This window comes from Sorex fumeus, unplaced genomic scaffold, assembly GCF_029834395.1.
Source record: "Sorex fumeus unplaced genomic scaffold, SorFum_2.1 ptg000265l, whole genome shotgun sequence".
Lineage (NCBI taxonomy): Eukaryota > Metazoa > Chordata > Mammalia > Eulipotyphla > Soricidae > Sorex > Sorex fumeus.
Window position 1 is genome coordinate 11,863,299 of NW_026606322.1, and position 281,293 is coordinate 12,144,591.

The 281,293-nt window shown below is 40.4% G+C and overlaps 4 protein-coding genes and 1 pseudogene across 4 annotated transcripts; 2 read left to right on the plus strand and 3 right to left on the minus strand.

Annotated features, from left to right (window-relative positions):
- The first annotated feature begins 9,172 nt into the window (after nucleotides 1–9,172).
- Nucleotides 9,173–130,452, plus strand: SLC9C1 (solute carrier family 9 member C1). The gene is made up of 26 exons (XM_056109139.1): nucleotides 9,173–9,302; nucleotides 12,080–12,180; nucleotides 14,134–14,262; nucleotides 21,659–21,824; nucleotides 36,253–36,381; nucleotides 45,273–45,434; nucleotides 46,948–47,047; nucleotides 47,618–47,761; nucleotides 49,954–50,128; nucleotides 52,077–52,158; nucleotides 58,168–58,334; nucleotides 60,223–60,348; nucleotides 73,432–73,529; nucleotides 76,468–76,587; nucleotides 77,938–78,133; nucleotides 80,556–80,735; nucleotides 85,744–85,893; nucleotides 88,292–88,343; nucleotides 97,168–97,316; nucleotides 103,439–103,564; nucleotides 106,100–106,198; nucleotides 106,655–106,828; nucleotides 112,087–112,218; nucleotides 112,533–112,718; nucleotides 114,240–114,357; nucleotides 130,442–130,452. The coding sequence occupies exons 1-26, from the start codon at nucleotides 9,173–9,175 to the stop codon at nucleotides 130,450–130,452; spliced, it is 3,402 nt and encodes a 1,133-aa protein (XP_055965114.1).
- LOC130018698 (uncharacterized) lies at nucleotides 114,399–114,512 on the minus strand (annotated as a pseudogene).
- A 2,178-nt stretch (nucleotides 130,453–132,630) lies between the features above and the next one.
- GCSAM (germinal center associated signaling and motility) lies at nucleotides 132,631–148,496 on the plus strand. The gene is made up of 8 exons (XM_056109141.1): nucleotides 132,631–132,677; nucleotides 133,585–133,679; nucleotides 136,121–136,229; nucleotides 140,012–140,086; nucleotides 143,002–143,046; nucleotides 145,237–145,283; nucleotides 147,260–147,288; nucleotides 148,227–148,496. Exons 1-8 carry the CDS (start codon nucleotides 132,631–132,633, stop codon nucleotides 148,494–148,496), a joined length of 717 nt encoding a protein of 238 aa, XP_055965116.1.
- Nucleotides 148,497–154,804: 6,308 nt separating this feature from the next.
- Nucleotides 154,805–201,187, minus strand: CUNH3orf52 (chromosome unknown C3orf52 homolog). Its single transcript, XM_056109410.1, has 6 exons — nucleotides 201,030–201,187; nucleotides 191,979–192,108; nucleotides 179,035–179,162; nucleotides 167,440–167,513; nucleotides 164,472–164,653; nucleotides 154,805–156,559 (listed from the first exon to the last, which is right to left on the minus strand). Coding segments are annotated over exons 1-6 (657 nt in total). The 5' UTR covers nucleotides 201,171–201,187; the 3' UTR covers nucleotides 154,805–156,557.
- Nucleotides 201,188–210,838: 9,651 nt separating this feature from the next.
- TMPRSS7 (transmembrane serine protease 7) lies at nucleotides 210,839–258,586 on the minus strand. The gene is made up of 18 exons (XM_056109419.1): nucleotides 258,536–258,586; nucleotides 256,536–256,743; nucleotides 249,045–249,175; nucleotides 246,567–246,634; nucleotides 244,604–244,797; nucleotides 243,199–243,237; nucleotides 242,333–242,561; nucleotides 240,211–240,341; nucleotides 236,685–236,797; nucleotides 234,394–234,500; nucleotides 226,301–226,437; nucleotides 224,208–224,315; nucleotides 220,617–220,727; nucleotides 219,597–219,713; nucleotides 218,334–218,505; nucleotides 215,248–215,516; nucleotides 213,181–213,317; nucleotides 210,839–211,009 (listed from the first exon to the last, which is right to left on the minus strand). The coding sequence occupies exons 1-18, from the start codon at nucleotides 258,581–258,583 to the stop codon at nucleotides 210,839–210,841; spliced, it is 2,490 nt and encodes an 829-aa protein (XP_055965394.1). The 5' UTR covers nucleotides 258,584–258,586.
- Between the last annotated feature and the right edge of the window lie 22,707 nt (nucleotides 258,587–281,293).

A 281,293-nucleotide genomic window follows, 5' to 3' on the forward strand; every position in this document is an offset into this window, starting at 1 on the left:
TTCTTCCAATTTCTCTTTGGACTCATGTTTCCCTTTTGATATTCTTTGTGGTTGACCCATCCAGTGACTAGAGTGGAACATAACAATCTATTGTATGCTATTGTGTTAACCTCAGTGACTCTCATAAGTTCTACTAGAAGTTGCTTTATCAATTGCTGCAGCTTTGCTAGGTGCATATGTTAATAAGAGTTAACTGATATTCACGGTCACGGTCCTCCCGTTGTTCATCGATTTGCTCGAGCGGGCCCAGTAACGTCTCCATCATGAGACTTGTTGGGCTGGAGCAATAGCCTTACAAGCGGCCAACATGGCCGACCCGAGTTTGATTCCTCCACCCCTCTTGGAGAGCCCGGAAAGCTACCGAGAGTATCTCACCCTCACGACAGAGCCTGGCAAGCTTCCCATGACGTATTTCGGTATGCCAAACACAGTAAACACAGTAAACTGATATTAATCTATTGAAAATTAAGTAATTTTTAATATCCATCCCTATCCCTAATTATCCATTTAGGTGGAAGTCTGGACAACCACATGCAAAAAAAAAAGGGCTTAGACCTCGACATACACCATGCACCAAAGTCAGATCAAAATGGATTAAAGATCTCAACATCAGGCCAAAATCCATAAGGTCAATTGAAGACAAGATTGGCAAAACCCTCCACAATATTGAGGCTAACAGTATCTTCAAAGACAACACTCCACTGACCAACCAAGTGGAAACAGAAATAAACAAATGGGACTATCTTAAATTAAGAAGCTTCTGCTTCTTAAATTTGAACATAAATTTGAAGGCATCTATAAGAAATTTGGAACATAAATTTGAAGGCATCTATAAGAAAAAATAAAACCTTATATTTTGCTGCAACATATTGTTAAGTGATACTAATATGACTATGTATAATCCCACCAATAAAACATAAATATTACCTTTAGACATTATTTATTTTTTCAAAATTTAATTAATGGCTACCACTGTTAGGGTGTTTGCCTTGCATGTGGCTGGCCCGGCCGACCCAGGTTTGATTTCTCTGACCCTTCCGGAGAGCCTGGCAAGCTACCAAGAGTATCTCACCCGCACGGCAAAGCCTGGCAAGCTCCTCGTGGCATATCCAATATGCCAAAAACAGTAACAACAAGTATCACAATGGAGACATTACTGATGCCCACTCAAGCAAATCGATGAACAACAGGAGGACAGTGCCACAGTGCTACAAGATTGCAGCTGTCAATAAATGGCTATTATTTTATTTTTAATTAATTTATAATTTGGGCCATGTTAATAGGTCCTGAGTAAGCAGGGAGTCTGTTTATCTTTGATACCCTCACTTTTATTAGCACTGATGATCAGATCCTTTATGGCTCTCCACCATAAGAACCCAGAGAATGAAAGAAGGGGTCATGAAGTGTGAAGGAGAGAGGGGATGCTCCCATGGACGGGGAGCTTTGAGTTCTGCATGTGTAACCCAGCTTTTGGAGGTGTCACAGAGCACACGCAGCACCCCAGTGAGAGTGCATGCATTCCTTCCTAGTTCTTTTCCACCAGAAAAATAGTGACCTCCTGAAAGTAGTCTCCAAGGTCTCACCTGGCTGTTCTCTAGGACTTTTGGACAAAGATCAGAATGACTGAAAGACCATTTAATAGCCATCTCTTGGAAGGCAAAATGACTTTTCTCAGCAAGAGCTGAGCAACAAGAAGAAAATACTGCAAAGACCCTGAGGACCAGACTTCTGACCAGACCCACGATACATTCAGATGCACAGGGTCTCTCTCTACTTAAGAGTTCACCAGCACGTGGGTCCTCCAGTATGTCATCACCCACCTTATGTCCTCCTCCTCTTGCAGCAATGCTCACCAGTTTCTCCATCCTGCTGCCATTCGGACTTCAGCTGAAAATCAGGGGTCTCCTGATGCTAGGTGAAGCCAACAGTAGCACTCTAGCAGGGAAACTGCAGAACTTCCCATGACCAGCCTCAGTGTACTTTTTGTTGTTGTTGTTGTTTTGCTTTTTGGGTCACACCCGGAGCAGCACAGGGAATATTCCTGGCTCTGCACTCAGGAATTACTCCTGATGGTCCTCGGGGGACCATATGGGATGCTGAGAATCAAACCCAGTCAGCCGTATGCAAGGAAAACACCCTACCCACTGTGCTATCATTCCAGTCCCCTCAGTGTACTTTGATCAACAAGAAATAACAGTGCCTCTTTACTGTCTCCTCCAGCTTTATGTCCTACCAATTATTAAGAGCATGTGGCTTTTCATTTCCCTAACAAATGATAAGAGCATTTTCACCCCCATATACCTGTTGCCTCTCTGTATATCTTCTTTTTTTTGGGGGGGGGGTCACACTGGTGATGCTCAGGGGTTACTCCTGCACTCAGGAATTACTCCTGGCAGTGCTCAGGGGACCATATGGGATGCTGTGATTCGAACCCTGGTCAGCCACATGCAAGGCAAACACCCTACCCACTGTGCTATGGCTCCAGCCCCTGTATATCTTCTTTAAGAAAGTATTTGCTCATTTCTTCTCCTTCCTTCCCCACTTTTTGATAAAGCTTATTTTTACTGTTGTGGTTAAGTTGTGCAAGTATTTTATTCTCTTGGGTATTCATCCTTTGTCAAATAGTGATAAGCAAATATTTCCTCCTATTATGTAGGGTGTCTTTTTTATTTCTAAGTAGATTTTCTTTTACAATGCAAAAGTCTCTTAACTTGATGCAGTCCCATTTATTTAATTTTGCCTCTGACATTAGGTCATAGAAAACAAAAAATCTTTTCATCCTCAGCAGTGTATTCCCCACCTCAACACCAACAGGCATAGTCTGTGTATTCTCTGTGCATTGTCAGCTCAAAATAGCATAAGGTAAAAGGTAAAGGTAAAGGCCCTCCCGTTGATCGTAGATTTGCTTGAGTGGGCCCAGTAACGTCTCCATTGGAGACTTTGTTACCCAAACACTGACCCATCAGGCCACAACCTCAAGTCAAATATCACCAGGAGACAAATTCAGGCTCCCAAGCATCTCTAGAAGTGGACCTATGTGTGTTTATATGTGTGTGTGTGTGTGTGTGTGTGTGTGTGTGTGTGTGTGTAATATCCAACAATTCCACTCATGTATTTGAAGAACACACATACACACAAACCAAACAAAAAATACATTAGTACCTTCTTATACTACAACACTATTTATACTAGTCAATAGCACCGTAGCACTGTCTTCCTGTTGTTCATCGATTTGCTCAAGCGGGCCCAGTAACATCTCCATTGTGAAACTTGTTGCTACCGTGTTTGGCATATCGAACACGCCACAGATAGCTTGCCAGGCTTTGCTGTGAGGGCGAGATAGTCTCGGTAGCTTGTCGAGCTCTCCAAGAGGGGCGGAGGAATCGAACCCGGCTCAGCCGAGCCGGCCACATGTGAGACAAACGCCCTACCGCTGTGCTATCGCTCCAGCCCACACTAGTCAATATATAGAAATAATCCAAGTGCCCATTGATATATAAGAGAATAAAAGTGAGGCATATATTCATAATAGGATACTATTTAGTTACAAATAAAGTTAATAGAATACTATTCCGTTATAATAAAAAGCATTAAATTGCCTTTTGCTACAGTATGAATGAAGTTGGAGGTGTGTGGGGGGCGAAGGTGAAGGAGCTCTCAGGGTCATGAAAAGCTAAATAAATCAAAGAATAAAGATGAATAATGATGATCTTTCTCATTAGGGAGGGGGAGAGAGAAATGAAGCAAAGGAACAAAGTCAAATTAAAACAAACAGTTGGACAAGGTGACCAAAGGGGGTGATATGAAATGATCTGTAATGTGAAGGGTCTCCAATAGACGGTGGTGAAGGAATATTGGTAAGTGTGATGTGTAACATGCTTTTGAAGAGGAATAAAATTGTAGCCCTAAAGCTTTCAGTCTTATAGACTTACCTCAAATTTAAAAATAAATTAGAAGTAAATATGTCTTCAATATTTACTCTAAATCACAAAATAGTGACTTCTTAAAAAAAGAAAAAATTCCAAACCGCATCTGTAGTTTAGATATAAAATTTTTATCTTAATAACTGAAAAACATAAAACTACGATTTAAATTTCAAAAGCAAATAATAGGCTAATGAAAATTTCTCATATATTTTATTCTGGAGTCCTCAGATCTAGTAATTCTTTTTTCTTTATGTTCTTTCTTTCATATTCCCTAAAGAACTATTTGCACTAATAAAATATTAATCATTAAAATAAAATTTCTCAGAATAGATATTATATAACTAATTATGATTGCCTTCTTAATAACCCATCCAAATAAAAGGAAAAAGTACAACTATTCCCCATTACTTATAGCCACTGTTGGAGTATTAAATGGAAACAGAGAAAGAAATGAGAGAACAAAATAAATTTTAAAGGTAACGTTAAAATAGAAGTCAACGTTTTTCTCAACAGCCTATAGCTACAGGAACTGGTGAAATAGGACAGAGGTTAAGATACATATCTTGTGTGTGCTTGTCAGTGGTTTGTCCCCACAAGCATCACTGGGAATAGCCCTGGAGTCCCCCGACAAGGGTGGCCCAGCTGTCCCAGGCACCACAAGGTCCAAATGCATCACTTTCCCATCACTCTAGCATTGAGTGCTTTTGCTCCATTGGCTGTGTACTCACAGGATTGGCACCCAGATCCTTGGAAGAACTCCCACCACTTGGAAGAACTCCCCTCTCCCCACATAACACTCAAAGAAAAAGTCAATCTTGCCTCTCTGTCAATTTTATTCCCCTTACGCCCCAGAATAGATATTTGACACAATAAATACTTTTTTAATAAATAAATATTTGACACAAAAATAAATTATTTGACAGGCCACTCCTGTTTTCAAATTTCAAAGATCCTGCTATCCTATTTTATATATTACATATTATATATGTATTACTTTTTATATGAATTCTTACATATTATATGAATTCTTGGAAAGCAATGGCCATGTATATATTTTACTATAAATCCACTTTTTAATGAGTGCCTTAACGGAGCAGAAACAACATTACTATAAGCAACACTACTATAAGCATCCTCTAGTACTGTATAACACTGGCCAATCAAGACAGAGGGAATCTATCTGGACCAATGGATGCAGAGACGGGGCGGGGCTCAGAGAAATAACTGTCAGCTAGGTTGCAGTTGGCTTTGGCGGTCCAGGGTAAAAAGAATAGTGAGGCTTCTCTTTTTATTTGCATACCACAGATGCTTCTCCAGAGGTGCTAATGGTGAGCCTTCCCCTATTTTCCCTTCAGATTGTCCAACCCCTGCAGGTACTTTTGATCCTCTCCTGAACAGGAACAAATGCTCACTCAGTATTTCAGTGATAGTGTGTCAGATAATCATTCCTCGTTGGCTTTTTCTTGTGGGTTTCCAGTGTCACCCTTACGGACTTGCCCAAAGATTAATCGGCCTCTGAATTTCTGCCCCTCCTCCAATTACTCTCCCTAACTCAAATTTACAGAAATATCCACTGGATTATAATTTTCCCCCTTTTACCTAAGTGAGAATGAGAAAGGAAAGCACAATGATATCTTGAGTCACTTCTTCAAGTACATGGAGCTCCTTAGAGAAGGAGGAGGTGCTAATTCTGCCGTGAAGTATTAGGAGAACAGCCACTTCAAAGTCCGATTTAAAAAAAAAATAATCACAGTTTTGTGTGGTTAAGAAAGTTTATGAACTAGACAACCCAACCTCCATTGTTTATCTCTCATAAACCCCTTAGCCAGAGAGATTTGCAGTTAAGGTCTCTGGGACATCACAGTGCTCTCTTCAGGATACTTTTGTCATTCAATCCCTACAGAATACAGTGAATTCAGAGATAAAGATTTTCCGGTGGAGTAAATTAAGTAGAACTTTTCAAGGATCATTAAGAATTGGGTAATTTCAATTTTTTTCTGAATATACATTACAATTTAAAGCATAAAGTTAGAATTTAACATCTCAGCACATTAAAGTTTTCAAACAAATAATTTTAGAAATGAGGAAAATACTATGGCAACATGTACCCAAACTTTCCATTTGAAAAACAATAGACCATCAATAAAATTTTAAAAAAAGATCAACAACATTGAATTCTGAGCTTCTAGGGGCTGGAGCGATAGCACAGCGGTAGGGCGTTTGCCTTGCACGCAGCCAACATGGCCGACCCGAGTTCGATTCCTCCGCCCCTCTCGGAGAGCCCGGCAAGCTACCGAGAGTATCTCGCCTGCACGGCAGAGCCTGGCAAGCCCCCCGTGATGTATTCGATATGCCAAACACAGTAACAACAAAATCTCCTATGGAGACGTTACTGGGCCCGCTCGAGCAAATCGATGATCAACGGGAGGGCCTTTACTTCACTTTACTTAGCATTGTACAACTATAGAGTCATAAAATTAATTTTATTTTGAGTCAATCCTATTTGCCCCAGAAATTTTAGTCTTTGAGGAACAGTGGACAACTTAGTAGGTAATATGTCAATATTTTCCTAAAATTTTGGTGTTAACTAGGAGGAGTAAATATCAACAATCTTCCAACTCGTCTTTCCTAATGACATGGCTCTTTTGAGAATGCTTCTAAATAGCACCTGCCTTGGAAAATCATTGGAAGCTTTTGAAGGTTCTAACACCCAGACTGCAATTCAGATCAATTCATTTAACCTCAGTGAGTGCTTCCCAAACAACTGCAGTCCAATGTATAAGTGAACTTGATAATTTGTCTTAGGGAATGATGCAGAACTTTCTCTGCTCCAATCCACCTCTACAGGTTAGAGTGATAGTACAGTGGGTAGGGCATTCGTCTTGTAACAGCCTGACCTAGTTCTATCCCTGGCATGCCATCTGGTCCCCTGAGCATCACAAGGAGTAATTCCTGAGTGCAGAGTCAGGAGTAACCCCTATGGCCCAAAATACAAAACAAAACAGATCTGCCTCTAGCCCTTGCAATAGGAAAATGAGGTTTAGGAATTTGAAATTCTTTGTGGAAAAAAAATTAAGAAAATAGAAGAAGCAGTTCCTATCAAAAATAAGAACTATACAAAAACCAGTTCTATTTCCAAATGTAATTGATAAATTAGCACTCTACCACTGCATTGTCCTTCCATTGTTCATCAATTTGCTTGAGCAGGCCCAGTAACGTCTGCATTGTGAGACTTGTTACTGTGTTTGGCATATCTGAATACATCATGGGTAGCTTGCCAGGCTTTGCCGTGTGGGCAGGATACTCTCAGTAGCTTGCCAGGATCTCCAAGAGGGGCGGAAGAATCGAACCCAGGTCAGTCTGGTCAGCTGCTTGCAAGGCAAATGCCCTACCCGCTGTGCTAATAAAATGAGAAGAAAACTCCATTTAAAATAGTGTCCATACATATCAGATACATAGGAATCCAGGTAAAAAAGGTTGTAATATTAACTAAAAACGATGTCATGATAAAGAACAGAAACTTGTTTGAGATTAAAAAGTAAGCAATTTTGCCTTAAATTATGTAAATAGAGCCATTACTAACCTTAGTTTTACACTGAAATAGGCAGGTGACCCCAGGCAGCAAAGCAGATTTCTGTGAATTGGAAACTACCAGAAAAAACACTCAATGGGCAGGAGTGATAGTACAGTGGCTAAGGCATTTGCCTTGCAGACCGTTAACTCGGTTTCATCTCCAGCACCCCATATGGTTCCCTGAGCACCACCAGGAGTGATTCCTGAATGGAGAGTCAGCAGCAAGCTCTGAACACTGCTGGTTTTGCCCTCCCCAAAATAAAACAAACCAGAAAAACACTCAAGCTCCCATTGCCATTATAGTACCCTAGTAATTCCTAGCAGATACATAGAGAAATTATAATCTAGAAAACGTATGCAACTGTACACATGATACAAGCTTTGCAAATGTTGTTTATGAGGATTTCTGGTACTGGTGACACAACAAAGGTAGAAACAACGTAAGATTTAATTACATAATGATGTGTGCAAACTGGAAATAAACATCTAAGAAGCATTTCATGACTGTATTATGTACAATTTATCTTTGATGGGGCTGGAGCGATAGCACAGCGGTAGTGCGTTTGCCTTACAAGTGGCCGACCCGAGTTTGATTCCTCCGCCCCTCTCAGAGAGCCCGGCAAGCTACCGAGAGTATTCGATATGCCAGACACAGTAACAACAAAGTCTCCAATGGAGACGTTACTGGGCCCGCTCGAGCAAATCGACGATCAACGGGAGGGCCTTTACCTTTACCTTTACCTTATCTTTGATGAGTTTTTAACTTCACAGTGAGTATTTATCAGTGTAATGTCTTCATATTCTTATAATCATAAAAGAGGCATGTATGATTTATGTATATGCTAACAATAATATACATGGTGAGTATGGAAGGCAGAACTGGAAAAATTCATTACACCAAATCAAAAACCCCTGATTTAAAAACCTACGGAAGAAAACTGGTGGGATTGGCGGACTGAAGCTATTGACCATCTTTTGGAAGAAAAAAATGGCAATATCTTCATTGTTTCTCTTTCAGGATTTAACAGGGATAGAACAGGCAATAACAATCCTGTTTTAAATCCTTAAGGTTTTAAGAGTTTCCTGATATTTGAGGATACTATGTAACTAATCAAGAAAATAGAATTCATTAGCAACTCAAAATATAACTCATATGAAAGTATATAATTGAATATAAGCATAGTACATTAATTTCTGTTTATACAGAAAAACAATAAAAGATCAAAGTATTTTCACCCAATTTGAACCATCGGGTCAAAACATGCTCTGGAAGCTTATATAAGCAAATCACTTAGTTGTGCATCCCTAATGCTAACTAATCTGTACCACATTGTAGTGCTGAGGACTAATTAAAGGAAAAACTCTTCTTTCACATAGTTTTATAGATACAGAGTGAATAAACAGTGGTTGGCATTGTAAGAGAACATAGGGTAATATTGGCTACTATTGCTCACTTTGTGTTGGTGCTTCTTCTATCTTATTTCAATTTAAAACATTAAAAAACTTAACTTAAACTTTTACACATCCTCTGACAACATTAGAAATAATTATAGGCTTTTCTTTCCAGAAATGCGTAGAAAAGGAAAATCTTAATTGTCTTTCATCCTGCTTGTGTGAGTGTCCCTAGGAAAAAAAAAAGAGTTTAATTCACTTGAACTGTGTGGAACAACAGGATGAATTCCAATACCACCCCTTTTCATGGGTTTCCTGTGTTAGATACAAGCATATGGAGTTCTCTTTTTAATCCTTCACCAGACCTTCCTGATATAATTTTTACGTTGTCTTTTATCTGTACAATTGGAGGTAAGTATTACTTTCTTGAGTTTATTCTATTGACATATATTGTTAATATCACCATTTAGAATCAAGAATAGAAGCAGTGATAAGGCATTAAATTTTGTTCCTAAATTTTTATCTTCATTCCACTATTTTAAAATTAAGCAAATCAAACAATAGCTTGCCATGGAAAAAGACATACTGAGTCTAATCTATGTTCTTCAGTTCTTGTGGATTCATACCTTCTTTCTTGCCAGGTCATAGCTGTATTCAGTAACAGATAAGCACATCATTACTGTATGCTTTATCAATAGTAAGTTTAAAAGTGATTTGTCCCAGTTCTTCACAGGAACAAAATATTTTCAGAGCAATAGAGTTCTGAATGATCATTACTTCATAACCACTTGTTAGGCACCCCGTGGGTTTTGTACAAATGATAACTTATACCAACCTGATAGGAAAAGAAAATGAGTGATTTGTTTGGGTTTTAGTGAAGCAAGTGACATTTTTTGTTGTTTGTTTGGGGGTCACATCCAGCTATGCCCAAAGTTTACCTCTGGCTCTGTTCTCAGGGATTACTCCTGGTGGACTTGGGGTACAATGTGGGGTACTGAGGATCAAACGCAAGTCAGCCGTAAAACAAGAACCCTTGAACTGTGTGAAACAACACACAGAACCCTACTGGCTATACTATCTGTCTGGGCCTTAACAAAGCAGTTTTTACTTAATGAAATTTACTTAAAGAAGTATAGGAGGAAATAAAGAGAAAAAAATATGTTCAAGAGAGACTATAGGCTTCTCCATTGTGGGAAAAGTGGAGAGTGGCTGTTGGGAGAAGGTTGTAAACAGTATCTCCAAACAGTCTTGGCCTGGAGTTCTCTGCATTCAGATAAATTGATCTGGTTATTGCCATAGGACTTGATGGTGCTTGCATATTCTTATCAAGCCCTTTAGATTCTCCTGCAACTGCTCCTTTTCAGAGAGGTTCACACTTCATTGCTTGGTGCCTCAGTTTGCCATCCCCAAGGACCTCTCGATTTGCATCTCAACGGGATGTGTTTTTCATTTGTCATTTTCTTTTTTTACTATTTACCCCACTCTCATTACCTATCCTCCTGCAACATTCCCTGCTCTAAATTCTACCTGCTTAAATCTTTAAGAGGTACATGAGTAAAGAAAAACTTTAGAAATCAAAATAAAGTATTTTTGGTAATATTCCTTGGCTTTCTTGTATTACAATGAAGTAGAAAATTCAAGGAAGCATTTTTATATTCCCTTTTAATTATACCTTGACAAAAATGGTAAATGAAATTAAATATTAATTATAGATCTCCTAATAATTTAAATAACTTAAATAATTTAAAATTTACATTTGCAAATTTAGTTGGGTGAACTATTTGAATAAGTGACCCATATAAATCTTCCTTATTGGCATCTGACTGTGCTGCATGTGTTGTTCTTGTGTGTAACAAAAACGTCACTAAGGCCTTTACCTTGCCAGAAACTTCTTGCTAAATCAGTTTTATCCTTTTTTCAACTCAGTGATGCTACACTTTAATTTTTATTATCTGTTTCTTTCTTCTGACTTTTAGATTAATTCATTTTTGTCTAGTTCATTGACGTATGAAGTTAAATTTTTATTTGAATTTTTTTTATTTATTGATATAGGTCTGTGTTGCCACATACTTCCCTCACAATTCTTTTTTCTGGTTCATTTAGTACAAAATTGACATTTTATTTGAAATTTTTTTTAAGCTCATATTGCTACAAACTTCTCTAGTAAGACTGGTTTTACTGAACCCAGTAAGTTCTCCAAACTCTTGGGCTCATTTTTCAGTGTCTCAAGACATTTTTTAAATTTTACCTCAGATTTTCTTAAGGAATGATTAATGGGCTGGAGGGATAGCACAGCAGGTAGGGCGTTTGCCTTGCATGTGGCCGACATTACTGACCCAGGTTCGATTCCTCCATCCCTCTCAGAGAGCCCAGCCAGCTACCGACAGTATCTTACCTGCACTGCAAAGCCTGGCAAGCTCCCCGTGACGTATTCGATATGCCAAAAACAGTAACAACAAGTCTCACAATTTGTTGTGAGACGTTACTGGTGCCCGCTCGAGCAAATCGATGAACAATGGGAGGACAGTGCTCCAGTGCTCCAGTGCAGTGCTCCTAATGTATAATACCTGGTTAATTTTTCTTATTGATAAAATTATCATACTGGTTCTTATTATTTTCTTGAGAACTGTTAGAATATTTTACTAAAGCTCAGTTATTTTAAAACCTCTATTTTTGTTTTGGGTGCCACCTCCAGCCCTGCTTAGGAGTCATTTTCAGTTCTTTTTTCAGTAATGACCCCTGTGGTATATAGGAAACCATATATCCATATATGGTGTGGAGTGTGGGACAATCAAGGCAAGTGCCTTAAACCTGCACTATCCCACTGTCCATTTTTAATCTATTACTGAAAAACTGCTAAAATACATTGATGCATTGCATAAGCAAAAGTTGCTAAAAATTAGCAGCGATCTAAAAATCAATGGTGGTGACAGTATGTGCCAAAAATTCTAAGGAAATGAGAAATATCATAGAAAAAATAAAACAGGAATCTAGTGGAATTGTTTTGGTTGATTCTGTATTGATTCTCTGAGCTTAAGAGTAAGAAGTAGGATTTTAATTGCATTAATATAAGAAGTGGGTAGAATGGAACATTGTTTTATTGTCATCAATATTATATAAATACTACCATATTTAAAATTCTACGTCTGCTATTTTACTGCCTTTCAGTAAAAACATATTTTTTACAGGATTTTTGAACCTTTACTTGAAAGACTTTCCAATTCCTATCCCAATAATATTGTTTTTAATTGGATGCAGTTTTGAAATATTAACTTTTACGTCTATCAAGGTGTGTATTGTAAATATTATTATTTGCATCTAAGGCTCATAAAATTTATATGTAACTTAAGAAAATTTATTTTAAATTTATAAAATTTAGATGTCAGTGACGTATTCGATATGCCAAACACAGTAACAAGTATGACAATGGAGACATTACTGGGCCCGCTCGAGCAAATCGATGAACAACGGGAGGACAGTGACAATGACAGTGATTTGCACATAAGGTTTATAAAACTTATAACTTAAGAAAACTTATAATGATTTCTCACTGCTCTGTCAGTTGATAGATGCTTGTAACTTTTATATCGGATGTATAGAAAAAGAAACCAGGCATGAAAGAGTTGAGATCCTTTTATCTAAACAGTCAAATCGGAGTCAAGGTCTAAAATTAGAACTAAAATTTAGAGGCAGCCTCCCCACTGTACTACCCCTCTGGCCTTCGTATAGATTCTTGTGATGATTGAAATGTTTTATATTTGCAGCTTGCTCTTCAAGCTCGTGCTCTCCCTACCTCGCTTGCTTGTCTTAAGTTTCTTTACTTGCTTATCTCCACTTTGGAGAAGCCTGTGTTTACTCTTGAAAACATATTTCCCCTCTTTCTCTCCTCTCTTTCTAAGTAAGTTTCATTCAATAAAAAGTTTTATATTTGCCCAACAGGGTAACCACTTGCAGTGAGCACTTGAAATGTATGAGTACGGGACCTGAGTTTTTTAAAGTTTTAAATAAATGCGGGTAGGGCATCTGCCTTGCACGCAGCTGACCCTGGTTCGATTCCTCCGCTCCTTTCAGAGAGCCGGGCAAACTACTGCGAGTATCTCGCCCGCACAACAAAGCCTGGCAAGCTATCCCTGACTTATTAGATATGCCAGACACAGTAATAACAGGTCTCACAATTTGTTGTGAGATGTTACTGGTGCCCGCTCGAGCAAATCAATGAACAGGAGGACAGTGACAGTGACTTGAGCGGGTGCCAGTAAGATCTCCATTTGTCCCAGCTCTGAGATTTTAACAGTCTTTCCTTACTCATCTTTCCCAATACTGTCATATTGGGAAATTCCCTGGCTTTTTCGGGGTCGGGGAATGAGACCCGTTATTGTTACTGTTTTTGGTATATTGAATACTTTAGAATATAGAGCAAAATTAAAGGTTTGCCATGTTAGAAAAGAGTCTGGAAGAAAAACCATCAATGCTTCTACTCATAACATCAAGAAACACAACTATCCAGGACTGAGTATCTCTAACATGCAGAGTTGCCACTAGGAACTCAATTTCCTTAAAGAATACAAAAAGGATGTCCATGATTGGATTAGCAAATATCATCTAAATATTTTATGATAAATACGATTGTTTTAAAAACTGCAGTTATTTTCCTGCCTTCATCTCTTTTATGCTAAAACATTTAGATTTCCCGGGACTGGAGCAATAGCACAGCAGGTAGGGCGTTTGCCTTCCACGCGGCCGACCCGGGTTCGATTCCCAGCATCCCATATGGTCCCCTGAGCACCGCCAGGGGTAATTCCTGAGTGAAGAGCCAGGAGTAACCCCTGTGCGTCGCCAGGGGTGACCCAAAAAGCCAAAAAGGAAAATTAAAAAAATAAAACATTTAGATTTCCTATACGGCATGACTAATACTTATAGTTTCTGTATTTTCATGTTATTGTTTTTTACTTTTTGTGCTTAATAGTTCCTCTACCTAGATTCTTTTTGTCTTGTATTTCTGAATATCTATGTAATCGTCAGTACCTATTCCTATATACTTCAAGTATATATTCTTTAAAAAAGTTATAAAAATTTATATTGGCATTAAATCTTATAAAAATTATAAAAATTCAACAGTTATGTTATAATGTATTAAATTGTATTACATTTTTCTATTTTGCTAAAAGTTGACATGACTAGCACGTATTCAATGTAATTGGGTGATGGATAAATGAAAAATTACTTATTTTCATATTATTAGGTACAAGAATATGCAAACGTCATACAATGGATAGATCCAAAATTATTTTTCAGTCTATTTACTCCAATAATTATCTTCAATGTTGCATTTCACATGGATGTTTACATCCTTCAAAGAATATTTTGGCAGGTAAGAAGTGTTATTTTTCAATATTATTCACTTGTGAGCTACGTGTTATCAAATTAAATTCAGTTTTAGACTTTAATGAGTAAATCATACCCTGATATTTGTCTACTATATTGAAGTCTGAAGAAATATAATGGAGGGAAAAAGTAATTCAGTTGACTGAGCATAGGAAATAGCTCAAAGGAATAGAGTGAATACTTTGCATATAGGAATCCTGGGTCTGATCCCTGCATATATATACAAAAATATACATAAATATCCCTGCATTTATAACATACATATGTAGATAAGTATATACATAAATGTACTTATATATACTTGCCTACATAAATACAGTTCATTTACAAATGGTTGGTGGTGAATAAATTTAAATTAAGAGAAAGTGAGAAACTATTTTTTCATTAGGAAAATATCTGACTTGATTGAGTAATAACAGAGCGATGAATCTGGAGGTTTCTTTTACTTCTTTAGAAAATTGTTTTATTCACCCAAGAATAGCTGAGATAAGTACCAGGAGGTTTACTCCATGGTTTGGAGGCCAGTCACACATGCTAGGGGAAAAGGCAGCTCAGATAGAGAAGGGAGCACCAAATAAAGGGTATTGGGAGGGTTTTCCCAGGATGGGAGAAGCATGCTGAAAGTAGACTATAGACCGAACATGATTGCCACTCAATGCCTCTTTTGCAAACCACAGCACCCAAAAGGAGAGAGAGAACAAAAGGGAATGCCCTGCCACAAAGACAGGGTGGGATAGGGGGTGGGAGGTGGGAGGGATACTGGGATTCATGGTGGTGGAAAATGGGCACTGGTGGAGGGATGGGTATTTGATCATTGTATAATCAAAACCTAAGCACAAAAATTTGTAAGTCTACAACTGTACCTCTTGGTCTGTCACTAATGAAAATTTTTTAAAAATTGTTTTATTTATATATAAAGAAAATAGCTTATATTGAAAGAATATAGAGAATGTGAGGTGAGAGAAAGATTTTTTAAAAGGGGGAAAGAGGTAGTAATTGGTATACTATTTAGTAGTTGCATTGGTTGGTAAGACATTAGGAAATCAGTGTATGATTAATTAAATCACTTAATCACTTAATCACTTAACTTCCCGTTAGTCGTTGATTTGCTCGAGCAGGCGCCAGTAACGTCCCCATTTGTCCCTGTCGCGTGCTAGTGTTGCCCAATGGCATCTGTTCGCTCCGGGAACATGAAGGGCCTCAAACCGATCGTTCATGATCTTGATGAAGAAGTCTGACCATCTGGAAGGTGGGCGGCCACGCGGTCTTTTGACATACCGTGGAATCCAGTCGGTAACAGCTCTAGTCCAGCGGTCGTCTTTAAATCTCATTACGTGACCAGCCCATCTGATTTTCGACACCTTGGCAAATGAGACAGTGTCCCTGATTCTTGATCGTCGACGGATGTCAGAACTCCGGGTTCTTTCTCTCATTTGAGTGAAACGTGATATTCCAAGCATAGCTCTTTCTATTCTTTGGGAGACCTGAATAGCGTTCTCATCTTGTTTGTGTAGGGCCCAGGTCTCTGAGGCATATGTTAATGCAGGATCGACACTACTTCCACTACCCAGCCTTCGCCACACTTCAGGATGCTTTCCGGACCCGCGCGGCCGCAAAGCGGCTGCGCGACACATCATAAGACACTAAATACCCATCTTCCAGAATTGTCGTACCGTATTTGATAGGGCTCAAATATGGTAACACCTACAAGGGTGATTAGAGGTCACCCCAAAAGCCTCTATCCCTCTCGGAAAGACTGGCAAGCTACCGAGAGTATTCCGCCCGCATGGAAGAGCCTGGCAAGCTCTCTGCTGTGTATTCGATATGCCAAAACCAGTAACTTCAACTGGTCTCATTCACCTGACCCTGAAGGCTTCACCGACATGGCAGCACTGAGAAAGATGAGAAAGGAGAGGCCGACAAAATCTCAAGGCCGACCTAGGCTGCCACAACGAAGGAAGACAAAAATGATCATCTGTACTTTCAATGCATGTACGCTAGCATCAGATGCATCCATCGAGGACCTGAAGGTACAAGCGCGAATGATCAAGTACGACATCATTGGTCTGACTGAGACAAGAAGGCACGAATCTCACCATGCCGTTTTCGACACTGGAGAAGAATTGTTCCTCGGAACATGCGATAAAAGAGGTGTTGGAGGCGTTGGTGTCCTTGTCAACACAAACTTGGCCAAGAGCATTGATTCATTTGAATGCCTAACCACCCGAATCGGACGTTTACATTTGAATAGATGTGGCTCACTGCCTGCAGTTTCTATCTTCATTGTCTACGCACCAACATCTCATTATGATGAAAGAGAAATCAAGAAGTTCTACATGGAGCTAGAGAAGTTCAATAAAGAAGACCACACCTTCTACAAGATCATTGTGGGTGATTTTAATGCCAAGATAGGACCGAGAAGATTAGCTGAAGAACTTCACATCGGGACCCATGGCCTAGAAAACGAACAGGGTGAGAGACTGTCTGAGTTCATCATGTCAACCAAGACCATTCATGGTAACTCACAGTTCCAGAAGGCAGAATCTAAACGATGGACATGGGAGTCTCCCGGTGGACGATTCCACAACGAAATAGACCACATCATATTCAATCGACGGTTTTGCGTGACCGATGTCGCTGTTGTCCCAAAATTTCGAACGGGATCAGACCACCGTCTCCTTCATGCAAAATTCTACTTCACAGAGCGGGGAGAAAGGGCTGCAAAGTTCAAAAAGAGAACTCCCAGAACGACCACCAACTGGGAACTCTTTGGTACTATTGCGTCAGCATGGGAAGATGCCATTGTTGACAACATTGACGAGGAATACGATCGACTGGTTCAGCACCTCCATGAATGTGCGAGGAACGCCAAGAGAGAGATAGCCACAAAAAAACGCCAGTCTTCGAAAACTCTTGAGCTAATTCACCAGCGTGGTTTGGCGCATGCCTCAGGCAACCGCAAGCTAACGTCCGAGCTCGCAAAGCACTGCAGAGATGCGATCAAGGAAGACCTCAAAGAGAGAAGAGCAGAAGTACTGGTAGATGCGGCAGAAGCCGGGAAAAGTATTTGTAACGCCCGCCTGTCCTTCCCCAAGTACAAGACCAAGATGACTGCCCTCCGACGTCCTGATGGATCCATCACATCCTCCAGAACGGCAATGGAGAAGATTATCCATGACTTCTACTCAAATCTCTTCGATAGCCAGGTCCACTTGCCGACATACCAAATTCCACAGGATGGATATGTCGTTCCCAACGTTCTCCCTTCCGAAATCCGACACGCCATTTCGTCAGTAAAGAAACAAACAGCACCCGGCCCAGACAAGGTCAGACCTGAACACCGGAAGAACCTGCCGTCAGTACTCATCAATACACTGGCTCGGCTCTTAACTTGCTACCTGTCTGAATGCAAGGTTCCGTCCCAATGGAAAACCAGCAGGACCGTACTACTGTTCAAGAAGGGAGACATCCATGACATCCCTGACAATGATTAATTAAGAAAAACTTTAAAATAATACATTCCTTAATTTTACCAACTGCAGTTCAAATAAAATGATTTACAACATATGACAAGGTTTAGTCACAGATTTTTTATGTATTTTGTTTTTCTTTGCTAAGCACTGTACCACTGTCCTCCCGTTGTTCATCGATTTGCTCGAGCGGGCACCTGTAATGTCTCTGGTGTGAGACTTGTTGTTACTGTTTTTGGCATATCGAATATGCCACGGGGAGCTTGCCAGGCTCTGTCATGCAGGCAGGATATTCTTGGTAGCTTGCCGGGCTTTCGGATAGAGGCAGAGGAATTGAACTCCAGTCGGCCATGTGCAAGGCAAACTCCCTACCCACTGTGCTATCGCTCCAGCAATATTTTTAACACCTTTGTGAAGTCCTTAGAGTTATTCCCTTTATTTTTAAAACTTGAGACATAATTAATATAGCATTAGATTAAGGTGGCAATATAATACTGGTATACATATATTTATTTCCAGTTGATCACTAAAATATGATTAATATAACATCCATAACCACACAAGTTTACAAGCTTATCTTGTCATACGATAACTTTTCTCTCAACATCTTTAAAATATGTTATACATATAAAAATGTTAAATATTTAAAAAATAAATAAAATAAAATATATAATACAATATTATTAACTATAGTTATATCTGTACATTACAGTTCCATTATATGACTTATTTGTTTTGTAACTAATTGCTACAATCTTCTGTTTTTTAACCGAGAGTATCTCGCCTGCACGGCAAAAGCCTGGCAAGCTATCCATGATGTATTCGATATGCCAAACACAGTAACAACAAAGGTTACGGGGCCCGCTTGAGAAAAATTGATGAACAATGCGAGGACAGTGACAGTGACCTTTGTTTTCTGGGGGGACTTAGGAAGTTATACCTGATTATGCTTGAAGAACACTCCCAGCTCTGAGCTCGCGACACCTGCAGTGCTAGGGAAATTCGTGCCTACTCCCACCTCCTATCTCAGGCAACTGCCAATCTGGCCTTCTGATTTCTAGACATGTTTGGTTTTGTTTTTATGTTTTTATGATTGTACATATAAGACTATAGTGCCTTATTATTTGAAATTTTATCTTAGTGCTATCAAGCCCCATTCTGTGTTGCTTTAAGTTCCTTTTTTTTACATAGCTGAGCAATATTCCATTCCATATTAAATAAATGTATATTTACATATATAACATTCTATCTTTCCTTTTCATTTTGGGGACATGCCTAGTGGTCCTCTGCCCCTCTTGGAGAGCCCGGCAAGCTACCCAGAGTATCCTGCCCGCACGACAAAGCCTGGCAAGCTACCCGTGACATATTTGATATGCCAAAAACAGTAAAAACAAATCTCACAATGGAGACGTTACTGGTGCCCGCTCAAGCAAATCGATGAACAATGGGAGGACAGTGCAGTGCTACCTAGTGGTGCTCAGGGTGGTTTATTCCTGACTCTTCTCAGGATCACTTCTGGCAGGATTCAGGGAACCATGTGGAGAGCCAGAGATGAATCTGAGGTCGGTAGCATGCAATGCAAGCACTCTACCCACCGTGCTTTCTCCCCAGACCCTATAATACACTTTCTTTACCCATTCATTCATCATAGACATTTAGATTGCGTATATGTCTTAGCTCTTGTTTAACATACTTCAGTGAGCATGGAGGAAAAGTTTAACATTTTTATTGGTGCCTTCAGACAAAGTTACACTTTTACAATTATAGTCAGCAAAGAAGTATTGCTAAATGGGTCCCTTAGGTAGAATAATAGAAGTCAATGGTGTTAGAGGCATAAAAATAGTTTCAAATCCCAGAATAACAATATTGCTTTTTTCATATTTTCCATAATATTCTGTCATTTTCTCTGCATTGTTTATATGATCAGTTTTCTTCTTTTGTAACAATTTTCCTAAAACCTTCTTTTTTATACATTAACGGAACTTCTAGGTTTTATGGAGAGTAATAGCATACCTCTATATGCTACAGATTCAAATATAAAGTTCTATGTATAGAGATGGAGATCACAATTATAGAGATATAGATGTGTGTACAGTATGCATATGTATCTCCACACAAACTTATTCAATGACATCATCAAAAATATTCCATTTTAAGATTCTTCACAGTGAAAGAAATTATCATTATGGTTAAAAAACATTTTACCAAGTAGGAGAATATATTTCCACACTATCTGATGAAAGGTAAAATCCAAGATATATACAAAAATCACTATGTAAATTAATTCATGGAAAAATAATACGAAAATTTCTCAAAATAATTAATATAGGCTTATCAAAGAATCTAGCAAATGATATATTTCTAGACATCTTTCAAAAGAAGGCAAACACTACTTGGAAAAGGCAAATACACACCCATGCACACTGCTGCACCAATTTTAATAGCTAATACATGGAAGTGACACAAGTGCCCAATGGCAGATGAGTCGATAAGGAAGATGTGCTATGTGTACATAATGTGATGCCACTCACTTAATCACTTAATCACTTAACTTCCCGTTAGTCGTCGATTTGCTCGAGCGGGCGCCAGTAACGTCTCCATTTGTCCCTGTCGCGTGCTAGTGTAGCCCAATGGCATCTCTTTGCTCCGGGAACATGGAGGGCCTCAAACCGATCGTTCATGACCTTGACAAAGAAGTCTGACCATCTGGTAGGTGGGCGGCCACGCGGTCTCTTGACATCCCGTGGAATCCAATCAGTAACAGCTCTAGTCCAACGGTCGTCTTTAAATCTCATTACGTGACCAGCCCATCTGATTTTCGACACCTTGGCAAATGAGACAGCGTCCCTGATCCTTGATCGTCGACGGATGTCAGAACTCCGGATTCGTTCTCTCATTTGAGTGAAACGTGATATTCCAAGCATAGCTCTTTCTGATGCCACTCAGTTATACAAAGAAAGATAAAACTTAGTTTTTGCTGGAATACAACTGGAGCTTGAAAAGGGTAATGAATGCTAAGTAAAAGAAGAAAAAGAAAGACAAAAACCAGATGATCTCACTTCTGGTAAAAAAAAAAAAACAGCAAAGCAAAGTAATAAACACCAGTGTAAACAAACCCTTAGACTAATCACAAAACTGAGACTATCAAAGGGTGGAGTAATGAGCCGAAAGGATATATGGGGTTCACTGTATTGCGGTGCAGGGATACCATGTAGTACCCCTAAATATTTAATACTTCGCATACCAATCTTAACACATTTTTTTTAAAAAATCAATAAAATTTTCTTTTAAATAACAATAATTTTCTACAACTTCTACCCTAGGTTCAAGATTCTCATTTCAATATTTGTCCTTTATTGCAGAGTTGGGAATCACTAGTCATATAAAATCTTATTTCCTTTTCATGGACATGGTCACGGTCCTCCTGTTGTTCATCAATTTGCTCGAGCGGGCCCAGTAACGTCTCCATTGGAGACTTTGTTGTTACTGTCGTTACTCTCGGAGAGCCTGGCAAGTTACCGAGAATATCTGGCCCGCACGGCAGAGCCTGGGAAGCTACCTGGGATGTATTCGATATGCCAAACACAGTAACATATTTCCTTTTAATGGTGATTTTTTTTCTTTGTTTTGTTTTGGGTTTTTCATGGTGGTGTTCAGAGTTTATTTCTCTCTCTATCGTCGGACACCACTCTAGAGGAGCTCTGTTGACTTTATTTGGTGCCAGTGATCAAACGCAGGGTCAGCTGAATGCAAGACAAGTTCCCTCCCCCCACACACACACACCCACTGTCCTATTTCTCTGGCCCCATGGACTGAATGTGATTCTACGTCTCCAATAGTCCTAATTATCTGCTTTAAAAAAAATGGAATACTGTGGCAATTTAATTTTCTATTTGTTGTATTTCTTTGCAGATATTTTTAATTACTGTTCCTGGCTTCATTGTAAATTATGTCTTAGTCCTTTGGTATCTGTCATCGGTGGATAAATTACTTTTGCGTACACCCTCATGGGTATTATTTACAACTATTCTTATAAGTTCAGATCCCATGCTGACTGCAGCTTCTATAAGAGAACTTGGTAGGTTTATATTTATTTTTTTAATAATTGCTAAAATATCATAAGCCATACATATTCGACTTCTCTAATTTTAAGGTTTTTGTTTTTGGGGGGGGGGAGTCACACCTATGGTGTTCGGGGCCTATCCTGGCTCTGTTTCAAGTATCACTCCTGGCAATACTCATGGACCTATGTGGTGCCAGGAATTGAACCAGAGTCAATCACTGCAAGGCAGGTGTCTAACCTACTGTCCTCTCTCTCCAGACCCAATTGTTTTTCTTAAATCACAGGGAAATTATAAAGCTATTCATGATTTGGTTTCAGGCAGACAATGTTTCAACATCCATCCCTTCAACAGTGTCCACTTTCCTCCACCAATGCTCTACCCCCACCCCCATTTACTTCCCACCAGTCTACTTCCAGAAGAAGTGCTTTTACATATAAAAGCACTCTGGTTTGCAGTACTTTGCTGATAGGGTTTCATCCATAGCACTTGAGCACTTATCAACACCACCACCTCCTCTGGTTGAATGTTTTCCTCCATCATAATTGTTTCCCCCTCCCTGTCCTTTCTCCCAGGCCCCTCAAGTGACATGTTTTCTACTAAATGTTAGTTCTCGTATTTTTTGTTTCCATTGTTTTTGGATATTTGTTATTGCACCATTTTGTTTCTTATGTCCTGCATGTGAAAGAGATAATTCTGTGACCGAATTCACTGAGCATAATATATTCCAGGTCCTTCCATGTAGCAGCGAATTGGATGATTTAATCTTCTTTTTCTTTTTTTTTTTTAAACTTATCCATTTATTTATTGAATCACCATGGGAAAGGTTACAAAGCTTTCAGGTTTAGGTCTCAGTCATGCAAATATCAAGCACATTTCCCTTTACCAAAACTTATTTTTTACCATGAAGAACCCCAATAAAACCCCACCCCCCACCCCTCCCAGTCCCTGTGGGGCAGATGAATTCTAGTTAACACTCTATCTGCTTTGATTAGATTCATTGTTTCAATAAAAGATTCACCACTATTATTTAGAGTTTACCCCCCCACCCCCAAATCAGACATGCTGACAAAGCATTGTGAAGTGATTTGCTTTCTACAGCTGGGTTCAAGAATTAAATGTTGGTTTTGGATTTCTGCTATTTTACTTATTGACCCTGGAAGTATTTCTACTGAAAGTCAGATAGTTAAGAAATTGGTTTCTGTGCTCTGGAGCCGTGGCCGTGCTGGAGAGCCACTAGTGGGGGGCAACTGGTGGCCTCGGTAGGGCGTGAAGGGCGGACCTAAACGCCCCCCTTCCCATGAGGCTTTAGTCGCCCCCAGTTCCCTGGCTCATACCTGCTGTCCACAAGGCTCCCATGCAGCCGCCATCTTTCTTTCCAGAGAGGAGAAGGCGACTGGGGCAACACCCTTTCCCCTCCGGACAGACCTGATGGCCTGGATTAACGCATAGTCCGTTCACTTTTCTGCTCCAAGCTGCCGGGTTCTGCATTAAGTCCTTGTGCTTCTGGGGCCGTGGCTGTGCTGGAGAGCCGCTCACAGGGGGCAACTGGTGGCCTCGGTAGGGCGTGAAGGACGGACTGGAACGCCCCCTTTCCCATGAGGTTTTAGTCGCCCCCACACCCCCGGCCCATACCTGCTGTCCACAAGGCTCCCATGTGGCCGCCATCTTTCTTTCCAGAGGGAGGAGGGCAGAAGGGACCAACACCCTTTCCCCTCCGGGCAGACATGATGGCCTGGATTAACGCATAGTCCTTTCACTTTTCTGCTCCAAGCTGCTGGGTTCTGCATTAAGTCCTTGTGCTTCTGGGGCTGTGGCCGTGCTGGAGAGCCGCTCATGGGGGGCAACTGGTGACCACGGTAGGGTGTGAAGGGCGGACCGAAACGCCCCCCTTCCCATGAGGTTTTAGTCGCCCCCCACTCCCCCGGCTCATACCTGCTGTCCACAAGGCTCCCATGTGGCCGCCATCTTTCTTTCCAGAAGGAGGAGGGTGGAAGGGACCAACACTCTTTCCCCTCCGGGCAGACATGATGGCCTGGATTAACGCATAGTCCTTTCACTTTTCTGCTCCAAGCTGCTGGGTTCTGCATTAAGTCCTTGTGCTTCTGGGGCCGTGGCCGTGCTGGAGAGCCGCTCGCAGGGGGCAACTGGTGACCTTGTTAGGGCGTGAAGGACGGACCGGAAACGCCCCCTTTCCCATGAGGTTTTAGTCGCCCCCACACCCCCGGCTCACACCTGCTGTCCACAAGGCTCCCATGTGGCCGCCATCTTTCTTTCCAGTGAGGAGAGGGCGAATGGGGCAACACCCTTTCCCCTCCGGACAGTCATGATGGCCTGGATTAACACATAGCCCATTCACTTTTCTGCTCCAAGCTGCTGGGTTATGCATTAAGTCCTTGTGTTTCTGGGGCTGTGGCCGTGCTCCAAACTTAACTATGATTTTCAGAGAGAAACGTTGGGTGGTTTACTTCCCATGGATCACTTTGTATATAGAGAGATGTCGCGCGGCCGCCTGAGCGGCCGCGCAGTTTTAAGGAAAAGTCCTAGTTCCCGCATACTCAAGCTGTGGTTGTATGTGGTTGTAGAGGCTTCTGGTCACCGGGGTTCCATCTGGGGGAGGCGGGATGCGGTACCTACCCCATCTGGGGCTTCCCGATGATCTCGGCTCTTTTTGGAACCTGTTTTTTTTTCCCCCCTTCGGGATCTGTGGATCCCGCCCTCCATGTTGTCCTTCTCTTCGGCTGAATGCTCGGATGATTTAATCTTCTTAATGGATAAATAGTATTCCATTGTGTATGTGTACCATAGTTTCTTTATCCAGTCATCTCTTCTTGAGACACTCAGGCTGTTTCCAGATTTTGTTAATTGTGGAAGGTGCTGCAGGGTCCCAACGAGGGACTGGATGGAACCAGGGCAAGCAATAAGCTATGTGCTATCCTGGCATCGAGATGGGTCTGGCCAAAGTGCCATAATGCTTAACTCTAAGTTAAGAGCTTGGTCATGGACAAATGCTGTCATGATCCAAAAAGTAATAACTAGATTTGGACCCTGCTAGGGTTAGGAATGATTAATCTGGCCTGAGCACTGTAGTCTGAGTCTGTGGCAAGAGGTTCCCAGGAGAACTGCCCTACAAGCCTCAATGTTATTTATTGCTGTGTCCATACAAAATAACTAGTATTGAGATGTTGATAGACTTATTGGACTGAGGAAAGGAGGAAAACACCTTAGGAGGTATTTTGCCTGGGGCAGTCAGGATGGGCTTTGGAATATCTTTTTTGGTGGTGTTCCCTTTGAATTTGGTGGGCCTAAGGAAGGGCTTTCTTATGTTGATTTTGCTACCTGACTGGGTACAGTGTCAGCCCAGAGTGCTGGGGAGTTGGAGAGACAAGAGAGCAGGGAGAGTTGGGGAGAGAGTAGTGAGTTCAGGAAGGCAAGGTGGACCACGGAGAGACTAGCAAGGGGGACAGAGAGAGAAGAATGTAGAAGAAGAATACAGGAGCAAGCACGTGGAGAGAGAGAGCCCAAGCTGCGAGATGGAGTGCAGAGAAAAACTGTAGAGACAAAGGGAGATGGGAATGAGGAGCAGTGTGAGACTAGAATGGGAGGCTCAGAGAGACAGGGGCAGGCGCGTGGGGAGAATGGAATAAAGGACATCTGATCAATCGAAAAAATTGTGGAAGGTGCTGCAAAGAATATAAGGGTGCAAATGTCTTTTCTGAATTGTTTTAAGGTCCATGGGGTATATTCCAAGAAATAGAGTTGTATGATCAAACGGAAGCTCAATCCCTAGATTTTTGGGGGTACTTCCCAAAATATAAAATTTATATTTTATAGTTTTCCAGAAAGACTGGACCAGTTAACATTCTCATCAGCAGCCAATGAGAGTCCCTTTCTCTACACATTTTCTTTAAAGTGCACAAGTTTCTTTATTTAATGTAGTCTCGTTTGTTTATCTTTGCTTCCACTTTCTTGGACAGTGGTGTTTCATCCTTGAAAATTCCTTTATCTTCAATGTCATGAAGAATTTTACTTATGTTTTCCACTATGTACCGTATGAGTTCAGGCCTGCTATAATGATATTTAATTCATTTCTATTTAAATCTTGTACATGGCGTTAGAAGAGGTCTGAGTTTAAATTTTTTATTTTTTTGCGTGTAGCTGACCAATTTTCCCAACACGAATTACTGAAGACATTTTCTTTTTCTCTACTTCATATTTTTGCTCCTTTATTGAAGAAAAATGGATCATACACCTATCTCAGGATATTCAACTCTATTCCATTGATCTGAGTGTCTGTCTTTATTCCAGTACCACACCGTTTTTATTATTACTGTGTTATAGTACAGTTTGAAGTTGGGGAAAGTGACGTTCCATTTTTTTCCAAGAATTTATTTACCTAGGGACTAGAGCTATAGTACAGCAGGTAGGGCATTTGCCTTGTACACGGCTGACCAGGGTTTGATTCCCAGCATCCCATATGGTCCCCTGAGCAACGCCAGGAGTAATTCCTGAGTGCAAAGCCAGGAGTAAGCCCTGTGCATCATCGTGTGTGACCCCCCAAAAAAAAAAGAATTTATTTACCTATTTGGGGATGTCTTATTGTTCCATATGAATTTCAGGAATTTTTTATCTATTTCTCTGAAAAATGACATGGGTGTTCTTATAAAGACCTTAGTGAAACTGTACCATGCTTTGTGGAACATTGCTATTTTAATGATACTAATCCTCCAATCTATGAGTTTGGGAAGTGTCCCCATTTTTTATTTCTTGAAGTAGTGTTTTGTACTTTTCTTTTAATAGGTCTTTCATGTTTTTAGTTAAGTTGATTCTGAGGTACTTTTTTTTTCTGAGGCACAATTCTGAACAGGAATGTTTTAAAATATATTCTGTTCTCTTTCACTTTTTGCATGTAAGAAAGCCATGAACTTTTACATATTAATTTGTAAATTTCTAGGAGCCTTTAGGTAGAGTCTTTGGGATTTTCTAAATATAGTATTATGCTGTGTGTAAATAGTGAAAGCTTGACTTCTTCCTTTCCTATCTGGATGCTCTTAACATCTTTTCCTTGTCTAATTGCTCTTTCAAGTACTTTCAGTACTATATTGAATAGAAGTGATGAGAGTGGACAACCTTGTCTTATGATGATGTTAGAGAGATTTTTAGTTTCCCGTCTTTGAGTATTTGCGGCGGCGTGACATCCTATTATCTCATTCCTACTTTGGACAAACTAGCAGGCTACCGAATGTAACCTGCCCACACGGCAGAGTCTGGCCAACTCCCCCTGGCGTACTGAATATGCCAAATACCAGTAACAATGATGGATCTCATTCTCCTAACTCTGAAAGAGCCTTGAATATGGCACTTTTAAAAAATCTCAGGGCTAGGACGAAGGAGATGTTACTGGGGCCTGCTCGAGGAAATCAACGAATAACAGGATGGTCATTATCGTGATCATGATCTTTGAGTATAATGCTTGCTGTTGGCTTGTAGTAAATCATTTTGACTGTATTAAGAAAGGTTTCTTCAATTTCCGTTTTGTTGAGAATTCTTTATTGTAATAGGTGCTGATTCTTGTCAAATGCATTCTCTGCGTCTGTTGATAAAATCATATGTTTTATATTTTTTCTTTTATTGCACTCGTGCATTACATCAATTGACTTTTATGTTTTTAGTCATTCTTGCATTCCTGGAATGAATCCTGCTTCATCATGGTATGTGATCTTTTTGATGAGTTGTTGGAATATGATTGCCAACATTTTATTAAGGATATTTTCACCTGTGTTCTTCAGGAATATCTGCCTATAATTCTCTTTTTTAGTGGTGTCCCAGTCTGCGTTTGGAATCAGGGTGACGTTTGCTTCATAGAAACTGTTTGAGAATGTTCCTGTTTTTTCAGTTTCTTGGAAGACCCTGAAAAGGATTGACAGTAGAACTTCTGTAAAAGTTTGAAATAATTCAGCAGTGAATCCATTTGGGCCTGTGCTTTTGTTTGGGGAGTGACTATTGATTACTATTTCAATATCTTCGAAATGTCTGTTCAGGTGTTTAATATCTTCTTAGTACAACCTTGGGAGGTTATGGGAGTCCAAGGATTCAAGAAAACAAATAGTTTGTTGGCATAAATATTCTGGAAGTACTTGTTGATCATTTGAATTTCCATGATATCTTTTGTGATGTCCTCCCTTTAATTTCTGATTCAGTTTATCAGGGTTCTCTCTCTTTCTTTGTGAGTCTTGCCAGTGTTTTATCCATCTTGCTTATTTTTTCGAAGGAGTATCTCTTGGTTTTATTGATCTTGCAGATTGTATGGGGGGGGGGGGGGGCGGGCAGTCCATTTTATTGGTTTTAAGTCCATTTTATTATTTCTTTCTCCTGCCTGCTTTAGGCTTCTTATGCTAGTCATTTTCCAAGTTAAACTTTTCAGTCAAATTTTTTATGTGGGTCCTTTCTTCCTTCCTGATGAATGCTTGCATAACAATGAACTTCCCTCATAATATGGCTTTTTCTGTATCCTACAAGTTCTGTAGGTTAGTGTCCTCATTCTTGTTTCTTTTCATGAATCTCTCAATTTCTTCTTGACTTCCTCTCTGAACAACTAGTTGATGAATAAAGAGCTATTTAATTTCCAGGTATTTGATTATTTATCTGTTTCTGTTTGTGATAACTTCTATTTTCAGTGAAGCATAGTCTGAAAAGATAGTTTTGACTATGTGAAAGTATATTTTGTGACACAGCATGTGGTCTATCAAGGAGAATGTCATGGGAGCATTTGAAGAAATTGTGTATTTGACTTGCAGGTGAAGAAAAGCCACATATATTAAACTCCAATCTTCCACTTCTTCCTTCAAAGCAAGTATTTCCTTACTAAAAATATTTCCTTTCTTTACTGTCCAGTTAGTCTTTTGAGAGATGAAAGAGAAGTTTTGAAGTCTCCAACTACTATTGTATCCAACTGCTATTAATGTCTTCAAATCTACTAGCAATTGTTTTATGTATTTTGCTGGTCTCTCATTAATTAAGTGCATATATGTTTAGGAGTGTGAGTTCTTCCTAACGTACATGTCCTCTGATCATTTGGGGGCATGAGGGAGTAGAACTACGCCCAGAAATGCTCAGGGTTTACTCTTGACTCTGCAGTCAGAAATTACCATATTGGATAACAGGAATTGAAACCACACCAACTGCATGCAATGCAAGGGTTATACCCACTGTACTATCACTCTGTACCACCCGACCCCCCATATCTCTTGATTGTGAAGAAATGACCCTCCTCTCTCATAACCTTTTTGAGCCTGGAGTCTATGTCATCTGATACTAGTATGGCCACCCTGTGTTTTTTTGAGTTTGTTGTTGTTTGCTTGAAAAATTATCTTTCAACCTTTGACTTTGAATCTGTATTTGCTCCTTTCATTCAAATGTATTTCTTGTAGGCAGCAGAACTTTGGGCTTAATTTTCTAACTCATCCTACCATACTGTCCTTAATTGGTGCAATTAGCACATTGACATTGAGAAAGATTGGCATGGAGTTTTGTACTGTCTTTCTGTAGGAGATTGGCATGTATGTGGGAATCACTTTAAAGTATTCCTTTTAGTTCTTGTGTAGATAGTTTTGAGTCTATGAAATTTCTGAGCTATTGTTTTATTTCTGAAATCATGCATGGTTTCTTCAAAAATGAGTGCAAATTATTCTCGATGAAACATTAATTTTTTTATATTTAACATATTTTATTTTTGAAGATTGCATATCATATGTCCAGTTTTCCATCACATACTTAAAAATGCATATGAAATTTAAACTTTTCCAACATTCTTAGTCTCTCAGATACCATTTAACAATTTTTGTACTTACATAGTTCCCTGGTTTATTTCTAATCTCAGAAGATACCACACAGATATCTATCTTCCCAGTATAACTGCATATAGCCTTTGACTGGTACCTGTCAAGTCTTGCTTCCTGCCTTTCTAATAGAATGCTATGAAACATTAATTTTTAAAACTGTATCCCATCATTATCTTTGAGCCCATATGGTTTTATTTGGTAAATCTGTAAATCTGAATTATGTTCCCTCTGAATAATTTGATCCGCTCTGAATAATTTTTTTGATCTTGCTGCTTTCAGGATTCTTTCTCTATTTGTCATTTTCATCATAATGGATAGGATGTTTCTTGGAGTATTTTTATTTGGATTTCTTTTAGTTGATACCCTTTGGGCCTCCTAGATATGGGTATGCACTCTTCTGCTCTGGTAACCTTTCAGCAACGATGGCTTTGACTGTTGCTTCTTTATCAGGGTTGCTTTCCTGGCTCTCTGGGACCACAGTGATTTTTATGCTGTTCCTTTCTAATTCATCCCTAAGTTTTCTTATCAGTTGTTCATCTGAGACATTTTTCATCTTCCTTTGTTGTCTGGAGGTTTTCTGTACATCATCTTAGAGCTCACTGATTCTGTCCTCAGCAGCTATTACTCTGCTGATGAGGTTCCCAGTGAGTTTTTCATTTTGCTTACCAAGTTTTTCAGTTCTCTCATTTCTGTTTCTAGACTCTTTTTTTTTTTGCACTCAGGTTCCTTTGCATTTTTTTAGCTGTCTGTTCCATTGTTTCTTTGAAATCATTAGACATCCTAAATATTTCCGCTCTGAATTCCTTTACAGGAAGATTATTTATACAAGTGGCTGTTACTGATTGCATTCTCAGCATTACAGTCTTCACCCACTGCCTGTGGTGGAGCTCTGTGCTGCTTTAATATGGTTCTTTTTGTAGTCTGGAGGTGAGTCTTTTTCACTTCACTCTCAGTGCCCCACCCCTCCTCTCACTCAGTGAGATCTCTGAGAAAGGAGCTCTGTTGAGAAAGGGAGATTATCTTGCACTTACTTAAAGCAATTGCGCTGCCTTTCTGACCTTTAGGCAGAGCAGTATGCCTGGTCTGTATTTAGCAACAGTCCCTAAATTTAAGAACTTTCATCCACTGTAATTTTATTTTACTAAGTGGAGAACATTACTCATTGGGGCATCAAACATAGACATAGGAGAGCCAATTCTCATAACAGAAAGAAATGCCAAAGATAGGTTTCCTTAGTATATATATATTTGGTGCTGCTGGGTCTTCCAAGCAGTGCTTAGGGATCTCTGGGATCACTGGGGCAGTATTAAGCCAGTGAAGCAGCTAAATGTTAGAGTTTGAGCATCCAGTGCTGTTTGGTGTATGTGGTGTATGAGCCTATACACATATGCAGCTATGGAGTTGTATTCCTTAAACTATCACTGTATCACTATCATCCCATTGTTCATCAATTTGTTCTAACAGGCACCAGTAACATCTCCATTCGTCCTAACCCTGAGACTTTAGCAGCCTCTCCTTACTCATCTTTCTCAAGGCTGCCATATTGGAAGCTCTTTCAGGGCCAGGAGAATGAGACCCGTTATTGTTACTGTTTTTGGCATATCGGATACACCACGGGTAGCTTGCCAGGCTCTGCCTTTTGGATGGGATACTCTCAGTAGCTTGCCAACCTCTCTGATATATAGATATAGATATAGAAATAGATATATAGATATTACTGTAGCACTGTCCTCCTGCTGTTCATCAATTTGTTCGAGTGGGCCCAGTAACGTCTCCATTGTGAGACTTGTTTTTACTGTGTTTGGCATATTGAATACATCACGGGTAGCTTGCAGGCTTTGTCATGCGAGCAAGATATTCTTGGTAGCTTCCCGGGCTCTCCAAGAGGGGCAGAGGAATCGAACCTGGGTCGGCTGCACCAGCCGTATGCAAGGCAAAAACCCTACCACTGTGCTATTGCTCCAACCAGAGAGTAATCACGATCGTGATCATCCTGTTGTTTGTCGATTGCCTCGAGCAGGCCCCAGTAACGTCTCCTTCCTCCTAGCCCTGAGATTTTAAAAAGTGCCATATTTAAGGCTCTTTCAGGGTTAGGAGAATGAGACCCATCATTGTTACTGGTATTTGGCATATTGGGTCCCAGAGGGTAATATATATACATATATACTTGGTGGTGTCGGTGTCCTTGTCAACACAAACTTGGCCATAAACATTGATTCATTCAAATGCCTAACAACCTGAATTGGATGATTACACTCGAATAGATGTGGCTCACTGCCGGGAGTTTCTATCTTTGTTGTCTACGAAACAAAATCAAATTATGATGAAGGAGAAATTTAGAAGTTCTACATGGAATTGGAAAAATTCTATAAAGAAGACCACACCTTCTACAAGATCATTGTCGGTGATTTTAATGCCAAGATAGGACCGAGAATATCAGCCAAAGAACTCCAAATCAGGACCCATGGCCTAGAATGAAATGAATAGAGTGAGAAACTGTCCGAGTGCATCGTGTCAACCAAGAGCATCCATGGTAACTAAAAATTCCAGAAGACCAAATCTAAATGTTGGACATGGGAGTCTTCTGATGGATGGCTCCACAACGAAATTGACCAAATCATGTTCCATAGACGGTCTTGCCTGACCCATGTCACTGTTGTCCCAAAATTCCAAACGGGATCAGACCACTGTCTTCTTCATGCAAAATTCTATTTCACAGAGTGGGGAGAAAGGGCTGAAAAGTTTAAGAGAACTCCCAAAACGACCACCAACTGGGAGCTATTTGGCACTATTGCTGCAATATGGGAAGATGCCGCCATTGACAACATTGACGAGGAATACGATGGACTGGTTCAGCACCTCCATGATTGTGCAAAGAACGCCGAGAGAGAGAGAGAGCTACAAAAAAATGCCTGTCTTCGAAAACTCTTGAGCTTATTTGCCAACGTGGTTTGGCACATGCCTCAGGCAACCGCGAGCAAATGTCCCAGCTTGCAAAGCAGTGCAGAGAAGTGATCAAGGAAGACCTCAAAGAGAGAAGAGCAGCAGTGCTGGCAGATGTGGCAGAATCTGTGAAAAACTTTCACAACGCCCGCCTGTCCTTCACCAACTACAAGACCAAGATGACTGCCCTCCAACGTCCTGATGGATCTATCACATCTTCCAGAAGGGCAATGAAGAAAATTATCCATGACTTCTACTCAGATCTCTTTGATAGTCACGTCCACGTGCCCACATACCAAATTCAGCAGGATGGATATGTTGTTTCCAAAGTTCTCCCTTCAGAAATCCGACACGCCATTTCATCGGTAAAGAAGCTAACAGCACCCAACCCAGACAAGGTCAGACCTGAACACCTGAAGAACCTGCCATCAATACTCATCGATATACTGGCTCAGGTCTTTACACGCTACCTGTCTGAATGCAAGATCCCGTCCCACTGGAAAACCAGCAGGACTGTACTACTGTGCAAGAAGAGAGACATCCACGACACTGGCAACTATCGTCTGATTTGCCTGTTGTCTGTCGTCTACAACTGTCTATTGTCTGTTCACTCAAGTCATCCTGAATAGGATTGACAGAACACTATATCAAGGACAACCATGTGAGCAAGCTGGTTTCTGAAAAGGATTTAGCACCATCGACCATATCCACATGATAACCAAGCTCATTGAGGTTTCTCGGAAGTTTAAGATGCTGCTTTGTCTAACGTTCATTGATTTAAAGAAGGCCTTTGATTCTGTTGAGACTGAGGCGGTCACTAAGGCCCTAGTGAAACAGGGCGTTCAATGTCAATACATCAGGATTCTCCAGGAGCTGTGTTGCGGATTCACTACCAGGATCTCACCATTCTACAGGGAGGTGGTCATTGATGTCAAGAGAGGGGGTTTGGCAGAATGATACCATTTCACCAAAACTCTTCAGTGCCACTCTCGAGAACGTCAAGCGATGACTGGAATGGGAAGGAATGGGAGTGAAGATAGATGGTCAGTCAGCAACTACACCACCTCCACTTCGCTGATGACATTGTTCTTATAACACCAAACATCAGCCAAGTGGCACAAATGCTGGCCAACTTTGACTGTGAGTGTGGAAAGGTCAGACTCCAGCTGAATCTCACAAAGACTATGTTTATGAGAAACGGAATGTTTCTGACGTTCCATTCACTCTCAAAGGACGAACATCTCCAAATGCAACAGTTATGTGTACCTGGGTCGAGAAGTCAACATGACGAATGACCAGGCAACTGAGCGGCTTGGAACTCCTTCAAGAGCATCAAAGAAATCGATAAGAGGAGGAAGAAACTCCGGCTCTGGGCACATCTCTTCCACTGTTCTTCCTGCATTAGCATATGCCTCAGAGACCTGGGCCCTACGAAAACAGGATGAGAATGCTATTCGGGTCTTCCAAAGAGGAATCAAAAGAGCTATGTTTGGACTATTTCGCTTCACTCAAGTGAAAGAATAAATCCAGAGTTCTGACCTCTGTTGACAATCAAGAATCAGGACACTGTCTCGTTTGCCAAGGTGTCAAAATTCAAAATTGGGCTGGATACATAATGAGATTTGGAGACGACCACTGGACTAGAGCCATTACCATCTGGTTTCCATGGGATGTCAAAAGATTGTGTGGCCGCCCACCTATGAGATAGTCAGACTTCTTTGTTAAGACCCTGACAGATCGATCAGTTTGATGCTCTTTGTGTTCCTAGAATGAGCAAATGCCATTGGGCTACACTAGCATGTGACAGGGACAAATGGAGATGTTACTGGTGCCCGCTCGAGCAAATCGATGAGTAACGGGATGTCAAGTGATCAAGTGATCAAGTGATATTTTTCTCTATGAGTTGTTGCCTACTGTCTGAACCCCATCAAATATGGTGTGGTAATGATGGAAAATGGGTACGGAGGGTCTTATGATGTGTCGCATTATAATCGAGGAGCAAATCCTTTTTTAAAATATGCCCAGACCCATGAGTGGAGAGCATTTCCATATATCTTGAGCTTCCTATGGTCTGTTGACAACTCTTAAGCCCCTTTCTTATTTACTTCTGAAGATTCATATAATTGTACATAGTATCTGCAAAGGTTTTCTGAACAATAATACATTCAAAACACAGTGGCTTAGAGCAACTATTATTTTTAAGGATTCTAGTCATTCTAATGATATGGATTGGACTGTATTAATCTTGATTTAACTTAGTAAGCAACCAAATACCTAGAGGATCTTCTGGAGAGCTAGTGATCTAGTATGTTCTGAACTTGGATGATCAATCTTTCTTTGATATGATTTTCATCACTTTCCATTAGGGTAGATAGTGAATACTACCATTATGCTGACAAAAGCCATAGGGAGAGGAGGCAGAAATCTTTCTGAAATGTCTGCTTATACCAGATTTCAAAAAATTTTTGTTAGTTATATTTTAAGTAAATATTTTTGCAAAGAAATAACCAAATCCTATAAGAAAAGGGAACAGATGCAGGGAGAGTTTAGGAACTGGCCAACAATGCAATTAAGTTTTCATAGAAATAGATTGCCTTAGCTTTCTTCTTTCATTGGCATTCTTACTGTACTTTGCAATAAAAGCTATAGAGTCCTTGGTTGACATCTTAGATGAGTTTTGTAATGATCATGGTCACGGTCACGGTCCTCCCGTTGTTCATCTATTTGCTAGAGGGACCCAGTAACGTCTCAATCATGAGACTTGTTGTTACTGTGTTTGGCTTATTGAATACATCATGGGTAGCTTACCAGGCTTTGCCGTGCGGGCGAGATACTCTCGGTAGTTTGCCGGGCTCTCTGAGAGGGGTGGAGGAATCAGGCCAGCCAAGCCAAGGCAAATGCCCTACTGCTATGATATCGCTCTAGCCCTTTGTAATGATATTTTGAAATAAAATTTTATTCGTGTGTATATTTATAAAATCATTAATTATGCTCAGTTATGTTTTGCTACTACAGAGGCATAAAAAAACTAGAAATAAATGGCAATTAATGGATATCTACACTTAAAATATCATCATAAAAAGATAATCAGGATAGATATACAACATAATATCAAGGTGTGCTTTTCACTCAGAGAAATTATTTCTAAAACCACAGAAATAAATAATGTTTGAAAAATCTGATAGCTTAGTTATAGTGACACTCTCCAGGAAAATTCCGTTAGTACTATGATTATGTATCATGGTTTATAAAACATTAGTTTATGAGTTTGCTTTATTCCTCCACTATTTTGTCTTAAGCACATCTAGCAATGGTATATATATAATTTTATAGGCAAAATGACTGAATTGAATAAATAATGAATTTCCTATTTTAATCTGCACTTTGAAACAAGGAATTGGAGTTCTCAGAAATAATCTTACTTCCATAAATCATAATAATCCACAATTAAATTTTGCCTAATAATGATTTTCTACACATAACTTAAGGCTCACAAATAACTAAATTTTCTTAAGGGGCGTTTTTAAACACTACTAACGTTTACTTAAGTAGAGGAAGGTAATTCTAATTAAAAGTAATCATATTTTGCTTGCTAATAAAATACTCTTATTCAAACTGATGTTTTTTCTAACAAGGTAAATCTTTTTTTCCCCTTCTACAGGTCTTTCTAAAGGCCTCATCAATTTAATTAATGGAGAAAGTCTGATTACCACTATATTATCTTTTTCTATGTTCTTTAGTATTATTGATATTATCACCAGACTACAAACAATGGATCAGTATTCAGTCAGTGAGTTTTTGCTAGTTTTTATTTAACTTCTTAAAATCAGAATTCTATTTTTTCTGAAAATTTATATAGATTTTGTGGTGTTTTACCATAATGAAGCTGTAATTTACAGGTTAGTGATGTAACTATTGTGATTTACCCTCTAAAATGTATTACTACCCTTATTTAATAATAGTTATGATTTTGCAATGAGGATGGGTAGAGTTTTTCACAAAGTTGCAGAAACAATATTTCACACACCAGGACATGTAGTTTAACATTGGTTTGTCCTTTCTGCCTTGCCACAGGGAGCTTAGGTTTATTGGGTTACATCCATCAAATGCTCCTGAGGCACTCCATTCCTCTGTGTTTATCTGTAACCTCTTTCTTTATGCTCTGCTTCCCCAACTGGTCAATTACCTGTATCCCCTAATCCAGACGCTGTTAACTTGTAAATATTGGTTTTCTCTTCTCCTTATGTCCTTTGCATAGTTAATTCAGAGCATTGTCCTTTTTGTGTAGATACAGGAAGACAGTTAATGCTTTTGTAACTTAGGAAGTTAATTGACTCCAAGTAATATTCACTCCTGGACAACTGCTCTCTCGTCTTAAACCTCAGTTTACCTTAGTTCCTAGCACCCCGAAAGCAGGGTCCTGACAAAGGACTGGATTGACCCAGGGCAAGCTGTGAGCTACCTGGCATCAAAATGGGTGAGACCATAGCACCATAATACATAACTATTTAAGTTAAGGGCATGGTCATGAACAAATTCTGTCATGATCCCAAAAGTAATTACTGGATTAGGACCCTGCTAGGGTTAGGAAAGACTGATCTGGCCTGAGCACTGTAGTCTGAGATCTATAGCGAGATGCCCCCAGGAGAGCAATCCCAATAAGCCCAATGTATCTCTTACTGTGTCCATACAAAAGGTAAAGGCCCTCCTGTTGATCGTCGATTTGCTCGAGCGGGCCCAGTAACGTCTCCATTGGAGACTTTGTTGTTACTGTGTTTGGCATATCGAATACTCTCGGTAGCTTGCCAGGCTCTCCGAGAGGGGCGGAGGAATTGAACTCGGGTTGGCCATGTTGGCCGCTTGTAAGGTGAATGCCCTACCGCTGTGCTATCACTCCAGCCCGTCCATACAAAATAACTAATATTATTAAGGAGAATTAATATGAAGGTTTAAATGGCTATTGGACTAAGGAAAAGAGAAACACACCCCTAGGTGGTATTTCACCCTTGAGCAGATCTCTGGGCTGCAGGAGATCAGGCTGGGCTTTCATATGTTGATTGTGCTACTAGGGTGTGGCTGGTGTGGTTTGGAGGGATGAGAGACTAGAGAAACCAGGACTGTGAGTCTAGTCAAGTCGGGGCATACAGAGACTAGCAAGAAAGAGAGAAAGAGAAGAATGTGAGTCGGGGCATAGATAGACTAGCAAGGAAGAGAGAAGGAAAAGAATGTAGAGGAGAAAAAAGGTAGAAGCAGGATCCGGGGGAAAGGAATCAGAAGAATGTCGGAGCAGGGTCCAGGGGAGAGGAATCAAGGAGAATTGGGGGATCAGGGAGGATCAGGAGGAATCCAGGAGAAGAAAAAGAGATTCGGGGAAGGAGATTCAGAGGGAATAAACTGCAACTGATACCAACCAACCTGACTTCGTCCGTCCATGGCATTGGCGTCCCAGGAGGGGGAAAGGCCTAGGGTCACCGAACACATGTGGCAAGAGAGAGCCTATTTGTTATATGAATACACTGTCATCCTGTTGTTCATTGATTGCCTCGAGCAGACCCCAGTAATGTCTCCTTCGTCCTAGCCCTGAGATTTTAAAAAGTGCCACATTCGAGGCTCCTTCAGGACCAGAAGAATGAGACCCATCATTATTACTGGTTTTTGGCATATTGAATACGCCAAGGGGAGTTTGCCAGACTCTGCCATGAGGGCAGGATACTTTTGGTAGTCTGCCAGAGTGAAAACTAGATGATAAGATGCTTCCGGGAGCAGGGTTTTATAGTCTCTTGGTCTTGGCTGTTGATGGGATTACACAGCGCAGGGGGAAATTGGTGGGTGTAATGCCTACATACTGGAAGATGGGGGATCTGGGTGGAGGAGGCTTGGAGATCTAAGGCCCGGGTCCTGCACACCTGGGTTCCTCAGCCGGTTCTTTCATGCGTAAGGCTCTTCGGAACGTGTGGAAATTGGTCTTAAGTATGGCTGTGGCTGGAACCAGAGGTCTTCAGCTGCCAGGGCTCTGCTCATTGTGGGGAGGGAAACTCAATCCACCTTCCTCCAAGGGGCCCTGGTGAGGACAGCCAGGCACGGAGGCAGGAGACTCTGCGCTGTTCTATGAATACACAAAGACGGAAATTGATTTTTTTTTTACAATTTTATTAAGTCACCATGAAATTACAGTTATTCATGATTGGATTTCAGGCATACAATGTTTCAACACCAATCCCTTCATCAGTGTCCGCTTATCTCCACATATGTCTGTTAGGACCGAAGACCACCCCTCAATATTCAGAGAGACAAAAAGTTCAGCAGGAATGCAAATCACACAACAAGATTTTATTTTACTAGCTAGCTGGGGCCGAGACATCCTGACTCAGGTCGGAGCTCAACGAAAAACAGCTCCAAAGGCAAAAGTAATTTACAAAGAGTACAAAGAGAACAAAGGCATACAAAAGCAAATTATCAAGAAAACAAACATTCCCAATTAAGAAGACATTCCCAGTTCCCATACATCAAGAAAGCATCTTATCAGCTAGACACGAAAGCATGAAAGTACACATCTCAAGAGGGGAGATGCGGGCAACATATGTGCTCGGGCACATGTGCTCAGCCACGTGGGCACAAGCAGCACATGGGCTCAGGCAGCATATGCACGCCCTTCCTTTATTCAAAGTGGCCTTTATAGGGTTCCTCCAACCTGCCCCCATGTGGGCTTCTACCTAGATAAAAGTTCGTTGCTAAGGTTGGGAATGGTGATGGTCTTATTTGAAATTCCTTTCCTGGCCTTATGTTCCTGCAGGAGCTTCTCTGGGTCTGTTGTTGTAAACTAGTTAACTCAGTTAAATCATTTATTCCTCTTGGCCAGAACTGCTCCCTACAACTTTTACGACAAGGGTGAGAAGAGGTGAGCCAACTGCTTCTCATATTTCCCTTATCCTAGCATCTCACTGAGGAATCTTCTGCTTCTCACAGTGCCCTCCCAACCCCTGTTTGCTTCCCATTACCAGTTGGATTGGAGGTTACATATGTTTATATCTAAACTGAATTTATGAATTATGAATTTATTAATTTCATGATATATAAAATCACATCATATATAAATGCATATATGTCTTATTCATAATGTGCATAAATAATTTATATATAATGTAGTGCAGTCACCAGTGATGGAAGGAGACAGTTTCACTCTTCCTTATCTTGAACTTAGTTTCCTGCATGCAACAAACAACCCTGTCAGCTCAAGGAAAAAATATGAGTTGCATGCCCATCTCCAGACACGAGAGCAGGTCTTTCTTTTCATAAGCTGAATGTAGACATGGAGAACCTTGTCACAAGTACCTCCTTCCATGTTCACCCTAGCTCCACCTAGTTATGAAATCTTTCCAGGGCTTTCTTCAAATTGAGAGAATCGGATGTGTGAAGAACTCTAAAATCTACATTTCTCCCACACTTTTAGTTTTCTACTTTCCAGGAGACATATCTGCGTGAGGATTCACAAAGAAATTCTTTTTTTTGGTTCAGACCGGCAGTGCTCAGGGGTTACTCCTGGCTCTGCACTCAGGAATTACTCCTGGCAGTGCTCAGGGACCATATGGGATGCTGGGGATCAAACCCAGGTCAGCCACATGCAAGGCAAATGCGCTACCTACTGTACTATTGCTCCAGCCCCACAAAGGAATTCTTTGATTTTCATTTTACCACTTCAGAGCACAGGTCTAGGTAGAATATACTTCTTCTTTTGTTGAGATTGCTGTTACTGTTTTTCTGTTGATCATTGTAGGCTTTGTTTCAATTCTAGCTCTATTCTGTTGAACTTGGACCTTCAGGCTTTCCTAACCCCAGGACTCCTCTGGGATTCAAATTTCATGCCTCTCTTCCTCAGTCTTGAAAGGTTGGAAAGGCATAATCTCCTACTTTCGTGCTAGATTCCAGCAACTGGCTTCTAAGATTTTAGGTCTCCTTATATCCTTACATCCTTGTAGCTGTGGGAAGCAATTAGCAAAATATCAGTATCAAAAAGGGCAATTCCACTTACTGGGCCTACAAAAGTAATGAAAGATGTTAACATACCCTACAGTTTTGTTTATCTTAGAAATATGAAATGTCCAACAATAAATAACCAGTAAATTTTGCAGGCTAAATAAAATCAAGACATTTACTCAACTAGGAGCCAGAAGCTATCCTTTTCTTGATCACTTAACTTCCTGATACTCATTGATTTACTCGAGCGGGCACCAGAAATGTCTCCATTTGTCCCTGTCGCATACTAGTGTAGCCCAATGGCAATGGCATCTGTTCGTTCTAGGAACACAAAGAGCCTCAAACTGATCATTCAGGGTCTTGGCAAAGAAGTCTGACCATTTTGTAGGTGGGCGGCCACCTGGTCTTTTGACTTCCAGTGGAATCCAGTCAGTAAAGGCTCTAGTCCAGCGTCATCTCCAAATCTCATTATGTGTCCAGCCCATCTGATTTTTGATGCCTTGGCAAACGAGACAGCATCCCTGATTCTTGACCATTGATGGAGGTAGGAGCTCCGAATTCTTTCTCTCATTTGAGTGAAATGTGATACTCTAAGCATAGCTCTTTCAATTCCTCTTTGGGAGACCTAAATAGTGTTCTCATCCTGTTTTCATAGAGCCCAGGTCTCTGAGGCGTATGTTAATGCAAAGAAGAACAGTAGAATCGAAGAGATGTGCCCAGAGCCAGAGGTTCTTCATCCTCTTAGCTATTTCTTTGATGCACTTGAAGGTGTTCCAAGCCACTCAGTTGCCTGGTCATTCGTCACGTTGACTTCTCGACCTAGGTACACATAACTCTTGCATTCGGATATGTTCGTCCATTGAGAGTGAATGGAACATTCCATTTCTCATAAACATTGTCTTTGTGAGATTCAGCTGAAGTCTGACCTTTCCACACTCACGGTCGAAGTCGGCCAGCATTTGTGCAGCTTGGCTGATGTTTGGTGTTATAAGAACAATGTCATCAGCAAAGTGGAGGTGGTGTAGTTGCCGACTGTCTATCTTCACCCCCATTCCTTCCCATTTCAGTCATCGCATGACATTCCCAAGGGTGGCACTGAAGAGTTTCAGTGAAATGGTATCACCCTGCCGAAACCCTCTCTTGACATGGATGATCACTTCTTTGTAGAATGGTGAGATCCTGGTAGAGAATTCGTAATACAACTCACAGAGGATCCTGATGTATTGAGTTTGAAAGCCCTGAATGGCTAGGGCCTCAATGACCACCTCAGTCTCAACAGAATCAAAGGCCTTCTTTAAATCAATGAATGTTAGACAGAGTGGCATCTTGAACTCCCAAGAAACCTCAATGAGCTTGGATATCATATGGATATTGTTGATCGTGCTGAATCCTTTGAGGAGCCCAGCTTGCTCGCATAGTTGTTCTTCATCTAGTGTTCTGCCAATCCTATTCAGAATTACTCGAGTGAACAGCTTTTAGATGACAGACAATTGGCAGTTGCCAATGTTATAAATGTCTCCCTTCTTGTACAGTAGTACAGTCCTGCTGGTTTTCCCTTGGGGCGGGACCTTGCATGAAGACAGGTAGAGTGTGAAGAGCCGAGCCAGTGTATTGATGAGTACTGATGACAAGTTCTTTAGGTGTTCAGGTCTGACCTTGTCTGGGCCAGGTGATGTACGTTTTTTTACCGATGAAATGGCATGTTGGATTTCGGAAGGGAGAACGTTGGGAATGACAAATCCATCCTGCAGAATTTGGTACATGGACAGGTGGATGTGGCTATCAAAGAGATCTGAGTAGAAGTCATAAATAATCTTCTTCATTTCCCTTCTGGAAGATGTGATAGATCCATTAGGACGTCAGAGGGCAGTCATCTTGGTCTTGTAGCTGGAAAAGGACAGGCGGGCATTATGAATGCTTTTTCCAGCTTCTGCCACATCTGCCAGCACTGCTGCTCTTCTCTCTTTGAGGTCTTCCTTGATCACTTCTCTGCACTGCTTTGTGAGCTGGGACGTTCACTTGCGGTTGCCTGAGGCATGCGCCAAACCACGTTGGCAAATAAGCTCAAGAGTTTTCGAAAACAATCATTTTTTTGTAGCTATCTCTCTCTCTCGGAGTTCTTCGCACAATCATGGAGGTGCTGAACCAGTCAATCGTATTCCTCGCCAATGTTGTCAATGACAGCATCTTCCCATATTGCAGCAATAGTGCCAAAGAGCTCCCAGTTGGTGGTCGTTTTGGGAGTTCTCTTCTTAAACTTTGCAGCCCTTTATCCCTGCTCTGTGTTGTAAAATTTTGCACAAAGGCGACGGTGGTCACATCCTGCTTGGAATTTTGGGACAACAACGACATGGGTCAGGCAAAACCGTCGATGGAATATGATGTGGTCAATTTTGTTGTGGAACCATCCACTGGGAGACTTCCATGGCCAATGTTTAGATTTGGCCTTCTGCAATTGAGTTACCATGGATGGTCTTGGTCGACATGACAAACCCAAATAGTCTCTTACCCTGTTCGTTCCATTCTAGGCCATGGGTCCCGATGTGGAGTTCTTCGGCTGATCTTCTCCGTCCTATCTTGGTATTAAAATCACCGACAATGATCTTGTAGAAGGTGTTATCTTCTTTGTAGAACTTCTCCCACTCCATGTAGAACTTATCAATTTCTTCATTATCATAATTGGATGTTGGTGCGTAGACAATGAAGATAGAAACTGCCAGCAGTGAGCCACATATTTTCAAGTGTAATCATCCAATTCGACTTGTTAGGCATTCAAATGAATCATTGCTCTTGGCGAAGTTCGTGTTGACAAGGACACCGACTCCTACCATGCCTCTTTTGTCACGTGTTCCAAGGAACAGTTCTTCTCCAATGTCGAAAACATCGTGATGTGATTGATGTCTTCTCCTTTCGGTCAGACCTATGATGTCGTACTTGATCTTTCACGCTTGTACCTTCAGGTCCTCGATGGATGCATCTGATGCCAGAGTATGTGCATTGAAAGTACAGACAATCATTTTTGTCTTTCTTCATTTTGGCAGCCTATTTCTGCCTTGGCATTTTATCAGCCTCTCCTTCCACATCCTTCTCAACGCTGCCGTATTGGTGACTCCTTTAGGGTCAGGGGAATGAGACCCATTGTATTTACATGAATACACCATGGCATATCCTTTTCTTATGCTGCATACGTACTACCACTAGCACTGTCCTCCCATTGATGATCTATTTGCTTGAGCAGGCCCAGTAACATCGGCATCGTGGGACTTTTTGTTACTGGTTTGGCTTATCAAATACAACACGGGTAGCTTGACAGGCTTTGCCGTGTGGGCGAGATACTCTCGATAGCTTGCCGGGCTCTCGGTGAGGGGCTGAGGAATCAAACTCAGATACATTATTGCTAAATCTTGAATATAATTTTCACCAGTTTAGGAATTTTCTACTTCTTGTTCAAAACTACAATCTCAAAACATATCCCATTGTTTGATCCTGAATAAATATGCTTTCTATATATTGTCTGGAAAAGTTCCTAGAAAAAATAGGGTTCCTTGGGCTGCTTTTTTTGAGGTGGGAGAGTGGTTGCAACCTCCAGAAGGGAGTTTATTTCTTCCTCCACTACCAAACTTCTTGGTGGTGGTGAGACAGGGTAGTGGGCAAGGCTAGTAGGAGAGGGTTGGGGGGAGGAGTGCCTGGGTAAATCTAGGACAGTTGGGAGACCGCTAACGAGCACTTGCATGGCACAAACTTTACATTTCACAGACCCGGGAGGCAGTCCTCAAACTAGACCTGGGTTCCATTTGTTCAGTGCCACATGGGAAATCCTCTCTGCCACCTGGTTTCTCCAAGAACCACGGAATCCAGACTGGAGTGAGGCATTGCTCTTTGAAGGAATGGAGTCAGTTCTAAATCTTTCCAGGGGCAGGGTCTTCCTTCACAGAAAAGAATTTCAGGAGAAGAAGAATAAAGTAAAACAAGCTTTTTAGGTGAATAAAGGGAGGGAAGAAGAGAGGCAGATACATACATGTTCAGGAGAGAACACGGGCTCCTCCATCGTGGAGTAAAGGTACAAGTACAGATTCCAAACAGGACAGTGCAGATTGGGGGCATGTGCCCGAAAGCAAGAAAACACACATCTCTGGCAGATGTGGACCAAAGAAGTACCATTTCCTCTGCCACGTTAGCTTTTATGTAGTTTTTCTAAACTGCCCTCCCCACCTCCCACTCTGTTGCTAGGTTGGTTGCCAAGGGTAGTGGGGAGGGGGGAGGAGTTTAGAGCTATGATGGGCCTTTAATATTCTTTGTTTATCTTTGTTTCTGCAATGGAACCTCTCCTCCCAGGTGGCCAGCTAAGGCCCTCTAGGGAAACTATTCTGCATCTGAATGTTTGTCAGGCTCCTGAGATGGACCTTTTGTATCAAAGGCCTTTGCCTTTGAGCTGGTTTAGCTTCCAGATAACGTTCTTCCTAAGACACCCCTACCTACCAGCTTGCAACAAAACTCAATTTTTTGCACTTGAAAACAAATTCTTTTAACTTAAGAATAAAAAAATATGATGAAACTACCTCAAGGCAATGAACATTGTTAAAGATAACCAAAAATGAAAAAAAATGGCCCCAAAATTAAGAGTAGGTTCTACTAACACTTTTATATTTATTATTTTTAATAACAATATTAAATATATTAAATATTTTATTATTATTATCATTACAGGCTATGAAATCTTGAAGCACATTTTCTCACATTTTATAGCAAGTTCTTTGTTTGGATATCTATGCTCAAAATTGATTTATCTATGGATAACTAATGTTTTTGCTGATGATATCAATCATATAAGTTTCTGCTTTTCTGTACTGTACCTTGTCTTTTTTACTGGTAAGTGGGGAGATTGTGCAAAAGTTAAATGATATAGGAAACATTCCCCCAAAATGTATAGAATCATATTACCAGCACAGGTTAGTTAAAAAATAACCACTTAAACCATTGTTAAAATTATCAGAGTAAGCTCTGAGCATTGCTGGGTGTGGCCAAAAAAACAAAAATAAATAAAATTATCAAACAATTTTCAAAATATCAATATCTGTACAACAGAAAATCATGTAACAAAATATATATCATAAATATTATAATTTACAGAATTTAACAGAATCACCATTATATTGATATAATTTAGCATGCATTGCCAGGATAATTTTATATTCATTTGGGCAAAAAATGTGTCTAATTATAAAAGTTCTTGGTAGGGAGAAGTTTTGGGCTACATTCCATAGTGCTCAGGGAGGTTCTCGTGGGATCATAAACAGTGCCACGTGTTGCAGGCAGAAAAGTGGGGGGCATGGTAAAGTATGTTAGGAAAACTGAAACCTGAACCAGTTCTAGAGCATGAAGGTCTTAGACACAAAGGATCCATCTCAGGAGTGCATAGAACCATTGAGATACAGAGAAGTGACTGAAATCCCTGGGAGGGGAGCGTCTGCAGGAGCAAAAGGGTGGAGCACCAGGTAAATTTAGTTGGTTACTTTAAATCTCGCCCATGGAAAAAGCAACCAATCAGAATTGATAATGGGATGGCTGGTGATAGGATAAGGAAGCCCCCAACCCCTCTATCTCTCCCTCTTTCTCTCTCTCTCTCTCTCTCTCTCTCTCTCTCTCTCTCTCTCTCTCTCTCTCTCTCTCTCTTTCCCTGCCCTGAAGAAAAAGAGCACAACATAGAATCTTGAGATTCCTATATAATCAGTGGATTAAAGTCAATTATTATTTAGTCAGGTTATATATCCAAGTCGATAAATTAATAGATCAGAAAAGAAAAGAGTTATAAAGCATATAACTCATATACTGAGTCATATATTTATATGTAAATTTCTACAAAAATATAACTAGAAAACAGAACTTCTAACCTTCTTGAGAAAGTTAGCATAGACTCTTGAAACACTGGTAGCAAAATTTGTGTTGTAGCTCTGCAAATATAAAATAACTTTAAAAGTATTGTAAACTATGGTTTACAATAAAATTAATATTGAAAAGAAGAAAGTATCTATAGTGAATTAGTCCATAGAAAATATTTTCCATTTAATTCTCTCAGAGCCCTTCTGAAATAAAAATGAGACTTGTAGAATACTTTCAAAGGGTATGTGAAGAGCTTTGTCAGTTCCATATGTGACCAAATAGCTTATGCCAACATAGTGCCAGGATGTTAAATAGAGACTCTAAACAGTTGGGTGTGAATTTGAGGCAGAAAATAGATGATAATAATTTGTAATATTACTGTTCTGCTCAAAACAAGATGGGGAAAAGCCTGTTTATAATTTCACTATATCCAAAATATCTCTGCTAATATTTATGTCACTATTGATGTTCAATTAACACTTTATATATATTTTTTAATTAGGTGAGCTACTTGGAATGTCTGGAATATTTGCTGTTGCCATTATGGGACTTTTTTTAAATTCTACAACCTTCAAACCAGAAATAGAATCACTTCTTCTTGAGTGAGTGATTCACTTCTTGAATGAGTTCATACATTAGAAACTATAATTTAAAGTCGTATCCATAGCTATATGGTAAAAGATAATAAATAGGCAACTAGTGAACAAAAAAAATCCTATTGTCTATTATTTATAAGGCTCTGATTCTAGGCAAAATTTGAATTCATATTAGCTTTCTACACTGATTCCTTGAACTACATACGGTCCCTCAAGCACCACCAGGAATGATATCTGAATGCAGAGCCAAGAGTAAGCCCTAAACATCACTGTGTGTGGCCTCAAAACAGAAGGAAACAAACAAAAAATACCAAATAATATTATTGTATCCTGAACATTTTTTTCAATCAATCCTAAAAAAGTAAAACAGTGATTTATTTGCTATAAACTTTAAAATAGTTTGCTAATCCTTATGCTACTTTCTCCCCAATTAAATTATACACCACTTAAGTATTAGTAAATGGTGAATTCATTTTTGTTATTTTACTAATGCCTACCACCACACCTCACAGAAATAAGCATTGCAATACAAAGATTAACTATAATTAACTATTCTTTTTTTTTCTAAAAATTTAGGTTCTGGAATTGTCTGTCATTTGTTGCTTTTCTTTTGGTGTTTATTCTAACTGGACTTCTAATTCCTGCACACACATATTTATACATAGCATTTTCTGATATATACTATTCATTAAATATCTGCTTCACACTTACTGTTTTAAGGTAAGAATGATTTTATATTTTTATATAAAAATTGATAGTACTTAATACATTTTAATAATAAAAATGTTTCATATCTTAGAATAAAAAATTGATTCAAAATATTCAAGAAATTATCAGCAACAGTTCTTAGTAATTTTAACTACTGTTTAAAGTTAAACAGCACAAGCACTTTGTAAAACTTTTTAATTAAAAAAATGTTCTCCTTATCTTACTTATAAGAGGCAAATATTAGGTTTTGTAAAATCAAGCACTTTAGATAATATATATGTACATATACAGTCTTATAATGTTTATTTAACATTATGTAACAAATAATTTTGTCCTACTTAAATTATAGTTAGGAACTATCTTTTGCATTTTGTTATTGTTGTCTTCATGCCTCTGTATGATTATAACTGTCCCCATTCAAAGATTTATAGTATCCCACCCACTTCTTCTGCTCATTCCTCCCCTCCTCCCCATCACCTCTGGTAACTGCCATAAGTTCACTGAATCTAAGAGTTACTTTATTGTTTCTTGCCAGTTTATTTGCCCTGGTAATTTGTATTCTAAATATGAGCAAAGCTATCTAATAATTTCCCTTCCTTCCTTATTTCTTTAGTACAGACACCTCACATTCCATTGATTTTGCCCCTCAAGACATCATATTGTCATTTACAATCCCTTCCTTTATTCCTTTCCTTCTTACTTCCTTCATTTTTTTCCATTCTTTTCTCTTCTCTCCCATCTCTCACCTCCACACAGAGTGTTGGATATAGAACTCAGACCTCGTATTAACATTTAAATATTTTAAGTATGAATTTTTAATCTTCAGTATTAAAATTGGTAATACTCTATTTCCTGGGCTGGAGATATAGCACAGTAGGTAGGACCCCAGATGGAGCAGGTGCAATCTCCCTGCCTACTCCAGATGGAATCCCGGTGACCAAGAGCTTCCACAAGCAAGGCCTAGGTATGCGGGTTCCGGGACTGAATCTCCAGGCTGCATGGTGGCAGAGGGCCCTAACTGTCCTTCCCCAGGTCCCAACCTGCCCAGCAGACTGGCTGTCATGCCCCAATTTGCCTCCGGGCACCATCTTAACGCACCAACAACCCAGGCCCAGAGACACATCAGCAAGTCCCATAGGACACCACAGCGCTGGAGATCTCTCTGGGCTCCATACTGGTCCAGTTTCACTGGGGCACCCCAGATGAAGTAGATGCAGTCTCCCCACCTACTCCAGATGGAATCCTGGTGACCAAGAGCTTTCACAAGCAAGACCCAGATATGCGGGTTCCAGGACTGAATCTCCAGCCTGCATGGAATCAGAAGACCCACGATGTCTCTACCCGGGTCCACGCCCACCCATCAGACTGGCTGTTACACCCACAATTTGCCTCCAGGTGCCATCTTAGCACACCAACAACCCTGGTCCGGAGACTCCCAATTGAAACCCAAAATGAATTAATGCCATTCAGAAATGTCTCTAGAACCCAACCATTTACAATCTAGAAATTTACATTTATAATTGCAGCCGTATGAACTCTCATGATATTCAAAATGAGCAATGGGAAATAAATTATCTAGTGTCTGTCCCTGGCAGGTAGGCTTGAACCATGGTGGGAAATTTCGAGCAAAACATAATGCCCAAAATTAGAGAGAAAGTATTGGGGAAATTGTCTGCCATAGTGGCAGGGTGAAAATTGGAATGTAGGTGGTGGAGAATGTGCACTGGTGGAGGGATGGGTGTTTCATCATTTATGGCTGAATCTAAAACATGAAAGCTTTGTAACTCTATCTCGAGGTGATACAATTAAAAAAAAAAAGTAATGTGGAGTTCATGCCCAATTCAATCAGCTTAATCAATGACTGAAAAAATAGCAGTATTCCTACATTATTAAAAAAAAAGAAAGGAAGGAAGGAAGGAAGGAAGGAAGGAAGGAAGGAAGGAAGGAAGAAAGAAAAGAAAAAGTATCATTCAAGCATAATACTGATTTGTACTAATCATCTAGCAGAAGAAATAGAGAATAACATCATTCTTTTGGCAAATCACTATATGGAATAAATGTTCATCTACCTATCTCTAATTCTATGCAAGCGTGATGACTCATTTACCTAAAAATTAGCAGTTCCACAGGGAATAGGCTGAACGAGTTAAAGAGAAGTAATTTCTACAATAAAGAATAACTTTCAGGGTTTTTTTGTCTTTCAGACTTCTGGTCTTTCTATCTATGAGCCCTCTTTTGTCTCGACTTGGCAATGGCTACAGCTGGCGCTGGGCATTCATAATGGTCTGGAGCAAAATGAATGGGATACCTAATATAAGCATGGCTCTTATATTTGCCTACTCTGAGCTTTCCCTTGGAACTGAAGAGAAAAAATCTCAAGTAAAAAAAGCTGTATCTTGGGAAGGATCTTTTATTAAGATTGTTAATGTGACTTTGTACACAGATAGTTCAAATGATAGTGATTTCACTATGATGGCAAGCTTGGGGAGATGATATCAACTAGCAAATCTTCTTTTTCAAGTCAAGTTTAGCAATCTCCAAAGCTCTTCAATAGTAGTCCTACAATAGAAATTATGTAAATATAAATAATGCAATGTAAAGCATTTAAACTAACAATATAGAACATGCATTCAATAAATATTTTTATTTACCCCTACCATCTATTGAAGTGAAACAGAAATCTAATTTTTTTAAATGTAGGAGCACTGCTATTTATTCAGCCATTGATTAAGCTGGAAATCTAATTGTTATTGTCTTTCTTCTTTTGTAATATTAAAAATAACTACTGAGTACTATTAGTTTCCTAATTAACATTATAAGTAAAGTTACCTCTAAGTAATATCCATAACTCTGCCATGACTCATACCTAAATAAAGCATGATAGCATAAAGCACCTTGTTCCTCATTTCAAAGTTAGATAATTATAAGGAGGTTTTTAAGAAACACTCTATGCAAGCACTCTATGCAAGATGCAAAAACTCTATGCATCAATACTTTCATTATTTTTAACACAAATTGAAGTGTAAAGGGAAGGATAGTGAATTAGTACATGTCTAATTAAATAATAACCTTAAAATCTAAACATTAAATCTTTAAACACTATTTTAATTGCCTTCTTTTTGACCTATTTATTCATACTGGGAAATTTAATGATCAGCTCTCAGAAACTGGTAAAAGCCAGTTCTGACACAGCACTGTTTCAAAGGGTTATTAATAGAACTAGAAACTACACTTAAATCATGTATTATATTGTGTGTTTATATTAAATATGCAGTACATACAAACTGTTTTGATGATTATTCAGGTGATAGCCTATATGAATGCTTTGAAATGGAATTTTCATAATTAAAATAATTTAGTCAAATGGTTGCATAAGCAGTAACTACTTGAGAAGAGAGGTAGAGAACATCTAACCAGAGGTCTTGCAGTTAAAAGCAAGTGGTCTTACTCTGGTACTTGATAGAATAGAAATCCTATCAGTTTCATCCCATCAACTGTCTGTGGTCCATTAGTTTGTATTATATAAAGACAAATAGCATTACAAATATCCGAATGTTCCTAAATAGGATAAAGATTCTCCACCCCTATTCCCATGCAACAGTTAGGAACTTATATGCTTTAGTGATCCATGACTAATTTCCAATTGCAGTTATAGGTTAAAGAACTAGCTAGGAGTCTAATCTAAGGTTTGAACGTTTGGACCCCATGAATGAGCAAACACGAATAGTCTGAGTTGGAAAACTAGTTATCTACTCATCTTTGTTTATCAACTTGGGACAGGAGTAGAAAATAATATAAAGTGGCATAAGAAACATTTATTAGCCCTCCTCTGAGATAATGAAGGAATGTCAGAGAGGCAAAGTAAACATTGAGGTCTCAGAGTTGTTCCCTTTTCCTAGATGAGGAAACCTGCTTTAATATTGATGTTTTAATACTAGTAATCTTGGGCACCAAATTGTGTAACTATGCACTTGTACATATGCAGTGGTTAAGAATTGAGGAAGAAATTACAGGAACATTTCCAAAGTTCTGAAATTTAAAGAATTTAACATAATTTAAAACATTTGTTTGTTGTTTTTTTAAATAATATCTCTATGCTTACTTGTCAAATCATGAATCCTAGCTTTATGATTTGGCCCCAAAAGCTTGAGTCAAGTACATGAAAGAAGATCATAGAGTCCCAAGGTATTTTTATATTCTCAAAAATTCCTACCTTGTCATCAATATTTATTAACATAATACAATTTAGCTGAATGGTCATTAGTAGATACAGAATGCTTTATATAATATTGTCATGAAAACTTACTTTATATTTTCTTTATTCTAGGTATTATTTCATGGAGTCACAATATGCCTTATTAATCTGCTTATTAGTAGATTTATTTTGCCAGTGGCAGTTAACAGACTAGGTAATCCAAGTAATTGTTATTCTGAGTGAAGATAAAAAAAAATCTGAATGAACTTAAGCATTCAATTATGAAGAAATTACATAATGACAAATCAGTGATACCTAACTGTATGTCTTTGTGAAAGCATATAATAGCTTAGGCCAATACGTCTATTTAATTTAATTATTTGGGTTGGGAGATAGATCAAATGGCAGAGCAGATGCTCAGTATGTTAAAAGCTTATGAATTTCAGGCACACTGCTGGTTTTGGGTTCTGTAGCCCCCTGCCCTCGAACTCCCAAATCTGGGCAGGCAGAACACAGCACAAAGTCAAACATGGTAAGATAAGAGAGCCATGTGTACATAAAAGTAAACAAAACACTTTTAAAAAAATTATAAACTTAACTACATTACTGAGGAAGATAGAAATGGAGTATATTCAGGAAAGAGTATTTTAAGGTTTTGGAAACTTCAAGAATAATGCAGATAGTAGAGGAAAACCAGATGGGAATGGTAAGGAGGATTTAGAAATGGAAACCAATATGAATTAAGTAAGAAATAGCACCTTGGTGGAAACGTTCTGCCCTTACTGTGCAGCAATAGCCTCCACATTGCTGTGGCAACCTTCTGGAAACCCACCTGCTCTCTCATAACCTTCATTAGGTGAGCTCTGAGTCTTCTTCAGCCTCCTGGTGGAAATCCCAAGCCCTAATCATGCAGCTCATCATAAGTGACAAGAAGACTGCCACTTCACAACGTTGTTCATCTACCCACTCCCATCCTCTTCAGTGACCTCACAGTACTCTCCATGGACCCCCACAAAGTCCTCAGGCATTAGAGCTTCAAATTTGATTCTGCCCTATTCGTTCTGAGGAGAAAGTATCTGAGGAGCAGTATCATACAGATTAGCATTACAAACATGAGCCCAGCATCACCAATGGAAAATCTGATTACTTTCCAGATCCTCTAGGATTCAATTCCCCACCCTTAAGACTCAGAAAGCACAAAGAATAATGAAAAAGGGCCAGAGAGATAGTAGAGAGGGTGTGGAGCTTGCCTTGCATGTGGCTGGTCAGGATTCAATCCCTGTCACTCCATATGGCGTCCTGAGTCTAGTGATTTCTGAGTGTAGAGCCAGTAGCAAACCCTGAGTGCCCCCAAGTAAGGTCTCATACAGAAGATAAGTAAATGAATAAAATTTTAAAATAATTCAGTTGCCTAGCCAGCAGGGAGCAGAAGTCCAGATAAGTCATCAAGCTTATCAGAATGCTCATCATTGCCTGAGGATGAGGTATATGATAAGTGATATGAAAAAAAAAAAGGGTGAACAAGAGATCTACGCAGCTTCAAAAAATGATACTGGAAAAAAATTAATTGATCAAAATAGACATGAAGGAGTTGAAGACCAAACTACAGCAGCTTCATAAAATAATCCCAAAGATGACCTTAAAGACAGTGATCAGTTACCTTGGAGACAAAGCAGGAAATAATAAGAAAAAAGAAGAAATAGGAAAACAAATTATTTTGAAAGCATGATGAAAAGTTACAGCATTTAATGGCAATAGCAAGTGGGACAACCTCAGAATAGTGAAGATAGGGAAAGAGAAGAAAGAGAGAAAAAGAAAGAAAAACTGGTTAAGGAGATAATAAGTATGGACTTCCACAGCTCGGAGTGGGAGATCTATGAGCAGACTCAGGAAGTCCAGAGAATCCTAAACTAAATAAACCCAAATAGAATAGCCCCAAGACACATTGTAGCCAAAATGGCAAGAACCGAAGAGAGACAGACCACTTAAGGCAGCAAATAGAGGAAATATAAAGTTCACTGCAGATTTCTCGTATGAAAGCAAAAAGGGAATGAAATCACATATTAAAGTACTTACTGAAAGGAAATTCTAACCAAATCTCTTCCATGCGTGTCTATCTTTAAGATTTGAAAAAGAAATAGTATTTCCAAGAGCTGCTAGAGGAATTGATTAGATACAAATCATTCCTGACCAGATGGTCTCCTACTCTATCTAAAGAAAAAATCTTCATGTAAGGCATACAATAGAAAGGACATAAACCCTCATAGAAATATGGTTTCAAACTCATTCACATCAATAATCTTGCTCAAAAATATTCAACTGAACTATTCTATTGAAAGAGAGTGGCTGGATGGATCAAAACACAGTTTCCTACTCCCATAAGAAACCCACTTACAGTGGTCTGCAACTATTTAACTCTTTTAACTCAAGGATAAACACATTTTCAGAGTAAAAGGATGGGAAACAGTCATGTGATATAGCATTCAACCAAAAAAAAGCAGGTATAGCAGTACTTGTATCAAATCAAATAGCATTCAAACTAAATAAGGTACTAATAGAAAGGAACAGTTACTACAAGTTGGTCCAAGTTTCAATAAGCCAAGACGACAGAATACAAACTTGAGAGTTTGGAGGTAGAGGTCTGGGAAACAAATAGATTGACTGCAAGTAGCACAGGAACATAGGTGGAGGGTCTCAAGCACAAGGATGGTGCTAAAGTGGTAACTGTCATTTAATAAATAATGGGGGAGTGGTGGAAGGAAAGAAATATTAGACTGGAGGTGACAGTAGAGGTGGAGAGGATCATGGACACTTTGGTAACTGCATCAATACCAGAAACTTGAACACTAAATCCATTGTAATCTTATAACCAAAACTATAGTTAAAAATCTTTAAAACAATAATAATGATTATGACAATGATAAGCAAGAAACATCTTTGGTTTATTTCTTCAAAGTAGATTTGTTGGTCTTCATGTTAAGCATAAATGCTATGGACATGAATTCACAATTTTAAAGTGTAACTGACATATATAGGTAATTCCTTATAAATAACTGACATATAAATAACTGACATATATAGGTAACTCCTTATAAATAACTCCTCATAAATAAGTAGTGAGAGGATCTTAGAGAATTTTGTGATTACTATGGGACAGAGTCGAAATGATCATTCATAACAGAGGTTTCTCAACTCATGTGGCTGGCTGCTCCTTTTTCAGAAAAAATGTAAACACTCAGTGCCACTTAGAAACCAACCTTTAAGAAAACAAACAGACTGGGATTAGTAGTGGTGGAGAATGGGCACTGGTGGAGGGATGGGTACTCGATCATTGTGTAGCTGAAACCCAAGCACAAAAATTTGTAAGTCTACAACTGTACCTCATGGTGTTTCACTAATACAAATTTAAAAAAAAAAAAAACCAGAAAGGAGCCCCCAGTTCACCTGAGACAATTCCTTCTCTCCCTGGATTGGCTCAGGCACTGCCCTATGTAATATGCCTATTAACCAACTTTTTAATAATTCAGAAATAGATTAAGAGAATTCAGGCTTCTGGCCTACCACTAGTAAATAACAATGGAAGAACTAAATAAAAAATTATCCGGATGCTTTAAATCCACTATATTCTTTTTTATCTTTAGTTTTGGAGTCACACCCAGCAATGTGTGGACTTGTCCTGGCTCTCTGCTCAGGGATCACTCCTGATGGTACTCAGAGGATCATATGTGGTGCTGGGTATTAAATCCAGGTCAGCTTCAGATGAATCTAACCCAATGTACTATTTCTCCAGCCCAAACCACTGTATCCTTAATTGACCATCTTCCTGTTATAGGCAGATATTTTTTCCCAAATGGCAGTTTTAAGATAAATCGAAAATATTGTCTTTATGAATAACATAAAAATTAACAATATTCCTTCCTTTTTCATGTTTTTTATATTTTTAAAATTCTGAATTTTTATTTTTAAAATTCTCATAGTAAAAAGAGAGAAGTTAGAACAGTTTTGCATAATGTCATACGTTCTACTAATTAATAGATAAACTTAGTATTCATAATGTCATATGTTCTACTAGTTAATAAATAAACTTAGTATTCATATTGTGGAGTTTTTGTTTACTTGCACTGAAAGCAGTGAACATTCACTCACAGAATATTATACCTTTCCAAAGATGCTATGACTCAAGGACACAGGACGGGAGAGGTAATTGTGTCTGAGAGTAAAAGTTCTGCAAACCTTCAAGAAAAGACAGGAGAGGACCAATGTCCCAGCTAGAGGACTATCAGATAGAGAAAGTGGACTTCTGTTATGTTAAGACCTCTATTGAATTGAATGAATACTGCCCACTTGAGGAGAAAAATTTGTTTATTATATTTGCCGATTTCAATGCCATTATATTGGAGCTGGAGCAATAGCACAGCGGGTAGGGCATTTGCCTTGCACACGGCCAACCCGGGTTCAATTCCCAGCATCCCATATGATCCCCTGAGCACCGCCAGGGGTAATTTCTGAGGGTAGAGCCAGGAGTAACCCCTGTGCATTGCCAGGTGTGACCCCGCCAAAAAATTTTAAAAAATAAATGTCATATTATTTTTTAATTTTAGGCACTGTGTTATGCAATATTGCAAATATTAAGATTTGATGCATACAACCTTCCAACGCCACTGCCTCAACCAGAGTATTTGCCTCTCTCCACTACTGTCTAAGGGTCCCCCTGCCATAACATCCCTACAGTTTCCCTGACATAGCAAGCTCAGTGCTGTAGATCAGTTCACAGCTTTTGTTACTTTAGGCCATTATTTTTTAAATTTTTTATTAGTGAATCACCATGAGGTACAGTTACAAACTTACAAACTTCTGTATTTCAGTCATAAAATAAGCATTTACCCATCCCTCCACCAGTGCCCATTCTCCTCCACCAATGTTCACAATATCCTTCCCACCACCCCAACCCCACCTCACCCCCACCCCCACCCCACTCTGTCTCTGTGGCAGGACATTCCCTTTTGCTTTTTCTATCCTTTTGGGTGTTGTGGTTTGCAATAGAGGTATTGAGTGGTCATTGTGTTCCGTCTATTGTCTACTTTTGGCACTCATCTTTCAACCTAAATGGTTCCTCCCAACATCCTTTACTTGATGTTCCCTTCTCTATCTGAGCTGCCTTTTCCCCTAGCATGTGAGGCCGGTTTCCAAGCCGTGGATCAGACCTCCTGGTCCTTATCTCTACTACTCCTGGGAGTTAATCTCTCATTCTGTTACTTTATATTCCACAGATGAGTGCAAGCTTTCTATGCCTGTCCCTCTCTTTCTGACTCATTTCACTTGACATGATACTTTCCATGTTGATCCACTTATATGCAAATTTCATGACTTCATTTTTTCTAACACCTGCATAGTATTCCACTTTGTAGATGTAGTTTCTTTAACCAGTCATCTGTTTTCAGTCACTCAGGATTTTTCCAGATTTTGGCTACTGTAAGCAGTGCAGCAATGAACATACAAGTGCAGATGTCATTTCTACTATACTTTTTCGTACTTTGGGCCATTTGCTGGTCCCTTCCTGTGCTTTTTTTTATATCCCACATAAGAGAGAGGTTATTCCATAAATGCTATTCTCATGCATAAACACTTTTGCAAATATACCCAGAATAATAACCAAGTATCTGGAAATCTCTGTGACTCAGTCAAGTTGACACACAAAATGAATATTCTCAGCTCAATTCCTCATGCTTTGAACTGAGAGAAGGAATTCACTAATGTTGAAAGATGGTAAAGATGATTGAAAGACTTCACTATTGCTAGGTGTTGAGAGACCCAACAGATAGCAAACATGTAAGAAACAATTGCTTTCATTCTTATTACTATGCTAATATGCCTCAGCTTTTGTGAGGAGTACAGAATTGTTACTGCTTCCATTATAAATTTATGCTGTTAGTTGGAATCTTCTTGTATTTTTGGAAAACTGGTGAGAAGGGATGGAGATGTACTAGTGAGGTATAAGCACTTGCCTTGCATACGAGCAACCCCAGCTCAATACCTGACACCACATATGGTCCACTGAACACCACCAGGAGTGATCACATGAGCCCAGAGATAAGAGTAATATCCTTACACCCCACCCTACCCACCAAAAATATCTAGTGAAAATAAGAACAAGACAAATTTTTATCATCTGTTAAAATGGTATTGCTCTTACTATTTATAATATACGCTCTTTTTATCAAAGGTCTTCGAAATATCACATCAACAAAGTATAAATCACTTCATCACATATTCCAACACTTTCAAGAACTTACAAAATCTGCAGTTTCTGCACTCAAATTTCACAAAGATCTTGCTAATGCAGATTGGAATATTGTTGAGAGTGCAATTAAACTGCCAAATCCATACATGGTAAGCAAGTAGTATCTTTTGCTTAGTGCTTTAAAGTAAATTTGATTGCCCTTAAATAAGTATAAATGTTATAAAGGTGAATTCACAATCCTATTACATGCAATTAAGAGGTTATATTGGTAACTATTTAAACTATTTACTGTGACAGGAAAAGACCTTAAGAAATTTTGTGAACACTGTGAGCAAAATAAATAACTCTTTTGTGTATAGAGAAAGTATATTTGGGGCCCTGAGAGATAGTTCAAAAGGATGTGCATGTGTTTTGCATGCAGGGAGGCCTGGACTGAATCCTTGCAATGCATGATTTCTTGTTGCAAGGTACCAAGGTTTTCAACTAGTTCCCAGCAACTCTCAAACACTGTGGTCTTTTGCCTAACTGCTGCATTAGTATCGTCTGGAAAAATGGGTTTAAAATACGGATTGATTCCCAGTCACTTCCCAGGAGATTTTGATGCAGGTGGACTGAGGGTGACATGAATACATTTTTTTTAAAATCCATTACCCCGGCTAGTTCCAGTGCAAAATCAAGGTTGAGGCCACAACCCTAACTTGATCTTTTTTATAAGGCACGTGATCAAGTACTACCTTCTCTTCTTTATGACAGAAACAGGAACGTACTATATTGTTACACATAGAGCGGTGGCCTTGTATTTAAAAACATTCCGGATCATGGGCCAGGAGCTAATATAGCACCTAGTATGTGTCCAACCAGTTGATTCCCAGTCCTCCCCTGGTCCCCTGAGCAGAATGAGGCACAGCCCTGTAGGTGGAGGTCCACAGCACCGTTGTGCCAAGCACCAGTTCAATATCATACCTTTGCATTGAACTATGAGCCATCTTGGCTGGGAATCAGCAGTGGGCCCCCCTGAAACCTTCTTATCACTGCTTACAAGGCCCCTTCCCTACAAAATTAATCTGAGATTAGAACCAAGGGTATATAGCACAGGGATCAAAGGATTAGATTAGATTAGATTAGATTAGATTAGGGGCTTAGATTCCAAACTTGAAAACTTACATATAAAATGAAAATGTGCATTTTATTATGTTGTATTAAATGGATTTAGTTTTCTTATTTACAGATCAAAATCATATAGTAATTGCAAATTGTTTCTTGATTTATTTTCTAATCATTGTATTAGCCATTTCTAAAATTTTGTTGGCATAAGCAATATAAAGTAAATTTATTATTATCTAAGGGGGCAGGTTGGGATTGGGAGGGTAACTGATATATTAGTGGAAGGAAGGTCACACCTGTGGCATTGGAACACTAAATGTTTGAAATGACTGTATAATGAACGACTTCGTAAATTACGGTGTGTTTAATTTAAATGAATTTTTTAAAAAAATTTAAAGAAAAATCTATTTTCTTTAAACCAGCTTTCCTTATCTATAAAATTAGGTTGCCTATATTAAAAAATCTAACACCATATTTACCTTACTACAGTTTATCCGAAAATGGTTAAGACTAGACAACAAGCTTTAACTGCAGCAGAATCATGATATGGCTAGTAAAAATACAGATTGATCATACAAACAACAGAATTTTTAATCCATATAATTTGGGGTGGGGGGGATACTGTGCATTGTTAGAAATTCTGGGTCCTGCTGCTGCTGCTGCTACTGCTAGCATCCCAGACTTTCAGAGTCATGTAAAGCAAAATCATAGTATAACCCCTTTCCACTTAAACTGGCAATTATTTTAGCTTTCACCTATATAGCTGAACAAATTATGAGAAAATTCATTGAATATTTTGATATATTGTATATTTTCTATAGTTTTTGAATCAAAATAGTATATAAATGACTTAAAGTTTCTCCTGGGCAATATTTTATTTTTCATGTACCTTCTGTGTTTTTGCTTTGTTGTTGTTGTTTTTGTGTTACTTAGCTTAACCAAGAAGAATCAGGAGAAAGTCAAAAGATTAGATGTTCAAAATGTAATAAGGAAATAGATCAAAATTTGGACATTGAAGAAATGAAACTGGCCAACAAGCGTCTACTGTCAACACAAATAGTACCATTTTATACCTTTTCATTTTGTAAAGTTGAAATAGCGTTGGTTTACAACATTTAACAATTTGGATGTTTGGGAAGGGTTGTTTGTTTTTGTTTTGAGGGTCACACATGGCAATGTTCAAGGAAACTTGTGATTCCAGAAATCAAACCAAGATCAGCCGCAAATATCAGGGGCTTTAATCCCTGTAGTATCTCTCTGACCCTGTAATACTAAGCTTTATGGTACCATTTCACCCTCTTTCTAGTGTATTCTTGCATAATACCCTTACCAAAAGACCAAAATCACCCATCACCAACCCTGCAATACCCTTGATACCTTTCCCTCTATCCCTCGGATCATCTCTTCTCAGGTCAGAATGCAAGGGTTTTGTGTGATTTGGTTTGTTCCCTTATTTTATTTCATTTCCCACATGTGAGTGAGATCATCCAGTATTTGTCTTCCTTCTGACTTATTTTGCATGGCATAATCCTTTTCAATTCTATCTATGTTGATGCAAATGGCAAGATTTCATTTTTTCCTATAGCTGAGCAGTATTCCACTGTGAGATAACACATCCAGTCATCCATCATTAGATACTTATGTTCTTTTCATTTCTTGGTTATTTTATTTTTTTAATTAAGATTTGATTAGAAGCACCATGTTTTACAACATTGTCCATTATACGGCTGTTTCAAGCAGTTAGTGTTCCAGCACTATTGTGCTTCCCCTCCTCCAATATCCCCAGTTTCTCTCCAATCCCAACCTAACAAATTTAATTTATATTACTTAGTCCCAGAAACTTTAAGAAATGGCATACAGAAAATAAATCAGTAAGAGCCAATTTGTGGTTACTGTATGATTTTGACACCTATGTCAAGAAAGAAAAGTAAAACCATTTAATGCAATGTAATAAAATGCATTAAATGCTCATTCTCATTCACATATATAAGTATTCAACTTGAATCTAAAGTATAGCACTGCAGCACTGTTGTCTCGTTGTTCATCGATTTGCTCGAGCAGGCACCAGTAACGTCTCCATTGTGAAACTTGTTGTTACTGTTTTTGGCATATAGAATATGCCACGGGTAGCTTACCAGGCTCTGCTGTGCAGGCGGGATACTCTTGGTAGCTTGCCAGGCTCTCGGAGAGGGGCGGAGGAATCAAACCCAGGCCGGCCGCATGCAAGGCAAATGCCCTACCTGCTGTGCTATGGCTCCAGTCTGTGAATCTAAAGTATATTACATTAAATTTTATTTTATACTTGGATCTCATCATAGTGATAACCATGTCTCACCTGTCATCAATAAAACTTTTAAAGAATGTTAATATATTGTGGAGTTTACATGAAACAGGTAAAGCCTACATATGTAAATTTCTCCTCTACACTTTATATGAACATTGTGGTTTTCAAAGTTCATGATAATTCGTTACAGGCAATCAATATTCCAACACTGATCCTACTACCATTATACCTTCCCTCTACCTTTGTCTCCAATTTTCCCAACCACCCCTTAAGTCTGTCCACATAGTAGGCCCTAAATAATTTATTTTATATTGCTTATTATCAATAATTTGCTAACAGAATAATTAAAATATGTTTTTAGAAGAAAATTAGCGAAAATTGTTATCTCACCATGGAGATATTAAGTCCTTGTATGACATATTACTAAGATGTTACAGGTTACACTTTCTTTGTTTATGTTTTGTTAATCAAGATTGGCTGCCTTCTACCTTACATCCCCTTCAATCTGGTGTGCTATTACTGGTTTATCAGTGTTGTAGAGTTTGAGATGTTGTGTGGCCATGAATGAGGCTGCACACTCCAGGAGCTATGTAACTTTTAACAGGGTGGCACAGCTGGAGTTAATTTTTTTTATCAAATCATTGTGAGATACAGTTACAAGTTTTCATGTTTGAATTACAATCATACAATGTTCAAACACCCATCCCTCTACCAGTGCACATTCCCCACCACCAATCTCCCCAGTGTACCCCTCCTTTCTCACCCTCCCCCTGCCTCCCTGGCACACAATTTCCCCCATGCTCTCTCTCTCTACTTTGGGGCATTATGGTTTGCAATACAGATACTGAGAGGTTATCACTTTTGGTCCTTTATCTACATTCAGCACACATCTCCCATTCCGACTGATCCCTCCAACTATTATTTTCTTAGTGATCCCTTCTCTATTCCAGCTGCCTTCTTCCCACTCTCCTGAGGCAGCCTTCCAACCATGGAGCAATCTTCCTGGTCCTTGTGTCTACTGTCCTTGGGTGTCAGTCTCATGTTACGTTATTTTATATGGAGTTAAATTTTTAACTGGGTGGGAGCTTTGGGGTGTAGATGTGACTGTCAGAACTTCTAGAAGTACACGGAGTGGTAGAAGGTAATTCATTCTGACTCCAAGAAAACCTGGAGATTTCAGTAACAAAACCAATGTACCTGAATTTTCAGCAGGTTAATTTCTCAGTCATTCCTAAAACAATGGAATCTGACCATGGTCACTGTGGCAATTTTGGAGTGTGATAGTAAGCCACTGCTGGAGCTCTGTTTGGGTAGGCACTGAGTGACATGCCACCTCCTGGGTGTTCTGAATGTCTCAGTCATGCACAGTCCAAAAAAAATTTCTCTCTTGGTTATTTTAAATAGTCGCACTGTAGCACTGTCTTCTCGTTGTTCATCGATTTGCTCGAACAGGCCCAGTAGCGTCTCCATTATGAGATTTATTGTTACTGTGTTTGGCATATTGAATATGTCACAGGTAGCTTGCCAGACTTTTCCATGTGGGCAAGATACTTTCGGTAGCTTGCCAGGCTCTTCGAGAGGGGTGAAGGAATCAAACTCGGGTCGGCCGCATGTAAGACAAATGCCCTACCTGCTGTGTTATCACTCCAGACCATTTAAAATAGTACTAACTGAATATAAAAGTGTGTGTGTAGGGGATGGAGCAATAGCAAAGCAGATAGGGTGTTTGCCTTGCATGTGGCCGACCAGGGTTCGATTCCCAGCATCCCATATGGTCCCCTGAGCACTGCCAGGAGTAGCTCCTGAGCGCAAAGCTAGGAGTAACCCCTGAGCATCACGAGGTGAGACCCAAAAAAAAAAAAGGTGTGCATATACATATACACACATAGATATACATATATATAATATATATATATATTACTGTCACTGTCACTGTCCTCCTGTTGTTCATCAATTTGCTCGAGCAGGCCCAGTAACGTCTCCACTGTGACACTTGTTACTGTGTTTGGCATATCGAATACATCACTGGTAACTTGCCAGACTTTTGCCATGTAGACGAGATACTCTTGGTAGCTTGCCGGGCTCTCCAAGAGGGGCAGAAGAATTGAACTCGGGTCGGCCATGTTGGCTGCTTGCAAGGAAAACACCCTACCCGCTGTGCTATCGCTCCAGCCCATATATATATATATATATAGTGCCACCCACAAGACAGAGCCTGGTAAGCTATCCGTGGCATATTCAATATGCCAAAACCAGTAAATACAATGGGTCTCATTCCCCTGACCTTTAAATAGCCATCAATACGGCAGCATTAAGACAGATGAGGAAGGAGAGGCTGATAAAATCTCAAGGCCGAACTAAGCTGCCAAAACAAAGAAGGACAAAAATCAAAAATGACGGTCTGTACTTTCAATGCACGCTGGCATCAGATGCATCCATCAAAGACCTAATGTTAAAAGCACGAAAAATCAAGTATGACATCATTGGTCTGACTGAGACAAGAAGGCATCAATCAAATCATGCCATTTTCAACACTAGAGAAGAACTGTTCCTCAGAACATGCAAGAAAAGAGTCGTCGGTGGTGTCTGTGTCCCTGTCAACACGAACTTGGCCATGAGCATTGATTCATTCGAATGCCTAACAACCCAAATCTGACAGTTACACTTGAATAGATGTGGCTCGTTGCTGGCAGTTTCTATCTTCATTGTCTTCATTGTCTTCAACATTCAATTATGATGATGAAGAAATTGAGGAGTTCTACATGGAGCTGGAGAAGTTCTACAAAGTAGATAACACCTACTACAAGATCATTGTCAGTGATTTTAATACCAAGATAGGACTGAGAAGATCAGCCAAGGAACTCCACATAAGGACCCATGGCCTAGAATGGAACGAACAGGGTGAGAGACTATCTGAGTTCATCATGTCGACCAAGACCATCCATGATAACTCACAGTTCTAGAAGGCCGAATCTAAACATTGGCCATGGGAGTTTCCCAGTGGATGGTTCCACAATGAAATTGACCACATCATATTCAATCGAAGGTTTTGCCTGACCGATGTTGCTTTTTTCCCCAAAATTCCAGGCGAGATAGGACCACCGTCTCCTTCATGCAAAATTCTACTTCACGGAGTGGGGAGAAAGGGCTGCAAAGTTTAAGAAGAGAACTCCTAGAAAGACCACCAACTGGGAGCTCTTTGACACTATTATGGCAACATGGGAAGATGCTGTCCTTGACAAGAATATAGTTGAAGTGATTTCTGCACTTCTTTGTTCACTGCAGCACTCTTTACAAATAGCCAGAATCTGGAAAAAACCTGAGTGCCCGAGGACAGATGACTGGTTAAAGAAACTTTGATACATTTACACAATGGAGTACTATGTAGCTGTTAGAAAAGATGAAGTCATGAAATTTACATACAAGTGGTACTACATGGAAAGTATCATTTTAAACAAAATGACTCAGAAAGAGTGGGATAGACACAGAAAGATTGCATTCATCTGGGGAACATAAAGTAACAAAATAGGAGACTAACACGCAGGAGTGGCCCAGATTAGTACCAGGAATTTTTCTCCATGATTTGGAGGCCAGCCACACGTGCTGGGGGAAAGGGAAGCTCAGATAGAGAAAGGAGCACCAAATAAAGGGTGTTGGGAGGATCCTCCCAGGATGAGAGTAGCATGCTGAAAGTAGACTATATACCAAACATGATTGCCACTCAATGCCTTTCTTGCAGACCACAGAACCCAAAAGGAGAGAGAGAGAACAAAAGGGAATACCCTGCCACAGAGGCAGGGTGGAATGAGGGGGATGGGGAGGAGAGGGATACTGGGAGCACTGGAGGTGGAGAATGGGTACTGGTGGAGGGATGGGTAGTCAGTCATTGTATAACTGAAACCCAAGCACAAAAATTTGTAAGTCTACAACTGTACCTCATGATGTTTCACTAATAAAAAATTAAAATTAAAAAAATAAAATTATGGAATTAAAATTTAAAAAAAGAATATGATTAACTGGTTCAGCACCTCCATGATTGTGCAAGGAATGCTGAGAAAGGGATAGTCACAAAAAAATGCCTGTCTTCAAAAACTCTTGAGCTCATTTGTGGCTTGGCGCAAGCCTCAGGCAACTGCAAGTGAATGTCCGAGCTCACAAAGCAGTGCAGAGAAGCGATAAAGGAAGACCTCAAAGAGAGAAGAGCAGCAGTGCTGGTAGATGCAGCAGAAGCTGGGAAAAGCATTCACAACTTCCTTATGGGTCTCTCCCATCTTCCAGAAGGGCAATGGAGAATATTATTCATGACTTTTACTCAGATCTCTACTATAGCCATGTCCAACTGCGCACATACCAAATTCCGCAGGATGGATATGTCATTCCTAATGTTCTCTCTTACGAAATCTAACACGCCGTTTCATTGGTAAAGAAGTTAACAGTACCCAGCCCAGACAAGATCAGACCCGGACATCTGAAGAACCTGCCATCAGTACTCATCAATACACTGGTTCAGCTCTTCACGCGCTACCTGTCTGAATGCAAGGTTCCATCCCAATGGAAAACCAGCAGGACTGTACTACTGTACAAGAAGGGAGACATCCACGAAATTGGCAACTATACCCCGATCTGCCTGCTGTCTGTTGTCTACAAGCTGTTCACTCGAGTCATCCTGAATAGGATTGGCAGAACACTAGATGAAGGACAACCATGCGAGCAAGCTGGGTTCCGAAAAGGATTCAGCACGATTGGCCATATCCACACAATAACCAAGCTCATTGAGGTTTCTTGGGAGTTCAAGATGCCGCTCTGTCTAGCGTTCACTGATTTAAAGAAGGCCTTTGATTCTGTTAAGACTGAAGTGGTCATTGAAGCCCTAGCCCTAACTAAACGGGGCGTTCAAACTCAATACATCAGGGTCCTCCATGAGCTGTATTATGGATTCACTACCAGGATCTCACCCTTCTATAAAGAAGTGATCATTCATGTCAAGAGAGGGGTTCGGCAGGGTGATACCATTTCACCAAAACTCTTCCATTCCACCCTTGAGAGCTAGAATGGGAAGGAATGGGAGTGAAGATAGACAGTCGGCAACTACACCACCTCCGCTTTGCTGATGACATAGTTCTAATAACACCAAACATTAGCCAAGTGGCACAAATGCTGGCCGACTTTGACCGTGAGTGTGGAAAGGTCAGACTACAGCTGAATCTCATGAAGACAATGTTTATGAGAAACGGTCTCTTTCCTGACGTTCCATTCACTCTCAATGGAATGAACATCTCTGAATGCAACGGTTATGTGTACCTAGGTAGAGAACTCAACATGACAAATGACCTGGTACCTGAGTTGCACAGGAGGAAGAGAGCAGCTTGGAAGAGCATTGAAGAAACAGCTAAGAGGAAGAAGAACCTTTGGCTCTGGGCACATCTCTTCGATTCCACTTTCTTCCTGCATTAACATATGCCTCAGAGACCTGGGCCCTGAAAAAACAGGATGAGAAGGCTATTCGTGTCTCCCAAAGAGGAATCAAAAGAGCTATGCTTGGAGTATCACTTCATTCTAGTGAGAGAAGGAATCCGACGTTCTGACCTCCCTCGATGGTCAAGAATCAAGGACGCTTTCTCATTTGCCAAGGCATCGAAAATCAGATGGGCTGGTCACGTAATGTGATTTGGAGATGACCGCTGGACTAGAGCCATTACCGACTATATTCCATGGGACGTCAAAAGATCATGTGGCTTTCAATGTTTCTTTTGCAAACCACAACACCCAAAAGGAGAGAGAGAACAAAAGGGAATGCCCTGCCACAGAGGCAGGGTGGGACAGGGGGGATGGGGGGTGGGAGGGATACTGTGATCCGTAGTGGAGGGAAATGGGCACCTGTGGAGGGATGGGTATTTGATCATTGTATAATTGAAACCCAAGCACAAAAATTTGTAAGTCTGCAACTGTATCTCATGATGTCTCACTATTAAAAAAATTTTTTAATAAAAAAATTTAAAAAATAAAAATACATCATGAAGGTGTGACACAGTAAAAAAAAAAAGATCGTGTGACTACCCACCTACAAGATCATTCGACTTCTTCATCAATACCCTGAATGATTGATTTGAGGCTCTTCGTGTTCCTAGAATGAGCAGATGCCATTGGGTTACACTAGCACACGACAGGGACGAATGGAGACATTACTGCTGCCCACTTGAGCAAATCGATGAGTAACGGGATGTCAAGTGATCAAGTTATCAAGTGTTATATATGCTTAAGAGTTTTCACTTTTTTTTTTTGCACTTTTTGGGTCACACCTGGCGATGCACAGAAGTTACTCCTGGCTCATGCACACAGGAATTACTTCTGGTGGTACAAGGAGGACCTTATCGGATGCTGGTAATCAAACCTGGGTTTTCCATGTGCAAGGCAAATTCCCTACCCGCTGTGGTGTCACTCCAGTTTCTTAGTTTCTACTTCATGTTTTTTGAAAACTGTCTGAGAGTGTAGTTGCTGGATTATATGGTAAATCTTTTTATATTATTTTCCCTACTTAATTTGAACACCCTCGTTTACAAAATTGTTCATCATGAATTGTTTTGGGTATTCACTATTCCACAACCCTCACACCACCACTGTCATCTTTCTTCAATCATTGTCTCCATGTTCCCAACCACTCATCAAACCTGCCCCCATAGCAGACCCACAATAATTTATTGTATATTGCTTGTTACCCCTCAATGGGCAAAGGAATGATCAAAAAATACTTCAGTAAAAGAAAATCTGTGCAAATTGTTGTATCTCACCATGGGTACATGCAGTCCTTGTCTAAGTTAGTTAAGTTAGATAAGTGGTCTAGGTTAGTTAAGTCTTATGTGTTAATGTTTTTGTTAGTTAAACTTAGTTCACTTTTATGTTGCATTCCCAATTGATCTGGTGTGCTATTAGTATTGTAGAGTTTGGAGATGCAGCTGCACACTCTATAAAAGCCAGGATATTGAATTGGATGGTACGCTTACTTTGCAGCAGCAGAGGGATGTGGGTGTGGCTGCTAGGTCTTCCGAAGTATAGGGATGTGTGGGAAGGTCGCCTACCCTAACTCCATCAAGGTCCAGAGTTTTCAGCCAGAAAACCCTGTGTACCTGAAAGTTTTGGCAGGTTAGAATCTCTTTGGAGTTGTGTCATGGGACAGTGGAATATGGCCAGAGGCTCTGCAGTGACTGTTCGGGTGTAAGTGTGGCAGCTGGGGCTTCAGTAGGGCAGAAACTTGGTCCACTCTGATCCTGAGATCACCCCAGAGGGCCCAGCAGGGCTGGTAAATTGAGAAAATTTGAAGTTACTTGATCTCTTTTGAGATTTAATTAACTATTTTTATTATTTTGAGAAATCTCTCTGCTATCTCTCATTGAGTCTGTGGCAGTTTACATTTCCACTAACAGTGTAAGAGGTTCATTGTTCTACTCTATATTTTTGCCAGTACTCTTTTTAATCTATGTTAACCTCATAAATGGTGGTTAACATCTGATTGTAGTTTTGTTTTGCATTTCCTTGATAAAAGGTGTAGTTTCACTTGTGTATCTTGGCTATTTGCATGTCTTTGAAGAAGTGACTATTCAGCTCAGTTCTTCAAAGCATTTTTTAAAGAACTATTTGGTATTTTTCATTTTTTTATATTCTTGGCTATGTTGTATGTATGTTACGTTATTTTTTTCTCCTGTTCATTAAAAAATCCTCTATTTAACAGTATCTTATGGGTTTGTTTGGTTGAGGTTGGTTTGGAGGTTGCTTATCTGTGGCTATGCTTTCAGAGTTCTTCAGGGTATATGCCAGCCCCAGCTGGGTCCTCTGGGGTGATCTCAGGATCAGGGTGGACCAAGTTTCTGCCTGGGGCTTTCCAGGGGTTGGGTTCTTGCTAACAGTCATGCAGAGGTTAGTAGGTGCCAGGTATATGTCTGTCAAGGAAGAACACCTTTGATAGCTCTCTCTCTCTCTCTGTCTTAGGCTACTTAGATTACTTCTTAGGGATGGGTAGTGATTACATCAGGAATTTGTCTACAAGGCCTACTTGATAGACTTCAATGTGTTGCTGTCATCAATGTGGTAAGAGGTTCTGGCAGCAGACCTCAGCGTACTCCCTAAAGTTTCCTGCTTCATAAGCCAGTACTACGTGCATAATGTCTGGAATTTCTTCACACATGGTTTAATTATTATTCAAATTGGTGTTATTACTTTGCGTCCAAAACAAGTAAATCAATCTGCTCATGAATGTATTTAGCAAGGACTGTTTCTTAGTTTCTACTTATTCTTCAGTGTGTCCTCCATCCTTGCCCTAAATCTAGTAATTCCAGAATTTTAAATTTCTTTGCATTTCTGGATTCAGATTAGGGGCTAGATGTTTGTTCCAACCCCAAAACCCCAGGGAAACGTTCTGCACCTTAGCAATCTCTTCTCAACTGCTTCTTATCGCCCCTGCAGTGCATTTTTGCCTTGACAATACTGTTTCCTTGTTTCTTCTTTAGACCTCATTTCTAATAAGCTCCCAGGTCAAGATCTTGACTATAGCGACAGTTCATCCTCTCAAAACTCAAATGTTGGGAACATTCATGCATTTTTCATATAATATTGAGAGCTGTTTACTTGCTCAGTCCAACTCGAGAAAGGGATAAGTAAAGTAAAGTAAAGTAAAGGCCCTCCCGTTGATCATCGATTTGCTCGAGCGGGCCCAGTAACGTCTCCATTGGAGACTTTGTTGTTACTGTGTCTGGCATATCGAATACTCTCGGTAGCTTGCTGGGCTCTCCGAGAGGGGCGGAGGAATCGAACTCGGGTCGGCCATGTTGGCTGCGTGCAAGGCAAACGTCCTACCCGCTGTGCTATCGCTCCAGCCCCTGAGAAAGGGATGGTCTGAAGAAAATTATTATTTCTTTGGCATTATTGTGGCAGACACATTGAGTTTTCAAAGTTCAGCATTTCTAAGAACTCAAATAATTTACTTTTATTTTGAGCAATATTGTTTTGTGCTTTGCTGCACCAGAAATGTGATGTCTTTGAGTCACTTATAGATTTTTTTCACTTATTTCAGGAGAATAGGATAATGAAGATCTAATTCTCGAAGCTAACCCCTGAGTTTCCATTTAAGGTCTTGCTTTCATTACAAACATGATAAAACTCAACAAGTACTATTTTAAAATCTTTAGGAACTTGTGCTAACAGAAGGACTGTTTGGGACTGGAGAGAGATGAGAATGAGCAGGTCTTGCCTTGCACACGGTGGACCTGAGTTTCATCCCTGCCACTCCAAATATTCCTCAGAGCCTGTCAAGACTGATCCCTAAGTGCAGAGCCAGACGTAAACCCTGAACACGACTGGGTGTGACCTAAAAACCAAGAGAGAGAAAAAGAGTAATTTTTGAAATATATACTCCAAATGGACTGGAGCGATAGTACAGCGGGTGGGGCATTTGCCTTGCACAAGGCCAACCCAGGTTCGATTCCTCCGTTCCTCTTGGAGAGTCCAGCAATCTACCGAGAGTATCCCGCCCACACAGCAGAGCCTAGCAAGCTCCCCGTGGCGTATTAATGTGCCAAAAATAGTAACAAGTCTCACAATGGACACATTACTGATGCCTGCTCCAGCAAATTGATGAACAATGGGAGGACGGTGCTATACTCCAAATATTTTCCCCCACATTTATTTTATACTATTAAGTGGAAGTAAATTGTATCATTGCTCCATTTTCTAGGTCTTTGTCTCAACTCCTATCTTTTCAGTCTTTTTTCCTTCTAGACATATGTTTGTGTTAAACTAGACATATGTTTGTGTTTGTTCATTGGGTTTATATAATTACTATTCTCTCAACAGTAATATTAATTGATATATTAGAATTTCAGGACTTTTATTTAAGTCTCAACAAATTATAATTAATTGCCATAAAATCTTCTCCACTGTTATATATCAAAAGAACAACAACATGGCGATATAATCTCCTACGAGAAGTAGTATACCATAACGGAGTTATGAGAGTACAGAGTTTAAATTTAGAAAGAAGTGATCTTCAGAGAACTGCCTTATTCTCTGAGTTTCAGTTTTCCCATATATAAGACACACATTAGAATACCTTCCTTATAACCTTATCATAGAAATTAAACTTAAATCAGTTAAAACTATAGCAGAGAACTCAATAATTGGCAGTTATCTTGGAAAATAATTGTTCTCTCTATTTTCTATTTTGATTATTTAAGAATTAACTTTCATTTCTAGTGTCTAATTGCTTTGGCATTTCTATTACAAAGATTCCAGGAATAACCTTATCTTCAACTTATTTTCCACATACTCTGTCATTCAATTTTTTGATATTTAACATCCAGTGCTATGTGGGGACTATTCTAGGCACAGAATTCTCATAGATCATACCCAGAGGTGCTCTGGAAACCATTTGGTGTGATGATCAAACTCTGGATTCCCACAAAGTATGAATTCAACCCTCTGTCATATCTCTCTGATCCATGTAATTTTGATGATTAATTCTGAGGATACTAAAGGTACTTTATATCATTTTATCTTAATTCTGAGAATACTAAAGTTACTTTATGTCATTTTATCTTGTAAATATTCTAATGAAATTTAAGGGAAAGAATGTTTTTCTATTTAATTCCTGTCATTATGAACCAGTCATCTTTTGATCTTCAGACATCTTTCTATTTCTTCTTTTTGAATTTCCCTCAAAACAAGCCTGTTTTAATATCTATAAATGATGTGCAGACAGAATGTCTTCTATAAAACAGAGGACCCTGTTATATTATACATTTCCAATTTAGGGAGTTGGTCTATGCAGTGATTCTCAGCAATATTTCATACAAGGGCAGAAGCCATATCAGATATGGCTTCTCCAGAATCAAACATGGTGCCTGAAGCAGACTGTGTTATTAATATATGGGCTGAATAGATAAGGAACTCTACATTCTTCAAAAGATCCCAGGTAGCATTTTATTTTTGCGTATTATAAATTAAAGATGAGAGTTATTTTGACAAGCTGTTTGGGAAAGTGTAACATAGGGTCATGGTACAGTAAGCTCTTTAATATTCTAATAATATTATAAAATTTATTTTTGTTTAGGGCCACACCCAACAATGCTCAGGGCTTACTCATGGCACTGTGCTCAAGAACCACTCATAGTGAGGTTTGGGAACCATATGTGGTGCCAGGTCTTGAAGCTGAGTCATCTGATTACAAGACAAATGCCCTATCACTACTGTGCTATCTCTGTAGCAAGCACTGTAAACTTACAAGAAGGGGATAATTCAATTATTTTATCTTAAAATTTTTATTTAAAATACAACTCACGATAGCACAGCAGTAGGGTGTTTGCCTTACAAGCGGCCAATATGGCCGACCCAAGTTCGATTCCTCCGCCCCTCTCGGAGAGTCCGGCAAGCTACCGAGAGTATCTCACCCATGCGGCAGAGCCTGGCAAGCTACCCGTGACGTATTCGATATGCCAAACATAGTAACAACAAGTCTCACAATGGAAATGTTACTGGGCCCGCTCGAGCAAATCGATGAACAACGGGAGGACCATGACCATGACCATGACCAATAGTTTTCATAATTAATTTTTAGTCATAGAATTCTAATTATTTTTTAAAACATAATTATCAGTTATCAATTAGGATTGCAAGTTGTTTAAGGCTCAGATCAACTTTCTCAATGATCTCATATTCTGGACCACATGGAAAAGTTCCTTTTTCAAAAGATACCAGGTTATTTAGGAATTTTGACTTCTTTATCACAGATTATTTTCCCACAAAGGGGATAAAATAATAAAACGTTGTGGTTCTCCACGCTGCATAACAATTTGTCTCAAAATTTCCTTTAGGCAAGCTACCAGAGACAATACAGGTCGGAGATTCTTTCCCAGAGTGCTGTGCAGGTGCTACTAGGTACAGCAAAAAGCTTTGTAGAGAAGAGGGAAGAGTAAGTATATTATCAAGAGAATGCTTCATTCATTCTAAACCACTGCATTTGGGAAATTAGACAAGTGGCTTTACCTTATTAATGACTGAATGGATTATTAATTGGTCCATTGGACTATTTGATATCAGATGTGCAAGCGACCACCTGCTCTATACTCAACACTGAAGGAGATCATCTACTTTCACTTTCCCAAACTCAATCATTCTTAAATCAGGGGCCTTCTGGCTTAAATACTTTCCTTTTTCATCTCCCCCATCTTCCCACCCCATAGCCCTCTCTATAATACTAATCTAAGCTGTCATAAACAGCTTATATTTTAAGACAATTAGAAAGTCTCATGAATCCTGTCCTCCATGAACACCTTTGCAATGGACAGCCTTTATAAATACAATACATCCAAAGACTTTTTTTATAAGTCTCTGCAATAAGGAGCATATTTCACATTAATAAAAGTCTCAAGACTAAGAAATAGTCTCAGGCCAAACCCATGGAGGAATAAAGGAAATATGAAAGGGACGAGTTTAAGCTGAGGGTTTATCTTTAGGATCTCAGTCTTATTCCATTGGTCTAATAGTCCAAAATGCAAGTACCACACTGTTTTGATTAATATAACTTGGTTGTAAAGTTTGTTGTCAGGTAATATTATGACAGGTACAGTGTTTTGGGTTTTGTGGGTTTTTTTTTTGTTTAGGGGCCACCCCCATCTGTACTGATAGCTTACTCTTTCTTCTGTGCTCAGAGATCACTCTTGTGTGTCTCTATGGGGTGCCAGGAATCAAACACAGGTTGATCGCATAAAAGGCAAGAGCCCTACTATTATATCATCTCTCCTGCCCTACGGGCACAGCTTAGAGTGAAAAATTCTGTGGGATAAGAAGCACCGTAGCACTGTAGTACTGTCCTCCTATTGTTCATTGATTTGCTTGAGCAGGCACCAGTAACATCTTCCGTGTGAGACTTGTTACTGTTTTTGGCATATCGAATATACCACAGGGAGCTTGCCAGGTTTTGCTGTGTGGGCGGGATACTCTCAGTAGCTTGCCAGGCTCTCTGAGAGGAACAGAGGAATCGAACCCGGGTCAGCCTCATGCAAGGCAAACGCCCTACCCCCTGTGCTATCACTCCAGCCTGTGGGATAAGTATCCAAAATAAATGATTATTTTCATTTTTCAAGAAAAGTGACACATGAACTAATTTACTTTAGGTCATTTAACTAAGAAATTACAGAGCTGAGATTCAAAACTAAATGTCCTCATAATCCATTGTAAAATAGAGATTTAGAAGCTTGAATTACTTAGTAACTTGAGCTGTACTATTGTATACCATACACATTGTTATCACATACTTATTGTATTACAATTTTTTGGATTCATGAAAACTTATTAAAAGATCAGAATTGAGCATAAAGGGGAAAATAATCTCTCAGTATGGTTTTCTAATCACTCAATAGTACATTAAATGTCCTTTTTGAGGGTGTATATGTGCCAGCTCATGTATTAACTACTTAGCTTACTGTAATTGTTAACTACATATATTTCTTTGTTGAAGCAGACACATTTATTTGTGGTTTATCCCAGAACTCAAAAGCATACTATGAGTTCAATATTTTAATTATAAATGAATCAGGTCATTTAAACATTCATAATTTTCCATGCAATTACATTTTTATATTGAATCACAGAGATTGAATTGACTTCATTCTCTTCCATTACACTAGTGTACTAGAAAAATTGCCCAAATTTTAAAGTTACAATATTATAAAGGGCAAGATTCTTCTTTAATTCAAATTTACCAGTATATTTCCACTAAGCCACGTGAGTAAGGGCCCCAAAGTTAAGGACAAATTTCTATCTACTTTCTAATAAGGCTAGTCGAGATATTTAGTTAGGAGTAAGAAAATTCCTTGAAAAAAGGAGTGAGTGAGCAAGATCAAATCATAGCACATGCCAGTTGTCTCAATAGAAAAGCTAGTAGAAGCCTACAACTTGAGAAAAGCGCTACAAAAATGGCTTGTGTAAACTTATCCAAGTGGTCATTTTAACACTTTTTCTCCAGCAATTGTTTTCTAATAAATTTTCTATTTCTCCAAAAGATGACAAAAAAGATGAGATGGGCTATATGTTTCAAATGTACTTTCTCATATATGGGTTACCATAGGTACTTCTACCTACATTTGACAGAGCAAAGATATTAGTGAGATAATTTGTTCATTGGCATTTTATATCAATAGTCAATCCAACATGAAAATACAGATGTGTTTGAATTTATATATTTAAAACATGGTGTGTTGACTCTTCCTAATTCTTGAATGTTCTATTATTTTAAAACATCAATCTCTATTTTTTAAAATACTACTTAATAAATGAGCCCACAATCTAATTTCATAGTTATATATCTACTTGAAAATTTTATTTTTCATTTTGGAGGCACACCCTGAGTTTCTCAGGTATTATTCCAGATTTTATTATTAGGGATTACTCCTGGTGGATCTTGAAGGACTATATTCAGTGCTGGAGTTTCAAACCAAGGTGGCTGTGTTTAAGGGAAGTTCCTTAACCCCTGCACTAACTTGCTATATTTATAATTTCATACTGGGACCTATGCCCATGAAAGCATCTTATTCTTAGTCATCACCAGATAGTCTTCAATCTTTCTCATGTGTATTAAAATTGTAGTTTAATACAATGTTGTATAAAACTTACGTCAAAATTTTAAAACATGGGGCCGGAGCGATAGCATAGTGGGTAGGGCATTTGCCTTGCATGCGGCTGACCTGGGTTCCATCCCTGGCATCCCATATTGTGTCCCCCAAGCACCACCAGTAGTGATTCCTGAGTGCAGAGCCAGGAATAACCCATGAGCATCGCTGAGTGTGACCCAAAAAGCAAAAAAAAAAAAAATTAAAACATATTAAAAGAGCTCTTATCTTTTTTTTTAGGCATATGAGTCTTGAGACAATAAAAACCCATTCCCACAGTTATAGACTTTTTACTTTTATTAGAAAATCATTGCTCGAGTGGGTGTATAATACTAAAAAGGAAAAAGGAATCCCATCAAGGTCAGTGCCTCGCTAGAAAAGGTATATCCTATTGAAATTGAAATTTTGTATTTGTATGTTTTAAAATTTATATTCTGATTACTTTGCACAATATTTAAACTAGATTACAACTACATTATTTTTATATATATAAATAGTTTCTTATAGAAGAATTAGTATAGCTCTTTCATTATTGAAATGAATTCCACATTACATATTTAAACATAAGTGAGAATTTCAGTGTTAGTAACAAAGTCAAATTCCACACTTTTTCCCAGTAAACCCAGTCTCCATTAAGCAGTCACTCCCCACTTCTCATTTCCATATACTGAATATCACTAGTCTAATTTTTATCTTATGTATTCTCAATGTTTCATGTAAATAGAACATTACAGAGTATAACCTATTGCTCCTGACTTCTTTGGTTTACATATATTTTCATCTGCTTTGTAGTATAAATTGATTCTTTATTTTTATAGCTGAAAAATAATCAACTGTGTGGATATCACAGAATGGTGTTTCCAAAATCTTGAAATTATAAAGAAATCAAGAAGAAACCAAGTTTTAAAAAAAAAATCAAAAGTTGGAAAATAGTTGCCAAAATGGCAAGAGTAAACCCATACATTCAACAAAAATTATTTTCAATGTAAAGGGACTATATTCTACAATAAATTAACATGATGTATCTAAATTTTTTTAAAAAGACTGATTTGTCACTTTAACACCTTGACATTAAGGACACAAACTGGAAGTGGATGATGAAAAAAAGATGACCACAGAAGAATGAAACATTACACAGTAAGACAAAGTATACTGAGACAAAGCTGAAAATTATATAGTGATTAAAAAGATGACCACTGCAAAGGAAACACGTTAAGACAAAGTGTAATGAGACAAAGCTAAAAATTATGTAATAATTAGGGGTTCATTTCCACTTGAACAAAACATTAAATATTTATGCATGCAATATAGAAATGACTACAAATATAAAACCAACACTAATGGTCTGAAGGGAGAAGAGATAATAGAGTTAATAGTAGAAAACCTCAACTCCTCACTTTTGAAAACCAATAGATTATTCAGAAGGAAAAGAAAAAACATTGGATTTAAGATACTTAAATCTAGATACTTAAGATTAGATGGATTTAATAACACGTACCAAACACCCTCTACAATAGCATCAAAATGCACATTCTTCTCAAGAATACATGGAACATTCTGTAGGATAGATCATTTAGACCAAAAAAAGGTATTAATTAATTTCAGAATATTAGAATTGTGTTTCTCTTACAAAATTGTAAGGATCTAGGAATCAACCGTAGAAGGAAACTGGAAAATTTACAATCTAATTCTTTTCTTAATTTTTAATAGATTTTCTCCTCTTCGTCTATGCCACAAAATTGCATTTACTGATGAATTTCAGCATGTTGGATACCTCGTGGTATTAATGAATGCATTTCCTATAATAATCTCTTGGGTATCCTACTTCGGTAATTTTTATAAGCAGGAAATAATATATTGTAACTATTATTTTCTTCTGCTGTATATACTGGAACACCTAATTAGGGTAATCTAAACTTTGTGTTTTTATGCCCATAAAGCAAACTGTGTGTTTTTATGTCTAACAGACTGCATGTTTTTATATACATGTTTCATGCTTATGTTTGATACTGGTTACATTTCTATCATAGAATATATGAAACTGTCCCTCACTCTTAAAATAATATTTAAATTTTTAAATTGTTTTTATAGTAGGTCAATAAGATATATCCACGGGGTAATGATTAAATTTGCATTTGCGAGAATAAATTTTTAAATAGTATATGCAGCACTGTTTACAATAGCCAGAATATGGAAAAAACCTGAGTGCCCGACAACAGATGACTGGTTAAAGAATCTTTGATACATCTACACAATGGAGTACTATATAGCTATTAGAAAAGGTGAAGCCATGAAATTTACATACAAGTGGTACTACATAGAAAGTATCATGCTAAGTGAAATGAGTCAGAAAGAGAGGGACAGACACAGAAAGATTGCATTCATCTGGGGCACATAAACTAACAAAATAAGAGACTAACACCCAAGAATAGCTGAGATAAGTACCAGGAGGTTTACTCCATAGCTTGGAAGCCAGCCGCACACGCTGGGGGAAAAGGCAGCTCAGATAGAGAAGGGAGCACCAAATAAAGGGTGTTGGGAGGATCCTCCCAGGATGGGAGATGCATGCTGAAAGTAGACTATAGACTGAACATGATTGCCACTCAATGCCTCTTTTGCAAACCACAGCACCCAAAAGGAGAGAGAGAACAAAAGGTAATGCCCTGCCACAGAGGCAGGGTGGGATAGAGGGGATGGGGGGTGGGAGGGATACTGGGATCTGTGGTGGTGGAAAATGGGCACTGATGGAGGGATGGGTATTTGATCATTGTATAATTGAATCCCAAACACAAAAAATTGTAAGTCTACAACTGTACCTCACTAATAAAAATTTGTTTTAAAAAATGGTGTATGCCAGAGAGAGTTTCAAAGGTACTGACCATGAACATGTTTTTAAATTTAGCAGAGTGGTAAGCACATGGAAGTTAATTTAAACTGCATAATTTATATACTAGGTACTCAGACACACAAGTAGATCCTGTCTGTCCTGTCCTCCTGTCATTCATCGATTTGCTTGAGTGGGCCCAGTAACGTCTCCATTGGAGACTTTGTTGTTACTGTGTTTGGCATATCAAATACATTACGGGCAGCTTGCCAGGCTCTGCCGTGTGGGCAAGATACTCTCGGTAGCTTGCCGGGCCCTCTGAGAGGGGCAGAGGAATCGAACTTGGGTCGGCCATGTTGGCTGCATGCAAGGCAAACGCCCTACCGCTTTTCTCCCATTCTTTTGTTTCTCTTTTCTTTTTTGACTTCCTTTTCAATGCCGGGCTATGTTTTTGTCGTCAGTTTCATCTATGTGGTCCACTCCCACCACCCCCTGTGAGATTCTGCTACTATGACTTGCTAGTGTGTTCTTAAATCCTTCAATTCCTTTTGTATGGAATCTCTCATCCCCTGAAAAAGTTTTTTTTTTCAACTAGTTGCATTTATCATCTACTGATTGCTTAATTTTACTGGCAAGTGTTTGCGTAATTTCTGCCAATGAAGTCAGTGCGTGTTGATTTTGGACTTCATCTACCAGGCTAAAGTGTTTTGATGGGCTTGGAGACTTTCTGGATTTTTGTCCCTATCTGTGAGCACAGCTGAATTCCTTAGCTCCCCCAACCCATCGTTCTTCAAGTTTTGTGGGTGTTAGTGGTGGGGATTTAGATCCTCAGTTATTTGAGAGCTGATCTACTGAGTTGTTTATACTAGATATCTCCTAATACTATTTCTGCTGTTCAGGTTTTTTAACATACAATACTATTTGAGTATGCCCTGAAATTTTTTTAGCTCATTACTGAGTAAAGTTAATTGAGATTTAAGGCTGTCTGGGAAATAGGAGTTCTGTGCCTTTCTGCCCTCCATATAAAGGATACATGTAATAATGTTTTGAGTTTAGAGATTAGTCTTGGTTCCAAACCTCAGTTTATAGAACAGACTGACATCAGCTGGAACCAATCACTGTACCTATGACACAGGACAGAGGGGCAGGATAAGGTCTTCAGTCTTTCTGGCATGTGGCTACTCAGTGAGGAGGGTTTTGGGGTAGGAGGGGACTCATCTGGGCTTCAGAGAGCATGCACCTAATAGTAGATTTTTAATAAAATATTTTTAAATAAAGAAGGAACAATGAACTATTACAAAAAAGTAATTTTCAAAAAATATTTGTACCTTTGGAATACATGCTTCATTATAATTATGATTATGATTTCTTAGTGTTTCACACAAGTGGGGTCAAGGATTACTTAAAAAATAAATCCTAACTAATAATGTATTTGTTATTATATAGAGCAGTACAGTAAAAGCAAAAACAAACTAGGTATTCTTATTTCTTTTTATTTCAACAGATGGGGGCAATGAGGAAAGATTATTTTTTATTTGCATGGAACCAATTTGAATTATCAATTACCTGCTTTGGAATAGTTGAACTAATACTAATTGAAACAAGTGCTATTAATATTTTTCAATTTGAAGTAACATTCATTATGGGTATTGTTCGATGTCTTCGTATGCTACGTATTATAAAGGTAAAGAAACATTGAATCTTGCAGCACACTTTACAATAGCCAGAAACTGGAAGAAACCTGAATGCCCAAGAACAGATGACTGGTTAAAGAAACTTTGGTACATCTACACAATGGAGTACTATGTAGCTCTTAGAAAAGATGAAGTCATGAAATTTATGTACAAGTGGTACAACATGGAAAGTATCATGCTAAGCGAAATGAGTCAGAAAGAGAGGGATAGACATAGAAAGATTGCATTCATCTGGGCAATATAAAGTAACAAAATATGAGATTAATACCCAAGAATAGCTGAAATCAGCACCAGGAGGATTACTCCATAGCTTAGAGGCCAGCCAGGCATTCTAGGGGAAAGGGCAGCTCAGATAGAGAAGGGAGCACCAAATAAAGGATGCTTGGAGGATCCTCCCAGGAGGGAAGATGCATGTTGAAAGTAGACCATGGACTGAACATGTTTGCCACTCAAAGCCTCTTTTGCAGACCACAACACCCAAAAGGAGAGAGAGAACACAAGGGATCGCCCTGCCACAGAGGCAGGGTGGGATGGGAGGGATGGGGGTGGGAGGGATATTATCCATGGTGGTGGAAAATGGGCACTGGTGGAGGGATGGGTATTTGATCATTGTATAATCGAAACCCAAGCACAAAAAAATTGTAAATCTACAACTGTACCTCATGGTGTTTCACTAATAATAATAAAAAACAAAAACTGGGGGAAAAAAAAGAAACATTGAATCATGAAATTTCAAGTATCTCCTTACTATTTTTTGGACTATGGACTAAAATCAATTTACTAGCTTTATGGCTTCAATTTTCTTCTTGGCTGGTGCTCATGTATTAAATTTTAGATCTCTCTGATGAATTTTTATATTTTGAATATTCAATTTGTATTAGAAATTATTTAGCACATGAAAGTATAGCAAGGTACATAAAATATGATCTATTTTCTTTTAAAATAAATATCAAGCAAAAGTTAAAAAGAGGGTGAGCTTTGATAGGAATAACTGAGTGTGATAAGAATATGAAAGAACACCATCAAAAATTCAAAGACCCTGACACCACTTTAACCACAGACATTTATCTGCCTAGAAATACCTAAACAGGAATAGTTTGGGGAAAATCTCCTAAACCAAATTTGCAAAGGCACACATCTGCATTTGGGGGTTTCTCTATCTCAACTCGAGAGACATAATTTCTTCTACTTTATGTGGGTACACTGAGCTGATCCTGGAGAAGTCCACATTTTCTTGATTTTGTTACCCCACACCATCTTCTCATATTTTCTAAATAAAACTTTTGCTTCATAAGAAAGTAAAGGAAATAGTTTTTAAGCTTTTTCCTTTGAATAGAAACCACATAAAAAATTCCATGTAAATACACATCAATATGAAGTAATGTGTATTCTCATAGATATCTTTAATTAAAGAAATTAGTGAACTATTCATAGTTAGAAAGAAAACAACATATATTCACACAACTAAAAAAATAAAATTCACATTTTACATTAATTCATAGAATTATAGAATCACAGCATCAAAATGACCTTTATTGTGAGAACATTTTTCTACACCAAGTATAGAAATAATGGGTATATACTGGGTAGTTGTGACTGGAGGGATAACAGTGGTTAGGGCCTTTGCCAACATTTGTTTGATCCCTGGAATCCCATTTGATTCCCTGAGCACTGCTAGCAGTAGTTACTGAGTGCAGTGCCAGGAATAACCTCGAAGTTTTGCTGGGTATGGAACCCCCCAAAAAACAAACAAAAAAAACCCCAAAAAATCAAGATGATGAGTATTTTCTTTCTTGATTATTTTCTTGACATGAAAACCACTTCATCATAATGCATATTGTCTCTGCTTCTTTCTCTAGTCATGAACAGTTAAGGCATGTGTACATATAAAAAATGCAAATCTAAATATTATATATATGACTGATTGAGAAATAAGGCTAAAGAGTTAGAATTTTGATGTTTAGAACTTTCTCCCAAAGTTTTAAAATATTTTTGCTACTCAGAGATATAAGTCAATTTTACACCATAGAGACTGATGTCAAAAAAGAATAAGAACAGCCAGTGCTGGCGTGGATGTGGGGATCTCTTTCATTGTTGGTAGGAATGCCAACCTTTTTGGAAAACAATATTGGCATTCTTTCAAAAACTAGAAATTGAACTTCCATATAACCCACCAATACCACTTCTGGGAATATATCCTGAGGGTGCAGAAAAGAACAGTAGAAATAACAACTGCACCTATATGTTCATTGCAGCATTGTTCACAATATCCAGAATCTGAAAACAACTGGTTAAAGAAACTTGGGTACATCTACATAATGGAATACCATGCAGCTATTAGGAAAGATAACGTCATGAAATTTGCTTATAAGTGGATTGTCATGGAGAGTATTGTGCTAAGTGAAATGAGTCAGAGAGGGGCAGACATGGAATTACTGCATTCATTTGAGGAATATAAAATAACATAATATGAGACTGACACACAAGGACAGTAGAGACAAGGAATATTTCTCCATGGCTGGAAGCCTGCCTCATGAGCTGGGGGAGAAGGTAGCTGGAATAGAGAAGGGATCATTAAGTCAATGATGGTTGGCGGGATCAGTCAGGATGGGAGATGTGTGCTGAAAGTAGATAAAGGACCAAAGGTGATAGCCTCTCAGCATCTGTATTGCAAACCATAATGCCACAAAGTAGAGAAAGAGTATAGCGGAAATTGTCTGCAATAGAGGCAAGGGGAGGATTGGGATGGGGGAGGGGGATGTTGGGGTCATTGGAGGTAGAAAATGTGCACTGGTGGAGGAATGGGTGTTCAATTATTGTATGACTGAAACTCAAACATGAAAGCTTTGTAAAGTTTTCTCATGGTGATCCAGTTAAAAAAAATTTTTTTAAATAGTCAACTGAGTCTGAAAAAGACTGGTGCTAATAGTCTTTTCTATATTTTAGTATTATATGAAGATTGTATTTAATGATGGCAGGCTACCAAAAGTATCCTGCCCACACGGCAGAGTCAGGCAAACTTCCCATGGCGTATTCAATATGCCAAAAGCCAGTAACAATGATGGGTTTCATTCTCCTGACCCTGAAGGAGCCACGAATGTGGCACTTTCTAAAATCTCAGGGCTGGAACGAAGGAGACGTTACTGGTGCCTGCTCTAGGAAATCGTTGAACAACAGGATACAGTGATACAGTGATGTAATGATATTCCGCAATTTAATCCTCAAAAAACAAGTGTATTCCCATGATTAGCTGATTCTTTATGATCAGAGCACAAACAAGTGTACCAAAAATGTTTTATTATGAAATAGATCAATTGGAGCTGGAGCAATAGCACAGTGAGTAGGACGTTTGCCTTGCACATGGCCGACCCAGGTTAGATTCCCAGCATCCCAGATGGTCCTCTGAGCACCATCAGTGGTAATTCCTGAGTGCTGAGCCAGGAGTAACCCCTGTGCATCGCTGGGTGTGTTCCAAAAAGCAAAACAAACAAACAAAAAAAAAACAGATAAATTGCCTGATAGAAGATTATTTATACACTCAGGAAACTCTTTTCTTATGACACATGGTTGGATAACGATCAATGAGGACAAATTAAAAATAGTCTGCCTCCAGAGACTGTATTGTACTATAACAAACTGATATAGTAGAATAAATGCAAATGGTAGGATGCACAGAATACTTTTTAGATAGCAAAAAGTTTCTAGAAGTTGGAGAGCTACTACAGTGAGTAAGCCACTTTCCCTGCTTGTTGCTGACCTGGGTTCAATCAGTAGCACCGTGTATCGTCCCCTGAGCACTTCCAGGATTGATTTAGCATAGTACATGGCCAGGTGTGCCCCCAATCTCCCCACTCCCAATTTACCTCTTTGCCAACTGATAGTTGAACTGAATCTTGCAAAGCTGAATATAAAGTCTTTGTGGATTATTTGCATGTGAGTAGAGAGTAGGATATGGTCATTTGGCCATAGACAGAGAAACAGAAGAAAAAGAAGGTTCTATGAAAGGAAGAGACTTCATAACAAATGCAGAAAATCTAGAGACTTTAAACCCTCGGTGAAGAAACATTGAAAAGGGAAGATAATCCAAATAAACATTCAGTTAGAAGTTCATTAGCAGATTTAGAAGATAAAAGTGTCAGATTGTTATCACATTGTTTTTCCAAAAAAAATTTTTGTCTTGGTTTGTTTGGTTCTGACACCTTGGGGACTGTAGGGCATGCTGAGGATCAAACTCAAATAGGCCATATGCAAAACAAATGCCCTGCCCATAAAATAACTTTTTTTTTCTTTTTTTCTTTTTCTTTTTTTTTTTTTGCTTTTAGGGTCACACCCGGCCATGCACAGGGGTTGCTTCTGGCTCTGCACTCAGGAATTACTCCTGGTGGTGTTCAGGGGACCATATGGGATGCTGGGAATCGAACCGGGGTCGGCCGCGTGCAAGGCAAATGCCCTCCCCGCTGTGCTATTGCTCCAGCCCCTGAAATATCTCTTTGACCCCTCATTGTTACTAAAGAATTGAAACAAGTCAAGAATAGTACTCCACTCTATAAGGAAAATAGGTAAAGAATAAACTTTACTTTGGTATTTGGGCTGGAGCGATAGCACAGCGGGTAGGGCGTTCGCCTTACAAGCGGCCAACATGGCCGACCCGAGTTCGATTCCTCCGCCCCTCTCAGAGAGCCCGGCAAGCTACCGAGAGTATTCGATATGCCAGACACAGTAACAACAAAGTCTCCAATGGAGACGTTACTGGGCCCGCTCGAGCAAATCGACGATCAACGGGAGGGCCTTTACCTTTTACCTTTTTGGTATTTGACATTGTACGATACAGGAAAATAACTCTAAACTTAAAATAGTGTGAGTTAAGAAAGAACTTTGATAGTGTACTAAGGGTTAAGGTTGAGAGCATGACATTTCTTCTTATTTTAAACCATTCATCATGTAATCAACTATAATTTATATTAACTGTATGTCAAATATTTGCCCTGTTTTTTTCAGCTCATAACACCCAAGTTACTGCAAATAACAGATAAAAAGATAAGTGATCAGCAATCCTTTTGGTATGCAATAGTAAAAGGATATGTTCAAGGTGAAGCTGACACAATAACTATAATTGATCAAATTGCATGTTCTAAACAGTCTAAACAGGTGAGAAAAACTTAAATACTAAGAAATTGCTTATTCTTTCTTTCACTCCCAAACCTATTTGCCTCACCTAACAAGTACAGTGTCTATATTTCTAAAGGTAGTCTTTAATTTTTCTACTAAAACATGCTAAGTACAGCAGTAGGGCGTTTGCCTTGCACGCAGCCAACATGGCTGACCCGAGTTCGATTCCTCCGCCCCTCTCGGAGAGCCCGGCAAGCTACCGAGAGTATTCGATATGCCAGACACAGTAACAACAAAGTCTCCAATGGAGACGTTACTGGGCCCGCTCGAGCAAATCGATGATCAACGGGAGGGCCTTTACTCTACTTTACTCTCTACTGACCAAAACATGCTAGTTCACTTTCATACTACTCTAATGCCTCCGTACTGAAGGTCTGTGCAATAAGTTTTGAGGCTCTTAGAATTCACCTTTCTAAGAATGCTCTTGCAATGCATCCCCACTGGAGGCCACTCTAAGACACATACATACCTTAGTGGCCAGACTAATATGGTGCTTCCCTTGACCTGGGTTCAATTCTCAATACCCCACGTGGTCCTTCTAGCACTGTCAGTTCCCTGAGTGCAGGGCCTGGAGTCAGTCCTGAGCACCCACTAGGTGACCCAGAAACAAAACAAGAAACAAAATTAAACAAAAGACATGTGCCCTACCAGATCCCTTCAGATGTTAGTTCAATAGTCTGCAAGACTCCAGATAAATTAAATAGAAAATATCACTTGAGAAGTGATAGTAATGTTAAGCAAACAGAGCTTTATCGTAATTCCCTAAGATTTCTATCAATCTCTGTCTCTGGTTTTCTCACAATAAACATAAAAAGAAGTGAGGACTGGGATTTGGTAAATGAGAAATAGCAATAACGCAAATAAAGGGAAGCCTGTCTACTATCTTACTGAATGGAGGATGTAAAAACTGACACTAAAGCTAATAGTGTCATGTAGCTGGTAAACATCGGAGAATTTGGGTGCTTGAGTTCTATGTTTTATATTCTTAGTTGAAGCAGATTAACATTTCATGTGCTCATAAGTTTGTCAGCTATGTGAAGTGAAATATTTATCTTTCAAGGCTATTTATATCATTATAATACTTTATGCTCTATAAGCAAAATGTTATGGTTGAGAAAATTGAACACTCGTCATACAACAGAACAGAAAAGGTATCTTTTTTCTATCTCTTGTAACTTTAAAATAATTGAGAGGGGGTTGAAGAGAAAGGATCTAGGGACAACAAAAAAGGGATATTGGCATTCTAGCAGTGGATGTGTGGTAACTATTATAAATCATGAGATTGCCATTAAAAATAAGTGGAAAACTATTATCCTTAATTTCATCACTTTTTCTAACCATTCATACTGAGCAATAAATTTGAAGATAAAATAAAATAAAAACCATTCAAACCACTAAGGTATTGTCCATTTTTTTATTTTTATTTTTTTATTAGTGAAACACCATGAGGTACAGTTATAGACTTATAAATTTTTGTGCTTGGGTTTCAGTTATACAATGATCAAGTACCCATCCCTCCACCAGTGCCCATCCTCCACCACCACGGGTCCCAGCATCCCTCCCACCCTTCATCCGCCCCCCCCTCCGTCCCACCCTGACTCTGTGGCAGGGTATTCCCCCTTGTTCTCTCTCTCTTCTTTTGGGTACTGTGTTTTGCAAGAGAGGCATTGAGAGGCAATCATGTTTGGTCGATAGACTACTTTTAGCATGTTTCTCCCACCCTGGGAGGGTCCTCACAACACCCTTTATTTGGTGCTCTCTTCTCTATCTGAGCTTCCTTTTCCCCTAGCACGTGTGGCTGGCCTTCAAGTCGTGGAGCAAAATTCCTGGTACTAATCTCAGCCATTCCTGGGTGTTAGTCTCCCGTTTTGTTGGTATTATCCATTTTAGTCCTTATTTCTATTCTCACACAGATTGACCAAAACTATTTCAACCAAAAATTTTTCAACCAAAACTGGTTGAATATTACCACTATATTTCAAATTTGACAGGTCTTATAAAGTTTATTGGAAATATATATTTATATTTGTAAATTCCAATAGTATCAAAGTTCTCTGAGCACTCTGTGGGGTCACTGCTAGCACAGAACCAGGAATAACTCTTGAGCTCTGCCAGGTATAGCCTAAAGGCCCCCTAACCAAATAAGCAAATAGTATCCTAAAGCAAATTATATAAAGAAAAATTTTTGACTCAATTTATTTCTATCCTCTTCCTTATTCTTACGGGAGCAAAGAAAAATTCTATGGCACAAAATTCAATTCAATTCCTTGAGAAGTTCTCTTTCTTAATTTTAAAGTTATATCTGTAGTTAAAATCATCAGTTAGCATTTTAATAAGATTTTTTTCTAATGGGTACATTGTTGTTTCTGTTCTGTAGATGCTTTTAAGGAAAATGACAAAGAATAATGTACACGCTATGAAAGAGCTAGGTAAGTAACTCTCATTCTGAAGATTCAGCAAGTCAACCTCATATTCATTTCTTCGGAACAGAACTAATTTTACTAACTAAATTGATTAGTGAGAGAATCTACTTTACTCCCAATAAAGTGGACACTTTACTAATCAATATGATTACATATTTGACTAGATTGGAATATTGTGATATTATCTCTGCTTAATTATTCTCAGCCTTATACATTTTGGGGAGTATTTTTTTGTTTTGTTTTTATTATTAAATCACTGTGAGATACAGAGTTATGAAGGTGTTCACGATTGGGTTTCACTCATACAATGTTCTGACACCCATCCCTCCACCAGTGTCCATATGGCATCACCATTGTCCCCAATTTCTCTCCCGTCACCTCCTATCCCCAGCCTTCCTCTATGGGCATTGTGGTTTGGGCATCATGGTTTGCAATACAGATGTTGAGAGGTTTTCACGTTTGTTTCTTTACTTATTGTTGGATATCAATCCTGTGTTTTAGGCTTCACCAGTGATTTGCCTCTTTCTTCCTCCTAGAGAAATTTAACATGCCATTGTTAACATCCCTAATTTGATTAAAGTCTATCTTCAACCTTTCCTTTGTGTTGGATATTAACTCTTAAGTGCTTTAGGCTTCACCAGTGAATTGCCCCCTTTCTTCATCCCAGAGAAGTTTAACATGCCCTTGCTAGCATCCCTAACTTAGCTGAAGTTTATCTTTAACCTCTCCCTTGTATTTTACCTCTCATTGTCACAGTTCCCCAAGTCAGTCTTGATTACATGTAAGCCAAAACTTTCTGCTAATTCTGAACTTGTATTTGTACTGCTTTGTATTTGAAATGCTGTGTATTTGTACCTGCTTTTCTATGTCCATTGTGTAGATGAACCATAGATTCTTTAACCATCTATCTTTAAGTCATCTATTCTTGGGCACTTGGGTTATTTCCAGATTCTGACTATTGTGAATAATGGTACAATGAACATAGAAGATGGCATTTCTGCTGTGTGTTTGTGTGCCCCTGGGGTATATTCTCAGAAATGGTATTGTTGGTTCATATGAAAGCTCAACTTCTAATATTTTTAGGAATGTTTATATTGTTTTCCAAAAAGACTGGACCAGTTCGTATTCCCACCAACAGTGAATGAGTCCCTTTCTTCCTGCATCCGCAAAAACACTGATTGTTCTTGTTCTTTTTGATGTGTGTTAGTCTCTATGGTGTGAGATATCTCATTATATTGATTTGAATCTCCCAGATGATTAGTGATGTAGAGCATTTTTATGTGTCTTTTAGTCATCTGTAATTCTTCTTTGAGAAACCTTCTGTTCATTTCTTCTCCTCATTTTCTGATGTGGTTGGATTTTTTTTGTAAAGTTCTACCAGTACCTTATATATCTTGAATATTAACCCCTTATCTAGTAGGTATTGGGTAAAAAAAATTAACCATTTCATGGGCTGTCACTGTATCTTAGTCACCATTTCTTTTGAGATGAAGAAGCTTCTTAGTTTAACGTAGTCTTATTTGTTTATCTTTCCTTTCCTTCCACTTGCTGGTCAATGGTGTTTCATCTTCGAAGATGTCTTTACCTTTATTATCACGAAGGGTTCTGCCTATGTTTTCCTCCATGTACCTTATAGATTCAGGTTGTGAGGTCTTTAATCCATTTTGATCTGACTTTTGTGCATGATGCTAGAAAGAGAGATCTGAGTGCATGTTTTTTGCTCAGTGCTTCCAGCAGCACTTGTTGAAGAGACTTTCCTTGCTTCACTTCACATTTCTTGCTCCTTTGTCAAAATTATGTGATCATATATATGAGTGTCTATGTCAGGATATCCAACTATATTCCATTGGTCTGCAGGTCTGTCTTTATTCCAATACCATGCTGTTTTAATTACTGCCACTTTGTAGTAGTTTGAAGTTGGGGAAGGTGATGCCTCCCATCTTCTTTTCCCAAGAACTGCTTAGCTATTCATTGAAGTTTATTGTTCCAAATGAATTATAGGCATGTTTTATCTATTTCTTTTTAAAATGTCATGGGTATCCTTATAAGCACTACATTGAATCTGTATAATGCTTTGGGGAGTATTAATATGCTGACAATGTTTATCCTTGGGATTTATGAGCAATGAATATATGCCCATTTCTTTGTGTCTGCTTTCATTTCCTGAAGCAGTGTTTTGTAGTTTTCTTTGTATATATCCTTTACCTCTCTAGTTAAGCTGATTCTGAGATACTTGATTTTCTGAGGCAAAATTCTGAACATGATAATTTTTTAATATCTCTTCCTTTTCTTTCATTTTTTGTATATAGATAGAAAAGCCGTGGACATTTGGGTATTGATTTTGTAGCCTGCCACTTTACTCTATAAAACTATCATTTCTAAGAACTTTTCTGTAGTCTTTAAGGTTTTCTAGGCAGCCAACATGGCCGACCCAAGTTCGATTTCTCCACCCCTCTCGGAGAGCCCAGCAAGCTACCGAGAGTATCTCGCCCGCACAGCAGAGCCTGGCAAGCTACCCGTGACGTATCCAATATGCCAAACACAGTAACAAGTCTCATGATGGAGAAGCTACTGGGCCCGCTCGAGAAAAATCGATGAACAATGGGAGGACCGTGGTTCCGAGTATCATGTCATCTGCAAATAGAGTTTGACTTCTTCCTTTCCTCTCTGAATATCCATGATGACTTTTTCTTACCTAGCTGCTATGGCATGTATTTCCAGTACTATATTAAATAGAAGCGAAAAGAGTGGGAAAACCTAGTCTTATATCTAATCTCACAGGGAAGGCTTTTAGTTTTTTCCCATTGAAAATAATTCTTGCTGTGGGGCTTGTGGCAGATGGCTTTGACTATACTGAAGAAAGTTCCTTCAACTCCAATTATTTGAGAATTTTACTCATGAATGGGTCCTAGATCTTGTCAAATGCTTTCTCTGCTTCTATTGACTTGATCCTCTAGCTTTTATCTTTTATTGATATGGTTTATTATGTTGATTGACTTGTGAGTGTTAATTCATACTTGCATCTCCGGAATGAATACTATCTGGTCATGGTGTATGAACTTTTTGTTGAGTTTTTGGATTCTATTTGCTAGTATTTTGTCGAGAATATTTCCATGTATTCATCGGGGCTATAAAATTACAATTTCCTGTGTGTGTGTGTGTGTGTGTGTGTGTGTGTGTGTGTGTGTGTGTGGTATCTGTCTGCTTTTGATATCAGGGTTACATTTGCCTTATAGAAACTAGAAGTATTTCTGTTTTCTCAATTTCCTGTAAAAGATTGAAAAGGATTGGCAGAAGGTCATCTTTAAAGGTTTGAAAAAATTTATTCTTGAATCCATCTGGACTCAGTCTTTTGTTTGGGGGATGACTTTTGATCACCATCAATGACCTTGATTGTGATAGGTATTTGTATTCCAAATCTTTTTGGTTCAGACTTGGGAGGTTATAACCCAAAGAATTTAATCATTTCTTTGAGGTTCTCTTGTCTCATGGCATAAAGTTTCATTGAAGATCCTTTGAATTTCTGTGGTTTCTGTGTTGATCTTCCCTCTCATTTCTAATTTGATTTATTAAGGTTCTTTCTTTCTCTTTCTTTGTGAGTCTTTCTAATGGTTTATCAATCTTGTTTATTATAGCAAAGAACAAGCTCTAAGTTTCATTGATCTTTTGAGCTGCATTTTGGGATTCTAGCTCATTTATTTCTGCTCTAAATTTTATTATTTCTTTCCTTCTGCCTGGTTTGGTCTCCTTTTGTTGGTCATTTTCTAAGATCTTAAGCTGTGAAGTTAGGTTATTTTTGAAGGCTCTTTTCTCCTTCCTGATGAATGCTTGCAGAGCTACAGACTTTCCTCTTGACATTACTTTTGCTGTTTACCACAAGTTCTGGTAGTTCATGTCTGTATTCTTGTTTGTTTCCGGGAACCTTTTGATTTCCTTTCTAAGCCACCATTTGCCCCACAGCAAACTGTTTAATTTCCAGGTATTTGCTTTGATTTTTGGTTTCTGTGTGTAATTAACTTCAGTTTTCAGTGCCTCATGGTTTGAAAAGATAGTTTATACAATTTCTATCCTCTTAATTTTATGGAGCTATGTTTAGTAGCCCAGCATGTGGTCTATCTTGGAGAATGTTCCATGTGCACTGGGAAAGAATGTATTTAGGTTCCTGAGGATGAAAAACGCTCTCTCTCTCTCTCTCTCTCTCTCTCTCTCTCTCTCTCTCTCTCTCTCTCTCTCTTTCTCTCTCTCTCTCCCTCTTTCTCCACACACACACACACTTTCTTCCATTTCTTCTCTCAAAGTATTTCTTTGCCAATTTATAGTCTGGATGATCTATCAAGAGCTGATAAAGCGGTGTTGAAGTCTCTATTATTGTTTTGCTATCAATGTCTTTTTTCAAGATTATTAGCAGCTGTTTTAATTATTTTGCTGGTTCCCATTTGGTGCATATATGTATAGGGATGTGAGGTCTTCCTGATGAATAGATCCTTTGATCATTCAGAAATGACCTTCACTGTGTTGTATAATCTTCTTCAACCTGAAGTCTATGTGATCTGATACTAGAACGGCCACCCTGGCATTTTTGAGGAGGTTCTTTGTTTAAAGAATTGTCTTCCATACAGCCGAAGAGAAGGGCCACATGGAGGGCTGGCTCCACAGCTCCCGGAGAAAAAACCAGGTTCCAAAAAGAGCCGAGATCATCGGGAAGTCCCAGATGGGGTAGGTGCCGCATCCTGCCTCCCCCAGATGGAACCCCGGTGACCAGAAGCCTCTACAAGCATAGCTCGAGTATGCGGGAACTAGGACTTTTCCTCCAAACCAAATGGACTTTTCCTCCAAATGTCGCATAAGCAGCCGCGCGACATCTCTCTATATACAAAGTGATCAATGGGAAGTAAATCACCCAACGTTTCTCCCTGAAAATCAGAGTTAAGTTTGGAGCACGGCCACAGCCCCAGAAACACAAGGACTTAATGCAGAACCCAGCAGCTTGGAGCAGAAAAGTGAACGGACTATGCGTATCCATCATGTCTGCCCGGAGGGGAAAGGGTGTTGCCCCATTCGCCCTCTCTTCTCTGGAAAGAAGGATGGCGGGCCGCTTGGGAGCCTTGTGGATAGCAGGTATGAGCCGGGGGTGTGGGATGTGTGCAGAGTGTTGGGTTCAATTTTCTAATTCATCCTGCCACTCTGTCTCTTAATTGGTGCATTTAGACCATTGACATTGAGAGAAACTATTGTTATGGGATAATAAGCAACTAAAACCTCATGAGAAGGGAGGCGTTCCAGTCCATCCTTCACGCCCTACCGAGGCCACCAGTTGCCCCCCACAAGCGGCTCTCCAGCACAGCCACAGCCCCAGAAGCACAAGGACTTAATGCAGAACCCAGCAGCTTGGAGCAGAAAAGTGAACGGACTATGCGTTAATCCAGGCCATCATGTCTGCCCGGAGGGGAAAGGGTGTTGCCCCATTCGCCCTCTCTTCTCTGGAAAGAAAGATGGCGGCCGCATGGGAGCCTTGTGGACAGCAGGTATGAGCCGGGGGTGTGGGGGCAACTAAAACCTCATGGGAAGGGGGGCATTTCGGTCCGCCCTTCACGCCCTACCGAGGTCACCAGTTGCCCCCCATGAGCGGCTCTCCAGCACGGCCACGACTCCAGAGCACAGAAAACAATCTCTTAATTATCTGACTTTCAGTAGAAATACTTCCAGGGTTGATAAGTAAAATAGCAGAAATCCAAAACCAACATTTAATTCTTGAACCCAGCTGTAGAAAGCAAATCACTTCACAATGCTTTTTCAGCATGTCTGATTGAGGGGGGGGGGGGGTAAACTCTAAATAATAGTGGTGAATCTTTTATTGAAACAATGAATCTAATCAAAGCAGATAGAGTGTTAACTAGAATTCATCTGCCTCACAGGGACTGGGAGGGGTGGGAGGTGGGGTTTTATTGGGGTTCTTCATGGTAAAAAATAAGTATTAGTAAAGCGAAATGTGTTTTATATTTGCATGACTGAGACCTAAACCTGAAAGCTTTGTAACTTTTCCCACAGTGATTTAATAAATAAATAAATTTAAAAAAAAAGAGTTATATACTTAAAACTACAAATAACTGATGAAAGATTATAAAGATTATATAAATAAAAATATATATTTAAAAAATAAAAAAAAAGAATTGTCTTCCAGCTTTTGACTTTGAATCTGTGTTTGTTCTAGCTGTTCAAATATGTTTCATGCAGGCAGCAGAGTGTTGGGTTCAATTTTCTAATTCATCCTGCCACTCTGTCTCTTAATTGGTGCATTTAGACCATTGACATTGAGAGAAACTATTGTTATGGGATTTTGTGCCATCTTTCTTCAGGAGTTTGGTGTGCTGTATGACTTGTCTCATCTCGAAGTAACCTCTTTATTTCTTCTTGTAACAATGATTTTGAGTCTATGAAGTTTCTGAGTTGTTGTTTATCTGTGAAGTTGTGTATTTTCGTTCAAATTTCAATTAAGCATCTGGCTGGGTAAAGTATTCTTGGTGAGGCATTCATTTCATTGAGTTTTTTCACTATATCCCACAACTGTCTTCAAGTCCTAAGGGTTCTGTCTGAAATATCTGCTGAAAATCTTAAGGATGCTTCCTTGTAAGTAGATTTCTCCTTTGATCTTGCTGCTTTCAGTATTCTATTTCTATCTATGGTTTTTATCATTATGATTAGGATGTGTCTCAGAGTATTTTTATTTGGATTTCCTTTAGTTGGTACCTCTCGGGCCTTCTGGATCTGGGTGTATGCACTCTTCAGCTCTGGGAACTTCTCAGCAAGAATGGCTTTGACTGCTGTTTTTCTTCATCAGGGTTATCTATCTGCCCTGCTGGTACCCCACTGAATCTTAAGCTGTTGTACTTGATTTCATCCAAATGTTCTCTTGTACTCTGTTGGTTTGAGGCACTTTTTCATCTTCTGCTGTTGTGTGGAGATTTTTTGTTACCTCAGCTCACTAGTTCTGCACTTAACACCTGTTTCTCTGAGGCTGAGACCTTCCAATGTGTTTTTTATTTCACCTACCGGGTTTTTCAGATCTGTCATTTCTGCTTGTATTTTTGTTTGTATTTTTCTTATTTCTGCTCTTATATCCTCCTGTATTTTATTGACAGTGAATGCCATTGTTTCTTTGAGTTCTTTATTCATCTTTAAGAGTTCCATTCTAAATTCCTTATCAGAGAGATTATATAACTCATTACTACTTGTTGGATCATCTGGATTAGCAAAACTCACTAAGCCTGGTGAGTTTCTGTGCTGCTTTACCATTGTGACCTTTGCATTTGAAGTTGTTTCTTGTGTGTTGTTGTGTAGTTAGGAATCTACAGATGTCTTTGGATGTTTATAGTGAGTTATGGAGAGGTAAAGAGATGAGAGGCCTGGGTTCACTGGTACCTATAATATAGGAAATATATGAAGTGACTTTTTCATGGTTCACTGTCACTGTCACTGTCCTCCCATTTTTCATCAATTTGCTCGAGCAGGCCCAGTAATGTCTCCATTGTGACAATTGTTACTGTTTGGCATATTGAATACGTCATGGGTAGCTTGCCAGGCTTTGCCGTGTGGATTAGATATTCTCGGAAGCTTGCCAGGCTCTCTGAGGGGGCAGAGGAAAAAAAATCGGGTTGGCCATGTTGGCCGCTTGCAAGGCAAAATGCCCTACCTGCTGTGCTATTGCTCCAGCCCTTATCATGATTCATTTTTTAATTTTTATTTATTTATTTATTTATTTACTTATTTATTTGCTCGAGCGGGCCCAGTAACATCTCCATTGGAGACTTTGTTGTTACTGTGTCTGGCATATCGAATACTCTCGGTAGCTTGCCAGGCTCTCCGAGAGGGACGGAGGAATCGAACTCGGGTCGGCCATGTTGGCAGCTTGTAAGGCGAACGCCCTACCCGCACTTATTTATTTATTGCTTTTTGGGTCACACCCGGCAATACACAGGGGTTACTCCTGGCTCGTGCACTCAGAAATTACCCCTGGAAGTGCTCGGGGGACCATATGGGATGCTGGGAATCGAACCTGGGTTGGCCGTGTGCAAGGCAAACGCCCTACCTGCTGTGCTATCATTTCAGCCACTCATGATTCATTCTTAATGGATCGTCTAAATATACAAGTTGAGTGAGCCAAGATGACTGAAAAGAAAAATTCTGAAAATTCTCTTGTGATAGCAGCACACAAACAAAATGAATAAAAACTGATTTAAGCAGTGGTAGTACAGAACAGAAGGAAGAAAGAAATGGACTTGGAATGGCACAAGGACAGTGCTGAAGGGTGTTGGACACTTTGGTGGTGAAAATACACTAATTTTATACAACAGGACCTTAAACATTTAACACTTTTGTAACCATGTTACTTAAAATGCAAAAAAGAAGTAAGTTAAATAAATAAATACATAGACTGGACGGGTGGTCACTAACTATGACATAGCAAGAGAACTTAATCAGAATCCATGTTTAAGCATGCGATGTGTAGTAAAATATATTATTCAAACAGAACAAAAAAGTGGGTCATAGACTCCAGACTTAGAATCTGTGATCAATACAGGTGAGACAGGATTGTTGATTCTCAAGCTGAGACTTTCTGTGCTTTTTCATGTATTTAAGCACCTTAAGTATATGCTGTCGAAAATGAAATGGCAAGCAGGACTACACAACTCATGGTAAATTATGATGAATTTTAGAGACTTCAGAACTGCATTTCCTTATGTTCAGTACTAAATCTTGGTCTATTATAAATATTTATTAAATGTGTAAGTAATGTCCTTATTATATCTGAAAATATTTTGTTACTTTTCAGGTTATTTAGAGTATGATCACCCAGAAATTGCTGTTGCTATGAAAACGGTGGAACAGATAAATGTCATGCTCAATATGGCTATAGAAATTGTAAAGAATTTTGGGTTAAAGGGAGCTATTCAAAAAATTGAAAGTTCTGAAATTAATAAGGTAAAATAGAAAATTTTCAAAGAAATTATTCTTACATATAGTCATGATCTTCAAATTAGTGTTGACTCTGCATCATAGGCTATCCCAGACATCTAAGTACCTAGCTTAAGATACTTACTTGAAGTAAAGAACTGACCCAAAGAGTTTCCTTCCATTATCTCTAGAGGTCAAATTCTCTTTCCTTTTCTTCCAGAATGAGAAACTATTTCTTTCCATGCTTTATTCTCAAAGTAAAGAAATGAGGAATCTATTCTTTTCTCTGGGCTGGAGCGATAGCACAGCGGGTAAGGCGTTTGCCTTGCACCAGCCAACATAGCCAATCCGAGTTCGATTCCCCCTCCCCTCTCAGAGATCCTGGCAAGCTACAGAGAGTATCTCTCCCGCACAGCAAAGATACATATTCAATATGCCAAGCACAGTAACAAGAAGTCTCAAAATGGAGACGTTACTGGGCCCGCTCAAGCAAATCGATAAACAACAGGAGGACAGTGTCAGTGATTCTTTAGTTAAAGATAGTGGTTAACAACATATCTGTGGTTCTTAGATGGCTTTTCCCAAAGAAACTATGATTTTTGACAACTATAGAATAAAATTTGACTAAAATTTAAATTTCCTTGTTAAGTGATACAAGTAATGCAAAAAGACCTAGAAGTTAAGTATACATAAATTTAAATTAGTATATAATAGCACAGCGGGTAGGACGTTTGCCTTGCACACGGCCAACATGTCCGACCTGAGTTTGCTTCCTCCACCCTTCTCAGAGAGCCTGGCAAGCTACCAAGAGAATCTCACTGCATGGCAAAGCCTAGCAAGCTACCCTTGACTTATTCCATATGCCAAACACAGTAACAAGTCTCACAATATTACTGGGCCCGCTCAAGCAAATCGATGAAAAATGGGAAGACAGTAACAATGACAGTGACTCTATAATGTTAAGTGAAATATCTATAGTAACCAAAAGAAAAGTAACTAAAGAATATACACAAAAATAAGTGAGAAATTAATTTGTGTTTTGTCACAAAAATCTCAACTAAATACAGAAGAGAGTAATGTAAAAAAAAATACAAAATAAACTAGGCACTCAAAAAATAAATAGTAAAGTTATATCAATTATAGTTGCTTCAAATAACATAAAATAATTGTACATGTAAAACGACTAAGATAATAAATTTTATAGTTAGTATATTTTAAACACATGAAAAATGGGGAAAATTTGTGAGTTAATGTTAGGCAGTAAGGCATAATATAAACCTAGAATAGTCAAATAATACAGAAATAGAATTGTATGAAAATGAACTATATCCATGCAACAAAGAGATTAGTTGCAAACTAAAAAAAAAAAAAAGCAAAAGCAAAAAAACCAGTTATCTAGTGTATAATAAAGTGGCATTTCAAATTAGGAGAAATGAGATACCATTCAATAAGTAATGCTCAGGCATTCAAAATAATTATGAAAATATAATATTAGAACTGCACATGATATGAGGAGGCAAAGGCTTCACTATGATTTAGCAGAAATTACATAAATTTTATAATCAAATGTGAAGAATATATTTATTTTCTAACCTAGTAAAAGATTGCAATAGAAATCTCTATGGATTATGTATAAAACTAATCATACATAGAAAATCAATGTAAATGAGATATTAATTAATTAATAAAAAATATATTAAATCTCTTAGCAATCTAGGAGTTACATGCCTTTCTTAAACTAGCAGAGGGCAATTGTAAGCACATGAGTATCATATTCAATGCCACATGCTGGGAAGTTTGTCCTGTCCTTTAGGAAGTTCTTTGCTTCTTCCAAAACTGGTTTCAAAGCCATGAATTCCTTAAACTATTTATTGCCTGTATAAGAAGCTCTGTCTCTTTAGTTTGGGTTTGCTACTTTTCCACCCCTAGATATCTTTAGTGAAAAGAGTAAATAATACTGTATACAAACCCAGAATGCTGTAATGGCCTGGGTTCATTGTTGTTTAGTATTAAAGGTACAGAGTGATTAAGAAAATTGCCCCAAGGTCAGGCAACTGGGCTGTATTTAAATGCAAGCATTCAAAATCCAATACAGGGATTCAAATTCCAGAATTCACATTCAAATCCATGTGTAAAACATCAAAAACAGCAATAGAAGAGAAGGTTGTATTTCTTCTGGTTTCATCCTTGGAAAAAGTACAGGAACAACTGAATATAAAAGGGTGACTTAATTGAAACTGCTGAAGTTGGAATGCATAGCCTGCACGGGCTGTAGAATAACTTTAGAGTGAATAGGGGAGTACAGTATTACGTCCAGCATTATGATGTGACAGCTTACACATATTTTAGTATATTTTCAGCAAACTCATACATATTCATGAGCAAGAACAGTGAGATATAGTTGGAATGCACATCACATACACAGAAAATAATGGAGAAGCATCAACAGCTTGTGTTTTTCTGTATGGTAATGAAGATCAAAGAGGAGAGAGATCAAAGAGAACTCTGTACAGTCTCTACTGTCCAGTCAAGGGCCTCAGTCCTCACCAGTGCAAACGTTTCCTGAAAGTTCAACTTTGGCCAAACAGAGCCAATATAACGCAATGAGGGAGTTTTTCCCTGAGACAGGTAGTTGACACCTCCCAAACCACAAAATGCCTGTGCAGTCTGTTTTAGTTTTTCCTAACCTTGGAGAGTCATTCTAAATTTGGGGATGGGGGGAACGAAAAGGGAGAGTGGTGAAAGAGAAGAGGCAAAAATCTTTGACACTGGCTAGAAAGACCAAGAGTCTTAAACTTATAAAATCTAGTATAAAGAGTCAGAGATTAAGATTAAGGTGGTCACCGTGTACGAGGCCAGCCTTGGTTGAAATCCCAACATTGCGCATAATGATCCCTGGTCAGGAGTAAGCTGTGAACACAGCTAGGAATGACCCCAAAACAAAAAGTGAAGAAAATCTCTTTACTGGGAAAATTTACCATGTAAAAAGTAATGAACAGACCAATGTGTTACATTCAATGATAAATCACTGTTAAATGATAAAGCCTCATTGTTAAGTGATAAAACCTCATTTATAAAAAGCTATTATACCCTAAAGCACTGCAGTGAAATACATATAAATTCAGTGACTGTACAGTATGTGTTACAAAATAAATATTTATATTGTATATGGTTTTGCTCTTTAAGATTTTTTTACTACCTTTGACTTTTTGTATTTCAAATCACTGTCACTGTCACTGTCCTTCCATTGTTCATCAATTTTCTCGAGTGGGTCCAGTAACATTGTGAGACTTGTTACTGTGTTTGGCATATCGAATACGTCATGGGTAGCTTGCTGGGATTTGCCATGTGGTATTTCAAATAAATTTTATATTTTAGATACAGCTTGTCAAATTTTGTTAAATAACCAACCAAAAATTTTGGGGGGTCTACTGTGAGCCTGTACATCAATTCAGAGAAAATCAACATTTCTCTAATACTGATTCAATCTATTAACAGCTCTTGCTTAAATTAGCCAAAGTTTATTCAAAGAATTTATAAAACTCTTTAGAATTGCTTATCTACTGAAAATCTACTATTTTTAAAAACTGTGCAGATTTTTGTACCAAAAGCATACACATTAACAATATTGTAAACATGTTGCCTCAACTTCAATTTCTAAAATATACTTTAAAAACTTGAGCAAAACATTTTACAGAGTACTTCACAACAAAAATATAAAAATGACCAAAAGATGCCAAATATTATTATCATAGTTTGATACAAATAAAATCAAAATTAAATCCCAAATCAGAATAATCAAATTAAACATTTTTAATTAATAATACCAAATGTAGGCAACAATGTGGACCACTCAATCAGGTATATAAATTGATCCAAATATTTTGCAAAAAAAATTTGTAGAGGGAGGTATAGTGCCACCAGCAGGTCAACCTATACCTGTGCAGTGAGTGCATCAGCAGTCTGATGGTACCTTCAGACTTCCAGATACCCCAAAATTGCTCCTGTGCCTTTGATCAGACCCCAATAACTTGGGGCGAAGTTTACCAAGAAATTAAACGGCCAAAAGTTAGGTATGTGGGAGCCACACCCACAAACCACCTACAGCTCAACTATATAAGCTCACTTATTGGCCTTATTTCAGAGACCCATAAATCTTTAAAGAGATCAAAAGACGCAATTAGGTCCTATAGCATGGAGGTAGGCAGGAACCCTTGACTGAGATCTCCAGGCCTGCTTGGATGGGGACTGGGCTTCCTCCCCCAGGTCCCCAGTTTTCCAGTACCTTGACAGTCACACCCACAGACTGTCCTGGATGCCTTGCAATCTCATCAATGGTCAAGACCCAGAAGAGAGTGCCACAGAATGCCCTGACCTCGCACCAGGCTGTCTTCACTGGGGCACCTCGGAAGGCCAAGTTGAGTCTCCCTCCCCATCCTAAGTAGAGCCCCTGCCACCAAAAATCTCCAGAACCCAACTGCCACTAGGCGCAAGGCCACTCTACACATGCTCAGATCACCTCCCCCAAGAGTCGACGAGCCTCACTCAAGACGAGATGAACCTCACCAAAGAGCGGACCGACAGGAAAACCCAGGTATGAGGGAAACCTATGACTGAGATCTCCAGGCCCGCTCGGATCGGGACTGGGCCTCCTCCCCCCAGCTCCCCAGTTTTCAAGTAGCTTGGCAGTCACATCCACAAACCACGCTCCCTCCCCACCCCCCCATGTATTGTCATCAACTGCCAAGAGCCAGGGACTATAAACTAAAGCTTCCAGAAAAGAGCAACACAGAATTTCTTAGACATTATATTCTATCCATAACAATCAATACAAAGCAAGTTGTCTAGCATTGCCTTTTCAGCAGGTTTGAGTGGTGTTGAGACTGGTATTGAAATATTGAATATAACCTTAGTAGACAGAGTATGGGGGAAATTTTCTGCCACACACAGCAGGTAAGGGTTGGAATGGGGATGGGGTGGGGGAATACTGGGAATTTTGGTGGTGGAAAATGTGCACTGGTGAAGAGATGGGTGTTTGATGATTGTATGACTGAAGCTCAAACATGAAAGCTTTGTAACTGTATCTCACAGTGAATCAAAAAAAAAGAGGGTGGAGGAAAGTAATAATAAAATAAAATAAACATTCTGAATAAAAAAAGAAAAAGTAATGTGGAGTTCATGTCCAGTTCAATCAGCTTAATCAATGGCTGAATAAATAGCAGTATGCTTATGTTATTAAAAAAAATGTCGAATTTTCTGAACCTGAGTCTATCTTATAACCCAGAAATTGGGTTACATAAACATATATTAACAAAGTGTACATGTATGTACAGCAGCAAAGAAATAGAGCAATATTACAGAAGCCTAAAGCTTGTATAAATCAAATGTTGGTTACTATTAGATAAATAAAACTGTAACATATTTATACAACATAATGTTCATATACGGGCTGGAGCGATAGCACAGTGGGTAGGGCATTTGCCTTGCACAGGCCAACCTGGCCAATTCGGAGAGCCCAGCAAGCTACAAAAAGTATCTCGCCCACACAGCAAAGCCTGGCAAGCTACCCGAGACGTATTTGATATGGTATATAATATATACATATAATATATAATATTACACAACTTAAAACTATACTTAGACATGAATGAATTCCATTCCCTCTAGTATTATAGGCAATTTTCAGAAATCTAATGTTGAGAAAATAAAACCAGACACACAGGAGTGCACAATTCATTGATTTCATGATAAAACTTAAAACTAGATCAAATTAGACTATGTACATGAAAGAGTATTTCTATTTGTATAGGAATGATGTCTGAAAGAGAACATAAAGGAAAATTTAGGTTGTAGTAAATGTTTCATTTCTTAATCGATGCTGGTTCCACATATCTTTTCACTCTATCAATTTTCCTTCTTGAGTAGCATTTATGATTTCTTAATTTTTTACATATTTACTGAACTTTATAAGTCTTTTAAAAGTTTAGTCCTATGGTAACATAAGAAAATGCTAAGAGGTAAAAAAAATTGAGGTTTCTGTGTGCTAATAAAACTCTAAGAACGAGAAAGGGAAATTATGAAAAAAAGTCAATTGTTATAAAAGTGTCTGTGAATAACAGTTTCCCACTGCCTTAATTTTGTGCTTTTAGTTAATAATGGCCAAAAAGAAAGAAATAATCAATCTTCAACCTACTATCAAACCTCTAACTGTTAGTGAAGCATTACTTCATATCCCATGGCTAGATAAAGACCAGAATAAAATAAACTTCATTCTGGTAAGTTTATTTTGTAACAATGACATATTTAATGTACCGCTCTATGGTTTTTTTAAAATTTAGCTTCAGAAAAGGTAAATATCTCAATCAGTACAGCACACACGTAGATGTGTGAGATCCTGATTTCAATCCCTGGCGTCACACTGGCCCTTGAATATCACCAGATATATCCTTGGTTGTCCTTTAGCACTCTCGGGGCAAAACAGGACTGCGTTGTTAAACTGGGTCATCAGGCCTGCACTACCAGAATTAAATGTCACCCGGGGTGGCTCCAATTAAAAAATTAAGATTTAACTATCATTTGAGTCTTTAAATGTCCTTTATTATCTGTAGTATAATATAAAAGTCTCTCTGGCTGACATGCACGTTTCTTCTAAAACATTCCTGTCTAGCTATTTTTACTTTCTGTTCATCATATACCCCAATCTATTCATAGTAGCCTAAGCATTTTATATTTCTTTTTAATTCCATTCCCCCTGGGGTGTGCTATTTTCTTGAATGCCCTTGGTTTTTCATATTTTCCCCAAGTATTTCTTCTAATTGCTTCTTTGGATACATTTCCAGTATTCAGAAAAGTAAGTTCTGAGTCAAAAACACACAATAAGAAATTTTTGTGGTTCCATTCTCAATTTAGAGACCAAAGGTTTTACCCTTGCATCTATCATACACCTGTTTCATCTTACCAAGTATATTATGTTACAATTATGTCTCTTTTCCATAGTTTTTGTTTGTTGGCAGTCACACCAATGGATGCTCAGGGGTAACGCCTGGCTTTGTAGTCATGAATTACTCCTGACAGAGCTTGGAGGACCATATGGAATGCAGAATCAAATCCGCATACAAGACAAATGTCCTACTCTCCATAATACTGCTCAGACTCCTCCACAGTTTATATACATATGTATATATGGAAATATGTTCATTTTGAAGCAATGACATATTTAATGTACTACTATATGGTGCATTAAATTTTAAATTGAGGCAGGAGAAATAGCTCAACTGGTAGAGCACATACTTAGATGTGTGAGATCCTGACTTATGTATATATATACACATATGTGTGTATATAAATGTCTCTGTTATATATATACATATATACATGTATGTGTGTGTATATATAGAGAGAGAGCTCACTAATTTTTATAATACCCAGCATTTTGCACATTGTATGGATAATGAGGATAACTATTTGAGGAATTAAATAATGAGTTGATGAATTAATGAATAGACATAACTTGTTCTAAAAAAAGTCCTCTTCCTAGAGTTTTTTTGGGTTAACAATATTTTTGGCCTACTTAAAATATTTTAAATAGTTAGAATTACTTAGTTTATAGTTATTTAGAGCCCAGCTTCTTAACCTCAGTATGGTGAGTTTTGACACCATACAGAGTCACATAACTGAATCTGAATGTGGGAGGTCATGAGAAATTTAGCAATAGTAGAACACTTATAACAATGGTCAAAAATGGATCCAAAATTAACCACATGCTGAGTATGAGGCTTTACTGGCAGTGCTCACCCACGTTGCTTTTTTGTGTAAAAAGGGATTACAAGTGGAAAATTTTAAGATGCCCTGGTTTAGAGCATGTTTGAGACATACATATGCTATTTGCATAGCTCCTGGTTATTTTTTATCCAGAAAAACATAGCCTTATTCAAAAAAGGCCATTTATCCATATATGGCTTAGGCAAGAACTAACTAATAAATGGCCATTATCTATATATGGTGTAGGCAAGACACAGTTCCTGCCTAAATCATATATAGATAACCCATCCAAAGTTAGATATACTCATTTATATACTCACCTTCCTTTTTTTTCTAGAATTTTTTCTCAGATATTAAATATAATATGAATACTTTGAATAAAAACCAACACCTACAGTCACTGTCACTGTCATTGTCCTCCCGTTGTTCATCAATTTTCCCGAGCAGGCCCAGTAATGTCTCCATCATGAGACTTTGTTGTTACTGTGTTTGGCATATCGAATACATCACGGGTAGCTTGCCAGGCTTTACCGTGCGGGCGAGATACTCTCTGTAGCTTGCCAAGCTCTCCCAGAGAGGCAGAGGAATCAAACCTGGGTCGGCCATGTTGGCTGCTTGCAAGGCAAGCACCCTACCCACTGTGCTATCGCTCCAGCCCCACCTACAGTCACTGCTAAAATATTATTTATAGCAAATTTTTACTCATGGCCCTTGTGATTGCCCTTTACCAGATTAAGGAAGATCTGTTTATTTCTAGCTTGCTAAGGGTTTTATGCATTTTCAATAGTGAAATAATGTTTCATTTAAATTGAATACATCTAGTCTATTCAGGTGATAGTTTACATCTATATTTATTTTTATTACAAACTTTTATTTAAAACAGCATTATAAATCCCAGTACTTCGATAAAATGGTTACATTTTTAAAAATTATTTTCTTCTATAAATGTATACTATATAAAAATATTAAAATGCATACATGATGTAAACTTAAGCATCTCTAGTACGGCTGAAGTATTTATAATTAAAGTGTTATATAAAATTTTTTAGGAAGAATCTAAATTTATAACATATGACTGTGGAAATTATATATTTGAAGAAGGTGAAAAGCCTGAAGGAATTTATATCATTATTTCAGGCATGATAAAGGTAAGGTAGAGTTATTAAAAATGCACTTGCAGGCATTAATTTATATGGCTGACTAATTATTTTTCTACATTAAAATTGCATCTATATTCAAACAATTTTTGTTCTGATACTATGGATAATATCATTCATGCCCTCTTAAATCATACTCTCTCATAAGATGCAGAAACAAAAGATGACCATTAAGATAGAAATGTACAATGTAAATTTATTCAATATTTATTGAGTTGGAGATTTTGCCATTCTCCAACAAATACAGATTGTCTGGGTAGAAAGGAATTGAAAATACATACATGTTTAAATCTTTTATTTCTAATTATTGTTAGTTTAATAAATTTGCTTGAGAAGATACAAATAATCTTCTTAAAACACATGCATATATAAAAACTGTTAAAAGTCAAAGAAAAATGTAGTAAATTAATTTTGCATATGTACTTTTCTTTCTTTGTTCCTGAACAGCTTCAAAGATCAAAGCCAGGTTTTGGGATTAACCAAATACTCTGGGAGTCAGAGGAGCAAGATGATGAGATCTTTTACACAGACTACTTGATCAGTGGGGCAATATTAGGAGAATTATGCTGTTTAACCAATAAACCTATGAAATATTCTGCCTCTTGCAAAACAGTAGTAGAGGTCAGTAAACATCACCTTATGTCCTACTGTCAAATCTCATTAAATGATTAGTATTCAACTTTAAGTTTATTTCTGTACGTAATAGGAAGTTAGTGACAATTTTGAAATATAAGAAAGCTAAAGGGAAAAAATTGTTATTGAATTATACTTACTTGGTATAATGTCCTAGAAAAATAACTTGTAAAATTTAGTCTGCTATTTGAAAGGATTTAACTAGAAACTTGCTTCTATGCGATTTTCTATTTTTTTTACTTTATTTAAACATAATGGCTTACAAAATAGTTCATAATACGATTATCATAGATATCAAATGTTCCGACCCCTATCCCACCACCAGAGTGACCCTTCTTCCACCATTGTCCCCATTTTCCCTACCACCCCTCTAGCCTGCCCCTTTGGCATGAACAAAAGCTTATTTTATATTTCTTGTTACAACTAAATGGCTAATGGAATTATTAAAAAAAGATACTTCAGTAAAAGAAAATTTGTGAAAATTGTTGTTTCTCCCCATGGGTCATTAAGTCCTTATCTGAGGGTTTACTAAGTTGTTTGTTGCTAGTTGAGCGTGCTGTGTTATTGTTTTTATTTACTGAGCATAGTTGGCTTCCACATTTCTTGTGCATCTAATTTAGTGTGCTCATACTGGAGCACCAGTATTGTGGCATTTGGAGACATCACAGAGCCATGCACTCCAGGAGTTTCAGAATCTGTAGCCCTGTTTACTTGACAGCAAGTGTGGGATGTGGGTGTGACTTTCAGGACTTCAGGAAGTCGGGAAGTTGGGGGAAAGACTTTCCACCCACTCTGAGAAGACCCTATAGCTCTCAGCCTGAAAACTGCTGTATGTACGCATGAATTCTTTCCAATTGGCTTGCATCTCTTTAAAGATGTAGTCTTAAACCCGTAGAGCTGTTCCAATTTATGAATTTGCATGGTGGCAGCTGGGGGATGTATGAGGGCCCCTATGAGACTTTAAATAAGGTGTTGGGTGGAATATATTTTACTATCAATCCTGTAATTTGGAAGGTAAAGAGGGAAAAATTCCTAGGCTCTATTAATAAGGAAGTTGAGTAAAATGGGTGAAAGTTTCTCTAAACACGCCTGAGTATATAATCCTACAATCGGGGGCAACTACAGGTATGCTACAAGAGCATCACACTACACCCTGGCAGTGGTCCCCCAAACACTTGCGAATGTACCACCCCACCCCACCCCCGCCAAAATACTCTAGCCTTTAACAAATAGCCCAAAGCAAGAGAATCTGAGAATTAGTTCCCATAACTGAGCTGACCATGGCAGTGAGAGGGTAGAGGGGGACCTTGGGAACTGGACACTCTGGTGGAGGTCTGCTGTTGAAACATTGTATGAATGAAATCCTATCATTGACAGTAATGTAAATCACAAGGACTGAAATATAACTTAGAAATTGTTTTGATTTTTTTTAATATGGCATGCTAGTAGTAAGAACATCTTAGCTAGAAGTTAAAGGCACTAAATGAAAGATAAATGTACTTAAAAATTTTTTTTAAAGAGACATGATCTACAAACTTACTGATAGTTGCATTTTAGTCATAAAATAATTCAACAATGCAACACCAATCTCTCCACCAGTGTCCACTTCCCTCCACAAGTGTTCCCAGATTCTCTTCCCATCCCATCCTCCACTCCACCCCCACCTGTCAACTTGACAGGCACCTTACAAAGCTTCAGTGGTTGTCGCTTAGATCTCATGTTTTCAGTTCTGTTGAATCTGTGTTTTGGATATATGGCTATCCCCCTCACTTATATCACTGATGTAACTGAAGCCCTGATGCCTGTTAATCTTTTATTTTTTATTCTCTTCTTCCCCGCTAGATTTCTTTCCTTCTCTGTCAGTCTCCTCTCTAAACACTGGAGTCAAGAATGATCTAAGCATCCCTCTTTCACTACAATGCTTAATTTTAGTGGCCCACTCCAATTCCTTGTAGGTCTATAGCACCAAAGATTTGAACCAATATGGGCAATGATATATTTCTATATTCTGCTTACTGACTGATAATCTCCCTCAGAGGGTAGAAGACATAGGAAGAAACCTCCATTACTTTAAGAAGTTTCATTCCTTTGGGGGTTGGAGCAATATCACAGCAGGTAGGGTGCATGCGGCCGACTCAGGTTCGATTCCCAGCACCGCATGTGGTCCCCTGAGTACCACCAGGAGTAATTACTTTGGTACATCTACACAATGGAATACTATGTAGCTGTCAGAAAGGATGAAGTCATGAAATTTACATACAAGTGGTACTACATTCATTAATTTTTAAAATACAATAGTCAATATCAATGTTGCTCTTACTTCAAGTATTATATATGGATTTTTTTCCATTTGGTTTGTGGGCCACACCCAGCTTTTCTAGGAGCTAAATCTTGGCTCTGTGCTCAAGGATCACTCCCTGAGGTGTCAGGGATTGAACCCAGATCAGGTTGTGTAAGGCAAGCGCCTTACCCTCTATACTGTCCTCCTCTGGCAGCTATAAATGGCTTTTTAAAGGGGGTTTTAATTAGTGAAAAGATACTTTCTGTATCTCAAATTACATATAACACTTGCTCTTTAGTGAGAAAGTAAATCAAGACTGTAAAAGAAGAATTTTATAAAAAAAAAAATGATCTGAAATAAAACTGTGGTCAAAAGCTGCACACAAACTTTTTTTTCCAGTGTTTTTTTCTTTTGTTTTTATTCACTCACCCACTCTTGAGCCTCATTCCACTATATTCAGATAACCAGGTAACCATAGTTATTTTATCAGTACCCACTAGTCTTACCTTGTTTTCACTGTTTATCAGTTTTATATCTTGTTCTGTTCTAATCATAAATATAATCATAAATACAAACTTAATCATAAGTTTCACATCTTTAATAGCTCTAATTATAAAATCATAAATATTTTATTATTGAGAGACCGGCAGGCTACCGAGGGTATCTTGCCCGTGTGGCAAAGCCTGGCAAGCTCCCCGTGACCTATTCGGTATGCCAAACACAGTAACAACAAGTCTCACAATGGAGATGTTACTGGGCCTGCTTGAGCAACTCGATGAACAGCAACTCGATGAACAACGGGAGGACAGTGACAGTGACAGATATTTATAGATATAATCACCTGATATTTATCTTTTTTCCTTCTGGCTTATTTTCCATATAATTTTTTCAGATTCCTTCCAAAACTTTCTGTAAATGGAAAATTTCAGTTTTTAAAAAATTGTTAAAAAGTTAAAAAAATAAAAAATAATTTAAAAATTAAAAATTTTAATTATTGTAAATAATGTTGCAATGAGCATTAGCTGGGTATTTTTAAGACATAAGTATATCTTTTTTAAAATTAGTTATTATTTTTATTTATTTTTTAATTTTTATTAGTGAAACATCATGAGGTACAGTTGTAGACTTACAAATTTTTGTGCTTGGGTTTCAATTATACAACGATCAAATACCCATCCCTCCACCAGTGCCCATTTTTCACCACCACTGATCCCAGTATCCCTCCCACCCCCCATCCCCTCCACCCCACCCTACCTCTGTGGCAGGGCATTCCCTTTTGTTCTCTCTTTCCTATTGGGCGTTGTGGTTTGCAAAAGAGGCAATGGGTGGCAATTATGTTTGGTCTATAGTCTACTTTAGGCATGCTTCTCCCATCCTGGGACGATCCTCCCAACACCCTTTATTTGGTGCTCCCTTCTCTATCTGAGCTCCCTTTTCCCCTAGCATGTGTGGCTGGCCTCCAAGCCATGGAGCAAAATTCCGGGTACTAATCTCGGCCATTCTTGGGTGTTAGTCTCCTAATTTGTTACTTTATGTTCCCCAGATGAACGCAATCTTTCTATGTCTATCCCTCTTTTTCTGCGCTGGGTATTATTTTTGTCTTGATTTTTATAGATGTCCAAAGGCAAGATTTCTGCTTACTATAACAACTCTATCTTCACCTTTTACGAATCTGTTTTAATACACATATTTCTCCTGAACAGTGATGGTTTTTTCTCATAAGCCTATCAGACAGTTTGTATGTCCTCTTAGGGACAAATCTTCTGCCCATCTAAATGGTGATTTTGTTTTTTCTGTTTAGTTTGTTAAATATTTGTATAATTTTGATCTGACCTCTCATCAGATGTAAAATATTCTCCCCATTAAGTATGCTATCTTTTCACTATGTTTGTATTTCTTTTGCTGTATAAAACCTTTTTAGTTTAAAACAGTCCCAGTTGTTTATCTTTACTTTCATTCCTCTGCTATTTGTAGCCAAATCCTAACATTTTAACCTGAAGACGTAAAACATTTCACGTGCATTTTCATCTATGTTCTTGGTGATTTGGGTATCTTGCATCTTTAATTCATTTTGAAATGTTTTTGTACATGAAGTTAGAGTAGTCACAGGCTCAATCTTATACATGTGGTAATCAAGTTTTCCGCACACCAACTGTTAAAGAGATTCTCATTCCTTTTATCATATGGTTTTAGATCCTTGGCCACAAAGTAAATATTGATATATGTGTAGGTTTATTTATGTGATTTCAATACTATTCATTTTATATTTTATTTCAAAGTCAAACCATTTTTAAGTACTAATGTTTTATATTACAGTGAATTCAGATAGCATAATTCCTCCATTTTTATTTTCTTTCTCTGGACCACCCTTTTTTAGGTCCACTATAATTCCACATAACTCTAGAAAAATTTTTTCTGTTTGTACTCAAAATATCATTAGAGGGCCAGAGAGATGGATGAAAAGGCCAGAGCACATGTTCTGCATGCAGAAACTCCAGGTTAATATGAGCACCACACAGTCTCCCAGAGTGCTATTGGGTCAAAAACAAGCAAATAAAATGTTAATAGTAAATTTTTATTATGAGTACATTATATATATATTATTTTTGGTAAAAGAGCACTTTGGCTATACCAAAATTTTTCCCATCCATGGACAATAACTATCTTTTTATTTCTTATTGTCTTGTTCTTTCCACTGACTCATATATGGTGTCATATAGATCTTTCGCCTTCTTTGTTAAATTTTTTTATCCTTTGATTATTTTGTTTGCAATAATTAAATAAATTGCTTTCTTTATTTCTTCCTATTGTTTATCTGCACATAGGAATATAAAAGAGTTTTGAATGCTGATTCATGAATGTACGTATATGTACATATGAGAAAAACTTAATTTTTTAAGAAAAACATATTTCTTAAACTGTATGCACAGAAGAAAATAATTAAGCTTATACCCTTCCTTTCCAGGCATGTTTTATTCCAAAATATCATTTACGTAAAACTTTTGAATATTTCCCAGATTTTATAGAATATAAAATGTGGCTAAAAATTGGCCTTTCCATTACTGCCAGCAAAATCAAGGAACATTTATCTTATGAGGTAAGAGGCATTTTTGTGAACTCATTCTTATCTCTAAAATTGCATTTGAATTTTGTGGTAAATTAACTAAGCAGGAATTTAAAATCTGGGAATCAGAGAAGGTCGGTGCAGCAGGTTAGTTGCTTGTCTTGCACATGGTAGACCTGGGTTCGATAGATCCCCAGCACCTCTTTTGGTCCCCTGAGCCCACCAGGAGTAATCCCTGAGTGCAGAGCCAGGAGTAAGCTCCCAAACTGCCAGGTGTGACACAAAAGCAAATCAAAAAAAAATCTAAAACTGATAAACAGTTGACTATGATTTTTTTTTCAAAATAGGATTGGAACTACAAACTGCAATTAAAGCTCTGTAATGTTTTTATAAGGGACATTCCAACGGGCACCAAAACTGATATCTATGATGAAACTGTAATTTATGTCATCCTCATACATGGATCTGCAGAAGATTGCCAATTACGAAAAATTTACAAGTCGCCTTTCTTAATTCCAATAACATGCTATCAGGTAAAGAAATATTGATTAGGGACTGGAACGATAGCACAGCAGGTAGGGCATTTGCCTTTCATGCGGCCGACCCAAATTCAATTCCCAGCACCTCATATGGTCCCCTGAGCACTGCCAGGAGTAATTCCTGAGTGCAAAGCCTGTGCATCACTGGGTAGGATCTAAAAAGCCAATATATATATGTATATATTGATTAAGGGCAGGAGACAGTAATACCATGCTCATATGATTCCTAGTACCACATGGTGACCCAGTAGTGCCAGGTGCAGCACTGGGCATTCCTGAATACCTTGGGTGTGACCCTGGAGGCTGAGAAGCACTGCCTGATGGCTCCTGGTGACCCCCAGCACAGCTGAGCCAAGCAGCACCATATTCTCAGATTCTTGCACTGAACTCAGCTCTGCATGGTTGACCGAGCTCTCTCTGATTTACTGCTCCTCAAGCCTCTGGTCCAGCCAAAACTAAATAAAAGATCCTTATGTTCAGGTCAGTATGCCATGTGGTTAGCAGGTAATAACGTTAGAACTTCCATTTTCTCATACTGCAGCTTTCCCCCACCACTCCATAAACACACCACCACCACTACCCCCATTCATACAACCTCCAAATTTATTGGTTGCTTTGGCTCTGAGTAAACCAAACACCAAAGTTAGCCCCTATTCTATATGCCCAGGCCCACAATTTTTATTTTCAATTCTGTTTTTTCCTTCTTCTATTCTTGAATGTGTAACCCAGCTGCTCTTATAGTCTTGTTCTCCCTCTCGGAGAACCCGACAAGCTGCTGAGAGTGTCCTGCCCATCTGGCAGAGCCTGGCAAGCTCCCGGTGGTGTATTAAATATGCAAAAAACACAGTAACAATAATGGGTCTCATTCTCCTGGCCCTGAAAGAGCCTCCATTGTGGCACTTTTGGGAAGGATGAGTAAAGAGAGGCTGCTAAAATCTCAGGGTTAGGATGAATGGAGACATTACTGGCACCCGCTCAAGCAAATCCATGAACAAGGGGATGACAGTGATACAGTGATACAGTAAACCAGCTGCAGAGTGGATAAATGGCTACAGTTTATATAGCCAGCCAGAGTTTCTTGAGTTGGCCAGAAAAAAAAATCTATATAGTCCTATCAACAGCATAAAGTCTTATTCTGTTCACTGTGGTCTAGAATGCCAATGCATACTAAAATCAACGGCAATAATTGATTTCTTGAAATTCATTGCATTTTAAACTTACTTTCAACATTAAAAAATATCTCTGGGTGACATTATGAAGAATCAGGGATGATTAACTCAATTATTTTTCTCATTTATAAGATAAATGAGTTAACTATTTAAAAATCAATTAATAATATGGAATATTGACTCACAAAAATCAATATACCAAGCTATTTCAAGATACCAATTCCATATCTATTAATATTTTTATGTGCAGATATTTAGACAGAGTCTGAGATAGTAGCTTAGAAGAAAAATATTTCATGGAATGCTATTTACTTAGAGATTAACTCTGTCTAATGTCAAACTTCAGGTACAAGGCATTGAAGACCTTACAAAGGTAATGGTTGTCCAAACTCCATTAGATGTGAAAAGATTCAGATGGAATGCTAGGAAGTATGGGACTACACGTAAACTTGTATCATCAATTTGTAAGTTAGATTCTTAACTGACAACTAACTTTCTGTTAATGAAAAGTCTTGTTTGTATTTAAAATCAATAGTCTGTTTTCCTTGTGCAGGGACCACGCTAATCTTCTCTGTATTGCTCCAATTTTAGTATATACTAACTTATACTATCTCTCAGTCCCGGTATTCTAATATTTAAGAGTTTTTTTTAACTTTGAATTTTAACTTCAAAGTCAGGGAGCTAATATGAGACAAGGCCCTTGCATGTGGATGACCCTAGTTGAATCCCCTGTACCACATATGGTCCCCCCAAGCACCATTCTTGAACACTATCAGATATAATTCAATGCCCCCAGAAAAAGATTAAAACTTAATACAAGCACCATTCTTGGACACTACCAGATACATTTCAAACCCACCCAAAAAATAAAACTTTAATATCTACTCTGTGAATTTAACCTGAGAATGTTAGAGTTAAAAAATTATTTTGACTTTCTTTTTCAAACTCATGTTCTCCTTTGAACACGAAATCTCTCTTTATCTTTTTCCACCCTTAGATGCCTGTATTCTCTCAAACACATAATCCTTTCTTCCTCTCACCTCATATCTTCCTAGGGAAATTTCGTTCAATGAAAACGATCTTGCTTTACTAAAAAAAAAAAAAAAGGAAATATAATTTTATACTTTATATTTAAAAATAAAATAGCCCTGGGCACTACCAGGTATGGCTTCAAACAAAACTAACTAAATACAAATAAAATGTACATTTGCTATCTCTCAAAATTAAACTATTTAATGATAAATAGACTTAATGATAAAAAGTGTTGCATTGTGCAAACAACAGAGATGTAAATCAGTAGTCTGAATAGTTTAAATTGGTTAAAAATTACCAAACAGCAACCAAGTTATAGAATAGATAATAATGATCATAGAATTCAATGTGACTTATTAGTTCAAAGAAGATGAAATAATGTTCAAAATTAAAAATAAACATTAATTATGAATTCTATCTACAAAAATATTACTAATAAAGAAATCAGTAAAGGATAATTCAAAGAAGAAAACTGATGTTCAAAGCAAAATGGGGGGGTCTAAAGAGTTAGTACAGCGAGTTGGGTGCTTGCCTTGCATATAGTTGACCAGAGTTCTATTCTTGACACCTGACATGGTCTACAGAGCTCCATCAGTAGTGCTCTCAGAGCCGAGAGCAAACCACCAGGTATGACCCAAAATTCAAAACCAAAAAAATAAAAAACAAAACAGTGTGGGAAAATGCCCAACATTGCTAATGATTAAGCAGAGATTAAGCATTTGGTCTAGTTAATTAATGAAGCATTTCAAAATTATAGTATCTATTGACCAAAATGAGTAATAAATATTCATGTTGACATCAAGTAGATAAAATTAATGATCATAAGATTCTACAAGTTATAACATATTTTATGATTAAATAATAAATACTTTTAGTTATTGAGTCAAAAAGATAGTTCAAAGGACTGAGATCATGTTTTTATGAGAGAGGTCCAGGTTTAATACCTGGCACCACTTGGTGTCCTGAAACTATAAGGAGCAACCCCAAGCGTAGAATCATGAGCACTCTCTAGGGGTGATCCACAAATACAAACAAATATTCTAGACATTTAAGCTAAGTAAATAAAGCAAAACTGAAAATATTAATTGGACATAAGTCACAAAAATTAGAATTCAAGGGTGAGAGTGATTGTACAGCAGGTAGAGTGCTTGTCTTGCATGCAGTTGATTCCTGGCATCTCAGACGGTCTACCTAGTCCTATCAGGAGTGATCCCTGAGCACAGAGCCAGGAGTAAATCCTGAGCACTGCTGAATGTGATCCAAAAACAAACAAAAAAATAAAATTAGAGCCCAGCAAGCTACCGAGAGTATCCCACCTGCACGGCAGAGCCTGGCAAGCTCCCCGTGGTGTATTCAATATGCCAAAGACAGTAACAAGTCTCACAATGGAGACGTTACTGGACCCGCTCGAGCAAATCAATGAACAACGAAAGGGAGGACAGTGCTACAGAAGTAATCAAAGTGTGTAATTAGTTCATGAGTGGTAAATAAATAACATAGCTATGTTAGAGACAATTTCATACTTACTGACTCAGAAAAGATTAGTTATATATATGAAGTAAAAATATCAATAACGTTGCACTATGCTTCTAATTTTATTATTATTATTATTATTATTATTATTATTTTGGTTTTTGGGTCACACCTGACAATGCACAGGGGTTACTCCTGGCTCTGCACTCAGGAATTACTCCTGGAGGTGCTCGGGGAACTATATGGGATGCTGGAAATCGAACCCGGGTCAGCCACATGCAAGGCAAATGCCCTACCTGCTGTGTTATCACTTCAGCCCCCATGCTTCTAATTTCAAACAGATTTATCTTATTTAATTTTTTAATTGAATCACTGTGAATTACAGAGTAACAAAGGTATTTATGACTGAGTTTCTGGCAAACACTATTCAATCCCTTCACCAGTGTCCAGTACTCTCCATTAGTTTCCTCAGTTTCCCTCCCACTCCCAGCCTGCCAGTGTCCTTGTGTTTCCTTCCCTAATTTATGTTAGCACTTATATAGCTTAGTTCATGTAGACATACAATATTGTCATCACATGAGTTTCCACTGACCTTTAAATGGGTATGATCTTAGAGCCTTAAACATTTCCTCCTTGTCAGTCACCTCCCTTCTCACTCTCTACAATCTCATTTTAACAAACAGCTAATATTATAACAAACACCCAATCTGGGGGACATGATTTCTCATTCCTAAACTTTTTCACATTTTTCTGTATTTCTGCCAAGAACCCTCAAAACATCTTCTTTCACAAAAATCTCCATTTCACGAAGTTAAGTAGTTTTTCTGTTTCTTTTCCAAACAGCTGTAACCCGAAAATCACAGTACTGCTATCTCCCATAACCCATTTATAAATAATTATTTTCCCACATTGTATGTGTGTTTTTACTGGTTTGAAAGTTACATTACAATATAAACTTAAAGAAAGAATGGATCTTTGTTTATTTCCATGAAAATAAAATACTTATTTTGTATCTCTATTGTTTACCAATGTGACCTGTACTCTATTTTATTTATTTTTTAAGATTTTATTATTGAATCACTGTGAGATAGAGTTTTAAAAAACTGTTCCAACAACCATTTCTCCACCAGTGTACATTTCCCAGCACCAATGTCCCCAAGTTCCCTCCTGTAACCTTCCCTGGCACCATGTGCCTCTATGACAGGCATTTTTCTTGTCTCTCTCTCTCTCTCTCTCTCTCTATCTATCTATCTATCTATCTGTTCTATCTCTCTGTGTCTCTCTATGTGTCTCTCTCTGTCTCTGTCTCTGCCTCTGTCTCTCTCTCCCCATCCCCCTTTTTGGGCATTGTGGTTTGCAATACAGATACTGAAAGGTGACCTGTATTCTAAAAGTATATTAATATAAAATTATTTGGGGAGCAGAACTCATCCATTTTCTAAACTCCTACACATTTGTTGCACAATTTTTACTTCAAATTTCTATGTTATTAAAGTGACTCTCCTCACTGACTGAAATTACTCTTGTTTGCATCATCGCCCTTGAGTGTGAATGATTTAAAGCTACTATAACTTGACCATTGAACTAATGGAAACAGTCTTTTGCTTCTGAACTTACTCTTTTTCTATTAAGCAGTTGAAGAGAAAACAAATGAAGAGCAGGAAAACATACATAATGAGGTAAATTTAAAGTCTTCAATTGTTTTATGTTGTGTAAAGACAGTTTTGGGAATTTATGTAAACTATTGATGTGCTTCTCTTATTCTTAAGATTACTTATTAATCACCTTGTATATTTATATGATGGCTTTTAATGCAGTGGGTACAGAGCTTGCTTTACAAGTGGTTGACCTGGATTCGATCCCTGGCACCCCATATGATCCTCCAAGCACCGCCAGTAGTGACCCCTGAGTACAGAGCTAGGAGTAAACTGAACACCACCTCTGTGACCCCCCAAATCAAAAGAAATTAATTAATTTAAAAATAAAATAAAATGGGAGTCAGGATCTAGAAATCTCTTTGGGGTCTGCTGAAAAGGACAGGGGTTGTTAATGGATGGTCATGCAGTCCTTTCATTATAATTGCTGCATGTAAAACAAGGTCGAAAGAAAAAACCTTAAAATGATACCTATTTAAGTAATACTTAATAGTTTAAAAATTATGTGTTTTGTTATAAAAGTAATAAAGTCAAGTAAAATACCTTCCAAATTCCACACTTCATCATGGAATTATTTTTCTTTGTTTCTTTAGCCTTTGTTCTCATTGAGAATGAAGTTTTGATTTTTCATTACATATTACATCGCACAACCACACCACTTTAATAGTTGGACTAGTAACCATTATGTTGTTATGTTGTTCTGTAACAATATTATATAATTAGTGGAACAACAGCTCTTTTCACTTTTTTTTTATTGGACCATACCTGATGGTACTCAGAGCTTATCCTTGGATCTGAACTTAGGGATCACTCCTGGCCATGCCCAGGGGACCACATGGAGTGCCAGAGATAGAACTCAGGTTGGCCATGTACAAGATAATAACCTTACCCACTGCACTACCACTACAGCTCCACCAGCCTCTCAATTTATTAAATTAAGAAGAAATGTGTTGAATGGGTGGTGCTTGAAGCAAGCAAGATCAAATACCCATCCCTCCACCAGTGCCCATTCTTCACCACCAATGATCCCAGTAGCACTCCCACCCCCCACCCGATCCTCCCCACCCCACCCCGCCTCTGAGGTAGAGCATTCCCTTTTGCTCACTATTTCCTTTAGGATGTTGTAGTTTGCAATAGAGGTATTGAGTGGCCATCGTGTTTGATCTATAGTCTACTTTCAGCACGCATCTCGCATCCCGAGCAAGTCCTCCAAACATCCTTTACTTGGTGTTCCCTTCTCTATCTGAGCAGCCTTTTCCCCCAGCATGTGCTGCTGGCTTCCAAGCCACGGAGTAGACCTTCTCGTACTTAACTACTCTTGGGTGTTCGACTTCCATTCTGTTACTTTTATACAACATTTGAGTGCAGTCTTTCTATGTCTGTCCCTCTCTTTCTGGCTCATTTCACTTAGCATGATACTTTCCATGTAGATCCACATGTATGTAAATTTCATGATTTCACATTTTCTAACAGCTGCATAGTATTCCATTGTGTAGATGTACCAAAGTATCTTTAACCAATTATCTGTTCTCGGGCACTCACGTTTGTTTCAAATTTTGGCTATTGTGAACAGTGCAACAATGAACATAGAAGTGCAGATGTCATTTCGACTATACTTTTTTGCCTAACCGGGATATATTCCCAGGAGTGTTATTGCTGGGTCAATGGGATCTCAATTTCTAATTTTTGGAGAATCATCCATACTTTTTTCCAAAAGTTCTGAACCAGTTGGTATTCCCATCAGCGGTGAAGGAAAGGTCCCTTTCTAGCCACATCCGCACCAACGCCAGTTGCTTTTGTTCTTTTGGATGTGGGCCAGTCTCTGTGATGTGAGATGATATCTCATTGTTGTTTTGATCTGCATCTCCCTGATAATTAGTTATGTAGAGCATTTTCTCTTGTGCCTTTTTGCCATTTGGATTTCTTCTTTGAGAACGTTTCTGTTCATTTTGTCGCCCCATTTTTTGATGAGGTTGGATGTTTTCTTCTTGTGGAGTTCAACCAGTGCTTTGTATATCCTTGATATCAACCCTTCGTCAGATGTGTATTCGGTGAATATTCTTTCCCATTCTGTAGACTGTCTTTGTATTTTGGTCACTGTTTCTTTTGAGGTACAGAAGCTTCTTAGTCTAAGATAGTCCCATTTGTCTATCTCTGTTTTCACTTGATTGGCCAGTGGTGTGTTATCTTTAAAGATACCATTAGCTTCAATGTCGTGGAGGGTTTTGCCAACCTTATCTTCAATGTACCTTATGGATTCCGGTCTGATATTGTGGTCTTTAATCCATTTTTATCTTACTTTTTTACATGCTGTTAGGCAGAGATATGAGCCCAATTTTTTTGCATGTAGCCGTCCAGTTTTGCCAGCACAATTTGTTAAAGAGGCTTTCCTTGCTCCACTTCACTTTTCTTGCCCCTTATCAAATATTAGATGATCGTATGCTTGGGGGGAGACATCAGTTTATTCAACCCTGTTTCATTGGTCTACAGCTCTGCCTTTGTTCCAGTACCATGTTGTTTTAATTATTACTGCTTTGTAGTAGAGTTTGAGGTTGGGGAGATTGATTCCTCCCATCTTCTTTTTCCCAAGAATTGCTTTAGCCATTACAAAATGAGTCAGAAAGAGCAGGATAGACACAGAAAGATTGCATTCATCTGGGGAACGTAAAGCAACAAAATGGGAGACTAACACCCAGGAGTGGCTGAGATTAGTACCAGAAATTTTGCTCCATGACTTGGGGGCCAGCCACACGTGCTAGGGGAAAAGGAAGCTCAGATAGAGAAGAGAGCACCAATTAAAGGGTGTTGGGAGGATCCTCCCAGGGTGGGAGAAGCATGCTGAAAGTAGACTTTAGACCAAACATGATTGCCACTCAATGCCACTCTTGCAAACCACAGGACCCAAAAGGAGAGAGAGAGAGTACAAAAGGGAATGCCCTGCCACAGAGGCAGGTTAGGATGGGGGGGTTGGGGGTGGGAGGGTTGCTGGGACCTGTGGTGGTGGAGGATGGGTGCTGGTGGAGGGATGGGCACTTGATCATTGAATAACTGAAACCCAAGCACAAAAATCTGTAAGTCTCTAACTGTACTTCATGGTGTTTCACTAATAAAAAAAAAAGAATTGCTTTAGCCATTCATGGGTGCTTATTGTTCCATATGAATTTCACGAGTGTTTGCTCCATTTCTTTGAAGAATGTCATGGGTATAGTTATAGGGATCGCATTGAATTTGTACAATGCTTTGGGGAGTATTGCCATTTTGACTATGTTAATTCTCCCGATCTATGAGCAGGGGATATCTTTCCATTTCCTCGTGTCCTCTTTTATTTCCTGAAATAGGATGCTCTCGGTAGCTTGCCAGGCTCTCCAAGGGGGAGGGGGGTGAGGAATCAAACTCAGATCAGCCAGGTCGGCCGCATGTGAGGCAAATGCCCTACCCACTGTGCTATGGCTCCAGTAGTTGCCTCCTTAGGGCAGTACTCCGTGCGTCAGTCTCATAATTTTCCTAATCACACAAACAATTTCAGACATCACAAAATTGACTGGAAATTGGTGTGTTTCTATTCAGGTCTTTTCATTCTGTCTGTCGTGTTACCCTGAATTATACATGACTGAGGGTCCTGCTGTGCTCACCATTGTCACCCTCCATAATGCCACAGTCTGTTGCTGTTCCTGCATCAGCTGACTCTGACAAAGTGTCAAAGTCTTAGTGGTATTTGAGGGATATTGAAGAAGTATCAAGCAGGAATTCTCTTGCCCGTAGATGGCCTCTGACCCCACCCTCTCACAGAGTCAGAGCAAACCCTCCCGAGTGTGTCCATTTTCCTCAAGAGAGTACTGCACTCCTCTGAATGGCTGATTCTCAGGAAAGACACAGGAACTGTAAGCTAGAAAACAGGGGGTGAGACTCAGCATGCCCCCTCCTCCTGTGGGGACCCCAGTGGGAAGGGTGCCGTTCCCACAGCCCTGACCTTCCTCTGAGGGTAAGAGGGTGAGTTAACCTCAGGAAGCCCCAAACCTTGACTTCTGACCAGTCCATCAGCCTGATTTGTGCAGAGGTAGGAAGGGTGCATTAAAAACAATCCTCAAGTTTTGATTTCTGGACTGCCCTATCCCAGAAATCTGTCTGCGCCTTTCTGCTCTACCACATTTACAATCCAGGCTGGCCTTCAGGTCGGGCCCCAGCTTCTGTGCTCTGCATTGACCTCAGTTGGAACTTTATCCCATATTGTGCTTATTGTGCCTTCAGGAATTGAAAGGTTGTCCTGATTCATGTATGTTCAATGTTCTCCTGAGAGTCACGGTCACGGTCCTCCTGTTGTTCATCGATTTGCTCGAGCGGGCCCAGTAACATCTCCATTGTGAGACTTGTTGTTACTGTGTTTGGCATATTGAATACGTCATGGGTAGCTTGCCAGGCTCTGCCGTGCGGGCAAGATACTCTCGGTAGCTTGCCGGCTCTCCAAGAGGGGCGAAGGAATCGAACTCGGGTCGACCATCTTGGCTGCGTGCAAGGCAAACGCCCTACCACTGTGCTGGAGCAATAGCACAGTGGTAGGGCGTTTGCCTTACAAGCGGCCAACATGGCCGACCCGAGTTCTCCTGGGGGAGGGAATGAAAATACTCTCACACCAGATATGAGAATTTTCCCTGTCATTGGGAAAGTTTTAGCTCACTTTTTATAAATTGAAATTTTGATAATTTGTAACATTATTGAAAGACTATAAAACCTTGCTCCCAGAAGAGAACAGCTCAGAGTCTCCTGCCTCCACGCCTCGCTGACCTCACCGGGGCCCCTTGGAGGAGGGTGGGTTGAGTTTCCCTCCCCACCCCAAGCAGAGCCCCGGCAGCTGAAGACCTCCATTTCCAGCCACAGCCATGCTTAAGACAACTCTCCACACTTTTGGATGAGCCTCACACACGAAGGAACCGGCAGAGGAACCCAGGTGTGCGGGACCTGGGGCATAGATATCCAAGCCTGCTCAGATTGGAACTGGGGCCTCCTCCACCCAGATTCCCCATCTTCCAGTATGTAGGCATTACACCCACAAACTGCCCCCAGCACCGTGTAATCCCATCAACAGCCAAGACCCAAAGACTATAAAACCCTGCTCCTGGAAGCAACATCTTATTATCTAGTTCTTACTCTAGAGAACCTGGCAGGCTACCAAAAGTATCCTGCCCACATGGCAGAGTCTAGCAAACTCCCTGTGGCATATTCAATATGCCAAAAACCAGTAACAATGATGGGTCTCATTCTCCTGACCCTGAAAGAGCCTCGAATGTGGCACTTTTTAAAATCTCGGGGCTAGGACAAAGGAGATGTTACTGGGGCCTGCTCAAAGCAATCGATGAACAACAGGATGACAGTGACATTGACAGCATTTTGTAGTTTTCTTTGTACAGGTCTTTTGTGTCCTGAGTTAAGCTGATTACGAGGTACTTGATTTTCTGCGGCACAATTGTCAATGGGGTTTTTTTTTTCATGTCACTTTCTTCTCTCTCATTATTTGCATATAGGAAAGCCATGGACTTTTGGGTATTGATTTTATAGCCTACAACTTTACTATACAAGTCTATTGTTTCTAGGAGTTTCTTGGTAGAGGTTTTAGGGTTCTCTAAATATAGTATCATATAATCTGAGAATAGTGAGAGCTTGATTTCTTCCTTTCCTACCTGAATGCCCTTAATATCTTTTTCTTGCCTGACTGCTATTGCAAAGACTTACAGTACTATATTGAACAGCAGCGGAGAGAGTGGGCATCCTTGTCTCATCCCTGATCTTAGAGGGAAGGCTCTTAGTTTTTCCCCATTGAGGATGATGCTTGCTGTAGGCTTGTGGTAGATGGCTTTAACTACATTGAGGAAAGTCCCTTCTATATCCATTTTGGTGAGGGTTTTCATCATAAACAGGTGCTGGATCTTGTAAAATGCTTTCTCTGCATCTATTGATATGATCATATGGTTTTTATCTTTTCTTTTGTTGATATGATGGATTATATTGATTGATTTCTGAATGTTAAACTATCCTTGCATCCCTGGGATGAATCCCACTTGGTCATGGTGTATGATCTTTTGATGAGTTGTTGAATTCTATTTGCTAGTATTTTGTTGAGAATCTTCGCGTCCACGTTCATCAGGGATATTGGCCTGTACTTTTCTTTTCTTGTGGTGTCTTTGTTTCCTTTTGGTATTAGAAAGATATGAACTTCATAGAAACCATTTGCAAGAGTTTCTGTTTCTTCAATTTCCTGGAAAAGCTTGAGAATAACTGGCAATAGGTCCTCTTTAAATGTTTGGAAAAATTCACTAGTCAATCCATCTGGACCTGGGCTTTTGTTTTTGGGGAGACTTTTGATTATAGTTTTAATTTCCTTGATATTAATAAGACTATTCAGGTATTCTAGGTCTTCTTGATTCAGTCTTGGGAGATTATCGGAATCTAGAAATTTATTCATTTTTTCCAGGTTCTCTTGTTTCATGGCATACAGACTTTCAAAGTAGTCTCTGATGATCTTTTGAATTTCTTGGGTTTCTGTTGTGATATCCCTTCTCATTTCTGATTCGGTTTATTAGGGTTCTCTCTTTCTTTGTGAGTCTTGCTAGTGGTTTATCTATCTTATTTATTTTCTGAAAGAACCAGCTCTTGGTTTCATTGACCTTTCAATTGTTTTTTGGGGGGATTTCCATGGCATTGATTTCTGCTCTAAGTTTTTGTTGTTGTTGTTGTTTGTTTATTTTGTTTTGCTTTTTGGGTCACACCCAGCGATCACGGGGGTCACTCCTGGGTCATGCACTCAGGAATCATCACTCCTGGAGGTACTTAGGAGACCATATGGGACGCTGGGAATCGAATCCAGGTTGACTGCATGCAAGGCAAATGCCCTACCCACTGTGCTGTCGCTCTAGCCCCATGATTTCTGCTCTAAGTTTTATGATCTCTCTCCTTCTACCTGGTTTGGCTCCTTTTGTTGGTCCTTTTCTAAGATTTTGAGTTGTGAAGTCAAGTTGTTTATGTGGGCCCTTTCTTCCTTCCTGAGAAATGGTTGCAGAGCTATAAAGTTTCCCCTTAACACGGTTTTGGCTGCATTCCATAGGTTCTGGTAGCTTATGCCTTCATTCTCATTTGTTTCAAGGTATCTTTTGATTTCTTCCTTGATTTCTTTTCTGACCCACTCGTTGTTCAACATTGAGTTGTTTAATTTTCAGGTGTTTGATTTGGTTTTCTGCATCTGTACATAATTCTATCTTTAGTTCATCATGGTCTGAGAAGATAGTTGATACAATGTCTATCTTCCTGATTCTGTTGAGGTATGCTTTGTGGCCCAGAGCATGGTCTATTCAGGAAAATGTTCCATGTGCACTGGAAAAGAATGTGTATTCTTTTAGGGGGCGTTATAGAGTCCTGTATATATCTATTAGTTCTCTAAATTCTATTTCTTCCTTCAGAGCCAATATTTCCTTACTGAGTTTTAATCTTCTTGATCTATCCAGGGGTGATAAGGCAGTGTTGAAGTCTCCAACCACTATTGTGTTGCTTGTAATGTCCTTCTTAAGGTCTGTTAGCAGTTGTAGGTATTTGGCTGGTCCCTAATTGGGTGCTTATACCTTTAGGAGTGTGATTTCTTCTTGTTGTGCATATCCCTTGATTAATAAAAATAGCCTTCACTGTCTCTTCTAATCTTTTTCAACCTAAAGTCTATGTTGTCCAATACTAGTAAGGTCACTCTGGCTTTTTTGAGGGGGTTGTTTGCTTTCAGGGTTGTTTTTCATTCTTTGACTTTGAGTCTGTGTTTCTTCTGATTGTTCAGATGTGTTTCGTGTAGGCAGCAGAATGTTGGGTTCTGTCTCTGAATCCATCTGTCATCTTTCTGTAAGGATTTGTTGTGCTTGTAGCGGTTTGTCTTGTCTTACAGTAGCCCCTTTAGCCCTTTTTTTAGGTTTGCTTTTGAGTCTATGAAGTTCCTGAGTTGTTGTTTAGCCACAAAATAGTGTACCATTCCTTCAAGTTTGAGTGAGAGTTTAGCCGGATAAAGTATTCTTGGTGAAGTGTTCATCACAGTGAGTTTTTTCACTATATCCCACCGTTGCCTTCAGGCTTGGAGGATTTCCTCTGATAGGTCTGCTGTGAATCTAAGGGGTGCTCCTTTGTATGTGATTTCCTTCTTTGACTTTGCTGCTTACAGTATGGAGTTTCTATCCATGGAATTCATCATTCTAACTATGATAGGTCTTGCAGTGTTTTTGGTAGGGTCTCTTTTAGCTGTCACCCTTCGGGCTCCTTGAATCTGGATGCCTGCATTGTCCAGCTCTGGGAATTTTTCAGCAATTATTTGTTTAACCATGGCTTTTTCATTGGGACTGTTTCCCTGACTTTCCGTTACTCCAATGATTCTAATGCTGTTCCTCTTGGAATCATCCCTTAGGACTCTGATTCACTCTAGGGCTATTTTGAGGTCTCTTGCCATTGTTTGTTGTTGCCTGTAGGCTTCCTGCAGTTCATCTTCCAGCTCAATGATTCTGTCTTCAGCTATAGCCATTCTACTTTTGAGGGCACAGACTGAGTTTTTTATTTCATCTACCAAATTTATTTGTGACATTTCTGTGTGTAGCTTTCCAATTTCTGCTCTCATTTCTTCCTGTATTTTCTCGATTGTTTCTTTCATGTACTCCTTTAATTTACTGGATATCTGTCTCACTGTTTCATTGAGTTCATTGACCATCTTCATTACTTTATATCTTTATCAGAGAAGGTGAGTAACACCTAATGAGGCTTCTGGTCTCTTTCTGTCATCATCTCCTCATTGTGGGGATTTGCATTGTTTCTTCATGTTGGTGTAGTATGGAGCCTAAGATGTTACACAAGATTGCTGGGTACCAGTAATTACCTGCTGCGTGAGAGTCTGTTGACCCAAAATTAGGCCACACCCACTTCTGCAGATGCACACCCATTTCTGAAGAAGCCACGGCCCCTACGGGTACCTGGTTGGCGGGGGAGGGTACAACCTGGGGGAGGAGAAAGCTTGACACCATGTTGGGGACAAACAGGAAGAGGCTCAGGGATGGAGGGTGGTCCAGGGTACTAGAGGTCACCTGGGGCAAGTGTGCAGAGAAACGGAGTCCCTGGTTTAAATAATGACTGAACTGGGAGAGGAGAAAGCTGGGCGCCATGTTGGGGACAAACAGGAAGAGGCTCCTAAAAAATCATGTAATTTTAACTTATTACTCCTCAATCTCAAGTAGCAACTATATTTGGCAGACTTAGAAGTAACTTTACCCATATATATCTATAATTATTCTGTATTGTAACTCATTGTTGAACGATTTCAAAGCCTTCTTGTCTTTCTTTTTTGCTTTTATCTATTGTTAGGAAAACAAAGGTGATTTTGATTTTAAAAACCATCACAAACAATGATGTTATGAGATGCTCCCTAAATTAAAACATTTTTCCTACATCACGCAGTAGCAACTTTAAACTGTGGATATCCTGGTGCCACTGGAAAAGAAATTGAATCTAATAACCAATTCATTTACATGGATAATATATGCTGCTTAGCCAGTTTACTTATTTATCTTAGAGCAAAAATGTTTTAAATTGTTCTATAACAAATAAAGTGATATTAAAATGTGCCTTAAAGTGTTCTTCTTGAGAGAGAGAGAGAGAGAAAGAGAGGAGGAGGAGGCAAGAGCAAGGAGCAATAGTACAGAGGTTAGGGTGTTTGCCTTGCACACGGTCGACCCGGGTTCGATTCCCAGCATCCCATATGGTCCCCCGAGCACTGTCAGGAGTGACTCCTGAGCACAAAGCCAGTAATAACCCCTGAGCATCGCCAGATGTGACCCAAAAAGCAAAAAAAAGAAAGAAATTTGATCTATATACACCATGAAATACCATTCCACTGTGAGAAAAGTTGAAATCACAATTTCCAGCTCAACCATTCTCTTAATTACAACCATCATCTTAGAATTATCCAACATTTTTTTTCCAATTCAGTTCATATAATTTTTCATATGTATATGGAACTGGGGTAATAAGCATTAAGGAGATTAAAGAGAAAACATATAACTCAACAATTGCTATTTTGGATTCTTTGCATGTATGTGTGTTATGCTTTTATTTGTGGAATGTTTTTTCCCCCAAAGTTGTCTTCAGAACAAAAAAAAAAGTGCCTCTATTATGCATGTACTACCCTGCCCTGCAATCTTATAGTCATAATTTTTCCATGAGCTGCAGTCACTTCTTCTGCATCTAGTTTCCTGACCTAAGAGGCAATTTCCAGACTTTTCTCTAATTACAAAGGCAGATTGATCTCCAATTCCATACCTATGTAGTTGGCTCTGAACTTAAAAAATAAGCCTTTGAACAATATTGAAACCAGTTAAGCCACCCTGCGTCCCCATCCAGGTTATTTTCTCTTGGGTCTGGAATATCTTAATTCACACAGATGAAGAAGACACGGTACCTACTCATTAACTAAGCTCCACAGTGCATTATATTTTGCTTGCTAAAGACTTAGTTTTTAATTCTTGTTGCACCTCTGAATAGTGTAAAAGATATGAAGGCTATTAAGATGAGGACTTTTAAATTGGATTAAATTTTTTTCCATCATCCTCCACTCTCACTCATATACATATGCACCAATTTCTTCACACACAAAATGGCAAGACATTATTCTAGATATGATTCTAGATTTCTATATACAGAAAAGAAGATTTCAGATAATTTGAAAGACAATGCCAAAAACTTATTGCAATCATCCTGCCTTATAAAATAACATAGTTTTGACTATCAATAATGGACAAAACAGGTTGGTTTTAATTTTCATCTTATTTTTTATTCCTTAGATCTGCAAGCCATCTGAAGTGATAGCACAACGGGTAGAGCATTTGCCTTGCACTCAGCCAACCCAGGTTCGATTCCTTCACCCCTCTTGGAGAGCCCGGCAAGCTACCGAGGGTATCTTGCCCACACGGCAAAGCCTGGCAAGCTCTCTGTGATGTATTCCATATGCCAAAAACAGTAACAACAAGTCTCACAATGGAGACATTACTGGTGTCCACTCAAGCAAATCGATGAACAATGGGAGGACAGTACTACAGTGCTACAGATATGCAAGCAGTGAACATGCCCATTAAGATGTTCTGTTAAGATTTTTCTAGTTCATTAATTCATCTCATTTACAAAATTTCCTGAATGTCAAACTTTTCCAAAATAAAAAATTTTCCAAACTTTTCCCAAAAAAATAAAAATAAAAATATCTCAAAGATCTTTCCTAGAGTTAAATGCCTTGACAGTGAGGAAAATTTTACTGGAGTAAATTATTGAAGAAATAGAATTGATAAAACTCCTGTCACCACAGTTAATTGACAAAAGTAGAGGACAAAGCAGTTTTACTATTGAATAATCACTGTCACTGTGACTGTTCTCCCTTTGTTCATCAATTTGTTCAAGCGGGCCCAGTAACATCTCCATTGTGAGATTTGTTGTTACTGTGTTTGGCATATCGAATACATCACAGGTAATTTGTCAGGCTTTGTTGTGTGGGCTAGATACTCTCGGAAGCTTGCTGGGCTCTCCAAGAGGGTGGAGGAATCGAACCCGGGTCGGTCGAGTCAGCCACATGCAAGGCAAATGCCCTACTGCTGTGCTATTGCTACCTTCAATTGAGAAAATACCTCCGTTTTTGTTTTGATTTAACATGCCATATATTCACTGAATATGGAGAGGTGGTGGACTTAAAGTCACAGTGTTCTCTTTAAAAGTCAAACTGCCTCTCCCTAAGAGCAGCAGGCCTATAGTGCCTTGTGGAATTGGTCCCTTTATACCAGAATTTAATTTGTAGCAACACTGGGCAGGGGTTATAGGAACCGTATCAGGGCAGGAAATACCCAATACTGTGCTTCCTGCAGTCACTGGCTGCAGCGATTATCGTGATTGGAGCTCTGAAACGCCACACTGTGGAGAGGGACTACAGCTGGGAACATCCCCTGACATTGTGGGACCTGGGGCTGGTGCCCTTGCAGGTTTCCAAATTGGGGTCAACAGCTGCATCAAAATTGAAGCGACAATCTCTGGCCCAGTGATTTCCCCTCTTTATACCGGGGACAGGGCCCAGGAGGTGCAAGTCTGGCTCTGCAGTCTCTGGCCCAATGGTTTCTCCTCTTACACCTGGAACAGGCCCCAGGAGGTGCTCTCACAGTAGCATTTTTGGGAAGTGCCCTGCAGTCTTTACAAAAGTGGCCTGATTTTCCACAATTAAAACATCTTTTCTGAGCTTGTCTCTGTACAGTGTAGGCCTCCAAAGCCTTCATTTGCACCTTATTTTTAACAGAACCAACATTCCTGCATGGTTTCAAATACCCCATTATATCTTCCTTCTCTCTGATAGGTGAAGAATAGCCTGGCAATCCTCATTAGCATTTTTCAAAGGCCAATTGCTTAATCAACAGCTCCTGCATTTCCTTACCCTTAACCTGCATTTCAATGGCTTCCATCAACCTTACCATGAAGTCTCCATAAGGTTCTGAGGCCCTCTGGACAATCTTTGTAAAACTTCCCTTAAATTCTGCATCTGCTTCAATCCTCTCCCATGTACACAGGGCTGCGTCATGGACATGAGCAAAAACAGCATAAGACAAGGTGACTTGCCTTTGTGGGGTCTCGCCATTTCCCTTCACCTATTAACATTTCATAAATCAACTTAATCCCGAAAATTTTCGTCCAGCATAGCCTAGGCCATAAAGCTTTGCCTTGGCATCATCACTGAACCACATCCTCCACTGTATGTGCTGAGAACGACTTAAGTACGTTTTAGCAACCACGTAAAAATCTTGAGGTACCCAGTAAGCCTTTTTACTCCAGTTTGTAAGATACTCCCTACAATACGGAGATGTAGACCCGTAGGAGGCACAGGCCTTTTTGAAACGACTGAGAGAATCTATTCTTAACCTGCAATAAGATGGATGCTGCTGCTTCTCAGCCTCGACTGGACGATTGGGAGCATGTCCTGAGCAGCCTGGAGGCCACTTCGCTGAGTCACTCTTGGACTCAGAATCTGAGGAAGTAGTAGCAGACTCATAATCCGCATCACTTTCAGCTGATGTACCGGAAGTGGAGCTATATTCATCAACCTCAGAAATATTTTTACTATGAAAACCCTTTCGAGACTTAGGTATGGGAGGAGCTGAGGCCATATCATCCCTAATCTCCTCCTCCTCCTCAACTGGGGCAGGCGTGTGGGGAGAATGGAATAAATGGAATCTGATCAATCAACTATCATGGCCCTCGCTTCCTCCACTGTCTGCCCTACGGCCCGGGTCACCCTGGGTGTGGAAGCGGCTCAGGCCCACCCCAAACGCGGGTGGCTAGGGGAAGAGCCGTCGGGGCCCCCCTGGCAGCCCTCAAAGAGTTATTACAGCTGACGTCCCTGGAACGAGCATAAACTATCAACTAAAGGTAAGAATAGTGTTCGGTGCACCCCTCACTCTAGAAAGTGAATGGGAGAACAGGATTTCTTAGTGTGCTGGGAGTCAGAATCCTAGCAGCAATTCCCCACTAAGACGGGGCAGACTCTGGGCCTTCCCAGTTTCTTCCACAGTTTCTCAAGCCAGACTGAACAGGCCGTGCCATATATGGATTTGATTCAGTGTCTCTCCCGCAGAACAGGGGGACCCAGAACACTGCATTTCCAGAGACCAACTCCGGTCCTGCTTTAAAGTAGCTTATGAGGTAAACCCATGGTTCCCGGATGAAGGGACTCTAGATACCAAGATTTGGGAAAAAAAGTTCAGAAAAATGTCTAAAAGACATCTAAAGAAAGGACTAATATCCCCATGGAGTCCTGGGTTACATGGGAGATTAAATAATCATTAAAGTATAATGTGACAATCATAAGCAGTAGTCTGAATTTGCAAAAATAAATCTAGTTTTTTATAGAACTAAACATACAACCAATTATGTATGTTCCCTCAAGATTAAAAATAACTAGTTCTCTAGAAAAAAGGGCTGGAAGACACCGTATGTCATACAATTCACCCTAAATTCACTTAGTAATGTTTTTCTAATAGTCCTCAAGAGAAAAGGGCCATACCCAGCTGTGTGGCAGGTTCAGGAGACCATATGGAAATACAGGGATCGAACTCCGATCAGCAGGGTAAAAGGGAAATGTCCTACCTACCATACTACAATTCCAGCACATTCCTCATCTTTTTGACTGAAGATATGACTCTGGGTTACTTATTCAGCCTTTCAAAATATTGGCATGCATTTCAAAGACAAAGGGAAGAGCTTACACATTTTCTAAGAGCAAAAGTTCTAAAAAGGAAGGGTAAAGTCTCTTACTCTCAGTAGAAAGAATGAAAGTTCTTAATTTTATTTTGTGTTTACTTTATTAAAATGTTATAGATGATGAAGGACTTTGCTTCATACTTCAAGTTCTCCTAGATTGGATTTACCTTTTAATCACAACTCTTCCTTACTCTTAAATATTTTCTCTAGGGCGGGAGTGATAGTACAGCAGGTAGGAGGCTTGCCTTGAAGGTAGATAACCTGGATTCAACTCTCGGCACAATACCACGAATGGCTCAAGCCCTGGCAAGGAATGATTCTTTAGAACATATCCGCAAGTAAGCCTTGAGCACAGCCAGGCATGACCCAGAAAAAAAATCTTAATAAATATACAATATTTTCTCCTCAGCGATTTTTCACTCTTCCACACATTTGTAATGCATTACTCCTGGAAATCTACCATAGAAACAGACTGAAATTTGGGGAGAAATCACAGGACCAACCTGATGGATGAGTATTATGGATCTGGTTTTGCATAGTTGTCCCATTTCTCTAAAATTCTCTTCTAAAACCCTCCCATAGTGCTTTTGTCTCTCGTAGTTATGGTTTCTATTTATTCCAAGATGGAAAATACAGAATTTTGTTTCACTTTTTAAATTTTATTGCAAGTAATTCTATGAAGTCAACTCATATCTACTTTGTTCACCATTGAACTACCAAACCCAGAATACATTTGACACAAACTATTTACTTTTTTGAAGGATGATCAGACAAGAACCAACTATCAAATAAAAGGATAATGAAAAATATTCATAATTCCCATACCCTCTTTGAAAAAACCTCCCTTCTTGGTATACATCTTGTATACCATGAAATGTATCCTTTTTGATATATTGTTTCATGAATTATAAGAAAAGAATCATCAGATAGCCTATATCACAAGACATAGTATGAGACCCAAAATAATCTCTTTTGTCCCTTAAAGGTCAGCTGCTCTCCTAGTCCATGCTCCTAATCACCTGTTTTATGGTACCATGATTTTGTTTTGTCCTGAATGCTATAAAAGATGTAGGCTCTAAAAATCTGTTCTTTTACTTGGCATAGTGCTTTTGCGATTCTTCCATGTTGCTGCACGGGAAAATACTTCATTCTTTTTTATTGCATAGGAAAAAAACTCCATTTCTTTTACATACACAGTATTGTACTGTGTATGTAAAATTTATGTTTTTCTTTTGGCTTATCCAGAGGATTTTGCGGCAATGATGAGTTAACTATAAGAGTTTACATCCAAAATATAACAAATGGGGCTACATTTGCTAATAAGTTTCTGCACCTCAAAAGTAAGAGTGACCAAGATACAAAGAGAGCCAATGAATTAGGAAATTTTATTTACCCAAAATCTATCTAATAAGGGATTGATATCTAAGCTATATAAGTCACTGGTAAAAAATTAAAAGATAAAAACACCCAACCACATCAAAAAATGGGGAGAAGAAGTAAACAGAACCTTCTTCAAAGAAGAAATACAAATGGTCAAAAGGCACATAAAAAATGCTCTGCACCACAAATCATCAGGGAGATGCAAATCAAAATAATGAGATAACATCTCATACCACAGAGACTGGAGCACATCAAAAAGTAGAACAAACAGTGCTGGCATGAATGTGGGGAGAAAGGGACTCTTGTTCATTGTTAGCAGAAATGTTGACTGATCCAGTCTCTTTGGAAAACAATATAAACATTCCTCAAAACACTAGAAATTGAGCTTCCATATGACCCAGTAATACCACTTCTGGGAAAATACCCTGAGGGCACAAAAATTCAGAGCATAAATGCCATCTGCAGGGCTAAGTTCATTGCAGCACTATTCACAATAGGCAGAGTCTGGAAACAACCCGAGTGCCCAGAGGATTAACAGATGATTGGTTAAAGAATCTACAGTACATCTACATTACTCAGCTGTTAGAGGAAAATGAAGTCATGAAATTCTCTCATAAATGAATAGACATGAAGAGTCATAGTAAGTGAAGTGAGTCAAAAAGAGAGGGACAGATAGAATGATTGCTTTTATCTGTGGGATCACGATCACGATCATCCTGTTGTTCGTTGATTGCCTCGAGCAGGCACCAGTAACGTCTCCTTCCTAGCACTGAGATTTTAAAAGAGCGATATTCAATGCTCTTTCAGGGTTGGAGAATGAGACCCATCATTGTTATTGGTATTTGGCATATTGAGTATGACACGGGAAGTTTGCCAGACTCTGGCGTGCGGGCAGGATGCTTTCGGTAGCCTGCCGGGTTCTCCAAAGTAAAAGCGAGATAATAAGCTTCCGGGAGTTGGGTTTTATCTGTGGGATATAAACAAAAAACATAGTATGAGACCATTACTCGAGGACAGCAGAAAAGAAAACTAGGAGGACTGGCCCAGAGTTGGAAACTCGCCCCAAGTGTGGGGAGATGGAGAGAAGGTAGTTAGGATATAGAAGGGACCACTATAATAATGATAGTTGGAAATTGGATCACTATGGACAAGAATTGAGTGCTGAAAGTACATTTAGGAGGTGAAGAAGGAAAAGGAGGAGAAGGAAGAAGGAGGAGGAAGAGGAAGAGAAGGAGGAGGAGGAGGAGGAGGAGGAGGAGGAAAAGGAGGAGGAGGAGGAGGAGGAGGAGGAGGAGGAGGAGGAGGAGGAGGAGGAGGAGGAGAAGAAGAAGAAGAAGAAGAAGAAGAAGAAGAAGAAGAAGAAGAAGAAGAAGAAGAAGAAGAAGAAGAAGAAGAAGAAGAAGAAGAGAAGGAGAAGAAGGAGGAGAAGGAGGAGGAGGAGGAGGAGGAGAAGGAGGAGGAGAAGGAGATGGGAGAAGGAGATGGGAGAGGAGGAGAAAGTATTGCCTGGTTGGGGCTAGGCTAGGGTGTGGAAGGAGGAAAACTAAGGACATTGTTGGTGGTGGAGGTGGAAAATTCACACTTGTGAAGTGAAGGGTGTCGGGATCATGAACAACTTTGTGATCTCTTAAAAAAGATTTTACATACAGTTTATTTTAGGTCATGAATTTTTTTTCACTTGAGTAAATGCCTAAGTCTGAGATAGCCAGGCAGCGTGCTAGGGTCATATTTAATGTTTATAAAACAACCATACTTCTTTACCTAAAGGCTGACATTTAGGCTGTCTATCAGCAAAGCGGACTTTCAGTTGCTCTCCATCTCTTGATGTCAATAATAGTTTTGGGTTCTGTTTTTAACATTAGCCATCCGGCAAGTGTGTAATAAAATTATACTGTGGTTTTGATTTACATTTCTCTAGTGTGTCTATTTGAACATTTTTTCATATATTTGCATTCTGTATGTTCTTTGGTAAAGTGTTTAGATATTTTACCATTTTTAATTGGTTATATATTTTCATTAGTACATTTTGAAATTTCTCTACATATTCCAGTAAGAGTATTTTTATAACCTACCTGTTTTTCTAATATTATCCACTATTCTGTGGCAAGATTTCATTTGGGGGGCACTTCTTGTTTAAGAACATTTTTTCCCTCTGACTTTACAAAGAAGACAAAGTGATTGCATTACTGTAGCTAGCTGGAAGGAGATTCCCTTGGCTGACTTGCAGTTGCAGGCCAGGCTTTCCCCCAGAAACTCAAAGCTTTCATTTAGCAATGACTTTTGATTCAAGTGAATTGCCTAGTTATTTCTGAAACTGACGTTTTAGGAAGTTGTAAACGTGTGCACCTCTCACTGTCCTGGCTCTGAGCCCCTCCTCCTTTCTCTCTGCACTCTTGGTCAGAGCAATCCCACCTGTCAGTCAGAAGCTGCCCTGTAAGAGCACACAGCTGCCTGCGGGGAAGATATCAAAAAGAACTAGCAAGTGCGTCATCTCTGCTGAGAGAAAACAGGTGAGTCCTATGCACTATAGGGAAAGTAGGGACTGGATTGTGGAAACATCTTGGAAGATAGAAAAAGAGATCTGCTTTTGAGGGGAGGAAGAGAGAAATAAATAAAAAGCAAGAATAAAATGTCTACTATGTGCTAGATAACAAATTCATGTCCTTGTAGATTTGATCTCCTTCCTACAAACACAGTTTGCAATAGGTGGAAAACAGCTGAAAGATGTTTTCAAAGGAGGTCTATGCAATAGATTAACACTTAAAACCAGAGCAGGGGCTGGAGTGATAGTACAGCGGGTAGGGCATTTGCCTTGCATGTGGCCAACCCGCTTTCGATTCCCAGCATCCCATATGGTCCTCGGAGCACCTGAGTGCAAAGGCAGGAGTAACCCCTGAGCATCACGGGGTGTGACTCAAAAAGAAAAAAAAAGACCAGAGCAACTTCTGAGGACCAGAATGGGATCCTGTCCTGGACACTAACTTCCCAACAAGGAACCCAGTGATAATACCACCTCCTCAACGACCCTAGGTTGAAAATACATGGCAACTTCTTGCCACTGGAAAAAAGGCTCTGTTGAATACATTCCGTGGCGGGGATTAGAATCCCATCAAAACTGGTAGACAATTGTTTAAGCTGAGCTTTCTAGACCTTTTGGCATTCTTATGTGGAAACAATAATATAATACCTATTTGGTAGGTAGGATACAAGGATTAGATTTTATTTTCTTGAGCCACCCTCTTCATTAACATCTAAATAGCCACTGAAAAAAAGTAAGACTCCCCCAAGTTAGGGACTGTGTAGGGTAGAAAGAGAGGTGGTCTAGAAAAACAATGAGCTATCTGGGGGTCTTTAGAGAATTGTGCTTGCTGTGCCAGACCTCCATTTATGACCCTGGAAGCTAGAAACCATAATTCTACCTGCCAAAAAAGAGGCTTAGCAATACATTCACAGTCCCTTTTCCTTCTTGAGAACCAGTTATCTCAGATTTTTTCCTGGACCTTCACAGTTTTTTTTCTAACATTCATATACAAATTTATAAATCGAATTTTGTTTGTTTTTGTCACTGCTGTCTGTGCTTAGGGTTTACTCCCGGCTCTTGTAATCAGAGGTCTCTCCTGTACTGTCTTTCTAGCTCATCCTTATTGTTACATCTTTAAGTGAGTCCCTCCAACGTAGATTTTTTTCTTATTCTTCAAATATTTGCTTCTGACATATACCGGTCCTCACTAAGAGATGAGTAATTGGAAATTTTAAAAAATTGTATTGAGAAGAAACATATAACAAAACACAGATATGACATGACTAAATATGTAGTGATTGATGTCACATTTTGTAATTTTTCAAACTTAGGTTTAAGATAAAATTACTGTTGTCTAAAAAATGAGGACTAAATATAATGTAAGCAGGAAATTAAACTGGTAAATCACAATATTAGCAAAGTCGTTTGCATTTCTTTATCTGTGAAGAACCAGTAATACCTTTGTTCACTTTGGTCTTTCAATTTGATATGCTTTGTTTTATTAATAATAAAAGCAGCCATTGCACCTGAAAAAGTCTTTTTCACAAATATTTTTAAAAATATTTCTCCATTATGTCGTGTGCCCCTTATTATTTTTTTCTTATTAAATAATTGTATTAAGGTGAGAATCGTTTGAGGGAGGGGCAGAAGAATCGAACTTGGGTTGGCCATGTTGGCTGCATGCAAAGCAAACGCCCTACCCGCTGTGCTATCGCTCCAGCCCACTCTTTATAGTAATAGTACTTTATATTTAGCCGCATTCATTCAGTATATAATATCAGATAAAAATGTATGTTTTTCAAATAGTTCATTGGTTCACCTAGCATCTTTATTCAGACAAAATACTCTCGAGGTATATATGCATATATATATATATACTTTGATCTTTTCACACTTTTTGTTTCTATACCTTTATATATTTTCATATATACATTAGATTCATTGAAAAATTCCCAGTGACATTTCATCAGAAGAAAGATTTCTCTTTCATTTCCTCCTACCAAACATCCTCTATTTTCCCTGAGTCTAGGAATTAATTTTGTTGCATTATACTGTTGTTCTTGCTTTAATTTGCATTCTACATATGAGTGAATGCATCTGCTAATTATCTTTCACTTCTTTATTTCTCTTTTCAAAACACCTGAATTCTTCCATTTTGACCCAAATAACATGGCTTCATATGTTTAAGAGCATAGCAGTATTCCATTGATCATTATATTATATTTTTATTACAGTTCCTTTAACCAGTCATCGATTCATAGCTTTGTTCATATCATAGCAGCATCTATACAAAATCTAAAACATAGATTTGTTTTGAAATTCACCTCTCATTTCCACGTTATGATCTAAACAGTAGTCATGCAACATGACTCCAGATCAAATTTATTACAAAATTTTGGGAAAGTCCTCTTGAAAGGCAGAATAGTTCATTGCTTTATGAGAGGAGCTCAGAGTCTTAGAGGAAGGAATCAGTCAGGCATATGCCCAGACTCTGTCACCTCCTTATTGTGGGTTCTCACATTTCATAACAGTTTGTAACATCAGAAATCTGGACAGAAAATAGAATGACAAGGTGTGTGGGGTGGGGGTGGGGGCAGATTGTTAATATAGTGGGTAAGGTGTTCATCTTGCATGTGGCCAACCCAGGGTCAATTCCTGTTTCAATTCTCCCAAACCCTGCCAGCCAGAAGTGATTCCTGAGTGCAGAGCCAGAAATGAGCGCTGAGTACATTAGGTAAGCTCTGAAAATGAGAGAAAAAAATAAGAAGAGGAAAAAGAAAGAAAATAGAATGACAGTAGCAGGAAAATGGCTCAAAGTTCTCAGATGCACTCTTTGCATGCGGAACCATCAGTTGTAATCTCCAGCACTACATGGTGCCCTGAACACTATTGAGATCAATTCCCCCCCACCTTAGGAAATAGAACGATAATTTCTATGACATGAGTTTTTTCTGATTTTTGGGAGGCAAAGTGCTAGTAGAACAGCACTAATACTTTTGCCTTGCACAGAGACAACCCAGATTCAATCCCCGGCATTCCAAATGGTCTGCCAGGTCTGCTAGGAGTGATACTTGAGTGCAGAACCAGGAGTAAGCCCTGAGCATCACCCATTGTGGCCCAAATTCCACCTTTCCCCCAAAATAAAAATAAATGACATGTATATCTTATAAAATGCTATACACATTTAACAAGTTTTAGAATATAAACAATATATGTTATTATGTATAAAGAGTATACATAATAAATAATGTTTATTCATTTTCCCTTCATAATTCCAGCTTCCATCAGCTAAAAGGTAGAATCACAGAAACCCAGTCCAAACAAACCAATTTATTTTATATTTTAGTTTTTTCTTCTTCTTTCATATCTGTTCTCTATATCTTTGTGACTTTCTATGAAAGATGGTGATTTATGTGTGACTAAGTCAGCACCCTCTCATTCCCTTGGATAAAGTCCCTAAAACCAAAGAGGTAGGTTTCTGCATACATCGTATTCTCAGCATCATCATAAGGATTCTTGAACACATTAGTACAAATTATTAAGAATTGGAGGTGTACAGCAGTCTTGGAGAACATTTGGGGCTATTACTTAACCAATAAATTAAACTCAGATTAAAGATGAGCTGCAGCATATAGTAAGAGGGTATATTAACAAATAAGGAAACTAAAACAATTTCAGAGTTAACCACAAATAGCAGAAATGAGAAATGTTTAAAAACTTATAAAATGCAGGGGGAAGTCCAAAGACTTCGCTTATTCCTGATGTGTTAAGTTTTAGGTGGCAGCAGAACACTCAAGAGACACCTTGGAATATGGGAAATCAAAATATCAAGCAGAGAACATCCAGGTGAGAACAAATCCAATAAAATTTACCCAGTCTTTGCCCAGAAAGTTTGGGCAAATCTGCTGGGTCACAGATTGCACGTGCCTCATAACAGGTAACAGATAAGAAATCAAGAAGACAAAAACACATTGTATCTTTGGCCAAATGATAAACCAAGAGTTAGAGTTATTCATCTAATAACAGGAAAGAAGAAATCTGTTTTCTGTTGTCTTTGTTTGCCTTCTCAAACACACTTTTATTCAAGGCTCACCCTGACCATTTTACTATATACGCTGAACTTCTATTTCTGAGGTGACCACATCCCGCCACCACTACAGTTGTAGAGAAAAACATTTCTGGTTATCATGAAGCACTTTAATATGGACTTTCTTATCATACTTTCTGATGGGGTATTTTGATAGCCCAACAGTCACTGAATTATCTATTTAAGCATAGAGTACAAATGATGCAAAAGGTTATAAAGACCATTGGTATTATAACAAGGGAGAGAATGAGTAAAGTTGGAACTTTGTTTAAGAAATAGAAACCAGGGGTACAGAAAAATAGTTCAGTGAGTAAGACACTTGCTTTGTGTGCAGCAAACCAGAATTTGATCTCTGGCACACCATATGGTCACCGGATCCCCAAGCCCTGTCGGAAGTAATACCTGAACACAGTGCCAGGTTTAATACATGAACACTGTGAGGTATGGCTCAAAAACAAACAGAAAAAAGAGGAAAGAAAATAAAAGTAAAGGCCCTCCCATTGATCATCGATTTGCTCGAGCAGGCCCAGTAATGTCTCCATTGGAGACTTTGTTGTTACTGTGTTTGGCATATCGAATACGTCACGGGTATCTTGCCAGGCTCTGCCATGTGGGTGAGATACTCTAGGTAGCTTGCCGGGCTCTCCAAGAGGGGCAGAGGAATCGAACTCAGGTCAACCATGTTGGCTGCGTGCAAGGCAAATGCCCTACCGCTGTGCTATCGCTCCAGCCCTAGGAAAGAAAATATGAAACTGAAATTGTTGGCAGATCAACGATTATCAGAGATATCCATTTGATCTCTTTTCATGGAGTTTTCTGAATCCTTCCAAACAGAAAACATTCCAATTTAAATGTGCTGAAGAAAATTTCAGTGGATCAAATATTGTTTGCCCGTATTTAATTTTATTTAACCCTTAAAATTTCATGAGGTCAGCAGTATACATGCCCTCGTTTAGTAGAACAAGAGATTGTAGCTCAAGGAGTTCAGAGATATTCATCTAGTAACTCAAAATCCAGCTACTCCCTCCTTTTATCTCACTCTCATCTCGTGAATCTTATATCTTAGTGTGTATGTGGTTCAATGAGTTCTTTCTGGTGTCTCAATAGCTGTACAAATTAGATATAAACAAATGACTTCAATCACCTGGAATGTTTCCTGAAACAAAGAAAGTACTACAGTCATGTTTCTTAGCCACTAAGTCTCTGGTGGTTCTTAGACCACAGAGGCAAAGGCCAGGCACTGTTAGACTTAGTCATCCTGGAATCCACAGCCAAAATCAAAAGCAGTAGTCTCTGCTCTACTGCCCTTTTCAAGGGAACTCCCTAAGAAAGCTCATCAGGCAGGTACTTTTGCATGGTGTTTTCCAAATGTATATGACATTTTTTTTAATAGTGAAACGCAATGAGGTACAGTTATAGACTTACAAATTTTGTGCTTGGGTTTCAGTTATACAATGATCAAGTACCCATCCCTCCACCAGTGTCCATCATCCACCACCACAGGTCCCAGCATCCCCCCCATCTCCCATCCCCCCCGTCCCACCCTGCCTCTGTGGCAGGGTATTCCCCCTTGTTCTCTCTCTCTTCTTTTGGGTACTGTGTTTTGCAAGAGAGGCAAAATGTATATGACTTTCCAAGTGTTTTTGCATTGCTGTTACTGGTATATGTCACATTTTATAAAAGGTTCCTTATTCAAATATGTACATAGGTGACTATGGCACAAATTTAAAAATATGCTCAGAATGACATTTATATGACTATCTGCTCCCCTTGTCTTTCTTCAACCAAAAGATAATAAATCTTTTGTATTTAACTGTATCTTTGGGTCTCCTCGCGCGACATCTTATTATGACATCTCATTCCTACTTTGACAAACTGGCAGGCTACCAAATGTAGCCTGCCCACACGGCAGAGTCTGGCAAACTCCCCGTGGCATACCCAATATGCCAAATACCAGTAACAATGATGGGTCTCATTCTCCTAAAACGCCTTGAACATAATCTCAGGGCTAGGATGAAAGAGATGTTACTGGGGCCTGCTCGAGGCAATCAACGAATAACAGGATGATTTGTGATTGTGATTTGTATCTTTGGGTCAAGGAACAAATTTGGTGATCTTCTGATCCAGTTAGACTTGCTCTGTTCTTAGCTTCTCAATAATTTATCAAATATTTATCAAAATATATTTACTATATTCCAAATACCATGTTGATGACACTATAATTAAAGGAAGCTCATATTTTAGGTTTGTGAATAGTTAGGCGTATAGTATAAATCAAAATCCAGAACACAGTCGCATTTTTTATAAAGATTGCCTAATCTGCGCATGGAAGAATATTCTGAAGCAATCACAGGTGTACTGAGTTTTCCCAGAGAAAAATTTTGTGTGAATTTGCATTACAAGAGATCAAGTATATCACTAAAATTAAGATTAAACAAAAAGTTCCTTTGTGGGAAATACAATAGAAAGTTCCATCCCTCTTTCTTAGTTAGAAGTTGATGGTGCCAGCTTTATTATTTCCAAAGGGCCAAGTTAGTAGTACCCTGAGAATAGTTTAACTTGGCAAATACGTTCATGTCACTGAGAATGAATTTCTTCTTGAGGAAAAAATAGAAAGTTTTCCTCTGAAATGGTGTGAGGAAGATACGCCCTAACAAAATATTTGCTATTTTAGGTGCTGGGACAGTCATATGGCTGAAAGTTGTGCCTGCTTTCCATGGTGAGTGAAGAATTGTTTTTGGAAGTTATTTCACATGCCACATTGAAACTGTGCTTTCAGTGTGGTCTTTAATGTAATCTACCTTTGAACTCTCAGCTTTCTGTGGCAAAAGAAGTAGCCTGTCCCTGTATCAGGTACCATCATCAGAAAAACAACAATTCAAGAGTTGTAGGAAACAGGAATACCAACCTAATGAGATACATAGTCCTCATAGGGAAATGCCACAGAACCAAAGATGAGACTGACTTGCCTTCTGCAAGTCCTAGAGAGTCTTTAGACTCTAAACTCTAGAGACTTTAGCAGCCCAAAAGTAAAAAAAAAAAAAAAAAAAAAAACTAAAGGGGCCAGAAAGAAAGCTCAGTGGGCTGAAGCACTGATATTTTGCATGCAAGATTCTGAGATTCAATACCCAATACTGTATTATTCCTCAAGCACTGCCAGAAGGAATCCTCAAGCACTGAGCAGGGAGTAACCCCTACATAACATTTGTTGTGTGGCCCCCAAGACTGAACGAGTGAAATTCAAATTCCAGTGAATAAATTTCAGAACAGAAATAACTAGGATTGATGTAGGTTTGGTGTGTGTGTGGTGATTGGGGTCGGGGGAGAGGGAGTTGTTGTTTGTTTTTGTCTTTGTGTTTTTGTGCTATTTTAGCTGTGGTATTGTGGGTCAAACCCTGGACTTCATATGTGTGAGGCATATTCTCTACCACTGAGCTACATCCTTGACCGGTATCAACAAAAACAAAGCGTTAATTAGATCAGAGGTTTCCAACATTTATGACCCACTTCCCCTGTTTTCGATTTTTGTTTTTAAATGCATGTGATTGGGTGATTAATAATCAACTATGGCTCAGAGGGAATGACTACAAAAGAAGGGAGTCATCTGGATTGAGGTATAAAGATTAAGCGTTGCTAAGTGATTTATAAATACATTGTCTAAGCTGTATGATTATGTCAGGACATATTCATTTTTTAATTTTTTAAAAATTCTATAAGGTAGTTCACAATATTTTATTATATTTAATATTCAAACACCAACCCCATCACCATTACATCTTCCCACCACCATATTTGGGATGTTTGCATCCCAAGCCCAAAGCCCTGTCCCAAAGCAGAACCAAAATAATATGTTTTATGTTGTTTGTTTTGTTATGAAAAACTGCTGAAAACACTATTAAAAAGTATCCATAGAGGAAACAGTGGGAAGATTGTTCTATTTTTGCAGGGGCCATTAAGATATTCTTTAGCATATCACTAACGTGTTTTTAAAGGTTGAGTGGTGTGAGCTTTTGTATATGTGTATATGCATATATATACATATGTACATATATACATATGTACATATATACTTCTCTCTATGATTGGTTGCCTACTATTTGAACCCCATCAATGTGGTGTGGTACTCCTGGAGTATGGGTAGGGTGTGTCTTATGATGTGTCGTGCGGTCACAAGGTCCAGGAATACATTCACTCGTGCATGAGGCTCAGCCCTAGCATGTGGGGAGCGACCTTGAACATGGTGGCTGTTGGGCTGTGAAGGTTTTCGGCTGCTGAGGCTGGGTCCCTTGGAGCAGGGAGGACTCTCACCTGCTCCCCTATGGGGCGCCCTGAGTGAAACAGCATGGTGTGGGGTCTGGTGGCATAGTTATGGCAGATGCAGGACATATTCTTACAGCTAATTTGACTCGAGATGACAACAAAATTTTGTTGCATTTATGATGTGTTGTTCAAAAAAACTCTACACTACAGAGCTACCTTTTGTTTATATGGGAATTATTTGTTTTTTGTTTCATTCATCCTGGTTTAAAGATCATAGACTGGGATTGGAAGCTACCATGCCTCTTTACTCATATGGTGTGAAAGAAATTGATATTTTATCCCCAAAAAAGTCTAAAAAAGTTATCTATGACATACATCACCATTTTTCTCTATCTACATTTTGCTCAAAAAAAGGAAAAATAGAGGGGTAAGTGTTTTGTACGTGTGTTTGTCTATCTGTGTCTGTATGAAAGAGAAGGAAAGAAAGAAGAGCGCTCTTCTTGGTCTCGTCTTTCACGTTTCTACCCTCTTATTTCTCAATTTCAAAGAAAGTATTGTGAAACATTTTGAAAAATAAGTTTTTATAGATAACTGATTTTCTTTGAGAATTTATGAATATTAAACAACCTACCAACTTTTCTTTTTATAGGAAAAAAATACACATTTTCAAAGGAAAGAAAAACTCCCTAAAGGAAAGTAAGTCCCTTTTAAATATACCATTTTCAGTTTACTTTTTCTCCGTTTCCAATGCTGTATGCCTAAATAATACATAGGCATTTTGCTGCAGTGTGTCCAGTTGTAGTAGCTTTTTTTCCCTATTTGACTCTAAGATCATCGATCCCCATGGCCTTCCCTTAGTGCCTGTGGTCTAGAGGTTGAGCCAGTCACTTGAGTGCAAGAAGTGCAAAAGGCAGCGAATGAGACTTTTGGAACTCTAAGGCCAGTGTGAACACAGAAAGCACAGAGGTGTGGCAGGCCTTAGAATTTAAAATTCAAATTTAAAATTCAGGTTTTTGTGTTGACTACCATAAGAGTTAATGAAGGGCTTTAACCAAGGGACAAGGAGAATGACACTTATATTAAAGACAACATCCAGACTGCAATACCGAGAGCAAATTGCAGCAGATTGCACCAGGCAAGGCAAAAGCAGATGCAAGAGGACCACTTAGGAGATTGACAAAATGAACTAAATAGCAAAAAAAAGAAGAGAGTTCAGGAAATAGTGGTGAATAGAAATATCCCATGGAAGGGAAAGAGTAAAGGAGTGTAAACCTAAAGGCAGACAGACCAATATACTGTTTTTTTAAAAAGACTAGGGTTATTTTGTCTTTTAGATTTCAATGGGGAAATCTAATTCATTCACTTAATTTTTAAAATGGGTGCTATAAACTGTAGCACTGTAGCACTGTCCTCCCATTGTTAATCAATTTGCTCGAGTGGGCACCAGTAACGTCTCCATTGTGAGACTTGTTGTTACTATTTTTGGCATATCGAATATGCCACGAGGAGCTTGCCAGGCTCGGCCATGAGGGCGGGATACTCTCGGTAGCCTGCCGGGCTCTCCAAGAGGGGCGGAGGAATCAAACCTGGGTAGGACACGTGCAAGGCAAACACCATACCTGCTGTGCAATCACTCCAGCCCAAGGTGTATAAAAGAATAATACAGACCCCTGTCCTTATTCATTTCACTCAAGAAAATGTGAGCCCCAGAAAACCTCTATCTCTATTAGGAAAAAAAAAACATGGTGTAAAGAAGACCTCTGTTGCTAAAACTCATTAGACTAGCACTGGAAACAGACCTTGTAGTAATACTTTGGGAAGTCCTAGATTGCCACAGGAATCTAAGCAAAGTATCAGCACTGCGGCAAAACCAACCCATAATACCATATATAAAGAGACCTCACTCACGGATATACCTATTTTCTCTATAAGGTGGCAATGTGAAAGTAGGAGCTTGTTAAACAGGCGTGTTTGGGGCAGGGTGGGGGGCGGGAAATTGTTTATGTTTCTGCTGTGTGGCCAGAACTCATAGGCTTAAGTATAATAGCTTCAGAAATGTTCATCTTGAAGAGCTTCCTTCATACAGGAGGCATGGGTTCAGTTTCAAGCACTATTCCCCCTGCCTCCAAGTAAAAAGTTTCCTTCTCTGTAAAAATGTTGTTGAGCATAGCCGTCACCACCTGTTGTCACCAGCAGCCAGCAGTAAAGCATAGAATGCACAACCCTCCATGCATTGTGATTTCTTGACTGCCTCCTGTGCCAGTCTGTGACCCTCAATAGCCTGGGATTATTCTGAGCATCTTTTCCTTAATGCCAGGATATACAGTGCCTTGATGCCTTAATCCAGAATGGGTATACAGTAATTGTGTATAAGAAAAGAGAGGGATGAAAGGGAGGAAGGAGAGAGGGCAAGAGAAAGGGGCAAGAAGCGTGATTTCTTAGCCAAAGACCCACCAAATCTATCCCCCTTCACTTAGTCTCTCAGCCTGATCTCAGAGTTACCTTGTCTTAACCTTGTCACCCAGGGGGGATGTGCTGTGGATCTATATAGCCTTCTCGAGCCTGCTCCAACTGTTCTTTAGCTCTGATTGATTGTACCCTCACTCTACTTCCCTAGTCCCTCAAACCTCCCCACCAACTAAAATTCATGTGGGTGTATTTTCTCTCTCCAGATGAAGAAATCTCATCAGCTCGTATCCAGGTAATGTGAAAATCTGAGTCTTTCTGAGATGGAAATGAAAATAACCCCAAAAGGCCCCAAGACTCCTTATCTTAATATGAAAGAATAAATAGAGACTAGAAATTGTGAGAGAACCTCCTTCTGCAGTACCTGCAGGAAAGCATCATCACTTCTATTTACAATGTGTTGAAAGGAGCTGATATTGGCTGAGCACTTAGTTTATGTAGAAGTAGATCAAGAAGTTCATGTTCAACAACAAGTTTCGGTTCAACACACAACCCCTATAAAGTTCACACTATTATCTACCCAGAGTTTCCTGAGAAAAGGACCAAGCATTTAAGAGACAGTCTCCAAAATCCAGAGAGCTGATAACAGAGTATGGTTCAAAAACCCAATCTCACTCCCAAGCCCAAAGTCTTTCCTCAGTATTTGGAGCTCCCCTTTTTAATCGTGGTGATTCCACTGTAAGAGACTTCTCTTAAATTGTTTGCAGCATTAATAATTGGTCATTAATTATCACAATTCTCACAATTAATTATCACAAACCTCAAGAATTGGTCATTAATTATCACAATTAATTATCACAAAAATTAATTATCACAAACTCAAGAATTGGTCATTAATTATCACAATCCAATCACTTTATGAGCTCATCAGATTGTTCTGTTACAGAAGAACAAGCTGCCCTCTGGGAATGGAGATTGGGTATAGTTACTCAGAGATACTGGGGCATGGATCTGCATCCACAGGTAGTAAGCTCAATACTTGGCTGTATGAACTCTCTGCCTGTTGGTGTTAGTAGCTGGAGTGGGGGCAGACATCTAGGGAACATGTCCAAGAAATAGAAGTGGGATACCTTGGAAAACAGATTTTGCCCAGAGGCAGGCCTGTTTTGAAGTAGGATGTAAAGGAAAAGGTTAAAGGGCCAGTCTTGATGTTGATTTCCTTTTGTCCATCAGGCCCCTGCTAACCATAATTCCATGGAGGACCTCTGCTACACCGTTATCAATCACAGTGTCCCACGACTGCCTGCAGGAGATTTCACTGAGGGGTTATATGAGAACGTTTCCCCCAAAGCTGTGAAATTCCTGGGAAGAATGGAGACTGAGTATTCACTCCTTCGTGTGACTTCCACCCCGAAACTAATACCCTCCACAGAAAATGAATATGAACTTCTTGGGCTAAACAGAATCTATTCTCACTCCCTGCAACAGCGTAACTTCCTCTAACACTCAGTATTCCTATTTAAAAGGAACAATTTGAGCCCAACAATAGCTTAATCCCGGCAAATCCCACCTGAGGTTAAAGCAGGGCATCCGGTACAAAATTCATCCAGTTTTCCTTCCACCACACAACTGTTGCTGACGGGTGTCTGCAAAACACGGCACAACCATGGGGCCTCTTAGATGCTGCTCAGACCCAGTTTACCAACTGACTTCCCAGAAAACCACTCTTCGAATAGGAAGTTAGGATCTTTGGTTCCCAGGGATTTTAGTACTGGCTCCCAAGTCCCCCACTATTGTATAAAGCAACAAGTTCTACTTTTCTGTCCATGTTTGTTTCCTAAAAAGCAGTCCTGGATGTCCTCTGAAGTCACAGGGGAGCTTCCTGCATACTAAGGGTCCTGTTATTTAACATGTTCAGTGGCCCATCCCTCACTCATAACCCTTGTGGCTTCTTTCTGCCCATGACTCTAAGCTGTCTTCTTTGAACTGTGCTTCACTTGTTGATAATCGTATCTTGATTTATAATGAGTTAAGTCAGTAAACTCCAATTCAAGTATCTATATAATTATATTGTTGTGGTGCCACTACTAATAGTGCTAGAAACTTATAGTGCTCAAGAGTCACCAGGCCACCCCAGTGGTGTTCCGGGAGCCATCCAGTGCCCTAGGTGCAGCTCAGAATCTCACACCTACAAGGAATGTGCTCTACCACTTGAGTCACAGCCACGGCCTCTTTATATGTTTATATAAATTTAAAAAGTCATTTTCTTGACTTGCCGTTTCTCCCTAGAACTATTAACAGCAAAACCATAGCATTAGACAACAGAGTAGAAGGACTCTCAGATGCTCTGATCCAACTACCCCTTATTAGAGCCAGAGGGAAAAATTCAGCCCAACAAAATATAGCAAGTTAGCAGTTAAACTTTATCCAGGACTTGGTTTCCTGACTGATTATTAAATGTAGAATCTTAGGAGATTCTCCATCCAAGAGCTTCTACCACATAGTAATTACGTATTTAAACAATATTACATGAATAAAATAACCACATGAGAAAATGCACAGACACATGCACAGACCTTCTCTAATGAACTCTTCTTTCGATATGCTGATCATTTGTTTTCCCTGATCTGTTATATACTATTCCAAGAATTCCATTTTTGCCCTAAAACAGAGGCCATCTAACTTTGACCCACAGGTCAAAAGTGGCCCACCACCTGTTTTTATAAATAAAATGTAGTTAAAGTCAACCACACGTATTTGTTTGTCTGTATGGGTGACTGCACAACTATTCAACTCACCCAAGGAGAATTGAATAGTTGTGGTATACAAAACACATCTTGAAACTATTTATTGTTCGGCCCTTTGCAGAAAAAAAAAATTTTTTATGGAATCCTGACCTAGATTTGTGATCATATTTAGAGCCAAAGTTAGATTTTTTTTTTGGTTAGGGCTATAACTCATAAGATTTGTTATTGATAAATTTATAACCAGGTATTAAGGCAAATATTAAACCACAACTTAGACTGGTCAGACTAAGCAAATTAGACAACTTCTATATCCCCACCTGTGCTCTCAACTTCCTGATATATTTACCCATGTCCGTTGTCCTAATTTTAGGGATGTTAAAATAGTAAGAAGTTCGGTGAGCATAGGTATTTAATTGCTGTTTTATCCCCAAACTACCCAATGTTAAGCTATTACACTATGTAAAATATGCTAACTGTCAAGGAGGGATAAATCTAGTGAGTTGAGGCTGGATGTGTTCACCCAGGTTTGCCTTCAGATGTCAGCCAGCTAATGGTCTTCATATAAAGAGTTAATCATAGCCTTTATATTTTATTCGCTGGAGCAAAAGCACAGCGGGTAGGGCATTTACCTTGCATTTGGCCTACCCGGCCAACCCAGGTTCAATTCCTCCACCCCTCTCGGAGAGCCTAGCAAGCTATTGAGAATATCTCGCCCGCACGGCAAAGTCTGGCAAGCTCCCCGTGACATATTTGATATGCCCAACACAATAACAAATGTCACAATGGAGATGTTATTGGGCCTACTTGAGCAAATCGATGAACAACGGGAATACAGTGACAGTGACAACTTATTATTTTAGCCAAATTCTTTTACCTGGAAGCCTAACATTGACCCTTAAAGACTCTTCTATCATGCCCAAAAGAAGGAATCAGAAAAGCATGAAATCTGAGGCCACTGTACAAGATATAATTTGAGTTAGGAACTTAGGGGAAAGAGGGTGGATACTTGAATTGGATAATGAATACTTCAGAACCTGATTCTATCTTGTCCTCCCTTGTGAACTTGAGACAAAACCACAGAATTTTCAACCATCAATAAAAGGACTATATCTAAAGTATATAAATCATTTGTCAGAGATGCTGAATAAATGATACCAAAAAGGAAAAGAAATGTTGAGAGAAAAACATGTGCAGATGTGTCTGGTGATACAGCATCAACTACAAATGCATACCACCACCCCCTACCCCTGCAAAAATAATCTTCACACAAAGCAGAAACATGGAATGTGGATTGTGGACTAGAGTTTTTCACTGGAAATTTGCCTGTTGTGATGTGGTTCATTAAAACATTCTCAGTACAACATAAACTATATTTGTTTGAGACTCACGATGTGAAAGCATTGTCTGTCCTAAGTAGTAAATGCCTTTTATGAGAATCATTTTGATGATAAATATTTAATAAAAATAAGTCATTTATATTAAAATTTAGAGATTATGAAAAGAAATTTTTACCAAGAAAATCTTTTTAGAGTGCTTTGAGGGGAGAAACCATTATTGATAGCGCTTTAAACACCAGAAATTCAGCAATAATTTTTTGAGTGCTTTGAGGAGTCAAAGATAGCCCAGCAGTCAGTGCCCATGTCTAGCCTGCCCCAAAATCGAGTTTGATTCCAGACACCACAATGTCTCTGACTCTTGCCTGGCACAGCTCTGGAGGCCACAAGAACTGCAGGGCTGTGTCTCTGGAAGCTTCCAGCACCACAACCAGGGTGACCCAGGCAATTTTAGCACCAAAGGACCTGAGCAATATTGCATCTTAGGACCTAACATTAACCTCTGATCCAGAGAGTGGTGCGGTGCCTCCCCCCAAACCCCCTGAACACCACTAGGGAGCCACACCCAAAAGAGGGTTTTTAAATAGTTCTATGTTTGAAATACTACTATGCTATATTGTTTATGATAACAATAATTTTTTCCATTCAGGGTTCCTGGTGAAAATTCTTCACAGAAAATGCAAATTCTCTTTCTCTTTTTCTCTTTCTCTCTCTCTCTCTCACTCTCTCTCTCTCTCTCCATCCATCTATCCAGCAGCTGTCTTTGTTTTTTTTCTCTTCTCCTTCTTTTCCTCTACTCCCACACATAACTTTATATAGTTCTGAAGAATTGAGGATGTAAACCCTCAGTTAAGGAATTCTTGTCCTTAATTAATTTTTTTAAAAGCCAAGAATTTTAACTGTTGCTAAGATACAGATAAGATCAGAAAATTCTCCTCCCCTCAGCAGAGTCTTCAAGTTCACAGAGGCACAGTTTATGTAGCCACTGCAGGCTCTATAGTTTCTGTTCCACGTTCATGCTTGCATCTATAAATAATCACCTAGTACAAGAATCATCTCTTTTTTAGAACAAAAGTACAAGCAAAGAATAAAGACAGGCCTGAAAATTCTACCGATGAATTTATGCTGGCAGCACATAAATTCAAAGCAGACATTTTTAGAGCAACCCAAAGTGAGGTTCTTCAGCTCTTCTCAGAAGTGAAGGTTATAGAAAGGGCGAGCACGATGTGTCCTCAAGACTCCACAGGAAACTTAAGAGAGAAAGATTCTGTTTATATTCATCCTGCTGTTCTTTCACACAGCCTCTTGTGACCAGAAAACTACTTGAAAGTCACGTGATCTGAGTGTGTCTGGTTCTAACAACTGTTGAATGAACCATTTTAACTCCCTCCCACATTCCTCCTGAGAATTCTTTGCAAGGTGCATGGGGAAGCAAGAGACAGTCATGATAACACCAGAGAGCCTCTGGAATTTTATAATCACATATCTTCACTCATCCCTTTTTCTTCACTGTGACTTCTCCTTGTGGATTCCCAAATATACCAGTCATGCTTGAACTGGGAATATGACTCTGAGCTACCCACCAAGATTGGAGGCCAGAGATGCACTAATGATTTCAGGGTGGGCTGACCTTTGCTACCTGAAACTAACACTCAGAACTGGTCCTTCAGTTTCTTTTCCTGATTCTAAGATGACTACTCTCTAATGCTGAGAGTATCTGATCTCTAAATTACAAAGGAATGATTAAAGTATGTCTTTTTATACACTGCTAAGAATGCAAAAATAACAGAATGCTAAATCTACTACTTGATTATTAAACCCGAAATTTATTTTAAAACAAGAGTAGTAAGAGCAGAGAAGGGAAAACTTGGAGTAATTGCTTCCAATTTTTTTTCTTAGCTTGATCAGACTGAATGCCCATGTAGAGAGTTCATTGCAAAAATGTAAAAGATAGAATTTGCAACCCTAATAGGTTGTGACCATAAATAGATGGAAGATAAAACTGTTTATTTGAATCCCAACACAACTTTGGGTTTAACCTTGAGCCCTACTTCCTAGGCAAAGTCCATTCCAACTAAACAATACTGACTACTCCTCTCTGAAAACTCACATTTTAACACCTGGAACTTTTCCTTCTGTTTCAATTTTCATCTGTACAGACTTCATCTGTTAGGAGTTATCCCTAACAAAACTAGCTGATTCTTTTTATTATTATTATTATTATTATTATTATTATTTCTTAACTAAAATCTCCTGTAGCCTTCCACAAAACACATCATTAGGAAATCTAAGGGAAAATAAGATAGCACTCTGGGCAGTCTTGCAAAGTCTTGACCCAAAATCAATACCTAGTAAAAATGATCACGCGAGCACTGCCAGAAGTGATCTCTGAGCACAGTCAGGAAAAAGTCATGATCAATGCCAGATATGGCCCACTCACCCCACAATTTAAGAAGAAATTTATGAAACTAAGTTAAATTAAAGATAAACAAGAGTGAGCCTATCTGATAAAGTTTTGTCGAGAGGAGGAATCTGTATCTCTCCTGCCCACAACTGGTAGAGCAGAATAGAGTACTTTTTCTTCTAAAATGCTTCAGTTGTTCCACAGATATTTGATGAAATCATATTATTCACGAACCATAATGCTCGTCATTAAGATGACATATTAACTCATCTCCAGTACAGAAGTATACAGCAAACCTTCATTATCTGTGCTTTCACTTTCCACAGCTGCAGTTACTGTGAACAATAATTCTTCAAAAATGTTAGTTACAGTAAGCTATTTTGAGCAAAAAGAAACCACATTCCTATTTATAGTATATTTTCAAAATTTTGTTCTATTCTATTGTTATATGGGCTGGAGAAAGAGCCAAGCAGGTAGGGCTTTTGCCTTGCATGCAGCCGACCTGGCCTACCCACGTTCAATTCCTCCTCCCCTCTGGGAGAGCCTGGCAAGCTACCGAGAGTATCTCGCTCGCATGGCAAAGCCGGGCAAGGTACCCGTGACGTATTCGATATGCCAAACACATTAACAACAACTCTCACAATGGAGACGTTACTGGGTCCACTAGAGCAAATCAATGAACAACGGGAGAACAGTGCTACAGTGCTATTGTTGTGTGTTGTGCCTAATTTATAAATAATATTAAGTGCCACACAGGGCTGTATAAAAAGAAAACTCACATGCACATATGTATCCCTGTATGAATGCATAGGTAGGATCTGATACAGTTCCAGGCATTCACCTATAGTCTTAGACCCCAACTCCACTAGATAACGTGGGTAAAGGGAGATGTAATACTACAAAAATAGGTGCCCTTTTTTCTAAACATCTCATATTATTTTAGTTAACACAGTTTCATTCTTTCCATAGAAGACCAACCCCATGGAAAATTCACCCTCTGCCTTACTAGTGGTCAAAACCCAGACAATCCTTATCTTGTGGTGTTTTCCGAAAGAGAAAAGAAGATCAAAATCAAACCTTAGCCCATATCTAGATACAGGCTAGCCTTTCCTTTTAAGTCCAAAACCTTTCAATGTTTGTTTTTGATGGAGAAACCCAGAGGATGTGCAAGACATCGAAGGTCTTTTACTGGAGCAGAGGGGGAAAGATCCTGTCATCCCAGCCCAATATTAATTACCCGGAAGGGAAAACTATCCTTAAGAACATAAAATAGTCTTTCAACAACATCTGTTGTAAGAAAATGCTCCCTAATGCCCAAATCACGACCCTAAAAAATCAGCACCTACAAAGCAAAAGTTCACACAGTAAGGCATATGACAAAATAATTTATTATAAGTATCTTCAAATCTTTCAAGCTTTCTCCATTTCAAGTTCTTCATTTAAAAAAAAAAGTACAAACCACTGCAATATATATTTAACATGTATAAAAGAGGAAGAAAAGTCAATTGTTTCACTTTTGTGAAAGGATCCTTAAAATGACACTCCAAGTTATAATAAATGTATTTCCTAGTTAAATACGAAAGAAAATTCACATTATCCAAAGTCTTGGGTCATACATTGCTCAGGTCGAACCAAGCCTGAGAGACACAGCTCTCTATACACCAATCAAAACGCCTACTGGCATTTGCTGCGGGCAATTTTAGAGATATTGGGTCTACAGATTCTCATTGTATAAGTATAAAACTCTTGGGGGGGGGGGAATTTCCAGTAAAATAATTTTCCAACAAAACTTATTCTGTCTTCCCTCATTCTATAAAATTGTTCACCAATCCAGTCACTAATGCTCCCCAGCCCACACCCAAAAGAACTGGCATGCCTTTTTTTCAACAGATTCTTATAAACTTGGAACTTTCTGTTTAACAACCATCTTCAATAAGATTCACAATCGTCTTGGTTGTGACTCTAGGCAATAGCAGGCCAGTGTACAATGCCTGAAGCAGACAGCAGTTATAAAGATTCCCTTTGTGGAGCAGCGAATATCAATGTAAAAATCCAAAAACACAGGAATATGTTCAGAACTCTCATGGACACTTGTTTGACAAAAATCTGTTTAAGAATCATAGGGACAATGAGAGGCAAATGATTGTGGAGTACATGTCTTATTCCATATCTATAAACACACGTAACATTGGATGATGTCCTAAGACATACCAGCTGCAGGGTACAGAAGCAGGGGCGAAAACATTCTATTCGGGGATGCTTAAGTGCCTAACACCCTCTCTGAGCCTCGCTTAGAGGTAGATCAAATATAACAGTAGGAGGAAAGAGCATGGGGGAATTTCAGAGTAATATTAGCATGTTCTCCCTCACCCTGCTGCCTGTCTCCTCCTGTTCGCTCTCCACCCGCGCAGTTAGCAGGATTCATTCTGGAAGGCAACCCTTGAACTAGAGAGAGTGTGTACATGTGTGGGGGTTGGCCAACATTTCAATGGTAGCAGTGACCTCAGGTACACTGTAAACTTCACCCACCCTCCTGACACCCTTTGCCTTCTGTCTTCCTGCTTTTGTCAAGACTGACCTCCCCAGCTGGGGCAGGAGTCAGTGCTGTTCTGCTGGTCAAAGAGTCAAACTCAGACACTGCAAAATTGGGTGGAAAGGAGAGTTCACTCTCGGGTGAGCAATGAATTCTTCTACATAAATTCTGGGATGAAACATCTTTTTATCTCATTCTTACTTTGGACAACCTGGCAGGCTACCGAATGTAACCTGCCCACACGGCAGAGTCTGGCAAACTCCCCGTGGCGTACCCAATATACCAAATACCAGTAACAATGATGGGCTATGATGGGTCTCATTCTCCTAACCCTGAAAGAGCCTTGAATATGGCACTTTTTAAAATCTCAGGGCTAGGATGAAGGAGACGTTACTGGTGCCTGCTCGAGGCAATCGATGAACAACAGGATGATCGTGATCGTGATCGTGATCGTGAAATTCCGGGATCTTTTCCATAAAATGAAACGAAGTCTTCTCATCTCAAAAAATCAGCAGAATGCTGCTTTCAGACACGTCCACCACTTCACTCTGAAAAGAAAACACAGACACAGTCATTCTCTGCCTTTGAAAAACCCGGGGGATTTTAAACAATTACGTGCTCAGTGGATTTCATTAGGTTGAAAGATAAACGCACGGTGACATTTGAATGCTTGTATATTTCTAATAGGAAGTTGACCCTCCCATCAACACACACAAACAATTCTGAATACCTCTCCAAAAGCAAATGGCACGGAGTTTATTTGCTAATCTGTTTTGGTACTGTTCATAATCAACAGCGTTTTGATGAGCCCTATTAGACAGTGAGGATTGTTTTTCCTCTACATCACTGTGATGACCAGGGACTGCACAGATTTGGTCTCCGCGTGCTGGGGATCACACGCTTTGCTGAAGCATCAGGGCCAAACTGCAGTGCCCTGGGATCACAAGTACGCAGTGTGTGAGAGGGTGCCTGATGCCCCCTGCAGGCAGTGCAGGTGCTTTACAGCCCCCTGGGCCCAGCCGAAGGTATTGCAACATTCATCTGTTCTTAATAACCTAACCATGAAAATACCTGTAAATTTTCTAAAGCACCTACAATAATTTTTAAGACAGAATGTGTGACCTGGCCTGAGCAATGGGGCATGGGAAGTGGAAGGGGTTGGGGAGGGGGCAGGGTGTGACAAAATGCCATGCAGGGATCTGAACTAGTCTGCACTGAGCCCATAAGCCCCACAGAAGGCTTTTCACGACAGAAACATGGGCTGGAGAATCCCTGACATGGAGCTGTCCCGAGGATTGTAAGAGGTTCAGAAAGATTCCTGAATTCCCCCGATGAGCTGCTGGTCCCTCACCCATGCACCCGGTTGAGTTAATGAACAATGTCTCTGAACATGACCAAATACCTCTGGTTGAGAAGTACTTGCTCATTGGTTAAACTCTCCCACAGGATGTATAAACCACCTTGATGCCCCCAATGGTCCCTTCAAGACAGACACACAGCCCTCTCGAGATGCCAGCAACCAGTTCATCAGTTTACCCCACAAATGTGTGAACACGATTCACTGTCATTATCTGGAGCCTTTTCCTCTTCATTTTTACATAAATGCAGTTGTTGGCTTTCTGGGGGAAGATAGGTTGGGGGCGTGGTGAAGAGATGGCTCCCCCATGTGCTAGCGGGTACTCAGGGACCACAGCCCAGGAAGCGATGCCTGACAGCTTCATGCTTCCACCCACACTACTGGGTCCCAGAGGTGTGGGAGCATCAGCACAGAACAGACTCCGTGCTCCTGAGCTGTCCTCCAGGGCAGCTCCACATCAGTCCAGTTTTTGTCTTGGTTCCTCACTTCATCTACGAGGCAATCCTTTCAACAGTACAAAATAACCCATCTCCCAAATAAATCATGCACTGTTTTGCATTGGTAGAAGCAGAATTCCCCTCTTTATACCTCCATGTTTCATCCAAGAAGTTATGAAACACACATATTAGTGGCATATTAGAACACTCCCTTAAGCTTGAGGGCATTCGGCTGAGTAAGTCAAAGGCAAATGCTGCAGGCTAGTGTTGATATGAGGAATCTGAAAAACCCCAGAGGTCATACCAAAAAAAAGAAGGAGCAAATTAGTAGTTGCTGGAAGCTGAGGCAAGAGCAGGGAAGAGGAAAGGTAACTGAGTGAAGAAAGTAGAAGGTTCACACTTCCAGACTAAGGTTAACAAAGTATTGGTGGCTCGAGTTAACTCTGCCACTTGGTACATTTAAAGTTGCTAAGAGGTGTGACAATTTCAGTCACAAAACCCACACACCCAAATTTTCAGCAGGTTAATTCTCAGTGAGGTCCATCCTGATACAGTGCAGTCCAGCTGGGGACAGAGTAGCAATCTTGGATCACCCCAAAGCTGCCACCAATTTAAAAAAGTTATTTCAGCCTTGCCTCCAGATAGAAATACTGAATACTGAATGTCCCGAACAAACATGATGACCTCTTAGTAGCTGGATTGCAAGCTTTAATACACAAAAGGAGAAGGAGAGAGAGAGAGAGAGAGAGAGAGAGAGAGAGAGAGAGAGAGAGAGAGAGAGAGAGGTGCCTGCCATAGAGGCAGGCTGAGGGGGGTCCGGGGGGTGGGGATGGTGGGAGGGATACAGGGGATATTAATGGTGGGAAATGTACACTGGTGGATTTATGGGTGTTGGATCACTATATGCCTGAAATCCAATCATGAACAACTATGTAATGATCTATCTCATAGATATTCACGATCACGATCATCCTGTTGTTCGTCGATTGCCTGGAGCAGGCACCAGTAACGTCTCCTTCATCCTAGCCCTGAGATTTTAAAAGAGCCCATTTCAATGCTCTTTTAGGGTTAGGAGAATGAGACCCATCATTGTTACTGGTATTTGGCATATTGAGTACGACACGGGAAGTTTGCCAGACTCTGCCGCGCGGGCAGGATACTTTTGGTAGCCTGCTAGGTTCTCCAAAGGAAAAATAAGATAATATGATAATAAGATATATGTTGCTTCTGGGAGCTGGGTTTTATAGTCTCTGCATCTTGGCCATTGATGGGACCAATCTGGCGCTGGCAGCAGCTGGTGAGTGTGACGCCTACCTACTGGAAGATGGAGGGTCTGGGTGGAGAAGGCCCAGACCCAATCCGAACAGACTTGGAGATCTCAGCCCTGGGACCGCATGCCTGGGTTCCTCTGCCAGTTCTATCATGCATGAGGCCTGTCCGAACGTGTGGAGAGTGGTCCCAGCATGACCGTGGCTGGCTCTGGAGGTCCTCAGCTGCTGGGGCTCTGCTGGGGCGGGAAGGGAAACAACCCGCCCCCCCTTCAAGGGGCCCCGGTGAGGACAGCCAGGCGTGGGGGCAGGAGATGTTCAATAAAATATATATATATATATATTTTGAAAAAAGAAAGTTGCTAAGAAAGTGAATCCTAAGTTGTGAGAGTCAGCACACGGGTTTAGGTGCTTGTCTTCTCTTTGGTGGATTCTCTCTGTAGCTTAGCCCTACATATGGTTCCCTGCATACCTCCCAGAATGGACATAGAGCTGGGAGTAAAGGCCTAAAAACAACCAAGTATGGCCCAAACTTTGCTCCCCTCCCCAATAAAAAAAAAACAGCAACAAAAAAAATAAACCCCCAAATTTCTCTTTACAAGGAAAATAAACTCTTTGTAATGAAATAGGATGAAGGATGTTAATTAAACTTATTTGGGAATCATTTCACAACATATGTGAGTCATTATGCTGTAAACCATGATCTGAGACAACATTTGCTGTCAATTATAACTCAAAATAGGAAAATCGTTAAAATTCCCTTGGAACTATAAAAGTCTTTCTTTTGTGCTACAGTGCTTTTTATAATATTATAAATATGCCAGTAGCTATGCTGAATAATCGTTGTGTTTCCTTCCAAATTGTAGAATGAAAAAAAAATATGCATAATATCCCAGGAATCCAAATTACAATCTAATTTTTAAGATTCTGACTATAAAAAACTAAGTATAGGAGCTGAGGCAATAGCACAGCTGGTAGGGCGTTTGCCTTGCACGTGGCCAACCCGGGTTCTATTCCCAGTGTCCCATATGGTCCCCTGGGAACCGCCAAGGGTAATTCCTGAGTGCAGAGCCAGAAGCAACCCCTGTGCATCACCAGGTGTCATCCAAAAATAAAAAAAAAAAAATACTACGTATAAACTATGAAAGGCACCACAGACTGGCTTCAGGGAATCCTTAGAATCCCTGAAAACGTTTGTAAGCATGCTTCTAGGGCAAAGAATGTGCATATTTTTCTGTGGAGAAGGTACAGGGCCATCTTCAAATTTCCTAATGCAACATTGTTCAGCATCTTTGCAGCTGTAGGCTGACACCTGCCTACATTTCCGGACCACAAATCAACAGTTGCAACCACAGCGGTAGACCAGAGGGTTTCAACCTCTCTATACTCATGGTGCCGGCAGCAGTTGAAAAGGTCCTACACTGGCGGTTGAAGATCACTGCTGAGCATGTGAACCCAACAATTTACAGCAGCTCCATGTATTTTAGAGATGAGAACACTATCCTTGTGGGAAACTAGTTGCCCGACTCATTACAGAGGGTGGGGGTAACCCGCCAAGCCCAGAATAAACCTGGAAAACTGACCTCAAGCCCAAGGTCACTCTGGGCCCCACCTCAGGGCCTCCACTATCCTGATTCCATCCGTATCTTCCCTTTCTTTGGAGTCGCCTCCCTTATTGAACAATTTCTCTCAGCTGGGTCTCTCTTCTTCCTTCCTGACTTACTGAGGGTCATTGGTATTTGATTGATACTCTTTTTTTTTTTAGTTACTGTAAAAATATATTTTATTTGGAAGTCACTTAGAACTGTCCAAAGTTCATGGGGACTTCTTTAAATTCTATGACCTTTTTTTAATTAATTTATTTAATTTTTTATTTTTAATGAACCATCATGAGGTACAGTTACAGACTTACAAACTTCCGTGCTTATGTTTCAGTCATACAATGATCAAGTACCCATCCTTTCACCAGTGCCCGTTCTCCTCCATCAATGTTCCCTGTATCCCTCCCATCCCCCAATCATTCCCCCGTCCCCCCTCACCTCTGTGGCAGGCGCATTCCCTTTTACTCTCTCTCTCTCTCTCCTTTAGGGTGCTGTGGTCTACAATGCAAGTATTGAATGGCCATCATGTTTGGTCTATAGTCTACTTTCAGCACGCATCTCCCCTGAGCGGGCCCTCCTAGCAACCTTTACTTGGTGGTCCCTTCTCTATCTGAGCTGCCTTTTCCCCCAGCATGTGGAGTCAGCTTCCAAGCCGTGGAGACTGATACTCTTATTCCTGAAAATATCCAGCTAGCCAAAGTGCTGCACTCGCAAGTCGTGTTATGGGGGACCTGAGGGTTATGGAAAACTGGCAGAGAAGATGAGTCAGCAGCAGGAGCATTTGCCTTACAAGTGTGAGAGTGTCAGATCCCCAGAGCCCTGCATACCTGGAGAGTGAGGATGATCCTCACAGTGCTGCACTCTCATCCCTGCACTACAAGCAGTTTCACTGCACCACTGCCAGTGTGTCTGAGCCCTGTGGCTAAAGGATTTAACACCCCCTGCTCCCCATGCGACCCGCCATAACTACATCTAAAGACGTGTGGTCCTGCCACCCTTGTGAGAACCTGTGTGAGCTCAGTCAGGATGTGTGAGAGAACCACAACTAAAAATTGTGGCCCCCCCAGGCAGGAGAGAGATAGTACAGTGGATAGGGTGTTGGCCTGACAGACAGGTAGCCAAGTTCCATCTGGATACCACATATGCACCCCCCCCAACCCCCACCAGAAGTGATTCCAAGATGCAGAGCCATGGCTCTGAGCACTACTGGGTGTGAGCACTGGAACCTGGTGTTCAACCCTGATGAACACCTCAACCAAAAGGGCAAAAACATCACAACCGAGTGTGTATACAACCTCCTGCCACTGCAACAAAAATAGAAAAGGGGGAAGAATCGTTCTTGTGGGGGGATGAGTTCATTTCCCAAAAGGCTTCCATAATATTTTCCCCGGCACTAGTATCTTACCAATAAACATTTTTATAATGAATAATAATAATATAAGGTAAAGGCCCTCCCGTTGATCGTCGATTTGCTCGAGCGGGCCCAGTAACGTCTCCATTGGAGACTTTGTTGTTACTGTGTCTGGCATATCCAATACTCTCGGTAGCTTGCCGGGCTCTCCGAGAGGGGCGGAGGAATCGAACTCGGGTCGGCCATGTTGGCTGCTTGTAAGGCGAACGCCCTACCCACTGTGCTATGAAAATATCCCTGAGACAAAGAGAATAATCTACTGAGAAGCTTTGCTTCATCCAAGCGGCTTCTTTAGGGCTGACCTGGTTTGTGTGAGCCCTTGAAAATGTCTCTGAATTGTTTGATTAAATTCACAGTCTCTTGGGACTGGAGCAATAGCACAGTGGGTAGGGCATTTGCCTTGCATACGGCCAACCTGGGTTCGATTCCCAGCATCCCATATGGTCCCCCGGGCACTGCCTGAGTGCATGAGTCAGGAGTAACCCCTGTGCATTGCCGGGTGTGACCCAAAAAGAAAAAAAAGAATCCAAAAAAAGAGTAAATTCACAGTCTCTTGAGAGCTCCTTCAGACCTCTTGAGCAACTTGCCCTTTACGGTACATTATATGACCCCTCAAACTCATAATCCTCTAAGCCAGTGCTCATTCCCTTCCAACTTCCTGGCCTTTACTTGGAAAGAGCCAGTAACTAGCCAGCCTAGTGGGGCAGGGGCTTCTCCAAAGACCAACCGAGTCCCCCACTCCAAGCCATAGGCTCTGCCAAGGTTCCTCAACAGAAGTCTCTCACCTCCTCACAGGAGAAATGATCAAAGGGTGCTTATCCTCCTAATATTTCTGTAGAGGGGGCATAACCTCCTTACTCCCTACATGTCTGTACTGTATGACCACAGACATGCTTTACATATTCAGATTCCCTGCACAGACACCATTTGTGCAGCCTGGCCTTCTTTGGGGGTCTGGTAGCATACAGGGCTGAAGGGCAGGCCTTGCATGTGGCCGACTGCGGTCTCTAACACTGCCAGGTATGGTCCTGAAGCCTCTAAGCACTACACCGGGGGCCTGAGTGAGACCCAGGTCCATATCCTCAGGTTCTCACATTGAATCATCCAGCAGGTTGGCCAAGAATCCCTGGAGGAGTCCCCAGACTCCCTGAACACTATTTTGGAACTCCTCCGTGCTCCCCCACCCCAAGAAACTAACAGTTCACTTATTTTATTCCATTGGGGGGGGAAAGACCTTAAAACTTGTCTTATATAATTCTCTGCCTTCTATGACTAAGATCAGTCTACTTTTAATGTCTTCATCAAGATACAGTGTCACCACCAGAGCAACTCTTCCTGCATGACAAAGTGACACACATACCCTCTGATTTCACTTCCACTCCTGTGGCTGGCACCATGCCTACCGCTAACCACATCATCTAATTTGCATTTTTCATATATATATATATTACTATGAAGTATGATGGCTTTGGATGAAAAAAAAGAACACCCAAGATGGTTGGCACAAGGCCCAAGATTTTTGCAACCATAAGTGGGAAATGAGAAGAGACAGGGTATAAAAACCAATGCTTCCTGACAGATTCAATGGGAGAGCATTTCAAAGTCTGGAGCCATTGCACTACCCTACCTTCCATTTGCCTAGCTTTAGGTGAAGTATTAAAATTCCTCTGATCCTGACAAGTGTCCTGTCAACTACACTTATTTAATGACCCATCAACTGCCTCAACGTGTTCTAGATTTTAGAAGTTTTAGAGGTAGACAAGCAAAGTTAATGTCATTTTCTAAGACACTAATCTCCCTTCCCCTAGCCCTCTGAATTTCTGAACAAACTCACTGGTTTTCAGGGAGAAAAAAGGTTACTCACAATGAGATCAACTTTCATCAGTTTTGCTATAACACTTATTTCAAATTCTTCACCATTTTTGTTCCTGAAACAGGAAGTCACTAGTTTTGGTAACTACATGGTGTTTCCATGAAGTTTTTAAGTTTATTATAAAGTGCTTTAAAGGGCTTAGCCTGTAGGACATTAGAGCAAGGAAACATTTAGCAATTTACCTCTGTGATGTGTAATTAATTTTTTATGGCTTGTTTTCCCAACTACTATCTGGGCATGGAGGACAGGGTCTATGGGAACTCCACAGAACACAGACCATCAGCTGCACAGAAATCAAACAAGCAATGGGCACTGGTGGAGAAATGGGTACTCGATCACTGTATGACTAAAACGTAAGCACGAAAGTTTGTAACTGTATCTCACGGTGATTCATTAAAAAATAAAAATTTTTTAAAAAAGGAAAAACAAAGAAATCAAACAAACAAACAGCCTGCAGCCTGATGAACCACTTCTCTGCTATCACAGCATTCCTTTCAGGATGTCCGGACTTACAAAAGATTAAAACAGACCCAGGATCAAGGCCCAGAGTCTCACAACCAGGTATGTTCTGATCGTGGAAGTTCTGCCGCAGGACACCCAATACCAGCTCCTCACTCATCATATACTCCATAAAATCGTTGTCTTCTGACGGAACCCCAAAGAGCAGGTCGTAGGTTACGGTGGAACTATCACCCCTGAAAGACAAACCGAGCACAATCAGTGAAACACAGAAATAGAATCATATTGCAGCTCAGAAAACCAATTTCAGCACACATTGCTTACAGCTCCACAGGAACTTCCAGCACAGAGGAGCAAGAGAGTAGGGTCCTGGGAAGAATCCTCTTCCACAGTTCCATAGTGAAAAAGAATGCAAGTGACCTCAACTTCCTCTTTCTACCCAAAAAAACACAGGCTAGGAATTCAATGGGAGAAGTATCAAAAAGTGGCCCATTAAGGTGAAAGGCTGGCCACCTTCTGACCCAACAACCTTTCATTCCCTAAGGCAGGCCGGGAAAGTCTTTTTCTCCTCCTAGATTCCCTCCTCCGGTTCTCATGCTACCTGCCCCATCACTGTGTGTGAGAGCTACTCGATCTAACCGCTCCTTGCTGAGCCTACCTACACAAGGTTTAAGGTAATGCCCAAAGAGCCGTGCTAGGGGCTGGGTGCAATCTCTCCGACTCCCACAGACTGTTCTGCGCCTTTCTCCCAAATTAGGAACATTTTCAGTCTCGCTTCCATTTCCCAAGGCTCCAGCTTTGAAGTCTGTTGTTGTTTGTTGGATGGTTTGGCTGGAGCCAATTTGGCAGCTCTCAGGGGCGACTCTCTGCTGAGTTCTCGTGGGATCAGCCGTGCTCGGAACCAAACCAACGGCCCCTGCATACAAAGAATGTGCACTTCGATCTGCATTCATGACCTCCAGCCTTGAAATATTCAATGATAAAAAAAAAAAAAAACCTAAAGGAGAGTTTCCATCAACCTAGAACATTTTTCCCCATTTCCAATATAAAAATAATCACAGGTCTCTCCTCAGTCATTAGTAGCTTGATCTGCTTGTTAAACATTACCTCAACATTTAGGTTTGACATAGTCATCCATCGGCTCGGGAAGAGCATATTAAAACCTCAATAAAGTAGCTGAAAGCTGACTGCATCCCAATTTCAGATGCTAGGGACACTTCTAAGCACAACCGCCTCAATCTGAATGCTACTACTGCCAGAGACAGGCAAAGAGCTCCCTCTTGTGGCCAAAATGCAGACAGGCCAGTGCTCGGCTTTGCTGTAGTGGACACCATTTCAAAAAGACTTTTGGACTCATAATTATTGCAGCATTATTCACAATTGCCCAAACCTGGAAACAACCTAAGAACCCAATAATAGATGACTAGATAAAGAAACTGTGACATATATGTCACTGTCACTGTCACTGTCCTCCCATTGTTCATCGATTTGCTTGAGGGGACCCAGTAACGTCTTTGAGCCTCTCTCCTGTCTCAGCTCTGTCATTCTTTCTTTTTTTTCTTTTTTGGGTCACACCCTGCGATGCACAGGGGCTACTCCTGGCTCATGCATTCAGGTATTACTCCTGGCAGTGCTCGGGGGACTATATGGGATGCTGGGAATCGAACCCAGGTCAGCCACGTGCAAGGCAAATGACCACCCCACTGTGCTATCGCTCCAGCCCCAGCTCTGTCATTCTTGAACTGCAAGTTGAATTGAACACGTAGTCAGCAGAAAGTGTGTGAGGTGAGATCTGCATCTCTGCCTTTCTGGTGAGATTTTAATGCCAGTGCATTTGAAAGGAGCAGTGTCAAAGACTCACCACATGTTATGCAGGTATGCAGGTAACAGGCACACTTGGGGCACACTCCAAAGAAAGAACAGTGCTGGACCAAGGCAGTGCGACAGTGTTCTCAGACTGCAAGCCCACTGCAGGCCTGCCCTGGGTGCTCCTCCCAGAATGACCCATGCTAAGGTTTGGGAAATAGGTTTGAGAGGAGGAAATCAATACGATACCATCATTGATGGCTTCCTCCCAGGGCTCCCTTAGGAAGACAGATAATAAAGCTTTGCCTGTAAACCTTGCCCTAACCATCCAAAGAAACAACAATTAACACCTCTGCACCAAGACACCCCTTCAGCTAAAGTGTTAAAAGACATATACACAGGCAGCAAATATTAGGGCTCGGAGCGAGACTACAGCAGGTAGGGTATTTGCCTTGCCACAGTCAATCTTGGTTCAGTTCCTGGCACCCCATAGGGTCCCCTCAAGCTCCACAGGAGTGATTCCTGAGCACAGAACCAGGAGTAAGCCCTGAGCACTGTTTGATGTGACACCCCGAAGCAAACAAACAAACAAACAAAAAGATTAGAAGGATATTAAGAGGGAAAAGTATGGGTGTGTGTATACAACATAATATAGTATATAAGGTATATATAACAGAGATATGATGGCAGAAATTGGACCAAACTCTTGATGATTGTTTATTTGATAGAAAAGAGAGGAATTCGCTCCATGTAGGATAACTAGCACTTGCAGTGCCCAGGGATAAGGGAGGAAATGCTGGCAGAAGGCAGAGTTTCTATTATATGTATATTTAATATTACGAACACTCTTTGGTTGTTTGTGTTCCTCAAAAGCAAAAGCCAATATGTAATTAAATCATGTAAACCCCATCACTGAGATCTATTTCTCTTTCTTCCTTAGTTTATTCCTGCACCCACTGCTAAACAGGAGGGTTACTTGGGCTGTTGATTTTACTCTCTCTCCCTTGTGACCTTAGAGTGTCCTAGCAGATTAATCTGGACTTAATTTAATCCTTTAAATAACAAGGGAATTGAGCTATGTGGCACCCCAAATCTTCCCAGCAATGTTATTTTTTTTATTTCTAACATTAGTTCCCATAGTGCTTTGAGACATGGGAATTCCTTCAAGGTGGATGGTGTTGCATTCCAGAGAAAGAGTTACAATCCTTGTTCTCACCTGCCACCTTCCTTGATTTGAACTGAAGTAAAATAACGACTCAGCGCTGGTGATGAGCTGTACACATCAGTGAGCTGAAACAAACAAATCAAGCAAATACACATTATTGCCAGGTCATAGTGTGTATCTACTGACAACACAGAACGACATCTACACCCAGGAGATTTGACTCCAGCCGGAAACGAATTTACCCAGAGGTTCTGATCAAGGAATAGTAGGTGACGAGCAGACCACCAACCAAAATTCAAGTCAATACGTATTGAAAACGACCCTTTTGCTAGGCCTCCAGGGAGCAGAACAGGATCTTCAGTATCTCTTATGTACTGTGCTAACCTCTTGTAACTGTAATGAAAGTGTGTGGGGGGGGGCAGCCTGCATCCACACAGACTGCAGGGAGGAAGGAAGAGGCACACGCAGAGACTCGGCAGACTACAGAATAGATCACTCGGGATCTAGCGCATGACAAGAGTTGCTTCTCTCTTTCTTCCATGGAAGGAGAAAGAACCATGTCGGGCCACGGATATCAAGCTTTCTCCCTGGAGAATGTGATCAACCGGAGGTGGTCTATGGCGTTTTCGTATGATGCATAGAATATAGTAACCGTAGTAATGATACACCTATATTCCCACGACCTTCTTTCCAAGCTCCTCAGCAACCTCCTTCCCTGATCCTTCTTCCTTCCCTGATCCTTCTTCCTTCCCTAATCCTTAAAACCTTGTCCTGGGTTTTATACATAGTGCAAAAGTTTAAGAAAAAAAAATGTAGTTCAAAATTTTAAGTTAGGAGGTGAAGTGGTTTTCTCTATCTCAGTGTCGACTCTGAGATCCGTTTAGGTGCCCTGGTCTCTGCTGTAATAGGGTATATTTACATAATTTAGAGCTGCTGCTAATTGCACTTTCTACTTTCTTTGGGCCCAAGAAGGGAAATAGGAGGCTTCTTACCCCTTGTCTCCCAGACTGAGCCTCTGACATTGTGTATAAATAGGCAAGAGGTAGGCAACGGATTGGCAAAATTGAGAACCATGTCTGATAAGAAATAATCTTCTAGAATAAGAAAGATGCTGTCTTTGAATAAAAAAGGGGGGGGGGAATAATAATAAAATAAAATTAACGTTCAGAATAGAATTAAAAAAAAAGTAATGCCCAATTCAATCAGCTTAATCAATATCTGAATAAATAGCAGTACTCCTACATTAAGAAAGAAAGAAAGAAAGAAAGAAAGAAAGAAAGAAAGAAAGAAAGAAAGGAAGGAAGGAAGAAAGAAAGATACCGTCTTGCCTCACTGGTGGTGCCACCCTTAATGAAGCAATACCCTCGCTGAGATATTACGGCACGAAGCTAACAGCTAGAGTCTCAGAGTAAGAGACCAGGCCTGAGAAGGAAAAGCTCTAAGTAAGTTGTGAGAGGGACGAGGAAAGCTTCGGAAAAGCAATTAAATCAAAGAAAAAGAGAGCAGATGATCACTGTCTCTGCTCCCATTTAACTTCCTCAAAATTTCTAGAAACCAGCCAAATGGATGAAAAGGTTTGTTGACTTCAATGAGGCAGTAATACTTCTAGATTCTTCATTTTTCCTAAACTTATTTTATTGGGAAGTTAAGGGACAAGAGTTTTTCACATACCTGGGTCTGCTTTTATCATCTGTGTTTCAAATCACTCTTTTTAAAACTACTATATGATTTTTTCAAGCCCTGAGCTGCACGGGACGGGCACGGAGGCCCAGCTCTGGGCAACAAAGCTGAACGGCTCCAATTTCAAACAGGTACAGCCCGCCTCCAAGGGCCTGGGACCCTTTCTGGGCATGTGCACCTAGATCCAGCCCCTAGACAGCCGGTTTTCAACCCTGAGCTGCGCGGGACGGGCACGAAGGCCCAGCTCTGGGCAACAAAGCTGAACGGCTCCAATTCCAAACAGGAGACATTCCCAACTCCTCGCCAGTGCCAGGGACTCTTTCTGGAGCCGCAGCCACTAACGCGGCCGCGAAATATTTTCCCACTACATATGCCATAGGAACAATAAGCTACCTTCTTAGATGGAAACTTCTCTATTTTACCTCAGCCACTAGAAACACAGTAGCCAATAACTCATAAGCCTATCTTAACTCACACTGCATATCAAGCAGAATAGTAACAGTGAACGTGAAGGACTAAACCACACCTCTCACAATGGTAAAGCAACGCAAAAGCCCACCAAACTTTCATATTGAAGAGTCTATCCCAGATGACACCAACAGTACTGTAGTGTTAGACAACCTCTCTGACAAGGAATTCAGGAGGGAGCTACTTAGGATGCTTAGGGAATTAAAAGAAACAATGGAAAGCAATGCCAATAGAAGACAAGAGGATCTGAAGGCAGAAATGAGGAAAATGCAATCAGAAATATCAGACCTGAAAAATCTCGTAGGCGAATTGAAAAGCTCAGTGGAAGGCCTCAGCAGCAGAGTAACAGCTGCTGAGAACAGAATCAGTGAACTCGAAGATGAAGTTCAGAGACTCTCCAGAAAAGAGCAGAAAATGGAAAAGAGACTCACAATTCGCGAACAGATGGCAAGAGAAGATCGGGATGAAGCCAAGAGGGGTAACATAAGAATTATTGGAGTCCCAGAGGGACAGGAAGAAAACCTTGATGAAGAAGAAACTGTCAAAGAAATCATTGCTACAACATTTCCAGAGCTGAAGAAAACTTGTGACCACATTCAGGAGGCCCGAAGGGTACCAGCTAGAAGAAATCCGAATAAAAATACCCCAAGACACATTCTGATCAAAATGACCAAAACCTTAGACAGAGACAAAATTCTGAAAGCAGCAAGATCGAAGAAAGAAATCTCTTACAAAGGAGCATCCTTAAAATTCACAGCTGATTTTTCTGATGAAACCCTCATGGCCTGAAAACAGTGGTGGGACATAGTGAAAAAACTCAATGAAATAAATGCCTCTCCAAAAATACTTTACCCAGCAAGACTCTCATTCATAATAGAAGGAACAACACACAGTTTCACAGACAAACAACAGCTCAGGAACTTCATAGACTCAAAACCATGGTTACAAGAACAACTAAATGGGCTACTTTAAGGCAAGAAAGGCCCCTCAAATACACCAAATTTTAACAGAACAATGGGACAAAATCCCATAACAATAATCTCTCTCAATGTCAATGGGCTAAACGCACCAATTAAAAGACATAGAGTGGCAGGATGGATTAGAAAATTGAACCCAACATTCTGCTGCCTGCAAGAAATGCATCTCAATAGTCAAAGCAAACACAGACTCAGAGTCAAAGGCTTGAAAACAATCCTACAGGCAAACAGCTCCCATAAAAAAGCTGGGGTAGCCATCCTTATATCAGACCACATCGATTTCAGAGTGAGGAAGGTCATAAGAGACAGTGAAGGCCATTTCTTATTGATCAAAGGATCTGTACAACAGGAAGAACTTACAATAATAAATGTATATGCACCTAATGAGAGACCAGCAAAGTACTTAAAACAACTACTCATAGATTTGGAAAAAGACATCAATAGCAACACAATACTAGTGGGAGACTTCAACACTGCTTTGTCACCTCTTGATAGATCAACCAGACTCAAGCTTAGCAAGGACATACTTCATTTGAGGGAAACAATGGAAGAAAGGGACTTAGTAGATATATATAGGACACTTCATCCACAAAAAGCTGAATACACATTCTTCTCAAGCGTCCATGGAACATTCTCCAAGATAGACCACATGCTGAGCCACAAAACATGCCTCCATAAAATTAAGAAGGTAGAGATTGTATCAACAATCTTCTCAGACCATAATGCGCTGAAATTAGAAGTAAATCACACACAAAAACAGAAAACTAAATCAAACACCTGGAAATTAAACAGTGCACTATTGAACAACGAGTGGATTAGACAGGAAATCAAAGAGGAAATCAAAAGATTCCTAGAAACGAATGAAAATGAGAACACGAGTTACCAAAACTTATGGGACACAGCAAAGGCTGTGTAAGAGGAAAGTTTATAGCTCTACAAGCATTCCTCAGGAAGGAGGAGCGAGCACACATAAGTAACCTAACCTCACAGCTTAAGAGCTTGGAGAAGGACCAAAAAAAGGAGCACAACCCGAACAGGAGAAAGGAAATAATAAAACTCAGAGCAGAGATTAATGAGATGGAAACCCAAAAAACAATCCGAAAGATCAATGAAACCAAAAGCTGGTTCTTCGAGAAAATTAACAAGATCGATAAGCCTCTAGCAAAACTCACAAAAAAAGGGAGAGAGAAAACCCTAATAAACCGAATCAGAAATGAAAAGGGGGTCATTACAACAGAAACCACAGAAATTCAGAGGATCCTCAGGGAGTACTTTGAGAAGCTTTATGCCACGGAACATCAAAACCTCGAGGAAATGGATAAATTCCTAGACTCCTACAGACTCCCAAGGCTGAACCAAGAAGACCTGGAATACCTGAACAGACCTATCACCATCAAGGAAATTGAACTGGTAATAAAAAGTCTACCCAAGCACAAAAGTCCTGGCCCGGATGGATTCACTAGTGAATTCTTCCAAATCTTTAAAGAGGACTTACTCCCAATGCTCTTTAAGCTTTTCCACGAAATTGAAATATCAAAAACACTTCCGAACAGTTTCTACGAAGCAAATATCACACTGATACCAAAAGCAGACAGAGATACCACAAAGAAAGAGAATTACAGGCCGATATCCCTGATGAACACAGATGCAAAGATCCTCAACAAACTACTAGCAAATAGAATCCAACTACTCATCAAAAAGATCATACACCATGACCAAGTAGGATTCATCCCAGGGATGCAAGGATGGTTTAACATTCGAAAATCAATCAACATAATCCATCATATCAACAAAAGAAAAGATAAAAAGCATATGATTATATCAATAGATGCAGAGAAAGCATTTGACAAGATCCAGCACCCCTTTATGATGAAAACCCTAGCCAAAATGGGTATAGAGGGGACCTTCCTCAACATAATTAAAGCCATCTACCACAAGCCTACAGCAAGCATCATCCTCAATGGGGAAAAACTGAGAGCCTTCCCTCTAAGATCAGGGACGAGGCAGGGATGCCCACTCTCTCCACTTCTGTTCAATATAGTACTGGAAGTACTTGCAATAGTGATTAGGCAAGAAAAAGATATTAAGGGCATTCAGGTAGGAAAGGAAGAAATCAAGCTCTCACTATTCGCAGATGATATGATACTCTACTTAGAGAACCCAATAACCTCCACCAAAAAACTCCTAGAAACAATAGACTCGTATAGTAAAGTTGCAGGTTATAAAATCAATACCCAAAAGTCCATGGCTTTCCTATACGCAAACAGTGAGAGAGAAGAAAGCAACATGAAAAAAACAATCCCGTTCACAATTGTGCCACAGAAAATCAAGTACCTAGGAATCAGCTTAACTAAGGAAGTAAAGGACCTGTACAAAGAAAACTACAAAACGCTACTTCAGGAAATAAAAGAGGACATGAGGAAATGGAAAGAGATCCCCTGCTCATGGGTCGGGAGACTTAACATTGTCAAAATGGCAGTACTACCGAAAGCATTGTATAAATTCAATGCAATCCCTATAAGGATACCCATGACATTCTTCAAAGAAATGGAGCAAACACTCCTGAAATTTATATGGAACAATAAGCCCCCACGAATAGCTAAAGCAATTTTTGGGAAAAAGAAAATGGGAGGAATCAACCTCCCGAACTTCAAACTGTACTACAAAGCAGTAATAATTAAAACAGCATGGTACTGGAACAAAGGCAGAACTGCAGACCAATGGAACAGGGTTGAATACACTGACATCTCCCCCCAATCATATGATCATCTAATCTTTGATAAAGGTGCAAGTAATGTGAAGTGGAGTAAGGAAAGCCTCTTTAATAAATTATGTTGGCATCATTGGACGGCTACATGCAAAAAAATAGGCTCAGAACTCTGCCTAACACCATGTACAAAAGTAAGATCAAAATGGATTAAAGACCTCAACATCAGACCAGAAACCATAAGGTACATTGAAGATAACGTTGGCAAAACCCTCCATGATATTGAAGCTAATGGTATCTTCAAAGATGCCACGCCACTGGCCAAGCAAGTGAAAACAGAGATAGATAAATGGGACTATCTTAAACTAAGAAGCTTCTGCACCTCCAAAGAAACAGTGACCAAAATACAAAGACAGTCTACAGAATGGGAAAGGATATTCACCGAATACACATCTGACAAGGGGTTGATATCCAGGATATACAAAATACTGGTTAAACTCCACAAGAAGAAAACATCCAACCCCATCCAAAAATGGGGCAATGAAATGAACAGAAACTTTCTCAAAGAAGAAATCCGAATGGCAAAAAAGCACATGAGAAAATGCTCTACATCATTAATCATCAGGGAGATGCAGATCAAAACCACAATGAGATACCATCTCACACCTCAGAGACTGGCCCACATTCAAAAGAACAAAAGCAACCAATGCTGGCGTGGATGTGGCGAGAAAGGGACACTCCTTCACTGTTGGTGGGAATGTCCACTGGTTCAGCACTTCTGGACAACAGTATGGACGATTCTCAAAAAATTAGAAATTGAGCTCCCATTTGACCCAGCAATACCACTCCTGGGAATATATCCCAGAGAGGCAAAAATGTATAGTCGAAGTGACATCTGCACTTGTTTGTTCATTGCAGCACTCTTTACAGTAGCCAGAAACTGGAAGAAACCTGAATGCCCAAGAACAGATGACTGGTTAAAGAAACTTTGGTACATCTACACAATGGAGTACTATGTAGCTGTTAGAAAAGATGAAGTCATGAAATTTACATACAAGTGGTACAATATGGAAAGTATCATGCTAAGCGAAATGAGTCAGAAAGAGAGGGATAGACATAGAAAGATTGCATTCATCTGGGGGATATAAAGTAACAAAGTATGAGATTAATACCCAAGAATAGCTGAGATCAGCACCAGGAGGATTACTCCATAACTTAGAGGCCAGTCGGGTATCCTAGAGGAAAGGGCAGTTCAGATAGAGAAGGGAGCACCAAATAAAGGATGTTTGGAGGATCTTCCCAGGAGGGGAGATGCATGTCGAAAGTAGACTATGGACTGAACATGTTTGCCACTCAATGCCTCTTTTGCAGACCACAACACCCAAACGGAGAGAGAGAACACAGGGGATTGCCCTGCCACAGAGGCAGGGGGGGAAGGGGGGATGGGGGTGGGAGGGATATTATTCTTGGTGGTGAAAAACGGGCACTGGTGGAGGGATGGGTATCTGATCATTGTATAATTGAAACCCAAGCACAAAAAAAATTGTAAATCTACAACTGTAAAAAAATAAATAAATAAAAATTAAAAAAAAAAACTACTATATGAGGGCGACAGTGATAGCACAGTGGGCTTTAGGATGTTTGCCTTTAACATGGCCAACCCGGGTTCTATTCCCTGCATCCCATATGGTCCCCTGAGCACTGCCAGGGGTAATTTCTGAGTGCAGAGCCAGGAGTGACCCCTGTGCATCCCTGGGTATGGCCCCAAAAAGAAAAAAAACACTATTATATGAAGTTCTTTGTAGATATCTCTATGCCCCTATGCATTTGAAGGAAAAGGGCTTCAATTTTCGTGTTCAGAGCGTTCAGAGAAACCTGTGCTCCTGCCCAAAAAAATCAGAAATAGTCCCTATGGCACAGTGAAGTGATGAACTGAGAAACTTGTAGTAATATCTATGAAACCTTCACATTTCATCCTGATATATATTTCTACAATGAAAGATTAACATCCAGATACTGTCCCTTTGACCCAGAGAGTTCAAACTACTCGTGTGGGCACTAAACCATTTCATTTCTACTTGATAAATGTGAAACTTCAAAAGTACCAAGAAGAGGAACCAAAGAGATAGTCCACTGTCCAGGGGCTGGTCCTAGCCCTCTCCTCAGGAGAGACCCCCTGAAGGTCCTCGGGACCACATGCAGTGCCAGATAGATTCAGAATCAACATGCACCCTAATCTTCATACTTTCTCTCCAGCACTCCAGCACTGTTCTGCATGTTTTATTTTGTTTTGTTTTGTTTTGTTTTATTCCTGCTTCTGCACTCAGGAGTCACTCCTGGCTGGGGGTGAGGTGCTGGGGGGTGGGGGGGGGGGGGGAACGAGCTCTACATTTTTTAACAATCGACTTTTTTAAGGTCTTTCCTGTGTTTATTTATTTATTTTAATTTTATTTAACTTTATTTCTTGTCTTTATTAATTTATTCCTAAGTATTTCATTTTTAATGCAATTGTAAATGGGATTATTTTCTTAAATACCTTATTTTTCTCACTAGCTGAATACAACTAGATGCCACCAAGTTTTGCATGTTGATTTTGTAAACTGTCACTTTCCTGTGCTCTTTAGTGTTTTGTTCTAATAAACCTTTAATGGAATATTTGGGGTTTTCTATTACCATGGAATCTGTAAATAATGAAAATTTTACTTATTTTCCGATCTGAATTCTTATTTCCTGTTCTTGCTTAATTACTCTAGCTAAGACTTCAGATACTAAGTTAAGAAAAGTCTGAGGAATCCTGTATAGTATCAACTTCTGTCTTACTACTACTCTTATTGCATCCCATATATCTCACAACATATCTTCATTTTGGCTCAGGTATTTTTTAAAGTCAACTTTGACTTCCCCCTGACACAATGGTTATTGAAAAGCATAATATTTAGTCTCCACCTTGAGATGGTTTTTCCAATTTTCTTTTTGTGGTAGTTTTATGATTTGGTAGCATTATGGTAAATAAACATACTTGTTATTATTTCGATCAAACAAACAAAACACTATCCTCCCGTTGTTCATCGATTTGCTCGAGCGGGCCCAGTAACATCTCCATTGTGAGACTTGTTGTTACTGTGTTTGGCATTTTGAATACTCTCAGTAGCTTGCCAGGCTCTCCAAGAGGGGCAGAGGAATCGAACCCGGCTAGGCTGGGCTGGCTGCGCGCAAGGCAAAAAGCAAACACCCTACCGCTGTGCTATAATTTTATTGGCATTTTCTTTAGGTCTTACCATAATATGGATCCTTCAGACTATTCAATATGCACTTGAGAAAAATGTAAATTCTAATGTTATTGGGTGAGATGTTCTGTGAATGTCTATCTTAAGCCCACAATACTATCGTATAGGTCTTTATCTATAATAACTGCTTTATGTAGTTTGATGCTTCATCTTATATATGTATATATATATATATATCTTCAAATATGTTGTTGCATTAAGTCCTTAACCATTACATAAACTCCACATTCCTGTTTCTTACTCCGTTTCTACCTGAAGTTCTGTTTACTCTTATGGGAATACTATTTTACATGCCCTTCGCTACCATTTATTTGTAAATTTGTCTCCCTGTCTTTCACATTGAATTTGTGTTTGTTTAGAAAGCAGGAAACTCTGTAGCAATAAAACATTACATTTACTTTTTTAACCATTCAGATACTCTCACCTTTTAGTTAGTTAATTCAGACTCTTAGTATGTATTAAATTATTTAAGTTTAAGTATTTATTGTCATTTAAGTTTCTTGTAAATTGTTCTGTTTTTATTCTTCTAATTTTTTTCTTTTGGGTCACACCCAACTGTGTTCAGTCAGGGCTTCAGCTTCGGGGCTCAGGGGTCACCCTGCTGATACTAGGAGAACCAGAGACTCTGCTTTTTTTTTCCTACTTATCTTCTTCTCTACTGCTGAAACATCTTTCTGTGTAAAATTTTCAATCTCCATTATAATACTTCTGAGGGTTTTCACTTTCAGGCTACTGTGAGATTTATAGGAAAGTTTCTACACTTATAACATATTGGGCAGACTGATCATGAACTCATTTCTAATAGTCCACATTTTTACTCTTCTCAAACACACACACACACACACACACACACACACACACATTACAGTGCATGTTTTTGGTAAGTTGCTACTTCTAAGTGAAATTCATTTTCATTTCTTTAGGAGTCCATGTAATGTATCTTACCAGGCTACTTTAGTGGTGATAAACTGTCTTAACTTCTGTTTGTATGTAAAGCCTTTAATATCTACCTCAATTCTGAATAATAATCAAGCAGTGGAGTATTCTCCATTGAAAAATCCAATCCTTTTTTTAATACTTTAACTATATTCTGCCATCCACACTTTCCTATAAGATTGCCAGTGAAAAGTGAAAAACCCAAGAATAATCTTATAAGGATACAAAGGATACATGTGGGTGTGATTTTGTTTTTTCTAAGTTCTAATATTCTATCTTTATCTTCTAGTTTTGTCACTAAATTGTGATATATCTTGGCATGTATCTGTCTAGATTTTTTTTATTTTCAGTAATCTTTGAGCCAATGTTTGAATATTTAATTCCTTACCCAAGTTAGAAAAGGTCTTGGCTTTTGTCTCTTCAAATCAAGTTTCTACCTTTATCTTTCATTAAGCTCTGATTTTTTTATATATATTTTTCAGTTCTTCAGGTATTTTTCACTGCTCAAAGTTTCAGGGTACTGATTCTGTCAGATGCTTCTTCTAATCTCCTGTTAGTCCACTCTACTATATACTTTTTAAATTTAAATCCTGTATTCTTTCAGTATTTTTTCTGTTTGAACCGTTTTTATATTTTCTCACTCCCAGCTGTTCTTGTTCTCCTTTTGTAAAGAAATAGTTCTTATTTCAATAGCTATTGTTAGGAAGAGTGCTGTGATCTTGACTTTAGGTCAGGTAGTGATTTCCATTTCATTGAAATTCTTCATCCTACCCCCCCCCCGAGCTCCCAGGTTTTTATTTTATTCCATCACTTATGGTATCTTCATTTTCCTTGAGAGTGTATGTTGCTGTCTTCATCACCTGCCTATTCATGCTGCTTGAAACTATATGTTAACTTCCATGCGTAACTACATAACTCTCTTTCCTTAACTTGGCGTTTGGGCCTTTGAGTAAGATGGTAGGTTGCAGGTATAACCTTCAATGGTTTACTGATGCCGCCATGCTGTGTGTCGCTGTGCACACTGAGTCCTTCTTACCTGCTTGGTGAATGGATTTCTAGACTCAGCACAGCCTGGTTGCATGCACTGCACTCACTAATGCAGTTCCCAGGCACTTGGGTCCACAACCCAGCATACACCTATCAATCCTCTCCCTGCAGGGAACTGCTTCTCCTGCTGTCCAGTCTGCATTCAGGGACAGCTGTCACATAAATGTGCAAAGAAATAGGAGTCCAGCCTCTTTATTCTTCCACCTTCCTGCCAGAACCTGTACGGTTTAGGTTTGTGTAATTACACTCTATGGAATCCACACAGTGCCAACATCACCTAACCACTTATTTGTCTGAATAATGATACCCGTCATTAAGGGATGTGTGATTGCAGAAGAAATAAAACACTGTCCTTCAAGATGCATTTAGCTGGAGGTCATGCTCTGCCCTCTTGCTTTGCACTGGTGAAAACACATTTCCAGGGGTCAGTATCTGCCAGACAAAATTTCCAAGCTTGAAGCCTGAGACTCTCTAAGTCCATGGCAAACATAGCTGAATTCACGTCATAGCATTAAGCATTAAACAATGTAGAAGATATCCTTACCCTCTCCAAGAGCAATTGCTGCAACTCTTTTTCACTAGAACACTCCTCTGGAATCTTTAGTCTGACCCAGAATGTTATGCTTGAAGATAATTCAGGTATTTCATCTTCATCTTCATCAATATAAGTATCTAAAGAAAGCAGAGGCATAAATCAAAAGATAAACCCATATATCAAACAGTAACTTTTATTTCAATCATTGCTATATTTTTAAATGAAAACAACAAGCACTTGTCAAAAGTACAGTCTATTTTTGATACAGTGATCAAGCCTAAGCAGAAAAGCTTTCTCCTCTCAATGATGCCAAATAAAAATAGAGTTAGCCTGCCTTATAACAAAACAATTGCTTTTCTTTGTTTCACTCCATAAAGAATCTCCGGTTCTACTGAACATAATACTAGAGGGAAAGTCAGCAGCGGGGTATGTGAAGAGCATTAATTTCTTTTTTTCAGTGAAACTGCACACACGTGTCAAGACAGGTGTAGGGATATGAAAAATGAGTGACAGGTAACAGGGAATGAGAATAGGAACTTCTCTGATTACCTGCAGTTCTGTGCTCCTGGTGAGGAAGTGACGGTCTCCATTAGAACAGAGGTGAGGATTGAAAATGAGCCTGGGTGAACCCAGCCCTTGAATTTCCCCGGGAAGCAAAGAAAGGGTGACATCACTGTTAGAGTATGATTCAGAGAGGAATGTTGACACACTCTGTTTGCAGAAAGGAAACAGCACAAATGCCAGGGCCACAGGGTACCTGGGACTTACCTTCTGTAGACAGTGAGTTCTGTGTGGCTTCGTGTGTTCTAATGACTGAGCTAATTGATGTTTAAGGAAGAAGATCTAAGGGAAATGTACACAAAGCCCGGAGCGAGAAGCTAGAAGTTGGGGTTAGGGTTTCATCATGCTTCTATGGCCTCGTGCCAGCCTCACACTGGGCTCACAGAATATAAAGACCACCTCTCTGGCCCTGAGAAAGGCGTGGGTGGGCAGAACCTGGTGTGTGGGTGCCCCTGAACTTTTCTATCAAATCCCATGTTCTAAAAATAACAATCAGCCTCTATCCCTGGATTTGGCAAAGGCCACTGTGACTCAGGGCTGGAGCGATAGCACAGCGGGTAGGGCGTTTGCCTTGCACGCAGCCAACCCAGATTTGATTCCCAGCATCCCATATGGTCCCCCAGCACCAGCAGGAGTGATTCCTGAGTGCAGAGCCAGGAGTAACCCCTGTGCATCATCGGTTGCAACCCAAAAAGAGAAAAAAAAAAGCCATTGTGCTCAATTAAGATTTCTGATAGAAGAGTGAAGAGCAAGAACCTTGGTCCTGCAGAGGTCTGGGAAGGTGCAGAATGGCGCACGGGGGACAGTGCAGTTCCGAGAGGCATTCTCAAGACCGCTTTTTGGTTTTGGCAGAGTTCTCAGCCCTCCCGGGTAAGAGTGGCTCACTGACCCGGGCTGTTTGTGCAAGTTACTTGGCTTATGCTAATCACCATTCCTTCTAGGACAGTAGAATTTTACAAGATTGTAGGCAGCAGTAGCCTCATGACAATCTGAGCAGAAGCCCTGGGGATTGAGCTTCTAATGAGCTTCCAGGGTAGACAACAGCTCACATTTATTGTCACGCTCATTTCTGGAGGTAAGAAGAGCATCTCAAAATAACAAACTCAGATCCCTTTCTAACTATGCACAAAAGTCAAATCAAAATGGATTATAGGCTTCGAAATCAGACCTGAGTCTATTAGTTACATTAAAGAAAATACAGGTAGAATGCTTCACAACATTGAAGTTAGAGGCATCTTTAAGCAGGCCAACGAAACAAGAACCAAGATGGATAAATGGGACTACATTAAATTAAGAAGCTTCTGTACCTCATGGGAAGTAGTTACCAAAATACAAAGGTACCACACAGACTGGGAGAAATTATTTACCCATCATTCAACTGATAAAGTGTTAACTTCTAAGCAATATAAGCACTTGTAGAACTTTACAAGAAAAATAAACTATCCAAAATAAAAATAAATAAGTCATCCAACCCCATCAATAAATGGGGAGAAAAGATGAACAGAAATTTCCTTAAAGAAGAAATACAAATGGCCAAAAGGCACATGAAAAAAAGCTCTACATGACTGAACATCAGGAAAATGCAAAGCAAAACAATATTGAGATAGCACCTCACACTAGAGACTGTCACTCATCAAAAAACAAGAACAACCAATGCTGGCATGGATGCAGTATGGGAAAAGGACTCTCATTCACTGCTGGTGGGAATATTAACTTGTCCAGCCTTTCTGGAAAACATTATGCACATTTCTTAAAAATAGGAATTGAACTTCCATTTGACCCAGCAATTCCATTTATTGGAATATACCCCAAGGGCCCAAAATCAAAATTCAGAAAACACATCAAACACATCTGCACTCCTATGGTCCTTGCAGCACGAGCCAAAATCTGGAAACAACCCAAGTGTCCAAGAATAGATGACTAGATAAGGAAATTATGATACATATATACAATGGAATATTACTCATAGAAGAAGAGATAAAATCATGCAATTTGCAGCTACATGGAATGATCTGGAGATTGTCATGCTAAGTGAAGTTGGTCAAAGGGAGAGAGACTGACACAGAATGATCTCTTTTTATACGGGATAGAAAGAAACTTAAAGTAAAGTAAAAAGTAAAGGCCCTCCCGTTGATCATCGATGAATCTCAGGGTGTCATTAACGATCCCAAACACATGAAATTGTCCCTGGATCTATATTATTATAGACTCTGGTTCTATACTATTACATCATCTTGTCTGAAGTCAGGCACTCAGAGCAAAAAGACTTGCAGTGAGTAGAAAGTTATAGTAAAGAAATAACTATTCTTTAATCCAAAGTTTTTCCCCATTTTACATTATGCTTGAGTAGGAAATTTGTATCCAATATTTGGTCTGTTACTATCACTGTTTATTTTTCTTGATTCCTTTGTTGTTAGCATAGCAGAATTCATAACTATATATTTGAAATACTTTAAAGGATGATCTTCTTTTTTTTTTTTTTTTTTTTTTTTGCTTTTTGGGTCACACCCGGCGATGCACAGGAGTTACTCCTGGTTCATGCACTCAGGAATTACTCCTGGCGGTGCTCCAGGGACCATATGGGATGCTGGGAATTGAACTCGGGTCGGCCATGTGCAAGGCAAACGCCCTACCCACTGTGCTATTGCTGCAGCCCACCAATCTTCTTAAGTACAGATTTTACTGTTTTCCATGTTCAACATGTGCCAGTCCTGATTAGTGTACACCCTTAGCTTTACACACACCATAAGCATTTCCATAATAGATATCAATATCTTGGGAAAGAACAGGGGATGGCAGAGAATAGATCAGGAGTTACATAACTGCTGAAAATCCAGGACAATAAGAAAAGATGCAAAACTTGAAATCAGTTCTCACTAAACAGTCTAATAGCATATACTTGTAGCAACTAAGCAATCAATCTGCTAAAACAGTCGTGCATGTTAAAACAGTGACACCAAAGCTAGAGGAGTAGCACAAGAGGTTAAGATACCTGTCTTCCATATGGCTCCCTGTCACCACTCTGGTTCAAAAACCCTGCACCACATATGGTGCCCTGAACACCACCAATGGTCACTCCTAGTCTAAGAGCCAGGCAGAACCCTAAGCACAGTCAGGTGTGTTCCCCAAAAATAAAACAAAAATACAGCAACAACAATAGGGCTCCCCAAGTCAGAAGATCTTTTATACCTCTAACAAGACTTCACCTGAGTAGCACATTCCAAATATAGACAATGAGTTTACAAAAAATCACAAAATATCCAAAGTAATTGGAGGTGAGCAAAAACATCGCTTCGACAAAACTATAAGAAATGAGGGTGAAAAGGTGGCCTTAAATGCCAGGTGCCTTCAGGAAATTATTAAGAGTCTCCAAGGAAGGAAGGTAAAGTCACCGTGATTCTGATGGATGGGGTGAAGTAGAACCATAGGAGATGGAAGGAAGGAAGGACTTGGCATAGCACTGAGGTGATAGTTGAAACAGGAGAAAAGGAATAAGTAATAGCAAGCTATGGGATGCAGAATTGATATCAAAGATATCCAGAATAACTTTGTATTTTTTTCTCCATCTGACTTGAGCATCTTAGTTAAATTTCTGACACTGTTTTTTAAAAAGAAAAATCAATACATACATAGGGGTGATACATGGAGAATAGCAAGTAGATAGTAAACCATGATGTCACTGTCAAAGAATCACTGAAGGGAAAATGAGTCATTGCCTAGATAGGAGATTTTAAAAAGGAAAATTAAAAACTGGTTGTAAGATATCAAGCCTCGGTAACAAGAATAATGTTATTGCAATAAGTATGATGGGCTGGAGCGATAGCACAGCGGGTAGAGTATTTGCCTTGCACGTGGCCAACCTGGGTTTGATTCTTCCATCCCTCTTGGAGAGCCCAGCAAGCTCTCGAGAGTATCCCGCCTGGCAGAGCCTGGCAGCTCCCCGTAATGTATTTGAAATGCCAAAAACAGTAACAACAAGTCTCAAAATGGAGACTTTACTGGTGCCCGCTGGAGCAAATCAATGAGCAACGGAAAACAGTGCTACAATAAGCATGATGTATAAACATTCTAATAAGGACTGTAAAAACCAAATCATGGAATCCTCAAATACCCTAAAGCCAAATGAGCATATTTCCTTTAAAATAAAGACTTGGAGACTTGGAGAAATATTTATACGTTTAGGTTAATTGATTTAGCAAGTAGCAAAGTTAAGCTACATTCATAGACTCAGGTATTTTTTTAAAAATCACTTATGTGGAGGAAAAAGAAACTTTCATTCACTGCAGGAAGGAATGTTGACTGGACCAATCTTGTTACAAAACAATATGGACACTTTTCCAAAAACTAGGTGTTGACTCAAGAATAGTAGAGATAAGTACCAGGAGGATTACTCCATAGCTTAGAAGCCGGCCTCATCCTGGGGGAAAAGGCAGCTCAGATAGAGAAGGGACCAAGTAAAGGGTGCCAGGAGGGCACACGCAGGATGGGTGATGCGGGCTGAAAGGAGACTAGATCAACATGATGGCCACCTAATTCCGCTATTGCAAACCACAACACCCCAAAAAAGAGAGAGAGCAAAAGGTAATGACCTGCCACAGAGGCAGGGTAGAGTGGAGGAGATGGGGTGGGGTGGTGGGAGGGATGCTGGGACCACTGTTGGTGGAAAATGGGCACTGGTGGAGGGATGGGCACTCGATCATTGTATGACTGAAACGCGAGCATGAAAGTTTTTGTAAGTCTGTAACTGTACCTCACGGTGATTCTTCAATAAAAAATATTTTAAAAAATAAAATAAATGAATTAAAAAAAAAACTAGGTGTTGAACTTCCCCAGCCATCCCACTTCTTAGCAGCTGCCAAAAGGGTCCAAAAAGCTACCCAGAAAAGACACTGAAACACAATTCACAACAGCCAAAACATGGAAATAACTCAATTGTCCAAGAACAGATGTAGCACTGTAGCACTATAGCACTGTCCTTTCATTGTTCATCGATTTGCTCGAGCGGGCCCAATAACGTCTCCATCGTGAGACTTGCTGTTACTGTGTTCGGCATATCGAATACGTCATGGGGAACTTTGCCAGGCTCTGCCGTGCGGGCGTGATACTCAACAGTAGTTTGCCGGGCTCTGCGAGAGGTTCAGAGGAATTAAACTCACTCGGCCAAGTCGGCTGCGTGCAAGGCAAACGCCCTACCAGCTGTGCTACCGCTCCAGCCCAAGAACAGATGAGTGCATAAAAAAATATATGTACCCACAACAGAAAACTAGTCGGCTATAAGAAAAGATAAAACAATGCAATCTGCTATTATATGGATGGATCTGGACTGTATCCAGCTGAGAAAAGTTCATCAGAATGAGAAACACAGAAGCAGAGTGACTTTCTTCATATGTGGTATATAAATAAACTGAGCAAGGAAATTAAAAATGCTCAAAAGCAATAGAAATGGAGAAGAACTGGTCTGTAGTAGAAAGCTTCCCCCTGCCCGCCACCCCTCCACCCCCCGTGGGACAGTGATAGAGGGAAGTGGACAGCGAGTGGAGGGAACAGTATGGACACATTTTGCATATGAATCCTTGTCAATAGCTCGGTGCCTGAAATAAATTAAAAGTCATTTATATTTTACAAATGTGGAAAACGTACGCCAAGAAGGTTGAAGATTTTTACCTAGTTACACAACTAGATTGTGGCTGAGCTGTAAGAGAGGGGGGGAAGGGAAGAGAGAGAGAGAGAGACAGAGACAGAGAGGCAGAGACAGAGACAGAGAGAGACAGAGGCAGAGACAGAGAGAGAGAGAGAGAAGAAAAGTGCCTCCCATCGAGGCAGGCTGGGGGTCGAGGGTGGTGAGAGGGAAACTGGGACATTGCTGGTGGGAAACGTACACCAGAGGAGGGATGGGTATTGGAATACTGTCTGACTGAAACCCAAGCATGAGCAGCTTTGTAACTGTGTCTCTCATGGTGAGTCAATCAATTAATCAATCAATAGATAAAGAAAATTAAAATGCAAAGGATAAATTGATTGGGGAGGGGGGCAAATGATGGAAGTTTTACATGAACAGTGATTTAGATGATTCCTGGTACAACTCTCCAACAAGGAAAATTCGGCAAAAGCCTGTCAATATAGATGCAACTTTGGACAACCTGGCAAGCTACCGAATGTAACCTGCCCACACGGCAGAGTCTGGCAAACTCCCCGTGGCGTACCCAATATGCCAAATACCAGTAACAATGATGGGTCTCATTTTCCTAACCCTGGAAGAGCCTTGAATATGGCACTTTCTAAAAAATCTCAGGGCTAGGACGAAGGAGACGTTACTGGGGCCTGCTCGAGGCAATCGACGAATAACAGGATGGTCGTGATCATGATAGATGCAAGCAAGAAAGCCAATGATGAGTCTCTGTCACAACAAAGGAGAGGCCAGAAATAGCAGATCTACAACTCTAGAGATTCTTCAGACCCACATGAGCACAACACAGAGCTGTACACTGCAAATGAAGCAGAAATGGGGAAAAAAGTGGCTGGATTTCTTAATTAAGCAACTGCCAGACCTCCAGAATAATTTGGGACCTCTGAAGCAAGGGGTTAAGGAGGGAGCAAGAGACAAGATATGGCTGCCAAGCTCTCAGTGGAAGGAGCAAGTGAAACAACCTACATGAAGCAGCCAGATGATATGAAAAATAAATACAAAAAAAACATTTAAAGGACAGTGTAGCACACCTGAAGATTTCCAAGGAAGAAAAGCTCCAAAATGCTAGAGAAAGATGAAAAAAAAAAAAAAAACCCTGAAGATCCACAGATCCGAAGAAACTGGAAAGGATTCTATGGAAAACAAAGGTGACAAAAGTGGGGGGGGGGGGGAATAGAGAAATATATGAATGATGAAAATGAAAGTAGGTAAAAATACAAAGAAACTTCTGAAGACTGTGGTCTATAAAGTTGTTACTATTTCCCTACCCCGATCCCTGGACTAGTTTATTGCTTGCTAATGTTGTCTCCTGGGGATTTTCCCATGAGTCACACTAAGGAGCACTGCTTATGCAGCCTGTCTGTTGGCCAGGGCTCCGGGATACCATAAGATGTGACTCTAATTCCCAAGTCAAAGGTAAAACAACATAGCTGGGTGTGCTGCCAGCTTTAGATAACCGCATTTCTGCTCGTGGAAGCCTGCCGGAGGGCGGAAATCCAGGGAGAACAAAGGGGGCCCAGGAGCACAAAGGGAATCCCTGGAGAACCTGAACAGTGGGAAATGCATTCAGGATTTAAATGCACCAAGTGTTAAAACTGACCACTTTAAAATCCTCTTTTCCAGCATCAGCCTACTCGGTACAATTTTGTTTTGTAATATTAAAGTGTTTTGCCCAAACCAAGGAACAGTTTCATTTGGAAGATCTCTCTCTACTCCCTGCTGAGGCATTACCAGTTTAACAAAACAAAACCCAGGGCTGGAGAGATAGTACAGCAGGTACTTGCCTTACACAGGGCCGGCCTGGATTTGATCCCCTGCAAAATGCATATGGTCCCTGGAACCCTGCCAGGAGTAAGGCCCTGAGCACCTCTGGGTATGGCCCAAAAGCAATAAAAACATATCTAAACCAAAAGTATAACCCCAGATAATAACATATTTCAGAAAGAACATAACATTAAAAAAGAAAGGCTAACTTTTTTCTTTTATCTTCTACCCCAAGGAGAGAGGAGAAATCCTTGAACAATACTCAAAAACAACTGACAGGAAACCAGGTATCCAGACTCAAGAAGATTCCTTGGGCTCTCCCTAGAACACTGACATTTTCAGCAGAGTGGGCCGTGTGTCCTGAGTGCTGGAGGCCTGCTCTTTCCCCCAGTGTGCACGAGGCTCTGGCTCAGTGCCTTGGCCTGAATGTGGCAGGGCCTCATTGTACTGCCAAGGGCGGAGTGAGGGAGAGTGTCCCCAGGTGCAGGAAATAGTGCGTGCACAGCCCGTAATGAATTAACATCAGTCAAAATGACCACAGACTGTATTATTCAGGATAGCTGTTAACAACATCCAGGACACAGAAACCTCCCTATCAGGCCCCTCCTGGGCAACCCACTTCCTCCTCCCCCACTGCCAAGTCTTTCCTTTCTGTGGTTTGATTTTATTGTCCCTCCTTCTTCGTTAACTCCAGCTGCACAGTTCTTAACTCTTTCTGAGAGCTTCTCTGAGGGCACTACGGAACCTGGAGACAGGTGAGGAAGGCAAGAAGGCCAAGGGCAAATGTGTTCCTGAAGAACCTCACTTCATAAGGAATCTTGACATGCTCAGAAGTCCTACAAATTATTTGACCCATAACAGTGGTCCTGGCAGCTTCTGCAGTGCGACCCCAAATGTACCTAAAAAGTTTGTCTGGGCAAGAAGGATGGTCAGGGAAAGGCACCTCCTCCCTGCAGCTTCCTGCCTATGGCGCCCCCTCACACCCACTGCTCTCCCCACAGGCCGGAATTTTTCAAGGCTCAAGAAAATCCAAAGTATTTACCTGATGCAAGTAAAATGTTTTAAGGAAGTTATTAAAGTGTTAACATTTAATTTTTTTTTAATTTTAGGGGACTGGAGCAATAGCACAGCGGATAGGGTGTTTGCCTTGCATGCGGCTGACCAGGGTTCGATTTCCAGCATCCCATATGGTCCCCCGAGCAACGCCAGGAGTGATTCCTGAGTGCATGAACCAGGAGTAACCCCTGTGCAACGGCAGATGTGACCCAAAAAGAAAAAAAAATATTTATTTTAGAACAAGCTGAAAATGGGTTGTTTCAAAAGTGTTGGAAAGATCTTCTCTGCATATTTTCCTTTGGTCCTTCATGTCCCCCTCAAGAACTGTTGAGAGAAAAGCAACCCCTTTCTCTGCAGATGACTCTCGGGGAGTTAAAGATGTCAAATAACTTTTTGAGAATGGAAGCCAGGTCTTAGATCTTGTGTTTTATAATCCCGAATATCTGACAGACTCGACCTGTTCCATCAGTGTTTGTTCCAGACAAATCAGACAAGATTCAAGGTATCACCAAGGAGTTTTGACAGATTGAGACTGTGTGACTCAATGTCAGTTTCAACATGCAGGTGTAGGAGTTGATGGGAAGAGGGAGTGGCAAAGTTCCTACTAAAACTGCTGTGCCCTGCCTCGTGGACGAGGTGCAGCTCCTCTGACGAACTTATCAAAAACAGCCAGTGGCCTCAAAGAATCCTTCATCCGCCCAACACTGCCCTAAATAACTGAGCAAACCTGTTACAATTCCCTTGATGCAGGAGATGAAGAGGCGTAGAACAGAAGAAGTAGAAGGTAAGTGGCCAGTGGAGCTTCTTAGGGTAACTCACAAGACTCCTTCAGGGGGGACATGGAATCTCCCCACTCTCAGTCCCATTCTTTAACTGAATTTGTTAGAAAGCAAACAACTTCACTCAAATTCTTGTAGACATCTCAAATCCTTCCAAGTGTATCCTAGGTTTAAATGGGATCCCCTCGCTCTACAATCATTCCCACAAACAAAACAAAACAAAAAATCGGGGGCGGGGGGGGGGGGGCAGTGCAATAGGACAGGTGGAAGGGTGCTTATTTTGGATGCAGTGACCTGGGTTCAATCCTCGGCATCCCATATGGTCCCCCAAGCACCGCCAGGAGTAATACCTGAGTGCAGAGCCAGTAATAAGCCCTGAGCCATCTCTGGATGTGGCCCAGAAACAAAAACAAAACAATCACATTACTTTCTACTTTGAAATTAAAATGATTGGCCACAGAAGGGGGCTATATTCATACTTCAGGAAGTCTCAATTACACCAATTATATATTTGTTAAACCTGATAGTTACCAAAAAGGCAGTTTAAAAGACTACATCATGCAGTTATCAATGGTTCACAAATAATTTTTAATTGAAATGATCTCAGTATTACAGTAACACTGTCCTCTCATTGTTCGTTGATTTGCTCAAGCTGGCACCAGTAACGTCTCCATTGTGAGACTTGTTACTGTCTTTTGGCATGCTGAATATGCCACGGGGAGTTTGCCAGGCTCTGCTGTGGGGGCGGGATATTCTTGGTAGCTTGCCTGGCTCTCCGAGAGGGGCGGAAGAATCGAACCTGGGTCGGCCGTGCGCAAGGCAAACGCCCTACCTGCTGTGCTATCTCATCAGCCCAGTATTACAGTAAAATCCTAAAAATATTTAGTATTTTATTTTTCTATTTCTAGGAGGGATAGCACAGTGGGTAGGGTGTTTGCCTTGAACGCTGCCGACCAGGCCGACCCGAGTTCGAGTTGGACTCCTCCACCTTCAAATCCTCCACCGAGCTGGAGAGCCCGGCAAGCTACGCCCGCACGGCAAAGCCTGGCAAGTTCCCTGTGACGTATTCAGTAAGCAAAAAAACAGTAACAAGTCTCACAAAGTTACTGGGCCCGCTCCAGCAAATCGATGAACAATGGGAGGACAGTGACAGACAGTGACAGTGATTTCTAGTTTTAAAATCTTATTAAGTGGACCAGAGAGATAGTACAGCGGGTAAGGCACTTGCCCTGGATGCGGACAACCCCTGTTCTATCCCTGGGAGCACAGATGATGCCCGCTGTCCCTTAGGGAGTCATCCATAAGTGCAGAGCTAGGAGTGAGCCCTGAATGCGACCACAGACAGCCCAAAACAAAAACAAAACAAAAGAAAAAAATCTTATCAAATGGTTTTAGAAATGCAAATAAGGCTTGCTCTTCAAGTCATTTTCACCTTGAATATGTATCTCACTTTCATGGCTGTTTCTTTGCTTGCTTATTTCTACTCTGGAAAAGCCTGTGTTTCTCTCTCTCTCTCCTCTTACATAGCACAGCGGGTAGGGCGTTCGCCTTACAAGCGGCCAACATGGCCGACCCGAGTTCGATTCCTCCGCCCCTCTTGGAGAGCCCGGCAAGCTACCGAGAGTATTCGATATGCCAGACACAGTAAATAAAAACCATCCTGCTTTAAAAAAAGAAAGAAAGTGAGAGAAATAAAGAAAGAGAGAAAGAAATGCTAGTATAAAAAGGACCAGAAGATAATAAAATGTTAACAAGAAAAACAAGAAAAAGATAATATATGTGAACTATATGGTTAGCCCCAGCAATGCTTTTGTTCGATATATATAAATATAAATACAACGAAGTTATTTTAAAAATAATTTAAATAATTACAGATTTAGTAATTATTAAGTATTATTATTAAGTATTATTTAGTAATTATTTTAGTAATTTTTAGTTTTAAAAATCTGTATTATAAGGGCTGGAGCAATAGCACAACGGGTAGGGCGTTTGCCTTGCACGTGGCCAACCCGGGTTCAATTCCCAGCATCCCATATGGTCCCCTGAGCACCACCAGGGGTAATTCCTGAGCGCAGAGCCAGGAGTAACCCCTGTGCATTGCCGGGTGTGACCCAAAAAGCAAAAAAAAAAAAAAATCTGTATTATAAACATATTATAAAATAGGTAACGTATTTTATATATTATAATACTATCACAATCATTCTGTTGTTCGTCGATTGCCTCGAGCAGACCCCAGTAACATCTCCTCCGTCCTAGCCCTGAGATTTTTAAAAAAGTGCCATATTCAAGGCTCTTTCAGGATTAGGAGAATGAGACCCATCATTGTTACTGGTATTTGGCATACTGGGTACGCCACGGGGAGTTTGCCAGACTCTGCCGTGTGGGCAGGTTACATTCGGTAGCCTGCCAGGTTGTCCAAAGTAGGAATGAGATAATAAGATGTTGCTTGGCCGCAAATGCCGCAAAAACTTCTATTGTGACAGGAATATTCAAAACACTAACAGCATCGCCTAACTCAGTTTACATTCCATCCAGCAGATATGGTACACTGCAAACATCAATTTCTTTTTATACCTTGATTCAAGGTTAGCGTATAATACATTATTTTATCATTATATTATAATAATACACCAGGTATATCATAGTTTTACCGCGGTCATGGTCACGGTCCTCCCATTGTTCATCAATTTGCTCGAGCCTGGCAAGCTACCCGTGACGTATTCGATATACAAACACAGTAACAACAAATCTCATAATGGAGTTTTACCAATTATAAGAAAAAAAATGAACAAACAGGTATGGAGATATAACAAAATATAAACTAGTGCTTAAGAAAGTTGAAATTTTAAGTACAAAATCTTAAGATGTAAAATAAAGTAAACAATGTCAAAAAATAACTGGAAGAATCCAGTGGTTATAAAACAAATTTAAAACAAATTAGAATTAAAAATAAAAATTATATTTATCTCCTACCCAGCACATACCACAGCAGCTTTACATTCTTAACATAACTACTGAAACAGCAATACGTGTATCTTCCATTTCAGTGTAAATCATTAAACAGGGTCTTAAAATATGTCAAATTAGTCATGTTTAAATTCTCTTACCTCTAATAATAACTAAGCACATGATGATCATTAAAATGACAGCTACGAAAAGAGAGACGAAGGCCATCCACAGCTTGCACTTTCCGAACAATTTTTTATTACAGACTCTCCACGGACTCTCCTTTTTGGCCTGCAAATCAGAGGGAGAGCGTGAGGCAGTCACTGGGTCTGAATGCACATTTCTGAGTGCTCACCATGGGTCAGCTCTAGAGGAGAAAGGAGCAACCTGGTCCTAGTGGGCAGCGGTTACCAGTCCTTTAACGGCCGACTCACGGGACAAGAACAGAACTGAAGAACCCAGCAAGAAAATGCTCTAGGGGTCCAGAGTAATAGTACACGGGTAAGGCGCACGCAGCCCACCTGAGTTCGATCCCCATCATCCCATATGGTCCCCTAAGCACCGCCAGGAGTAATTCCTGAGTGCAGAGTCGGAGAGCATCGCTGGGTGTGACCCAAAAAGCGAGGGTGGGGGGTGGGGGGAGGGGGGGGAGGGGGGGATGCTCTAGGGCTCTGGTGTGGGAACAATAGATTTTTTTTCCCTTTATTTTATTTTATTTTTTTTTAAGTTGTAAATTTACAATTTTTTGTGCTTTGGTTTCAATTATACAATGATCAGATACCCATCCCTCCACCAGTGCCAATTTTCCACCACCATGGATATTATCCCCCCCACCCCCATACCCCCATCTCCCCCTGCCTCTGTGGCAGGGCAATCCCCTGTGTTCTCTCTCTCCTTTTGGGTGTTGTGGTCTGCAAAAGAGGCATTGAGTGGCAATCAGGAACAATAGATTTTTGAAGGACTGCCAGAGGAAAATATTCCAAACCCTGGAGAGATCATCCTTTGTGTTGATTCGATGAAAAACAAGTGAATGAATGGGAAGCACCATGAGGCTAAGCAAAGCACAGTGGGCTTTCAGAGGCAAGTGAAGAGAGGTAAGATTAGACAGGGAAATGGGTTGGGGGGGCCATTAATTGGTGGATTCGGGTTCTGGGGACTTGCTGGAGATACTGGAACACAAGAGCTATGTTGAAGACTAAGAGTAAAATGACTTGCAGTTAATATAAGTCACAAGACAAAGCAAAGATGCTTCCAGACTCTGTGTGAATGCCTGGGAAGAGAAATCAAAATGAAAGAGGAAGCTTGAGTTTTCCCTTCCCAGGGACAGAGGAAGCCACAGTTCCCTCTGGTCAGACGTTCTATCTCTACCCCCATCAACCTGACACATTCATTCTTTTTTTTTTTTTTTTTTTTAATTTATTGAATCACTGTGGGAAAGGTTACAAAGCTTTCAGGTTTATGTCTCAGTCATGCAAATATCAAACACATTTCCCTTTACCAATACTTATTTTTTACCATGAAGAACCCCAATAAAACCCCATCCCCCCACCCCTCCCCGTCCCTGTGAGGCAGATGAATTCTAGTTAACACTCTATCTGCTTTGATTAGATTCATTGTTTCAATAAAAGATTCACCACTATTATTTAGAGTTTACCCCCCCCCCAAATCAGACCTGACACATTCATTCTTAAGGCTCAGTGTTCCTGGAGTTTCCCAGAACCATAAACTTCCCCTTGGAGCCTAGGCTGACAGCAAGACCAAAACACGGGGCAATGATGCCCAGGAAGAGTGAGACCAGCTAGACAGCCCTGTGACTTTCCAGCATCCTTTATGGACACTTGCCAACTGATAAGAAATGCAAAGAGTCTTTAAGTTCTACACAACACTTCCTTTTAACTTAGTCCTATACTAAGTTCCTGCCCACCCAGGCAGTTCCTTTTCCTTTCTCTTTTACTTTCCAATAAACTTTTCAATTTTTCAACTCTGAATCTAAGCACGTTTATTTCTCAATGTTTTTTTCATTCTTGAAAATATTGAAGAACCTTGGAATAGTTGATGTCAAGAGAGGGGTTCGGCAGGGTGATACTATTTCACCGAAACTCTTCAGTGCCACCCTCGAGAACATCATGCGACGACTGGAATGGGAAGGAATGGGAGTGAAGATAGATGGTCGGCAACTACACCACCTCCGCTTTGCTGATGACATTGTTTTAATAACACCAAACATCAGCCAAGCGGCACAAATGCTGGCCGACTTTGACCGTGAGTGTGGAAAGGTAGGACTACAGCTGAATCTTACAAAGACAATGTTTATGAGAAACAGCCTCGTTCCTGATGCCCACTTCGTTCTCAACGGAACGACCATCTCCAAATGCAACAGCTATGTGTACCTAGGTCGAGAGGTCAACATGACAAATGACCTGGCACCCGAGCTGCGCAGGAGGAAGAGAGCGGCTTGGAATGCCTTCAAGAATGTCGAAGAAATAGCTAAGAGGACGAAGAACCTCCGGCTCCGGGCACATCTCTTTGATTCCACTGTTCTTCCTGCATTAACATATGCCTCAGAGACCTGGGCCCTACGCAAACAAGATGAGAACGCTATTCAGGTCTCCCAAAGAAGAATAAAAAGAGCTATGCTTGGAATATCACGTTTCACTCAAATGAGAGAAAAAATCCAGAGTTCCGACATCCGTAGATGATCAAGAATCAGGGATGCTGTCTCATTTGCCAAGGTGTCAAAAATCAGATGGGCTGGTCACGTAATGAGATTTAAAGACGACCGCTGGACTAGAGCTGTTACCGACTGGATTCCACGGGATGTCAAAAGACCGTCTGGCCGCCCACCTACCAGATGGTCAGACTTCTTCGTCAAGATCATGAACGATCAGTTTGAGGCTCTTCATGTTCCCAGAGCGAACAGATGCCATTGGGCTACACTAGCACGCGACAGGGACAAATGGAGACGTTACTGGCGCCCGCTCGAGCAAATCAAAGACTAACGGGAAGTTAAGTGATTAAGTGATTAAGTGGAATAGTGGACAAACAGACCCTCCATTATCGCTTCTGCAGTATTTGCATTTAAAGGAAGGACAAGAGTCCTACAGGGGGTAGGGGTTTGCCTTGCATGCGTTTAACTGAGGTTCCAACTCTGGGTATTCCAAAAGGTTCCCCTGAGCAGCTCCAGGAGTCATTCCTGAGTGTAAAGCCAGGAGTTAGCCCTGAGCATCACCCCGTGTGACCCAAAAGAAGTCAAAAAGGGGGGCGGGGAGAGGAAGTGAGGAAGAGTATGGTGTCCAAGGACTAATTTCTGTGGTTTTTGAATCACCAACAGTTCATTTCATCCAAACAGGCCCTTCCAGGCAGGCATTAGCCCATTTCAAAGCTGCTACTTTAGAGAGAAAAACTTTGTCATTGCAAAACCTGCAACGGCTGGAGCAATGGCACAGTCGTAGGGTGTTTGCCTTGCGTGCAGCCAGCCTGGCCGGCCGAGCCAGGTTCGATTCCTCCGCCCCTCTGGGAGAGCCTGGCAAGCTACCGAGAGTATCTCGCCCTCACGGCAAAACAAAACATGCCAAACACAGTAACAAGTCTCACGATGGAGACGTTACTGGGCCCACTCGAGCAAATCGATGAATAATGGGAGGACCATGACTGACTGTGACAGCAAAGCCTGCAACTAAGGCTTTGGTCCACAGCCCTCCTCAGCGGTGCTGCAGGCTATGCTTGTCTGTGTGCTGTGGTGGGGCCTCTAGTGGCCCTTGTCTCTCCCTATACTTTGGCTCACCCACGGGTCATTTCCGCATGGAGGCAATGGGGGCCAGTGGAGAATTAAGGGGAGGGGGAAGAAAGAGGGCTGGCAGGTCACTGGAAGGTTTTCTCTATCAGCCAGGAATCCAGCTGGATTCTTAATGCCACTTAATGCTAGGCTCGCTATCAGCGAGCTCCTGAAACCTGAAGGCCCCTGTGGAACATAAATACATAAACCAGCTCCCATGGCAGTTGTAAAACTAGAGATAACGCAGCATGAGCTAAACAAATACTCGCTGCTCACCGTGACTCACATGCTCAGAGAGCAGCAGGGACTTCCGGGCACCTGTGTCCATTTGCTTGTTTATCCCATCATGACTTTATTTATGGGGTTGGGAGGGATGTTTTCCTGGTGGTGCTGGGGAAATCTGGAAGCAATTCTCAATGGTCAGCAGAGTGGGTCTGAACCAGAGGCAGGGATCACCTCAGGACCACACACAGAGGCAACGTGAGGGTGTGGGGGGGGGGGGGGGGGACTGAGGAGGGACCATAAAGTTCAGTTTCCAGGGATCGAAACTCTGAGGAGAAAGGCGGGGCCGGTATGCGCACTCCACCCTTTCAAGCCTTATCCCAGTTCCTCCCATTGTAATTTTAGTGGTGGTCATTAGGAAAGAAATTGTCCGTGGTAGATTTAAACGCTTCACAATTCCTCCACAGGGGGTTTCCAAGCCTGGAGGCATATCAGAATCCCCTGGGCACTAATTTAAATACTAAAGTGGAGTGGACCTTGAACCGTACCCGACATTAATAAGGAATCTAGATTTAGAGGTGAGGCTGATCTGAAACCTCCCCTCTCTTCCCACCTCAGGTTAAATCTCACCTTCCCGGTCATTCCGCCTAATAGGAGATTCTCCCTCTGTCTTCCCCAAGGGGCCACTGCCCTTGCCAAGCTCACATAGAAACAGATTTTGGTTTTGTCCCCCTGAAACAGGCGGGCAGGAATGAGATCTTGGGAAGTAATAAAAGCAACTGGACCCAAGGCGGCAAAACCCACCTTATGAGCAAAAGAACTCAGACCTGCATAGACCTTTACCCCAGCACAGACCCAGAGAAGGCTGGATTCCCCTCTGAGAGGATTCAGCAACAACAAAGGCCAGGAAGGGAATATCAAAGAAGACCATCAACTATTCCCAGCTCCACTCCTTGGTAATAATTACCCTAGAAAGGGCGTTTGTTTGTTTGTTTGTTTTTAATTGAATTACCAGGAGATACACAGTTCCAAAGCTGTTCACAGTTCAGGTCTCAGTCATGCAATATAACAACACTCATCCCTCCACCAGTGTACATTTCCCACCACCAATGTCCCCAATTTCTCTCCTGCAGGAAGAAAGAAAGGTTCTTAGGGCTAGATATGAGGGAGGCAATTGAGTGTTCAGAATGATCTGATCAGAAAACCGTCCTAAATTAAGTGTTTCTGAATTCCAGAGACAGAACTTTCTCTCAACTGGAACTGAAGACTGAGAATGAGAACTGCTCTAAAACTTCCAAACTCAGCCACTTTGGGAGAAAAAAAGATCTCAGTACAGGAACTTTTCACTTCTTAAAGGAGAAAAGCATCTCTTCCTTTTGACAGAGCTCCCGGGATTATCATCACCCACTGCACCACAGTGTGGCACTGCTGAGCTGCCTGCATGCTAGAAACAACAAAAAGTCCCAGGGTGGACCCCAAAGCAGAGTTTCTGATGCAGTACATGTGCTCTGTCTCACCTCAAAATTGGATTAGAAGGATATGAAGCCCCCTTCATAACAGGTCACAGTGACAGGAATATTCCTTTGCAGTATCTCTTCCAGAGAGTTTTACAAACTCTCTCTTACATTGTGTAATGGCACCATATGGTTTAGGAATTTTTGTGCCTTTCTTCTGAACATTCCTTAAGAGAGCCATATCCCTCTTCACACAGAGCCTAAACCCAAGGCTCTGTATTACACGATGCTATACCAAGAAACAGTGGCAGAATTACACTTATCATGGACACAAGAAGCTTTCTTCTCTTTGGCTCTGTCAGAACAAATATATATAGGCCAGGGAAAGAGTTCTTAATGTGTAAGAAAGCCTGTATTTTGTTCATTGTAGGATCTAATTCACTTGCAGATCCCAAGTACAAAAGACTGTTGATACCTGTCCTACATTCTGAAAAGAGAGTAGTACTGAGGCTAATTTGCAGCTGCCCATTTAGTCTTGCCTACTTCAAAACTATCCCTGGATAGGTTTATTATTATTCTAATGTTTCTGTCATCCCTTAAAATGCCTCTGTAACTTCTTTTTGGAAACTGAGGTCAGATTTAATGAAATGAACCATGGCAGAAAACTAGACTTGTTCTATCACCCATGGTCTTTTTCACTTTTTGCACTGGTTCTGGGGATTACCCATGACAAATCTGGACCGGGGATGCAAGGCATGAACCCTAGACCCTGCACTATCTCACAGTCCCTTCACTCTGACCCGACTAAATTGCTTTTTACTGTGACCACAGACAAAGCAAAGTGCCAAGGCCTGTGCTCCTTCCCTTTAATCCTCAAACGCAAGTCAAGAAAAAAGTTCTTTCTGCTGCGTTTGTGCACAGTAAGTCTTCACTTAATGTCAGTGTTTGACATTAGAACTTTAAGGACTACCATATAATATCAATAGATCTATTTTGTTCAGCGTCAGTGAGGATTTTTGTTTTCTCTTCAGCATTATACACAAAACACCACTAAATAAAATGAATTCAATGAAGGACCATCTATATAGCTTGCATAGCTGCCTTCCCACGGAGGAAGACACCATGATAGGAGATGTTTTCTTCCTTCATAATGAGGAAGAAATGAGCCCCAAACTGATCCCTATTACTCTTCTATTTACATATTCATTTCTTTTTGTTTTTATTTTTGGTGGTCTGGCAAACTCCCTGTGGCGTACCCAATATGCCAAATACCAGTAACAATGATGGGTCTCATTCTCCTAAAGAGCCTTGAATATAATCTCAGGGCTAGGATGAAGGAGACGTTACTGGGGCCTGCTCGAGGCAATCGACGACTAACAGGATGATTTGTGATTTGTGATTTTTAGTGGTGGTAGAAGGAGACCCATACCCAGCAGTGCTCAGGGTTTATTTCTCCTGGCTCTGTGCTCAGGGATCACTCCTGGAAGGGCTTTGAGAATCATATGAGGTGCTGAGGATAGAATCAGGGTCAGCTGGATACAAGGCAAGCACCCTGCCTGCTGTACCTTCTCTCTGGCACAAATACATCTGATTCTTTTAAGGATGAAAACTAATTAGCTTTTTATGGTGGGGGACCATACCTGGCAGTGCTCAGGGCTTACTCCTGGCTCTGTATTCCTGCAAGTGTTATGGAATGCAAGGGATTAAAACTGGGTCAGTCGAATTCAAGGCGAGTGCCCTATCCACTCTAATATCACTCAGGCCCCTTAATTAACATTTTTTTAAAAATGCACCTCAATTTATTGTACAGATCCAAATAGAATGATTAAACCATCAGCACCACCCCCCCACCACATGGTTTTCAACAGTTCTGTCTTTCCAAGTATTTCTAAATGCCACTCATGCGTTCCTGAAACTTTTCATCCCATGCCTTTCTGTACTCACCAGAGCTTTACTATTGGATGACCTACAGAGCTAATTCACAAGGAAGTCTAAGATATCTGAACATGCCTGACTAACAAGGAAGTAATCAGACCAAGAAAGCATGTTCTCAGCTGGTACATTCTAAACAAGTGTAAAATGCTGATTCTTTCCCTGTGTTTGCCAATACTAAAGCATTTTCAAGAAAGTACCTGTGATCCCAGACAGAGAAGTCAGGTAGTCACATTGCACTGCCACAATTTGCAGGAGGGAAAATACACACTTCAGCCCTTAGCCCCCATAATGGTGGGTACTAAATGGAACCCACCACTTAGTAATAAAGCTATTGCCACAATTCTGTCCCAACTCACAAAACTTTTGAGGAATGCAGGCTCATTCCAATCAAGCAGGCTTTCCTGTTCCCAGTCTTGGGTACAAGTTCTTTGCTTTGGTCCCTTTAAGGAACACAATCTATATCCAACTTTCATTCTTCTGTGAGATTTTTTTTTCAGGCAAATATAAGGTACCCAATTACTCTTAACAATAACTATAGATTCCTGTAAAAGAAGGGTTTCAGGACTAGGGTGGAACATAAGTCTTGCACATTCAAAGTCTTTGCTGAAATCACTTCACTGTATGTCATATGCCCAGAACAATTGGGTATGGCCCTGATACCCCCTGCCCAGGATCTACTGTCTGCATAGCCTAGAGTGAAGCCCCACAATAATCTTTAGATCACATTTTATTTTAAATATTAAAAAAATAATAAGTAAAGCAGGTTTCGCAATATTTCCAGGGATCGATGCCTAGCTGAATCAATGCTTTTAACTTCTGTATTTTCTGTTTAGCTCTGAAATTAACCACTGAAAGCCAGTGGGGTTGCAATGGAAGAGTGGAACTCAGAAAAATCAGGTTTGCTAGAAACATTTACACATACAGGTAGTGTCATGCCCTCAGTAAACCCTAACAGAGATTGGTATCCGTCAGAAGGCAGATGGCGCAGAATTCAAAGTACTTTACAAGCATTTGATGAGAAGTGAATAATATTTCATCATTGCTAGGGCTGAATCAGAAAAGAATTTCACTGTATAAACATCATCAAGGATTCCCTTGAAGATTAAGATGAGGCCGAAGCGAATGCCTCTCATCTAATTCTTTGGGACAAGAACTTTGAATGTTTTGCCCTTTTTAGTTCAGTACTGCTAGTTCACCCGCCAGCCCTTACTTAATCTTACTAGTTTCTCACCTCTTCCCTATTTCTCCGCCTACGGGATCAAAAGGCCAGAATAGAGGAGAAAAAAAAACAAACAAACAATTTTTTTTTAAAGGAGACAGAAGTCGGTGTGCCTTGGGAATAAAGAGGCGGTGAGAATGGGAATGGTGAGTTACGGATGAGAGTTAGGAAAGAAGGGAGGGAGAGACTCGGGTGGGACAGGGAGGGAAAAAGAAAAGAAAAGCCACCTGGAGAATCCAGGGGACCACTCAAGCCCCCCGGACTGGGCAAAGGCAAAGGCAAACTTAAAGGGTAGAAGTTAGAGCCCTTTGGCAGCCCCTTTACCGCTTGAGATCCTCCCAAGGAAAGACCAGCGACACACCTCACTGGCAGGAGTGGAATTCCTGGCGGGCCGAGAGCGCTGGAGAGCCTGAGACCGGCCCGGGTCGGGGGTTTCCCTCGGGTCCGCTCCCTACAGAACGTTTCCGCGCGCACCGCCAATGCAGGGCGTTGGGCGCCCCGGACGGCAGCGGAATCCCGGAACTGTCCCCGGGGGCCGGGCCGAGCTTCTGGTCCGAGTGGACCCTGGGGGAGCTCGGGTGACACCGCCGGCGCCAGCGGACCTCACCTGGGCGTCGCGGGGTGGCTCCGCGCGGGGAGCGACGACCTGGACGTCTCCGTTGCGAAGCGCCGGCTCCTCGGGCAGGAGCCCCTCGAGCACCGACAGCTCCACTGCATCTCGCGGCGACGGGGGCCTGGAGCCTTCCATGGGCCGGCGGCGGAGGCTGGGCCCGCGGCCCAGTCCAGGGTGCAGGGTCCAGAATGAACAGCTCCCGGCCCGACCGGACACACCCCACCGCCCAGGGCCGGGGCGGGGCCTGCTCTCGGGGTCGGGAAGCTAGCTGGCTGGCACCTGCCCCGCGCACCCCGTGCCCTGCTGTGGCTCCAGAGCAGAGGAGGGCTGTTTTTCTGGTTTGTGCAGGGCGCTGCCCGCTCCTGCTTTCACTGTGTGTGTGTTAGAGACGGCTCAGAAGTCAGAGCCGAATGGGGGTGCTGGCGACCTGGCCGGCTGCCTGGGTGGCAGGCTGCGGTACGGACGGACCCAGGTGCCAGGGAACGAAGCTGGTATGCCTCCCCGACCGGCTGTCCGTTTGCCAGGGCTTGCCCCGGTTTTTGGTCGCCGACAAAAGTTCATTCATTCATCCACAAGTCATTACGAAGTCTCTCCTGCGTGCCAGGCTTGGAGCTCATGAGGATGAATAAGTCATGCATGAGTACACTCCTTTCTCCTAGGTCCGGAGGAAAGCAGGGAGACTGCATTGAGAGGTGCAGAGGAGAGTGGACTTCCAAAACCCAAGGCTGTCCTCTCACGGGGTTTCTGTCGCTGGTACCTTGGGCTTCGGCCCTGCCAGTCTCCTTATCTGAAATGTTGGCTGAATGCTAAGGGCTGACCTAATTGGGTTGTCGCCAGGATGAAGAGTCGATGTCGGTAAAGGACTTAGGGTGACACCAGAGCAAGCATGATGAATGCTGGCTACTGCCTCTCCCTTTAAAGAAAGGGGCCGCAGACTGCCCACACTGAAAACAAACTGAGGGAAAAGTACTGATGGGCACCCACAATCCATCCTTTAGGACAGCTGGTATCCTGCGCCCAGACTGATGCTGATAAGCAAAGTGGATGTTCATCTTCTCCTGCCTACCTCCCCCCAAACTCACATATACTCACTCACTGAGATCTGTTTGAGGTGAGGACCAGCTGTGGAGACATAAGTCTGCTTCCGAAAACATCCACTGTTGAGATGTCTGGCCCTTTCCATGCCTACAACCCCACTCTGCAGATACTGCCCGTCTCTGTGTGGTCTTTCATCTGTTACCAGTTTCTCTCAACTTGGGGTCCATCTGCCCTGCGCTGTACTAATAGTGACCACTGTGCTGACTTCTGTTCCCTCTACTCTAACAGGTAGACCCTGCACTTTTCTTAGGTGGGATTTTGGAAGAGGCTGAGTTAAAGGAACTAGCATCTCTATCACTTTTAGGGATAAAAGGACTGAAACCTAATTAAGAACTTGAGTCAGAGCTCAGGGGACTTAGATCAACTGCTTTACAAGCATAAAGTCCCCTGGTGCCACCACATACATCATATTTTAGCTTGGCAGCTGTGCTGTCTGTGATCCTGGGCCCACAAGCAATTTCCAGTCACAGTCCAGCCAGATGAGGGTGAGGACCACAACAAGGATATCTGCCCCACACAGTGGTTGAGAAATACAACTTTTGACCACTCTCTGTGAGCGCACTGTAACCAGAACGCATATGAGCATCACTACAAAATATTCTAAGCCCCAGCAGCATGTGTACAAGTACCACAATGAAAGAAACTCAACCACCCAACAAACATCAAGGCTAAAGGGAGGGGGGCAGGACAGCACCACAATCTCATGAGTGTGACATGGCCCCCAAGTCCTGCAAGCGTCACAACTAAGAAAAAAAATGTGCAAATGCCATAATCAAGCATGTATGTGACCCTCTGTCCTCCCCTCAGTCATTGTAACAACTAAGAGAAGCGAGGCACATGAAGAAAAGCATCAATTAAAATAAAAAATTAAAACCTCAAAGCTAGGTTCAAAAACAAAAACAAAAACAAAACTGGAGTCATGGAGGAGGGGCCTCCTGAGACTCAAACTGCAGTTAAAGAAAATTATAGCCAAGCTCAATGGCTAATGACCCAACAGGAAGAAAGCAGAGAAGGATAAATACCGACATCTCTCTCCAACTACCACTCTCCTGCCGGACACTAACAGTGAAAACCAGTTATGGATCAAAATCAAAGGAAGAATCTAGAGTACAAAAGAGGAAGGAATCTGCCTTCTCCTGTAATGACCAGCACTGGTCTCCTGAGACAGAGAGTAGACCTCTCTGATCTAACCTGCTCACTTCCCCTGGCTGCTCCTCAGCCAGTTCATTCCACCCCCATGCCCAGTTCTCTTTGAATGATGTGCTATTGCTCAGAAGGAATCTCCTCCTTTGTCCTACTTTCTGCAACAACAGCTCCCATTTTTTTTTTCATCTTAGCTAATAAAAGCTTTCCACTAAACTTTTCCTGAATTCCTCCTACTAAAAGTAATTATATTATCTCTGCTTACAAAGTGCTAATATTCAGTCCAAAAGGGTTCAACAAACATTACTTCAAGTAGAATAGAGTGCTTGCTCTGTGTCAGGCATCCTAAAGGCTTGAGACATGTCTGAAGAGATAACTAAATACATAAAACAACTGACTTTGCAAGGCTTCTATATAATGAGGTGAAACAAATCTAACAAAGAGCATTTTAGAATATTAAAAGCTAAATGTGTCATCAGGAGGAGTTAAAACCATGTGGGAAAACTGGATGCTAACTGATGGTTGAAGGAGAAGGGGAAGATGCAATTATGAAATAGCTGATCAACTTGTGTCTCGTCAAGAAGGTGAGATTTGAGGAGCAGGAGCAATAGTACAGCAGGAAGGGCATTTGCCTTGTACACGGTCGACCCAGGATTCATCCCCAGTACCCCATATGGTCACCCTGGCAATACCAGGAGTGATCCCTAAGCACACCAGGTATAGCTGCAACACCCCTCAAAAAATAAGTGATATTTTAGCAAAGAGTTAAAAGTTAGAAAGGAACCAGCTGTGCAGATTTCTGGAAGAAGAGGGAAACTCTAGGACAAAGTGAAATTGAAATCCTCAGTTTTATTTTAATTTTATTTATTTATTTATTTGCTCGAGCGGGCCCAGTAACGTCTCCATTGGAGACTTTGTTGTTACTGTGTCTGGCATATCGAATACTCTCGGTAGCTTGCCGGGTTATTTAATTAATTTATTTATTTATTTTATTTATTTATTCGATATGCCAGACACAGTAACAACAAAATCTCCAATGGAGACGTTACTGGGCCCGCTCGAGCAAATCGACGATCAACGGGAGGGCCTTTACCTTTTACCTTTACCATTTCAAAGCTCAAAATGGATACAGTGAGTTGAGTTGAACCACTAGTGTTTTGGTTTTTTGGGTTATTTTGGGGGTAGGTTGTTTTTTTTGGGGGGGTGGGTTTTTGTGGTTTTCTTGTTTGTTTGTTTGTTTGTTTTATTTTTGTTTGTTTGTTCATTTTTTGTGGGCCTTTATTGCTTAAATTCCTTGAGGTAATCTATGCACTTCAGTACTTGGCTCTGTATTCAGCAGAGTTCTCAGTATACATACTAATTTAAACAATAGTCTCAACAACCATAGTTTGTTAAGTCAGAGACCTGAGGAGTCCCTGCCCCAACTAGCAACACCAAGACACCTCAACTCCCTAGTGCCTGATTTTTCAGACCCTGACATTCTTCCTCAAGTACTTTTACTTACGAGAATTCAGCCTACTTGGGAGATGCTTCTGCCATTCATGAGGACTGTACTTAGCTTTCAAGCCTAGTTTCCAAAAACATATGCCTAACAGCTTCTTTTACTAGCACAGAGGATTGAAAACTTACTGTTTCGTGGAGCCTGAGCAATACTACAGCTGGTCGGGTGCTTGCCTTGCACGTGGTCAACCCTGGTTCAAAGCCCAGAATCCCGTATGGTCCCCCAAAGACCATCAATAGTAATTCCTGAGTTCAGGATTAACACTTGAGCATCCCTGAATATGGCCCAAAAGACCAAAACGAAACAGAAACAAACAAAAACTTACTATTTCCCATCAAAAGCTTCTAATTCAGGTCTTTCTTTGTACTATAAACCAAAGCTTTTGTCTTGTTTAATCTAGTTCTAGTTGTATTTTTAGAGTTCCATAAGTCTAGCCTTTATATATGATCAGCATTTCTGAGGAAAGAAATTTTCTCAAAGGTAAGCAGTTAGTATCTGACCGATCCGTGTATTCTTCGGTTAGGCATTTAATATCTACAAGTCTCTTTCCTCATTTGAAGATCCTATTCAATAGAGTTAAAAGGATTAAATAATGTGTAAAGCATGTATTCTTTTGCCTGACCAATACACACTCCCAGTAATACTTCCTTACTTTCCCCACTGTAAGTATCTTTGTAATTAATAGCCATTTATGCCTAACCATTCACACCAAGCAATAACCTTTGATTCAATGTTTGCTTTGAATATTAGCTTTTGTTCCTGTTCTGTCCTGTTTTCTTGATCACTGACAATTGCTGACACCTGCCAATATGACCTGAACTACTTAAGTTCTTACTTGAAACCTGTTTCTGGCAACTGCAGATGTCTTTATCTCCAGAGAGATGGCCTATAAATGCAAATGACTGTCCCAACCCTTACTTGAGCACTTTTTCATTCTACCAGTCTGACTCACAAAACTCAGAAAGAGTGAATTCAGACTATGCATTCTGAGAGAGTGAAAAAGCAATGCTTCACCCTGGAGGCAGAAGTGAATTTAGTTTAAACAATTCTTGGTAAAAGATAAGGACTTTTGCCTCATGAACAAAGGGGAGAAGGCAGATGGAAGAGAGAAGGGATCACTAAGAAAATGATGACTGGAGGAATCAGTCGGGATGGGAAATGTGTGCAGAAAGTAGATAATGGACCAAACATGATGACCTCTCAGTGTCTGTATTGCAAACCATAATGCCCAAAAGTAGAGAGAGAGTGTGGGGAATATTGTCTGTCATAGAAGCAGGGGGAGGGTGGGGAAGGGGGGGGGCGGTATACCGGGGATATTGGTAGTGAAGAATGTGCACTGGTGGAGGGATGGGTGTTTGATAATTCTGTGATTATAACCCAAACATGAAAGCTTGTAACTATCTCACAGTGATTCAATAAAATTTAAATAAATAAATAAAAAGATAAGGACTCTTGAATGGGGAGCGAATTTCTAGCTAGATCTGTGGGGGTTTTTTTAGAATTTACTTACAGGTAGGTAGTTTTTAGAAATCATATTGTCCTTGCACAAATAATTCTTTAAACGTGTTTTATCAAAGTGTAACTGTTACTGTACACATTGTTTTAAATATAAGTTAAAATCATTAATGCCACAATTGTCTTAATTGTTCTAGAAATCAAATTGAAACAATAAAAAATCAGGACTCGACCAGAGATAATACTGCAGGTAAGGTGCTTGAACACAATCAATCTGGTATAAATACCCAACACACCATATGGTCCCCTGAGCCCCTCCAGAAGTAATCCCTGAGCATGGAACCAGGAGTAATGCCTGGTGAGCACCACCGGCGTGGCCCCAAAGCCACACACACACACACACACAAACACACACCACACACACACACACACACACACACACACACTGAGACTTGGCTAGCAAACTAGTGTGTTGCTGTGGTTGATGTTGTTGACATTGTTATGTTTTTGCTGCTGTTACTACTCTGGGACCACACTCTTCAGCTGGTATTGCTCACAGAGTCATGGATCAAACAATACAATAAATAGTAGACTAATTGTGCTCTACCATTTGAGCCATATCTCTAGCTCTAAAATTTTTCTGTTTTACTTTCTGTCATCATCTCGCCCGCTGGCAAGCTACCCGTGATGTATTCGATATGCCAAACACAGTAACAACAAAGTCTCCAATGGAGAGGTTACTGGGCCCGCTCAAGCAAATCGATGAACAATGGGAGGACAGTGACAGTGACTTTCTGTCATAGTATTTGCCTGTCTTTATTTTTCCCTGAGGTGCCAACAATTTCCAAATGGCTATTATATAAAAAAAAATTAAAACATTGTAAAAGTGACATCACCAAACCATCTTCATCTCTCAAATAGATTCTGTGCTTCTTAAAGCATAGCAATCTGTACACATAATATTTTCAGATACCAGATAGTACTGTTCTGGATCAATTACACTGAGAGGTAGTTGATTGCCTATGTTGTTTCATTTTGCAGATTTCAAGACATGGCCTAATACTTTGTAGGTCCTTACAAATTATCCCCAGTAGTCTACTACATAGAATTGCTTCTGTCTTGGTTTTCAGAAGTTATTTCCAGTCTGGCATCCGTACTAGTTTTCAGGTTTCCATTACTCATTCCATTGCAAGAATGAGTTGAGTATTTTCATATCAGTTTCTAAAGATACTTTGACATGAAATAGTCCATAAGTTAAGTTGGTGTTTCTCAACCTCTTCTCCACCCCTGCATGGGTGCGGATCAAACTAAGCTCACATTAATCCCAACTTAGATTAGTTGACATTAACACTTAACAGATTAGAGTGGCACCTACTGTGTATGTTTTGCAAAACTCCTTTTGATGAATATGCGAAAAAAATCCTCTGGACAAATCTAGTAGCTCATAATAACCCATTTATATAAAATGAATTTGTCATCTAAAATGAAAGAGGACAAACTAAGACAAAAATGTTGATGTTGTTAAATAGCAATCCTTCCATCTCATAATTGACCATTAAAAAGCACAATTCATTTTCTATTTCACAGATCGATTGCCTCGAGCAGGCCCCAGTAACGTCTCCTTCATCCTAGCCCTGAGATTATATTCAAGGCTCTTTAGGAGAATGAGACCCATCATTGTTATTGGTATTTGGCATATTGGGTACGACACAGGGAGTTTGCCAGACTCTGCCGTGTGGGCAGGTTACATTCGGTAGCCTGCCAGTTTGTCCAAAATAGGAATGAGATGTCATAATAAGATGTCACGTGGCCGCGAATTTTATATTTAGGTAACATTTATACCAGGAAAATTCAGCCTAACTTATAAAAACAATCAGAAAAATTTTCTCTCCTATCTGGTAAATTCAGTAGTCAAATCCTCCCCTTGTCAATTAAGTGGTGCTATTCTATGACAAATTTACATAATTATTAAGGTCCTATTCAAGACATCAATAAAATATTGTATTCTTTATCTGAAAGAGTAAAACAGTAGCACTATAGCACTGTCCTCCCGTTGTTCATCATTTGCTCAAGCGGGCCCCAGTAATGTCTCACAACAAATTGTGAGATTTGTTGTTACTGTTTTTGTCATATAGAATACACCACGGGTAGCTAGCCATGCTCTGCCATGCAGGCGGAATACTTTAGGTAGCTTGCCGAACTCTCGAGAGGGGCAGAGGAATTGAACTTGGATAGGCAGCGTACAAGGCAAACGCCCTACCCACTGTGCTATCGCTCCAGCCTATCTGAAAGAGTATTTTATTTACTTATTTATTTATTTATTTATTTATTTATTTTTGCTTTTTGGGTCACACCTGGCGATGCACAGGAGCTACTCCTGGTTCTGCACTCAGGAATTACCCCTGGCAGTACTCAGAGGACCATATGGGATGCTGGGAATCGAACCCGGGTCGGCCACATGCAAGGCAAATGCCCTACCCACTGTGCTATTGCTCCAGTCCCTGAAAGAGCATTTTAATAAAATCAAAAATATGTTTACAATTTCCTGGTAGCTATAAATCCTGGTTTGTCTTTCATTAAAACAATAATAATAACAACAGATTTTTTCCTGAGGTCTTATGAGAATCATTTTCAATGTTCTGGCCCCCCACTTGAAAAATAGCATTGGTTACGTCTTTGATTGTCTCTGAGAACACACATGAAATAATCCTTCTCTATGTGGCTTTCACCACCTTGGAAGTGAGATTAGGTCTGACCTCTGTTAATGAAAAGACTATACTGAAATCAATATTCAAAGACAAAATAAGTCCAAACTGGTAATATATGATGTACTGTAGGTCTCTAGATATGCCAGCTTATGTAATTATAATTATGGTCCTGAAAGTAAAGAAAAGTCTTGATCCTAGTTATATAAAAGAACCAGAAATCAAATGAAAATATTTTGGAAAATTTTCTCTTTCAAAACTGTAGCACTGTCCTCCCATTGTTCATCAATTTGCTCGAGTGGGCACCAGTAATGTCTCCATTGTGAGACTTGTTACTGTTTTTGGCATATTGAATATGCCATGGGGAGCTTGCCAGGCTCTGCCATGTGGGCAGGATACTCTCGGTAGCTTGCTTTCCAAGAGAGATGGAGGAATCGAACCGGGGTCGGCCACATGCAAGGCAAATGCCCTACCTGCTGTGCTATCACTCCAGCCTCTTTCAAAACTATCATCAAAAAATCCCTTTAGGACTAGAGCAATAGTATAACAGGTGGGGCTAACCCAAATTTGATACCTGGCATTCCATATGGTCCCCTAGTACCACCAGGAATAATTCCTGAGTATAGAGCCAGGAGTAAACCCTGAGCAGAATAATTCCTGAGTATAGAGCCAGGAGTAAACCTTTTGGGACTATGCCTCCCCCCGTCCCCCACCCAAAGCAAACAAATAAAAGATCCTTTTGTTGGGCCAGAGAAATAGCTCCACAGTCTGGAGCGCATGCTTTGCCTGCAGAAGGTCTAGGTTCAGTTCCCAACATGGCACACAGACCCCTAGCCCAGAGTCTGGAGTGGCCCCAAAACAAAAACACACAAAAACAAAACACGCCTTTGCCTTTCAACAGCTGGCCAGCATTACCTTTTTCTAAAATCCAAGTGCTATCAGTCCTTTGACCATGCTACTGACTCCCACCATTGTAATTACTGCCAGTTTTGTTGTGTGGATGACTGTTTTGTTTTTTTTTTAACCTTCATACAATATTTTCATGTACAGGGCTGAAGCAATAGTACAGCAGGTAGCATGCTTGCCTTACATGAGGCTAACCCAGATTTGTTTCCCGGCACCCATGAGCTCTGCCAGGAGTGATCCCTGAGAGCAAAGCCAGGAGTCAGCCCTGAGCAAAGCTACATGTGGCCCTAAAACAAGACAAAACAAAACAAAACAAAAAAAACAAACAAAAAGTCAATATTCTCACATCTTTTGATAGAAGAAAGTTTACTATAATGTGGTCAAAAAAAAAAAAACGCCTAGGCTAGAAAACAATAAAATAAATACTTCCTTCACATCAAATAATGAAATTTAAATTCTTTTCATTTGTGAAAGAGATGTATTTCCTCATTCTTTTATTTGAGAAACTGAAGATCACATGTTGTTTTATGGTATTTTATATTAATAAATCAGATTCCCTAAATACTCCTATATACTTATGCCTTGAATATCTGAGTATCTCACCTCTTTCTTTTTTTAGAGATTTGAATTATGACATTGCTTTAAATTTCTTCCATCCTTGAATCATTGGTCCTTTAATTCTTAAGAATGAAGATAACATGGTGTCTCACTAATAAAAATTTAAAAAATAAATAAATAAAAAATAAAAAAATGGTGTCTCACTAATAAAAATTTAAAAAAAAAAAATAAATAAGAATGAAGATAACTATTTCCTGGGGAAATTTTTGCGGAATAAAATACATATCAATCTCTTTGTATTTAATAAATGAATGTGTACAATCTGAAAGTTACAGAAGGGAAAAAAGTGTCTCATTTTATTTAATATTGTTTCATTGGTTTTTAAAAACTATTTTTAAAATCACAATAAATCACAGTCAAAAATTCAACTTACACAATTACAAAAGAGAAGGAACATATTTATGGATCCAGGGAACAAAGTTTGCCACCCTTGTGTAAACTCCAGGAAAATTTGGTCTTCCACAGCCATGTCCCCAGCTAACAATACCAGTCAAAATCCACTTTCCATCACTTTTTCTTCGACAAGACAAAGGCCCACCTGAATCACCCTGGACAGAAAATAACAACAGTGAAAAGTACATTAGTCCCATCTTTACTGATTTTGTCATTAATACGTTTTATGCATTGTGTTCATATTTCCCTTTCTGACAGCTTTCTGTTGGATGAACATGCAGAATAGGAAAGCACCAAAAAATTTTGGTCAGCATTCTGAAATATGCTAAAATGCCAAATACATAAAATTTTGAATGGCATTTTATCATATTCCTCCTAACATCACAAAGTTGCATTTAGCAAAGTACAGAATTCTTTATTCCAAGAATAACAATGGACTATTCGGGGGAAATGAGTCTCAACACACACTCAAAACAAATCTCAATAATAATGATAATAATAATTAAAATGTAATAGTAAGTGCTAACATTGATTTAATGTGGGTTAGTGCTTAGCATAGTTTTGAATCATTTAGTTCTCACAAAAGTCTTATTTTGGTAGGTTGACCTCTGTCTTTGGGCCCTGAAACTTCTGTGGTTGTTTATGACCTTCAGAGAAAAAGATAAAGAATCCCTGTTTACTTAATCAGGTCCAATAAAAGATGCAGAAGCACCACTGGCCAATAGTTATCCCTAATAAATCACCCTTGTTTGAGAGTTCCTTTTGTTATCTCAACAACACAAGGCCAGTGCTCAAACTTCAAAACTTAAACGTAATTCCTATACTACGTGTCCTTTAAATGATAATGTCTATATCTTAGTTTCATATTCTGAAAGATTATTGAGAGGCAAAAGTATTTGTTATGCTCCAAATGTGCCCCTATACTGAACCTGCACAATTCAAAAACTGGTTAGGTTAATTATGACTAGATTTGAAATTGGGCTTTCAAAACATTTTAGTGTGACAAAAATTGTTGCCCTGGGGGCTACAAGAGTTTGACTATAAAACCAGCTAGATGCAGGAAGCACCCAAAACACAGCAACATAGCATTAAGGAGATAAGCTTTTCAAGTCCAGCTCAGGCATGTACTTATTAGCTATGTAACCTTGAGTAATTCACTTACTCTTGTATGCCTCAGTTTCCTCTTCTATAAAATGGGAATGAAAGAATTATTCAAATGTGTTTGTGTAAAGAAACTGGCGTGGTGAAACAAAATAAAACCTTCAATAATAAAAATATTATTCTATCAATAAAGTTCTTGTGGCATGGTGGCAAAGGTTGTGAAAAGATATGGGAACAGTTCCCACTCATCTTCTAAATTATCTGATCACTCTAGGATGATCATCTCAATATCCACATAGATTGGAATCCAAGCCATAGAGATTGTTCTATTGAAGGTGACGGTGACCTCTACGTTTAGTCAAGTAAAGCACTCATAAGAGTATCCTAAGACATTCTTTTTTATTTTTTTCCCCTACAGGTCTCACTGTAGTCTATGTGTCAATAGACAAAATGAATAAAACCCTTATTATTTTAGAAGGCACATGGCTACTGCTAAGAAAATAGCATTGCTGAAACCGTGTGAGTGTGAGTGTGTGTGTGTGTGTTTGTGTTGTTTGGGGTTATAATAAAACCCAGAGTAAGTGTGAATCTTATTCTCTGAATGTTGCAGGAAAACACACAGTACCTAGAAAACTGAATTCCATAGATCCATTTTAATTATCTTCGCCTGCTCTTAAATAACTGGGTTTTAAATAATATTCTAAATTAAAAACTTTATTGTTTGTTTTTTTTTCTTTTTGGGTCACACCCGGCGATGCTCAGGGGTTACTCCTGGCTCTGCACTCCTGGAATCACTCCTGGGGGTACTCCGGGGACCCTACGGGATGCTGGGAATTGAATCCCGGTCGGCGGCAAGCAAGACAAACGCCCTACCCACTGTGCTATCACTCCAGCCCCTAAATTAAAAACTTTAATAGCATTGCACTGTCCTGTTGTTCATTGATTTACTCGAGCGTGCACCAGTAACATCTCCATTGTGAGACTTGTTACTGTTATTGGCATATTGAATATGCCATGGGTAGCTTGCCAGGCTCTGCCATGTGGGCGGGATACTATTGGTAGCTTGCTGGGATCCCGGAGATGGATGGAGGAATGGAACCCAGGTCGGACACGTGCAAGGCAAATGACTTACGCGCAAAAATTTTAATAAAATTTTAAATTAAATTGAACATGGAAGCATTTTCACACAGTATTTGTTTAACAAGGGAAGGGGGAGCTGACTTACTCGGCAAGCATCTCTCTTCCCTGACATGAGACCTGCACAAAGCATCCGAGAAGTGATGATGCCGTAGGTGGAAACACACAGGGTTTGGTCAAGGAGCTCTACTTCTGCTTGCTGCAAAACAGGGGAGCCTTTATTATCTGGAAAACACATTGGAAGTAGACATTATGGCAGTGACAACTTTTCTGAACATTAAGCACTAGTTTACTGAAAAGTTTCCTCTTATCCTCATGGTAATATTTTTAACTAATTTTCTTATGGTCCCCCTTTGGCAGATGGAAAAATAGAGTTCTAGGGGTTTAAAGTACTTGCCTGAGCACACACAGTTAGAACATAACAGCAGATATCAGACCCAGATCTGAGTTGATCACCAGAGACTCTGAGTTATTCTCTTTCACGCTTTAGGACGATGAGTCAGCAAGTTATTACCAATACTCACTAGCCAAGAGTGTTCCATATCCATAAGTAGAGCCACATACTTGGGAATATCCCAGGAGCCATAAAGACACAAAATTTTGGATAGATATAACATCCTTCCTAACCTCTGGCTATGATGATACAAAACACACACACACACACACACACACACACACACACTCTTTTGTAAGAAATATTTTATGAATAGTTTGGTTGAATAGAATCTTTCCTTTTGTAATTTGTGATAATGTAATTAAATCCCAATTACAATTCTAACAAGTATTCAGCAGTTAGCTGACTTGCCTCACTGGGACCCTGAGATCTCAGAAAGCTTACGGTGGTGGTGAATACTGTCACTTCAAAAATTAAATGAAGATACTGAACACAACCTTAATTGCAAACAGTGAAAAACAATCTAAAATGATTCTTAGAGTGTCAAAGCAGGTTGGAGTGAAGTTCAAGATTCATAGAATGTATTTCTGCCCAAAACTTTTGAAGGACTGCAACAGAGTCTAAGACGATTGGAAAATCAAGGGTCAGCATTAGCACTCATATTTAGGGAGCTACTCACAAAACTTTGGGCTCTTCCCCTTACTATAGATTTAGACTCAACTGTGATTCTGTTGGTTGGTTTTGTTTATGGGATACATCCCCACCATGCTCAGGGTTACTCCTTGCTCTGTGCTCAGGGATTACTCTTGGCAGCCTTGAGAAACCATATGGAACATCAGGGATTGAACTAGACAAAGAACCTACCCACCTGTAACCTCTCTGGTCCCCTCAGCCATGCATTTTAGGCCATGGAAACCCTTGGAAAGACAGTTAGGAGTTTCCCTACCACTTAGTCTGACCTTGGGGCATATTGCAAAGATAACTGAGGGAGGAGGAGGAATTGTAAATGAGCATTCCCTCCAGGTGCTCTGTTTCTAAACTGATGTAACCTCAGGTTGGAATTTGCCATCTGAAGAGCTAAGAGCAGGTTGGATTTCTGTTCTCTGTCCCATTCCATGCTCACTGCCTTTCAGCATCACATTCCTGAATAGATACAAGGACATCTGTTGAGTTACAACAGTATGACTTAAGACAGTAGTGGTGTGTGTGTGTGTGTGTGTGTGTGTGTGTGTGTGCATAAAAATGATTCATGCCCTTTAGACAAAGGGGAACCTAGGGCCAGGGAGATTAGCTCAATGGTCTAGAGTAACTTTGTAAGTGGGAACTCTAGGCTTGTTCCCTGATACCACCTTGTCTCCTGAGCACTGTTGGAAATGATCCCTAAGCATTGAGCTATGAACACAGACTTTGGTGCCACCAGTAAGTGTGACCACCCTCAAGAAATAAATAAATGTGACCTAAAATAAGGAAGACTGGATCTTCTGAATGGTAATCTGAAAAACTTACCAAAGTTTGAAAGGGTCCATCCTATCTATCCGGTTCTCATCATGAAAACTTATAGAGCCATATCCTGCTTCTTGCAGATAGAAGAAGAGCCTCATTAAATAGGAATGAGCATACCATTCTCCATTTTACCTTTCAGAAGTTGCCAGGAGGCTCAGATAAGACAATACACTAAAATTCTCTCCATGAACCCCCAAGCATCACCTTAATGCTAAACATTTGAATGGAAAGAACATAACAGCATATTTGTTCACATACCTGCTTCATGCCTTCGCCCCCAGCCGGTGACCCAGCATTTCTCACCGCTGTGCACTTTCTGGTGTGAGGGAGGAATGCATATTGGCTGGATGAGCTGTTTTAGGGTCTCAGGCCAGGCGACACTGAGCTGTAGCAAGGCAATATCATAGTCAAAGGTCTGACTGTTATAATACTCATGAACTACAATTCTTCTCACGGGGGAGACAAACTTGGCATTGCCCTGCACATACATCCCAAGGTGAGCAGTCCATGGTGTGGGGTCCGACAGCCTGGTAGGAAAGGAAGGAAGCACAAAGTTAATGACTTGAAGAATTGCACGTCCTTTGGAACCAAGCATGCTGCATAGAGATGAGGCTAAGGAAGGGGAAGCTTGACTTTCTTTTTTTTTCTTTTTAAACTGAAACGTCCCCAGTTTCCTTCCTTCCATCCTCTTCTCCTCACACCACTCCCTGCCCAAGACTGCCTCTTTGGCAGGCACTTTTCTTCTCAATCTCTCTCTCTCTCTCTCTCTCTCTCTATATATATATATATATATATATATATATAATATATGTATATATATTATCTTTCCGCACATTATGGTTTGCAATATAGGTACTGGGAGGTTATCATGTATAACCCTTTACCTACTTTCAGCACTCAGTTCTTGTCCAGAATGATCCTCTCCAACTACCATTGTCATAGCGGTCCCTTCTCTGTCCTAACTGCCCTCCCTGGAACTTTCCTGTGGCAAGCTTCAATCCATGAACCAGTCCTCATGGCTCTTACTTTTACTGTCTGTGGGTATTAGTCTCATGTTATGCTTTTTTATATCCCACAGATGAGTGCAACCTGTCTGACTCTCTTTTTGACTCATTTTATTCAGCATGATACTCTCCATCTTCATCCATTGCATCATTATAATAGGCCATTCATAACAGGCAGAATCTGGAAACAACCCGAGTTTTCGAGAATAGAAGACTGAATAAAGAAACTACAGTATATCTACATAATGGAATACTACACATCCACCAGGAAAAAACAAAGTCATGAGGCTTGACTTCCTTTTTTTTTTTTTTTGACTTTTTAGGTCACACTGGGCTGTGCACAGGGGTTACTCCTGGCTTTGCACTCAGGAATCATCCCTGGCGGTGCTCAGGGTACCATATGGGTTGCTGAAGATCAAACTGGGTCAGCTGTGTGCAAGGCAAACACCCTACTGCTGTTCTATCACTCCAACCCGAGGCTTGATTTTCTATCCCAATTAAAATCACTGGCTCTGTCTAAGAACATGACAAGTACAACTTCCCTGAGTCTCTTGTCTCTTAGGTAAAACCAAAGATGGAGGTATGGGTAGTGACAAATAGTAGCAATATTCTAGAAAACATCCTAAGGAAACGTGAGAAATTACTTTACCAACAGTTGTCATGAACCACATGTGGGCCAAGAAAGTTAGTGAGAGTTTGGTCCCTTACATTCCATCTGTTCTTGCTAATAATGGTACTTGATGGAGAAAGACAGGGCCAGGGAGCATGGTCTGGTGATCCTTTTACCATATTTAAATAATATGAATACCAATGCAGATTATAAATTCAAGTGTAATAAGCAAAATATAATAAAAGTCTGTCTTGCAAACTACCAGAGCCATATATATCCGTGCTCTAGCAGCTTAAGCATGGCCAATCACAGGCTATGTTCTGGTTAGCGCTTCCAGAAGTCTCTCTGGTCTTATCCAAACTCACCAAGGTCTTGCAGTTTCTTTATAAGGATTCCATCTCCACCAGTGCAGCAACCTCTCAGAGTGAAGGGAATGTGGAAGTTTTGAAAGAAAACATGGATAGAGCCAAAAGGGTGTTGCCACTTATCAGCTTGGCTGACATTCTTGGAGGATGAGGGGACAGTGCTGAGTTTAATAGACTTGCAACATTTTTATAGCCTAAAACAGCGTTTCTCACCTTTTTTCTGACTATGACCCCTTTCTTACCTTATTTTCTTTCTGTACCTCCTTGCCCTGGGCTGGAGCGATAACACAGTGGGTAGGGCATTTGCTTTGCACACAGTCGGCCAGAATTTGATTCCTCTGCCCCTCTCTGAGAGTCCGGCAAGCTACGGAGAGTATCTCACCGCATATTTGATATGCCAAAGATACGTAACAAGTCTCACAACTGGGCTTCCTTGAGCAAATCAATGAACAAAGGGAGGACAGTGCTACAATGCAGTGTTACCTTCTTGCCCTACCAGTTGTACCCCTAATCTTGCCCACCCATAGCTTGTGTGCTTGTCATCTGTGGTCCTTAGAATACAGATAGTATTATTCTATATGGAATAACCATATAGAAGGGCTCTTGGTTAAGAAATTCTGGTCTAAGAGACTAATGATAAAACAGGGTAGCTTTTTCAATAATCAACATGTATCTTATTATTTCTAAAAGAAGCAAATATCTTAATTGTACAAACACATTGAAAGACTCTTTAAAAAATTAATAATAAGAAACAAATACTACTACTTTGGACCAGTAAATTCTCATTAAAGATTCTTAGGAGGATTCCCCGTGGGGCTGTAAAGCCTTGGAGCCTATCTCAATGAGAGTTTTGCTTGCTGGTTCCAGGGATCAAACTCAGGTCTTGAGAAAGTAAGACACATGGTTCACTCCTTTGAACCCATTTGAACTGTAAAGTCACATTTGAAACAACTAAGGTTGTTTTCAAGTCTTCCTTTCACCCTTACCTAAAAGTGCATCAGTTTTTCCCACTAGTAAAGGCAAACAGAATCATTCCATAACCAGCCTCTGGACTTTTCTAGGACCCCTCTTTCGCTCTTACAGGATCTCCACTCCCGAGTTACCTTCCAGTGCCCACTAAGCTCCAAATTCTCCAAACATTCCCAGAGATTTGACTAGCAATCCCAATACTCATCCTCCCAACCAAATAAAAGCCTGTTCACATTTACGTGTCTTTTGTGCTATTTTCTTTATATTAATAATTTCGGAAGAAATGTTAACACATATGATTAAGAAAAGAGAAGAAGAAAACAATCACCAGTTGATTTTCTACAAGGAGCATTTTTTCCAAAACATCAGAACTGATGAAGGATAGGAAAGTCCTACCTGTTTCCATGGAAACAGTGGGCTGCAGAGAGAAGCCACTCCCTGGAGATGACTGAAGCTCCACAGTAGGCAGAACCAACAAAATGAAGGCTAACTTGCCACGGCCAACCCCCTTCCTGGGTGTCAGTGCCCCCGATGATTCGGTGAAGGGTTAAGGAATTTCTGCTGCAGCCTTTAGGAGAGGAAAGGTCACTTCATATAGGCTTGGAAGACATCTTCAGACTTGGAAGAAAAACTGAAAAGTCATTTCAGTTTAGAGCTGGATTGGAAACTAAGAACCAAGTTAATAATTTGAAATTTTCTGTTCATCCTCAGATGAAACCTATAAGAGTCCATATGAAACCTACACCAAAACCCACTCCTACTCTTCTGAAAACAGACTTGCACAGTCTCTGTACAATAATGCATATAAAGGGAAGTATGGGACACTGATAAAAGCATCATCTGTGGGGTTTGGATTTTTGGGTAGAGAGAGAAAAGTAAGTTTCCACTGCAATAGAATTAAAAGTGTCCTTTGGACTTGGAGAGAGAGGAGTCAGAGGCACTAAGTTGCATGCTTAAGGTACCAAATTTAATCTCTTCCACAGCATGCCCTGGTCCCTTACCTCTAGCACTGTTGAATCATAAAATGATCATACTACCACCCCAAACAATGAAATGCACAGTACAGCCAGGGGTGGTGCCCAGGCCCCAAGCAATGCTTAAGAGGTACACATTAAAAATATTCAACAGAAATAAATAAGAAGTCGGTGTCTTGAAATTGTGATAATTTGAAATAATACATTTGAAAGAAAATTTATTAGTCAAATCAATGAAAAACTATTTTTGAAACCTGATTACCAGTATAATTATTTCCTACTATAAATAGTATTGGTAAAGTTGTACAAACTTGTATTCCAATATGGTCAATTAGAAATCATATAACTAATACTATAATCACATGATTATTGTGCTTAGGTCATAGTTAAAGAAAATTCCAGCACTTGATATGGACTATAACCTGAGGCATAACAAGCAAGCTACCTACTGTGTGCTCCCATCTTTCTCATAAGCTTTTTATTTAAGACCTTCCTTCCTTGATTAGAGTATTCAGAAAGTAAATTTTTAAGACATAGTTTCAGAATTAGTCAGCCAATATTTTCCTTATTTCTCCATACCTCCAACAACCTCTGTCAGAGGGATTACAGAAAGAAGGGAAAAGAAATGGGAAGCAATTGAATTGAAGAGAGAATACAGTTAAAAAAAATATGGACTTCCACTCACTGCAGCCTTCTTCATCACTTCCATCCAGACAATCCACAGTCCCATCACACTGTGCGTTTTGCTTCCTGAAGCAAATATTATTGCCACATCTAAAAGTTCTGTTGGTGCATGGGATGCCTATAAGTAAATGAAAGAAGAGTTTTTCTAAGTCAAAACAAGACGAGTATATGATAATGAACTGCAAAGAATGACTTGGCCATGTTATAGTATTTGTTGTGGTAGGAAACACAGCAGAGTGGAATGAAACAACCCCACATCAAGTTTTTGTTTTGTTTTGTTTTGGTGGGGGTGAGGGTGGGGGCAGTCTGCACACCCAGCGATGCTTAGGGCTGACTCCTGGCTCTGCACTCAGGGATGGCTCCTGGCAGACTTGATGGGCCGTATGGAATGCTGAAGATTGAACCCAAGTCAGCCACATGCAAAGCTAACCTACCTGCTGACTAATTCTCCAGCCCCTCACAGCAGCTTTTCCCTTCAGGCGAATGCTCACTGAAAAGCAATATGATGACCTCTCCCTTCTCCCACTGTAGGTGAGATGGAATGCCGTTGTACCTGTCAGTGGCTTAGGCATTACCCTCCTTTCTATTACCAAAAAGATAATCAGAAATAAGCACCACACTCAGTTCGTTTATATCATAGGGAGGAAATGGCTAGGCATTGTGAATTATAGCATGCTGTTTGTGTCTCTAGGTATGTTTTTCTGCAGAGCTATATAAAAGAATGTGTTTCATTATGGCATCTGACACATCCCTGTATATCAAGTCTTTGGCATTCTTTAGGCTTGAGCAGCAAACAAAGAACCAATGAAATCTTCCAGTATTTACACACACACACACACACACACACACACACACACACACACACACACACACAGCATCCCAGTTAGAGACCAACTGGTACATTTTGTCTAAGACTAATACCTAAAACTTGGTATGAGGGGCAGTCTTACAACAACAACAACAACAAAACAACGAAACAAGTCAGTTGGCAGTTGAAATAGTACAGGGAGTTAAATCTCACTCTGAGTGCAGTTCTGCTCATCTCGACCATCCTCACAGTCTGTGAAGCCATCACAGACCAGAGGACTGTGCCACCTGAAGGAGCTGTCATTGCAGACTGACTTGAGAGGCACTGGAATAAGAACAGACAGGAAGTCATGAGGCCGGGACATCAATTGAACTCTGATGGCCAACAATGCTTACCTAAAAGAGCAAATCTTAAACACGAAAATTCGTAAGTTTGTAAACGGCGATCCACTAACGATCACGATCACGATCACGACCATCCTGTTGTTCGTCCTAGCCCTGAGATTTTTAAAAAGTGCCATATTCAAGGCTCTTTCAGGCTTAGGAGAATGAGACCCATCATTGTTACTGGTATTTGGCATATTGGTTACGCCACGGGGAGTTTGCCAGACTCTGCTGTGTGGGCAGGTTGCATTCAGTAACCTGCGATCCACTAACAAAAAATAAAAATTAAAATAAATAAATAATAAGATCTTTAAGAGAATCTAAATAAAATTAAGTTTTTTTTTTCTCCAAACCAGTACTTGCATGAGAAAAAGGTGATATTCAGTCTTTGGGATAATTTTTAGCACTTCAAAATCATCATACCCAATCTTTGCTTCTGCATAAATGTATTCATCTCTGGTGCTATTTATTTGATTAAAATTAAGTGTAAGAACTTATGTATTCATGGATGATTTTAAAAGTAAAAACTTAAAGTGTATAAATAATAAGGATTATCTAAATTTAATATGTGAACATTTCTTTAAAAAATGGGAGGGTCTTGAGATTATGAAGTTTGTTTTACTCTTTTCTAAACTTCAAGTCCCTGGCCAAAAAATATTTGTTGAAAGTTTGAATGAGTTACTAAATATGATAAAATGACATCTTGGAGGAAAACAGATTTGTATTCTATGTGTAAAGAAAACAGTCTTTAAAATTATTTTTTACTGAGAAATTACTGAATTAAAGAAATGCCAGCATAAGTCGATTGTAATTTATCTTTTGGGGAATAATTTAATAAATTGCCTTGATACTAAGCATCCTCCACCCAGATCCTCCATATTCCAGTAGGCAGGGGTCACACACACCAACTGGCCCCCTGGCGCCGTGTAATCCCAGCAACAGCCAAGACCCAGGGACTATAAAACCCATCTCCCAGAAGAGAACAGCTCAGAGTCTCCTGCCCCCGCGCCTGGCTGTCCTTGCTGGGGACCCTTGGAGGGGAGCGGGTCGTGTTTCCCTCCCTGCCCCGACCAGGGTTCCAGCAGTTGAAGACCTCCAGAACCAGCCACCACCATGCTGAGACCACTCTCCACACGCATGAAGGTACCGGCAGAGGAACAAAGGCATGCGTGTCCCGGGGCTGAGATCTCCAAGCCTGCTTGGATTGGGGCTGAGCATCCTCCACCCAGATCCTCCATATTCCAGTAGGCAGGGGTCACACCCACCAACTGACTCCCTGGCACTGTGTAATCACATCAACGGCAAAGACCCAGAGACTATAAAACCCAGCTCCCAGAAGCGCGTGGCTGCATACGCGGCTGCGCGACATCTTACTATCTCATTCTTACTTTGGACAAACTGGCAGGCTCCTAAATGTAACCTGCCCACACGGCAGAGTCTCGCAAACTCCCCGTGGCGTACCCAATATGCCAAATACAAGTAACAATGATGGGTCTCATTCTTCTAACCCTGAAAGAGCCTTGAATATGGCACTTTTTAAAAAAATCTCAGGGCTAGGATGAAGGAGACCTTACTGGGGCCTGCTTGAGGCAATCGACGAACAACAGGATGGTCGTGATCATGATCGTCATGATACTAATAATGACCATAATAGTGACCGGCAAGTTATACTCATAATTTTATGCAAATAACCAGCAAGAACTCTTAGAAGATATGATTTCTTAAGCATTACCAATTCTAATTAAAAAAAGAAACAGTTCCCTTTTTTGTTGTCTGCTCCTGTTATGTCTCCTGGGATGAGTGGAGGGAGTTTATTGATGCTCTGAAATACTGCATTGTGTCTCTGAGAGTGTCCTTTTGACTTCAAGAAAACAACTCCAAAAATATCACAATGACTAAATGATGAACAGCAAAGCAATGCTTATTACAAAATAACAGTAGCTTCTTTTGTTTAGAGCATCATAACAGGGAATAATAATTTTTTTGTTTGGGGGCTACACCCAGTGATGATCAGGGGTTACTCCCGACTATGCAATCCAGAATTACTGCTGGCAGGTTTGGAGCGAACATATAGAGTAGTGGGAATCAAACCTGGCTCATCTGCATGCAAACCAAATGCTCTACCCGCTGTACTGTCTGTCTGTTCCCAAGGGATAATAATGTACTTAAGCAACTTCAATCACTATAAAATAATCTGCATTTATTTTCTTAATATCCTGTTGCTTTAAATTGCTGGCAAATTTTAAGAAGCTTTTATTCTGTTTTATTCCTTAAATAAAAAGCATAAAGTCACAGGTTTTTTTTATGAATGTAATATTTTACAGTTAGCTGTATTATATTAATTATTACTTCTCCAAGAATATAAATGATCTTAAATAACTTCATCACCACAATCCTATTTAAATTAAGAATTCTGGATCTTTAGAAAAAAAAGTAAGGTCTGTGGTATAACATGCTCCAGCTAACTTGCCCCATGAAACAAGAGAGAGAGAGAGAGAGTCAGAAATACACAATCAAAAACTTAATGAAAAAAACAAGGAAGTGACTTTACACCCAAAATAGGACTAGCCAATATTTAGTCCTTGGTCATTACTGGTAGGATGTCAATGCAAACTATAGAGTTTTTTGGGGGGAAAAAAAAAACTCTCTTATTCAGAACATCCACACCCCAAAACAAGCATACTGGGCTTACTTCTCTGCATATTCTGAGCTTCTCTCTAAATGCAGAATCTGTATATTTCTGTTTGTTTATTCATATTCTTTGAGGGGTGAAGGGAACACCTAGAGGTACTCAGGAGCTACTCCAAGCTCTGTGTTTGGGGTTCCTCCCAGAGGACCATATTATGCCAGGGTTCAAATCTGGGACTCCTGAATGCACAGTATGCACTTAGCCCTTTGAACACTCTCTCGAGGACCTGTATCTTAAAATACAGACTTTTGTGTTGAAACCCGTGAATGACTAAATTATTAACCACAGACACTTTCTGTGGTTGCATTATGCATCCCCACGCCTGCTGTGTCTGCAAGGTGTACAAACTAAGTTTCCCCTTCACTTTCCTATGATCTCATCTATATGACTCACTCTGACTGATGGACTGCACATAGGTGTAAGAAGAAACATGTTTTAGCTACTTTTCCTTCGTTTCTATCACTGCCATAATTCACTCACTTACTAGTTCCATAAGGAGAGAGTCAGAGGCGTAGACCTGGTCCCACACCAGAAAGAACCAGGCTCAGGAGGACCAACGCACTGTTTGAAAAATTGAACCAATCATCTCTCAGGTAACCTGAGAATAATCTAAGAATAAATGATTGTTGTAAGATAAAATCTGCTATGACCCTGGATATGTATCTGCAGCAATGATGACCCTGATAAGGTATTTATTCATAATAAAGTTATAGTAGAATATTGAATACCCACCACAGAAAAGTTCATCACTTTCATCAAAGCAGTCATTTATCCCGTCACACCGCTGGGCCTGAGGGACACACAGACCAGAGGAGCATCTGAAAGATCCAGGGGGACAGGCTAGAGACAAGAAGAAAGAGGAAATCTGGTGTGGATCCCCAAGGTCTCCAGACCACATCAACTAAGAACTATGCAGTGTTAAGTGAGTCAGGAGTTAGAAGGACGGCATTAAGTTACATAACTCCTCCACCAGGAGGCTGCAGCCCTTGCAAATAAAATCAATGTGTTTCTTTTTATTTATTTCTTTTCTTTTTGGGTCACACTCAGGGATGCTCAGGGATTACTCCTGGCTCTGCACTCAGGAATTACTCCTGGCCGTGCTCAGGGGACCATAGGAGATGCTGGGAATTGAGCCCGGGTCGACCTCGGGCAAGGCAAACTGCCCTACCTCCTGTGCTATCATTCCAGCCCTCCTTTCTTTTTAAAGGAGATTCCTTCTCCCCTTTCACTCTGTGTGGTTACAAGTAGTCTGAACCCAGAGAAGCCTTCTTATGACCATACTGGCACTCTGATCTTAGATTTTCAACCTCCAAAACTGTGAGAAATACATGTCTTGTCTTTATAAGCAGTCCAGTGTGGTAAAGTTCCCAAATGGACTAGATACTCCCTTTGTGCAAAAGAATGGGGACAGTCCACGGTCAGATCAAACACCAGCTCAATGGCACCTGGTATAGAAAGGAAGTTCCTAGAAATGTTTTTCTACTTAAAAAAAAAAAAAAAGCAAACAAGTGGTAGAAAGAACAAAAGTACAACAGGGAGAGTACTTGCCCTGCACAGGCCAACCCAGGTTGGATTCCCGGCATCCCAAGGGATTCCCTAAATACCTCCAGGAATCATCTTTGAGCAGCATGGAGCCAGGGGTAATCCCTGAATAATGCTGGGTGTGGCCCCAAAACAAAAACAGGAAGAAAACAATAGACAGCTTGGGGGCAGGGAAATAGCTTAGGTAAAAGGGGCACTTTGCAGTACAGGAACAAGAACTCGGGCTCAATCTCTTGCACATGCACCCCAACGCTGTGGTCTGTGTGCTGAGCCTTCACAGTTGGCCAAGAGTATCACCAAGAGCAACCCTAGGTCCTCCTTAAAGCTGTATGGAAGTTCCTCCGTACCCCTTCATAAAAGACAAGACAGTCTCCTATTTACCATTGTCCTTGTTAGAAATTTTTAATATTCTGATATTCCAAAGTGAAATATTCTGAATCTAGAAGTAAGTATATTGGGAATCAGCAAAGAAGGATGTGGTATAAAGAAGCCTTCTCTAAGCCCTTTTCTTCCTAAGTAAAGGTAAAGGTAAAGGCCCTCACGTTAATCATCGATTTGCTCAAGCAGGCCCAGTAACGTCTCCATTGGAGACTTTGTTGTTACTGTGTCTGGCATATCGAATACTCTCGGTAGCTTGCCGGGCTCTCCGAGAGGGGCGGAGGAATTGAACTCGGGTTGGCCATGTTGGCCACTTGTAAGGAGAACGCCCTACCGCTGTGCTTCCTAAGTAGATAACTTTTTTTTTCTTTTTTTTAGCCTTTTAACATAAGGGGTGAATTTCCTGAGTAAGCCAGTATCTACTCTTGCCAGCCCTCAAACACTGCCTTTTCTCTTCCTGCCCACAGGTTCAACATTTCTGTGTTAAATTCAACATTCTGAGGACTAATACTTGAATTCTTCTTAATCAACATTTCTCCTTTAAGGAGTCAAATCCTATGAAATGTTGGTGGGAGCATCCTATTTATAAAAACTACAGCTAGCAAGAACAACAAACCAAGAAATGATCACATTTGGTAATGAAAGAAATTATTTTTCAACTGAAGTCCACACTGAAAATTATATTATTTCTCCTAAAATTAAACAATAGCATTTATGTATTGCATTTTGCATATTGGTTAAGTTTATATGTGTATTGTTTATTATAAAAATAAAAATAGAAAACAGGATCAATGAAATAGTTTTTGTTCTTTAATTTCTTGGAGTTCTTAATAGAATTCTATTTAGGGTATAACCACCTTCAAATAATTTATTCAGGGTTTCTAAGGAGTCAATCCCAAACTTACGTTGACTGATGTTGTAACTGCCGTATTCCACCAGGAGTGGCCTATCAGAATGCCTTGAGCTGCACTGAAGCTGAACATGAACCAGGGAGCTGGGCACTCTGAAAATTGTGTGGTGATCCATGTAGGAGCCACAGTACCTGCAGAGACAAGAGTCACAGGGGACACACAGCCTGAAGGTCTGTCAACGGCACTCCTACTGTAAGTGAATTCACTAAGACTTTGAACATCTCAGCTTCATAAAGCTGATGATTATGGTAGAGATAACAGAAGTTTATAGTCTCTGATAAGTGATTATGAGATATGTTTGCCTAATCAATTATTTATCTTTCTAAATAAGCCAACAGCAATAGTGTTACCCTTTTCCACCTTCGTCAATATAATCAGAAGAAACACGGGTTGAATTCTTCTAGTTCTTTCTTGCTTTCTCTCTCTTTTTCTCTCTCTCTGTCTCTCTTTCTCTCTCTGTCTCCCTTTTCTTTTATTTTTGGGTCACACCCAGTGATGAACAGGAGTTACTCCTGGCTTTTACACTCAGAAATTACTCCTGGCGGTGCTCGGGGGACCATATGAAATGCTGGGAATCAAACCCAGATCAGCCGCATGCAAGGAAAATGTCCTACCCGCTGTGCTATCGCTCCAGTCCCACTTGCTCACTCTCTCAATAATAATGTAAGAAAAAGAATTCCCTATCACTTGGACTGAAGAGTATCATAGTGAGTGATGTTAGAAGAAAAGGACAGACAGAGAATTCTCTCATATAAGGATTATAAAAAATATAGTAGCGGAATAACAAAAAGTGCCCAATGGCAGTAGAAATAAAGGACATAAAAATAGTCTTCATTGGACTTTCCACTGTGGGTAAAGGGGAGAGAATGGGGAGGGACAGGGGAGGGAGATAAGACAAGGAAGGGAAGACCACCACAATGGTGGAGGGATGTGGTCACAGTAGGGGGAAAGCTGAAAGGTGATAAAGTGATAAGCATGATGCCCTATCAGTAACAGTACTGTAAACCACAGATCCCAAAGAGGAACAAAAAAAAAAAATCACCTGCCACAGAAGCAGACTTGGGGTAGAAGGGAAACCAAGTACATTGGTGGAGGAAGTAGGCAATAGTAAAGAGATTGGTGTTGAAACAGTATATGCCTGAATTCAGTCATGAATAACTCTGTGATTTACAGTGACTCAATTGAAAAATAATTGTTGAACACAAACATCTCAAAATTCAATAGGAAATAAGTAGAAGTAGGATTTGGACACAGGCTGCTAGCTCCTAAACACACCATTTTCAAGCACCACTATCTTTCCCCTTCGACACTTTGCTCTGCTAATGCTTTGTGAGATGGACAGCCATCTCCTCCAAGTTCACATGCTACATTCTAGTTGCTCTGAACACACACACCCACACCCATGTTTTCTGAAGCCAATATGGTTGAGTTCTCAGGTGTTCAGTATTACAATTTCCTTCTTTCCCACTCAGAGCAAAAACCATTGTGCAAACTATTCACCGGGGCACTTGATCACTTGACATCCTATTACTCATCGATTTGCTCAAGTGGGCACCAGTAACATCTCCATTCATCCCTGTCACGTGCTAGTGTAGCCCAATGGCATCTGCTTGTTCCAGGAACATGAAGAGCCTCAAACCATTCCTTCAAGGTCTTGATGAAGAAGTCTGACCAACTCGTAGGTGCGTGGCCATGTGATCTTTCGACATCCCGTGGAATCCAGTTGGTAATGGCTCTAGTCCAGTGGTCGTCTCCAAATCACATTATGTGTCCAGCCTATCTGATTTTCGACTCCTTGGAAAATGAGACGTTACTGATTCTTGATCATCGATAGAGGTCAGAATACCGGATTCCTTCTCTCACTTGAGTGAAGTGTGATACTCCAAGCATAGCTATTTCGATTCCTCTTTAGAAGACTCCAATAGCATTCTCATCCTGTTTTTGCAGGGCCCAGGTCTCTGAGGCATATGTTAATGCAGGAAGAACGGTGGAGTCTGGAGTCGAAGAGATTTGCCTGGAGCTGGAAGTTCTTCATCCTCTTAGCTATTTCTTTGACTATGGTGCTCTTGAAGGTGTTCCATGTCTCTCTCTTCCTCCTGCACAACTCAGGTGCCAGGCCATTTGTCATGTTGAATTCTTGACCTAGGTACACATAACTGCTGCATTTTGAGATGTTTATTCCATTGAGAGCAAATAGAAGGTCAGAAACGAGTTCGTTTCTCATGAACATTGTCTTCGTGAGATTCAACTACAGTTGACCTTTCCACACTCACGGTTGAAGTCAGCCAGCATTTGTGCCTCTTGGCTAATGTTTGGTATTATTAGAACGATGTCATCAGCAAAGAGGAGGTGGTGTAATTGTCAACTGTCTATCTTCACTCCCATTCCTTCCCATTCCAGTCATTGCGTGACATTCTTGAGGGTGGCACAGAAGAGTTTTGGTGAAATGGCATCATCCTGCCGAACCCCTCTCTTGATGTCCGTGATCACTTCCTTGTAGAATGGTGAGATCCTGGTAGTGAATGCGAATACAGCTCATGGAGGATCCTGATATATTGAGTTTGAATGCCCTGTTTGGCTAGGGCTTTGATGACCGCTTAGGTCTCAATAGAATCAAAGGTCTTCTTTAAATCGATGAACATTAGACAGAGAGGCATCATGAACTCCCGAGAAAACTCATTGAGCTTGGTTACCATGTGGATATGGTTGATCATGCTGAATCCTTTTTGGAACCCAGCGTGCTTGCATGGTTGTCCTTCATCTAGTGTTCTGCCAATCCTATTCAGGATGACTCGAGTGAACAGCTTGTAGATGATGGACAACAGGCAGATCGGGCGATAGTTGCCAATGTCATGTATGTCTCCCTTCTTGTACAATAGAATGGTTCTGCGGGTTTTCCATTGGGACGAAATCTTGCATTCAGACAGGTAGCGTGTGAAGAGCCGAGCTAGTGTATTGATGAGTACTGATGGCAGATTCTTCAGGTGTTCGGGTCTAACCTTGTCTGGACCTGGTGCTGTTCGCTTCTTTACTGACGAAATGGCATGTCGGATTTCAGAAGGGAGATGTTGTGAACAACATGTCCATCCTGCCTAATTTGGTATGTGGGCAGGATGTGGCTATTGAAGAGATCCAAGTGAGTAGAAGTCATGGATAATCTTCTCCATTGCCCTTCTGGAAGATGTGATAGATCCGTCAGGACGTCGGAGGGCAGTCAACTTGGTCTTGTAGTTGGCAAAGGACAGGCGGGTGTTGTGAATTCTTTTCCCAGCTTCTGCTGCATCGGCCAGCAATGCTGCTCTTCTCTCTTTAAGCTCTTCTTTTATTGCTTCTCTGCACTGCTTTGCAAGCTCGAATGTTTGCTTGAGGTTGCCTGAGGGTCGCACCCAGCCACATTGGTGAATGGGCTCGAGAGTTTCCAAGGACAGGCATCTTTTTGCAGCTTTCTCTCTCTCAGCATTCCTTGCACAATCATGGAGGTGCTGAACCAGTCGATTGTATCTTCTTCAATGCAGTCAATGACAGCATCTTCCCATGTTGCCACAATAGTGCCAAAGAGCTCCCAGCTGGTGGTCATTCTGGGAGTTCTTTTCTTAAACTTTGCAGTCCTTTCTGCCCGCTCCGTGAAGTAGAATTTTGCACAAAGGAGATAGTGGTCTGATCCCATTTGGAATTTTGGTATGACTAAACTACCTGCGGCCACTTAAGCAGCCGACCGCCTAAAATTAAGCCACGTCCACTTCCACCAAAGCCACGCCCCTTCTGAAGAGGCCATGCCCCCACGGGAACCAGGTGTGTGCGTGTGAGGGGTGAAGGCTGGGTTGGGGAGGAGTCTCGCTGAGCAGCGTTGGGGGCGGGCCAGGAGGAAGGGGCTCAGGTCCGCTCTTGTTCCAGGGTCCGAGAGGACACTGGGCCTTTGCAGGGCGAAAGCCAAGTCCCAGATTCTAATGCTGGTGGGCGGACTGACCTGGATGGGGAGGAGACCAGCGGAGCAGCGTTGGGGGCGGGCCCCATTTGGAATTTTGGGACAACAGTGACATTGGTCAGGCGAAACCATCTATTGAATATGATGTGATCAACTTTGTTGTGGAACTGTCCACCGAGAGACTCCCATGTCCAACATTTAGAGTTGGGTTTCTGGAACTGTAGTTACCATGGATGGTCTTGGTCAACATGATGAACTCAGACAGTTTTTTACCCTGTTCATTCCATTCTAGGCCATGGGTCCTGATGTGGAGTTCTTTGGCTGATCTTCTTGGTCCTACCTTGGTATTAAATTAACCGACAACGATCTTGTAGAAGGTGTAATCTTCCCATAGAAGTTCTCCAGCTTCAAGTAGAAAACTTCTCAATTTCTTCTTCATCGTAATTGTATGTTGGTGCATAGACAATGAAGATAGAAACTGCCAGCACTGAGCCACATCTATTCAAGTGTAATCATCCGATTTGGGTTGTTAGGCATTTGAATGAATCAATGCTCATGGCCAAGTCATGTTGACAAGGACACTGACACCACGAACGACTCTTTTGTCACATGTTCTGAGGAACAGTTCTTCTCCAGTGTCGAAAATGGCGTGATGTGATGGATGTCCCTCGTCTCAGTTAGACCAATGATGTCGTACTTGATCTTCCACGCTTGCACCATCAGGTCCTCGATAAATGCTTCCAATGCCAGCATATGTGCATTGAAAGTACAGACAGTCCTTTTAGTCCTTCTTCATTTGGGCAACTTAGTTCGACCCTGAGATTTTATCAGCCTCTCCTTGCTCATACTTTTTAACGTTGCCATATTGGGGGCTCTTTAAGAGTCAGGGGAATGAGACCCATTGTATTTACTGTTTTTGGCATATTGAATACACCACGGATAGCTTGCCAGGCTCTGCTGTGCGGGCGAGGCATCCAAAATTAATTCAATTAAATCTGTTTATTTTTAGATGAAAAGAGCTGATGATTGGAGGAGATGGCTTTTAAAAAAATTTTTTTTTTTTAATTTTTTTATTAGTGACCATGAGGTACAGCTGTAGACTTACAAATTTTTGTACTTGGGTTTCAGTTATACAATGATTGAATACTCATCCCTCCACCAGTGCCCATTCTCCACCACCAACGATCCCAGTATCCCTCCCCCACAACCCCCCTCCCCCTTATTTCACCCTGCCTCTGTGGCAGGGCTTTCCCTTTTGTTCTCTCAGCGATGGCATTTTAAATCTGCAGGAAGCAATTAGCATCAAAAGATTCAGATAGAATCTCAGCCAATCTTCAAGACAAAGTGAAGAAAACATCCTTCAGGGGAAGAGACAGAGAACTTTCCTTTTACTGGGTAAGGGATCAGGTCTTACGTTTTTCGCACATCATATATGATTTTAGTTTGGCGGAAAAGCATTATCTCATTTTTTTTCAAATAACAGCTCTTTCAACTTTATAAAACAGTTTTTGCTGTTGTTGTTGTTGCTTTAACTGAATTATCATAAGATACACAGTCACAAAGCTGTTATGATTGGGTCTTAGTCATACAATGCTCCAACACTCATCCCTTCACCAGTGGATATTTCCCACCTCCAATATCCACAGTTTCTCTCCCATTACTCCCCCCCCCCCAACCCACAGCCTGCCTCCATAGCAGGCATTTTCCTCTTTTTCTCTTTTGCTCCCTTTGGGCATTATGTTTGAATACCTGTTTTCTGGAACTCTGGTTAAATACCAACATGTAGCAATACCCTTATGACCTTAGGATACATCCTATAACATTTTCTATGCAATGTTATTATTTTTTTTTTTTGGAGGGAGAGGATCACACCCAGCGATGTTCAGGGGTTACTCCTGGTTCTGCACTCAGGAATTACTCCTGATGGTGCTTGGGGGACCATATGGGATGCCAGGAATTGAACTAGAGTCTGCTGCGTGAGGACAAATGCCCTCCCCACTGTACTAGCATTCTGGTGGGTCCCCAGTCTCATTTTCTAAAGTAACCTATCTTCTTCAGTTGCTCTGGAGACAGTACCTGGTGGTGCTGAGCATTGGGGTGTGTGGGTGTGTGGTGCCAGGGACTGGATCCAAGGGTTTTACACATGCAAGGCCTATGTTCATCCACTTGAGGCATATCCCAGCTCCTCTTCAAAGAAATATTATTAATCATACTAGCAGTTAATATTTTGTGGTATATAGTCTGTTTTGTCCCATTGAAACCTTAATCACCATACTAAGTAGGTCTGGGGACCACACTCAGTGGTTCTCAGGGGTTTCTCCCAGCTCTCTGGGGTTTTCTCCCAGTGGTACTTGTGGTGTTGGAGACTGAACAGGGTCTCTCACATGCAAAACATGTGCTCAGCCATTTGAGTTATCTTTCATGTCCCTTAAGTAGGAATCATTACCTTATTTTACCGATCAAAAGTCTAAGAGGTTAAATAATTCGTCCCAGTTGCTATAGCTGTTACCAAACAACACTTCTGGAATTTGAACCTAGGTCTTCTACTTTCTACACAATAGGCCCTTTATTCAAAAACACTTTCCAAAGGAAAGTATTTTAAACCCAGGAATGCCTTTAACAGGTCTATGTTTACAAGGACCAGACCAATGGTCATTTAACAACCAAGAGTCTAAAGGAAATTAAAAAAGGTTATTCAGAAAAAATATTTAGAACATGAAGGTGGCATTTGTGGAATAACAATGAGCAAATTATCAGACAATTCCCTTGGACTAATTTCACAAGGATTCTTATCTCAACGGAAACCCAGAAGCTGGACTGCTACCAAGACAGGGCATCTCTTCTCTCTCTCTCTCTTTCTCTCTCTCTCTCTCTCTCTCTATCTCTCTCTCTCTATCTCTCTCTCTCTCATATATATATATATATATGCACACATATATACATATATCTTTAGTACAAGACCTATTAAATACTGTTTAACTTTCTTTTTGGGTCACACCTGTTGATGCACAGGGGTTACTTCTGACGCATGCACTCAGGAATTACTCCTGGCGGTGCTCAGGGGACCATATGGGATGCTGGAACCTGGGTCAGCCGTGTGCAAGACAAACGTCCTACCCACTGTGCTATCGCTCCAGCCTCAATACTGTTTAACTTTTGAAGCAAATAAATAGAACAACTTAAAAAGGACAAACCTAGAGTGAGGTGAGAATTTAGAAGTGGGCTCAGAACGACCAGGCATCCAGATTCTCTTCCCTCTTCTAATCAGCCTCAGTCCGTATCCCAGTCTCAGCATATAGCCAAACCAGTTAGGTCCCTTCTACCACACAGGACTGGCAAGTGGTTGCTGACTTTTGTACCACCAGAACACCTCATTGCTACTTTCCCCCCATGGCTCTGATTTGAAAGCCATGCACTAAACCGTGTAAAGTATCAGGTGAAGCATAAAAGTAGCATAGAACAATGGTGGAACAAGGACCTGGGAGCCATAAAATGATTGAGTATCACCTGGCTTAATTATTTAGGAGTAAACTCGGGTAAGGCATTGAATTCCTGTATTCTTCCTTTTCCTTATCTGTAAACCATAAAGTGCAAACGGTTTTGGGGTGAGGAGTGTAAGGCAATCAGTGTCTGGATAAGACCTTTTGTCGGAGAAGCCAAGGACTGCTCAGTGGCAACGCACCTCCCTGGCAAGCATAAGGCCATGAACCTGAACCCAAGTGCCCGTTTCCATGCACCCAAAAATACCTAGCTCCACAATTTGGAATCTCTTTAGCTACAGCAAAGTGTACAATATCCTTTGTACCTCAATAAATACATAAGCAACACAGCCAGTATGTGTTACCTCTGATCATTCTGATCATAAAAACAATAAGGGAAGGGAAATACATATATATGCATATATATCTTCAAAGCAATCTTTTATCAACCCCCAGGCTGGACAAATAGTCCAGGAAGTAAGGCAAGTGTCTTATATGATGTCAATTGCAGTTCTATCCTCAGTACCAAACATCACATTGATACCCCTGAGCACCACAGACATCCCTTGTTGGCTTGGTAATAATCCCCTGGCACCATAGTGCCTCTTCAACACCACATCCTGGGAGTTTTGCATTGAACCATCAACCCAGTATAAGAAACCTTTCATCAGATTCCTACTTACATGTGTTCATTAATTTCCCACCATCCATGGTCACAGCCTTTCAAGCTCTTCTTGGTTATTGAATAATTATGGAATTTCAGTGCTATGCCAAGAGTGGATAGAGAAGTCTATGAAAATAACAAGGAAAAGTTTAAAAAAAAAACAAACTTCAACTCAAGGAATGAAGGACATGTTTTACAATCTTTCCCCTGAAGTTTCTAGTTTCTTCCTATGGTTTGCTCCTTACACATGCAAGACATGTGTTCTACCTCTGAGCTCTGTGTCACATCCCTGGCTTGGCTTGCTGTTTGAAGGATTTTTTTTTCTCTCTGCCTTATGCTCTACCTCTTTTGTGGGGTAGACAGCTCTACTGAACAGACTAGAATGAGTAGTAGAGCATGACAGATAGTAGACAGCCTGTGAGATCACAGTTTAAGTTAGAAAGTATGAGACTTATGTGTCATCTACCGATTTCAGTTTTCTTCTATTATTCAGTTTAACTCCTCAACACTGGCTCATTAGTGAGTCTACACAATTTCCTTTAGCCAAGACAAAAGTGACATAGTTTATTTAAAACATTACTCAGATTCTTTAGATTAGGAAAATGAATCAGCATGCTCTGCATATTAAACCTTGATATTTCTGAAGGCATTGATTGAGTCACCACTTGCTCTTCTTAGAAGAGATCAAATAAGAAAAGAACCATCTATCCTGTATATGGTTAAGTGAGTGTATGAGCACGCAAACACACACACTCACGTCTTTTATGACATTGTGTGTCAGGCACATAAATTATGTCTGATATGCCACGTACAGTTTTAATTCTCACTTTACCTCAGTTCTTTCATTTTTCAGGCAGAATTTTATTTGCCATTTTCAAGTTTTCTAATTATATCTTAATTATATAAGAAAGTACTTAATATCATAGTCCTTCAATAATGTTAGAGAACGAAACATTATTCTATAAAACATGAAGAAGCTGAATATTTTTAAAACACAGGAAAGAGGGTGTATTGAGTTTATTTATAAGAAAGTCAAGGGTCATTTCCATCTCACTCTCTCCTATTTGAGTGCCCACTACTTCTGTTGTTTTCCATATTTATAAAGTGTGGCAAATGTTTCTCTATATTGGAGTTCTTTACCTTGGAGAGCAAATAGCTATGTATACAAAATACACTAAAATACTAAACAAATATAGAAAACTGGTTATAAACCCTTTTGCATTTTATCTATTTTATTGCTCCTTATTCCTCTATAATCTACAAACTACATAAGGCCTTTTTATGCCTTGCCACTAAATGTGATGCCTCAGGCTTAACAGACAATCTTAAGTGATGCCTGAGGCATAACTAACAGACATCCAAAAAATGTTTGTTGAATGAACAAAGGAGATTGGGAGAAAAATCAAGTGCACTTTAAGATGGAGCAACAGTTAATCCTTTTCAGATTATAAAGGGAGTTAGTAAATAGGACTGATTTCATTTTTAAGTTCAAGAGAATTGATAAATCAGTTCCACTTGTAATAAAATTCAATAACAATGTCTTTGATTTTAAAAATATATAGCAAAATAATAGATTGGCAAAATAATCCCCAGTCGGCAAAGAGCACTTGATTTGTGGAGGTAAAGGTAAAGGCCCTCCCGTTGATCGTGGATTTGCTCGAGCGGGCCCAGTAACGTCTCCACTGGAGACTTTGTTGTTACTGTGTCTGGCATATCAAATACTCTCGGTAGCTTGCCAGGCTCTCCGAGAGGGGCGGAGGAATCGAACTCGGGTCGGCCATGTTGGCCGCTTGTAAGGCGAACGCCCTACCGCTGTGCTATCGCTCCAGCCCGATTTGTGGAGAAAGGATTGAAATTACAGGGAACATTCATATTATTTTAAATTACATGTATATTAATGCTTAGATATTAATGCAGTATGTAATATGTTTAAATAGTATGACATAAATAATATTCTTGCATTTAAAATGAATGTGTTATACCCAAAAGGAGAGAGAGAACAAAAGGGAATGCCCTGCCACAGAGGCAGGGTGGAATGGGAGGGATGGGGGGTGGGAGGGATACTGAGATCCGTGGTGGTGGGAAATGGGCACTGGTGGGAGGGATGGGTATTTGATCATTGTATAACTGAAACCCAAGCACAAAAATTTGTAAGTCTACAACTGTACCTCATGGTGTCTCACTAATAAAACTAAATAAATAATAAATAAAATAAAATGAATGTGTTAATATTCAAAAATTAACTGCTACTAAATAATACCAGTTAAATAATAGAAAAAATATTCTAAGGTACTGATAAAATGAGGCTACCTGAAATTTCCAGGTACACTTGCACTTTGGAGGATAATAGCTTGGATAGTATGGACTTGAAATTTTCCCTTCAAAGCCAGTGATTTCTTTGACCAATACTGTAGTTTCACACTCTGAAAAAAAAATCCAGCAACAAAATTATTTACATTCATGGAACTATGTGAATTACCGAACATATATTTTAGTGCAAATTCATACTTTTTAAATATACATGACATTTTTTAATTTAATTACCGAGAGATAGGCAGCTGTAAGTTGGTCATGGCTGAGTTTCAGTCATTCTGACACCCAATGCACATTGTCCACCACAAATGTCCCCAGTTTCACTCCTACCAGCCTTCTCTCACCCTGACCTGCAGCCTGCCTCTATAGCAAACACTTCTCTCTCTCTCTCTCTCTCTCTCTCTTTCTCTCTCTCTCTTATTTTCCTTTTAGGCACTGTGCTTTGCAGTACTGTTATTGGAAGGCTACCATGGATATCACGTTACCTCCTTTCAGCACTCCTTTTTTGCACAGAGACATTCACACTTTTTTTCAATAAGTTTGCATTTTTCAATTTTAACTCATTTTTCAAAAGAAATAGTATGCACAGGTGTATAGGAACACCTAGCTAAAATTCTATAATTGTTTTCAAGTAAATATAAGCAGTACTTGGGGCAAATGGGGGCCACTTCTGGCAATACACGATGAACCAGACTAGTTAGTTCAATTCTCGGAGCCATGATGTGGTACTGCTAATCCAGCAGTTGCTGTATAATTGTGACTACAGATTTATAGCATTCATCACTTTCTTTAAAGACATAGTTTATCCATCTATATACATCTACATGCATATATATTTTTTGTTGTCATCATTTGCTTTTGGGTCACATCCAGCTGTGTTCAGGGATTACTCCTGGATCTGGGCTCAGGGATTATTCCCGGCTCTGCACTCAGGGATTATTCTCTGCTCTGCGCTCAGGGATCACTCCTGGCCATTCTCAGGTGACTATATAGGATGCCAGGGATGGAACCCCAGCTGTGTGCCATTTCTCTGCTACTGTTCCATTGCTCTGGCACCAAATATACATTTAAATTGCTACACTTATTTTTTCAAATGAATTTTTATTGTTGAAGAAAATACAACCAGTTTACATAACATTTTGTTGTGTTTAAATAAGGTCTTCTAGGGGCTGGAGAGATAGCACAGAGGGCAGGGCGTTTGCCTTGCACCGGCCGACTCGGGTTCAATTCCCAGCATACCATATGGTCCCCTGAGCACCGCCAGGAGTAATTCCTGAGTGCAGAGCCAGGAGTAACCCCTGTGCATCACCAGGTGTGACCCCAAAAGCGAAAATATATAAATAAATAAATAAATAAATAAATAAGGTCTTCTAAATGGTTATTCTTTGGGGGGTTGGGGGGGATGGCATACCAGAAGTACTCAGGAACTAATCTTTGCCCTGCACTCAGCGATTACTCTTAAGGGTTCTCAGGGAACCAAGTAGTGTGTCAGACATTGAACCTAGGTTGGACACATGCAAGATAAACAATCTAACAGTTGTGTACTATCTCTCCACTACCTCATCCCACCCCACCCCCCTATGCCCCCTGTCCTGCCTCAGATGTTTATTTTTATTGATCATAGCCTTTCTCTGAAGGCAGGAGGTTGCAGGGGTCATACCAGGCATTGCTCAGGGCTTACTCCTAACTGTGTGTTTAAGGATCACTTTTGGCGGCGGTTAGGGAACTATATGCAGTGCTGGGAGTCCAGCCTAGGTTGGTCATGTGTACGTGTAGGGTCACATGTAAGGCAAGCACTTAACTACTGTACCATACAATTGCTGGATTTTTGACAAGGGCATCCTTTTTTTTTTTTGGCTTTTTGGATTCTGGGGTCACACCCGGTGATGGTCAGGGGTTACTCCTGGCTCTGCACTCAGGAATTACTTCTTACAGTGCTAGGAGGACCATATGGGATGCCAGGGATGAACCTTTGGTCTGCTGCGTGCAAGGCAAAGTCTCTACTACCTGTATTATTGCCCCAGTTCACGTCATTCTCCTTTTGAAAATAATACATTTTATTACTCTTTTTGTTTAAAATTTTTTTATTAAACTATCATGATTGACAAAATTACTCCTAGTTGAGTATCAGGGATATATTATTCCAGCTCCAATCTCTTCATCACTATCAACTTTCCTCTATCAATGCCTATCCTGTTTCCCATCCAATCCCTGCCTGAATCTATGACAGGCACTTTTTTCCCAATTTTTTAAATTTTAGGCACTATGGTTTACAATACAATCAAATTACCAGGACTTGGGAGATCTGATCATTTGCAAGGCAACAAACTTACAAAACCCTGGCTTTTCAGCTCAGGCCTTTTTTGGTTTGGCTTGGTTTGGTTTGGTTTTCCTTTGGTTTGTTTTGTTTTACTTCATCAAGCTAAATCAAAAAGGAAAAATGAAGGGGAGGTCCTTTTTCACTTGCTTTCTGACTAAAAAAAAAGCTATTAAGCCCTCTCTTTGGAATCAGCAGGCATTTTTAAAAAATTTTTATTAGTGAAACACCATGAGGTACAGTTGTAGACTTACAAATTTTTGTGCTTGGGTTTCAATTAAACAATGATTGAGTACCCATCCCTCCACCAGTGCCAATTTTCCACCACCACTGATCCCAGTATCCCTCCCACCCCCCCCCACCCCCACCCCACCCTGTCTCTGTGGCAGGGCATTCCCTTTTGTTCTCTCTCTCCTTTTGGGTGTTGAGCAGGTATTTTCTAAAATGGTATTCACAAACATGTACTTTAAATGTGAATTTAGGGGGATGGTTCTAGTGAATTAGCTGCTAAGATATTACTACTTCTCACCCCCAAACCTTCTTTCATACTATGTTTTAGGATGCTGAGGTTGGGACTCTCTTTCCCTTTTTACCTGAGGCTGTGCCAATAAGGGAGACTAAAGGAAAATTTAAAAATGGAGAGAGAAGCCGGCACTTCCCTCTGCAACTACACTTGCTTCCTGCACCTGGGTTGGGTTGAATCCTATCAACCCATTTCCCACCTTCTACTTTATTGCTTCTCCCTCAAAAACACGCTCAGCAGCCTGCACCCAGCCTCAGAGTTGTGGAGTCTTAAGTGCATAACTGCCTCTGATCTCTGAGATAGCAGCAAAGCTTAGTAGTGAGACCTCAGTGAGCTGAGTTCCATTGCACAAACTTCCTCCTCCAAGCTCTAAATTCTAAACATTCCAACCATTTTTCACCTTGAAGTGATTTACAGATGTTAGAGCCTTGATGACTTACAGTTGGTTGGTTCACCTTTGCATTTACCAAATCAAAGTCTTTATATTGCGTTAAACAGTAGTTTATCTTAATTTCTCTCTGTTAGAAAAACTAGGATCATTTTGCTTTTCTGACTGAACTCTGAGTCAGGATTCCTGACTAATGCAATGAATGACAACACGGTCTTGGGATAAATCAAACTGAAGTATCATACCAAATATTTCTAAAAGGGACTTTTATTTTTTCTTTAGGAGAGAAACTTACTTTTTTCTGGAATGACCTCAAAATATGCCCGGATTCCTGACAGCATTCGTATCTGAGGAGACTTAAATGTCACCAACATATGATTATTGGTGGAAACAAAAGACATGAATATTCTTGTTGGTTCACAAATTCTGTAACCAGATAAGAAAATTAAAACACATGACTAATAGATAATTTAGGCATAGCCTCTACCCACCACTAATTCTGTGTGTTTCCTGGACCCTCCAGAGTTACTATGAGTCAAATTCAGTTCTCCCAGCAAGTATTTCATCAATTGGTAGCCACAGACACAATACAGGAAGGGGAGTTAATAAAGTTATGGAAAATAGCAATAAATTCTCCTGTATGAGCATCTCTGGGTTCTCCTTTAAGCCATAGACTTGCACTAGGATTAAACTGCACTCAAAACTCAGATCTGCCACTTAACTGACTAAAAGACTCTAGACAACCAGAAAATTAAATCTTTATAAATACTAGTTTCCCTTCTATGACATAACAGAAATAGCAGCCGTTATTCCTCATGACATTGTTGTAAAGAATAAATGAGATAACTAAACCTGGCTTGGAGGATGAAAAGAGACCAATAAAAATTATTGTAGAAAATGAGTCAGCAACAGACTGATTTTGACTTGCATAGCCTTATCAACTTTTAAAAAACTTTTTATTGACTTTAGTGAATATTTAACATGGTACATGCATTGTTAAAATGTAAATTTATCTACCAAAAATGTGGGTACACAAAACACTATTAAAACAGTAAGGTAATTCATGCACCTCGTTTAAGCACTAGCAAATAGTAAATTCTTAATAAAGTTTGTCAGTCCTAGATTATCAAAATATTAAGTACTCATAAATGTATATACATAGCAAATAAAATATATTAGAGCTTATATATTAAGATCCAGAGATTATCACACCAAGCTCCCGGGAGAGAACAAGGCAGAGTCTCCTACCCTGTGCCTGACTGGCCTCACTAGGGCTCAACTGCTGAAGACCTCCGGGCCCCAGACAAGGCCATGCTGGGACCACTCTCCACACACTTGGATGAGCCTCACGCATAAAAGAACTGGCAGAGGAACCCAGGTCTGTGGGACTCAGGGCTGAGATCTCCAAGCCTGCACAGTTTGGGACTGGACCTGCCAGTAGTTAGACAGTTACACCCACCAACTGCCGTGTAACCCCAACAACGGCCAGGATCCAGAGATTATCACACTCAGCTCCCGGAAGCTGAGCAACATCTTATCACCTTATCATCTTATCATCTCATTCCTACTTTGGACAAACTGGCAAGCTACCGAATGTAACCTGCCCACACGGCAGAGTCTGGCAAACTCCCCGTGGCGTACCCAATATGCCAAATACCAGTAACAATGAAGGGTCTCATTCTCCTAACTCTGAAAGAGCCTTGAATATGGCACTTTTTTTTTTAAATCTCAGGGCTAGGACGAAGGAGACGTTACTGGGGCCTGCTCAAGGCAATCGACGAATAACAGGATGGTTGTGATTGTGATTGTGATATATTAAGCATACATATTTGTATATATTATTTTATGCAAAAATACCTCAGGTATTTATTTGGGTAATGGAGTTATGAAAGAATTGTTTTTCTCTTATTGACTTCACTTTCCACAATGGATAATGGCTTATCTTTATAATAAGGAAAATATTGTTTTGCTCCTACTCTGCAATTAGCACAAAAAAACTTTTAGCATACCCTACTGAAACAATACTCATCACTGTGATTGCATAAAAGTGAAATTAAACAAACAAAAAAACCCTTCTACTTCAAAAATACAGCCAAAGATCTGCTGTTCTGTTTCTGACCTTGTACACCACACAGTGGGTCTGATAGACTCTGTTTAAGATGAGCATTGGTCTCTCTTTGATCTTCTGAGTATTCACTGTCACTGTCACTGTCCTCCCATTGTTCATCATTTTGCTCAAGTGGGTCCAGTAACATCTCCATTGTGAGACTTGTTGTTACTGTTTTTGGTATGTCGAATACACCAAGGGAGCTTGCCAAGCTCTGCCATGCAGGTGGGATACTCTCGGTAGCTTGCTGGGCTCTCCGAGAGGGACGGAGGAATCGAACCCCAGGTGGCCGCGTGCAAGGCGTGCCTACCTATACAAGACGGTGCTCCGGATTGGCAAGAGGGAATCATAAATAGTCAAGGAGTCCGTGATACAGTTGTCAGCTTCAATCTGGACGGACTCAATGGAGAGACGAATCAGATAGCCCACAGCAGCTACCAGCTTGAAGTGGCACATCAGCCTCCCCGAGGTGGCAGAGACTTCCACAGGGTAATGGAGAGATGGGTCATCGGCATAGAAATACTGAGAACAGCCTTTATCTGTGGATATAGAAACCCTGCTTGGTTCCATTCATGGAGAGCGTTTCTTTGCCCTTCTGGAGTACATGCTCCTCTCTTCTAGAATCAACACCTCGATTTCTTTTGGGAAACTGGCCCTACCTTGTCCATATGGTGTGGATGGTCTTAAAGGGACTCTGAAATTGCATGACATGTTCTGGCCAATCAGAGCCAAAGGTGTTGGTTCAAGGCAATCAGTGCAAATCAGTTTATCAATCTCAAGATTTCTGCAGGAACTACCAAGGAAGTACATATGATTTTGTTTTCAGGATGGTTGCTAAACTGGCAGTTATAAGCTTGGATCTGCTAGCAATCATCCATGCCACCATATTTGAAAGACGCTGTTGATAAAGCCTCACAAAAAGAAATAAATGCAAATTCCTGATCATTTACCTTAGGACCTGCATCCACTCATGGATTAAATTATAAAAAGGAAACCTCATATGTACCAGTTATATAAATTAATGAAACTCCTTTTGAGCTTAAGTCAGTTAATTTCTGTCATTTAAAAGTGAAAATCTTAACAAATATCATCAATTAAAAGGAAGACTGTAGCCCAAAAAGATATCAATTTGAAGGGGAGTTACATGAAGGATAGAAACCGTATGGTATAATTTACCAGATCCTATGGTTGAAGAGTAATCTGACCGAAGACCCGCTGTAATTAAAAAAAAAAAAAGCAAGAAAAGAAGACATTAGTCACAGCATTTTATTTTGTTAGAATTTAGCAACTTACATTCAATCTAATCAAAGCAATTTGACATATTTGTGACTTGCTTTAAAATAATCTAGTTAAGAAATATCTCACAGGTATTTAGAAATAAAATAAAACGTCTATGCACTAAGAGTTAATAAAGCTGTGTGGAGGGAATATAAGATTCCACTATACTATTCTCCTTATTTTTATTTGCTTGAAATAATTCAAAGTAACAAGATTTAAGATTTTTTTGGGTGAGGGGTGTGTGTGTGTGGGGGGGGGGGGCGTGGCGTGAGTCACACCTACCACTGCTCAGGACTTACTCCTGGCCCTGTGCTTAGGAATCAGTGCTGGTGGTTTTGGGTGACCATATGTGCAACTGGGGATTCAACTTGAGCTCGCTGCATGCAAAGCAAGAACCTTACCCACTGTACTATCTCTCCAGCTCAGTTATAAGATATTTTTAAAGATAAAAAGGCAATCAAGCAAATTATATTAGTCCTCTATCTGAAACAATATATGTAGAATGGAATTTTCCACTAGAAACTTATATAATTCATTTAACAAATGCTTTTAGTCACCCACTACATGCTTAGCAGTATATAATTTAATTAAAAAGACAAAGCTGCATAAATTCTGGATTGTACAGCAAATTATCTTACTGTCAAGAAAAATGGTACATTACATTTTGAAAGGACACTAGAACAGTCTTTTTAGAGCACAGGACCGTACTACAAAATAAATTCAGTTCTGCCTGGACAAGGGAAGAGACAAAATAAACCTCTGAAAACAATTATTCCTCTTCCAGGACTTTGATACTTGGAGTCTTAGTTTGAAGATGTATGAAATCCAATTAAACAAAGGGAGGAGCATATGTAATAAATTTAGTTGCCCAAAATTTTACCCCAATTCTATTTTCCAGTCACTGCATATAAAATTTAACAATCTCCTTTGCAAACACAACTTCAGTTTTCAGTTAATTTTGTTCCACTGCAATTGTGTAAGATACATCTTTACTGGGCTGGAGCGACATGGCTGACCCGAGTTCGATTCCTCCACCCCTCTCGGAGAGCCTGGCAAGCTACCGAGAGTATCTCGCCCACACGGCAGAGCCTGGCAAGCTCCCCGTGACGTACTCGATATCCCAAACACAGTAACAACAAAGTCTCATGGTGGAGGTGTTACCGGGCCCCGCTCGAGCAAATCGATGAACAACGGGAGGACAGTGACAGTGACAGTGACATCTTTCCTCCTATTGACCATGATAATAGCAGTATCAGGAGTACTATCCAAAGGAACTCTTCAAGTAGAAATACCCAGCATTCACCATTTAGTACCACAGAATCCATGTCCACTGCTAGACCCTGCAAGCTCCCCACAGAGGTTCTGTTAATGATGCTTGTCTGGATGGAGTCCTTCAAGATGGCAGCCACACAGTCCTCACAGAAGATATGGCCCTTGGCATGTGGCATGACAAACACAATCCAAAAATGGACAAGCAGGCCACCTTTGTTGTTGCTGCTATAGTGAAAAGAGAATACCTCTCAGGAAGCAGATTTTTATTTTCTCAGTGACCCAACAGATAGCCCTGTGAACACATCCTTTGACCAAACTTCCTTCTTTAGAAAGTTACTAATTGCTGTTGTGGGGACTTGATAGGAAAACATAAGGGTGCAATTTCTGTGCTATATATAAACCTAAAACTGTTATGTCACTGACTACATCTTCATAAAAATAAATTATCTGTGGATGTTAATCAGTATTCACTGTCATGAGAAATAACAGCAGTTTTAATTTTTGATAACTCACTATGCTAAATCATGACTAATATTATGTGGAAAAATAGTGCTTTACTGTAATTCCAATTTTACCAGTGGGCAAATTAAAATCAATATAGCTCAATGCCACACAGCTAAAAAACAGCAAATCCAGGAACTTCATCCAATTTGACTTTTAGTCTGTAGTTAGGCCTCATAGCAACACAATGTCATAGTTTATGAAAGACACATCAGGTAGAACTCTGTAGCAAATAATTTGTGAAATCAAAAGTTAACAAAATACCTTATTCTTATAAGAGTTTTAAGTATCTACAATATGCTCAAATGGAATATAATTCTTTGCAAATATATGTTGGTGAGAAAAGTGGGGTTCAGCAAACAGTCTTTCCTTCATCAAAAAATTATTTGACTGGGCTGGAGGAATAGCACAGCAGGTAGGGCGTTTGCCTTGCACGCGGCCAACCCGGGTTCGATTCCCAGCAAACCCTATGGTTCCCTGATCACCGCCAGGGGTAATTCCTGAGTGCAGAGCCAGGAGTAACCCCAGGAGTAACCCACGCAATCCAGGCGTGACCCAAAAAGCAAAAATAAATAAATAAATATTTTTAAAAAATTATTTGACTGATTCCATTTTTTCTCAAAAGCTCTCTAGAGACCGGTTTTGTATTGAACATGTGTTTTGTTTTTGTGCCGCACCTGGTGATGTAATTAAAAATTATTAAATAATTATTAAATTATTAAATAATTAAAATTATTCCTGGTGATGCTCAGGGAACCACATAGGATGCCGGTTTTCAAACCTGGCTCAGACGCATGCAAGGCAAATGCCCTACCCACTGTACTGTTGCTCTGACTTCTTATTGAACATATTTTGAGAAATAATATTCTGTTTCATTTTAGTCTTACTTTACAGAACGGCTTGGGCTTGAGTAATAGCACATTGGGTAAGGCGTTTGCCTTGCAAGTGGCCAACATGGCAGACCCCAGTTCTATTCCTGCACCCCTCTCAGAGAGCCCGGCAAGCTACTGAGAGTATCTTGCCTGCACGGCAAAGCCTGGCAAGCTAACTGTGACGTATTTGATATGCCAAACACAGTAACAATTGTCACAATGGAGACGTTACTGGGCCCACTCGAGCAAATCGATGAACAACAGGAGGACAGTGACAGTGACAGTTATATAACGGCTTATGATCTTTTGCCCATTCACATGGAGACATGACCAGTTCCAGTCTCAGAGAGAGTTGCGGGGGGCGGGGGGGGGGGGAGAGCGACAGACAGAGACAAAGAGAGAGAGGAGGAGAGAGGAAGAGAGAAAAAGAAATCAGGGTTTGTTAGATGAAGAGAAAGACTCAGAGTGAAATAGGTAGAGTTGGCTCTCTATGGATAAAATAGTATTAACTCACAAACACCAAAAATTTTGTTTGAGAAGGGTCATGTTTTAGCCCTTCTAGTCTTGAGAAGAAATTATAGCAGTAAGCATAAGGATTTTGAGGGAAAGGGCATATATTACCTGACATCTGCAACAACAGATTGCTTATAAAATTTGGAGAAGGCAGATGTTGTATAAACCAGGTCTACCTGCAAAAGAAGAACTGAGGTATCAGAAACCTTTCATAGTTGCCTTCCTTTAAGGAAGTTCATATGCTGTAAGCCCAGGCCTGACTACGAGCAACGAGAAAAGCAAGGCTCAAACAAAAGGCACCATCTTTATATTTACTGGGTTCAGATAAATCAGTGATTCTTCTAGCAGTCTTTGTTAACATCTTTAATTCTTTCATCAGTGAAGAATATCCGGTTACCTTCATCTATTGCTAGCTGTAAAAACATACTGATTGAGCTTCAGTTCTGTGTTTTGCATACTTCCAAGGGTATTTTTTTCACCCATAAGTACTAAATAAAGGTGAATTTCTATATTCTGCATACCACAAAATAATCTTCTGCACAATTAATTATCAAACATCTTTACTCTTTTTTTTTTTTTGCTTTTTGGGTCACTCCTGGCTCTGCACTCAGGAATCACCCCTGGCGGTGACTCAGGGGACCATATGGGATGCTGGGAATCGAACCCGGGTTGGCCGCGTGCAAGGCAAACGCCCTACCCGCTGTGCTATTGCTCCAGCCCTTTTTCTTCACTCTCTCTCTCTCTCTCGCTCTCTCGCTCTCTCTCTCTCTCTCTCTCTCTCTCTCTCTCTCTCTCTCTCTCTCTCTCTCTCTCTCTCTCTCTCTCTCTCTCTCTCTCTCAATTAAACATCATTAGACCTATTTTCAAAGCATTTGGCTTTTCTTTTAATTGCTGCATTGCATTGAACTTATTGTTAAGGACACAGGCCTGTATTCGCCACTAGGTGGCAGTGCTGCCCACAGTCGCCTCCCATCCCCTTTCCCAACTCTCCATCTCGGTGGAAGCACTCAGCCCTTTCATAATGCCGTCATCCCAGAAGAGAGCTATTTCCATTTATTTTCTTTGCTTTTGCTTAGAATTTCTAAACCCAAACTGACTTTTGCCAAATCTTTGTCTCCTCCTGAATTTTTCTTCTTAGAAAACAGTCAAGTCACCCACCTAATTGCCCAGGAGAGGAGAAAAAAATGACTTAGAAATCATACAGCACAATGCCAAAAATTGCATACTGAGCTCCCAGTGTTTGCTTTCTTTTCTAAATCTTCAAAATAGGGATCAAAATATTTATCTTTGCGGAATGGCTGATATAAATTGAAGGGAAGGGGCATAACCATGTACCTGGATCACTGAGGTTTTCCATCCAGAAGGGCCAGTGCTGTCCCCCACAGCCTCCCTCATCCTCCAAGCTGTATATCTGTCACTGAGTGCCTTAGTGTCACCCCGTGCAAGCCACACTCACCACTGACATGCAGATAGATTGGTAGACATTTTCTAGTTGGTTGTATATGCCAAAAGCCATGAATCAACGTTTTCTTTTTTATTTGAGCAATAATGCTTTTATACCCAAGGACGTATCAGAGGTAAACACAATTTATATAACAGTTTCACTGCAACACTGCTTAGAGTAGAAAAAGCTGGAAGCAATCTAAATGTCAAATAAAATGGAAATAACTAACTTTATAGCTATTGAGATTTAGTTTAACTAAAGACTAACTATATGCACAGAAATTTGAACCTAATGAGGTGGGAGCCATAGCACTGTGTGGATAGGGCGTTTGTTTGCCTTGCACATGGTCGACCCGGGTTCGAATCCCAGCATCCCATATGGTCCCCCGAGCACCGCCAGAATTAATTCCTAAGTGCAGAGCCTGAGCATCACTGGGTGTGACCCAAAAAGCAAGCACTGTAGCACTGTCCTCCCATTGTTCATTGATTTGCTCGAGCGGGCACCAGTAATGTCTCCATTGTGAAACTTGTTACTGTTTTTGGCATATCGAATATGCCACGGGGGGCTTGCCAGGCTCTGCCATGAGGGTGGGATACTCTCGGTAGCTGGTCAGGCTCTCCAAGAGGGACAGAGGAATCGAACCCAGGTTGGCCGTGTGCAAGGCAAACACCCTATCCGCTGTACTATTTGAACCTAACATTTAGACAGAAAATCAGGTTATAATATCCAATACTATACAGTGCTAACACTACAGTATGGTGCTATTTCCTGTGTCTGAGTTTTGTAAATGTTTATAATGTGTACATATTAATTTTGTGAGAAATTCTCTAAGTGAAGAGAAGCCTTGGGAGTGTGCACAGATTATCAGCGTGCATAGAACCCCTGTTCTGGAAAGAATTTTAAAGAGCTCCCAGTATAATTTTCAGAGCAAAACCGAAAGTCCTGCAAGCTATTTCTTAAAGAAATACATTGGCAATATTATCAAATGGGCAATTTTCATAGACAAGATGAGTTAAATCTTTTATTTCCCCTACTCATTGGTTTGTCCTGGTTCTGTGACGCTTGTGACCCCGAAATTCCCGTCCCTTCAACCCACTGACCCCACTTTCCCCAGCCTGCCCCCACCTATCCCATCACCTCACCACTTGCTGCACTGTTCTTGCCACGGACAGAAATTCCCTGGACTCCTTCTGTCGGTATTCAGGAATAAACTCAATGTTGGTTATTCGAAACACTCCCACAAAGTAGAAAGCGTCTCTGCTTTCTGTCTTACCTGTAAGACAGGAGAGAAGCAGTCAGGACACTGGCAGGCAATGCTATCTGGCAATGTCTGCTCTCAGAATTAGGCTTATAAATTAATTTTCCTTTAGGCAGCTATGTACATGACTAGTTTACACCCTGGAAAGTTCTGAATATATTTCTTTCTGTTTCTTTTTCTTTTTTCTTTTTTTGCTTTTTGGGTCACACTGGGAGAGGCGCAGGGGTTACTCCTGGCTCTTCATTCAGGAATCCCTTCTGGGGGGCTCATTGGACAATATGGGATGCTGGGAATCAAATCTGGGTTGGCCGCGTGCAAGGCAAACGCCCGACCTGCTGTGCTATCACTCCAGCCCCTGAATATATTTCTTTAAGTGTATTTAATTTACTTATTTTGTTTTGGGATGCCCCCAGTAGCACTTAGGGCTTACTTCTGGCTCTGCATTTGGGGGTCACTCCTGGTTAGGCTCACAGGACCCTATGGGGGACCAGGGATCAAACCTGGGTTGACTACGGCCAAGGCAAACACCCTACTCACCATACTATTGCTCCACCCCCTAAATATATTATTTTAATATTATTAATTTTATTATTTTGTTTTGCCTGGGCCATACTCTGCCATGCTCAAGCCTTACACCTGGCTCTACACTCTGGGATCATCCTGGCAGGGCTCAGGGGACCATATAGGATACCAGGGATCAAACACAGGTCAGCTTCATGCAAAGCAAAAACTTCATCCACTGTATTCTCTCTCCAGCTCTCTGAATTTAATAACCAGCAGCTTCTCTTCCATCAACAGTAAATCACCATATTCTTCACAGTATGCTGTTCTAAGAAATTCTGGCAGTTACATAAGAGAGCAAGATTCAAATCCAAAAGCATAAAACCCATTTTGCGTCCTAGAGTTGCTCAGGGTCAAAATGAACTGAGACCGTTTTCATGATCTCATGGCTGTGGAAGATAAGGATGTAAGAAAAGTATGCGTGTTTAATTGCCACACTCAGTGGTGCTCAGAGCTTACTCCTGCTCCTGTTCTAGGAATCACTCTTAGAGGGGCTCAAGGCATTGCATCGGGTGCCAGAGATCAAACCCAGGTCAGCCACTTACAAGGCAAGCTCCCAACTTGCTGCATTATCTCAGACACCAAGAAATGTGTGCATGGAAGCCTGAGGTGAAGTGGGCACAGTGGGAGCAGAGGAAGAGGCCTCAGCTGACCTTCGGGGAGCTCAGCCTGTCAGATTTTTGCTGTCCAGGACGCTGACTGCACCTCAACTTTGGGAAGTGTGTAGAGAATTGAGCCACAATGAGCCTCAGCTGAGACTCAGGAAATAAGTTTTTGTGGGGAAGGACGGGAAGAAGGGATATGGAAAAGGCAAAAACATTCTCTCTTGTCATAATGTTAGATAGCACAGCGTCAGGGTGTTTGCCTTGTGCGCGGCTGGCCCGGATGAGCCGGGTTCGATTCTTCCACCCCTCTCGAAGAGACTGGCAAGCTACCGAGAGTATCTCGCTGCCACGGCAAAGCCTAGTAAGCTCCCCGTGGTGTATTCAATATGCCAAACACAGTAACAACAAGTCTCACGATGGAGACATTACTGGGCCCGCTCGAGCAACTTGATGAACAGCTGGAGGACAGTGTGACGGTGCTACAGTGCTACATAATGTCCAGCACATGGAAATACTAGGAGAGATCAATGCATGAAAAACTGAAATGACATATGTTCATGACAGAAATATTTACAATATCCAATATCTTGAAACAACCCAACAACCCAAATACTCAACAACAGATGAGTGAATAGAGAAATCACTATATATACATAGCACTGTAGCACTCTCCTCCCGTTGTTCATCGATTTGCTCGAGCGGGCTTCAGTAATGTCTCTCTCTCTCTCTCTCTCTCTCTCTCCCCCTCTTTCTCTCTCCCTCTCTCTCTCTATATATATGAATAGGGATTTATATATATCACTGTATGTCACTGTCACTGTCCTCCTGTTGTTCATCAATTTGCTCGAGCAGGCCCAGTAATGTCTCCATTGTGAGACTTGTTGTTACTGTGTTTGGCATATCGAATACGTCACAGGTAGCTTGCCAGGCTTTTTCACGCGGGCAAGATACTCTCGGTAGCTTGCCAGGCTCTCCAAGAGGGATGGAGGAATCGGACCCGGGTTTGCTGGGTCGGCCGCGTGCAAGGCAAATGCCCTACCTGCTGTGCTATCTCTCCAGCCCATTAAATATGTATATATCAGAATAGGGGCTAGAGCGATAGCACAGTGGGCAGGTCATTTGCCTTACACGTGGCTGACCCAGGTTTGATTCCCAGCATTCCATATGGTCCCCCGAGCACTGCCAGGAGTAATTCTTGAGTGCGTGTGCCAGGAGCAACCCCTGTGCATCGCTGGGTGTGACCCAAAAAGAAAAAAAAAAGTATATATATATATTATATATGTATATAATACTATTCAGCAGTGAGAAAAGATGAAATTTTGCAATGAGCCGCATTTTGAATGGAATTGGAGAATGTCATACTGAGTGATGTGAGTCAGAAAATAAAAGATAAATAAGAGATGATCTTGCTCATATGCATGAAGCACAAATAAACAAAGAAAGGGATCAGACCATCCCCAGTGGAAACAAATCCTGAGACTTGAACAATAGAACCTGCACCAGAGGACGAGGGGCAGATGGAGAAGGCACTGTGGGATGAAGGGCTGGTGTCACTGGTGGAGGGATTGGTTCAGTGCGGTGCAACTTTAGGATGATTATTGTCTTATTATAAACTGCGATAACTCAATTTAGATAAAGTATTTTTTGAAAGAAGGTGCAACCCGCCGCCTCAGAGCTTATAGGAAAGCCAGGTATGAGCTGGTGTTGATGGGGCAACTGTAGTCTCATGGGAAGGGGGATGGTACCGGCTTGTCCTTCTAGCCCTGCCGAAGTCACGAGTTGCCCCCCACGAGCGGCAATCCAGCAAGTCATAACACCAGATGCACAGAAACCAATCTCGTAATTATCTAGCTCTTTGCAGAAATCCAAACTCATTAAATGATTCTCATAACCAGCTATAGAAAACAAAGTATTTCACTATGCCTTTTCAGCAATTCTGATTGTTGGGGGGGGGGGGATTCTAAATAATAATGGTGCATCTTTTGTCGAAATAATGAATGTAATCAAAGTAGAGAGAGAGTTAAGTAGAAATCATCTGCCTCACAGACATTGGGAGGGGTAGGAGGGGGTATACTGGGGTTCTGGGTGGTGAAAAATGAGTACTGGTGAAGGGAAAGACGTTTGATCATTGTATGACCAAGACTTAAACCTGAAAGCTTTGTAACTTTTCCCACAGTGATTCAATAAATAAATATATGAAGAAAAAAATAAATAAAAATTATGAAAAAAAAGAAGGTGCAACCTAGATGGTATAAATAGAAGCAGTCACCTATTCATCCCAGATCACCTTCACTCTAGTGTAAAGTGCTGAGAAGCTTGAGCTCCTGGTCTAGGTTTATTTTTCAGATTAACATTGTCTCATAGGACCTTCCTTGTAAAAGAATTGTTTTGTTTTCAATTTTATCAGGGAAATACATTTAAAATTTCTCTTCTTTTCTTTTCTTTTCTTTTCTTTTCCTTCCTCCCTTCCTTCCTTTATTCCTTTCTTCCTTTCTTCCTTCCCTCCCTCCCTCCCTCCCTCCCTCCCTCCCTTCCTTCCTTCCTTCCTTCCTTCCTTCCTTCCCTCCCTCCCTCCTTCCCTTTTTCTTTCTTTCTTTCTTTCTTTCTTTCTTTCTTCTTTTTTGTTACAACAAATCGGTCACAGTCACGGTCCTCCTGTTGTTCATTGATTTGCTCCAGCAGGCCCAGTAACATCTCCATTGGAGACTTTGTTGTTACTGTGTCTGGCATATCCAATACGTCACGGGGAGCTTGCCAGGCTCTGCCGTGCAGGCAAGATACTCTCGGTAGCTTGCTGGGCTCTCGGAGAGGGGCGGAGGAATCGAACTCGGATCGGTCATCTTGGATGCGTGCAAGGCAAACACCCTACCGCTGTGCTATCGCTCCAGCCCATTGCAACAAAAGTAACTTAAAATGAGTGAATGCTATGTTTTTAGTCATTAGTCATTAGTCTAGAATGCATCATATTCAGTAAGTACTTGAGTCAGAGAATAACTATGCAAAGGACATGAATTTAGCCTTGAAACCAGTTACTTAATACCTTAATTTGGTTCCACAGTACACACAACCCCAAATGTATGAACATCTAATCTTTGATAAGGGAGCAAGAAACATGAAGTGGAGCAAGGAGAGCCTCTTCAACAAATGGTGCTGGTATAACTGGACAACCACATGCAAAAAAATGGGCTTAGATCTAGACCTAACACCATGCACAAAAGTCAGATCAAAATGGATTAAAGATCTCAACATCAAGCCAAAATCCATAAGGTACACTGAAGAGAAGGTCAGCAAAACCCTCCACGATATTGAGGCTAATGGTATCTTCAAAGACGACACTCCACTGACCAACCGAGTAGAAACAGAGATAAACCAATGGGACAATTTTAAATTAAGAAGCTTCTGCACATCAAAAGATACAGTGACCAGAATACAAAGACAATCTACAGAATGGGAAAGGATATTCATACAATAACCATCTGATAAGGTGTTGATATCAAGGATATACAAAGCACTGGTTGAACTCCACGAAAAGAAAACATCCAACCCCATCAAAAAATGGGGAGACGAAATGAACAGAAACTTTCTCAAAGAAGAAATCCGAATGGCTAAAAGGCACATGAGAAAATGCTCTACATCACTAATCATCAGGGAGATGCAGATCAAAACAACAATAAGATATCATCTCATACCACAGAGACTGGCCCACAACCAAAAGAACAAAAGTAACCAGGGTTGGCACGGATGTGGCGAGAAAGAGACTCTCCTTCACTGTTGGTGGGATGCCGACTGGTTTAGCCCTTTTGGAAAACAGCATGGACGATTCTCAAAAAATTAGAAATTGAGCTCCCATTTGACCCAGCAATACCACTCCTGGGAATATATCCCGGAAATGCAAAAAAGTATAGTCGAAATGACATCTGCACTTTTATGTTCATTGCTGCACTGTTCACAATAGCCAAAATCTGGAAAAAACCCGAATGCCCGAGAATAGGTGACTGGTTAAAGAAACTTTGGTACATCTACACAATGGAATACTGTGTAGCTGTTAGAAAAGATGAAGTCATGAAATTTGCATACAAGTGGTACTACATGGAAAGTATCATGCTAAGCGAAATAACTCAGAATGAGAGGGTCAGATATAGAAAGATTGCATTCATCTGGGGAATATAAAGTAATAAAATAAGAGACTAACATCCAAGAATAGCTGAGATAAGTACCAAGAGGTTCACTCCATGGCTTGGAGGCCAGCCACACATGCTAGGGGAAAAGGCAGCTCAGATAGAGAAGAGAGCACCAAGTAAAGGGTGTTGAGAGGATCCTCCCAGGATGGGAGATGCATGCTGAAAGAAGTCTATAGACCGAACATGATTGCCACTCAATACCTCTTTCGCAAACCACAGCACCCAAAAGGAGAGAGAAAACAAAAGGGAATGCCCTGCCACAGGGGTGAGGTAGGATGTGGGGGTTGGGGGGTGGGAGGGATGCTGGGAGCATTGGAGATGGGAAATGGGCACTGGTGGAGGGATGGGTACTCAATCATTGTATAATTGAAACCCAAACACAAAAACTTGTAAGTCTACAACTGTACCTCATGGTGTTTCACTAAGAAAAAATTAAAAATAAATTGGTCCCACAAAGAGGACCTGCAGGGTCTTCCTAATGAGTGGGCCATCTCATTTCTTGAGGCTCCCCTCAACACACAAATTTCATGTATCAGATCTAACCTCTATTATTTGTTGATCAGTTCTTGTTCACACCTGTTTCCCTTCGCTAAGGCCCTGAAATGCCCCTTGCCTTCTGCTCAATCATAATCCAAAACTTCACACAAAAGTGCTAAGACAGTGCAAACCCGCTGAGGGCTGAGAGAAAACAGATGGGAGAGAAAGTAGCTTGCTCTGAGTTAAAGTTGTGTGTGTTTTTTTTGCCATAATTGTCCATTGACTTGACTTCCCCGACTGGTTTGTAAAGTTCCTTGAGGATGAAGATTGTTCTTTTCTTGCCTACCACGAATTCCTATGCCCCTCAAAAATTCAGTTCTTAGTCAGCAATTCAAATGTGAACAAACAAATTTTAAAGAACCAGTTTGTGAATCTTTCTCTGGACTTCAATCTGGGTGGTTGGTTGCCCCTCATCTGTGATTACTAAGGAATTACTTTTAACCGAAGGAAAAACTAAAAGTCTCACAACTCACACTTCCTCTCAAGTACTGAAATGTGAGAATTTTGAATGTGGAAAACGCATCTGTGAGCTTCCTGACAGTCGAAGAAGCGTCTCAGTATGGCCTCATCTTGTGCTATACAGATTAGAAGGGGTTGTTTTGCTGATGTGGACCTGTCCAAGACAGAATTATTTAGTTGCCTGTAAGCCTGATTTCCAACTAAATTTTAATTTCTTCGAGATTACACATACCTTGTATCAAGGACATTGACTTGTGAAGGGCAGGAAGTCCAATTTAAGTCCACAAATGAACTTAGGTCACTGAGTGGCATTAAGGAAGACACTATAAGAAGAGCTCACGGCTCCTGTCCCAAAGGATCTATCAGATGGACAGAAACATAACCAATGAGATCATCAAGAACATAAAAAACAGAAAAAGAGAAAGATGCATGAGTGAAATGGAGCTCAGGGAGCAGCGGAAGCGCAAGGTTGCCTGGAAACAGTCTGTGAGTGGGTGGGTAGATGAGGAAATGAAACAGCCTGGCATTCCGTTCCATTTTTAAAGCTATCCGTGCTTGGTATGTCCCAACTAGTTACCAGCTCTAAGAATCCTCCTTAGCTCTGATAACCTGCCCCTCCCCCCCCCTCGCCTCTCTTCATCTTGCTTTCCTATAGGAGAAGAGAAATAAGGAACGGAAAAGATCATTTTGCTTTTTCCCCTCGTTAAGCCTTAAACATTTTCAAAATGCCTGCCAGTGTGGCTAGTAAGAAAATTCTTTTTTGTATATACTTTTTTCTTTTTCGGGTCACACCAGGCAATGTTCAGGGGCTACTTCTGGCTCTGCACTAGCAATTACCCGCTGGCGGTGCTTGGAGGGCCATGTGGGATGTTGATGATCCAACCCTGACCTGCCACATGCCAGGCAAACGCTCTACCCACTGGACTATCGCTTCAGCCCTAGTAAGAAAATTCTATTCCAAACCTTCAGGGGCTGAGCAGGAGGCCTGTACAGAACAAGCTGCAGCCCTGAGGAAAACCGAGTTTAACTTACTAATGTATAGCCACAGAAGTGTCCAGGCTATGACGGCTAGGATGAATAAAAATACTGTAAAAATGATGATTTTATTTTGGACATTCCAGAAGGTCGCTTTCTTCTTGGATTGCTTCCTGGGTTTGGCTTTGCTGATGGGTTTGCGCAGTGGTCGTCTGCCAGGCAGCCTCCCCTGGGCACTGACCACATGAACTGAGATATTGGATATCTTTAGAAAAAAAAGAGAAAGATTATCAATTAGAAGTAACCTTAAACTTAAATGGAACCACCCAGTCAAGAGTGCTTGATGCTCAAAGTCCTAAGTAAATCCAATTATTTATAGAAGCATAAAAAATGGACTTGAATTAAATAACACAATCAACATCAGGAAATAAGCCATTATAAGAACCTTAGTGAAATAATTCCCAGCCCTCTTCTCGACTCTCTAACTCTGCTGACGTGGTAGAGGGCAGGCCTGAGTCTCAGGGAATATAGACTTAGGTATTTGAAGATCAGGAATTAAAATTCTATGTAGGTCCACTTAATATTAACAAGTGTGAGGAAGCATGCTTGTGTTTTAATTGTTTGTAATATATAACTTTTCTCCTACCAGCAATTTTTTTTCTAGGACAAGATGGTATTGAAAAGATATGCTCCTCAATGAAATAAATTGAGTTTCTAATTATGGTTTCTTTACTGAATGGGAGGGGGAAAAACTCAATTGCTTGTGTGGGGGCCACAGCCACTGATGCTCAGGGCTCACTTCTAGCTCTGCACTCAGGGATCACTCCTAGCAAGCTCCGGAGAACATATGGGATGCTGGGGATTAAACCCCAGTTAGCCGTGTGCAAGGCAAATGCTTTGCAAACTGTACCATCACTCCAGCAAACAAGGAAGAAAATTTTAACAATGGTGTTGATTTGGGCAGACCTGTACAACAAAAATCAAAGTACTTGCTTTGCTACTGGTTTGTATATGTACACTTTTAAGAGACCAGAGGATTGATCAGTTGTTTCTCAATCACAATGAAAACGAATTAAAAATTAATTCAAAGAATGAACTGATATTATAAAATTTATTTTAGTATATTAATGTCAAAAGCACTTACGTGCCAAATAAAAAATACATTATTTGTTTTCCTTTTATTTCCCTTCTCCTACCCATCCCCCGCTATTTGATGCTGTGAATTCATAAATAATTGAGGCAAGAGTTTAGCTCTTTGAAGGAGAGATTTATTCATGTCAGGGTAACTAAACTCCCTTGATGAAATAACTTTTAAACACACATTCTTTTAAAGGCAACAATCGAGATCACCATTTCCAAAGAAACAATCTCTTTCAAGCTAAGAGTTCTCTTATTCTCTCTTACTCTCCCTCTCTCTTCCCTTCAGGGTACTTGTCTTCCTGTCTTTAATCCTACCAATTACTGGGATAATATGTGGCCAAGTACATTCTGAATTATTCATGACTCTCTCTTCTTTTTGCCCAATACCCCTGTCAACTTCTTGAAGTGAAATGTAGCTTTTATTCCTCCCAGAGAAACTGAGCTAGACCAGAACCTCATTCAATGCAGTGACCTGCAGAAGGGAGGACCCTTTTTTCTAAGGGGGAAAAAATTCGCTTCTAAAATAAACCACTTTCAGATATTTCCTCCAAAGAAACAAAAGAAGAAAACACACTAGAATGCTAGCACATGATGAACTGACGAGGCTAAGTTTGGGACTTTAAATGCAAGAACACATTACAGGCAGTCTCAGTTAGCATTGATTAAATTTTAAAGTGGAATTTGTGTAGAGTGCAGTACAATTTTCCTAGAGTTTAAGAAAAACAGCTGCAAATCTATTGCCAGCCACCACACTTTAAAACGAGCTCATATGTATAAACGCCATTAAGAACCAGAGGAAGATAAAATACTTCGTTATTGTTTCTCTTTCTTTTTATAAGGTAACTCCATCTTATTTTACTAACAGGCTCAGCAATAAATGGCCTGGGAGTACCAGAGACTTCCCTTGCTGTACTTACATTCACATCAGCAGGTTTAGATGCAGCATCATTATTTTCTTTGTCCATGTTTAGGTGTGATAGGTATGAACATCCAGAGGTGTCTCAAAGCCAGTTTTCTCCCCCTTACATTCTCGCTTGAGAATGAATGGTTACTGCATTCAAACTAGTTTCCAGGGGAAAGGAATCAATTTACCTGCACCGGGTCCAGTTCAGAAACTGAAGCTGCCTCGCCGCTATATAGTGAACGTTAAAGGGCCCCAGCTGACAGCTTGCACCCCAAATGAACTGTTTCTTAATGTAACTCTGGAGTGAGTCAGGTCCCCCTGAGCCAAGCCTCCAGGCATGGCTGCCCTTACAAGGACAGAGTCTAACAACCCAACAATATTTCCATCCTTAAATGTTTTACCTGCATCTCCCTTAGACAAAATGATCTTACTTATAACCTTCAGCACCTCTTAGAAATTCCATCCCAGCTTCTTTTTGCTCCCATTTCATGTCATGCCAGAGACCCCACTCAAGTGTACATCTACACTCCAAAACCCTTTATCAAGAAAGGTCCTCCTCCTCTTTTTCTCTCATCTGCTCTTGCAGTACTCAGCAAGCTTGTGTCTTTCCTGACAGAATCCATTTTCCCCTTTTTCCCTGTTCTTTTTTTTTTTTTTAATGATCAACTGGTATTTATTCCAACAATGCAAGGGTGGTTCAACATAGACAAATCTAGTAACGTGCTACACCATGTCAACAAAAAGGGAAGCCAAATAGTGATCATTTCTAAAGTACTAACTAGAATATTAGCACTAATTAGAACTGTCCTCCCATTGTTCATCGGTTTGCTTGAGCAGACACCAGTAATGTCTTCATTGTGAGACTTGTTACTGTTTTTGGCATATCGGATATGCCACAAGGAGCTTGCCAGGCTCTTGTCAGGCTCATCCCACAGGGTGGATACTCTCGGTAGCTTGCTGGGCTCTCCGAGAGGGACGGAGGAATCAAACCCAGGTAGGCTGCGTGCAAGGCAAATGCCCTACCCGCTGTGTTATTTTTCATAGATGCAGAAAAAAATTTCACAAAATTCAATACCAATTTGGGACGAAAACTCTTAACAAAATGCCTTCCCTGTTTTTGATGTTAATCTGAACTGGGTTCAAGGGTGGGGAAAGAAAATTAATCCTGAGATTAAAAAGCTTTGTCAGACTTTCCTTAGCAGGCAGGGGAGGGAAATGGTTAGGAAGAAAGTACCCTAGCACATCCTGCCTCTGGAGTACAGACACGCTTCTCTGTGGGTACTGGACAGCAAGAGTCAGTGTATGATCACACTTTCAAAGAAAAACATTGGTCTGTGGACGAGGACACATTCAGGCTTCATTCAGACAGGTCATAAGAAAGCAAATGAGAAACGCCTGCTAAAACTGATCAAAGATTGTTTGTGGAGAGACTAAATGACAGATTTTGTCCTATTGTACAAATGGACTTCCTGACTTTTGTCATTTATTGATAACTCCCACCAAGGAAAAAAAACTTGTGATGATTTTGGATTTGTAATAATTATAAGATTGTGGGATTTCTTATAAGTTTGCCCATAATTTCTGCATTATTTTCCTTTGTTCTTGAATTACTCAGCTGTCTGGTGTAAGTAAAGCACTGTCCAGCATAACAGCAACACATACGGATTCTCCTAGAGGGTCCAACTTCTGGCCACTCTTTCAAGTCTTTTTTTTTTCTTTTTAAGTTGAAGCTATAATTTTTTTCTTTTTCTTTTTTTTTTTTTTTGCTTTTTGAGTCACACCCGGCAATGCTCAGGGGTTACTCCTGGCTCATGCACTCAGGAATCACTCCTGGCGGTGCTCGGGGGACCACATGGGGTGCTGGGGATCGAACCTGTGTCGGCCATGTTGGCTGCGTGCAAGGCAAATGCCCTACCCGCTGTGCTATTGCTCCAGCCCGAAGCTATAATTTTTAATAAAATGATTGTACAAATATAAAAATAAAAAGCACAAGCTGTAAGAAAACAAAACATTAGCATATATGACCAACTAATTTAAAAGTACTACTTGTATATTCCATAAACATTTATTATTAGAAGCTAAAGTAATTCATTAATCTGGCTAAATTTGTCAGTATTTGTAATGATAAGAATTTCAATTAATACAATTTATATTATTTCTTTACCTCCATCTTTGGCTGGAGTGATAGCCCAGTGGGTAGGGCATTTGCCTTGCATGCAGCTGACCCAGAAAACCCGGGTTTAATTCCTCCATCCCTCTTGGAGAGCCTGGCAAGCTACCGAGAGTATCTTGTGCGCATGGCAAAGCCTGGCAAGCTACCCGTGACAAAAGAATAAATAAACTCACATTCTTAAACATAAGTATATCCAAGGTAGACTATGAAACATCTTTAATTACGCTTTCATCCTTGTGCAAGTCATAATCACCAACTTACTTTGCTGTGTTCGAAACTGAAATCTCCTTCTGCCATAGTACCAAACAAAAGCCAATTTCACAGCTTTTTGCAAAGCTTTGTCTCTTTACCTGATACCTCACCCCACAAAAAATCAGAAGCAGCAGCAAAACTTTAAGACTATATTCTACATATAGAAATTAAAATTATAAAACCAAATACAGACTGCTCTTTTGGTATCAAAAAGTGTCAGTAATTCTAAACAATATTAATGATAAAATACTGTTCTCTGAAAAATATTGCACCAATACAAATGAATCTAATAATATGTATGTCAGTTTTAGTTGGTCACATTCTCTTGCTCTTCTTTTATTAACTAATGAATAGCAAGCACTGTCCTCCCGTTGTTCATCAATTTGCTCGAGCGAGCCCAGTAGTGTCTCCATTGTGAGACTGGTTGTTACTGTGTTTGGCATATTGAATACGTCAAGGGTAGCTTGCCAGGTTTTGCCATGCGGCCGAGATACTCTCCATAGCTTGCCGGGCTCTCCGAGAGGGGCGGAGGAATCGAACTCAGGTCTGCCGTGTTGGCCGCGTGCAAAGCAAACTCCGTACCCGTGTGTTATAGCTCCAGCCCAACTAATGAATGTCATATATAAATGAATTTGGAGAACTCCCATTGTATAGTTGGTCTCAAACATGGAAGGACAATGTACCACATGCTCCTTTGGAGAGTAAGACTCTAACAATCTAACCGAATCATCTGATCTTACTTGAGAAAGGGTCTCTGTCTCCAACAATCTGGTAAATAATCCCTGTAGGACTGCATATCTCTGCAACAGAAAATTCAAGATAAATAATAGTAGCACAATGATTGCAAAAGTGAATGAATAGACCTTCAATTATTTAATCTCTGCTCTTCCACATGACCATGGGGAATTTATTTGCAAAGAAAATTGAAAGTATACGTAGCATAAACTTCAAGATGTAATATTTATACATAATATTTAGTATGCAGTGTTTATTAACTTCACCAGGCATGACTTTGCAAAATTCAGAAAAATGGTTCAATGTTTTGCTGGTCATTACCTTGATTCAATTTAGCATGATTAATACAGAAAATTTTTTCAGATGAAGAGGTTATTAAAAATTGGCCACTATTAACAGGTAAAAGGATTGCTATTGGAACATTGCATGCCTGAAACTCATTTAGGAATAACTTCGTAATGCATGGTGATTCAATTTAAAAAATTATCTGCTTTGTGATCCCTGAGCACAGAGCCAGGAATATACCCTGAGCGCAGCCAAGTGTGACCCCCCCCCCCCAAAAAAAACAGTATTATCCACTGAAATTAAATAAGTATATGATAAAGCAAGTATAAGAAATATTCATTTTAGAAGTATGATGGGCACATATATTTCTACTGTAAAATTATTTCAACAATATGCGTGAAAATTTTCTTGATAAATTGTTGGAATGAGCAGTTGAGGATACAGCTCAAGGGTCAGGGCACATGCCTTGCATAAATGTGGATCCAAATTTAACTTCCAGCATCACATGGTTTCCTATGATTGGCAGGTATAATGCAGGAGTACCCCAGCAAGCAGCACTGTCAGGCTCTAGCATTGATTGGCCAGCCTGATTGGCCAATAGCACTGGAAGTTGAGAAGATGAACATCTTCAGGAGTCAAATACTCTAGACATAGTTATCAAATACTCTTGTTTTCTAAGTCAATGGTGGGTACAGATAAATTTTTTGTGATGCACCACATGCCTATGACCTTATTAAGTTTACTGACAGGGAAATTCTAATACTGATTTTTCACACTCCAAACATGTGGCCAAAGCAATCACAATGACCAGAGGTCACTGGGTTCTTCCTTTTAGAAACATCTTGAAAAACAGTAGGACGATTTATGTCCCTTTATCTCAAACAAATGTTCCCTGTGCTGAAGGAAGTAGGCAGGTGTCTGTCTTCTAGTGAGCAGAGAGAATGAAGTAACGCGCAAGGAAGGGAAAATCCCTGCCTGATCGCCTCTGAGGTAGTTCCTGGGAGCACGTCTCTTACACAATATACATCAATTTAACACAAAAAACGTTTAAAACCTTTCAACCTCCTGTCCCAGAGGTGAGTCCAGAGCGTCTGAAAGTCTGGAACTTGGGCCAAAACGTCCATTTCACACAAGCAAGGGCTCAGCCTGGCACAGAAGTCCAGAGCAGTGAGGGGTGACATTTCCATCCTCGCCAGCTCGCTGGAAACAGATAAGCTTGTTTCTGCTTCTCAGAACACACTTTTCTATTATGATAAATGGCCATGAGCTGAATGACCATCTGATCCTACCCACCATGAGTGCCCTGCAAAGCAGAGGGGAATCCTGAGGAGTCACAATGATCCTGACTTCCCTTCTCTTGCTAATTCTCAGGGAGCACGATCCTTTGTGTTACCTTGTATTTATCTTTCAGAAAACAAAATTACAGAGGTTTCTCAGAAAATGCCTGGGTCTCGACAATTGTAGTATCTCTTTAACTGCATTTCCTTCTTGAGACTCCTCCCTCAGATGTGCTCATCACTGCTAAGTAAACCTTCTGAAAATAACTCAGGAATGTCACCTCTGCACACTTGGCAGCCTAGTCTACTTTTATTCAGCGCCTGAAGCCTGACATTCAAGGTTTTCTCTGGGTGGTACCAGGAACACCAGTTCTCCAGTCACATCGACTAAGTCCGTGCTATGAAATGATTCATTTCTATTATTATTTAGCCATGCCTTTTATCCATTCATTCCTTTGAGATTTATAGAATACCTGTGTAACCAATGCCAAATATTTAAAGCATGAATGAAATCTATCACTGCCATAGAAGAAATTTTAATATGCCAGAGCTCAGTGGGTAAATACATGTCTTGTCTGCCGGGGCCCGGGTTCAATCCTGGCACTGCACCCTGAGCCCCATGAGGCAAAACCTCTAAACATAGAGTGAGAGTAGCCTTTGAGTCCTGACAGGTGTGCCCCCCCAAAAAAATAAATAATAAATATAAATAAACAATTTTTTAAACTCTCAATAAAGAAGCAGATTTAGTACAGGCAAACTTCTAATGACAGCATTATGTAATAAATGCTGTTAAGAGTTATTCACCAAAAGCCACTGGATCAGAGAAGAGACTGATTATTGTAGCATTCTTCTCCAAATCTTCTCCAAATGCCCCCAGGACACATTCCTCTTCATATACCCTAACGACTTCCCACCCCCTACCTGGAATGTGATTGCTAGTATTTCCATCCTACCCTGAAGCACTTTCTCATTCCCCCTGACTCAAAACCCTCTTTCTATATACATTTGGTGGACATAATATAATTTAAAATATTTTAATGATTCAGAGAGTCCTCCCCACCCCAAGGGACCCAGCCCCAGCAGCCGACCTCCACTACCCAACCACCACCACGCTCCATGCCGCTTTCCAGACCATGGGACACATTATAAAACACCTCCTAACCTTCACGGTCATGGTCCTCCCGTTGTTCATTGATTTGCTCAAGCGGGTCCAGTAACGTCTCCACCGTGAGACTTGTGGTTAGTATCCCCACCTGTCACTTCCTAACCATTTTTCACAATTAGTACACCATATCTGGTTGGATTCAGATAGTAGGCAACAACTCATAGTGTAAAATATATAAAGATAGGCCTCTCGGAGAGCCCAGCAAGCTACCGAGAGTATCCCACACACACAGGCAGAGACTGGCAAGCTCTCCGTGGCATATTCAGTATGCCAAATACAGTAACGAGAACAGGTCTCATTCCCCTGACCCTGAAAGAGCCTCCAATCATTGGAAAAACACAAGTAAGAAGAGGCTTCTAAAATCTCAGGGCTGGGAGGAACAGAGATGTTTCTGGCACCCGCTCGAGTAATTCGATGATCAACGGGATGACGGTGATGACAGTCAATAGTTCATCAACTTGACTTTGTGCATCTTTCATGTTGTCTCATTATTTAGATTGTGAGACATATACATATGAACAATATATATGTTCTTATATCACAGTGGGTAGGGCACTTGCCTTGCACACAGACAACCTGGATTTGATTCCTCTGTCCCTCTTGGAGAGTCCAGCAAGCTACCAAGAGTATCCTGCCCGCACAGCAGAGCCTGGCAAGCTCCCCATGGCATATTCGATATGCCAAAAACAGTAACAACAAATCTCACAATGGAGATGTTACTGGTGCCCGCTCGAGCAAATCCATGAACAATGGGAGGACAGTGCTACAGTGCTACATATATATGTGAAACATGTGGTCATATCTATATATGAACTGCATATATATTATATACATAGACATGCATACTATTTCCAAACACATTGAAGATATGTGCCCCGTGATAGCACCGTGAGGGATTGAGGATGACAAGCCTCACTGGGAATTGGTTATATCTGTAATTTGGCCTTAACTTCTTCAGAGGCTAACCAGTTAACCTGTTACTATTTCATGGGTGCCAAACCACAGGCTTTTCAAGGTTCTCCTTTCCCCATAAAATTCCGCAGAGATCACAAAAATATGATTCAGATGAATGCAGTAACTCAAGCCAGAGTTGAAGAATATTAATCTTGTTTGACTCCTCGTTTTCATAACAAGCAACAAGCAACCTGCTCATTGTCCAAAATGGAGATATTACCTTGGCCTCCTGTTTCTCCCTGAAGACACACAGAAAACTGGCCAAAGAGAATAGTTGGGACATTGTCTTCCTGATACTCGCAGTGTTTTGATTTCCTGGGGCATTCATTACCAAACACCACAAATCAGGGTTTTAAAACCACAAATATCGACTGTGTCACAGTTCTGTATATTAGATATCCCAAAGTCAAGGCAGCAAGATCATGCTCTTCTTGTATATGTCAGGGCCAGTCCTTCCAAGCCTCTTCTCGAGGCCTGCTGGTCATCAGTACTTCTTGGCTCTAGCTGCACCACTTCCGCCTCTGTCTCTTTTGCCTTGAGGGAATTTCCCCTGTGTCTCCATTTCTTCACTTTGTATAAGAAAACCAGTCAGAATGAGTGAGTGACCCTTCCTCCTCTGACAGGACCTTATTAACCTGCATCTTACATGAAACAAACTTGTCTCCTTCCAAGTATGAGATGGTGTGATTTAAGATTTCAACTTACTGGGAACCAGAGCAACGGTACAGTTGATAGGGCATTTGCCTTGCACTCAGCAGACCCAGGTTTGATTCCCGGCATCCCATATGGTCCCCAAGCACCAGCAGGAGTAATTGCTGAGTGCATAGCCAAGAGTAACCCCTGAACATCTTCAGGTATGATGCAAAAAACAGGGAAAAGAAGATTTCAACTTATTTTTCAGCGGACACAATTAAGGTCATAACACCCCTTAAGGTAGAAATGGGGAAGGCTATTGGAGGATTCTCTTAACAGATAAAACTTGCTTTTCATGGAGAGTATTAAAAATATCCTGGAGTTTGGTCATAGCTGGGGGAAGCTGCAAGTGGCATTCTTACTGTAATATCTAGACATTATAAAATCCCACCATAGTCCTCTGACCCCCTTCTATGTTTAGGAGGGGAAGGATGATGCAGCATGACCGAATGATGGTTGCAGAGGAGTCATTATTATTTCACTCACGGTCAGTAAGAGATGAATGACTTAATGTCATTTTTTCCTTCTGATTCAGTGGGTCCATTTGGAAGGTCTCTTTTTCCTTTTTAAGTGCCTGTTATAAGGAATGCTTAATTCAGTAAAAATATTTTTTCGGACTAAAAGGCCCATGGGTAAACTCGTCCAGAGGCCAGTCTACAACCCATTTCTAAGCAGATAAACCCTAGAGGGCCCAGATTGGCCTGGCTTGGCAAATTATTACTCTCCCAGAAAGCTGTCGTTGTATTGCACAAGCAAAGCATCTGGCTCACTGTAGGAGCTGAACCAGCCCAATGTAGGATGAAGGACTGAATCTGCTGTTTCAAAAAGTATTGACTTGGAAATTATGTAAAGGTCTCTTGATCACAAAGGAATACTTTTTGAAACTCAACTTAATTCATGAGATTGAAAGAGCTAGAATGGGGAAATGACAGAATGATGACAAATGAGAACATGTATGATGGAAAGGATGAACTAAAACAGAGAATCAAAATAAACTTGGCACAAGGAAGTATGGAGAAATGAGGAGGAATAAAAACAAGAAGAGGAAAAAACAAAGGGAAGGAGAGTGGGGTTCATTTTAGATGTGCATCCATGGCTTCCATTTGCCTGGAGAGGATCCTTCTTCCCAGGGGCATGTCCTATCCTGTCCGCAAAGACTCCTTCCCACTGAGCCCCTCCCTGACCAGCTGTGCAGTGCACTGAGCCCCCTACCTGACCCCCCCCCAACTTTCCCAAAGGCCTTGTGCGGAAATAAATACGATTCATCCACTTTCATTCAACCATTACCTAAATGATCCCCAAGTAGGAAACCCAGCAGCCTGGGGCAATTTTACAAATGGAAAACAAGAAATGACACTATATGTTCTAGTCTTTTCTGTCAGTGACTCACGTTTAAGAGCACACTAAAATCCAAATCCAAATATTAGTGATGTGAGAAAACAAGACTCCCTCCTCCCGCTAGCCCCTGTGTGCTTCCCATCACGCACAGAACGTTTCAGAATTGAATTAGACCCCTTCTACTACAAATGGTTTGACTCACCAAGATTTCCACCCTGAATGGAAGGAATCTGTGTAGTGCTGAAACAGAGTTTCATTTTCTTTTTCAACCAGAAGCCACTCACAAGTTCAGTTTTTATTTCAGCTAACAGACAAAATATAGTTTCTGGAGCATTAATCACTAAATTGGTTTTTGCTCATTTTAACCAGTATCTCCATTCTCTATTTGATGCAGACATTCTGGTTGGTTTTTGTTTGTTTGTTTGTTTGTTTTGCTTTTTGGGTCACACCAAGCGATGCTCAGTTCCTAGCTTTTCACTCAGGAATTACTCCTGGCGGTCTTTGGGGGACCATATGGGATGCTGTTGATCACAGCCGGGTCAGCTGTGGGCAAGGCAAATGCCCTACCCACTCCGGCCCCCTGATGCAGACATTCCTTAAATCTCAGAATATCTGAGGTGCTTTACAAGGAGGTTGATTGCCAACTTGTTCTTTTTCTGTGTTTGTTTGTTTGGGGTGCACTTGCTCCTTGCCCTGCACTCAGAGATGACTCCTGACTGGCTCAGGGGATCATATGGGGTGCTGAGGGTGGAATCAGGTTGGCTGCGTAGAAGGCCAGCCCCCTACCCGCTGTAATATTGCTCCAGTCTCTGCCAATTTGTTCTTGACCTTTCATTTGAGATCTCAAAAGGTGGATGCTGGGGCCTGTGCGATAGTACATTGGATAGGCTAGTTTATCTTGTATATTAAAGACCCTGTTTCGATCCCTGGCTCCCCATATTGTTCTCTGAACCTGTCAGGACTGATCCTTGAGTGCAGAGCCAGGTGTCAGCCCTGAGTACTGCTGGGTGTCAACCTTCTGACCACCCTCAAACAAACAAACAAAACAAACAAACACTGTCCTTCCTTTGTTCATCGACTTGCTCAAGTGGGCACAGTAACGTCTCCATTGTGAGACTTCTTGTTACTGTGTTTGGCATACAAAAATGGTTGGTGATGAATAAAGGGTTTTTGGAGGATCCTCCCAGGAGGGGAGATGCATGTCGAAAGTAGACTATGGACTGAACATGTTTGCCACTCAATGCCTCTTTTGCAGACCACAACACCCAAAAGGAGAGAGAGAACACAGGGGATTGCCCTGCCACAGAGGCAGGGTGGGATGGGAGGGATGGGGGTGGGAGGGATATTATCCATGGTGGTGGAAAATGGGCACTGGTGGAGGGATGGGTATCTGATCATTGTATAATCGAAACCCAAGCACAAAAAATAGTAAATCTACAACTGTACCTCATGGTGTTTCACTAATAAAAAAAAAAAAGAAAAAAAATGGTTGGTGATGTTCATGGGCCCACAAAGGGACACAGGAGCCACCAGAAACCTTGTTACCTTTGCCTGACAGGATTAAAATATGAGACTCACTGAGGGTGACCGCTGCTGTCCTCTCACTTTCTCATCAAGCATAAAGGGCATCTGAGTGGACTTCCTTGCTAAGAGATCCTTCAGCACACCAATTTGCTCCAATGGACCAGAAAGAGTTATATCTTAAACTGTAGTTTTTTATTTTCTTTTTTCTTTTTTTTGGGTCACACCCAGTGATGCACAGGGGTTACTCCTGGCTCTCAGGGGATCATATGGGATGCTGGGAAACCAACGACGGGTCAGCATGCAAGGCAAACACCCTACCCGCTGTGCTATGGTTCCAGCCCCAGGTTTTCACTTCTTTAACAAATTGAATGTCACTAGAAATTCTGAATAGCGCCAACTGACAGTTATGCTAAGTTGAAAATACCTTCTCAAGATATAGGCTCTCCAGTCTCACTGCTAAAATGTCTTAATGTTTCAGCAAACTAGTGAAGGAAGGAATCTGTCCACAGAACTGGTAGCAATTGAAGAATCATTGTAATTTTGAGCCAGGAACAGCTAGAGGGCTCTGCTTCCAGATTTTATTTATGATAAGCCAAAGTTACCTGAGACTGTCTCTGTTTCTTACAAAACCCTAAAGGTAACACAGCATCTGACACCCAGCCAGTGCTCAGAATATGTTGTTTACCAATTAAATATCAATTAATAATACATAAGAATCACAATTAAGTGAAGTTCATGCACAATTCAATCAGCTAATCAGTGGCTGAATAAATAGCAGTACTCCTACATAAAAAAAAAAAAGGAATTACAATTAAGGGGCTAGAGCGATAGCACAGCAGTAGGGCGTTTGCCTTGCACACAGCCAACATGGCCGACCTGAGTTTGATTCCTCCGCCCCTCTCGGAGAGCCCGGCAAGCTACCGAGAGGATCTCGCCCGCACGGAAGAGCCTGGCAAGCTCCCTGTGACGTATTCGATATGCCAGACACAGTAACAACAAAGTCTCCAATGGAGACGTTACTGGGCCCGCTTGAGCAAATCGATGAACAATGGGAGAACAGTGACAGTGACAGAATTTAATTTTTATACAGTTGTTCACAATAATTGTTACATTTAATATTTGAACACCAAATGCCACCACCATTACACCTTACCACCACATTTTGAATGTTTCCATCTCAAACCCCAAACCCGGCCCCCAAATCAGAACTGAAGTAATTTATTTTGTTTTGTTTGTTATGAATAATCTGCTAAAAATGATCCAAAAATGTTTCCTTAGAGGAAAGTGTGTGTGAAGATTGTTGTATTTCACCCAGGAGCCATTAAGCCCTTCTATAAGAGATTACTAATATGTTGTTAAAGATTGAGCCTTGTGTGCAAATACATATAAATATATGTGTATACACACACACACACATATATATATATATATATATATATATATATATATATATATTTCTCACTGGCTTGGCTCTTCACTGTCTGAATGCAAGGTTCCGTCCCAGTGGAAAACCAGTCAGACCGTACTACTGTTCAAGAAGGGAGACATCCATGACATTGGCAACTATCGCCCAATCTGCCTATTGTCTGTCATCTACAAGTTGTTCACTCGAGTCATCCTAAATAGGATTGGCAGAACACTAGATGAAGGACAACCATGCGACCAAGCCGGGTTCCGCAAAGGATTCAGCACCATCGACCATATCCACACAATAACCAAACTCATTGAGGTTTCTTGGGAGTTCAAGATGCCGCTCTGTTTAACGTTCTTTGATTTAAAGAAGGCCTTCGATTCTGTTGAGACAGAAGCGGTCATTGAAGCCCTAGCCAATCAGGGCATTCAAGCCCAATACATCAAGATCCTCCGTGAGCTGTATTGTGGATTCACTACCAGGATCTCACCATTCTACAAAGAAGTGATTGTTGATGTCAAGAGAGGGGTTCGGCAGGGTGATACCATTTCACCGAAACTCTTCAGTGCCACCCTCGAGAACATCATGCGACAACTGGAATGGGAAGGAATGGGAGTGAAGATAGATGGCCGGCAATTACACCACCTCCGCTTTGCTGATGACATTGTTTTAATAACACCAAACATCAGCCAAGTGGCACAAATGCTGGCCGACTTTGACCGTGAGTGTGGAAAGGTAGGACTACAGCTGAATCTCACGAATACAATGTTTATGAGAAACAGCCTCGTTCCTGATGCCCCATTCGCTCTCAACGGAACGACCATCTCCGAATGCAATAGCTATGTGTACCTAGGTCGAGAAGTCAACATGACAAATGACCTGGCACCCGAGCTGCGCAGGAGGAAGAGAGCGGCTTGGAACGCCTTCAAGAACGTCGAAGAAATAGCTAAGAGGACGAAGAACCTCCGGCTCTGGGCACATCTCTTTGATTCCACTGTTCTTCCTGCATTAACATATGCCTCAGAGACCTGGGCCCTATGCAAACAGGATGAGAACTCTATTCAGGTCTCCCAAAGAAGAATAGAAAGAGCTATTCTTGGAATATCACGTTTCACTCAAATAAGAGAAAGAATCCGGAGTTCCGATGACCAAGAATCAGGGATGCTGTCTCATTTGCCAAGGTGTCAAAAATCAGATGGGCTGGTCACATAATGAGATTTAAAGATGACCGCTGGACTAGAGCTGTTACCGACTGGATTCCACGGGATGTCAAAAGACTGTGTGGCCGCCCACCTACCAGATGGTCAGACTTCTTCATCAAGATTATGAACGATCGGTTTGAGGCTCTTCATGTTCCCAGAGCGAACAGATGCCATTGGGCTACACTAGCACACGACAGGGACAAATGGAGATGTTACTGGTGCCCGCTCAAGCAAATCGATGACTAACGGGAAGTTAAGTGATAAGTGATATATTTCTCCCTAAGATTGGTTGCCTTCTACTTTCACAAGATAACAACCATCCTGTTATTCGTCGATTGCCTCGAGCAGGCCCCAGTAATGTCTCCTTCGTCCTAGCCCTGAGATTTTTTTTTTAAAAAGTGCCATATTCAAGGCTCTTTCAGAGTTAGGAGAATGAGACCCATCATTGTTACTGGTATTTGGCATATTGGGTACACCACGGGGAGTTTGCCAGACTCTGCTATGTGGGCAGGTTACATTCGGTAGCCTGCCAGTTTGTCCAGAGTAGGAATGAGATGAGAAGAGGTCGCCTGGCCGCGTGCGCTTCCGGGAGCTGGGTTTTATAGTCTCTGAGTCTTGGCCGTTGATGGGATTACACAGTGCCAGGGGGCCAGTTGGTGGGTGTGACCCGCGCCTACTGGAATTTGGAGGATCTGGGTGGAGGATGCTCTGGCCCCAGATCGCCTTCTACTTTAGTCCCCATCAAATGTGGTGATGTGGTGTGCTACTCTTGGTACATCAGTGATGTTAAATATGAGATGTCGCTTCAGGAATTCTAAGATTTAAAAAATGACTATACAGCAGATTCACTCATGGGTGAAGCTCATCTGGACCTGTGGAAAGCGGGAGCTGGGAGCATGGCAGCAATTGAGTTCTGGAGGTTTTCAGCTAACAGTGCTCTGCCAGGGTCGGGAGGGGAACTCACCTGCCCCCTTCCAGATTGCCCTGCATGAGACAGCCTGGCGCAAGGTCTGGAGGTATCTCTACGATGTCTAGAATTGAGTTTTGTGCCTAATGGGAGTGCTTCACTCAGTGTCCCCTAATCCTAGTTCTAGTTTAAAGATTTCTAAGAAAATAATGATTTCGATAGAGTTTACCCAGTTTAGCAGAATCAATTCTGACCAAGAAATGTCAAAATATCATAAATGGAACAAGTTGCATTAAGTATCAGTTATTTATATATACAGAGTATTGTAAACCTACTCAGAAATTAAATGCATCTTTGGGGTTTGGTCCCCCTGAACCATACATGTCTGTGTTTCCTAGCAATATAGAGATAAGTGAGGACTTCACTGTGAGTTTCTACTGGAAAGAATGCTAGTGAGTACAGGTAGCTTGTCTTCATTGGTGAATCCACCAGAGCACATACCTATGTTTAGGACTTAGAAAGAAGGATTCCATAATACAGCTCAAAAAAAGTTGGAATCCTAAGATTCAGAGTTAAAAATATAGCTTTGTCATTTATGGAAGAATTGGACAGTCCTTTGAATTTCCTAGTCTTTCCTAATACAATGGAAAATTATGTAAATACTCACCTTGCAGAATTGTTATAACAATTAGTAAAAATGGGTTTGTATATATACATGTATATATATATATATGCCCAATATGTATATATGTGCTCAATAAATGTCTTTCAAGGTCATTATTTTTCCTTTTCACTATGATGAAACAGGATTGATCACCTGCAGACCAATGTAACAGAGATGAATATTCTGTCACAGACCCCCAAATATATGACCACTTAATCTTTAACAAAAGAGCAAGAAATGTGAAGTGGAACAAGGAAAGCCTCTTCAACAAGTGGTGCTGGGAAAACTGGATAGCTACTTGCAAAAAAGTGAATGCTGACCTCTGTTTAGTGCCAGGCACAAAAGTCAGATCAAAGTGGATTAAAGACCTCAATATTAAACATGAGTTCAAAAAGTACATAGAGGAAAATGTAGGCAGAACTCTCCACGACATTGACGCTAAAAACATATTTAAGAATGAAACAGCACTGACCATGCAAGTGGAAGCAAACGTAAACAAATGGGACTACATCAAACTAAGAAGCTTCTGCACTTCAAAAGAAATAGTGACCAAAATACAGAAAGACCTCACAGAATGGGAAAGAATATTTACCCAATACCCATCTGATAAGGGATTAATATCCAGGATACACAAGACACTACTAGAATTGTCGATTTGCTCGAGCGGGCCCAGTAACATTGTGAGACTTGTTACTGTGTTTGGCATATCGAATACATCACGGGGAGCTTGCCAGGCTCTGCCATGCGGGAGAGATCCTCTCGGTAGTTTGCCGGGCTCTCCGAGAGGGGCGGAGGAATCAAACTCCGGTTGGCCATGTTGGCTGCGTGCAAGGCAAACGCCCTACCGCTGTGGTATCGCTCCGCTACCAAGAGTATCTCGCCCGCACGGCAGAGCCTGGCAAGCTCCCCGTGACGTATTCGATACGCGAAAAACAGTAACAACTACAAGAAAAAAACTTCCAACCCCATCAAAAAATGGGGAAAAGAAATGAACAGAAGTTTCCTCAAAGAAGAAATACAAATGGCCAAAAGGCATATGAAAAACTGCTCCACATCGCTAGCCATCAGGGAGATGCAAATCAAAACAACAATGAGATATCATCTCACACCACAGAGACTGACACACATTTAAAAAAACCAAAGCAACCAGTGCTGGTCTGGATGTGGGGAAAATGGGACACTCTTTCACTGTTGGTGGGAATGCCCACTAGTCCAGCCTTTCTGGAAAACAATACAGACAGTTCTTCAAAAACTAGAAATTGAGCTTCCATATGACCCTGCAATACCAATTCTGAGAATATATCCCAAGGATGCAAAAAAGCAGAGTAGAAATGACACCTGTACTTATATGTTCATTGCAGCACTGTTCACAATAGCCAAAATCTGGAAACAACCCAAATGCCCTAGAACAGATGACTGGTTAAAGAAACTTTGGTACATATACACAATGGAATACTATGCAGCTATCAGGAGAGATGAAGTCATGAACTTTGCTTATAAATGAATAAACATGGAGAGAATCATGATAAGTGAAATGAAGCAGAAAGAGAGGGACAGACCTAGAAGGACTGCACTCATTTGTGGAGTATAAAACAACATAACGTGAGGCTGACACTTAAGGACAGTAGATACATGGGACAGGTAGATTGCTCCATAGCTGGAAGCCTGCCTCATGAACAAAGGGGAGAAGGCAGCTGGAATAGAGAAGGGATCACTAAGAAAAAGATGGCTGGAGGAATCGGTTGGGATGGGAGATGTGTGCAGAAAGTAGATAAAGGACCAAACATGATAACCTCTCAGGGTCTGTATTGCAAACCAATAATGCCCAAAAGTAGAGAGAGATTATGGGGAATCATGTCTGCCATGGAGGGAGTGGGAGGGTGGGAAAGGGGGGTTATACTGGGGATATTGGTGGTGGGGAATGAGCACTTGTGGAGGAATGGGTGTTTGATCGTTGTGTGATTACAACCCAAACATGAAAGCTTATAACTGTCTCATGGTGATTCAATAAAATTTAAAAAAAAAGAAACAGGATTGATCATTTTGTAATCTATGTCAGACAGTCTTGTCTCATATGACTGATTCAGAGTTCTCCCAAAGAATGATTGAAGACCAGGGAAGCACAGGAAATTGGAGGGCAAATTTTACATAGGATAGCCCTGAGTCCTATGCCTGGCACCTCATAGATTCCAGAAGACCTGCAGTCTCAAGCACCACTGAATGTGATCCCACAGAAACTGTCATTGTCACTGTCCTCCAGTTGTTTGTCAATTTGCTCAAGCGGGCCCAGTAACATTGTGAGATTTGTTACTGTGTTTGGCATATCGACTATGACACGGGTAGCTTGCCAGGCTTTGCGGAGCTGGTGGAAGACTCTTGGTAGGTTGCTGGGCTCTCCGAGAGGGGCAGAGGAATCGAACTTGTGTCAGCCGAGTCCGCTGCATGCAAGGCAAATGCCCTACCTGCTGTGCTATGGCTCCAGCCCATCCCACAAAAAAAAGAACAAAATCAAATCAAATCCCAACAAAAACAAATCAAAAACAAATTATCGATCCAAGACTATAGGATCAGGGTGGATCTTTAACTTTATCTCCCACAAGACAATTTAGCATTAATATTATTAAAATAAAGGTCAGTAGGGCAATTTGCCTTTCGTCCATTTGAGCCAGAGAGAAATTTATTCTCGCTCTTTTAAATAGATTTACATTCTCAGCATAGAGCCATAAAAGTTGACCTTTATTTTGAGACTATATAAAAGCCTTCTGGCCATATCAAATTTTTTATTTCTCTTAGTGGCAAATCAATTAACCATGTCATTTTTGTTCTCTTGTCTTAGACATTCAATTTCAATTCTAAAACAATAACTTCTGTTATGCTCCATATTTTGAAATATATTTTACTAGTTGATATCAATTGACCCCATTAATATCTTAACCTGCAGGTGGTATCTTTTAAATTACATATTTTTAATTGAAAATGCTGACAGTAGACCAGAGATGTAGCACAAAGGATAAGGCATTTGCCTTGCATTTGGCTAACTTGGGTTTGATTCCCAGAACCACATGCTGTTCTTTGAGTTTGCTGCAAGTGAACCCTGAGTGCAGAGCCAAGAGTAAGTCCTGAGTGCTTCTGTCACCTCCCACGAGAAAATGTTTATATTGTATAGAAATAGCCACACATGCTTCATAGAAGAGACTGTATGGATGTTAGTTTTATCTCCTGTGTCAAACATGGATACATAAGATATAAGAAATTATTGTAAAGATATATCTACATGTGAAGTTTGTTTTGTTTATTTGTTTTGGGGTTTTGGTTTGGTTTTTGGATTTGGGCTATGCTCAGGAGTTACTCTTGGCTCTGCACTCAGGAATCACTCATGTGGTGTTCAGGGGACCATAGGGGATGCCAGGGATCAAAACTGGGTCTGCCTATAGGATTTTATAGTCACTTTTGCTGGTAAAATCGGGAAAACATTCTAAAGTTCAAACATAAAGTGATGTGTCGTTAAATAGCTCTTCAGTGAAAATGTCATTTCTCCAATTGCAGATAGAAAAACTTCCTATGCTGAGCAAGACAACTTCCTTTTACTATTCTGCTGAGACGTTTCCTTGAGTTAGACTCTCCTGCTTCCTGAGAAAGTAGAAAACTGATTTTCCAGTTTCCATGAAATTTTAAGAGTGGACAAGTTGCAGCTAAAAAAAAAAGTCAAGTTTATTGACAAGGTAAAATAAAAATGGAGATATTCTAAAAAGATTTTTCTGATTACATAAGCACTAACTCCACTACCCAGCCACCACCATGATCCAGGACGCTTTCTGGATGCTCCGGCCAAGACTCATGCACTAGTAAAGGCCCACAGAACAAGATAAGCGGAACTCTGAGACCTTGGGCTCCAGGGGACAGAGATCCTCTGCTTGCTCCCACTAACCACAGGTGATAAAGGAATTAAAACCAGGAGCCCCAGCCTACCCTGCCCTGTCTGCTTCACCAACCACCAGCGACCCAGGGATTGGATTACGCACAGAAGATCCACCCTACCAGTACCAGATAAATACCTCACCAGCATACACTACTTCCACTACCTCCACTGTCTAGCTGCTGCCACACTCCAGGACGCTTTCCAACACATCATAAGACATTTAATACCCATCTTCCAGGATTGCTGCACCATATTTGATAGGGTTCAAATATGGTTTGAACCATGGGAACACCTACAAGGGTGATTAGAGGCTACCTCAAAAGCCTCTATCCCTCTCGAAGAGCCTGGCAAGCTACAGAGAGTATTCAGCTCACACGGCAGAGTCTGGAAAGCTATCCTTTGCGTATTCGATATGCCAAAACCAGTAATTACGAGTCTCATTCCTCTGACCATGAAGGAGTCACCAATACGGCAGCATTGAGAAGGATGAGGAGGGAGAGGCTGATAAAATCTCAAGGCCGAACAAGGCTGCCAAAACGAAGAAAGACAAAAATGATTATCTGTACTTTCAATGCACGTTTGCTGGCATCAGATGCATGCTTCAGGACATGATGGTACAACTGCAAAAGATCAAGTATGACATCATTGGTACGGCCTAGACAAGAAGGCATCAATCACATCACGCCGTTTTCAACACTGGAGAAGAACTGTTCCTCGGAACATGTGACAAAAGAGACGTTGGAGGCATTGATGTCCTTGTCAACATGAACTTGACCAAGCATTCATTCGAATGCCTAACAACGTGAATTGGATGATTACACTTGAATAGAACTGGCTCACTGCTGGCAGTTTCTATCTTCGTTGTCTATGCACCAACATCTAATTATGATGAAGGGGAAATTGAGAAGTTCTACATGGAGCTGGAGAATTTCTGTAAAGAAGACCACACCTTCTACAAGATCAATTTAATGCCAAGATAGGTCCTAGAAGATCAGCCAAAGAACTCCACATGGAAACCCATGGTCTAGAATGGAACAAACAGGGTGAGAGACTGTCTGAGTTCATCATGTCGACCAAGACCATCCATGGTAGCTCACAATTCCGGAAGGCCGAATCTAAACATTGGACATGGGAGTCTCCCGGTGGACAGTTCCACAACGAAATTAACCACATCATATTCAATCAATGGTCTTGCCTGACCAATGTCGCTGTTGTCCCAAAATTCTAAACGGGATCAGACCACCGTCTCCTTCGTGCAAAATTCTACTTCACAGAGTGGGGAGAAAGGGCTGCAAAGTTTAAGAAGAGAACTCCCAGAATGACCACCAACTGGGGAGCTCTTTGGCACTAATGCTGCAACATGGGAAGATGCCGTCACTTACAACATTGACGAGGAATACAATCTACTGGTTCAGAATCTCCATGATTGTGCGAAGAACGCCAAGAGAGAGATAGCCACAAAAAAATCTGTCTTCAAAAACTCTTGAGCTTATTTACCAACATAGTTTGGTGCATGCCTCAGGCAACCACAAGCTAATGTCCAAGCTTGCAAAGCAGTGCAGAGGTGCGATAAAGGAAGACCTCAAAGAGAGAAGAGCAGCAGTGCTGGTAGATGCAGCAGAAGCCGGGAAAAGCATTCCTAATGCCTGTCTGTCCTTTGCCAACTACAAGACCAAGATGACTGTCCTCCGACGTCCTGATGGATCTATCACATCTTCCAGAAGGACAATGGAGAAGATTATCCATGACTTCTACTCAAATCTCTTTGATAGCCACGTCCACCTGCCCACATACAAAATTCTGCAGGATGGATATGTCGTTCCCAACATTCTCTCTTTTGAAATCTGACATGCCATTTCGTCGGGAAAGAAATGAACAGCACCTGGCCCAGACAAGGTCAGACCTGAACACCTGAAGAACCTGCCATCAGTACTCATCAATACACTGGCTCGGCTCTTCACGCACTACCTGTCTGAATGCAAGGTTCCATCCCAGTGGAAAACCAGCTTGACTGTACTACTGTACAAGAAGAAAGACATCCACAACATTGGCAACTAACACCCGATCTGTGGGCATTCTGCCTGTCATCTACAAGCTGTTCACTCGAGTCATACTAAATAGGATTGGCAGAACACTAGATGAAGGACAATAGTGCAAGCAGGCCGGGTTTTGCAAAGGATTCAGCACGATCGACCATATCCACACAATAACCGAGCTCATTGAGGTTTCTCAGGAGTTCAAGATGTCACTCTGTCTAATGTTCATTGATTTAAAGAAGGCCTTTGATTCTGTTGAGACTGAAGCAGTCATCAAAGCTCTAGTCAATCAGAGCATTCATACTCAATACATCAGAATCCTCTGTGAGCTGTATTCACGGATACACTACTAGGATCTCACCATTCTACAAAGAAGTGATCATCGATGTCAAGAGAGGGGTTCAGTAGGGTGATATCATTTCACCGAAACTCTTCAGTGCCACCCTCAAGAACGTCATGCAACAACTGGAATGGGAAGGAATGGGAGTGAAGATAGATGGTTGGCAACTACATCACCTCTGCTTTGCTGATGACATCGTTCTAATAACACCAAACATTGGCCAAGCGGCACAAATGCTGGCCCACTTTGACTGTGAGTGTGGAAAGGTCAGACTCTAGCTGAATCTCACGAATACAATGTTTATGAGAAACAGTCTCGTTCCTGACGTTCCATTCGCTCTCAACAGAACGATCATCTCCAAATGCAATAGTTATGTGTACCTAGGTGAAGAAGTCAACATGACGAATGACCTGGCACCTGAGTTGTGTAGGAGGAAGAGAGCGGCTTGGAATGTCTTCAAGAGTGTCAAAGAAATAGCTAAGAGGATGAAGAATACCTGGCTCCAGACGCATCTCTTCGATTCCACTGTTCTTCCTGCATTAACATACGCCTCAAAGACCTGGGCTCTTCGAAAACAGGATGAGAACTCTATTCGGATCTCCCAAAGAGGAATCGAAAGAACTATGCTTGGAGTATCATGTTTCACTCAAATGAGAGAAAGAATCCAGAGTTCTGACCTCCGTTGAAGATCAAGAATCAGGGACACTGTCTCCTTTGCCAAGGTGTCGAAAATCAGATGGGCTGGACACGTAATGAGATTTGGAGACAACCACTGGACTAGAGCTGTTTCCGACTGGATTCCACAGGACATCAAAAGACCGAGTGGCTGCCCACCTACAAGATGGTCAGACTTCTTCGTCAAGACCCTGAACGATCGGTTTGAGGCTCTTCATGTTCCTAAAACAAACAGATCCCATTGGGTTACACTAGCACGTGACATTACTGGCACCCACTTGAACAAATTGATGATTAATGGGAAGTCAAGTGATCAAGTGAATATTTTAAGATGATGTCCACTAAATTATGAGCAGGTATTGTCCTGGATAATGAGACTAAAAAGAGATTGTCACATTCCCTGAAATAATTGAATGTTTTAAAATTTTACAAGAGGAGAATCTATTTTGAAATATGAGGGAGACTGTACCCTGTACCTATGTAACTGTACCTCATGATGTCTCACTAATAAAAATTTTTAAAAAATCAAAGAAATAAAAAAAAGAAATATGGGGGGGAATTATCATGCTGGTCCAATATACAAATACCATGAAGTTAGAGAAATATTTGATTAAGCATTTCATTTCATTTCATTTCATCATCCTGTTATTCGTCGATTGCCTCGAGCAGGCCCCAGTAACGTCTCTTTCATCCTAGCCCTGAGATTATATTCAAGGCTCTTTAGGAGAATGAGACCCATCATTGTTACTGGTATTTGGCATATTTGGTACGCCACGGGGAGTTTGCCAGACTCTGCCCTGTGGGCAGGCTACATTCGATAGCCTGCAAGTTTGTCCAAAGTAGGAATGAGACAATAAGATGTCATAAAAAAAGTCCTGATAAGATGTCGCGCAGCTTATAATGCTTAATCTTCTAATACGGAAGATTAAGCATTATAAGCATTATAATTATTAGGCTGGAGCGATAGCACAGCGGGTAGGGCGTTCGCCTTACAAGCGGCCAACATGGCCGACCCGAGTTCGATTCCTCCGCCCCTCTCGGAGAGCCCGGCAAGCTACCGAGAGTATTCGATATGCCAGACACAGTAACAACAAAGTCTCCAATGGAGACGTTACTGGGCCCGCTCGAGCAAATCGACGATCAACGGGAGGGCCTTTACCTTTACCTTTACCTTTATAATTATTACCAATAAATTCATAGCAAAATAACTATATAGCTACA

Bases quoted from the DNA above. Each gene is read 5' to 3' on its own strand.
- SLC9C1 (XM_056109139.1), top strand. From the start codon at position 9,173: ATGAATTCCAATACCACCCCTTTTCATGGGTTTCCTGTGTTAGATACA. The intron at 58,335-60,222 runs GTAAGCAAGTAG...TGTGTTACTTAG, and splicing joins AACTGCCAAATCCATACATG to CTTAACCAAGAAGAATCAGG. The intron at 106,199-106,654 runs GTAAGGTAGAGT...GTTCCTGAACAG, and splicing joins TTATTTCAGGCATGATAAAG to CTTCAAAGATCAAAGCCAGG.
- GCSAM (XM_056109141.1), top strand. From the start codon at position 132,631: ATGGCTCAAGCCCTGGCAAGGAATGATTCTTTAGAACATATCCGCAA. The intron at 132,678-133,584 runs GTAAGCCTTGAG...TGGCTTATCCAG, and splicing joins TCTTTAGAACATATCCGCAA to AGGATTTTGCGGCAATGATG. The intron at 147,289-148,226 runs GTAATGTGAAAA...TTTGTCCATCAG, and splicing joins TCTCATCAGCTCGTATCCAG to GCCCCTGCTAACCATAATTC.
- CUNH3orf52 (XM_056109410.1), bottom strand. From the start codon at position 201,170: ATGGAAGGCTCCAGGCCCCCGTCGCCGCGAGATGCAGTGGAGCTGTCG. The intron at 192,109-201,029 runs GTGAGGTCCGCT...TCTGATTTGCAG, and splicing joins AGCCACCCCGCGACGCCCAG to GCCAAAAAGGAGAGTCCGTG. The intron at 167,514-179,034 runs GTAAGGATATCT...TGTTTGTTTCAG, and splicing joins AGCAATTGCTCTTGGAGAGG to CTCACTGATGTGTACAGCTC.
- TMPRSS7 (XM_056109419.1), bottom strand. From the start codon at position 258,583: ATGGACAAAGAAAATAATGATGCTGCATCTAAACCTGCTGATGTGAAT. The intron at 246,635-249,044 runs GTGAGGTGATGG...CTTCTTTTGCAG, and splicing joins CAAGAACAGTGCAGCAAGTG to GTAGACCTGGTTTATACAAC. The intron at 234,501-236,684 runs GTAGCCTCATTT...TTATTTTCATAG, and splicing joins AGTGTACCTGGAAATTTCAG to ACTTCTCTATCCACTCTTGG.